The following is a 288358-nucleotide window of genomic DNA, read 5'->3' as shown; positions in this document are numbered from 1 at the left end:
GACTGAACCTGGGAGATCTTGCATGCAAGCAGGTACTCTACCACTGAGGTGCAGCCAGCATGGTGTGGTGGTTAAGAGCTGTGGACTCATAATAATCTGGTGAAATAGGTTCGCTTCCCCGCTCCTCCACATGCAGCTGGGTGACCTTGGGCCAGTCACTCTTCTCTGAAGTCTCTCAGCCCCACTCACCTCACAGAGTGTTTGTTGTGGGGGAGGAGGGGAAAGGAGATTGTTAGCCTCTTTGAGACTCCTTAAAGTAAAGGTGAAGGGACCCCTGACCATTAGGTCCAGTTGTGGCTGACTCTGGGGTTGCGGTGCTCATCTTGCTTTATTGGCTGAGGGAGCTGGCGTACAGCTTCCGGGTCATGTGGGGTAGAGATAAAGCAGGATATCAAATCCAAACTCCTCCTCCTCCTCCTCCTCCTCTTCTTCTTCTCCATGAAAGGAGGAACCTCTGGGCCATGTCCCTGGCACATATGAGAAAGCCGCTGCCTGCATTCATCTGTGTTCCAAAAAAACAGATGTTAATGGCTGTTTCGCAGGTGAATCATTCAGTTAATGCCTATAAAGTAACAGCACAGGGATGCCCTCTGGGTGTGTGGGTAAGGGAGGGGTGAAAGAAGTGGGGGGGGAGAGGAAGAACCTTAAACATTCTGTACTTTATTAACTCCGGCACTCTTGCTATTGATGGCCGTCCAGACAAGTGCTGGCAATCTCTCTCCTCCCCCTGCCCCCCCCGCCACATCCCTTTTCTGCATCCAACACCTGCCCTTGATCGGCGCAAAAGACAGAGCAGCCCCAGGGCTCAAGGAACCAAAATGTACTCTGCTCCCTCTCGTAGCTGGAAAGGGTCCAAGGCTCTTTCTCATGATTAATTTAGCATGTGCATCTCCTGGGATGGGAGCCATGAAACATCCTTCACTCTCTCTTTTTTGTTGTTTATTAAAAAAAATTAAATTAAAACAGGTACATGATCAACCCCTAAAGCGGTACACCTTTGCACACATGTGGAGCGTCCCTGCCCAGGGATTGCTTGGCAAGAGGTTGGCAGTCAATTTAGGGGATAGGGAAGAAAAACTTGGAATATCACGTACGGTTCTGGCTGCTTAACTCAAAACGCTTTGGGATGGTTTCAAAGGAGGAAGAGGCAGATTCATGGAGGAGGAGGCTCTCAGAGGTTGCTGGCCATGATGGGAACCCATTACTGGGAAATACTGGTGGACAGAGTCCTGTTGCTCAGTTCCTACTTCCAGGTTTCCCACTGGCAGCTGTTTGGCCTCTGGGAGAACAGGATGCTGGACTCAGTGGGCCACTGGCCTGATTCAGCAACTCTTTGTATGTTCTTTTTTTAAAAAGAGAGAGAGAGAGAGATTGTAGAACTGGTAAAGTTACAGAAAGGGCCATTGTTAGTTAAACCTCAGAGTGTATGGATCAGGGCCTCAGCACTGGTCTTCATGAGATATTGCAGGCCCTGTTCCTGAACATTCAGGCCGTTGAAAATAAAGTCTCTGCCCATTTTCATTAGGGGAGCCTCACACCTGGAGCGGGGTCCAAATAAGGCCCTCCAATCCTCTTAACTGGCCCTTGGGGTTTTCCTCAGGCCACACCTCCTCTGTCCAGGCCATGCTCCTCACTTGCTCACACTTCCCTCCTTCCTCAGGTGTTTTGGGCCTGGCTAGAATGTGCCCTTGAACTCTGGTAATGGATTCTGCTTGCCTGTGTGGATGTATTTATTTATTTATTTTATTATTTTTATTTATTGAATTTATATACCACCCCATACCCGGAGGTCTCAGGGTGGTTCACAGAACAAAATCAAAATATAAAACCACAATATCATGTAGAAACTAACCTACAGGACAAAGGTAAACTTTACATCCCTTGCAACATCCACTTTTGCCTCTGGCCCTCTTTGGCTACAAAATGGCTTCCGGAAGAATCTAACTAGCCTCTCCTTCCAGAATTTCAGCCACTGGTATGGTAGACAAAGGAGTTTTCTCTTTTTAATTTGTGCTAAGCAAATGGGATAGACTAAAGCAATTTGGAGTAGGGCTTTGGCATATCTCCTGTTGTGATATGACAGGCACTCCCTATCTGCACTCTCTGGAAACAATTGGTGACATTTAGATAAACTAGTGACCACTTCTTAGGGTTTTAATCTTGTTGTGAAAGTATATTATAGGTTGTTTTGTGTTTTTAATTGTTTTAAATTTCTTATTTGTAAATCACCTTGAAATGGTGCTTTAGAAGGCAATTAAGAAATTGATGCTGCTGATGATAACAATAATACTAATACTAATAATGTGTTTATTGTGTTTTTATCCCATCTTTTCCTCCAAGAAGCTCAAGGTGGTGTAAATGGTTCTTCACCCCACCCATATTTACATATTGAGCTTCTCAGGCAGAAAGCAGGATGAAGCTTAATTACCCACTTCCTCCCAAGGTAAGGGGAAGTGACATCACTAAGCCTCACAAGACAGCTTACTCTGTGGTATTAACCCCTTCGTGCATTAATTAAACTTAAGCATGTTGCTTATCCCACATTATTACTGCCTCCGACTGTGGAAGCAGAGCAATAGCCATCATGGCCTTTGATAGCCTAATCCTCCATGGATTTGTTCAGTCTTCTTAAAGCCATCCAAGTGGTGGCCATCATTGCCTCCTGTGGGAGTGAGTTCCACAGTTTAGCTCTGTGATGCGTGAAGAAGAACTTTCCTTTGTCAGTCCTGAATCTTCCAGCATTCAGCTTCACAGGATGTCTATGGGTTCTAGCATTATGGGTGAGGGAGAAAAAGCTTTCTCTATCCACTTTCTCCATTTCTCAGAGATGGGTTTTGCACTAGAAGAAGCCACCGTGAGCATGGGGGCCTCCCACCTTATCCAGCTGCATCAGTTACATGCCTTAGTGGGCATCCCAGTCTTGAGAAGCTAATTCCCAGCTGCCAGGGAATCGTTTTGCCAATAATTCCAACTGCTCTGATTTAAGACCTTGCCACAAAGTATTCAACGATTCAGGGAAATTAGGATTTTTATCTAATTGCATTCATTACCTGCTTCATTATGTGTTCATTACCTGTTCTTAATGGGCCTTGTTTCCCCCCACCCACCACCCACTCCATCGGTTGCAAAGTTGCATGAAGCGCATTTATTTATTTGTTTCTCCAAAGCCGAGAGTAGAATAGATGCAATCATTCATTCAGCCTTTTAAAGCCGGGCGGAAACTAACTTGAGAGCCCAACTTCCAGCAATGAAGCAAAGTGTTCCATTGACTGCTAGTCCATGCTAAAAAGGTTAGATTCTCCTCAAAGATGAGCTGATTTTCACAAGCTGCATAAATTGCCTGCATCAACTGGAGCTGAAACCCAGCAAAACAGAGCTAAGTGGTTCCCTTATCCAGGTAACTGATTATACAGCCTGCTCTAGATCAGGTGGCCCTCCCCCTGAAGGACCAGGTCTGATGCCAGGAGGTACTCCTGGCTCCAGCACAGTGACTTGAGATACAACAGGCTGCAGTGGCAAGGAGTGTCTATATAGTGCCAAGTAAGGCCATTTCTAAATCGGGGTATACTTGTCCTGCAATCATGACATTGTAATCTTAGGCTGAGACTACTGCAGTGTGCTCTACATTGGGCTGCCCTTGAAGGCTGTTGGAAATTGTATCTAGTGTGGAACGTGGCTGCCCAGATAATAATGGGCACATCTGCACACTTTGATTATACAGTGGTACCTTGGGTTACAGACGCTTCAGGTTACAGAAGCTTCAGGTTACAGACTCTGCTAACCCAGAAATAGTATCTCGGGTTAAGAACTTTGCTTCAGAATGAGAACAGAAATCGCGTGGCGGTGGCAGCGGGAGGCCCCATTAGCTAAAGTGGTACCTCAGGTTAAGAACAGTTTCAGGTTAAGAGCGGACCTCCAGAATGAATTAAGTTCTTAACCCGAGGTACCACTGTAATACTGATTTTCTGGGCGCTACCCTGGCTGCATGTACTGTTGGGTCCAATTCAAGGTTGCAGTATGAGCGTTAAAGCCAAGGACCCAGCTACAGTGGCGTAGCTAGCCTCTCGGGCCACCCATGGGGTGGGGCAAGCCAGGGCAGGGTATGCTGCATGGAGCCAGAGCCTGCATGGAGTCCGCTCTGCCCCCCACCTCCCCCTCAGTTGCCACCCAAAAAGGCAATGTGGGGCTCACACCCGCTTCCCACCTCCCTCTCAGCTACAGGGCAGGCGGAAGAGAGCCCCATGCCACCTTTCTGGGTGATGCCTGCAGATGCCTGAACCGCCATGTCTCTTCCAGGAGAGCTCGGGAGCGCTGCAGGCACTGTGGTAAGTGCCGCCTCCGCAGTAAGTTGCTGCCCAGTATGCCTCACCCCCTGCCCCCTGGCTACGTCAGTACCCAGCTCTTTGTCAAAATGCCTGCTGCCTGCCATCCTGATCTCCAAGCAGTGTGAGATTCCAGCTGCTTGCCTAGAGGTTGGTTTCTTTTGAATGAGGGGCAGCGTAGACTGTGGTGTCTTTATGATATATGGCTTCTTTACACACATATATAAGCTGATCTTGCAATGGAGGGGCTCACAGCATTAACACCCAAAAAGGCCCTTGCTTCCCCATAGCCACAGTCTGGGATTCAAGCAGAAATCAGGCATGGTTATGCCTCTCCCAGCTGCCCAGTTTCCAACTTCAAGCACACAGCATCCGACATCTGGCCTTTGTCTTTCTAACTACCAGCAAGGTGAGGGAGGGGACCCCGCCCATTTGCTGTCTGGCACAGAGCCACTTCCTTTGTTTCCTTAATAGCCCATACTTAGAGGGCCATTACCTCACCAGGAAGCTAGCCTGGCTATGCCAGGAACTGGATTCGTGCGAGATCCGGGAATTAGAATGGGGCTCAGGCATACAGCCTACCTCTATCCATACTCATAACATGCCTCTCTCTGTGTTGTCCTTTTCAGGCTTTGGGGTCAACGGTTTCTGCTGATCAATCCTGTCCTCTCTGGCATTTGGAGTATATTAATAACCACTGTTTTGTCTTATGCTGTTGCTCTATTGCTTCTTTTTATATTTTTTTGTATTACTGTGCGTTCTTGGAAACTGTCCTGGGATTATGTTGTTATGTTGAAGGCTGTTCTACAAATTGGAGGAATTGAAGTATTTGCATGTGTTTGCATAACTTTATCTCTTTTCTGCATAACTCTACATTCTCACAGTTTTGAGCGGTTTGAACAGCCAACAATTTGGATGGCTTTAAAAGGCTTTAAAACGCGGGTGGGTAAAAGCCTCAGCGCCTAGGGCTTGCCGATCGAAAGGTCGGCGGTTCGAATCCCCGCGGCGGGGTGTGCTCCCGTTGCTCGGTCCCAGCGCCTGCCAACCTAGCAGTTCGAAAGCACCCTCGGGCGCAAGTAGATAAATAGGGACCGCTTACTGGCGGGAAGGTAAACGGCGTTTCCGTGTGCAGCTCTGGCTCGCCAGAGCAGCGATGTCACACTGGCCACGTGACCCGGAAGTGTCTTCGGACAGCGCTGGCCCCTGGCCTCTTGAGTGAGATGGGCGCACAACCCCAGAGTCTGGCAAGACTGGCCCGTACGGGCAGGGGTACCTTTACCTTTACCTTTAAAAGACGATTAGATAAATTCAAGGTGGATAACACTATCAATGGCTACAACAGCAATGGCTATGTTTATGCCTCCGTAGTTGAAACGCAATATCCTTCTGTTTATTAGTTGCTGAATAGCAGATTATAGGTCCAATTCAGCCCTCATTTCCAAGTTATTTGCAAAGAGATATTGTTATTTGCAAATAGCAATATTTCACTATATTTCCAGAAGCGGAAAGTGAAAGCTTAAATATATTGCAGAAATTTGCAGTTAGGGAAACGTTGAGAAAATGGAATAAACTGGCATTTGAATGCAACCTAATTTTTGCAATGTGGTTCTTTTGACCCAAAGTGTATACAAAGATGCCTGCGGTAGTGCAAATGACACGCCAAACAACATTCTGCTAGTGAAAATTGCTTGCATGTTGCAGGCAACATCGTGTACAATGATGTGTGTACAAAAGCTGTGTGTGATTTTTTTTGTGCAAACGTTTTTAAAGAAAAAATGGCAAAGGAAAAGGAAAGTACTCTCCTTGCACAGGGCTGAACAGAAGTCCCTTCATGTGGTCTTAACAGGCCAAAGGAGAGAGGGTTTCTCGCTTCCCCGAGACCCGGAGACAAAGCTTCTGTTGACACAACTGAAAACGATCTTCGGCCCATTGAGTGGAAAGGGTTGTGACTGGATTCAAACACAAATCCCGGGGATTTGGCTAAGCCTGTAAGTGGCAAAGGGAGCTGCAATTTTCTTAGCGTGGCAAAAGGGCAGAGGAGCCTGCCAACATTAATGTTTAATCCTTTCACTATTCCATCCTTCCCACCACGCAAGCCCAATGACAAGAAGCCTTCTTTCTTATTTCATCCCCCCCCTCCCACCCCGCCCGGCCTTGCAAAATAACCCAATAAATCAATAATAAACTGACATTTGGAACTCTGCCTTCTAACTGGCACCAGAAAGTGCTTTGAACTCTTGTCTTTCCCCCCACTTTTAACTTGGAAGGACAATCTTTGGAAGTGTGTGTGTGTGTGTGTCTGAATGTCAGGCTCAGGGCCAACGTTTAGATTGCGTGAACCCAGAGTTGGGCCACCCTCCACACCCTCCCTTCCAGTTGCATCTCCTTGCCTGGTGGATAGTCTCCCAGTGAGCAAATCAAAACCATCTTCCACAATGAATTAATACAAGGTGCTGAGTTGTTGGGTAAAGGCTGGAAAATGAGGCTCTTAAATACAGGTTTTGGCTAGGAGTTCCAGACGTGTGAAATACAAGCATTGTCTTTCTACACACTTTCCCATGCTTTGGCATTAGCAGAAATAGCCGAGAGTTTGAACATTTTCATCTGGTGCAGAGAGGTGAAACATCTCAATGTGCATTTTATTAACTTTTTTTTTGTATTGTTGCCGTGCTCTTTTTCTTTTTTAAAAAAATGCTTTTTATATAAATAAATAAAATAAGTAAAAGTAACAAGCAGCAAAATGGAAACAAGTAATTAAGCCCCCACCACCTCAAAATAGGAACTGACTGAGGAGAACTAAGAATGCCACAACCCAGCAAGGGAACAGGAAGGAATTAATTAAAGGGGCAGAAGTGTTATGAAGGAAGCTATTAGTTAAAGGTACCATAGCCTCCCTGCTTTGCCAGTCCACACAGGGCAGTCTTCTTGGGTGTGACGAAGTGGGCACTGGCCCATAAATGCTGATGCCACTATACCTTTAAGGTGTTGTTTCACCCTGTTAGTCTGTTGCCATAAAAATGGCAACAAATAAAGCTACTCCTTTACAAATCATTTTAATACAGTGGTACCTCAGGTTAAGTACTTAATTCATTCCGGAGGTCCGTTCTTAACCTGAAACTGTTCTTAACCTGAAGCACCACTTTAGCTAATGGGGCCTGCTGCTGCCGCCGTGCCGCCGGAGCCCGATTTCTGTTCTCATCCTGAAGCAAAGTTCTTAACCTGAAGCACTATTTCTGGGTTAGCGGAGTCTGTAACCTGAAGCGTATGTAACCTGAAGTGTATGTAACCCGAGGTACCATTGTATCAGCATCCCTAATGTTCACATCCCTAAATGCTTGTCAGAAAGAAATATTCCATAGAATCATAGAATTGGAAAGTTGGAAAGGACCCAAAGAGTCATCTCGTCCAACGCCCTGCAATGCAGGAATCTCAGCTAAAGCATCCATTAAATATTATCTACTAATTAAGCTTATTAGTCCCGTCCCTTTTTTTTTGCAAAAGCAGCTCAAAGCGACTTACAACAATAATTAAATAACATATACATTAAAACCAGCATAAAACAGAACAGATAAAAATCTAAAGCACATTTGTATTGTTATGAGGCAGGGTGAAAACACCTCACCCACTGAAAGAGGCCACAGATAATTAAATGCCAATAACCTGGTGGAAAAGAAATGTTTTGCCTGGCGCCTAGAGATATGTAATGGTGGCACCAGGTGAACCTCCCTGGCAAGAGCATTCTGCAGGTGGGGAGCCACCTGTTCTCATGTTGGTACCCTCTGGACCTCCCAAGGACAGGGTGCATGGAGAAGGGCCTCTGATACTGATCACAAGTTCTGGGTCAATTTATACCGGGAGAGCAGGTCCTGACTCCCCACTATTTATTGCCATATATATTTCAGACTCAACTCTTCTGTTTTCAAGAACTCCATTTTCAGGTTCTAATCGTGGATTCCCAGCTGTCCTTGTGACTTTTACTTTGCTTCTCTGATATGTGACAAATCCAGGGGTTCAGAGGTGCGCAATTGCATGCCAAAATCCCTTTACAACTTCCAGGAATCAGATTTGGGTCTTTCTCGCCCTTGTAGTCTTCATATAGGATCCTTCTGCAGCTATTTTTCATTTATTCTTTGCAGAAGAGGGGAAGTGGATTTGGATTCTTCTCAGATTCCCCTCTGCGTTAATAGCATTTTCCATAGCGATTAAGCAAGGAGGTAAACCCGAGAGCAACCCCCCCCCCAAAAAAAAACCCTGAAAAATGCTTGCCCCCTGCTAATGTTCCTTGCTGATGTTGATTTATTCCTCGCCACGGGGCACAAAGTCTTTGTATAAAATAATGGAGTGTGTTTTACAGAGCCTTTATTTTCCGGTTTTACCAATGGCCCAACAGCAGATGGTGTCTTTCAAAGACATCGTTTAAAAACATGACTGCTGGTGTTAAGAACTGGTTTCGTTCCATAGCCTCTCGGGACTTTGTAGTCTGTAAACCCAATGCATTTGTTGCAATCCAGGGCCTGCTCTACCATTAGGTAAATGCTGACAGGGAAAAGGGTGTTGAGCTGTTCCTCTGGCAGGAGATGCTGTGGGGAAGGGAGAAGCCGGAAGCCAGAGCTGAGTGTGCCACCTGCTGTGCCCTGCACCCCTTCACGGGCAATGGAGGATGTTCTCCTGTTACTAGGAATGAAGGAATAAGATTCAGCTGCCACCCTGGTCAGCTTCTGGACCATCAGTGGTAGAGCATCTGCTTCCCATGCAGAATGTCCTTGTTATGTATTCAGTGGTCTGTGTTTGCCTGAGCTTGAGTCTGGACTAAGGATTCTGAGCCCCTGTGTTCTGATTCGATACATGATATCCAATCACAGAACACTTCAGGATTTGGTCCTCTGCCATTGTCCCTTAAACTCTGAGTTATGATTCGCAGCTTGGAAGATTAGACAGCCAATCACGTTGGGAGTGGGTGTGGCCCAGGCCTTCAGAAATGTATATAAGCAGTTGCTTTGCCCATTGTCTACTTCTGTTAGTTCAATACAAGTTATTGCTGTTATCACTGTGTTTTCCTCATGGGAACCCACCTACACTTCAGCCCCAATCTGGTCTCTCTACACACACACACACACACACACACACACACACACACGCCTCTACTCCAGGGCTCAGTCTCACACTTTAGGCCAGCCCCAACCCAACCTGGGACAATCAGAGGCTGGCTGACATAGATCCATGCCCTGAATCAATTTGGGGGGCAGCCCTAATTTTTAAATGCATAAGAACATAGGAAGAGCCTGGTGGATCAGGCCAGTGACCCATCCAATCCAGCCTCCTGTTCTCACAGCGGCCATTCATATACTCCACAAGCAGGATTCGAACACAAGAGCCCTCTCCCCTCCTGCAGTTCCCAGCAGCTGCCATTCACAAGGATTGCTGCCTCTAACTGCGGAGGCAGAGCCGAGACATCATGGCTAGTAGCCATCGGCAGCCCTCTCATCCATGAATATATCTAATCCTCTCATCAGACCTTTGGCTCTTAATTATCTGTGGGATGTTGTAATCCCGTCTTTTCTTTTCTTTTCTTTTCTTTTCTTTTTAAGTCTTGTCTTTTCCGTTTTTCTCTGCTTTTTCTTTTACGCTGTTTTTAAGGCACATGCTTATTTATATATTGTATTGAGTTACTTTGGTTAAAAAACAAACAAACACTATAGCAAATGGGGCGCTCATTCTGCCTTTATCCACCCCCCACCTGCCTGCCTTCTTACTTCCATCCAGTCCAAGGGGCCGCCCTTCTTAGTCTCAGTGTAGCCCCTTGCAGAATATGGCAGGGCGGAGGATGGAGGCCAAGCTAGAATTTGTTGCCTCTGACCCTCCCTTCTGTTTGGGCTTCCTGCATTCCACCCCACCAGTCCCGTGGGGTAAATTCATAGAGGATAGGGCACCCAGCCACTGTGCCTGTGTTGTACTCCCAACGGTCAGTTGCCAGGTGCTGGGGATTGCTGTGGCACTCAGGTTTAGAGGAGAGGAGAGCACTCTTGTGCTCAGGTCCTGTTTGTGGGCTTCCCCTTGCGGCATCTGGTTGGCCCGGACACTGAGGTCCAGTGCCGAGGGCCTTCTGGAGGTTCCCTCACTGCGAGAAGTGAGGTTACAGGGAACCAGGCAGAGGGCCTTCTCGGTAGTGGCGCCTGCCCTGTCGAAGGCCCTCCCAGCAGATGTCAAGGTAATAAACAACTATTTTACTTTTAAAAGACAACTGTTTAGGGAAGTTTTTAATGTCTGATGCTATATTGTTTTTAATATTTGGTTGGAAGCTGCCCAGAGTGGCTGGAGAAACACAGCCAGATGGGCGGGGTATAAATAATAAATTATTATTATTATTATTATTATTATTATTATTATTATTATTATTATTATTATTACTATCACTGGCTACTGTGAGAATAGGGTGCTGGACTGGATGGGCCACTGGCCTGATGCAGCAGCTATGTCCTCCTGATACTCTTATGTGATGAAATTGTAGCACAGGGTAAGTTTTGCTAACCATTATGAAGAGGGGGATCTCAACATGGGTGGGGTGGGTTTGCCCTTCCTACCACAGTCTGGTATTATCTTGCCTGGTGGCAAGGGAACAAAGGGACACACTTCCCAGTCTTTGGGGTTTCTGGCTTCCTGCTACCTCCTGAATCCAGCTTTCCATTATTCCACCCAGGCCTCATCCTTCCCACCCACCGAGGCAGCTTTGCAAAGGCATCAGCTTTTTTAAAAAAGTGCATGTCTGTTTGCATCTGGAAGTCCAACTCTTTCTCCCCCCACCCGCTTTTATTAGTTTTTGTGGTTCGGCAATATTTCACCCAGCAAGACAGTCTGGCTACATTTTATTGCTCAGATTTCTTTGGGAAGGATGCTTTCTCAGCGGGAAACCCAACCTCCTCGCCTTGCAAGTGCCGTTATCAAGAGCTGGAGTCACTCCCTGAGGGTTTCCATCCACGCATGCGCACTCCTGGTCACGCACACACACAGAGAGATTCTGTGGCTGCTTGGAAATGGATGTCAGTGGATCTGAAAAGCAGGACTTCTCAGAAGACAGCATCTTGTGCAAATGGGACTGGGGCCAAAGATTTGTGGAGCCCGGAGATCTGTGCCCACACCACGTCCCCCCAAATGCTGATGTTCCAGCAGGAGAAGACTTGCCTCCATCATGGGCTGAGAGAGATCCAGCTGTTCAGCCTCACTCCCTTGCTTCAGAGTGGACATCAATGGCAGCTGCTGCCTAGTGGGCAGAGACCAAAGGACAAGAGGTTACTTGATGGAAGTGTATGAAATTGTGCAAGGCACAGAGGAGGCAGAGCAAAGTTCTTCTCCCTCTCTCATAACACTAGAATTTGTATACATCCATGTTGGAAGATTTGGGACAGATAAAAAGAAGTATTTCTCCCCATAGCGAATGATTAAACTCTATCCCGCAGGAGGCAGTGGTGGCCCCCAAGACAGCTGGATTTAAAAGAGGATTGGACATATTCGTGGAGGAGGAGAAGGCTATCAGTGCCTCCTGGATGTAATGGCCATGTTCCACAGTTGGAGGCAGCAATGCTTCTGAATACCAGTTGATGGGAAGTGTAGTTTCCCACAGGCATCTGGGAACAAGATGCTAGACTAGATGGGCCATTGGCCTGATCCAGTAGGCTCTTCTGATGTTCCTATGTCAACATCAGTTGAGAAGTATGCGGGCAGGAAATGCTGCCCGAATAATCCTGGCACCATAGGAAGCTGCCATATACTGACTCCAACTATTGGTCCATTGAGCTCAGTATGGTCCACACACAGACTAGCAATGACTGTTTCTCCCAGCCGTAACTAAGGATGCCAGGAACTGAACCTGGGCCCTTCTGCATGCAGATGTTCTATCACTGAGCTACAGCATGCTCTCTCAAGGGAGGAAGTTCCATAGACTTCGGGCTACTGCTGAGAAGGTCTTGTCTCTCTTGCCTGCCAATCTGCTCTGCTGGGTCTTGGGACTCACAGGGGAAGATGAATCAAGAAACAAGTCCACCAAAAGATCAAAGCAAATCAGGACCCTGGTCAACTCCCTGTGAGTCCTGCTGGCAAAGGTTTGGAAGATGTTGTCTCAGCCAATGCCTTCTTCTCCTTGGATTTTAATGGCATTGCAGGACCGTAGGAGGGTTTCTATCCTGGCCACCTGATGGCTACATTTTTATTGCTTCTCAATTACAAGCACTCATCAACTTTGGTTTCTTAATGATTTCCATAAAGCCACCAGAACAGCCACCTTCTCTTCATGCCCAAATATTTCTCAAGGTGCTGAGAAATATCAGACTATTCTCAACTGCCTCAATCCTGTGGGGCTAAGGGTAATTGGGAAGATGCAAGGCAAGAGCGGTGCTTCGTACAGAGATGGTGTGACCACACTCCTCTGTGCATGGCTGCTTTCGGTTTTCAGCAACTTTTCTCTGACTTACTCATTTCTCTTAGCACACCATTAAGGGAATGAGAGACATGTACCCTGAGAAATCAGCGAATTGAGGAAAGGTTGCTGAAAACTCAAAGCAGCCATGCACGGAGGAGTATGCCCACTTCATCTCTGCATGAATCACCGCTCTCACCTTGCCTCAACGTCTGGTAGTCTGGAAATGTCTGTCCACCCTGACCAGAAACCTTTCACACCCCAACGCAACCACAGCAGCTGATGTTTCTTCTATGAGAGACAGTTTAATCCACTTTCTCTGTCTTTGCGGTAAAAACCCTGCCTGTTAATATGGATCAAAGAGAAAGAACTCACATCCCAGAAACAGGTTTGAGCTCTCTGATGATTTCGTTTTACTTCTCACCACGTTCCTTTATAAAGCCATTTGTGATCTGACTCTGACAGAAAGACCCACGAAATCCACAGGCGAGCATGGATGGCAGTTCTGCCCGTGAGGTTACAAAAGACTTCTCAGCGTGGAAACTCTTGTTTGCACTTGCTCCAAACACATCTATCTCCGGAGGGCCAACGTCTTCCAGACTTCGCTGCTCCCTGAAGGGGGATTTCTCTGCTTTTATTTAAGAGACAAGATTTAAGTTCCCATCATCCACGATGTTTTGGGAATTCCAAGAGAGCATTGGTTTGACACAGAGCATTTTCAACAGAAATAAAATGGAAACGACAGCCATCAGTTTGGATGCTTTGAAAAATGGCAAGTCAAATTCATGGAAGAGAAGGCTTTCAGCAACTACTAGCTAATGATACCTTGACAGTCAGAGACACTAATATTGGGGCTCGCAGGTTGGGAGAGTGCTGTTGCACACATAGTGGGGCATGGCTGGAAGGGAAAGTGGAGTCTGGAAGCTTCATGCAGGAAGCTGATGAAGGTTGAAAGGGAAGGGATAGGACATCATTCCAGCCTGAGGGCCACATTCCCTTCTGGGCAACCTTCCATGGGCTACAGGCCAGTGGTGGGCAGGGCTGGAGACAAAAGTGGGTGGGCCAACAAAGGCAGTTTTTCCTATGCACAGCAGTCTACTTTCTTCATGTAGCCCTTTTGCCAGGAGTGAGACAAGAGTAAATTACACCATGCAAGTGCAAAAATAATACCTCCTTAATCTCCTCTCCAGGTCCGTCCCCCCCCCCCCCAAGCAATCGGAGACCTTGTCTGTGTGCAACTAATCTCTCCTCTACCCTTTTCAGGCCTCTTCTGGTTCTGGCAGACTAGAGGGGAGGGAGCAGCAGGAGGGAGAGACACTTGGGCCTCTTCAGCAGCCAGACTCATCTCTGTCTCTTGGCTTCCCTCCTCCCTCCTCTCCTGCTTCAGCCGCTGCCTCTGATTCTGGGCTTCTCTCTACCACAGACTCTCCCAGCTCACTAAGCCCTGTTACCTCTTCTTCAGCTTCTGACACCTCCTCCTCTCAGTCTTCTCCCTCTGAGCACGCATCATTGTCCACCACCAGTACCCAGGCAGCCGAGCCTTCTTCCCTTGGGGGTTCCCTGGCTCATTCCTCCCACCATGCCTCTGCATCCAACCAGTGGCAGGACACCTCTCTATTGTACATCCAGGATAGCAAGAGGCATGGTCAGGGTTTGTGGGCACATCCCAGGCAAAAACACTCAAGGACAGTACAAACCAAGGTCAGGAAGCCCTGGAAGAGTCCTCGGGGCCTGGCAAAGAGGTCCAGAGAACTGCATTTTAGATTATCTCATCACTTATCAGCCTGCCAGGAGGAGCATCTTGTAATTACTGATCATATGGGAATTTTTTTTCAGCTGGAAAGTGAGATTCCCCTCGCCACAAATAAAACAAAGCAAAATAAGAACTGAGAGCAAGTGCGGTGTAGTGGTTAGAGTGCTCACCTACGGCCAGGTAAGATGCAAGTTCAATTCACTTCTCCCATCAGCCATGAAGCTCACTGGGAGGCCTATGGCCAGTCACTATCTCCCGGGCTAGCCTACCTCACAGGGTTGTTGTGGAGACAGAATGGGAAAGAGTGAGGCTCTGTCAGCCAGCCTCAGGATGGTGGAAGTGGGCAGCATTCTCCCACCCACCCACACTACCCTTCCCCACACAATGCAACAGGTCTGTTCTTTTCACCATAGGCAATCTGTGTGGGTCTCTGGGATATCTCAGTTGATAGAGCAGGGTTATGGGTTTGAGCCCCATGTTAGTCAAAATATCCCTACATTGCAGGGGGCTGGACTAAATTATACTCAACGAATCTATGATTCTGCTTGGACTCTCAGCATCATCAAAACACCCTCTGGATGCAGTAAAGATTGCTAATCGAATAAGGTGGTCTCCATCCATTTCACTGATTAGGGGAGAGCTCTGGAGCCCATCTCTTTCATCCCCCACGTCAATGTGCAAGCCATATTTCCCCTTCTCACCTAATGGGATTGTTTGGAAAGAGCTGTTTGCCAATCAGCGGGAGAGCAGGGAGCTTCTTTGATCATAAAGTGCTTCTTTCCCTTGGGACCCCGACTCCTCTTTGCTCTACATAGAAAACATGACTTAAAACAAAAACCGCCCCAGAAAATCAAATGCTCCAGTGTGTCACCTCATCAGGCTGCAACTCGCTAAGGGAGTCTGCTCTGAAGGTGAATCCAGCGCAGGAGCCACAGGGAGAGGCATGCGCTGGCTGATTGGCTTTCATCTTCTTTATTGATTTCTAGTGGGCAAACATTAGGGAAGAAACAAACACTGAATTGTGGAAATCAGGGTACAGCATGGGACAACAGAGCTGAAGGTCTCCCCACCCACACCAGTTCCACTTCAGAACAAACCATGCCTCACCTGAGACCCAGGACTGGAACTAGGGATGCTCAGGAAGGACCCAAGGGTGCTGTGCCTGAGAATGGCTAAACCTGTCAATTTCAGTTTCATAGAATCATAGAGTTGTAGAGTTGGAAGGGATCTTAAGGGTCATCTAGTCCAACCCCTTGCAATGCAGGAATCCTTTGCCCAACATGGAGCTTGAATCCACAGCCCTGAGATTAAGAGTCTCGTGCTCCACCAGCCGAGATGATAGGTAGGTTTCTCTTCATTTCCCCTTTCCCCCCAGTCTTAAGGTCGGTTTTCCACATCACTGCATCAGTTTGCGATTTCCTTTTTAAATCATGGAAATTCATCTGTGTTTTAGTAGGAAAGGCTGTAGCTCAGTGAGTAGAGTATCTGCCTTGCATGCAGAAGTTCTCAGGTTCAATCCCTGATGTCACCAGGTAAGGCTGAGAGGCCCTACTTTTCTGAAACCCTGGAGAGCTGCTGCCAGTCAGTATAGACAATACTGAGCTAGATGAGCCAATGGTCTGACTCAGTTAAGGCCTGATACATTCATTTTTGCTACGTAGTTCCATGAAACAAATGCATTTCTGCATGCTATTTTTCACTCATACGAACAGTTTTATCCACACACCCCAGCTTCTGCACTTCTGCACGCATCATTTGGCTGGAGAAATACACTGCAAAATTTGTAGAAATCTGTGAATTTTGAAGGGTGCCTGTCTTTCGCTTTGCAAAACACTGTTTCAGAAAGTGTGAATTAGGTAGATTCCTCTCTAAATGTGAACTGAATTGAATTTCTCCCCATTCACCAGATGCAAACTTTGGTAAATGTAGCACACAAGGTTCTCAGCACCTCTGCAGTTCCCAGCAATCCTCTTCAGGATTATGAGTAGATCATTGTCTTCATCTCTGATTAGTATTGTAAACATCACAGCTTCTGCTGGGGATTGGTGTGGTTGTTTAAGGTAGGATTTGGAGCTCTCAGGATCTGCAGACTAACTTCCTTTCCCTAATATTCCTTTTCTTCTCCCCAAGGCCTTTGGATAACAAGCAAAGTGAGCTGGGGACTTTATCTAGTCCTAATGCAGTAGCTCCTATGTCTTCCCATTGAAAACCTCCTGTGTACTTTTTTTTTTGCATTGTTAAGTCCCTCAGCAAATCCCAGCAGCTAACTGGGTGTGTGTTCAAGCAAGCTTCTACTTGCCCACTGGGGGGAGCCGTTTCCCCCATCTTTTCCCAGGACTGGGAAATGCAAGAGCTGTAAAAATGCCCTTTGGACGGATTGCCCAACACACCGTTCCATATTTCTCAATCCTTGCTAATAATAATAATATCTCCACTTGGGTTTTATAATCTGCATTCCCAACCCAACGGACTCGCAAAGTGGCTAACGGCATGTAAAATCATGCCATAAAATCAACACTGTCAATTAAACTAATGGAACAACAAGCCGAAGCATGAAGTTGCTGGAAAAGAAAGGAGAAGTCTGCCTCCAGTGAGTAGCCGGAAGACTTAAGCGCTCTCTTAAAAAAGTCCTGATGCAACTGGTCAGGTGGACTGGGAATTCAGAGATGGGCAGGACAAGTAGTGCTGTAACTAGTAAGGCCTCATCTCAACTCTTCCCTGCCCAGGAACCAGTACCAGGGCAAGTTCAGAATGGCTGTAGAGCAGGCGTTCACAAACTAGGAATGTCATTTACACATCTACATCTGTCACCTTGAGCCAACTGCAACCTCGCTGCCTAACCTACTTCACAGAATTGTTGTAAAGAAATAATGACCCTCAGCCATTTGCAAGTGGTCCGCTGAATGGGAGGAGTCTGGGAACCACAGTTGTAGGCTCCTAAGGTGCTGCCTCAAAATTCCCTAACTGCTCCTACAGATTATTCTTGCTCAGAGGCTGTCGCACAAAGCACACACACTTGTGCACCTGCTTGGTCACCTGCTGCCCGGTGTCACCTGCTTTCCTTTCCCTCTTGTAGGATTTGGTTTCTGAATGCGCTTTGCTGCTTCAGGCTGTATGCACAGAGACCAGGGTGAAGCTGCCTGGCTGCCTTGCCTCACTAAGCCTTTTTGGGTGACAGAATGTTTATTCCTTTAATAACTGCAGTTTACTAAGAGTGCTGGGAAGTGTAGTTCTGTGAGAGGTATACCACAGTTCCCAGGATTCTCTGGGAGAAGCCATGAGCTTTAAACATGCTTTAAATGAAGGGTGTGTGCGCACCCTTAAAGAGTATGATGTTGAGCATCTTCAAAGTATGAGATGGAAGCTGTCCAAGAACCACTTGGAAATGAAGCAGCCAAACAATCTGGGATCCAACTGCGTGAGGAATAGTATTAAAACACATTTTTTAAAAAGGACTTGGCAAAAAAAAAAAAAAAGGACTGAAGACATGAAGCATGGACAGTAGTGATTGATTTTTCAGAAACAGAATTCCTGAAGTCCCCTTTTGAGGTTGCAGTTAAGCGCATGGAACTTTTAGGCCCCTTGTTCCTGTTTCTGACCCATCTCTGCCACAGACTCAATATTCAGGGAAGTTTTTAATGTGTGACATTTTAGTGAATTTTTGGTCTTTGTTGGAAGCTGCCCAGAGTGGCTGTGGAAACCCAGCCTGATGGGCGGGGTACAAATAATAAAATGTATTATTATTATTATTATTATTATTATTATTATTATTATTATTATGTGTGGGCAAGTCACTTTCTCTTATTAAGATGGAGACATGCCAAAGGTGAAGAGTTGTATCCAGCTAAATCCTACCAGATTAAATTCATGGGAATGAATGGGCCAGCTTTTGTCATGTTAATTGATTTCAGTGGGTCTCTTCTAAGCATAGCCAGCAAGCACTGAAGAAAACCGCGAGAGCAAAACAACCAGCTGACTTCAAAGTGCTTTACCGAAAAGTGAGACTGTTGTTGCCCCCTCCCCCCACATCCACTCCATCTCTGGTCTCCATATTTGAAAGCACACTAGAATCTTTGCTCCCTTGCCATCTGCTGATAATGTCCACTGCAGATCCTTTTACAGAGCTGTGGATTTGGAGCTGAGCAGCAAAACATAACCCTCCACCTACCATTAGGCAGAGTGAAGCAGTTGCTTCAGGCAGCAGATCAGGGTGGGGAGAGAGATGAATGGCAAGATGTTCCGTTCTGGTTGCCTCGCCTCAAAACAGAGACTATTGTAGAGTTGGGAAAGGTTCAGAAAACGGCAGCCAAAATGATCAAGGCAACTTCCCTATGTGAAAAGGCTGCAGCGTTTGGGACATTTTTAGTTTAGAGATAAGGTGAGTGAGAAGTGACATACAAAAGAAGTTTATATAAAATTATTCCTGGCATGGAGAAAATAGAAAGAGAAAAGTTTTTTTGCCTCTCACCACTAGAACTCGTGGGCATCCAATAAAGCCAAATGTTAGAGGATTCAGGGCAGAGAAAAGAGCATCCCTCTTCATGCAGCACTTAGTTGAAGGATGGAACTTGCAGCCAAAAGAGACAGGGATGGCCACCCACTTGGCTTTGAAAGAGGATTAGATAAATTCGTGAAGGAGGAGAGGTCTATTGGCAACTACTAGCCAGGATGGCTATGCTCTGCCTTCATGGTCAGAGGCAGGAGTGCTTCTGAATCCCGCTGCTCAGAAGTGCAGGAGGGGAGAGCGCTTTTGTGCCTGTGGGATTCCTTCAGGTATCTGGTTGGCCACTGTGAGAACAGGATGCTGGACCAGATGTGCCATTGGTCTGATCCAGCAGCCAGGCTCTTCTTACTTTCTGAAGATGTGTAAAGATGGAGCTGTGTGTGCCATATGGCCTCGCCAATCTACAGCCCTAAGCTAGCCTGCTCCCCTAAGGTATGGTGAATATACTGCCCCATTGCTGAGTGTTGTGGTAAGAACAAAGTGCCCCAATGGGTGGCTCATGTTATGTTATGGTTATGTACTTAATTCGTTCCTGTTGTTAACCTGAAACTGTTCTTAACCAGAAGCACCACTTTAGCTAATGGTGCCTCCTGCTGCTGCCGTGCTGCTGCAGCACGATTTCTGTTCTCATCCTGAAGCAAAGTTCTTAACCCGAGGTACTATTTCTGGGTTAGCAGAGTCTGTAACCTGAAGCATATGTAACCCGAGGTACCACTGTACAAGCAATGGGAGCAGGCACCTCCTTCTTCTTCTCCTCCTCCTCCTCCTCCTTCTCCTTCTCATTGAGCAGCCAAATGTTTTGGAACATCCCAGTCCTCCACATGCATAGACAAGATTCTTCTGAATGCCAGAGCTGGAGACTAACAGCAGACAACCATCACTCTCATATTTTGCTCCTGAGTGGTCAGAGTGCGGGGCTGGAAGGAACGTTTTCCAAACTGGCTCAGCAAGTCATCTGTTTTGGAATTGTTGCATAACATCAGAAGAGCCTGCTGGATCAGGTCCATCATCTTGTTCCCCTGATACCCATGGCAAGCCTGCAAGCAGGACTTGTGTGCAGCAACAACTCCCCCCTCTTGTGATTCTAGTGACTGGTATGCAGAGGCCCCCTGCCTCCAACTGAGGAGGGAGAATGGATCCACTTGCTGCGTGGTGACACAGACGCTCCCTTCCTGCCCCCCAAAGCCATACATCTTCTTCCCTCTATGCTATCACTTGGGAGATTCAGAAGTCCTAATTATATTCAAAACAGATAATTATATTAATGGGCTAATTAACGCTTTTGCTGATTGTAGCTATAAAAAAGGATGGCACAAAATGGGGATTTGGTGCTGGGAAGCAGATGTACAGAAGCAAACAGATGCATTTCAATGAAGACGAGAGCGGACGGTGCTTTTGTAGAATACTGTTGCGCTCATGTCCAGCTTGAAGGCTTTCCAGAAGAGGCATCTATCTGGTTGGCTCCTGGGAGAACATTCCTGGATGTTGGACTAGACAGCCTTTGGTCTGATCCAGCAGGGCTCCTCTGGGATCTTTCTCAGACACAGAGACTTTCCGGACACAGTCCAGTGGGAACGTCTCCTGCACAAACCACAGCCGTGATCTTGGTGTTGGACTTGTCCATGGGAATCTTCTACTGGATTTTACTCTCTATACTCCACAGGGTTACATTTCTAGTTTTGTGAAAGATAGAAATGGCTCCATGCTTCCATTCCTATCACCGGCGGGTTGTTTGGGGCAGCCTTTATTGGCTCAGTACCCTTCAGAAAAGGGAGTCCTGGAGACTCCTTGTGAAACACCAAGGTGTTTCAGATACCCAGCAGCATGTGTACACCCTGCCAGCCCCACAACAATGTCAGCTGGATCCAGCTCCAACATTCCTGAGAGACCACCTCCTTCCCTACAGACCATCCCTGGTGTTAAAATCAGCTGAAGGGGACCCCTGGTTAGCTCCCACAGAAGTTTGGAAAACCCAAGAGCATTCTCCCCTCCTGTGATTTCCAGCAACTGGTATTTAGAACTGAAATATACTCAGAGTTGAGTGTTGATTTCATGCTCTTTATTCAGCTCATAGTAGTGAGGAGGAATGGAAGTTCCCCCAAAATGTCTGCTTTATATACATTATTTACACAATGGGCCTCACGTGATTGGGTAATTCCGGGATTCTCCTGTAGGCCAATCAGGTTGCGGATTAACTTTCACCTGGAGTTGGATTGGGTGGCTCCTGTGGACCAATCAGACTGCTACATTCTGAATTCTATTTTTCTAGGACCAATTAGACTGCTGCAATTTGGATCCTATTCAACTCAGTACATAACAAGAACATAGCCATTGTGGCTAGCATTCTCCATGAATTGGTCCAGTCATCTTTTAAACCATCCAGGTTGGTAGCCATCACTGTTTCCTGCAAGAGTGAGTTCCATAGTTCAACTATATGCCGCATGCAGGACTTTATTCCCTTTGCTCTGAATATTCCAACATGCAGCTTCATTGGATGTGGACGACTTCTAGCAACATGAGGGAGAAAGAACTTTCTCTAGCCACTGTCTCCAATCTTATGCACCATTTTAAAAAGCTTCTATCATGTTGCTTGTTACTTGCCTTTTCTCTAAGCTAAGAAGTCCCAGATGCTGCAACCTTTGCTCACAGGGTGGAACATTTGAGACTTGCGAAAGAACATTTTTCTGACGGAATGTGTTCTTCCCCAGCAACTAACATTCTCCAGCTGAATACCCCCCCCCCAAAAAAATGCTCCAGGTCACCAGGCCTTTCCTTTAAACTCATTTTTAAATTGATGGTTGATAATGGAACTACACGCATTCAGTCTGTATAATGCATGTATTTGTGTGTCTACGCTCACCTACACAAAAACTCCTGTACCTCTTTAATTAAAGCTGACATTTGTGAGGGCTAATTGTTAATTGCCCAGCATGTGGCTATCATCAAACTAATTGCTGTTTATTTATGACATGTTTCCCATCTTTGATTTAAAACTCGGCAGGGAAAAAGGCGGTCTTTTGTGGCAAATCACTTCCCATGAGGCAAGTGATTTGAAACAATAATTACAGTCCCCCAAAATGTGGAGGTTGTTGTTGCTGGTGGTGGAAATCAGATGTGAAAATATTTGTTCATTGTATGTAGGCTGTAAAACATCCTCTCCCCCACCCCCCTCTCAATTAACCTAGCAGTTCTTCTGCTCAAATCTTGTTTGATCTTCCTTTAATTCCAGTTTTGGGTGGGGGCAGGGAAGTCATAAAACTAGTAAAGACACATTTGTCTTTGATTTGTATCGTTTCCCATCCTGAAGGTTCAAGACAGATTGTAAATTACATATTTTGTAACATGTTAAAATGATCACCTTTGTCCTGTTCCTCTAGAAATAGAAAACAACACACACACACACACACACAGAGAGAGAGAGAGAGAGAGAGAGAGAGAGAGAGAGAATGAGTTCCCCCTAGATTTTCAATGCGCTTTATGTTTACTTTCAGAGATCATGGGTCTTCATGGCATTGTGACAGATCATTCTGGAGACCTGCTGTTCAGGTGTTCTGCAAGATGGAAATAATATGGCAGTAGTCTCACCTTGACAGATGACTCCAGCCACCTCCAACTGCCCCCAAACCTCAGAATTCACTTTGCAGTCCTCCGTGATAATAGAGAGCCATCTGGAGACTCTTAGAGATACTAAAGGTCAGTAGGTGTTTAAATTTAAGAACGTAAGATGCACCTCCTGGATCAGGCCAATGGCCCATCTAGTCCAGCATCTTGTTCTCACAGTGGCCAACCAGATACACTAGTGGGAAACTTGCAAGCAAGAACTGAGCTGAACAGCACTCTACCCTCCTGTGGTTTCCAGCAACTCGTATTGAGAAGCATGACTGCTTCTGCCCATAGAGGCAGAGCATAGCCATTGTGGCTAGCAGCCACGGCTGGCCCTCTCCTCCATGAATTTGTCCAATCCTCTTTTAACGCCATCCAAGTGGGTGGCCATCACTGCCCTCTGCAGGACCAAGTTCCATAGCTGAACTATGTGCTGCCTGACACTGGAGCCATCTCCAGGGGACAGTGGGTGCTTTGGCACCCACAATAATATATTTGTGGGGCTGCACCCCCCCCCCAAGTCAACAGGCAACATTGAAGCCCTTAATTGTGGGCACCTACAATCTTTGGTGCAAGATGGCACCTATGCTGCCTGAAGAAGTCTTTAATTTCTAGCTGATGTGCCTAATACCAAAAGGCATCTAGATGGCCCTCCAAATGTTGCTGGACTACAACTCCCATCATCCACTGACCTTTAGCCATGGTGGCTGGGGTGGGGCTGTAGTCCGAAACATCCAGAAGGTTGAGGAAGACTGTACTGAGCTAGACTGTTGGTCTGTCTCAAGGCTGCAAAACCTGTGGTCCTTCATATGTTGCTGGACTACAAATCCCATCATCCACTGACTTGGGCCATGCTGGGTAGGGTTGTCCAGCAATGTCTGGAGGGACCACACATCCACCCCCACCTCAACTGAGGAAGCAGCTAATTGCCATCAATCCTGAGCCTACGTCCAATTTCACTGAATGTCTAGTATCTGGGTCAAAGTAAGTGGGAAAGAGGGGGAAATGCCCCTTCCATAACTGGGGGGTGGGGGTGGCGGGTCAGTGGTGCTTTGCTTTATTGGCTTTTATTACTCCAACCCGATGCCCTCCAGATGTTGCTCCCGTCATCCCAGTTCCAGTCCAACCCCATCTTGTGGCACCCCTAGTTAAAGAAGGTCGAGTTGTCCTCTTTAGCACCCTTCACGTCTTACGGTGATGCATTTTGAAATAATTCAACCACACGAAAAATTTAAACAGTAAGTTCTTTCGCTGTGCTCTTTATCTGTTACAAATGTCGACGCTTCCGGACCACTCTCGGGGCTGCAAACCTGTATCTACTTGAGGGAAGGCGCCTCCATTGAAACCAACGAAGCCTGCATGAGCTCGGGCTGAAACGCGCGTCTGCTTGGCGAGCTGACAAATTTGCAAAGTTCGAGGGGCCCGTTCCATACTTACTGGGAAGTAACCCCTCTTTAAAAATGGAATAAAAACCAGCGGTGTTTTATCCTGGCGCATGGAAACCCAGCCTCGCAGCACCCGATCCTAGGCGCGCGAGCAGTTACTCAAGCAGGCGCCCAGAATCGCCCCTTTCAGCTCTTTGGGGTTCCCGGGGAGATGGCAGGCGCTCCTGGCGCGCATCTCCGAGGGACTCTAGGCTAGTCCGTTTCCCGGCGCGGCGTTTTCTTCGGGAGCCGCGCGAAGTGAAAGTGACCAGCCCTTCGAGGGGGCGGTGCCAGCGGTGGGTGTGAAAGTGACCGGAGCCTGCTGAATGGTGCCGGGAGGGAGAGAGGCGGGGGAGGGCGCAGCTGACTCTCCTCGCGGAGTAGGGGGGGACACTCCTCCGTTTGGTGAGGAAGGAGAGGGGGGGGAGAAGAATCGGGGACCTTCTGGACGAGGACAGGCGGGCGCAGGCTCCACTTGGGCTGAGACTGAGAGCGAGAAGAAGGAGCCGCGGGAGCCGCGGGAGGGGGGACCTTTCCCGGGGCGGCGGCGGCGGCTCCCCGAAGGAGCGATGTCCCCTCCGGGCCGCGCTCCTGCTCCTCCTCCTGCTGCTGTCGCTGCCGCGGGTGGCGGCGCCGTGGTCCCGCGCCCCCCGGGGCCGGCCCCCCATGGGATGTAGCCGCGGCGGGCTTCTCCGGGCGCACGTCGGGGGGCTGCTGGGTGCGCGCGCCCCTCCCCGCGCCCCGCTGCTGCTCACCATGCTGCTGCTCTTCAGCTACTTCTTCTACTGCCTCACCGGCTCCTGCGAGTCCCTCCGCCTGGGGGGAGCGGGCCTGATCCGACAAGCGCAGACGCACGACGAAGGGAACCCCCCGCACAAGCTCCTCTTGTTGCTCCCGGGACTGGCCGGGGACGCAGCCGCCGCCGGGGAGGACGAGGAGTCGGCGGCCGGCGGGGTCAGGCTGGAAGAGAAGGACAACGACGGGGGGGACGGCCGGATCGGGAGCCCATCGGCCGGAGGAGGCTTGCCCGTGGCCAACGGCTTTGGGAGTAAAAAGTTTCCGCAGGCCATCATCGTGGGCGTCAAGAAAGGCGGCACCCGGGCGCTGCTGGAGTTCCTGCGCATCCACCCGGACGTCCGAGCCGTCGGGGCCGAGCCGCATTTCTTCGACAGGTGCTACGAGAAAGGGCTGCTTTGGTACAGGTAAGGCAGGTGCCTCCGTCTCCACCTAATCCTTTCCCACGGTTTTAGGGGTCATCCGACACGTGCGTGCACAATTCACACACGAGGGTGCCAACTTGAATAAAATATTGGGGGCCCCAGGTATGTCCCGCCCCATGTTTTATTTGGGGAGAGTGGCGAAGAAACCTCGGCCTCTAGGAATTGGCTCCTATCGACACCCACACCAAGGGTGTCTCTCGGAGTCCCAGCACAGGCAGGCAGGCACATGTCCCTAAGCAGAGTCCGTTGCATTTCGTTTTTCTATCTATATATGAAGTCCTCTTTCCACTTTGCTACGACCAGATCAGAGTTTGTTCACAACTCTGGGGTGAGATGAAACAGACATTTTAAAGCAGCCCATTGTCTGGGGGGTGGAATAGATTGGCCTGAGTAACAGGATGGTCAGTTTCGCACCCTCTCAACCTCCCTCCTGAAATCAGAAAGCATGGAACCACAGAGTCAGGCCATCTAGCTCAGAACTGTCTGCACTGACTGGCAGCAGTTGACCATCGAGGGGCTCCAGGGAGGGAATGAACCGGAAGCTGTCTGTCCCGGGTCAATCTTGAGTTCTGTCACCGAGCTACAGCCTCCCACCCAAAGGTCAGAAATGAATCTGAGCATGCTAGGCAAGCATCAACATTGGCACACCAGAAGTTGCCTTGCACTGAGTCGGACCGTTGGTCCACCTAGCTCAATGCTGCCCACACTGGCAGGCAGCGGTTCTCCAATGTTTCAGACTGAAGTTTTTTTCCTAGCCCTACGTGGAGGGTTTAAACCCATGACCTTCTGCAGGCAAACTAGATGCTCTACCACTGAGCTACAGGTCTTCCCTTTATCCATATAAAAATCTCTATTACTTCAGAATAGTGCATCAGTGTATTAATTAACTCGAAGTAATAGTCCTATTTCTGAGCTGGAAATGGCTACTTGGGGTTGATATTTCCTCTTTGCCAATAAGAATCATGGCTTGAACGGACGGGGAATTTTGCCCCCAATTAACTAGATTGGAACACAAACTATTGATCTAACATTAGCCTTAAAAAAAAAAAAAATCTGCTTAAATCTCTGAGCTTTTGGGATGTGAGAGGCAGAAACTAAAAATAAATAAATACGGGATGTCCTTTTTTTGATCATTTGTTCCCCACCGTCACACAGAGCATCCCCTGTTCAGCACACAAACTTATAAGTGGAAGGCAACCTCAAACAGACCCGAAGTGTTGTTTAACGATGGAGGTAAATTTTGAATCAACGTATTGGAGCTGGAAAACTGCTGGTACAATATGTATGTTAATCCAAATTAAAACACAGCTGTTGTCCCCTCCCTCTAGGAATTCCGATAAATCCTTTCCATATTAGGCTTGCCTTTCCCGGATGGTGTATTCATCAAAATATTTCCCAAATGTTTGGGTCACCATTGTCTCCAGAGTTTCCTTAAAAGCGTCTTCTTGTTCCGCGTACTCAGTGCGCACAGGCCACAAATTTAACAGCCAACTGCACACTCCAAATTACGTGAGCAAGCCTCTTGTTTTTTACACCGGATGAACTCTCCGGTCTTTCTCCCTTCATGTTACCATCTCCCCACCTTTGTGCCTCTTTTATGAAACTTTCCATTATGGGATAAGGTATGAAAGACACTCTTAACTTTCCGAGTGGAAGGCTGTCTTCGTTTGAAGTCAATGGCGGAGACTCTGCCTTTATGGACTTCAAAGGGGTCTAGATTTCACAAAGACCAAGGTAACAAAAGCTGACCGACTATTGAAAATGCTTTTTTAAAAAAATCCCCAAAGCGATTTATCAGGGTTCAGGTGCTGCCCTTTCATGCAGGACTCCTGTGGGCTGGAAGGCAAATCGCAAACTTTAAAACAAATGAGCTGGGGTTTTTTCAGTGTCCTTAGACCAGGGTACCTGCCCAGCTCCCAAATGTTCAAATGTCTCTTTTGAATACGATGCAGAAAGTTTCTGTACTAGCTGATATTTCCCCACTCAAACTGCAGTGAGACTGACATCACAAGCCCATCAACGTTCTCCTTCCTTTCTTCTTCTCTTTCCCCTTTCCCCCACTTTAAATTTTAGCATCTTTTGGGACTTTTGAGCAAAGCCTCCAGTGGCAGCAACGGCATAGGAAACCACAGTTTAAGCTGAGTTTGGTGTTCCTCCTATCTTGAGAAAGACCATCACAATTAAGCAAATCTTCAAGATATTTGTAGACCGGAGACTAACAAAGCATCCTTTTTGGGAGACACAAGGATAGGACCTCCATGCTAGAATGAGTCTGATTAAAGTGTATCTAATTTTTCCCATCCTTCCTTTGCACCCTCACTTTGTATATGTCTCTGGGGATAATAGGGTTTCCCACCTGCATTGCTTCCTCTTCACAGCCACTAAGATAGGCACAGAACCAGCCCATCGCCCTAGCAGAAAGTGAGTTCATGTGTGTAAAGGGGGCATCAGCTGCTTTTTGCATCCTCTTGTGGTTAATGGCACTCTGACATGAGTCTTGCCAATGTACAATGGCCATGATCCACTTTAAAATCTTCCAGCACAAGTCCCATTGATAAGGATTTCCAAAAAAATGGCATGCAAGAACGCATTAGTGGAATCACACAGTTCCTGGATCAAGTGGGGCATTTGCAAGAGACTGCCAAGAGAAGTGACTTGTTTCTGTTGTTTGGTATCCATTTGATTCTTTTTTTGCCAGCTGAGCTCCTTTCCTGTTGGGGTCGTGATGGGATCCCGGAGTTCATCTGGCTTCTTGGCAGGCTTGTGTTTCAAGAAATACAGATTAAAAATAGAAAATTAAATGCTGGGAGTTCTGTGTGTATGTTGTTTAGCCTAGCTTTATTTATTTATGTATGTGTCCTGATCTATGTAGTCCATGGATGCTTAGAAGGGCAAGGTTACACAACAAAGCAGGTCTCTGCCCCAAAGAGTCTACAATCTAAAGGCCAGCAAAAGGGGGTGGGTGGAAACAGTATGAAGGGGCAGATTTGGAAAGGGAAGCAAATGTGAGGCCATAAAGTTATGCTTCATTTTGGTTGGTGTGAGGGCTATGGGACTGCTATTCCTGCCAGGCTGTTGGGAAGAAGCAATAATGATGCAGAAGCAGTTATCGTTGGGTGCTGCCCCCTCTACTTTAGCTTTGGAGTAGATGGCGAAGACCCTAATCTTTTGGGAGCACCCGCTGCACAAACCCCAAGAAAAGGACAATTGCATGCCCTTTCCTTTCAACGGAACACTGGGAGGCAACAATCTCATTTGACTTTACAGAAGACCCTTGCAAAAAACAACAACCCTGGGTAATTCTGGGTTGAAATGTTTACAGCTTTTTAATGTGTGTGTGTGTGGGGGGGTAATGGTAAATGTAAGGTGTGTTGTTGTTTTTTAAAAAAGTGTCGCTTATTATTTTTATTTATTAAATTTCTATACCGCCCTATACCTGTAGATCTCACAACATAAAACGCACAAGTCCATTTTGCCGGAGGTGCAAGATTTGCCTAAGTTACTGTGGACTAAAGACGCAGTCCTCATATTGTGTATTTGAAAGCAAGTTCCCTGGAACTCAATAGGTTGTGCCTCCTAGCAAACACGCAGCAGATCTTGCTGCAAGACATCTGGAGGGTGTGTAATGGAAAATTAACAAGATCTAAACTCTTCTCCTAAAAAAATTCTGACAACTAACCTTTGTAAAAAAACACACCAAAAAACCCCTTCCCCACACGCAGCACCCCCTGGTTTTGGTAAGCGTAACTATTATGTCATACTTGTGCATCTTATCAAGTGACATGAATGTGCATATGTTTTTCAAATTTATAGGAATTAATATAATTAGTGTCTGCATATGTTTGAACGGGTGCTCCAGTACACATGGGGGTGTGTATTACTGGTTTTCATTTCTTATGTATGAACCCTCAGTCTTTTAAAATATTTTTAAAAAGAAGGATTGCAAAACTTGATATTTTCTAGCACCTGAAAACGTTAGAACAAGCCAGGAGATGGGCATTTTTCAAAATCTGAGTTGGGTCCCTTATGCAATTAAATTGCGATGAGGTGGAATTGATCCGAGAGATATAACGCTCTAATAGCACAAATGAACTCTCCTTAGGCAGCCCAGCTCTGAGAATGTCTGGCTACTGTTCATATGCTTAATATTAAACCTTCATCTCTTGGCCAGCTGGGTAAATGTCTGGAGCAGATTTATCTCTTCTTAGAAGTCAATTATTGTATCCGGTACATTATCTTAGAGGGGGCAGGGAATGGGGCAAAAAGCAAAGACTTTAAAATGGCTACCTTTTTAAGTGTCTGAACCCGTTTTCTTCCCAACCCACCCAGTCTCCTCTGGAGCAAATCAGAGTAATGGATCTGATCCATGTAAAGGCAATCGTTGACTAAATCCCAAGGGAAACAAGAGGTCTCATTTAAATTAGCTGTTAACTCAATCCCATTATTCCCAATCAAATATGCAGCAGCTAGACCCCCAAATTTACTCCAAGTAAGCCCCACTCATTTCAGTGGGACTCATCGTTGCCAGTTAAGCATGTACGGCATGTAAGCCTTTAGCTGGTTCATGGGCAATTTTTTTTTAATTGTGCATATTCCTAAAACGAGGGTTTTAGTGTGATGACAGCTTACCCTAGCGCTTACAAATGGGTGGTGGTCTAATACCTTCTGCAGGAATTGTTATTTTGAATATCTGTGGCTTTGCTGAGAAACTCTAACTTGGAAGCCAATTGAACCATAGAGTTAAAGACACTTTCTGCACTACTCAGATTTTGCTTCTAAAAGTATCGTTGCAGTTTTCAAGGAAGTATAACTTGCATGCTTCTCTCTCTGTGTGTGTTCTTAATGGATGGAACAAAAAAATATTATGGTAATCTCCAATCTCACTCCTTAGATTTGTGCCTACCTGTAATGCTACAGGGACAAGTCTGATTAAAACAAAAACACAAATGACGAGGTAAATGTAATGGGCTTGGCTCATAATGATAATAGCATTTAATTAAAACCACAGCATCATTTTAGTGCCTATGGGGCTATCCTAAGGTAAATGTTAAGAGTGAGTATAAACCATTTGCTTGGCTTCTGGGTTGGCCTTATATTATCATGGGCTATTGTTCATTGGGCCTAGCTGCACCTAGATCAATTAGACATGTAAGGTGGAGGTGGTGGTTGTGATGGAGCCAGCTGTGAACAGTTGCATTATTTTTGATGCAAAAGGTGGAGGGTTGAAAGGCAACAAACATTACCTGCTTTTAAGGCTCCAGTCCTGTGTGTTCTGGGTATATGCCCTTTTTGAAACCAGTGGTCTTAGGACTGAGTAAGCATGCATAGGACTGTGCTGAAAATCTGGCTGGTTTCATCAGGGAAAAGTTTAAGCAAAGACACACTCAAATCTCTGGTTGAAATTGCTGAAAACTTCAGTTGGACTCAAATGTGTAGAAAGCAATCCCTTTAAAAAATAGTAATAATAAGCAAAAATAGCCTTCCACATGATTATGCTTACTGAACTCCTGTTGTTTCACCCTTCTTCTTCCCCTCCTTTTTGGCAGAGAGAAAACAACATGTTTCTTAATTGGGGTGTATTTGAGATCACATATGAGTGCAGGTGCTATTTAAATTTGGGGTGTGCGTGTGCATGTATTGGGTGAAAGAACAAACGTTGAGCTCCTCTTTTTTTGCTCCTGGGAATCTTTCTCAGCAGTGTCAACATTTCTGAAATAGTTGACTAAGCCAAGAAACCCCAAACCGGTGCCAATAGCTTTTAATTGCCAACATCTTGGGGCCCCGAGGCACCTGTGGAATTGTTCATCATCTTAAGTACATTTTTGTTTCTTCAAAAAAGCGGGGAAATATGTCGAGCAACAAACTCCCTCTTTGCAATATAACCCTCTTTGTATTTTCTCATGCAGTGTTAATCCCAGTTGGAGTTTGGTGGCTCCAACTCTTAGATTTCTTATATCTTTGGCTTATGATTGGCACCTGGCATCCTTTCAAGCAGAAGTTATTTCAGTCGGTGAATATATAAAACCAACAAAAGCAAAATAGGAGCATCTCTTTTTTTTCTTCTACGGACATGTTTTTGATTCCCATTTCCCTGCCCTACCTCTACAGGAACTTGTCTCTTTGTTAAATAACAAAAGAAACGGGTGGTTTAGAAAGCCAGAAGTAAATCTTCAGGTTGTGAAACCCTTTAACTCTTTAATGTAGAGGCAGGGAAAGAAGGAAGCTGGCTTTCAGGCAAAGGGCCATAGAGCATCTGCTTTGCATGCGGAAGGTCCCAGTCTCTCGAGATAGGGCTGGAAATGGCCCTTGTCTGAAATCCCAGAAAACAGCTGCCAGTCAGTGTAGGCCATACTGAGCTTGGTGGACCAGTGGTTTGACCCCTCTATATAAAGCAGCATCAAGGAAGGACAGCAACTTGATGGAGAGCACATGGTTTGATTCATCCCTGGTATCTGCAGGTATGGCAGGGAATGTTGCCTGCCTGAAATCCTGCAGAGCTGGGACCAGTCCATGCATAGGCAATATTGAGCCAGATAGACTATAAGGAAGCCTCTCATGTTCTTTTCCTTTCAATGCGGTAACAGGAATAACATAACTTAAGATTTTTTTACCAGAGAATTATTATTATTATCTCATTTCAAACCGCAATCAAAGCAGTTAACGCAACCCCAGTCACAACTCCCACAGCACATCACAGGGGAGAAAGGAAACTCAATTCTTTAGAATTGTTTTCCAGGGTGAAGATGTCTGTCTCTCCAGCAGCTTTGAAAAGATGGTGCCAGGAGCATCTCTGTGTGAAGAGAGTTTCTTGGGGCCATCATCAAGAAGGCACTCTCAAGAACCACCAGCTGTTTTGTAGCCCAAAACATCTGGAGGGCAGCAGGCTGGGTAAAGGCTGGTGTAGGTTATCAATAATTGCGTTTTAAAAATGGGTGGGGGTATAGTTGTTTGCCACTTGTACCCAGTTGAACAGGATGAAGCATATCTATCTATCATCTATCTATCTATCTATCTATCTATCTATCTATCTATCTATCTATCTATCATCTATCTATCTATCTATATCTATCTATCTATCATCTATTTATCTATCTATCATCTATCTATCTATCATCTATCTATCTATCTATCTATCTATCTATCTATCTATCATCTATCTATCTAAACTCACCTTCGACATAGGATTAAACTTGACCTTTGTGAAGTCTGATTTTTCTTTAACAAACATGCAAAGCACTGAGCTTTATCAATTGGTTCATCTAGCTCTGTATAAAGAACCTCAGAAGAGCATGTTGGATCAGACCATTGGCCCACCTAGTCCAGCATCCTCTATTCACAGCTGCCAACCAAAAAAGTGGCATCACTTTGCCAGCCTTGATAATCAGAAGAGCTTTCTCTAGTCCCGAGCTGCCATTTGATAAGTGAAGCAGCAGTGCATTGTGGGACCATGATAAGAGTTTTCAGCTGCCATGCCCTGAACTAATCAATGATTGCTTTGTCTCCTTTGGCAAGGGCAAGGGACTCCCACCCAGGGGTGTGAACACTTGGATCTGGGCCAATGCATAGATTTCTATAGATACCAAGTCTTGGGATGCGCCGTTGAAATGTCATCAGCATTTAAGTTTTGCTCTTTGTATGCCATTGTCTGACGGTTGCCAGGATGTTTCTTTAGCAAACATATTAGGGCAACATTGCAAGGAAAGAGAACCAACTATCTTTAAACACACAAAATATCCGCAGAGGCTAGCCTTGGAGGCAATTGATGGAGGCTTGCCTCTTCCACGATGTGCATGAAAACTTTTCCAAGGGTTACCTTTTCTCACTCTCTTTCGCTGATAAACACAACATTGGCATTCCATAATTGTTTTTCTTTTGTTTGAGTTTGGTGGCCACTATCCTGGACATGTCCGTTTTATTTTAGAATCAACATGTCCCATTAAAATCTGCTTGAGACCCCACTGTTTGAATGAATATCTATTCATCTTGCACAGTGACATCACCTGTAGGGAAGGCCTTTGAAAATGGCCTCAGCGCCTGAGCCACTCGTATGCTGAAGCCATCTTCAAATGTGCTTCTGCAGATCTTCCCATCACCTGCGATGAGGCAGGTGGCATTTGGGAAAGGGCCTTCTGTGCAGTAGTACACAATTTATGAATTTCTCTCCCTAGATAGACATGCCTGGTGCCAACATTAGTGCTGGATTATTATTTAAAATCCAGGCTTTTAACATCTGGTTTATTTGGGGTGGTTCATTGGCCCTGGCTCCACCTACTGTTGGTGTCCCTGCCTTCATCCCTACCATCCATCATCAAAGCTTTATTGGCACCACTTACAAACATTCAGAATAAATAGGCCAATACAATCTGGTCGCCTTTTCAACAGTACAGTCATTTGCCAAAGGGAAGAAGAGGCAAGCAATCTATTTCACCTCTGTGGGACTCCAGCGAGGGCAGGGTCCTGTAACGTACTTTGGCGGCAGAAAATCAAATAGAAGAACTTGGGTACTGTCTTGGTGAGCTCCTGGTCTCTCCCCTGTAATAAGAAGCGTATAACCTCTGTCTCTGGTTTCCATGTTGGGATACATAGGTGGTCTAAGAATTGTTGGCGGAGATCATATATTTTACAATTAAGGGCCGTGTGAGCTAGAGTTTCCACCAGGTGGGCATCCCATGGGCAGATCCTATCTCCTTCTGCCATACCCGCTGTCAGGGGCTCAGGAGCAGAGGCACAGGGGAGAGAGGAAACGGAGAGCGAAGGGGAAGAATCGGAGGGCAGCGTAGGGGAGTATGACAGTGGCCCGAGAGATTCCATGAGCTTCTCCAGCGATTCAGAAGATTCCCAGAGGGGGCGCCGATGGCCAGGGCAAGGGGGGTCCCAGGGGGGACGCACCAGAAGCAAGGGGCCAGCGGGGACTCCCAAAGCAGCAGCGGGAGATCAGGACCAGTTCCCCCACCAGAGCGTAGTGGGGGGGGAAGAGTCCCATGTATCAGGGCCAGCGTCTCCTCCAGTAGGGAGAGAAGATGAGTTAGGGCTGACCACGCCTCTATCGGAGAGTGAGGGAACGGAGGGGAAGTCAGGTCCAGCTAGCCCCCCCGAAGGGGGAAGCAGTGACAGGAGCAGTGTAACGGTCAGGAGAAAGGTTGCCGGGTGGGCACGCGCGCCAAGTTCAAATGTACAGGCGCGCGGGACAGCAGAAAACCCGGATTGGGAACCAGGTCCTAAAGCCCGCCGGAGGCAGGGGGAAGACTCAGGGGACTCAGCGTCAGAAGAGTCAAGAAAGGGCAAGACCCCAGTGGACAGGCGGACCCAGAGGAGGAAAGAGCAAAGGAAGAGGTGGAGCAAGGCTAGAGTCTTAAACTGGTGTCTGGGGGGGAGGAGATTCAGACGGAGCTTCAGCGGTCTAGAGTTTAAGACGTAGAGCTGCGCGCTGCGGCTTTGAAAGTGAAACTGAACTTCAATAAAGACTTTTGTATATAACAAGAACTGGCGTTGGTCCTTTGTGAGCTGGGATCTAGGGCAGCTCTGACTCCTGCAAACCTACCCCAAAGGAGGTTAGAAGGATTAAAATTGAACCTAGCCAGCGAAAAAGCCCTTCTTTCTACCTACCATTGGCCCTAGGATATGAAAAATATTAACTGCAGGGCATGCCTGATTTCAGAGATATAGAGGTTTTGTTGTGCTTGACACTTCTACGTGAAGAAGAACCATGTGTGGTCTAAACGTCTGCATAATCCTTTCCCAGCAGAACATAGCCCATTGCAAACTATCTTCACACTTGTGTGTGTATTTATTTTGTTTCGCAGAATAACTGTTTCAATATGTGATGCATACTGATGTGACCCTTAAGTTGATTCTCTGCTGGTGAAGAAACGAACACGTTCTCTCTCGAAACTCTTTCTCCAGCTTTCCTGGTATATGAAGTATCATAGTTTGCTTCTGTCCTTGGAGCCTTGGAGAACTTGGTTGTTGGTTTTGCAATCCCAAAGGAGAAGCGCGTTTTGCTTGTCTTTCCCTGCATGTCAGAGTTTGAACATCATTACCCTGCAGAATGTTTCCTCTGCTATCATAAGGCATAAACAAACAGCAGACAGGCCTTAACCTGTGCCATTTACCAGAAGCAGTTTCTCTCTCTAAAGCAAATCCAAAATTTGGATTTCTGTCTCAGGTGAAGCGTATGTAGGATTTCTGGGTAGGTCTGAAGAATTTTGTAAGATTTAGCAAAAAAAATACTTTTTTAAAATTAAGTGGTTATTTGCATACCAACTTCATAATGAAGTCAGGAGTGAGCAGTGATGTAGCCAAATGTGTGACTGCAGGTGGTGCCCATTTACTTAGGATACTGAAACCCAAAATGGACCAGCAAAATCTCTCCGAACTGAGCACACCGGCAGGAAAGTAGCAGATGAGAATAAATGTAACTGCAAAGTGTCACACACTCAGAAAAATGAACCCTAACTTTTAGGGATGGGGGAGAAATTAAATTCAGTTTGCATTTTATGTTTAACCTACCTGATTCACACTTTCCAAAGCAATACTTAAACTGACACACAGCCATCCTTTGAAATTTGCACTTCTCCGAATTTTGCAATTCAGTTCACTGGCAAAGTCATGTGTACAAAAATGCATATATTAGTGTAAAGTGTGCATGCAAACTGCATATAATAGGGGAAATGATGCACAAAAGTGTGCTATATTCAGGAAAATTGGTTTGCAAACGTGTATATTAGACAAAAATGCACTGAAAAATGGGTATAATGGGAGAAATTTGTGTTAAAATGTCGATGAATTTGCGAAGTGATGTGGAAATGTGGCGAATGTAACACTGGGAAAGTGAGAAAATGAAATTGACAGATCCACCCATCCCTATTCTGCATATTCACCAACAGTATCAGGTATGACTGGGAAAAAGATATCGGGATTGTAGTAGTTGGCTCTCCCAAAAAGTCAATTCTTTGTGCAGTGAGAGGGATGAGGGGGAAAGCAACAAAACCATTAAGGCAGGGAGGTATAAATAAAACATGGTGTTGTTGTGGGGGTTTTTTAACAAAAAAAACCCCCACCCTGATGGGAGTTGTAGTCTAAAACATCTGGAGGGCATCTGGTTGGCAAAGGCTGATCTATTGTGTAGCCGAGTTTGGAATCCCATGTGCGTTACTAGTGGCTCAGAGCTAAGGGAGAAAGTGCAGAAAAGGGCAACATAAATGATTAATGGGCTGGAACACCTTCTGATGAGAGAAGGCTCAACTAGCCTTGCCAAAGTTGGTGTGCCACCAGATGCTGCTGAACTACATCTCCCACAATCCCTGGCCGCTGGCCATGCTGGCTGGGGCTGATGGGAGCTGTAGTCCAGCAGCATCTGGAAGACACCAGGGTTTTAGTTTTGGGGCAGGGATGGGAACATAATAGGGGTTTTTATAAATGTATGCTATGAGTGGATCATGTGCATAGAGAAAGCTCTTTCTTCATCATGGCATTGCCCAGTTCAGTTCTCCCTGCTAAAGAGCATAAGAACCTGCTTGACACCAACTCAGATCACTGGTTCATCTAGCTCAGTATTGTCTGCACTGGCTGGCAGTTGCTTTCCAAGATTTCAGGCAGGAGTCTCTCCCAGCCCTACCTGGAGATGGCAGGGATCGAACCTGGGACCTTCTGCATGCAAGGGTGATGCTGTACCACTGAGCTACGGCATTTCCCCCAAAGGAAGCACACATAGGGAATCTTGTGAAGCGCAGTCACAGGGTGGCAATGATTCCCACTTGTGTTAGAATATGAATTTGTATCTCAATGGCTCTGGGTCATGATAGTGTGTTAGAACCACCATGTGCCTTGCACACCAGCAAGACCTGGTATTCAGTGTACCTCTGAATACCAGTTCCTGCTGGTGTGCAATGCAGAAGAGTTGCTCGGTGTTTTTATGCCCTGCCTGTTTATCACTTCCTTGGAACCATCTCAATGGCTACTGTTGGAAGCAGGATATGATCCAGCAGGGCTCTTTCCAGAGGCTCCCTGGGGCCAATCAGCAAATCCCCCCCCCCGTCAATCAAGGTGCACAGTTGCCCTGAACTTGAACAGAATTGACTATAAAGTGTTTTATTTGTTGCATTTATATCTCACCTTCCCCCCCCCAGTCAAGATGGTGTCTGTGGTTCTCCCCCTCTGCCATTAATCCCTACCACAACCCTGTGAGGTAGGCTAGGCTAAGAGGTCATGACTGGCCCAAGGAAGGTGACCCAGCGCGCTTCATAACTGAGTGGGGATTACTGCCACAGAGTAATCATGGAGCCAGAGCATAGCCACCGTGGCTAGTAGCCGGGGGGGGGGGGGAGCCAGGATTTTTGTTGGGGGAGAACAGGCCTTTTGTTATGGGGGCAGAACCAATGTGATTGGTCAGTTAGTTAAGTATTTCTATTGTCTTAGACCCCCTTGGCTATGACCATGCAAGTAGCCATTGATAGTCTTCTCTTCCATGAATTTGTCTAGTCCAGGAGTCAGCAAACTTTTTCAGCAGGGGGCCGGTCCACTGTCCCTCAGACCTTGTGGGGGGCTGGACTATATTTTGGAGGGGGGAAATGAACGAATTCCTATGCCCCACAAATAACCCAGAGGTGCATTTTAAATAAAAGGACACATTCTACTCATGTAAAAACACACTGATTCCCGGACCATCCGTGGGCCGGATTGAGAAGGCAATTGGGCCAGATCCAGCCCCCGGGCCTTATTCTGCTTACCCATGGTCTAGTCTTCTTTTGAAGCCATCCAAGTGGGTGGCCTTCGCTTCCTCCTGTGGGAGTGAGTTCCAGAGTTGAAATAGACATTGCATGAAGAAGTGCTTTCTCTTATGGAAGTCCATGAGTTGTAGTGTTATGGGAAAGGGAGGGGGGGGGAGACGACTTCTGTCTATCCACTTCTCCAGGTTTCTGAAATGCCAGTATGGAGCCAGTGTGGTGTAGTGGTTAAAAGCGGTGGACTCATAATCTGGTGAACTGGGTTTGATTCCCCGCTCCTCCACATGCAGCTGCTGGGTGATCTTGGGCCAGTCACACTTCTCTGACGTCTCTCAGCCCCACTCACCTCACAGTGTGTTTGTTGTGGGGGAGGAAGGGAAAGGAGAATGTTAGCCGCTTTGAGACTCCTTTGGGTAGTGATAAAATGGGATATCAAATCCAAACTCTTTCTTTCTCTTTCTTTCTGGGTCTATTTTCTCAGTGGGCTGATTGATTTCCCTATGGGTGTGAAAGGATCTGGTCCTCTTGGCTGCGAGGACAGCACAATTGTCCAAACCCTGAAAGGTAGAAGAGGCACCTATTCATGTTCTGCTGCTTGGCTGATTCCTCTTCCCCCATCATCGCTTTCCCTCAAAACCTGGCAGCTTTATAAGTTAAGAGATGTCAGGAGAGCAAGAGTCGCTGTTAATGGTGTCAGCTGCAAGCAAATGGGAAGCTCTTCCTGAAACATTTGTTCCAAGCCTACTCTCTCTCTCTCTCTCTCTCTCTCTCTCTCTCTCTCTGTGTGTGTGTGTGTGTGTGTGTGTGCATGCATGCATGTGCGTTTAAATCATTATTTTTAAATAATAATTATGCCACATTTGCTCGGAGAAGGAAGTGGGCGACTTGGCGGAAGTTGGGCTGGGCCAGGGAGGCAAAAAAAGTTAATTGGAGAGGCGGCTTAAAAGCTTATGACTGACCTTTTGTCAAATGGGGAGGTGGGGGAGAGGGGGAGAGAACTTTTTTTTCCAGTGTATTAAGCCTGGGTGGGGATTGAGAAGTTGGCTAATGAAAGGCTTGGTTTAATACCAGGATTTAAGCTCCTAAATGGCTTTTGAAAGCACTCTGGGAGTCTGTTTCTGCGTGGAGAGCCCATCAGCAGTAGGTTGCGGTTGTCTGTTTCTTCCCCACCCACCTTCATTTCTGCTCCCCCCCCCCCAAACTGGAGGCCTCTCTCCAAATTTGAAACCAATTCGTTAAAGCCATCTTTGAAAGCCAGGTCACACTGGGGAGCCATCTCATGTTCTCTTTCTATCTCCTCCTTCTCAAAGAATTTTAGAGACCCGATGGAAAACGTAGCCATTTGCTTTTTGAGCTAAATGGAAGAGTTTGAGCTAAAAGAAATCAGAATGGCCTCACTGGATGAGAGAATGTGCCCACCTGCCTAGAGTTAGGAAGGCCATGTCTGCATTGCTCCAAAAGCGGACACAGGTTTGCATGAAATCTGCAGCTCGAAAACCAGCTGTTTATACTCGACTGCTTCTTTATTGCCGCCTAATGTTCTTTCGCTCACCTTTGGATACAAAATGTTTGGATATAATGAATGTTTATGTAATTGGGATTTTTAATGGGAAGTATGCCCAGTGGCGTAATGTGGGGGTGCAGGGGGGGCCGGCCGCACCGGGCACAACATCTGGGCATTAGGGTTAGGGGGCGCAAATCCACGGGTTAGGGGGTGCAAATTACTTGCCCTGCCCCGGGTGCTGACAACCCACGCTACGCCACTGAGTATGCCCCAATAACTTGGAGGTGGGGGTGACATTCAAAATTCCCTCAAAAATGCTTATATTGGACCCACTTCCATGCTAATTTTAGAGTTCAACTCCAAGACAAACTGAACCCTGCATTTCTGTCAAAACTCCTGAACCCCCACGGTTTCAACAGCGAGGGACGAGGGGGTTGGCATGTGTCAAAAAATTGTGGCCTTTATCGGAAAAGCTTTAGGGGCAGCCCTTAAACTTTCCCTGGCATCCCCCCTCCCCAAAAAAGAGCTGCAACTGTTCTACCAGAGCAAATTGATTACAAGCAAGAGGAGAATTACGTTAATATACTTGCTTGTCACTTGGGCCTTATTAGTAATCTCTTCTCATTAATCTGCGGAGAATACGGAGGTGACCTTGTTAAGCATCCTTGCAGATGGGGGAAGTCTGACCCGGCTGCTATTGATTTACTACTGTGAGACCCATAAATGCCCTCTTGGCGCACCCTGCATTCCAGCCACAGCAGGAGCATCTACAGCTATTTTGGGGGAAGAGTCAGGTCCTGACATGGCCCACTTTGTGCTTGATGTGTGCAATTCGGACATCCCTTTTTGCACTTGCAGACTTTTTCTGCAACATTCAAACAGAGAAAAGAAAGTCCTTCCTCATGCAGAGCAAAGATCAACTGTGGAACTCTCTTCCACAGGAGGCAGTGATGGTCATCAACTTAGTGGTTTTTTAAAAACTATCAAAATAAATTTATTGTACTAGCCAAAGGCCACAACAATTCCATGCAATCACAATCAATTTAAAATATGACATCTGCAAATAAAAACAGTGAACTTATAATGCAATGTATGCAATAAGAAGGATGCCTCCGTGTCTACATTGAGTTTTAATTTAGTGCTCTGCCCCTTACAGTTTACAGCTATTTTATCCAGCTCCTGCTTCCTTTTCTTTTCTTTTTCGCCTCCAGAGCAAAAGGGCCCACCTTATGTGTCACTGAAGCCTCTCACTTGGGGAGAACCTGCTATTCTGTACAAACAGGGGTTTCAGAAAGCTCCTCCTTGAATCTGCACATAGGGGGACAAGATAACATATAATGTGAAATACCTTCCACCTGGCCTTGCCAACAAATGCACAGTCTGCAACTCTTTTTAAAGAGGAGTGGAAAATTCATGGAGAAGGCTTTCCACAGGGTCAGCCGGCCCATGAGGCAGACAGAAGCAGCCGCCTTGGGTGGCGGAATCCCATGGGGCTGCACTCTGGTGTGTGTTGGGGTCTTGCGGCAGCAGCTTCCAATGATATATTGGTAAGCGAGACTTGCAGGGGGCAGTGGCAGCAGTGGCACCATCCTGTATCTCCTTGGGTGGTGAAATGGGGCAGGCCATCCCTGGCTATCTATCCATGGCTACTAGCTATGATGGCTATGTTCTGCCTCCATAGTCAGAGGCAGTAATGTGTCTGAATACCAATTGGTGGAAACCACAGGGAGGAAGGGTACACTTGTGTTTAGGTTCTGCTTGAGGGTATCTTACAGGCATCTGGTTGGCCACTTTGAGAACAGGATGCTGGGCCAGATGAACCACTGGTCTGATCCAGCAGGCTTTTCTTGTGTTTAACAATAGGCCCTGATGAGTGATATACTTGCTTCTCACTGGGCCAATACTTGGCACTTGGGAGAGAGGGAATGGTTGAAAGCCAGCATGTACCCTCTTCCCTCCATTGATCACCACCATCTTCTGAAGCTGTCTGATGCCAAGTCAAACTCTGTATGGTCTACACTGCATGGCTGCAGATTTCCAGGGTTTCAGACAGGCAGTCTTTTTCCAGCCCTAACTGGAAGTGCTGGGGATTGATCCCGGGAACTTCTGTATGCTGTGCAGTTGCCCTACATAGCCTAAAAATAAAGTAAGATTCTAGTCCTCATGATTCTGAATAAGGGCAGAACTAAGTGACTGTTGGGGGACGCGGGTGGCGCTGTGGGTAAAACCTCAGTGCCTAGGGCTTGCCGATCGCATCATCAGCAATTCGAATCCCCGCAGACGGGTGAGCTCCCGTCTTTCGGTCCCAGCTCCTGCAGTTCAAAAGCAACCTTAAGTGCAAGTAGATAAATAGGTACCGCTTTATAGCAGGAAGGTAAACGGCGTTTCTGTGTGCTGCACTGGTGCTGGCTCGCCAGAGCAGCTTCGTCACACTGGCCACGTGACCCGGAAGTGTCTCCGGACAGCGCTGGCCCCCGGCCTCTTAAGTGAGTCGGACACGACTGGCCTGTACGGGCAGGGGTACCTTTACCTTTAAGTGACTGTAGAACACAGCAAGCTGTCTTCCACCAGCTCAGGCCACTGGTCTGTTTAACTCACTTCTGTTTATACTGACAATTCAGTATTGACTACTCTGACCTTCTGCATGCATAGCAGCTGCTCTATACCACTGAGCTACAGCCCTTGCCTGGCATATAAAATGATGGCAAACCTGCTTTTGAGTGTGAGGAGGTTTCTTTGGGAGCCCATCTCCCTTCCTTTCCCACTATGAAGCCTTGTAGTCTAACTCTCTATTGCCTCCCTCCCCAAAATGGAAATGTCTGGGGGAATGAAGGCGCCTGGGAGGGCTGGATTTAAAGCCACGGCCAAATGCTTTGCCGCTGAGCTCTTTTTGCAAGCTGAATTAGCCTTTCGTGCTGAGAACACAGCGCCTCTTCCAGCAAACTGCCAACGTTTGGGCTTTGAGCTAGAAGATGCTCCTGGGAAGTAGGAAAACAAGGAGAAAGCAGAACCCCCTTTCCCAATCAGGTGCTTTCCAGATGTTTTTGGACTGTGGTGCCCATCAAGCCCAGCCAGCTGTGGTCTACAACATCTGGTGGGCAAGACTCAAGTCTAGAGATCCTGATTCGTAGCCAGGCCCAGAGTTTTGAGTGATGGATGCAGAAAATTGGCATGGCTTCTTGTTCCATTAATTCCCAGTGGGATTTTCCTACAATGTGGCTTGGCTGGCTTTAAAAGAGGATTGGACAAATTCATGGAGGAAGAGAAGGCTATCAATGGCTACTAGTATGATGGCTATCCTCTGCCCCCACAGCAATGCTTCTGAATTGCTGGGAACCACAGGAGGGAAGAGAGTCCTCTTCTTCTCGGGTCCTGCTTGTGAGTTTCCCAATGGGACATCTGTTTGGCCCCTGTGACAACAGGATGCTGGACTAGATGGGTCGTGATCCAGCAGGCCTCTCCTTATGTGATGCAGGTTCCTCCCTTCTTTCCTACTGAGGAGAACTCCCTGAATGTGTGGAATCCAACTAGTCAATTCTGTGTGGCTCTCAGCCACCCTTGGTGATGCTCCTCCAAGCTCCTCCCCAGCCTCAGTCCTCCGCCAAGTCACTTCTTAGTTTGCAAGAGAGGAAGGGGAATAATATCTGCCGGATGGATCTGTAAGCATCCCCGTCTCATTGCCAAAGGGGACCCTTCTGCATTTAATTTGCACTGTAATTCTGAGTGACAAGTTGTCTTGGGTGACGTCCTGACAGAGTGAACATCGATAGCCCTGGAAATGAAATGAACCCCCCAATTACCGTCTCTCAAGGAGCAGGGTGGGGCCAGCCATCGGGGGATATGATGAGGGCTCAATAAACGGCATTGATCCGAGCGTTGACGAGGCGTTCTCTGGGGTGTGTCAGCGTACGAACCCCCTCATTACTTACACTTGTCAATAGATCCTGGCTCAGATGCAGGAATTGGCAACTGATTGACTCCTATGCCAATAGCACCACTGGGCTTCCTCTTCCTCTTCCTCTGTGTGGCTGGCTTCACAAGAAATGGCACACTCCACAGTTATCGAGAGACAAGCAAGCCTTTTTGCCTCCAAGAGACCTCCTACCCCTTCCTGAAGTGACAGCTACTCCCTGGTTCAGATTTCTACTAAACTCCATCATTTGGCTTCCCCTGAAATCTCCTGGTGCTTTGTCAGACGAAAGCACTAGAGCATCACAGTTTGTTTTTTTTAAAATAATATTTATTAAAATTTTAAAGGTTACAAAATTAGAAAAGAGAAGACACCAAATTAAACAAAAACAAAACAACACATCACAATAAGAAAAAAAAGGGGGAAAGAAAGAAAAACAAAAAACAGAAAAATAAAAACAATTAAAAAAACACATCAAACCTTCTTTTGCTTGTTTCCTTGACCTCCTCACACCTCCCTGTTTTGTATTCTAGTTCGGTTAGCTATTTCAGCAAATCCTTCCCATCTTTTCCAATTTTTGTCCTGTAATTTATCTTAATATCAATGTAACTTTACTTTCCCTCCTTTCACCAATTAACAGTCTGTTTTTTCCTAAACCTTTGTAACATTTCTGCTAAAATCACATAAATTCATTCCAACATCATTCTAACATTTATTAATTTTACAATGTTTCTGTAAATAGTCTTTAAATTTCCTCCAATTTTCCTCCACCAACTCTTCTCCCTGGTCTCGGATTCTGCCAGTCATTTCTGCCAGTTCCATGTAGTCCATCACCTTCATCTGCCATTCTTCCCGGGTGGGTAGATCTTGTGTCTTCCAGTACTTTGCAATAAGTATTCTTGCTGCTGTTGTAGCATACATAAAGAAAGTTCTATCCTTCTTTGACACCAATTGGCCGACCATGCCCAGGAGAAAGGCCTCTGGTTTCTTCAGAAAGGTATATTTAAATACCTTTTTCATTTCATTATAGATCATCTCCCAGAAAGCCTTAATCCTTGGGCATGTCCACCAAAGGTGAAAGAATGTACCTTCAGTCTCTTTGCATTTCCATAGAGCATCACAGTTTGGGCAATCATGGAACTGTGGAGTTGGAAGGGGCCCAAGGGTCATCTAGTCCAACACCAACTTGTGATAGGTCAGTTCCAAGGATCAATGTTTTACATGCCAACTCTCACTGCCATGCTGGATGGGGCTGATGGGCGTAGTTTGATGACTTTAAAAGAGGATGGGATAAATTCATGAGGCTTTCAGTGACTACTAGCCAGGATGGCTCTGTTTTGTGTCCAAGGAGAGAAGCAATATGCCTCTGAATAATAGTTGATGGGAATCACAGGTAGGCAGAGGACACTTGTGCTGAGGTCCTGCTTGTGGGTTTTCCATAGGGGTATCTGCTTGGCCACTGTGAGAATAGGATGGTGGACTAGACAGGCCACTGGACTGATCCAAAAGCCAGGCTCTTCTTACAGTCAGACATTATTGTATTCTGAAACATGGCCATGCTGGCTGTGGCTGATGGGAGTTGTAGGCCAAAACACCTGGAGGGCAGCAGGTTGGCTTTTTTCCAGCCGGAACTCCCTGGAACTCAGTTCTGGCACCTCTCAAGTGGGTGCCATTTCCATTATAAGGGAACAAGGGAGGCGTTTGTATTGAGTTCTGGCACCTCTTTTTCTTGAAAAATAAGACGCAAAGGGTAGACGATTTGGTCACCAAAGCCTAGCACAGCTTGTGCTCTCTGCAAGTCATTGGGGTTGATGAGCACATCCACCAACCATTTCTCTCAGCGCAAAATGGAGAGGGCTAAATTTGGCATGTTGACAGGTTGGTGGGCCGATCAAAGGAGAGGCATTTTCTGCATGTTGGGGTTATGCAAGCTGTTGACATCCCAATCCCCGGAGGGCGGCGTGTGAGTTGGTTACAGCTCAGCGAGAGGGAGGGAGGGAGGGAGGGAGGGAGGGGGAGTGCAGCTGGTTTGGTTCTTGTGAACACCTTGGGGAACAATCAAGTAGGGACCTATCCCGGCTGCGCCTCTTGTGCAAGTGTGCCAATGCGGTGAGATTGCCCACTGGCCTGACCCAACATTGGGCTTTTGATCTTGAACCAAGCAGGGAAAGAGAAGCCTAGCAGAGGCGGAGGCTGGTGGAGCTGCTCCCCTCCATTAAAGACCTGGGACAGAGAAATTACGAAGCCAGTTCGCTGTTCCGTATTATTATTAGATTTATTACCCACCCCTCAACAGATGGTCCCAGGTTAAAAAGGTAAAGGTACCCCTGCCCGTATGGGCCAGTCTTGACAGACTCTGGGGTTGTGCGCCCATCTCACTTAAGAGGCCAGGGGCCAGCGCTGTCCGGAGACACTTCCGGGTCACGTGGCCAGCGTGACATCGCTGCTCTGGCGAGCCAGAGCTGCACACGGAAACGCCGTTTACCTTCCCGCTGGTAAGCGGTCCCTATTTATCTACTTGCACCCGGAGGTGCTTTCGAACTGCTAGGTTGGCAGGCGCTGGGACCGAGCAGCGGGAGCGCACCCCGCCGCAGGGATTCGAACCACCGACCTTTCGATCGGCAAGTCCTAGGCGCTGAGGCTTTAACCCACAGCGCCACCTGCGTCCCTACTGGTCCCAGGTTACAGCAATATAAAATGCAGCATTAAAAACACTTTACAACATATGTAGCCTCTTTGCTCTGCTTTTGTGACGTTGGAGATACAGTGGTGCCTCGGGTTACATACGCTTCAGGTTACAGACTCTGCTAACCCAAAAATAGTGCTTCAGGTTAAGAACTTTGCTTCAGAATGAGAACAGAAATCGGGCTCCGGCGGCGTGGCAGCAGCAGGAGGCCCCATTAGCTAAAGTGGTGCTTCAGGTTAAGAACAGTTTCAGGTTAAGTACGGACCTCCGGAACAAATTAAGTACTTAACTCGAGGTACCAATGTATCATCTATCTATCTATCTATCTATCTATCTATCTATCTATCTATCTATCATCTATCATCTATCTATCTATCTATCATCTATCTATATCATCTATCTATCTATCTATCTATCTATCTATCATCTATCTATATCTATCTATCTGTCTGTCTATCTATATCTATCTATCTATCATCTATCTATCTATCTATCTATCTATCTATCTATCTATCTAATCTATCTATCATCTATCTATTTTCCAAGGTTGCATACAAAACACATATTTAAAGCAGATTTAAAGCACTTCTATCTGCTTCTCCAAAGAATTATGGGCAGTGCTACAATTCCCAGCACCCCTAACAAACTACAGTTCCCAGAATTCTTTTTTTAGGGGGAAACGGTCTCTAAATGTATGGTGTGTATGCAGCTTAGGAATGCAGAGGTGAGTCCTTGGTCAAGATCGGTGACTCCAGCTTGCATCCCCCCCCCCACTTCCCGGTCTCCTCTGTATCATTTTCTTCCCCTTCCTTGTCTCTCTCCAGCCCCATAATGAGAGACACCTGAAGCACATTAGCCTGTGATGGAGATGGAGGGTTGTGTGTGTGTGTGTGTGTGTGTGTGCCCTTTTCAGAGCCAACCTGGAGTGTGCAAGTGAGCTCCCATTTCCAGAGTTGTCTTTCCCAGCAGGAAGGGAACTTGCCCTCGTGAGCTCCAAGCGGTGTCAGGGAAGGAGAACCCGGCCGAAGCATTTCAAAGGCGATTCCACCCCAACAAGAAGCAATGATGATTTATGGTGTGATTAAAAGGTCACAAGAGGAGAAAGGGGGAGTGAGAATGGTATAACATCGGTAGCTAAAGTTCTTGGCGTTGAACCGGTGGGGTGGGGGGGTGACCTGCAAAAGGGCCCAACAGGGACCAAGGCAGGTAGATGGCTCTGACAGAGCTCCCTGCCTCTCTTGCCCCTGGTCCAGCATCTGGCAACACTTGTCCTGAAACTTAAGACTCTGCTGATGAGGCCCCATTAAATGTAACCAGCAACCCAGCCCTGTCGGGAGACTTCCCTAGCTGCCTGTTGTCTTTTTGGAATATCCTGCAGAAGGTAGAAAGATCAGCCCAGTCGGTTCAAGTAACTGGTGAAAAGCTACTGGCAACGGTTTACTGTGGGCCTGGCAAATACAAGACCAGGTAGCACCAGGAGGACTAGCTACTTAGCTTCAGCATGTGAATTTCAGGAGGTATATGCACACACATGCACAGAATGCATCCTTGAATTCTGATCCTGCCTCTTGCTTTCTGGGATGGAGGACAGAGAAATGGTGTGTGAGTGTGTGCAAAAAAATAATAATCCTACTGTACAACGGTAAGATTTGCATTCCTGGCTCTGCCTGCTTTTGCTCCTGGCTCTGCGCACCACTGGGAGGCGGCCCTTGAAAGGCTGTCCAGATGGGAATGTAGCCCTGTTGTATTAATTGCAAAATAATTCCTATCAAAACACACATTTTGATTGGGACATTTGTTTTCTCAAAATATGTACAATGGACGCTTGGGTTGCAAACATGATCCATGCAGGATGCTTATTCGCAACCCACGTCTGCGCACGAGCAGGTTGTGATTCGGCGCTTCTGCGCATGCGCAAAGCGCAATTTAGTGCTTCTGCGCATGCATGACTGTCAAAACCCGGAAGCAACCTGTTCCGGTACTTCCGGGTTTTGGCAGTCCGCAACCCCGAACAAACGCAACCTGAAGCGGATGCAACATGAGGTATGACTGTATTTGGATACACTTAAATGGCCCATGGTAAGAACATGAGAACATAAGAAGAGCCTGCTGGATGCATCAGGCCCATAGCTGTCCACTTTTCCCTTTTCTTGCGAGGAATCCTATTCGGAATAAGGGAATTTCCCTTAAAAAAGGGAAACGTTGACTGCTATGATCAGGCCAGTGGCCCATCTAGTCCAGCATCCTCATCTCACAGTGGCTAACCAGTGGGAAGCCTGCAAGCAGAACCTGAGCACGAGAGCATCCCCTATGCTCCAACATGCTCCACAGAGCCAGTGTGGTGTAGTGGTTAAGAGTGGTGGACTCGTAATCTGGGGAACCAGGTTCGTGTCTCCGCTCCTCCACATGCAGCTGCTGGGTGACCTTGGGCCAGTCACACTTCTCTGAAGTCTCTCAGCCTCACTCACCTCACAGAGTGTTTGTTGTGGGGGAGGAAGGGAAAGGAGATTGTTAGCCGCTTTGAGACTCCTTCGGGTAGTGATAAAGCGGGATATCAAATCCAAACTCTTCTTCTTCTTCTTCTTCATTCCTCAGATGAAAAAAGGGACATTTCTCACTCCCCACAACTGACCCTCCTCAATCCCCCAATTTTAGTGCCCCCTGTAGAGCAGTTCTTATTAGAAGAAGGGCGAGTGCCTGAAAAAAAACCTACCCTGAATCCCAATTGTAGTTTATTTTACTCTTGGTAGATTTACAAAAAGGAAAGCACACACCAATAAATACATTTTAGAAAGGGGCAAGATGCACCAATTTTATTTTTTTAAAAAATCAGGGCTCCTTGCTTTCTGCTCTGCTCCCACTTTCTTCCTGCCCAGGGTGGTCCTGCCCTATGTCTGCCCCTCGAAGGTGGTGTGGGATTGGGCCACAGTGGCAGCAGCCTCCCTCCCCTCTTCTCTAGCAGGAGGCTGGCATCAACCACGGAGAGGCAACAGGATGCTCCCTCACAGCCACCACTGCAGCTCAGGACAAGCACCGGCTCAACCTCCCCGAGGCAGCACTGCCAGGGGAAATAGGGACATGCCAGGATCAGAAGCCAGGATGGCAATTCCAGGACTGCCACTGGGAAATCAGGACACTTGGAGGATACGGTACTCTCCTGTTGTGGTTTCCAGAAACTGGTATTCAGAAGCATTGCTGCCCTCCAACTGTAGAGGCCATTGCGACTAGTAGCTATTGATAGCCTTATCATCCCTGAATTTGCCTAATATAAGAGCCTAGGAAGATATTCAGAGAATTGCAAAATCCAGTAGGTAGCAAAGCTATGATCTGGACATTGGCCCGAGAGGTGCTGATCAGGCCTTTTCGGATAAGAATTGGCAGGCCCAAATCCATCAAGCATCGCCGGTCTGAGTTCCAGGAGCATTTTTAAACCTTTCCCATGCAGTCAAGCATGTGTGTTATTTGGTGTGGGTGTGTGTACTTTCTTTCTTTTTAAATGGGTCCCTGTAAAGCACAAAACTTCCCCTTCAGTTGTGGAAAGGGAGGAAAGATAGGGGGGTTTTTTGACCAGAAGATCCAAAACCACAGTGAGGCATCAGGGAGGGAATGGCCAACCTTGGGATTTTTATTTGATCGTGAAGTGGGAAGTCAAAGCATTTGATGGCTCCAAAGTCTGCAGACCTGTAGCCACCCTGAAAGTTAATGTGGTTGGATTTCACAAGCCAAGTGGGATGTGGGGCAGCCTCATAGCTGGGCTAGGCAAAACCAGCTTAGACGAAGAAGAGGAGCTCCCATGAACTTTCACCTGTTTTTAAGAGTGGAAACTTCTGCACGGCTCAAAAACATTCCTTCTGGTTTCCAAGAAATTTGGGTGTCCCATGGAAAAAGCCAAGCATCAGAGTAAGCTCCTTCAGGGAGTGAAAACTTTAGTCTGTTCTTGGGGAATGTGTGAGTGCAGGAAATGAGAATGACTTCCTTTTAAAAAGCCATGGATTCTATCCCAGATTTTCCCTAACCTGGTGCCCTTCAGAGGTTTTTTGGATCCATTCACTTTTGGAATTGAGAGAGCCAAAATGGGCAGATCCCTCCATTTTTAATCTTGACAGCAACAAGGTTAATTAGGTAAAAAGGTGGACCAGCAGGCCCATTTTTATCACCATATTGAATCCTGAAAACATAACATATGAACCCTCTCTGTTGTATTTCTTATTGAAACATAGTCCTTACAGTGGTACCTCGGGTTAAGTACTTAATTCATTCCGGAGGTCCGTACTTAACCTGAAACTGTTCTTAACCTGCAGCACCACTTTAGCTAATGGGGCCTCCTGCTGCCACTGCGCCGCCAGAACACGATTTCTGTTCTTATCCTGAAGCAAAGTTCTTAACCTGAAGCACTATTTCTGGGTTAGCGGAGTCTGTAACCTGAAGCGTATGTAACCCAGGGTACCACTGTATTTCTATACAGTCATACCTTGGATCCCAAATGCCTTGGTACTCGGACGTTTTGGCTCCTGAATGCTGCAAACCCGGAAGTGATTGTTCCAGTTTGCAAACATTCTTTGGAACCCGAATGCCCTATGGGGCATCCGTGGCTTCTGACTGGCTGCAGGAGCTTCCTGCAGCCAATCAGAAGCTATACTTTGTTTTCCGAACATTTTGGAAGTCGAACAGACTTCCAGAACAGATTCCGTTCGACTTCCAAGAAAGACTGTGCTTGAATCAGCATGTATACCTTGGCGTATGCAAATAAATGCCTTGGGTTTTGCCACTGCTTAAGTGGCCAAACCAGAAGGGAGAGTAGAGGAAGAAATTGGGGGGCGGGGAGTGAACCCTGCAGCTGGATCCCAGATGTCACCTCTTCCAGACTTCTTTTTGTGCCATGTTTCTAGGCACAGGTTGTGCTTTAAAGCTCCATGTCTGAGTGCTTTCCTCCACTTCCCCACAAAAACCTGTTCTGTACTACTGAATTGGAGGAAACGGCAATCCATGGGAAACCAGAACTGCCATTTGTTCCAATTTAGCACTAAAGAGCCAGTTTTCCTGGGAAAGCAGAAGAGGGTGGGGAAGTACTCAAACACTGAGCTTTAGATCTTAGACCTGTGCCTAGAAAGGATGGGGCAAAAGGTAATTGTGGATGAGCCCAGAGTTCTTCAGTGGAAGAATTCATGAGCGGCAAAGGGGGGGGGATTCTGTCCAGTTCCAAGGATTAGGATGGGCAGCCTCATATTTTCTCAAGGGCCCCCAAATGCTCTCAGCATCTCCATCCTGATGGGATTCATTTTCTGAAGTTTGAAACAGCAGCTTGAAAAAGCTGCCCATTTAATTCTAGCCCCCCCCCCCACCATCAAGTCTCCATTCAAGAATATGAGTTCCTAGGGAATTGCAGATGGAGACGTTTTCTGTGTTTGCTGGTAACAAATGTAAACTGTGGCCACTTAGAAATTTTCAGGAGCTGTTTCTGATTAATTTCTTTTGCTTTTGACAGTTTCCGTCCAGCTTCTCTTGTTCTTTGAGAAGGAAACAGAGATGTGGCTTGCTTTCCCCTTCCTTCCTCCCCTCCCTCCCTCCCTCCCTCCCTCTATATTTTGGATAATGTTTCTAGGTTTGCAGTAAGGCTAAAATAATCCATCTTGCTTATTATTATTATTTTTTTAAAAAGAGGCAAAAGGGGGAGGGGGAGGAATCTTGAGTGAATAATAAGTTCCACTGACCCAAGAATATCCGATTGCCATTGAGGACTGTAAGGGAATTTTTCAAATGGCTGCCTGATGAAGCTGTCAGGGCTGTCAGGGAGCAGAGCGTTCCAGCCCAAACCATTTTCTGCTGTAACTCTTTTTGAAAACTATAATAAAAAGCAAAAGCCGAAAAGCTATAAAAGCAGAAAACTGGAGAGGAAGAGATACGGAGGGCTGAGGTGCCCAGAGAGATGCTGAGAAGTCTGATCATCCAAAACCTGGTTTGGCTTTCCTTTAGATTCTGTGGGCCAGCCCTTCTCAACTTACTGCCCTCCAGATGTTCCGAACTACAACTCCCATCAGCCCCCCCCCGCCAGCACAGGTGTACTGCCTGACCCATCTGGAGGGCACCAGGTTGGGGGAGCCTGCTTTGGATGCTTTTTTTCTGAGCCACATTCACGCCATACATTGAAAGGACTATGAGACCGCTTAAATACTCACAGCTTCCCCGAAAGAATTCTGGGAGCTGCAGTTTCTTAAGGGCAGACACCCAGAGCTGCAGTTCCCAGAGTTCCCTGGGAAGAGGGTTTGACTGCTAAGCATTCTGGGAATTGTAGCTCTGGGAGCAGTGCAAGATTAAACCCTGTGGAGGCCCCCTAGGCTGTCAAAATTTCAGGGCGGGGGGCCCTCACAAATTATCTCCTAAAACTAAGAAAGCTTGATTTCAATTTTCTTTCAAGATCAAATCAATATTATTTTGATCCATTGTCACGAGACCCCTAAAAGGCCTGGAGGGGGCCATAGTCCAATGACTACTCTCCCTATTTAGTAATCTGGCACTGCCTGGGAGGGGTCATTTCGCCTGATTCAGCAGCCAGGCTCTTCTGATGTCTTGTTGATGGGAACCATGAGTGGAAGAGTGACACTGTTCTCCTGTTGGATTTGCAGGCTTCCGACTGGGGCATCTGGTTTCCACTAGGATGCTGAGCTAGATGGCCCACTGGCCTGATCCAGCAGAGCTTCTTCTTACTAAAGCGATAGCCGTTATCTATAAATGTGCATCTATGCACAAGCGGATTCGCATATGCAACCCTGTGCCCTCTTTTCTTTCTTCTCGGTGATTCATTTCCTCTTTTGCAGCAAAGTGTATGATGTCAGAACTCGCACTGCCTGCTGTAGCCCTCTAACAAATGCTTTGAGTGTAAATGTATAAATAGATTAACTTCTTATTTTTCTTTTTTGCAAAGGTGCTCTAAGCAAGGTTGTCTCTTTACACAGAACATGCATACCTTTGTTGGGTGTCTTGAATACTTTAAGCTGCTTTTGCCTCACTTTCCTTGAGCCACAGAGAGGCAGAGAGGATGAAGCTTTGCAATGCAGCCTTGGTCGCTGATACTTTCCCTCCACCCCTCCTGGGCTCTTGATTTTTCACCAGGCATTCATTGGCCATGTAGCTTTGACCTTATTGGAAATAAGGGCCTGCTTAGCCATAGGCCTAGAACTTATTGCATTTTCAGAAGGAAAGCTGGGGTTCTAAAGTGACAGAACTCTGGATCAGATCCTTGCCTCTTACATTTGCATATGCAAGGAATTCACACCTTCTTTGTCACTGTCTCCTCCAAAGGTCTCCTGACCCAAGAACGTTATTCTGAACAGCTTAGACTTTGAGTTTGCTTCCAGTTGTGAGGTGGGGACAGGAGGGGGGGAGGAACTCCACCATATGTGAATAATGGACAAATCATGGAACTCAGTATATAGGGCGAACTTCACATCTGCATTTTTTGCTTTTCTCATGTCTTTCTGAGTCTGCGCAATGGAGTCTGAAACTGCTTTCGATTAGAAAAAGATGCTCTAATATTTTTTCTGGAACCCTTTGCACAAGCGGTTCCCAGGGCCTGACAATGAACAGTGGATTTCTCTTCCTGCAGAAATGGTTTGGGCCTCACTGAAATAATTTCCTTTGGCTGTGCCTATAAACCAAGCCAAGTGGAAACGCCGGGATTTCAGCTGCTTGACTCCAAAGCCGAGGGATCTAATGTCCCCTTAATGGCTGATCCCTTGGAACTGGTACCTCCTGGAATAGGGAGAGCGAGGCTGGCAGTGGACAGGGCGGGGAAAGGGCAAGGGAGACGTCTGTGCTTTGAGCCCACACTATTTAAACCAGCCTTCCCCAACATGATGCCCTTTGGACGTTTTGGACTACTGGCTGGGGCCGATGGGAGTTGTCATCCAAAATAACTGGAGGGGAACCAGGTTGGGGGAGACTGGTTTAAAATGAGAGGGTTTTAGCAAATGGGATGGGTGAGCATGAGCTTCCAAGGCAACCCTCTTTCATCACCAGGAAAGACGAGCCACATACATTTAATACACTAAACCACTAAGAGAAACAACAGAACGGATGAGCTTATGAGCACGGAGGCACGGATGATGATGGGCTGCGTTCAGGAATAGCATCTGCCCCTGTTCCTTCTAATTAGGGTTTTGTGTCTCTCATTGTCTCCCCTGCCTGAAAGCTCCCCTCTCCCTTCGCCTCTCTTCCTGACTCCAGCTCAAGCTCCTCTGCAGCTTCACTCCATGCCATCTTCATGCTGTCTCCCCTTATTTCACACAGGACCCATTACCTTCAGACTCCAGACATGGCTCTGCCATTAGGCAAAGTGATACAGCAGCCTCAGGCAGCAGATGCAGGGGTCAGCCACAGTCCCACTGCTGCCACCTTTTCACCTGAATCCTGTAAACTGGTGGGCCACAAGTTTCATTCAGGTTGCCCATGGCATGTCTGTGGATTTGTTCTCGGAGACAGGAGACGGCACATCTGTCGCAGTAAATATTCATATAGAATTGTATTTTTGTTGCATCTTTCATTTTTTATATCATGTTACCATTTGCATTCTACAGAATTCAGGTTGTAATACAATAAAATAAAGCAAAAGAAATAAAGGAAGCCATAAAAATCCAATCAAAAGGTAAAGGTAAGGGACCCCTGAATGGTTAAGTCCAGTCAAAGGCGACTATGGGGTTGTGGCGCTCAGCTTGCTTTAGGCCGAGGGAGCCAGCGTTTGTCCACAGACAGCTTTCCAGGTCATGTGGCCAGCAGGACTAAACCACTTCTGGCACAACGGAACACCGTGATGGAAACTAGAGTGCATGAAAGACCATTTACCTTCCTGTCACAGCGGTACCTATTTATCTACTTGCACTGGCATGCTTTCGAACTGCTAGGTTGGCAGGAGCTGGGACAGAACAGGAGCTTGCCCCATTGTGTGGATTCGAACCGCCAACCTTCTGATTGGCAAGCCCAAGAGGCTCAGTGGTTTAGACCACAGCGCCACCCGCATCCCAATTAAAAACCACCCAGCATCTAGCACAGTGTATTGCAATGGCTACAATGGGCAGGAGAATCATTAAGTGGTTCACCAAGACCCTCAGCAATTTTCAAGTGGTCCGGAGAGCGGGGGGAGTTTGAGAACCAGTGCCCTAAACTAGTTTTCTTTGCACCTTCTAAGCTAGCCTGGTGCTCTCAGTTGCTGTGGAGAATGTTGTCCCATCACCAATGTGGAAATATGATTTCATCTATCTTCACCCTTAGCATGTAGTGGGAACTAGGGGTGAGAGAAATAATCAGTTCCCCAAAACATGCATGCAGACCCTTCAAAATCTGTACTTCTCCAAATTGTGGGATGCAGTTTTGCAACCAAAGAGGATGCCCAAGCATGCACAGATTAGTGAAAATAACTTATAAAAATTCACTGTGTTGGTGGAAGATGGCTTGCAATTTTGGGTGTATTAAGTGGCATTGTAGAAAATCACGTATATTAGTGCACACTGATGAGTTTTCACAATGACTTTTAAAATCATCAGCATCACCAGACATCACAAACCGATGGAAAGCATTTCAACCACACTGGAAAAACGAGAAACCAAAATGGACAGATTTGCCCGTCCCTCGCCAGAACCGGCTGTGTTGTGTTGTGCATGCCGACAGTCCTCTGGGGTGTAATTTCCCACTTTTCTGATGTGGGGGCTGGTTTCTGCAACTCTCCTTCTGTTGCTAATTTGAGTGGCTGAGATTTGGCAGCAGAGAGCAGGGTTGTTGTTCGGGGTTGTGCATCCAAGATTGCAGGCCCCTCGAGTGCTGTTCATCCCCCCACAGAGCTGTCATTACGCTTGTTCCTAGGAAAGCCTTTGACCACCACTGGAGAGCCCTTGCCAGGAGGGGAGAGCTGCAGAAGGGCAACGGGTTGCAGCTGAGCTGAGATCATATCCCACCCCACCCGCTCTTTCTTTGCCTGGCTTAAAAAAAAATAAGTAAGGTGAATGAAAGGCAGCAGGAAAAGCATCTTGGGACTTATGCAGAATATGGACCATTCTGTGCAAGAGATGTGGGGTGCTAGGCACTAGTTTCTTTTGGACTCTGTGTAAGTATTTTTGCAGCATTTTCATGACATAAGGGCATAATAAGAACCCTTCTGGATCAGGCCAATGGACCATCTATTCCAGCATCCTGTCCTATCAGTGGCCAACCAGATGTCCCAAAGGTGAAACCTGAAAGCAGGATCTGAGCACAAGAGCCCTCTCCTCTCCTGCAGTTTCCAGCAAGTGGTATTCAGAAGCATCGCTGCCTCCAATTGCAGAGGCAGAGCAAAACTATCATGGCTAATAGCCATCAATAGTGGTCTCCTCCATGAATTGGTCCAACCGTCTTTTAAACCACCCAGGTTGGTGGTCATCACTGCTTCCTTCAAGAGTGAGTTCCATCGTTTAACTATGTGCTGCATGAATAAGGACTTTCTTTTATCTGCCCTGAATCCCACATTCAGCTTCAATGGAGTTCTAGTACTATGGGAGACAGAGAAAGACTTTCACCTGTCTGCTTTCTCCAGGCAAAGCACATCTTTATAAACTGGCCTCTTATTTTCTCTAAACTACAAAGTTCAAAACATTGCAGCATTTCCCCAGAGGGGAACCACTCCATCTCCTTAATAATTTTGGTTGTTCTTGTCTGAACTATCACCACCATCCAACTACCAGGCCAAACATTTTTCTTTCAGGGTTTATTTTTTAAAGATTTAACCTGCACATCACATTACCAAAGAAAATCTGGTAAGTACAAAAACAGCCCATAATAGCAGGGGCTGGGACCACTTTAGCTGCCCTTTCGGGTGCTCCCAAAGCCACAGTCCTCACCTGCCCAGCTCTGGCCCTCTTGGAGTGTTGCTTTCTGAGGGATGCAAGAGCATGTATAGCTACAAAGGTAACATTTACATTTATTGTTTTCTCCACTTTTGCTGCTGACCATGCCCTCTACTGGTATGTGGCCCCTGGAAGGCTGTTCAGAAGGGAATGTGGCCCTCAGACTTAAAGCAGGGTCCCTGTGGCAGGGACTGGCCCAAGGGCACCTAGTGGGGATTTGAACCCTGGTCTCCCAGGTCCTAGTCTGATGCTCTTTCCACTACACTACACTGGCTGCCACCACCACCCCTTATGTCCATTTGCTGCTCACCTGAGCACAATCTGGCCATTTCCCTCCCTGCAGCCCTCCAGACCAAAAGGCATGATCTAGCGTTATTGTAGTTTATCGCTGTAATAAATTGACATTATAGCACCATAGCTCTCTTTTGTTCAAAACAGCCAGAAAAGTGTTTTTGCGATAATTAAAAAGATTGATTTCTTGAAAAGAAATAAATAGGGGGTCATAAAATGGCACTCACCCTTGGGGGCTGTAGCGAACATGTATGGAGAATCAAAGGGCTCCGTGCCTACGGGGGGGGGGGGGGTATGGGATGTGCAGAAAGAAAATTTGCACCACTTCCCATGATAGTTTGGAGAGCTGGTTGCAATTCCACTTGGGCCTTGAAATGGAAGAGCAGGAGTTGGGAAGGGGCCATTTCCCCAGATCAGGAAGTCTGGCCCTTGATAGCAGCTGGAGACGCCAACTTGCCTGGGAACATTGGAAGAAGCATGATGCCAAAGCGAGCTTTTCCTCTCCCCACCTGGAAATGCCAGAGATTATTTTTTAAAAATTTTTTATACTTTTCAGATATATACATTTCACTGATTTTACATTCATTTTGACATTTTAAAACTTGACTTCCTTTCCTCTCTTTCTGTGGTTCCTTCAGTTTATTTTTACTATCTTCTGCACATCCAAATTAACTTAACTTGCTCCTTTATTTATCTTCTTTTGGAAATGCCAGAGATGAAGGATGAGTGGATCTGCCCATTTTAGTTTTCTCATTTTTCTGTCCTTAACCTCAGTTCTCCATATTTCTGCATCACATTTTTAATAATAATAATAATAATAATATAATTATAGAATTGTAGAAGGGACCATGAGGGTCACCTAGTCCAACCCCATGCAATGCAGAAATATTTTGCCCAACGTGGGGCTCGAACCCACGACCCAGAGATTAATGGTCTCTTGAGCTCACTTGGCAATTTAGTGCCCATTTCCCTTAATAGAAGAACATTCAAAGAACCCTGATGGATCTGGGCAAAGGCCTACCTAGTCCAGCATCCTGTTCTCACAGTGGCCAACCTGATTCAAGCATGACAGCACTCTGTCTTCCTGTGGTTTCCAGCAACTGGATTTTAGAACCATTACTGCCTCCGACTGTGGAGGCAGAGCCTCCTCCTTCTCCACCATTATTGTTTTTTTAAAAAGCCATCCAAATTGATGCCCTCACTGACTCCTGCGGGAGTGAGTACCATAGTTGAACTATGCATAGTTTCAGTTAGAGAGGCTTATTCCTACTTAGAGATGCCGGGGATTGAACCTGAGATCTTTTGCATGCAAAGCAGCTGCTCTACTACTGAGCTTTGCTGCATATCCAGACATAGATACCAAACCTTCTGTGGATATTTGGCAGCAGTCTGAATTTTCAGACTCTTAAGCCTTTACATTTGCTTGCTTTTTGACTTGGTGGTTCCTGGCTGGGATGAATGCAGGACCGGCCCACCCATGAGGCAAGGTTGAGGGGTCAGGATCCCAAGTCTGTGGGTGTGTTGCTGCTGCTGCCGCCACCGCCGCCACCGCCTCCTAAGCAAGATGCAACCCATTGCCTGGCTTTTCCTGCATCGAATCTCCAGCATCCCATCCTCCCTCTCCACAAATGCACACGCCTCTCAAACGGGGGCTTGTTCTGAGATTTCAGTCCTGCTTTGAAGACAGCTGTAACTCAGTTGCGGAGCTTTTGAGCTAAGCTGCTTCAAGCCATGCATGGAATGATCTGGTTCAGTTGAACACAGAGGCTATCAGCCACAACGGCTATGGGTCTGTCTCCACAGTCAAAGGCAATAATGCTTCTCACTAGCACGTTGCTGGAAAATGCAGCAGTGGAGAGCTCTTGTGCCTGAGTCCTGCTTGAAGGCTTCCCATGGAGACATCTGGTTGGCTGCTGTGAGAACAAGATGCAAGACTTGATGGGCAATTTGTTCAAAAAATCTCAGGACCATACCTGAATGTAGATCTCATAATTGCTGGGTAAGCTGAATGTGAATTAAGCCCATCTTGTGGCAGTGAGTTCCCTAGTCTATGTGCTGTGTAAAGAAGTACCTCCTTTGGTTTCTTCCCAAAAGTTCCAGCTTGCAGCTTCATGGAATGGCCCCATTAGGTTGCGGCATTATTGGAGAGCGTTATGTGCATGAAGTGATGTGGCCTTACCCAGAGAGAGTGCCACATATTAAAATCTCTGTGTGGTCTCCCTGCTTCCAGCGATGGCAGCCTGGTGTTTGGTGATTGCTGGGCATGGAGTGCTTGCACCACAAAAATGTTTGCCTGGCCTTCCTCCCCTCCTCCCCCCCCCCCTTTTCCTTTTGGAGAAAGTCTGTTCTAATTCGAGATCTTTATTCTGTTGACCACCATTTTGCCATTGAACGTACCAAAGGCAGGCTATTCCCTGCTCCTTTTTCTCTTGGCTCAGTTGCCTGTCTGGAGAGCTGTTTCTCCTGGCCCTGTTCTCCTGAGCCCATCCCAGAAGTGGTAACCCAAAGCTGGGCCCAAACCACAAACATCATCCCAAAATCACCAACTGTAATTTACTCCCAGAGCGTGTGTGATTTTCTTTCCTGCCAGACTTGCAAGGCAGAGCAGAGCTGACACATGGAAGCATTTTGCTGCTGATAAATTTAGGACGAGGAACAACACTCTCTGGAGCAGTTCAGAGGGGCTAAGGCAGGGAAAGTGACCCGTTTATCTCACCAGGGAGCAGGAGACATTGATTTGAAAAAGAGCTGCACTTCCTGGGATTGACCAGGTTACCTTTTCAGTTTATATTTGGCAACAGATGAAGCAGTTAATGTTTGTGAGGGGAGTGTGGGGTTGGAGAACTCTTGCAATCGGGTTGCTTTTGAATCACAATGAGCTTAACCTTTTGCAATTTGCTCACTAGGGATCACTCTGTCCCTAATTGCAGTGTGAAAATTCCCCTTCCCCCCTTGCCAAATTTTTATATATATAATTTTTATTAGTTTTTTTTTAACATATCATTTTCAACAGTAATTAAACATACTTTTACATATTATTCAAATTTTTGACTTCCATCAATCCTGTCTGAAAATTTTCTAATCTAATCTCTCAGTATGCATTTCTTATCTTTCCTATTACATTTCAAACTCATAACCAATATCTCTTTTTCTACTTTGTAACACTTCGTATATTTCTCCTTACAAAACTTCTTGTAGTCCTACTAGCGTAATTTGTTGATTACAGTTGCTCTTCAAATAATTCATATACTTTTTACAATCTTCTGTAAATCTCTGGTCCCACAGGTTTCAAGTCCTTCCTGTCATTTTGTCCAATTCTGCATAGTCCATTAATTTCGTCTGCCATTCTTCTTTCGTTGGAATTTCTTCTTGTTTCCATCCCCCCTTGCCAAATTGATTCCCCCAACCTCCCATCACCTATGCTGGTTTTCAGCGTTCACCATCAGTTAGAATATTAGGAACATTCCATGCCTTCCCTGGGAGGACAACAGGTCTGGCACAGAAAGTGATGGTCTTTTTTCAGGACAACATAGATAAAAGATAGCATCCCCCGCCCCCAGGTTCAAACCTGCAGGCTGCCTTTGCAAGAGCCAGGTGCCAGTGTTCAAGAGTTAAGATTCCTACATTGCAAGGGGTTGAACTGGATGATCCTTTGAGTCCCTTCCAACTTTACAGTTCTACGATTCTGTGATTCTGCCATGGTGGTCTCAGCAAAGATGTGGCAGTTTGCAACTTCCTACTGAATAAAAATGAGGTTTAGGTTGTGATTTCTACAAGGGATGGAAACTAGGGCTTGGGGAGAGATTTGCATTTAAATGTGAACCTGATTTTCGCTGAACTTGTGCCAAAAAAAACAACCAGGCAAAGTCATGTCAAAATGACATTTTGGTCCACCATCTTGATTCAAAATGGCGGCTGGCAGCCAAACACCGATGGCTGCCAAACCCAATTCAGGAACCCTCGTGCCAAGTTTGGCAATAATATCTCGAGAGGGAGCCAAACCTATGGAGACCAGATGAAGAAACAGACAAACTACTTTCCAAAACATATAGTAGCTATAATATAATGTAATATCATTAATATAATACACACACAAACACAAATATCCTTCTTTCTAAAAAGACTGCTAAAATTAGCGTCTGGAAATGGAAACGAAAGCAAAGTAGGTGTTCTAGACTTGTCCATTTGGCCAGAAAATGCTGAGACTCATCAAGTGTTATTTGGTCTGGGCGTCACAGTGGAGCGGATGTGGAAAGCCAGCAACAACTTTATTTTCTGGCAGGATTCTGGACTCTTGAGTTCCTGCACCTTGGCCAGGCTGTGACTTCTGAGGATGTAGCCTCTGCCCAAAATTCGCGATACAACATAGGATAACTCAGGGCCAAGTTCTGTAAAGCTTTGAACTCCTCCCCCCTCGTATATATAAATATTATTGTATCCAGTTCTGAGTCTGGGGTGTGAACTAATGTGTTTTCCAGATTGTTGCAGGGAACGGGGAGAAATGGTTAAACTTTTAGTAGGCTCAGGGATTAAAAAATATATATCCTCTGCCTTCTCCTTGAGTTCTTCTTTTGCTTGGCTGCAAAGCTTTGTTGAAGTGCAATGCTTCTGGCTCTCCTAGAGGAAAGGGTGTGTGGTGTAGAAATCTCTTGTCCTTTCGTGGCGTTGGAGTGGCGCCCACTTGTGGCTTCTCCCAAAGAATCCTGGGAATTGTAGTTTGCTATGGCTGCTGTGAGTTGCTAGATCTTATTCCCCCTTGTAAAGCCACAGTTCCCAGAGTTCCCTGAGAAGAGGGGTTGCTGGTTGAGCTACTCTGTCTATGTTTTGCAGTAAAAAGGTAAAGGTAAAGGTACCGCTGCCCGTACGGGCCAGTCTTGACAGACTCTGGGGTTGTGCGCCCATCTCACTTAAGAGGCCAGGGGCCAGCGCTGTCCGGAGACACTTCCGGGTCACGTGGCCAGCGTGACAAAGCTGCATCTGGCGAGCCAGAGCCGCACACGGAAACGCCGTTTACCTTCCCGCTGGTAAGCGGTCCCCATTTACCTACTTGCACCCGGAGGTGCTTTCGAACTGCTAGGTTGGCAGGCGCTGGGACCGAGCAGCGGGAGCGCACCCCGCCGCAGGGATTCGAACCGCCAACCTTTCGATCGGCAAGTCCTAGGCGCTGAGGCTTTAACGCACAGTGCCACCTGCGTCCCTGTTTTGCAGTAGGCTGACCTAATTCAACAGTTTCAAACACATTTGTGGATTGGAACACAGTTCCCAATTGAATTATGCACTTTTCTAGATTTTGCTATGCAATTTTGGTCTATACAAAACTACATACAGTGGCACCTTGGTTCTCAAACTTAATCTGTTCTGGGAGTCTGTTCGACTCAGAAAATCCTTCATAAAGCAAGACACAGCTTCTGATTGGCTGCAGGAGCTTCCTGCACTCAAGCGGAAGCCGCGTCGGACATTCGGTTTCCGAAAAATGTACTCAAACTGGAACACTTACTTCTGGGTTTGCGGCATTCGGGAGCCAATTTGTTCAGCAGATAAGCCGTTCAGGAACCAAGGTTTGACTGTACTGTGCTGCAAATATGCCTGCAAAATGCATACTTTAACACGCACACCCATATATATATATATATATATATATATATGCACATAACATATGCAATTTGGGGAAAACACATTCAAAAATGTGCAGAGAATTTGAATGAGGACTTTTTGTGTGTTCAGACAATTTCTCAAAAACAGGACAGAGCTGTCATTGAAACTGAAACGGGACAGAATTCGGCAAGTTTCCTCTTTGGTTCAGAGCTTCAGCCTTTCACCCAATGGCTCTGGTGCTGGCAACTGGTTTTGAATTATCTGCACCGGCTGAAGGGTCCCTCCCAGGTGGGTTGTGGCCTTTTCACAGCTGATCTGCCCCTTCTTTAAAATTCCTTAAACAGCTGCTCAGCACAAAAGCGTTGATTCCCCACCGCGGTTGCAAGGGAACAGATGTTGCTTCCGCCATCCCCGGGAGAGCTAGTCGCAGTCAAAAGCTTCGGCGGTGGAAGGCCCTTGGGTTTTGAATCCTAATGTACATTGTTTGCATGACTGCTCCGGAAACCGAAATAAGCACCTGCACAGGGAGGAAAGGATAGGGATCCTCTCCTCCCCCCCATCCCCAATTCCATAAAGAAAAGTGAGCATTAGAGGCAACTTGTGTTCCACTCCCCTGTCTTTTTCTAAAGCAGATTGTTAAAACAGCTAAAATATGCATACGGGGGAAGGAATATTATAGTGATAATCCTGTGCTTCATTTAAGGAACTCGGGGAGCATAGTGCAGGGTTTAACCATTACAACCTCATTACAACCCTGCAAGGTAGCTTAGACAGAGCAGCTAAAATGCACATTTTTGTATGCAATTTATACACATTTTTGCAACGCATATTTGCTCTAATATATTTCACTCGATTTTGCTGTACAATTCTCCAGCCAAGAACAAAAATGCATACGACAGGGTAAAGTGTGCACATAAATCCATATATTAGTGAAAAATAACATACATTATACTAGAGAAAATTGTTTTGGAGAAATATGTGTGTGTTGCTTAAATCTGCTTACAAAAAGGTGTCTATTAAGAGAAATTTGCACTAAGACCCTGGTGAATTTTCACAATAGCTTTTTGAAAACGGAAATGCGGGGTGCTGCAAAAATGAGCAATGGAGAGAAAGCGTAATGAAGAGATTCTCCCAGCCCCGAGTGCAGTCAGTGGGGCAACTGAGTGCTTTGCCTTCAGACTTCACAGCCAAGCATTAGCTTGGATGCTGATCTCAGTTTCTTCTTGTGGGGGCTGATGAAAGGCACATGGTGGCTTCTCTCATCTGCCTCGAATTAGGGGCTTGCATTGTGGTGTGGGGCTGGGGCCCCCTTTTCTCTTTTCCAAAGTGGGCTTTCTGGCCACTTGGTGGAGAGGAGATTAGTTTGGAACAGAAGTGCTAAGTGGCTTAAAAGGCATCTGCAGCAAGCCTTCACTTAAGCTGTCATCAGTTTCTTAATACGCTCCACTTCTAAGGCCCCAAAGTTTGCACCGACTCACACTTTTCCTACTTCAAGGTTTCATCTAGAGGAGTCTGATGGACTGGAAGGTCTGGCGTCTTTTTGCTTTCCAAAATGCCTGCAGTCCTGAGTGCCTCCGCTCATGTAAAGAATGCCATTTCCCCCCCCCCTCCTTTTTTAGTAGAGCGTAAAAGCACACACCCTGTCCCAACAGCTCAGAAAAGAACCCTTCAGTACAAGATAAAAATAAAAGGAAGCACTTATTTACACTGCCTCTAGTTAAAAGTATGGATTCCACAACCGCAAGAGGTAGTGATCAGCACCAGTTTGAAGGGCTTTAAAAGAGGATTAGATAAATTCATGGAGATGGAGGAGGCTAGTGATGGCTGCTAGCCAGGATGGCTGTTCTCTGCCTCCATGGTCAGAGGCAATAATGCTTCTGATGCCTTTAGACTGTAACTCCTGTCAGCCCCCACTAGCATGGCTCTGGGCTCTGAGGCTGATGGGAGTCGTAGTTCAAAACCTGGCTGTGCTGGCTGCAGAGCCGGTCTCCTGATAAGGCAGGGTGAAGCACCCATCTCAGGTGGCGGGAGCGCAAGAGCAGGCGTCCCATCTACACCCACCACTGCTGTTGCCTTGTGGAATGCTCTTGCTGTGTTCGGTGAAAGGGGACAGCGTTCTGGCACGTGGCGGGAAAAGGGGGAAAGCAGGGGCACATTCCCATTTCGCCTCAGGTGGTGAAATGGGATGGGCTGCCCCTGGCTGGCTGAGGCTGGTGGGAGTTGTAGCCCAAACCATCTGGGAGGCAGCAGTTTACAGGCTGTATGTGAAGGTCTTATGTGTCTGTGAGTGATTTGGTAGCACCCGAGACAGTAGCACAACTTGAAGCTAAGAGGGCGTAGATGAGACCTCCAGGACACACACACACCCATTTAAATTGCTTAGAGCTTTCTGAAGACTGTATAAAATGGATAATGAAATGCATAAATCCTAAATATTTCCTTTAATGAATCAGGTGCTGGGAGGAGAGGAGTCGCAACAGTTCAAGGGAGTTTTCGGATGCCTCATAGCAGCAGAAGTCATCCGCGTTGATGACTAAATTTGCATGCTACAAATTATCCAGTCAGCTCAATTAATTATCCCACTTGGACCTGAGCCACTCTCCTTCATTGGATGCCTGTCATGCTGGCGAGAAGCTCAGTGGGAAGCTTAAAAGCAGGAGGAAGACTTGGGATAGCTTTTCAGAGACCTCGCTTTGCCCTGATCTTTTGCCACCGAGCCATTAAGCAATCCTTGTAAATAGCTATTATTCCGGCAGTTTGGCAGTGGGGGGTGGGGACACACACACACACACACACACATACAAGAAATAAAGCTGAAAGCAGTTTGGATTCTTATCTGTTCTGAAATGTCCTGGAGGGACAATCAGCAGCAGTTTACCCAGGTGTGGTCTGACATCCAGAGTAATATTTAGGTTTCAAACAAGTTTGGCAGAATTTAATAAGGTTAGAAGAGCCCCGCTGGATCAGGCCTGTGGCTCATTTTAGCCCAGCATCCTGTTCTGACCGTGGCCAACTGGATGTCTGTAGGAAACCTACAAGCAGGATTCAAACATAAGAGCTACTCTCCCCTCCTGTGGTTTCCAGCAACCAGTAATCAGAAACATTGCTGTCTGACCAGAGAGGCAAATCCTCACAATTCACACTTCCAGAACAAGACACAAAGCAAAAATATTTTGAAATCCACACATGTCCAAATTTTGTGGTGTAGTTCTCCAGTCAAATAATTGAAAGGGGAGGTGTTTCCATTTGGAGAAGGTGTGCATAAGCATGCATATATTGGTGAAAATAGCATACAAAAATACATTCTCTTAGGGGACGTTGCTTGCAAAAAAAAAAAAGAGGTCGCAAACTAATGCAGATTTGTGCCATGTTTCAGACTGCAGATTGTTTGGAAAGTTCCCACTGAAGGTCAATTCACAGTGAAATACTAGAGCTCAACTTAGGTCCAGGGTACCTCAGGGATCACCTGAACTCTTTTATCCCAGCTCGATCACTGAGATCATCCGCAGGAGCATCATTAGTCGTTCTCTGCGTTGTCAAGGCTCGTTTGACAACAACATGAAATGAAGCCTTGAGTGTCATCAGCTCTGTCTTGTGGAATACTCTGCCAACACAGATTCAGCAGGTGCCTCCTTCTGTTTCAGTTTCTAAAAGCATGCTGAAAACTTTCCCATCAGGCTTATGCAGGCCATTAAGAATACATCTTTCTGCAATAGTTGGCTGATTTCTGATTTCAGCTTTTAAAATATAGAATCATAGAACACAGATTTACAGAACTCTAGAGTTGGAAGGGACCACGAGGGACATCTAGTCCAACCCCCTGCAATGCAGGAATCTTTTACCCAATGTGGGGCTTTCATTATATGGTTTTATGCACAATTATTGGAAACTGCTTTGCTGTTTTCTTTATGAATTAGTGGCATAGAAATATTTTTATAAATAAAGAAAATTTTAAAAATGCAAGCTGGGCAAATTTCTCCCCTCTCACTGTTGGGCGACTTTAAGAAAAAACAATTCAGGCTACGAACTTTTCTTTGTAAGACTGTGCTAGAGGGAATGGCTGTTTGGGAGAAGCATCCACTCGTTTGCTTGCTTGCTTGCTTGCTTGCTTGCTTGCTTGCTTGCTTGCGATTTCCCTTTGAGAGAGAGCAAGGGAGCCAGGCCCGCCATGCACCCTTTTAATTGCGTGCAATGGAGGTTGACAGTGGGGGTGTCTGAAAAGTCTTTAAAGAGGAGAGCCGGGCCTTTAATTCCCGAATATATCATCTCCACACGGCTGCGCCTTCATCTGCAAGCTGTTTGGCACTGCTCGACATCGTCATTGATGGCAAGGGTCACTGGGCGATCACAGCCTTCGCTTGACCCGGGTCACAGGCATGACACCTGTCACTGAGCTGCCCCCCTTTCTTCCCTCTTTTGCAACCCCCCCCAACCCTCCGCCGCCCAGTGGCAATACAGACCTGTGAATCAAAGGGACTCCAGGGAGTGAATATCAATAAAAGGATTTCTAATTGCTGCTTTTCCAGACACAGTTCATGCTGGGGGCTGGGGAGGGTTTTGGTCCATCTCATTCTTCCTGCTTTCTCCCGCTGCTGTTGCCGCCTCCTCCTCTCTCTTGCTCAGCTCTCCGTAAACATGCTCATTCTTTTCAGGATTTGGGGCTTGGAAATCAGCCCTTGGAAGAAGTTCTTATTTTGAAAAAGGGAAAAGACAGGAGCATTGGGAGGAGAGCATATTACCCTCTTCGGTTAAAAAGAATCTGCTGGTCGTTAGCAAAAATAGAGGATGATTTCTGCAGAAATAAACCGCAGCACATCGCAGCCCCCACCCCACCCTGCCACACACAGCATGGAAATGAGAATGTTAGGATTTGTGCTCATAAATGGAAAACCAAATCAGGACTGAAACAATAAAGTCCTCTGCAGAGTCAAAATAATCTAAGTTGCATTATAGGATGGCAGTCTTTCTTAACTGGCCAGCTCCAGATGTCTTTGGATTCTACCAACCCAATGGTCAAGGATGACGGGAGTCACAGGCCAACAATATTTGGAGAGACACAGGATCCAGACCCCGGCCCTAAGCCAGGAGTAGCCAATGTGGTACCCTCCAGGTGTGGTTGGAGCTCCCATCAGCTCCAACCAGCATGACCAGTGGTCAGGGGTGATAAGAGTTGTAGTCCAATGGCAGATGGACTAGCGCTGATCTACAGGGATGGAGAGACTTCACAGGAGTTTTTTCTCCAAACCTGTGGTGGTTGGGTGAAACTGGGGTGGCAAAGCACATGGGCCAATTTTAAGGAAGGAGAGATTTCTCATTAACCTTTGGGTAGGGTGACCATTTAGGTATTATCAAATCAGAGGAAGTGGATCGCCAAAAAGAGGGCAAAAAAGGAGGGCAAAAGAGAGCACAGATTTGCATAAGATTTGTGCATGCAAATCTGTATGTACAAATTTATTTATTATTGTTGTTTGGATTTTTTCACCAATGATGTCCCAAGGCAGGTTTAATGGAAAAATAAATTTTCACATTCTTCTTTTGTGAGGATGACTGAAAGCATGATTTTAAAATTATTAAAAGCCATTTATATACTACAGTGGTACTCAGGTTACATACGCTTCAGGTTACAGACTCTGCTAACCCAGAAATAGTGCTTCAGGTTAAGAACTTTGCTTCAGGATGAGAACAGAAATCGTGCTCCGGCGGCACGGCGGTAGCAGAAAGCCCCATTAGCTCAAGTGGTGCTTCAGGTTAAGAACAGTTTCAGGTTAAGAACGGACCTCCGGAATGAATTAAGTACTTAATCCAAGGTACCACTGTACTTAATATCTCAAAAATCTCACCCTAACCATCCAAATTTAAGCAAACACCCCAGAATTACAGAAGCCATTCCTTGCTTCTGATTGGATCCTGGAATGTTGCACTTTTTGGTCCGGCACTTTGGCACGAGTCAGCTAGTTCGTGCCAGAGCACTAGACCAAAAGTTGTTCGTTTTTTTGTCTCGCTCTAATGCAAAACAGCTGGCTCCCAAAAGAGCTCAGGACCAAAAAAACTACCGTCCCAATCGGGAGCACCCAGATGTTGGAGGGTATCATGCAATGTACAGTCTAAAACAAACAACGTATTATTAAAACATAGAAACATAACCTTAAACCAGAAAAAGCAATATAAAAACACCTGCTTCATTTGGGTGGAAAACAGAGAGAAGCAGAGTGCCTATTTTGTAAAATTTATATTCATTGCTCTGCCCAGGGTTGCTTCAGGCCCTGCCCACCGCTAGGATGAAGTCCCCTGGAAGGCTGCTTGGAAGGGAATGCAGCCACCAGGCTGAAAATGGTTCACCATCCCTGGTTTGCATGGACTGGGGATGGCAGGGGTTGAACCCTAGACCCTCATTTATGGCAGTAACAGCCTGAACTGTATCTGAGCCAATGGTTTCTCCTTCCCCATGCCTCAGTCGGGCTGTGCATTGCCCTGATGCTGCTTGTAGGAGAAGCTCACAACTGATTCTCCAACGTGTTTGCTAAAACGGCCTCTGCCCATAATGATCTCGTGGAATCAAAGTCTGGCTTTGGGGGCCTAGAAAGCAAACATTCTAATTCCTCCCCCAGGAGCCGAGCATTGCTCTTTATCGACTCCTCGCCAGCGTCTCCGGGGGCAGAAGCCAAGACTCACTCCACCCTCTGGGAACTTTCTCGTTTTCACAAGCAGAGATTAAAAGAGAGCGCGCGGGGATTCCAGCGCCTAGGTCTGTGGCACTTGGGAAGCAACAGCAAAAGCAAATCAATAGGTTCGATCAGAGGTTTTTAAATTTTGCATGTCCGTGTGCGCAAAGCATTTGGTTCAACGTGGAGGGTTTTGTATCGGTCAGTTTGTGAGACTATGCCCTCGGCTCAGCTAAGAGAAATTTCCAGAAGAGCTGGACCAAATTTGAAAAGCTGGGGTTTTCCTGGTCTTCTGACATGTTGGAACCATTTCCAACACTGATGGCTTGGATTGGATTGGACCAATTCATGGTGGAGAACACTATCAATAGCTACTAGCCAGGATTGCTATGCTCTGCCTCTACATTTGGAGACAGCAATGCTTCTGAATACCAGTTGCTGGAAATCATAAGATGTTTGTTTGTTTGTTTGTTTGTTTGTTTGTTTGTTTGTTTGTTTGTTTGTTTGTTTATACAGGAGGAGAAGGCTATCAATGGATACTAGCCACAAAGGCTATGCTGTGCCTCCATGGTCAGAGGCATATGGTGCTAAACACTGCTTGCTATAAACCACAAGAAGGATAATAATAATATAACAATAATAATTTATTATTTATACCCCGCCCATCTGGCTGGGTTTCCCCAGCCATTCTGGGCAGCTTTCAACAAAATATTAAAATACAGTAATGCATCAAGCATTAAAAGCTTCCCTAAACAGGGCTGCTTTCAGATGTCTTCTAAAAGTCTGGTAGTTGTTCTGCTCTTTGACATCTGGTGGGAGGGCATTCCACAGGGAGGGTGCCACTACCAAGAAGGCCCTATGCTTGGTTCCCTGTAACTTGGCTTCTCGCAGTGAGGGAACTGCCAGAAGGCCCTCAGAGCTGGACCTCAGTGTCCGGGCACAACGATGGGGGTGGAGACGCTCCTTCAGGTATACTGGGCCGAGGCCGTTTAGGGCTTTAAAGGTCAGCACCAACACTTTGAATTGTGCTCGGAAACATACTGGGAGCCAATGTAGGTCTTTCAAGACCGGTGTTATGTGGTCTCGGCGGCCACTCCCAGTCACCAGTCTGGCTGCTGCATTCTGGATTAGTTATAGTTTCCGGGTCCTGCTTGTGGGTTTCCCATTGGGGCATCTGGTTGGCCACTGCTAGAACAGGATGCTGGATGAGATGGGCCATTAGCCTGACCCTGCAGACTCCCCTTGATTCCTACTTTCCTGTTGTTGTTGTTGTTTAGTCATTTAGTCGTATCCGACTCTTCGTGACCCCATGGACCAGACTTCTGTCTTCCACTGCCTCCCACAGTTTGGTCAAACTCATGCTGGTAGCTTTGAGAACACTGTCCAACCATCTCGTCCTCTGTCATCCCCTTCTCCTTGTGCCCTCCATCTTTCCCAACATCAGGGTCTTTTCCAGGGAGTCTTCTCTTCTCATGAGGTAGCCAAAGTATTGGAGCCACAGCTTCAGGATCTGTCCTTCCAGTGAGCACTCAGGGCTGATTTCCTTCAGAATGGAGAGGTTTGATCTTCTTGCAGTGATGGGATTCTCAAGAGTCTCCTCCAGCACCATAATTCAAAAGCATCAATTCTTTGGCGATTTTTTCCTACTTTCCTAGGGAATAATAAAAACCAGAATCTCAGGGGAATTGCTTGAGGGATTGCACCCAAATTTGTCACCACCACCAAAGCATCTCCCAATGGCTCAAGTTTTCCAAGAGCAGTCCATCTCTCTCTCTTCAGTGTTTGCCGTGACACCGATTAACTTTTCCGTCTCACATGGGGCTGTTGCTACTTGACATTCAGGAGCTCAAGCCTCTTGTTATCTGAAGTTAATAACCAGGTCACTGAATCAAACTATTTAATTTAAGAGCAACTCCAGCTGGAAATAATGTTGGCTCTGAGTCAGGATTCGGAGAGTTCTGTCACTCCAAATCCCTCCAGATCTTTAAAGTAAATAGCTGGGAAAGAAAGAGAATCTCCCCCTCTCCCCCCCCCCAGCCTGCTTGAGTGTTCACAGTTGTGATTAGACACTTCCAGGTTGTGACCTCCAGTAGTGATCGTTGACTTGTGTGTACTTTACAGCTCAGATTGTTTAAACTTCATTCACTTTGATTAGCACTGAAGCAAAGAGTGATTGAAGCAATGTCTGCTGCTTGGGCGATGCCCACAAATGCAACCCCCCTTTATGCACACACACACACAGCATGTTGCTTTCAGAGGGGGCATCAAGGGGCTCACACGGCACCGATTAGGATAAATTTTGAAAAGGTCACTAGCGTTTTCAGCCCAAAGCTCTCCAAAGAGATGCTGAATTGTTTGGTAGAGATGGTGGTCCAATGAGTCTGGTTCCTTGTCACTTTTGTGTGTGTGACTCTTGTTCCGTTGACCAGCGGATGGGGCCAGAGTTTCTTTTGCCCTTGCTTCTGCAGTCCCAAGCAAAACAAGGAGATGGAGTCAAGGGCTCTTTCTGGGTGGGGATGGCAATTCCCTGCAGCTGCTCCGTCTCTGGCCAATGAATGAGCCAGGCTAGTTTCCCCCTTGCCATTATATTGCCAATATATATATTGCTGGGAGTCAGGGAGTGGAGTCTCTCAGTGGCCACTTGATATCATCCCATTTCTGCATTAATCTGCAGATTTGTTTTTTTAAAAAAACCACACAAAAATTGTCCATGGGTTAGATATGCGTTTTCTCTCAAAATATGCTTTTCTAAGCATCTTTTTCACTACGGCAATTGAATTCATCAAGCATCCATTCTTCTTAATATTTCTGGTGATCCTGCAAACTCAGCTTGTGGTTCTATATCCAGACATTCTCACTCGCTCTTTCTTCTTCTCTCCTCTCTTGTGTTTGCTTAGTGGTTTTCGGAAACTTTACTTCTCAAATTAGAATCTGTTTTAAATTTACCAAGGGAATCGAAATGGACCTTGTAATTTAGGTCAAAGAGGAGGAATCAAAATCCAAATTTCAAAACCTGGAAAAGAAATCCAGTGTTTAAATATTGGCCGGGAATCTGGATACAGCTTATTGTAGAGATTTTCATTTGTAGAGAAATGCTGATTGGGTCTGCAGTCACCGGACCGTGATTCTGCTTTTGTATAGAGCATCTCCTCCTCTTTCTTGCATGAGAGAAAGGGCTGGTGCTTTGAAAGGTTCTTCCTCTGGCTCACAGCATGGACAAGAGATGTCAGAGGGCACCATATTCCATTTTTCACTGTATTTGCTGCGTGAAGCCCTGTTTCTTTTCTGCTGCAGTCTTCTGCCAATAAATACATTGTCTGTCTTGCTGTCCACTGGCAAAATTACACAACTTATTTAATTATCATATTAATCACATTATTCCATGCAATTATTTTTCAATGCAAAGCGAAATGCAATGCAAGTTGGGGTGGAAGCATATTCAGTTGCATATCATTTCCAGACTGAAAGCAATGATGGCGACACTTGTCAATCATATTAACTGGATTTATTTCCATTCTGAGCATGGAGTGAGTAAGTGGGCACTGGCAATTTCTGCTCCCAGTTCTGTCTTCGTAGGGATTCTGACACCTCTAATGTGGATCCCACTGTATTTCCTTACTTCTTCAAGTGGCAGGAAGTTTCAGAGGCAACTACTACAGGGTACATTTCATTGGAAGGAAGGAGCACTATGATGGCTCTGCTCTGCTCCCACAGTTGGAGGCAGAAATGAATAGCAGTTTCTGGAGGGGAGAGGGCTCTTGTGCTCAGGGCCTGCTTGTCGGCTTCCATTTGGAGCATCCGGTTGATCACTGTGAGAACAGGATGCTGGACTAGGGCCGGATCTAGACACATTAAAAAAAAATGTTTCAGGAAAACACGTTGTAAGCCTCATAAAGGGAAATTACGTTGGCAAAGACGAATTCCACAGCACCATCTGGTGTCACAGTGTTATAACACATTTAAAATGCTTTTTCTTTAGTAATGTAACTGAGTCCTAAATGGGGCATTGATCCGATCCAGCAGGTATCTACCAGAGATAAAAAGATGTCATGTTTATTTTTGTTACTTCTGCTAATTCACAAATGTATGGTGCGGAAGCTGCGAAACACTGACATTGGCCTCCTTTATTGGCTCCCAAACTGTCTCTCTCCAGACTCCCAGAGGATTGGGAGTGCCGCAGTTTACCGTAGCTAGTAGCCACCAGCCATTAATGTTCATTTACGCGAGCATCTTCTGTCCATTAAAACATCATCTTTAGCTATTAGCTAAACCAATGGCTGGGAAAGCTGGGGAGGTTTATCGCTTCACATCATGCTACATAATAGCTTTTCTATTATGCTATTTAATTACAGTCAGGTTTAACTTCTCTAGAAGTTCCTGATCCTGATCGTAAGTCTAAGAAATAAAACAAAGCCCTTTGCTAGCCTGGTGAGGGTCTCCCAAGTCTTGCCAACCTTTTTTGGGCCTTGGATTTATGGTGAGTTTCTGGAGATACTTTTTGTCTAAAACTCTGGAGAGCTGCTGCCAATCAGTGTGGACAATACTGAAGGCTGGGCTTCTGAAGGGAAGGTCCATAACTCAGTGTTGGAATGTCAGCCTTGCATTCAGTGAGCTACATTCCAGACATGTAAAATAAGAGGTTTCTGCACAGACACATGTCCATCCTCTCCTTTGTGGAAAGGCCTTGCCTCAGTGGTAGAACATCTGCCTTGCATGCAGAACGTCCCAGGTTCAATCCGCAGTGGCATCTCCAGGTAGGGTTGGAAAGGACTCCTGCCTGAAGCCCTGGAGAGTGGCTGCCAGTCAGTGTGGACAATACTGAGCTACCGTATTTTTTGTTCTATAAGACGCACCAGACCATAAGACGCACCAGTTTTTAGGGGAGGAAAACAAGAAAAAAAAATATTCTGAATCCCAGAAGTGAGAACTGCAAGAGGGATCTGGCTTCTGGGATAGCCTCTTGCTGTCCTGGCTTATGTGATAGCCGCACGCAGCCTCTCCAGGGCAGCGGGATGAAGGGTCCCCCTGCCTAGAAGAGGGTATGGGCGGCTAAGGCAGAAGCCAGGACAGTGCACAGCCTCTTCCGGGCAGTGGGAGGAAGGCTCCCCCAAGAGCCGCACTCCTTTTAAAGAGCTGCATGGAGCATGTGTGTGGTTCTTGGGGGCTTTCCCCCGAGGTGGGAGAAGGGCTGCCCTTCTCCCTCCTCAGGGAAAAGCCCCCAAGATCTGCACACACACTCCACATGGCTCTTTAAAGGGAGTGCTGAGCAGAGCCTCCTGCCTGCATTCGCTCCATAAGACGCACACACATTTCCCCTTACTTTTTAGGAGGGGAAAAGTGCATCTTATAGAGCGAAAAATACGGTATATGCACCAATCATCCATCTCTGTATAAGGTGGAATCCCACAATCACACCCAAGAGCTGAATGGTGAGAAAAAGGCTTGGTAGACACGCTCAAAAGGACTTCCGCATTTGCCAGGGCTTCCTGATGCTTCCGTCTCAGCATTCAAAGGGCGTTCTGGGGCTGAGCCCCCACTGACATTCAGCTCTCAAACTCACTGTTGTTTTGCTCGCCTGCCGGTCTTGGAGCAGGAAGGGGAGGGCATGAGGGGCGCAGTCCTCACTTGCCTCCGGGGTGTTTCTCTCCCACCCCCACCCCACCCCGATCTCTCTCCCTTGTATCAAACTCTAATTAGGTATAAAGGGCAAAGGATGGGGTTGGCAGAGGAGAGGGCGAGGGGTGCTAATAAATTATTCTCCTTCTTGTTAATTGTCATGTCTCAAAACTGGGAGGTTGTGCAGCCAAGAGAAGGAAGAGGCGTTCATGCCAAGGACGGACGGGCCGTATCATAAGCTCACGTTGGCCTCCATTAGCATGTATGGGGTCCGGCCTCTCAAAGCCAATTAGCTCATAGACCGAGCTTGATTGGAAACCCACCGGCTTCACAGGCACGTTGGAATCGTTGAAAGAATAACAAACTCAGAGCGGGGGGGGGGGTCTCAATAAAGACGCCAGTGGGGGGCTCGTTTCCGTAGCTGCTTTTGTGAGAAGAGGGGTGGGGAAATGGCTCGAGCCTTATGGAGGCGGGGGGAGGGGAGAGAGAGAGAGAGAGAGAGAGAGAGAGAGAGGCAAGTACCGTATTTTTTCGCTCTATAAGACTCACTTTTTCCCTCCTAAAAGTAAGGGGAAATGTGTGTGCATCTTATGGAGCGAATGCAGGCTGCGCAGCTATCCCAGAAGCCAGAACAGCGAGAGGGATTGCTGCTTTCACTGCGCAGCGATCCTTCTTGCTGTTCTGGCTTCTGAGATTCAGAATTTTTTTCTTCTTCTTTTCCTCCTCCAAAAACTAGGTGCGTCTTGTGGTCTGGTGCATCTTATAGAGCAAAAAATACGGTAATTAGGAGGGAGGGAGGGAAATCCTGTGGCTGAAACTTTGAGCCGCCTGCTTGGACCGTAATCAAGCGTCTGGTGTGTTCCAACCTATGGACCACTCCACCATCAAATCTTCCATTCCTCAGCCTACCCACCTGTTGCTGAAACCACCCACAGTCTCCCAGGCAGATCACTCAGACATCATTCTCCAATGGAGGGGCAAGCCTGCAGGCCACATCCCCCTGTGTCTGGCCTTCTAGGGCGAAAGAGCTTGAGGGGGGGGTGGACCATTTGGGGTGTGGCCAAAGAAGAGGGTTGTTGCCTGGGGAGGAGGTGTGATCTGTGGAAAGTCCCTGGGGGCCAGATATAGAGGCTTGGGGGCATTTTTGTTCCCCCAGACCTGAGCTTTCTCTTCCTTGTTGTAGAACAAGGGCGGGCTGTGATTGTGAAGGCTGCTGTTCTTCTGAAGGTGGTCCTGGTATTTTGCTGCAGAAATGGACCTCTCATGGATAGCTAGGCACATTAGAGAGACAGCATAGGGTAGGTGTCTGAATGTTGGGCTTGGAATGGCGAGACCCACATTCCCACTGGGCCACGATGCTCAGAGCCCCCCCCCCATCTCAAATTAACCTACCATACAGGGTTGTTGTAAGGATAAAGGAGGAGAGGGGTCCTGTCCTCCTCAGAGTGTCAAGCCCTGACACCTTACTGCCAGAACCAATCTGGATTCAGATGAGGCCTGCTCTGAAAGGTCAATCAGCTGTTATGGGGAACGGAAGGGGCCAAGGGAGGATTCAGCCCATCCTCCTGCTGCCCAGGGGTGTCAGGAGAATCCCATTGAAAATGAATATAGGAGCAGCGATTGTCCAAATTTGCATGTTCGCCTGAGGTCAGGAAGGAGGTGGTGGAAGCAAGTAAGTATGAGCAGTATCAGCTGTCGCTGGGCTTTTCTTTTTCTTTTCTCCAGTCTATGAACCTGACATAAATCACTGGGTTGTTTTCTGTGTCATTTTTGACATTTCCCTTCCGTTGAAACGTGTTGGAGTTAATTATGTAATTGGCAACATAATTAATTACGTTAGTTTCGGCCATAGTGGATGGCGAGACACATAATGTAGGTTTGAGCAGACGCCAAAACTGCTGTGGTAATGGAAACAGCACCGATTGTGATGAAAGAGCGGGAGGGAGAAACTGCTGCCTGCAGTGGCAGAGTTTGCCACTCGAGCAGGGCGCAAGGAGCCTGCGTGGAGTCTGCTCCAGCCACTGCCTCCCCCTCAGCTACAGGCACAGTGCCCACATGCGCCCAAGCCACCATGTCACTCCCAGGAGAGACAGGTGGCTCAGGTGCGCTGCAAGCCCCCCATAGTAAGTGCTGCCCCCTCAGCCGCCCTCGCCATCCCCCAGCTATGCTAGTGGCTGCCTGCTTAAATCCCTAACTGCTCCCTCTCTGAAAGCACTTGTTACTACTGCTGGGCGGATAGAATCATGGAACTGTAGAGTTGGAAGGGATCCCAAGGGTCATCTAGCCCAACCCCACAATACAGGAATCAGAGGGCTGTGTGTGTGTGTGTGTAGACAGTCAAGAGACTGTATGCATTAGCTGAATAAAGCCCTCACATGGGTTAGTCACATGGAATGCCTGCCTGCATCCCTTGCTGACTTGGGGTGCCAAGGTCTCCTACAATCCCTCCCTGCAAAGAAACCCACTGATAAGACCACCCTCAAACTTCCTGCTGCCTACGAGGCATGGTTCCAGCGCTGGAGAAATGCAACAGCCACATTCCCAGCAGGAAAGGCATTTGCAAATCCCCACCTCAGCCCATGAATGGCGACGCCTTCCTTGCGCAATAAAACTGCTGTCTGGAAAAGGCCATTTTAGCCCCAGTTGAGCCACTCTGGAGAGCTCTGTTTCCCCTTTCGACAAAGGCCTCCTTGTTCCTCCCTGATTTTATTCTCTCTCTCTTTTAAGAAAGAAATGGCAGATAGGCCTGCATATTGCAATTGATATGCAGATCTGGGAGGTTCTGCGTTTCCAGGCTGAGGGGATAAATCTACACGCATCTCCTCACTCTCCGCTCCCCTTTCTGCTCCCGTCCCCCGCATTTTTATTTTTTTGTCATGGATCTCGCCTGCTTTACATTTTTATACAAAAAAGGTTCTGTCCCCTTTAATCTGCGTTCTGGGGGCAGCCTGTCACGCTGCCTTTTCAAAAGGGGGTTGCGTCCGGACTTCATTGAGAATGTCAACCTTGCCGACCGTGTGAATTAACAGGGGTGGAGCAGGGGTGGGACAGAGGCTGAAACAGACACAGAAGTTAATCTACCTTTCCTTTAGTTGGCGTCCCCCCCACCCCCGCCAAAAAAAAAATAATAGTTCTGCCAAGTTATCCAAGTCTTACGGGTGGTGCTTCATAGCCCAGAAGGCTTCTATCAACCAAATCACAGTATTTTGCTTTTAATTTGCCTTGGCTTTCTTCAGTGCGTGAGTGTGTGTATTCCCATGTCTCCTCATAATTCAAGCCAGGTGGGTGTAGCAAGACATTTCTTGTGAATATTCCCCAATGGGGAAGAATATACTGTGTCTCCTTGATGGTAAGTCACTTGCTCTGGCCCTTAGCATAATAGAATTTTAAATTTGGAAGGGACCCAAGGGTCATCTAGTCCAACCCCCTGCAATGCAGGAATAACAGTTAAAGAATTCCTGACAGATGGCCATCCAGCCTCTGTTTAAAAATCTCCATTGAAGAAGAGTCCACTACCTTTCTGAGGGGGTCTGTTCCACTGTCAAACAGGCGGTGATTTAATCCTTGATTTCATCTAACCTCAAAGGGGGCAGGAGCATATCTGGCATTCTCTATCCACCAGAGCAAAGGCTCTTGTGCTAGTGGGTGGTTGCGTTTTAATGTTGCATAGCATACCATAGGAATCCAATGCAACAGTTGTGCTCGTGGGAGTTTGTTTCACCTCAGATGGCTCAATCTATCACAAAGTTACGAGCAACCTGCTTATGCGTTCTCTTGCGTGACAATGTTCCACTGGCACAAAATATTTAGCCAGAGGAAGAACAACACCTCTAAAGGACTTTAAGGTCCCCACCCACACTATACATTCAACTTCAAACTGTTATGGGTCCCCCTTTCCCCCAAAATAATAATCCTGGGAGCTGTGGTTTGTTAAGGGTGCAGAGAATTGTTAGGTGACCTCCATTCTCTCTTGCAAAGCTAAAGTTTCCAGACTTCCCTGGGAAGAGGGATTGAATGTTAAACCACTCTGTATATTGTAGCTCTGCATACCCTCCAACATTTATCTGATGAAAATAGGGATGTCCCATTCCATAAGGATAATTTTACTATTTATACACCACACATCTTACTGGGTTGCCCCAGCCACTCTGGGCATCTTCCAACATATGTAAAAACATAATAAAACATTAAACATTTAAAAAAAGCATTCCTTATACAGGATTGCCTTTAAACGGCTCAGGGGTCAGATAACTCCATACCCTCCAACATTTCACCAATGAAAATAGGGACCTCCTAAGGAAAAGCGAAGGGATGCGGGTTACGCTGTGGGTTAAACCACAGAGCCTAGGACTTGCCGATCAGAAGGTCAGCGGTTCGAATCCCCATGACAGGGTGAGCTCCCGTTGCTCAGTCCCAGATCCTGCCAACTAGCAGTTTGAAAGCATGTCAAAGTGCAAGTAGATAAATAGGTACCGCTCCGACGGGAAGGTAAACGGCGTTTCCGTGCGCTGCTCTGGTTTGCCAGAAGTGGCTTAGTCATGCTGGCCACATGACCCGGAAGCTGTACACCGGCTCCCTCGGCCAATAAAGCGAGATGAGCACTCACGACTGGACCTAACGGTCAGGGGTCCCTTTACTCTTTACCTTTTAAGGAAAAGCAGGACATTCCGGGATCAAATAAGAAACCGGGATGGCTTCTCTAAATCAGGGATGTCCCTGGAAAATAGGGACACTGGGAGGGTCTGGCTCTGTGGGAGGAATAGGGGTCTCCCGGCAACTCTCAGCACCCTTTAACAAACTATAGTTCCCAGGATTATTTGTTATTCTTTGGGCAACTGGGGAAGCAGCTTGACAAACAAATATAATATATTTTAGCCATTTGTTACATTTCTATCCCACCCTTTGAATGTGCTTATGGCTGCATACGTCATTTTTGCTCTCCATCACAACAACCCTGAGAGGTAAGCTAGTCTAAGGGAGAGGGACTCCGAGGACAGTCTAGGCTTGTGAACCTGGCGCTCCCTAGTTCCTTGTCTAAACACCACGTGGTCTGTTTTTCCCCAAATATGGATTATATTAACCATTCCAGCAATTTAGGAACATAGGAAGCTGCCTTATAATTAGTCAGACCCCCTTGTCCATCCAGTTCAGTGTTGTCTACACTGACCGGTAGCTACTCTCCAGAGTTTTGGAGAAGGGGTGTTCCCAGCCGTATTTGGAGACATCACCCGATTGAACCCAGGAGCTTCAGCATGCAAAACAGATCCTCTGCCACTGAGCTACAACTCGTCCCCTATTTTGCTCAGGGGAAATACTTCTATATGACAGGTCAGCCAGTCTGTTGGACCTCCTGGGAAGGCATTAAAGTTCACTTTGCTCTTTTAATAACAAAGTAGCTGGGGGGGCGTGGATCAGTCACAGCCTCCATGGCCTCTGGCTAGCTAGTTTTGGGTGGTTTTTTAAGCACCGGGGCTCAATGCTTCTTGAAACCCAGCCTTCTTAGAGCTCGAAACACTTTGGGATTGGCTATTATAACTCTGCAATGACTAGGAATGCAATATTTATTTTCCCCAGTGCCTCCGTCTCCAGGTAGTTCGAGGTGTGTGTGGTGTTAATTCACATTAGGCTTTCTTTCGGGCACCTGAGAGACCCTGGGGGGAAAAGAAGTTTGTAAAGGAGTCCTGGGAGTGGCGAGGGCCTGATTTATGAGAAGAGATTAATAGTGGGAAATACGTTCCGCTTACCTAAGCGGTAATTCATTAGGAAGGATCAGGAGCTGGTGTGTGGAGGGTGCGGGGGGGTGAGCATGTTAAATGTCTGGAAATATTTGAAGGATATAAACGTTGATGTTGGTGAGAAGAATTATGGGAGCGATAAAAGGGGGCTTAACTGGGGCAAAATTAAGAGGAAATTCAGGCGTATATACACACACATGCACATCATGACACCAATGCTGTTAATCTTCCAAAAAGATGCTGGAAATTATTGTCAGCTGAAGCCTTCAGACCAATAGACTGGGCCACATTACTGCCTGTTTTAATTCCACTCATCTTTCCCTCTACATTACAAAATCTGGGGCATCTGGTTTTGTTCCTTGGGGTTGTCCAAAGCAAAATCTGGCAAATCCAAAATCATCCACAGGATACACTTGAGGCCCATTATATACTTTTAAAGCACATGACTTCTCCTAAAGAATAATGAGAACTGCAGTCCATTAAGGGTGCTGGGAATTGTAGCGCCATGAGGGTAAATGACTGTTCCTGGAATTCTTGTGGGGGACCCATGTACAGTGGTACCTCAGGTTAAGTACTTAATTCATTCCAGAGGTCCGTACTTAACCTGAAACTGTTCTTAACCTGAAGCACCACTTTAGCTAATGGGGCCTCCTGCTGCCGCCGTGCCGCCGGAGGCAAAGTACTTAACCTGAAGCACTATTTCTGGGTTAGCGGAGTCTGTAACCTGAAGCGTATGTAACCTGAAGCGTATGTAACCCGCGGTACCACTGCTCTTCAAATGTGATTGAAATGTATGGTTTGAATGTGACCTTAGTCTTTGTTGGGATGAATGTGTTGTTGATGCCACAGATGCACAGCGGGGGGGGGGGGACTAATGCATATCTAGGCTGCATCAACAGATGTACAGACCAAGGCTGGTTCTAAACAGCTATTTAAAACTCTATGGGGAGGGGTTATAAACGTTCACAATGGAAATTATCATCATCATAAATTTTATTTATATCATGGACTTTGGATTTCAGCTCTACAGCGTCATCTGGTGTCACATTGTTATAACGCATTTATAACATTATAAATCCACTAATGTAGCTGAGTCCCAAGTACTACTCTATTCTGCCTTGGTCAGAACCCACCTGAAGTCCTGTGTCTACTTCTGTGCACCATAGTTTAAGAAGGATATTGACAAACTGGGACATGTGCAGAGGAGGGCGACCAAGAGGATCAAGGGTCTGGAAACCAAGCCTTATGAGGAATGGTTGAGGAAGTTGGGTATGTTTAGCCTGGAGAAGAGGAGATTGAGAGAAGATATGAGAACCATCTTCAAAGATCTGAGGGGCTGCCACATGGAAGATGAAGCAAGCTTGTTTTCTGCTGCTGCAGAGGATGCAACCCAAACAGATGGATTCAAATGACAAGAAAGGATACGTTATTCTGACCAAATATCAGGAAGAACTTTCTGAGGGTAGGAGCTGTTCAACAGTGGAACAGACTCCCTCAGAAGGTGCTGGACTTTCTTTCATTAGATGTTCTTAAACTGAGTTTGGAGGGCCATCTGTCAGAGATTCTTTAACTGTGATTCCTGGGTTGTAGGGGATTGGACTAGATTGGACCCTCGTACCTACTGGACCGCCTCTCCTGGTATGTCCCACGGAGGACCTTACGGTCTTCAAACAAAAACATCTTGGAGGTCCCAGGCCAGAGGGAGGTTAGGCTGGCCTCAACCAGAGCCAGGGCTTTTTCAGCTGTGGCCCTGATCTGGTGGAACGCTCTGTCACAAGAGACTAGGGCCCTGCGGGACCTGATATCTTTCCGCAGGGCCTGCAAGACAGAGCTGTTCCACCAAGCCTTTGACCAAGGCACAGTCTGACCCCCCTCCTTTGGTAATCCTCACAGAACTCTAGCCCAATGGTTGCCATTAATCTGATTTTGAATTGATTTTAAAATGAATTGATTTTCGAATGCTGTGTTACTTCTATTGTTGTTAACCGCTCTGAGCCCAGCTTTGGCTGGGGAGGGCGGGATATAAATAAAATTTTATTATTTATTATTATTATGAAACTCAGGATCCCTCCCAACTCTACAATTCTATTATTCTTAGGGTGCTTTTTCCGTGGAGTTCCTAGGGGAAAGCAAGAGTTCTGGCGCAAGAAATTATGTCTCCTGAGGTGCAGCCACTTCAACCAACCCGCATCCCTTCTCTTTATGGTGGTGGCTGTCCAACCCCCATTCCACTTTCTTATTTTCTGGGCTTCTGCTGCAGCGCCAGCAAAGTCCTCTGCCTCCTCCCTCCCTGTCTAGCTCTGGGAAGGGCCAAAGTCCTTTCTTAGAGCAAAGCATTCTGGGTGGGGTGGCCTGAGCCAATGGCATGATTTGCTTGGTGGCCATGATGTCTAAAATAATGGGTGTGGGTATGTGGAGATGTTAAAGTTTCAGTAGCATTTAAACTATGTTTCCTTATTGTAGGCGTCCTTTTTAGCCAACACAGCAAACCATGATGGTGTGCCGCAGGCACCCAGTTCGTTTGGCTCCATTGTAGATTTCTGGCTCATCAGAGTTTAAGCAGAATGTCTCGTCCATGATCCTCAATGATCAATTGTTCCTCCTGTAATGGGGGCGGGGGGACTTAAGGTGTGCTTTGCCCCCAGGCAGATTCCATTATTTCATCTCAGTCGGTTCATTTGGATAGGGACAGGGGAGGCCTGTTTATCTTCCATAATTGAGCATCTTCCTGGAGAGCCATTAGGTGTCATTACAAACAGCCCTCGTGCATCCTAGCTCTAATGAGGGAGCCTGATGTGAAATCAATCCTGCCTCGTAATGAACCTGGACCTCTGGCCTCTCCAGAACTATAGCCACCGATGTTTCGGGAGAGAATAAAATTAGGTGCCTTCTCACGTTCTTTGCCAAACCTGCCCCTCCAGGCTGGTGGCATCAGATGGAAGCTTGGCAAGGCTGCTTGCCCAAATGCATCTGTCCAACTATTGAGAAGAGATGGTTGGATTTGAATGAGACCTTGCCCAGAGAGCCTTGAGGAAAACCAGGTTCCTCGGATTTCCACAGGATTATATTTTCAGTTCAAAATGGCAGAACTGACATGTTTCTATGTTTGTTCTGCAGTTCTAAAGATTCAGTCCTTCAGAGGGGCAGCACCTACTCTTTGGAACTCACTGCCCATTGATAGACAGCAGCCTTTGCTGTACTGTTTTTGGTTCCTGCTACAAACTCAGCAAGCTCCATGGTTCTCCGCAAAGTAGCGTGGCTTCTGCCATTTTGCACTTGTTACACACCCAGAGAGACATGCGTTGTGGCTTCACAGCCCGTGTGCAGAGCCATCCAATATGGTGGGGTCCCTAATATCAAGCAGTTATGGGTGGGGACACTTTTAATCAAACGCAGGATTGCAGAATTGTTGTTTGACTTCTTTGTGCACAATTCTCCTGTTAAAAAGCCCAGATTCTGGTTTGAGTATGAACCGCTTCCCATTGAAAAATAGAGACCTGAGTAGTATGATGAATCTTAAGCTTGGCCACTGACTTAATAGCTACAAGATTTACTTGACTCTGTTATTCACACTGAGAGGGAGAAACCATAGGTCTCTGCTAGTACTGCCCCATTTGCAAATGGAGAAGCAGATCTACATATATCCACAATTTGGGGGTGGGAATTGGCTAGCTTGCTTGCACTGAGGGCTTGTGCCTTGTGAGCATGGATCCAACCAGTTTTCTACTTGTCCCCTGCTCTCTAGGCAAGAGGTCCAAGTGGTTTTGCCTTTACCCCACTGCTTTCCCCTAGAAAGCCCACTCTTTGACGCTAAATCATAGAAAGCATCAATCAGAAGAAAGCCTAGTTGACATTTGCTCCAATTCAGCACTAAGCAGTGAGTTTTCCAGGGGAAAGTGATGGTCAAGTGGAACTGCAGATGTACCTTGAGTGAGGCAAGGCATGTACAGCAGAAAGGAGGTTAGGATCTGCATTGGGGAACATCTGTTGGGTCGCCAATCTTTTTTTGCACCTCTGGACACATGGGAATCATGCACACATCACAACCATGCAGGCATGCACCCAAAAATTGTACCCACACACACTTACTCTCCCTCCCACTCCAGCAGTTAGGCATGGGGAAAGCCATATATTGTCTACAATTTAAGGAGTCTTTCCAGCCTAATTTCAGTAGGGGAGCAGGACCCTGCAGATGCCCAGGCAGGAACCTTTGCAGGCACACAAGAGTTCATGGACAGCATGTTGGCAACCCACCATATAAACTTCTTTATTTGTTGTGAGTGAGAAGACAGTTCTGCAGTTGATCATAATGGGAACTTTACTGTCTAATCGATTTGTACAACCTTTGTCTCAGCTGATACAAAGAAGGTTCTTCATCCTTTCCTCCCCTCCATCTCTTTTTTTCTTGAAATCTAACATGGCTCCTTCATTTCAGTTGCTTGCCACCCTTTCTACCTGCAGGCAACGCTTAGCATTCCAAAGACATTCTCTTAAGGTCAATACAAATTAACGGGAAATTTAATTAGAGTTCCCAGTGCTTTTGCTTAAAGTGGTGTGTAATGGGTATCTTCTAGCTGGCCTTCCCGCTACAGCACCCCGCCCACCCCCCACACCACCCCGGAAAAAGAACTTAACTCGAGCTCGAAGGGGGTTATCAATAATGAACAGAGGTAATTTCAGAGGGAGAATTAGAGACTTAATGAAAATGTGGGAAACGTGAAATTATCTTGCAAGTTGCCGGAAAGAGTGGATGGGGAAATGAAGCACTGCGGCATTTCAGCTGAGACTTGCCTTGAGAATGCTGTTCAGGCAGTGAAGAACAGCTGATTTCATTGCTCTGATGTGCATGGCTGACATACTTGGGCTGTAGTTTGTTGAGAGTGCCAAGGGCTGTTTAAGAGACCTCCTGTTTCCCTCCCAGAACTCCAATCCCCAGAATTCCCTGGGAACAGAGACTGATCGTTCAGCCACTCTGGAAATTATGGGGGGAAGGGTTCTCCTAACAACCCTCAGCACACTTTACAAAATATAGTTCCTGGGATTTTTTGTGGGGGGATGCCATGACTATTTAAAGGGGTATGCTACTGCTTTAAATGGGCCCTAAATCTGCTAGGAGGCTGAACAGGGAACCTCAAACTTGAGTAAAACCTATAGGTACGTTCCCAATAGCACTTACTTCAACAAGTATTTCCCATAATACTTCTGCCGTGTGGCTTGTTCACCATAGGAGCCAACTCCTAGGGGCCAGTGCCACTTTGCACTCCCCCCAATAAAATACTGAGCGGACTGGGCCCCCACAAAGTTGATGGGCATTGCCATTTAAATTGTATGCATGTGCTGCATCATGTGATCGATTATGCAGAGCGACAACCCCCCCCCCCGCCCAACATTTTATTCAAGTTGGCACCCCTGTTGTCTACCATATGCAGGTGTAAGTTTTTGGCACAGGCTCAGCGGTTCCAACGTCATAGCCTCATTTTGGAGCTGCTACAGGCCATTGCATTGCCACATACAGTTCTCTCGATTTGCACACCATTAGATGCATATGGACTCCTGGTGATGCCGCTTCCTGCAGTTTGTTTAACTGAATACGTAGGAGCATAAGAAGCTTCCTTCAGAGTGCCTTCCATCAGCTTTGGCTGGTGTCCAGCTGTGCCCTTATCTGGACAGGGGTAGTCTAACTTCTGTTGTATATGGAGCCAGTGTGGTGTAGTGGTTGAGAGCGGTAGACTTGTAATCTGGTGAACCAGGTTCACGTCTCTGCTCCTCCACATGCAGCTGGTGGGTGACCTTGGGCTAGTCAAGGTCCTTTGAAGTCTCTCAGCCCCACTCACCTCACAGAGTGTTTGTTGTGGGGGAGGAAGGGAAAGGAGAATGTTAGCTGCTTTGAGACTCCTTAGGGTAGTGAAAAAGCGGGATATCAAATCCAAACTACTCCTCTTCTTCTTCTTCTTCTTCTTCTTCTTCTTCTTCTTCTTCTTCTTCTTCTTCTTCTTCTTCTTCTCTCTGGTAAACTCTAAATTAGATTACAGTCATACCTTGGATCTTGAACTTAATGCATTCAGGGAGTCCATTTGGCTCCTGGAACCGTTCGAAAACCAAGGCGCAGCTTCTGATTGCCTGCAGGAGCTTCCTGCACTCAATCGGAAGCCGCGGAAACCATGTAGGAAGTTCAGCTTCTGAAAAATGTTCGCAAACCAGAACACCTACTTCTGGGTTTGCAGCACTCAGGAGCTGATTTCTTCGGCTACTAAGCCATTCGAGATCCAAGGTACGACTGTACTGCAATGTGTTATATGTAGGGCTGCCTCTGAAGACGGTTCAGAAACTTTGGGTGGTACAGAATTAGGCAGCCCAGTTGCTCATCGTGCCAAGAAAGTTTGAGTATATTACAATGCCAGGCGAAAACGTTATTCTTCAACCAGGTCTTTGGCTTATTATATTCTACCGCCTTTTAAATGTGGTTGTGGAAGGGGTTCGTTGCTTTGTTGTTTCTGTTTTAACTATTTATTTGTGCTTTTAACTTGCATTTTTAACTGGTGAACCACCCTGAGATCTTTTGATGAGGGCAGAATATAAATCTAACACCCTCATCTTCATCCAGCTCATGATTGTCTGCACTGATTGACAGTGGTTCTGTAGGATTTCAGGGAGAAATCTTTTCCCTGCCCTACCTGGAGATGTCAGGGGTTGAAACTGGGGGCTTGCACATGCAAAATGGATGCTCTGCTACTGAGCTACATCCTGTCCCCTAAAGTCTGTTGATTTTAAGGTGTCCAGCGTGAATTTGGCTTATTCAGATGCTACTGCCCAGTTTTACTGCACAGCACAAGAAGAGGCTGGCTGCACTGTATTGCTTCCGCTATTGCTGAAGATAACATGGAACAGAGACCTGTGAGATATAACTGAGTGCTGCTGGGCTGGGGGAGAAAGAGATTTGCAGAGAGGTGTTTCAAGCTCTTCTGACCACCCATGTTCATTCACTATTCTGGTAGTTCCTGGTTTTTATAAACAGAAGTTGGTCTCCAGTGGGCGACTTCTGTTGCTGAAGGAATTTAGTCTTCCAGCCAAGGTGTTACATTATATATGCAAAGTAGTTTTTTTCCTTGTGTGGGGAATTCTTAAAATCAGTTTGTAATCGGCCCACAGCATCAAAAAAGAGAGAGCGAGCTGCTTTTCCACAGCTACATTGGAAGAGGCAATTCTGAAAGCAAGGAGAGTTTCCCAGCTTGTTAGTGCATCTTGCGAGTTTCCCTCCTCAGTTTATTTGAAGCAAAAAATGTTATGGCGTATAAAATAAATCTGAAGTGGCGTGTTTTATTATTGAAAGAAAAAGGGAAAGAAGTCTGGGCAGAATATTACATTCCTCCACTTTTTGAGCTGAATGAATGTGCTCGTGTGTTTTCGAGATAGGCTGGAAGGATTTACTGGCCTGGTTTAATGCAGTCCTCTCCAGTATCTCAAATGACATCACAGCCTGGGTTTTTTTTCCCCCTGCCCCCACTTGATAATGAACATTTTATTGCACGTTAAGCAGAATGATTGATTTAGTTCCTAAGCTTGTGTTTGCTGAGTGATATTTTTTTAACATTCGGAAGGAACACATGGAAAGAATCATTTTCCTATACTACGAAAAAAAATTTCAATGAGAAACTCAGAAAAACATTTGGAAAGGACATAAATTATTCCATAAATCGGCACACAGTAGCTGTGTGTAATATTATATCTAAAACTCTCTGCTTGGTCGGTAGAGTAGGGCAAAACTGTGGAGTTGATGGGACTGTGGTTGTTCCCGTAGGCTAAGGGTGGGCAGCCTTTTCCAGCCCAATGTCTCATGGCCAACTTTTGGGGGGCCACATGCTGGGGGTGAGCAGGGCCAGAGGCAAAAGTGGGCAGGGCAACAGACACGACTCACTTTTGTACATTGTACATTCTGTCCATGCCAAAGTCAGAGGTTTCGAACACAGATATCTCTCCACCTGGGCAAGCGTGAAAGGTTGTTGTTTAGTTAATTCAATTTACACCCTGCCCTTCCTCACAAATGAGCCCAGGGCAGTCAACGACAAGCAATAAAACAGTAAAAACAGATTTAAAGCATCTTAAAAACAATTCCAATACAGCTGCAGAGTGGGCAAGATCTCTGTTTAAAAGTCTTCTTGAAAGAGGAAGGTCTTCGGCAGGCAGTGGAAAGACATAAGAGAAGGTGGCTGTCTAAGATTTAACAGGAGGGGATTCCAAAGGGTAGCAGCCACAGTTCTTACATTGTGCAGAACAGACCTCCTAATAACACGGTATTTGCAGGACGTGCCTATGCGATAATTTTCACATTTTACATCTTTCACATGACGTAAAGGTCACTTCTGAAAATCTAGAGGAAGTTTAGCCCTCATTTACATCTTAATTACTTCCAGGAAGAAGAAAACTCTTTGCAACCCTGTTAGTTTGGAAAGTCAGAAGAGTTTTGCTCTGTAATTTTCCCACTGTTTTCGTGGATCATGTTATTTGGAGGAAAAATGGGGTAATATTTCAGTGAATAAGGTTTCCCCCCCCCCCCCGGGGGAATCCTGGAGGAACAGAAGGGTGGCAACATGTCCAGTCAGGGCCGATGTTGTGTCAAACCACAGATGTGAATGAAATTTAGTATGGCATGGCAGTTTATCAAGCCAAAAGCTACACATTTCTATAATGCAACAGGTAAAGCCATGCAAAAGGAATGTTAGAAACCAGGACAGAACCACATTCACATCATGCATTTAAAACACCATGACACCATGGGTTCTTCCCACCTCCAAATAATTAATTCTCCTCCCAGAGCTATGATTCCCAGAGTTGCTTAACGATCAGTCCTTCGTCACAGGGAATTATGGAAATTGTAGCTCTTTGTGGGGAAAAGGAAGGCAAGTAAAAGAGTGAAATGAGCTCCCATAATGCTGAGAGTTGCTAGGAGACCTCCATTGCCCTTCCAGAACTACAGTTCCCAGAGTGATTTAACAATCAAAACCTCTTTCCGGAGAACTCTGGGAATTGCAACTCTGGGAAGGGGAATGAGGGTTTCCTAGCAACTCTCAGCACCTTAACAAACTTCAGATCCCAGGATTCTCTGGAGGAACCAATGAGTGTTTAAAGTGGTTTGAATGTATGGTGTGAATGTAACCTATGTGTCACCATCTATGCCCCCCCCCCACCTGCTTTCCTAACTCTCTATATTAGCTCTAATGTCAAACATGGCAAATGACAAAATTGTTATTCAAGGCAACCAGATAATCCATTTAAAGGCAAAGAATGAACCTTCTAAACCAGGAAAGAAGGAAACATTACTGACCTACGTGCCAAAGGGATAAGGTGGGAAAGAAGCATAAACCCTAATAAATCTTTGCTGGGCAATGTTGAGCCTGTTGCTTAGTACAGCTGCCTGGGCAGCCACCTCCGTTCTCTGTGTGGGCAAGAGGCAAGATCAAAGGAGTTCAGAAGCAAAATTATTTTCTTCTGGCTGACTCATTCACTGGATGGCTCCTAAATTTCTCACCGCTTGTGATTTCCTTGCTGGTTCCGAAACTGTTACTCACAGCACAAAACCCTCACTCACCTCTAGCCTTTTGAAAGCTGTGCTGCCTGTTCACATCTGCAGTTCAACTTGTTCTTGAATAAGGCTGCAACTTTAAAGTCCATTCGAAGGACATTTCCCCCCTCAAAGATTTCTGAGAACTGTAGTTTGTTAAGAGTTACTGGGAATTGTAGGTCTGTAAAGGATCCGGCCACATGACTCGGAAGCTGTATGCCGGCTCCCTCGGCCAATAAAGCGAGATGAGTGCCACAACCCCAGAGTCGGTCACGACTGGACCTAATGATCAGGGGTCCCTTTACCTTTACCTTTAAAGGATAAACTACAGTGCCCAGAATTCTTTGAGGGGGGATTTGCTTTCAGTGGGGTTTATGGGTATTGCATGTATCAACCTATAAGGGTTCACCCGAATTTCCACTTGACCTGCCGCTATCCCACTGTTTACCAATAAATTGGAGCAAACATCCATCAGGTTTCCTCTGAAACGATGTTTGCTGTGATTCAGTACTAAAGAGCACATTTTCAGGGGGAGAGCAGGGGGCAAAGGCAAAACTTCTTGGACCTGTGGTTAGAAAGCAGAAGTGTGGATGAGCCCTAAGATGACCTACAAGAATCAAAAAGCATTTTTAAATGAAAGGGATGATGATGATGATGATGATGATGATGATGATGATGATGATGAAGAAAGAGATGATGAGGAGGAGAATTTGTATACCATCCTATAGTCGCAGGTCTCAGGGTGGCTCACAAGATAAAGTCACAATATAAAAATACAAAATACATAATAGAAATAAAAACAAGAACAACCCTGTAATTGCCCCCTCCCCAAAGCATTTTAATGTCAACCAGCCAAAGTTCTGGTTAAAGAGGAACATTTTCACCTGGCGCCTAAAGGTGTATATTGAAGGCACCAGCCAAACCTCCCTGGGGAGAGCATTTCACAAACAGAAAGCCACTACAGAAAAGGCCAGAAAAGGTCTTGTATTGCCACCCTCCAGACCTCTCATGGATGAAGCACACAAATAAGGGTCTCAGAAGGTGATATTTAATAATATTAAAGAGAAGAAAGCAGTCATAGCAAAGGCCACTCCCACACCATGTATTTAAAGCAATATAATACCACTTTTAAAAGTCATGGCTTCCCCCAAAGACTTCTAGGAAGTATAGTTTGTTAATAGTGCTGAGAGTTCTTAGGAAATCCCTATCCCCCTTACAAAGCTACAGTTTTCAGAGTGGTTTATCATAGAATTCTAGAGTTGGAAGGGTCCCCGAGAGTCATCTAGTCCAGTGATGGCCAAACTTGGCCCTCCTGCTGTTTTGGGACTACAGTTCCCATCATCCCTGACCACTGGTCCTGTTAGCTAGGGATGATGGGAGTTGTAGTCCCAAAACAGCTGGAGGGCCAAGCTTGGCCATCACTGATCTAGTCCAACCCCCTGAAATGCAGGAATCTCAACTATCACAGGGAACTCTGGGTGAAAACTTCCTTCATCTCCATCCAGCGCAGGCTGTAGGATGCCAGGGAGTCATAGTCCAAAATCCCTGGAGAGCTGCAGGTTGGCTGTTCTAGGTCAGCCTTTGTGCTAATCGTGTAAGGCAGTTCTTAACTTCTTCTGCTAACGGGGAAATATTTAAGTATTGCAAAGCGGATATTCCCAGAGAACAGGCTGAGAAAGGCCATCGGTGCTTGGCTGGGCTGCAACGAGATGTTGCCGCCCCCATTCGGATTTATGGCGTGCATCTCCCATTGCTTTGTACATCAAAGAAGTCTGCATATTGTACAGGCCGACATAATGAGACAGATTGGCTCCAGATCAAACTGCTGTGTGTGTGTGTTTTTTTACAAGTCATTATGATTATCCCATATTGCTTCTCAGGAAGAAGAAAAAGTAGTGATTAGCAGAGGCCTCCTGGGCAGCTGTTTAGCTCTGTTTCCTCTTCCTTGGCTTTGACCCAACAAAGCAACAGCTCCCCTGGCACAGGGGGAGGGGGATTCTGTGGGGCCAAGAGGTGCCAAAGACCACCTATGGGGTAAGGTGGGGTGGGGCCATGGCAGAAGACAAACAATGCTTGCATTCAGCGTTGGGCTCCCGATTTCCCAAGGCAGTTGGTAAGCTGAAGCAAGAGTCCGAGGAGAGCAAGGAGGATCCTACAAAGGGATGAAAAATGTATCACCTAGAGTTGCCAATGAATTATCTATCTACCTATTGCATTTCCATCCCACCTTTTCCTCCAAGGTGCTTGAGGTGGTTTACATAGTTCTCCCCATGCTCATTTAATCCCCACAACAACCCTGTGAGGTAGGTTAGGTGGAGAGGCAGTGACTGGCCTAGGATCACCCAGTGAGCTTCATGGCCGAGTGAGGATTTGAACCCAGGTCTCCCATATCCTAGTCTGACACTCTGACCATTATGCCAAAGTGGAAGGTGCTGTAAGACCCATTTTTTCACAACCTCAGAGTTGGACTACTGTAACACGCTTCATGTGGGGCTGCCCTCAAGGTTGGCTCAGAAGGTGCAGCTGGTGCAGAATGGGATATCTAAGTTGCTCAGTAGGACCTTCTATCACACCAGCAACTGTGTCATTTACAGTGGTATCTCAGGTTACATATGCTTCAGGTTACATACGCTTCAGGTTACAGACTCCACTAACCCAGAAATAGTGCTTCAGGTTAAGAACTTTGCTTCAGGATAAGAACAGAAATCGTGCTCCGGTGGCGCGGCAGCAGCAGGAGACCCCATTACCTAAAGTGGTGCTTCAGGTTAAAAACAGACCTCCGGAATGAATTAAGTACTTAACCTGAGGTACCACTGTATTATGATGCCTTTACTGATGACCATTTTGTGAAGGGTTTAGGCAATCTGGACATTTCTGAATGATGTGCAAATTCTGGAGCACGCACACACCACTCTAAAACTTGATAATAAACTGAGATTTGGATATGATATCCCTATTTTGAAAATGCGTATGTGTTCTGTTTGGTTTTTAAAAAACCAGCTGTTGGTCATGTTCATGAATTTACATACTAACGTTTCTATTTGTGTATTTTATTTTATTTTTCCTTTTTTAAATAAATAAGCAAATAAGTCCCTGGCTACTGGTCCATTCCCGGGAATAATTCAAAGTGCTGGTTGTGATCTATAAGGCCCTATATAGATTGGGCTAAGGCTACCTGAAATATCATATCTTCCTCTATGAACCTGCCTGGGTGCTGAGACCCTCGAGTGAGCACCATCTCTCAGTTCCCATCAACATCAGAAGCATAGTTGGTGGTGACACGAGAGAGAGCCTTTTCTGTGGCTGCGCCCAGAGTGTGGGATTCCCTCCCAGGAGGGGTTAGACTGGCTCCCCCTCTTATCCTTCCAGCTGCAAGCTAAGACCTTCCTCTTCTGAAAGGTTTATGCGTGGGGAAGATGCAGATGATGCTGGCCACTGCGTTTTAATTGCTGTTTCCAAATGTGTTTTGCTGTATTTTAGTTATTGTTTTTAACTAGTTTGCTTTTATTACTTTGTGTTTTATAATGTGTTTTTAAATGTTGGAAGCCACCTGGAATCCCACCTTGGGAGAAAGGAATAATAATAATAATAATAATAATAATAATAATAATAATAATAATCCAGGAATCAGTGGCTTGGAGCTGGCACTGGGCCCATCTTAGTCAGCATTGTGCCAGCCCTGATCACACTTATATTCTAGAGCCCCTATTTATTCAAGGGCTCTATCCTCCATCCTTCAATCCCTTGGGGTCTCAAACTGAAGGCAGCTAAGAATAAGGTGTCAAGGAACAAACTAGGTCTTAGCAGAAAGCATAGAGGAGAGAATTAATAAAGGAATTAGAGCTCGGCCTGGCTTTATGTGGGGTGTTTTTGTTTCTTTGCTCTCAGCTCTGTGCCACTGGCAGCCTCAAGACCAGCCCTCGCTGGCCCCTTAACAGCCAGCATTGATTAAGCACTTAACACGGAGTGATTTACCCATCCATCATTAAGACAGGTGCTCTATAGTTGTGAAAATGCCTGGCTGGAGAAAAGAGCCCTTAACAGTTACACTTACAACTTGCATTTCGCTAAATGAAGAACAAAAGCCATTGAACGCTCAGTAAATATTTATTGGCGTAACAATAAAGTGATGATTGGAGAGTCTTTTGGGTGAAGGAGAAACGGGCTTGGCTGAGCTCAGATGCGATCCAGCCGAGAGCAAACACAGGAGGAATCTGAAGAGGGCCTCTAACATTTAAAGGAGTCATATTTGTCTGTGTAGCATAATACTATAAGAACAGCTCTGCTGGATCAGGCCAGTGGCCCATCTAGTCCAGCATCTTATTCTTACAGTGGCCAACCAGATGCCCGTGAGAAACTGGCAAGTAGGACCTGAGCACAAGAGCACAGCAATTTCCAGCAACTGGTATTCAGAAACAATTACTGTTTCCAACAGTGGAAGAAGAGCATAGTCATTGTGGCTGGTAGCCATCGATAGCCCTCTCCATGAATTTGCCCAGTCGTCTTTGAAAGCAATCCAAGCTGGTGACCATCACAGCTTCATGGGGGAGCGAGTTCCATAGTTTAACTCTGCAATGTGTGAAGAAGGACTTTCTTTAATCAATCCTGAATCTGTCTCGAAGATGCTCAAATGAAACTGGAACAAGCTTTGATTTTAACCAGCGATCAATAAGCCCCCTTGATGGACTTCTCTTTCTTTTTGTACATTATTCTTTCCAAAAAGCACTGGTGTCCTTGAGATGTTCACTCTTGATCTGGGCTTCTGGTGGAATAGCTCATGTTATTATACCACTGTGTTATGATAGCTAACAAAATCCATGTCCATGTACAGTGGTAATACAGTCAAACTAGAGCCAGTCCCTACCGTTAGGCAGAGTGAGGCTGCTTCCTCAGGTGGCAGATGCATTGGGGTGGCAGTCATGGGACCCAGGCAGAGCTGTGTGTATTCCCTCCTACTCTCCCCTATGCTAGCCTGTCGGAAGACCCTGTCTAAACTGCTGGCCCATTCAGCTTCAGTACATGGAATGGAGGGGCATCTTCTACCAACTTTAGCTGGTACACCAGCTGCTACCATTCCTGGACCTGTTTCGCTGAACACAGCGGCTCATTCATGTCCTGGCTCCCAGTTGCTGAAGAACAAAGACCTGAAGAAGGATTCTTTCCAAGGGCTTTAATGCTTAGATCACTGCAGTGCAGATGCAAATTGCTGGCTTAAGGCACCCCAGGCAATGCACACGGTTAATCCCAAATTCAGCAGCAACAAAGGCAGGTGCTCCAACTGCCAAAGTTTTAGACGTTGATCTGACACTGTCACACCCCTTGGCATCCTATATATAGGAATGAGCCAGGCTCATTTTCGGGCAGTAAGCATTTCTGAAATCTCTCGCTACGCCTAGTAGGCTCTCTTCTCTTTTGGTTCCTCCTAGACCTAGGTGATGGAGAATGTGTCTCTGCCTCCTGAGATAGTGGCTGGGATGGGTGAACCTTTTCCCTTGAGGTAGGCAGAGCTACTCCCAGCAACAAGATGGGCAGTGCAATGAGCACCATAGGAGTGTCAGATGGAGAGGGGTGGGGATGGAGAGGGAGGCAGGACATGTGGCTCTCATTCTGGGAACAGATGAGACAAGAGAACTGGTTGAGGGAAGCCTCGCCCCCAGTCCTTGCTTAGCCACCCAGGTTCTCGGCCAATCCGCAATCTGTATCGTCCTGACTCAGACAGCCCATGACAATTCGCTCATTGCGTCAAGATTCAATTACTGTAACACGCTTTATGTGGGGCTGTCTAATGATGATGATTGCATCTCATGATTTCGGTTTCTCCTTTTTCAAATCTTTACGTTCAGTTTGCTACTTTTTCACATCAATTTTTGTGTGTGTGTGTTTTCTCATGAAATTTTGTCAGCATCTTCACTGCAGATTTCCTGCGTGAGTGTTTTTCCAAAGCATGGAAGCGAACACAATCATTTGCTGTTAATGTCTGCAAGTGGCTGGTGCTGGCAGACTCACAAGACTCCTTTGGAAAAGCTAGCAAAACCGAACTGAATAATATTGGTATATCTTATTATGTGGCTGCAGCTCTGCCTCTCCTGTCCCTCCAGCCCCACCCACAGGCACCCTCAAAATCAGAGAATATTTAGGGGTTCGCAGGGGAAAGAGAAGAAGTTGTGCGAGTGGAACTCTGTGCAGCCCTGGAAATAAATAAATAAATAAATAAATAAATAAATAAATAGCTAGCAGTATTACAGGAAAGGAGAAGCGTATTGTCTGAATGTGAATATCCTCCAGAAGTTTTTTTTTCCCCAAACAGGAAAGCTTTCTGACACATTTGACATATGTACATGCTAAACGTATTCCTTCTCACACACCCCTCCCTCCCCCAGATCTTTCCTAATTTCTGACATCTGATTGTCATTAAAATAATTGACATGCAACTGAACTGTTTGGTATTCCTTTTCCAGTGGGGGAAGGGGAACTTGGCTCCACTCCCGAAAGTCTTGTTGAAATGGGTTCATGGTCGTCCCCACCCCTCAGAAATGTCCTGTGACCAAAGCCCGGATCTGAAAGAACGCAGAGCGTTAATGTTTGACATGTGGAAGCCATGGGCGTGGGATGTGGTGGGGGACGGCGAGGAAGAGAGCAGGAGCATGACTGATTTTTATTTTTATTTTAAGGCTCTGACCGTGTATGGAAAAGAGTATAATCTGCAAATATTAGTTGCAAGGGGAAGATTCCCCTTCAATATGGCTCTACAGTTTGGGGCTGGTTAGGAACTGTGAATGTTTGATGAAATATTTTAATACACTAAATCCTGCCTGTCATTTGTCCACCATCTCCAGCTATTGGCAGAACTGCTGTGATGTCATGGTGTGTTCATGGATGTTCTGCTCACTTCCTGCATTGACAAAATTCGGACAAGTCATTCAGATCCTTTCAGGGAAATAGTCTTATTTTTCCATATATATATATATATATATATATATATATTGCACAGAGTCTTCAGATGGGAGAAAGCTTTGCACTGCTGATATATAGCAAGGGGGGGTTAAAAATTTTAATTAATCAAGGTGGCATCCACAGTTCTCCGCCTCCCCATGTTATCCTCATAACAACCCTTTGAGGTAGGTTAGGTTGAGAGTGAGTGATTAGCCCATGGTCACCTGGAGAGCTTCATGGCTAAGTGGGGATTTGAACCCTAGTTCAACACTCTAACCACAACATCAGCTCTCTAATCTGAATCTGAAGGGAAGAGGGTCCAGAAGCTGAAAGGTAGGGAATGATGTGAATGAACAGTAGGTCGATAATGGCAAGACAGAAGTAGAGGCATTGAGGTCAAAGAGGAACAATGGAATAGGAAGAGCCCAGGAAAAAACTACCGCTGAGCTGAGGTACATGGGAAGGAACACAAGCAGCTGCTTCATACTGGAAGAGCCAGTGTGGTGTAGTGGTTAAGAGCGGTAGTCTCGTAATCTGGGGAACTGAGTTCGCGTCTCCACTCCTCCACATGCAGCTGCTGGGTGACCTTGGGCCAGTCACACTTCTCTGAAGTCTCTCAGCCCCACTCACCTCACAGAGTGTTTGTTGTGGGCGAGGAAGGGAAAGGAGAATGTTAGCTGCTTTGAGACTCCTTAAGGGAGTGAAAGGCAGGATATCAAATCCAAACTCTTCTTCTTCTTCTTCTTCTTGGTCCAAGTAGCTCAGTATTCTCTACACTGCAGCAGCTTTCCAGGATTTCAGGCAGGGGGCATTGCCAGCCCTACCTGGAGGTGCCATTGGGTATTGAACCTGTGACCTTCTACATGCAAGGCAGGAGCTTTGCCGCCGAGTTACGACCCTCCAACTTTGCACCAGCCACCACACTTTGCTCCCTGTTGCTCGTCCCATGTTTTCTGCACTCCAGTCAGGGAGGCGCCAACATCTTGAGAAGGCTTTTAAGTGGGTCTCGTTTTCCTGAGGACGAGGCTGGCAGATAAGTCATGAAGTGACAGGAGAACAAACTGGTGTTTGGAGGCGCCGTGGAACGGAAGAACAATGGTCCCTTTTTTTAAACCTGCGCCGTGCCAGAAACCTCAGCCAGTTAGCAAGAGCTGTCAGTGTTTGCTGACTGCCCAGTCTTGGAAGGGCAATTTGATTTGGTAGCTTGAGGACACGGCATTGTATCTCCTTGTGACCTGGCTCTTCAAACCGTGCCCAATTTGGAGTGCCCGCTCCCCTCTGCGTCTATGAAGTGTTATCTTTGCAGCTCCCAAGAGTATTACTCACTTCAAGGCTGCGGCTGAAACCCAGAGAGCTTGTTTTCAAGTTTATCAAGAATGCCCAACAGGTCATCGCAGCTTTCAAGCATGAATGCAGGTCTTGTTTTTTTGTTTGTAAAAGAGCCCCAGGTGGCAAGCCACACACAAACACAGGAGAGGGTTCTGTCCTTACAGCACCAAAAGGGAATACACACACAACAAAGACTCCAAGTCCTCTTTGTTGTTATGCTGCAACAGACTCACAACAGCTGGGGAAAGTTAATTGTTCCATAGCAGTAATGCATGCTCTGGTAACTCCTGATTAGGCTACTGCAATGCAGTGTATCTGGTGTGAGGTGGGGAAGAAAAACCGAATTCTGTTCACATTTAATTTCATTTTTTTTCTGAAACAATACAAAAAATGAAACACAGTTCCCCTGCGAAATCTGCCCATCTCTGAATTTTGCAATTCAGTTCTCCCATGCATATATCAGCAGGAAAGGAACATTAAAGTAAATATATTGGAGACAGTAACATCCAAAAATGCATTATATTAGGGGGAATTCAAAATAAAAAAACAGAAAAATTTCCTGCTGACTATATATATATATATATATGTATCCACAAATCGATGTGGAAATCTGTAGAGCTTGAACAGATGATTCAACAAATAAGAAAACTGAGTGGACAGATTCTCTCATATTCATATATGTGCATTTTTTTAAAAAAAATCTGGCTTTAAAATAGTGTTATTATTTGTTTTTCAGAATATATATTGTTCTGAAAATTTAAAAAAGCAAATTAAAAGCTCCTTGTTACAGTCTTGGTGCAATGCCAGTATATTGGTAAAGCCACAGTCCCCTCATAATACAACAGTCACTGCAGTGTGAAAGGAATGTTAGAAAACAGGATGGAAGCACTTGCATTATAATCAGGAAAACCAAAGCAGTATGGAATTCACAGGTGGAGAACATTTATATTTTTATATGTCTTTATTATTTGTAAAGAGAATCTTTACATGAGTAAATACTTGATTATCGTGTCGGATCTGTGCTATATGTTTGTACTTTTGTCCTTCCAGGCTGCAGTGCTTTATGCTTTATATTTTTAATTTTTGGTTTTCTTAGGCTTGCATTTTTTGTATCTGTGGACAAATCAATGATATTTTTTTGAAAAAAGAAAACCAATGCGATCTTAGTTGTATCTGATTGCACCCACAGAGAGTTGGTGGAGGTCTGAAGGATGTAGAATTATCGAGGCAGGATCCTTACCAGTGCCCTTTTATTTCCCCAGAAACTTGATGCCCCGCACCTTGGAGGGACAGATCACCATGGAGAAGACGCCGAGCTACTTTGTGACCAAGGAAGCCCCCCGGCGCATTTACAACATGTCCAGGGACACCAAGCTGATTGTGGTTGTGCGCAACCCGGTGACGCGGGCCATTTCAGACTACACTCAGACCCTTTCCAAGAACCCCACCATCCCTAGCTTCCAAGCCTTGGCCTTCAAGAACGTCAGCACGGGCCTCATCGACACAACCTGGAGTGCCGTGCGGATCGGCATTTATGCCAAACACCTGGACACCTGGCTGCGGTATTTCCCCCTGTCCAAGTTCCTCTTTGTCAGCGGGGAGAGGCTGGTGAGCGACCCAGCCGGGGAGATGGCCCGCGTCCAAGATTTTCTGGGGATCAAGCGGGTGGTGACGGACAAGCACTTCTACTTCAACGAGACTAAGGGCTTCCCTTGCTTGAAGAAGCCCGAAGGGAGCAGCCGACCCCGGTGCCTAGGGAAATCCAAAGGGAGGCCGCACCCCAAAATCGACCCGCAGGTCATCCGCCGCCTGCAGGAGTTCTACAGACCCTTTAACATGAAATTTTACCAGATGACAGGGCAGGACTTTGGCTGGGACTGATGGAGAGAGCCCTTCACATGACAGGGGGAAAGTTGAACTTGCTAGAGGGTGGAATGGCCCTATTCCCAGCAGCCTGTTGAATGCTGCAGGCCCCTCCCACACACAGTCGTAGGGCAAGGGACATCTGAAATGGGTCTCGGGTCAGGGGGGGACATCTCCTTTTCTTTATAATTTATATCACCTCTTGCCAGTAAGGAAGAAATGTACGCTTACCGAGTAGAGAGAAAGTATTTAAGTTTTGGTTTTGTTTCGTTTTTTAACCACCATCAGCAACAGAAGAGATCAGGTCCAGGAAACCCAGATCTGACAAAATATTCTGCTGAATAAACCTGGCTAATATAGACAAGGCACGTTGCAGGACGTTTTTGAAGGAGTGTGAGTGAATGAGAATGCGAGCAAGGGAGGAAGAACGCAGAACACAGCCTTGACTAATGGCACAGCCCACTATGTTCTTCTCCACACATCCTTTGGGATGAATCCAGCTTTAGTCCTGCTCAGGGTCAGCCTTTTGATATTGATGGACATAACTAATGTTGAGCCACTGATTTCAGTTGATGTGCTCTGGGCAGAACTAAGGCCACATTCAAACCATACATTTAAAGCACTAGGGTCCCATAAACAGGCATAGCTCCCTCTCCAAAAGAATTTGTTAAAGGAACTGAGAGTGATTAGGAGAACCCTGTTTCCCCCAGAACTAGTTTAAGAATCAGTCCCTCTCCCTGAGGAACACTGGGAATTGTAATTCTCTGAGTGGAATAAGAGTCTCCTAACAGCTCTCCCAGTTCATCCACCTGGGAGACGATCAGTGTTCTCCAAGTGGCATGTGAGAAGAGCCTCCTTTTGTGCTAATAATGTTCTAAGATGTGGAGCAAGCAGGCTAGCACGTTCTGGCCCACTTGACCACTGCAACAAGTGGATATCATAAGATGCACAACTACACACAAAGTTGCCCCACACATGCCCAGAATCTGCATCTATGATCAAAGAACACTGAGCAAGGAAGTGGTAGGTTCATAAAAGGCTCAGTGGTGGACTCTGAAGTCACTTCCACACCATATATTTTAAGCATTGTTATACCACTTTGAACAGTCATAGAATTGTGGGAACTGCAGGTTGTCAAGGGCACTGAAAGTTGTTCAGGGACCCCTATTCCTGTCCCAGAGCTAAAGTTTCCAGAGGGGTTCAACAATCAGTCCTTCTTCCCTAGGAACTCTTGGAATTGAAGCCCTGTAAAGGGAATAGGAGGTCTCCTAACAACTTTTAAGCATTGTGGGTGTTCATTTCACTCTTGCTTTGCAGGGTGGGGAGGTCTACATCGTAGGATAACATCCCCATGCAAACCTTTTAGAGAAGAGGCCTGTTCTCTTTTTACAACAGATCTGGCAAATGCTAACCCATTTTTTTATGGCCCCTCAAACATTTCTGTGAGAAATATGAACTAATAAAAGGGAAAATACAAAAGCTCTGAATAGACTCCAAATGTTTAAGATCTCTTTTCTTCTTACGTGTGAGACACTGTCCTGCATGCGCTGTGCAAACTCACGGATCAAGATGGATGCTTCTAAGAACAGGATCGAAAGGCAATACCTGAGACAAATAATTCCCTGGAGCGAAATCTAGAGAGGGATACATGAGCCTTAAGTGCCTGTAACAGGAGACTTAACAAGTCTTTGTTTTCTCAAACTATTTAGCCCTCCAGCAATTTAGTACAGGTGTTACTTAAGGACTCTTCAGCCTTCTTTGAGGACTGCACACAGTCACAAGCCCTCTTCAGACAGCTAGTTAATCTGTTGACTGAAAAAGCAGAGAGCCATACTGACATGAATCAAATGTATGTCCGATTGGAGCCTCTACAACATGCGTAGTTTTCTGCTCAAGGGGGGGGGGCTTGCAAGTTTTATGCATACCCTCCAACATTTCTCCAATGAAACTAGGGTTGTCTTATTTAATAATAATAATAATAATAATAATAATAATAATAATAATAATAGGTTCCTCCAACCACTCTGGGCGGCTTCCAACATACGGTATATAAAAACATAATGAAACATTAAACATTTTTAAAGCTTGTATATAAAGGGCTACCTTCAGATGTCTTCTAAAGGTTGTATAGTTACTTATCTCCTTGGCTTGGGGATTGCATAACTGCATACCCTCCAACATTTCCCCGATGAAAATAGGGGCATCCTAAGAAAAAGTGGAACGTCCCGGGATCAAATCAGAAATTGGGATGGCCTCTGTAAATCTGGGACTGTCCTTGGAAAATAGGGACACTTGGAAGGTCTACTTTGTGTGCATGAACACCAAAAATAATACAGTGACATCAACAGGCAGGGAATTCCAAAGTGTAGGTGCCACCACGCTAAAGTACTGATTTCTTACAAGTGCAGAATGAGTATTATAAGTGCCTGTTCTGCAGAACAAAATGGTCAAGCGGGCACATGCAGGGTAGAGCAATTCTGGAGTGATATGGGGCAGCCACAAAGGCCACCATAGGAAAAGGCCCCTTTGCCACAATGAGCCCCCCTGCCTCAATGGAAGCGCTATGCCAGGTGCCCTGCCAGGGGTTGGATGTCAAAGCCGAGGGGACTCCGTTGTCACTTTTTGCTAACGCCCCCCCCCCCCCAATGATGGACTGCCCCCTGCTTGTTTAGGTTTTGTTTCCAGCCATGACATTCGACCAAATTATTCTCCGGCAAGGGCTTTAAAGATTCCCAAGAGCCCGTGAATGCCGGGAAGTTCCGATAGTGATCCTATTTCTCAGCTGAGTGCCTGCATTCAGGCCGAGGCCCATTGATATGCAAAGCGCCCAAAGGGTCCCAGCTCTGAAAGATGGTTTGTGTCTCTGCCTTGTGAAAAAGGGGAGTTTGGGGCTCGAGGGTCTTTTTTCCTTCCCCCTCCCCAGCTCGACAAAGGGAAAGGCCTGAATCTCCAAAGCCACACAATGCCTTATAGAGTGGAGCTTTTCAAGCATCTGACGTGACCCCAAAACGCATTGAAAGCGAGCATTTGCCTTGCAGACTCATTAAGAGCTCTCAATGGGCTCTTGGCAGAGGCCAGGGCTGAGGCTGGCCGCCCGGATTAAGACTTTTGAAGTGTTACACGAACCCCCTGCTTAAACTAATTGCTGCCCCACCGCTCAGGGGGTCAAGTATTTGCATTCATGGCATTGAACAGGCACCACTTGTGGGGTTGACCAGGTGAAACCGCTACTTCATTAGACGGGGACAATAAAAACAACCCCTCGTGGGGGGGAGGAAGAGGGAAAAGGTAGCTGAAAGGGGAAATGGTCAGATCTTTCCAGAGGATCCCCGCTGCATTCAGAAAAAGCCCTCTTGTTACTGCTGCGAGCTCGCTGGAGTTAAGAGTTGCAAAATGGAGCAAGCCATTTTTAAGTGGGGGACGGGACGGGCGCTTTTGTGGAAGATCTGTCAAGCTATTTGGTAAATCGCCCGCTGGGCCTGTTTCAAAGGCAATGTGTTTTTAATGGTTTGCCATCTATCCAGATCATTGTGACTGTTAGCCTGGGTTCTAATCTCCAAACAGCCAGGAGTGAGGACTGTGTTCTGCAGGAGGGCAATGTGGCACAGAACCCAGCCTCCTAAGAAGTGCAGTTTTCAAGGATGTGGAGTTTGTGTGCATCGTTTTTGTTTGTTTAAAAACAAGTTCCTAGTCCCTATGGATGCAAATGCGAGGCTGCAGGGCAAGTCCTGCTGAATCTCAGGTGCCAGAGTGAGACTGGTTAGATAAGGTTCCCCAAGGTCAGAGGGAGGGGCTTCAGTGTGCTCCTCCCCATGACTGACAGAAGCAGCATAAATTATGCAAAACAGTGAAAATGAGACCCCATTATACAACATAAGAATAATTGTGCAATTGACTTGATTTGCCTAATCCACCACCCAGTTCAGCTCTTGATTTTACAGACTTTGGGTTGCTTGAAGGCAGAAGAGACTGTGGAGAGCTGGCATACTGGAAACAGTACAAGGCTTCCTGGAGCTTGAATTCCCACAAGCCGAACCAGACATTGCATCTCAGCCTAGCATACCTCATCCTAACGTATGTTACAGGATTGCTGAGAGAATGAAAGGGGGGAACTTGCCCTGCATTCTGTCCTAATGAATGGTAGGATTAAAACAGCATTCTTCAACCTGGGGTCCTCCAGATATTATCGGACTACAACTCCCATCATCCCTGACCACTGGCCATGCTACCTGGGGCTGATGGGAGTTGCAGTCCAAGAACATTTGAGGGGCAATAGGTTCCCTAGCCCTAGTATAGATTGCATGCAGAGCCCAGAGAGAAAAGAAACTGATAATACAGAACTGGATAAACTGTACAAAGCCAGTCAGCGGTTTTCCTTTATTTGCAAGCCTTTTTCATAGCAGGGAGACATGCAACTACTCTTGCAGGGAGGGGAACTCCCTCAGAACTACCCAGCCAATCAGAGAACAAGTTACCTCAGCAAGAATCATGCAATTCTGACTGGTTGCTAGGCAACACCTCTAGTACCCTGTTGACTATCTGACTATCAACAAAATTAGACCTTAGGTACTAATTGAATGATTCTTGCTGTTGTACTTCCAGCATATATGGTTTCTTATTCCTTGGGCCTCGTTGTCTTTTCCAGTCCTTGACAATATAGTGAACAGTTTATTTCAGCCCAAGATGTCAAAGGCTTTTTCTAGATCAGTTAATCCTAGTTGTGATCCTTCTTAGTTTCTAGATATATCTTGGTCCCTATTTGGATTACAAGCATGGCTTCCCTGGATCCTCCTTGCCTCCTAAATCCAAATTGTATTTCAGTTGTTCATCAAATTTCATCGCAACCTTTCTCTGCATAATCTTTTGCTGGTATTTTGGAAGCACAGGTTAATAACTCTGAGGCTCTTTGCATTTGCCTTCTGCCCGTAAGAACAGTTATAGTGGTCCAAATTGACTGGCATGTTTTGCTACTCTCTGATTAATTTAAACAGATGTTCCTTGAAACCACCTCCTGCAACTTTCGTGAGTTCAACTAGGAAATTATTTGTTGTTATTCCTTCTCATGCTCCATTTAGTCTAAGGCCACTTCCAGGCTCATTATTTTGTGAGGATGATTCAGGAGAAAGTTTTTCTCCTGTCTATAACTTCCTCTGAATGCTATTTCCATATTTCTGCAGTCTTTTAATCTTCTGTCAACAAGATCCGTTGCTCACTTCCGACAGTTCCATTCCTCTCACCACTTAACATTTGTTCACAATCTGATAAACCTTAAGAACAAGGGAGCTACCTTATAAGAATGTAAGAAGAACCTGCTGGAACAGACCAATGGCCACCCTTTCCTCACGTTGGCTGACCAGATGCCTTTGGGAAACCCGCAAGTAGAACCTGAGCAGAAGAGCCCTCTCCCTTCCTATGGCTTCCAGCAGCTGGTAGTCAGAAGCATTTCTGCCTCCAGCTGTGGAGGTAGAGCATAGCCATCATAGCTAGTAGCCATTGATAGTCTCCTCCTCCAAGAATTTGTCTAATCGTATTTTAAAGACATCTAGGTGGATTGCCTTCACTGCCTCCTGTGGCAGTGAGTTCCAGAGTTTAACTCAGTGCTGAGTGAAGAAGTACCTTCTTTTATCTTTCCAGAAGTGATAGCTCAGCTGGCAGCGCATGAGACTCTTAATCTCCAGATTGTGGCTCTGAGCCCCATATTAGGCAAAAGATTTCTGAACTGCAGGGGGTTGGACTAGATGACCCTCAGGGTCCCTTCCAACTCTATGGTTCTATGAAAAATCTTCCAACATTCAGCTCACGAGTTTAGTGGCATGAGAGAGGGAGAAAACTTTTCTCCATCCACTTTCTCCATGCTATGTATAATTTTATAAACTTCTATCATGTCACATCTTACCAAAGTGTTGGTGTTGACCTTTAAAGCCCTAAACGGCCTCAGCCCAGTATACCTAAAGGAGCGTCTCCACGCCCATTGTTCTGCCTGGATGCTGAGGTCCAGCGCCGAGGGCCTTCTGGCAGTTCCCTCATTGCAAGAAGCAAAGCTACAGGGAACCAGGCAGAGCGCCTTTTCAGAAGTGGCACCCGCCCTGTGGAACGCCCTCCCACCAGATGTCAAAGAGATAAACAACTGTCTGACTTTCAGAAGACATCGGAAAGCAGCCCTTTTTTTCAGGGAAGTTTTTAATGTGTGACATTTTAGTGTATTTTTGGTCTTTGTCGAAAGCCGCCCAAGATGGCTGGGGAAACCCAGCCAGATGGGTGGGGTACAAATAATAAATTATTATTTAAATATAAATTATTATTATTATTATTATTATAAATTATTATTCTGCAACCTTTATTCGTAGGGGAGTTGCCCCCACTCCCTTGATCATATCGCTTGCCCTTTTCTGAAACTTTTCCAATATCTTTTTTGAGGCAGCATAACCACAACTGTGTGCAGTACTCCCAATGCAGTCACAACATAGATGTGCAACTGGTGATGTGCAGTGGGAGACATCTGGCTCTGACAACTCAAGGGAAGATGCCTGGGAGGGTTTGGGCTCTGGCCCTACAGGCTTTGGTGGTCTGGGAGCTTCCCCTGAGGACTCCTGTCCAATGGTCTCTCTGCCTTTGGCGGCCAGCTCTGAGCTCTGAACCTGATCCCACTCCCCATCTGGTGCTTCTGCAGCCTCCCACTTGGTCTCCCCATTACTGCTAGATTCAGGGGTCACGAGAGCTAGGGCATCAGAGAACTTGAATCCGCTTCAATTGCACATGCCTGTGATCCCAGTATGCGACTGAATCCCTCCCACAAAATACAAACAGCCTGGAATCACCCAGAGCCATTACCGTACATTTTCCTGCCTGATACAAAGAAGGCACACCCATTCACATAAGCCAATCAGCAGCTGGATCTTGCACACAGGTGACAGGACAGCATCCCTCACTGCAGCTGAAGGCCATAGGCTAGCTGAGGGGGTTCAGAGCTTGGAAATCCGGGACACATAGCATTGTCTTCCAAACACCTCGCTGCGGCTCCCTCACCTTCCAGACCTGCTGTCTGGGGAAAGGCCATAGCTCAGTGGCATAGCATTTCCCTTGCATGCAGAAAGTCCCAGGTTCAATCCCCAGCAGACCCAAGAAGAGCCCCTGCCAGTCAGCATAGGCAATACTGATCTGGATAGTCCAATTGTCTGACTTAAGAGAAGGCAGCTTTCTAAGCTCCTACATAAGAATCTTACTTAATGTTTAGGAAAGGGACATAGTAATAGAGCAGTTGCCTTGTGTGATGAAGGCCCTAGGTTCCAGCATCTCCAACTGGGGCTGGGAATGTCCCCTGCCAGAAACCCTAGAGAGCGGCTGCCAGTCAGTGTAGACAGTATTGAACAAGTTGGATCAGTCATCTGACTCTGTACAAGGCAGCTTCCTAAGTTCCTATTAAAATACTTGTGAATGTTTTCAGCTTGATCGCCGGGAAGGAGCTGCAAATCACCCCTCTGCCGGCAACACCCTCTGCTTGAGACAAAAAAAGGCACAGAGGCATTGTCAAGAAATAAACAATGAAGGAAGGAAGGGTCACTCATGCTCCACAACTGCCCCAGCTTCTTTTCCCCAAAGCTCTTGGAGTTTTCTGTTGGGATTCCCACTATTTAAACATTTGGGGCTAAAGTGTCAGCTATATTCACCCTTTCTGGCAGGGTCAGCAAGCGATCATGTGACCTTGTCACTCACCCATCGTTGATTCCATCTCGCCGGCTTTCTCATCATGTGACCCTGTCAAGTGTTTGGACAGAGGGCAGCGTTCACTGTCAAGAGAGATTAACTTGCACAGAGAAAGTTGCCCATATGGAGATGAGTGTTTGGAATATACAGTCGCTGGGCTTCTTGACTTCTGCTCAAGCCAGTTTCCTTCAGTGGCAACAGAGGTGGGTGGGAGAATTGCAGGGGAAATGCATTCATTTTCTTAGATGGGTAGCCTACCCTACACCCAAGACAGGAGGTGGGCAGCAATATTTAGATCTGGTTCATCTCTTTATCTCTTAAACATAGAATGGTGTGGAAAGAAGCCTCCTAGTGATTGTAGTGATTGCCAGTCCCTCAAGCAGCTACAGGAAGCATGGCCTTGAGATTCCCTGGTTTCACTTCAACCTTGGTATTTTGGGCAAGGAAAGAGTGCCTAGCAGCAATTATAGCCTTCTCCATCCTTCATTTGTCCAGTCCTCTTTTGAAACTTTATGAGGAATGGGTGAGTTGGGGATGTTTAACCTGGAGAAGAGAAGACTGAGAGGTAATATGATAGCCATCTTCAAATATCTGAAAGGCTGTAACATGGGAAAGGGAGCAAGCTTGTTTTCAGCTGCTTCAGAGGATATGACCTGAAGCAATGGATTCAAATGACAAGAAAGGATATTCTGACCAAAACATTAGGAATAACTTTATGAAGGTAACAGCTGTTCAGCAGTGGAATAGACTCCCTTGGAAGGTGGTGGACTCTTCTTCACTGGAAGTTCTTAAACTGAGTTTGGATGGCCATCTGTCAGGGATTATTTAGCTGTGATTCTTGCATTGAAGGGGATTGGACTAGATGACCCTTTGAGTCCCTTCCAACTCTACAATTCTATGATTCTAACTTGTTGGTCCTCATTATACCTTGAGGAAGCCCCTTTGACCCAGAGGAGTCCATCACAGAAGCCTCTGAATAACTTAGCTCATCTGGGTCCTGGATATGCAGGCACATGGAGACCAAGATTAATTTTCAGAACATCCTTTTAGGAACATAAGTGTTTGGCTGCTGAATCACACCAGACACCCAACTTAGCCAAGCATCCGGTTCCCAGTGTGGTCAGCTATGGGAAGCCCACAAGCAGGATGTGAGCACAACAGCACTTCCCGCCCCAGTTATGATTCCCAGCAGCTTACCAAGCAATGTCATTTTCCATTCAGTTAAACATGGATTTACTTTCCTACTACTGTTCTGGCCCAAGCTGCCTTCCATCAGGGTTTGTTTGTTTACTGACACAGGGAGAATGGGCACATTCTTTTGTTCTTGTGATGGTTATGTAAAGAGAATGATACCTCATTAGAGCCCGTTTTTCTTCTCTTGGCTACCTTCAACTCTGTAATCCCCACCCACCCCACACCTGAGAACGCTCACATTGAATCAATTCCACTCTATTCAAGCCAGTCTTCTCCAACCTGGTGCCCTCCAGATGTTTTGGATGGCAACACCCAATCATCCCCATTGAGCACCCAGCTGGGGTTGGTGGAGGTCATAATCCAAAATTTATGGTGGACATCAAGTTGGGGGAGGTTGATTTTGGCAAACGTGGCCTCCCCACTTCGCTGCAAATTTGAGTTTCTCTGACTATTCTTACTTATTCTTCCTTGCATTCTTGGCTACTTGTCAAACCAGCCACCAATCTGCCCCCAGACATCCAGCCATCACAGCAAATATGTTGTGATGTGTGGTCTAATGTAGCAGTGGGAAGAAGTTAGATTGGGATCACTTGGGAGACCTCCAACTGATTTGCAGCAGATCAGAAAGGGTCCTCACTCCCAATTGTTTAACAGCAACAAGGCCTTCTAAATTAGGCAGCTGGAATGAGGAAAGATTGGAGGAAAGGGAATTAAGTGGGGGATGGGATAGGGGAAAACAATTATCTGGTACTGGAAAAGAATCCAGAGCCTCAGTCCTTCATTTTAAGAGCATGCTGTGTCTGCTCCACTACTATTTTGGTCCTGGTTTTAGTTAGTGGATTTTGGGATTATGGGGTTAAAAATAAATAAAGCAGAGCGCCGCAAGCATAATAACTGCCCATTCATTGTCTAATGGGTCAACCATTGCTCAGGAAGCTACTATTCATTCATTCATTCATTCATTCATTCATTCAATTTATATCCCACCCTTCATCTTGAAGTAAAAACAACAACAACAGCTAGAAAAACCATTCAAGAAACAGTTGAAAACATTATCTTAATCAGTGATTTCATGGTTACCAGGGACGGTTTCTTTTAGCCATCACATGCCTGGGTAAGCAGGAATGTTTTCAAATTCCTCCTGAAAGTTCATATTGATGGAGACAGACACACCTCACTAAGAAGGGCATTCCACACATGGGGAACCACCATGGAAAAGGCCCTAGTGGGTCAATACCAATGGAAAAGCCCCCAGTAGTGGCAAAACCACTTTCCATATTCAGAGTAAGGCAGTATTAGGGAACTGAATCTTGGTTTGAGAGCAGGCTTTTACCTGTTGTGATTGCACACAGATGCTTGTAGGTAAGACAATAATAACATTGTTTATTGTTTACACCAACCTGGTGCCCTCCAACTGTTTTGGAACAGAACAGCCATGCTCGAATTAGTCCCATCATCATTCACCCATGCTGTCTTGGACTGATGGGAATTGTAGTCCAAAACATCTAGAGGGTACCAGATTGGCAAAGGCTATGTCTCTATGGCCACGCTAGCTGGGGCAGTTGGGAGTTGTGGTCTAAAACATCTGGAGGGTACCATGTTGGTGAAGTCTGGTCTAGGCACATCCTTGGGTCTCAGATGAGCTGAGTGAGGGCTCTTGGGGTGCCTTTTTTCATACCTCTTTATTAATGATTCAGGTAGAAGTTGGCATAATAAGAGTATACAGTCTGTACATTCCCAAAAGGAGGAGGAGGAAAAAACAGTTTCAATTTTGGCACTGGCGCTTCTTCCCATCCATCAAAAATATTCAAGGAATTTAAGGCAGACCTCAAGCCGGAGAAAACCAGGATGGGGAGGGGAGAGAAAAGGGGAGAGGGAGAGAGAGAGAGAGAGAGAGAGAGAGAGAGAGAGAGAGAGAGAGGAGCATTTACAAACCCACCAAGTTCAGCAGCTTGTCTGCTGGTTTGAATTGCTGTGTAATCCTCTGACATAGAATAAACTCGTGCCATATTAAAAAAAAAAAATGCCCAGGCCTCGGGAGAAGAGAGTAACTATAGCCACATGTCTGTGGGCTGTTTCCAAACCTTGTCAAGTTGAAATATGTGAAGTAAGTCCATTTAACCACTATCAAATGGTGCCATCTTAGATGAGTGTATAAAGAAGAGAACTGAACTGGAAAACGAAAACCAACTGCGCATTCTAGGGCTCAAATAAGTTCAGGCACTTTGCCTTAATGTCTGCCTAATTACTACACAAGCTGGTGTGTGTGTGTGTGTGTGTGTGTGTGTGTGTGTGTGTGTGTAATGTAAATCCAGCTTTCTAATGGAGCCAAGATCATGTTTTGGTAATTTGACTTCCTCCCCCCACCTCCTGCATTTCCATTCTCATTCTTCAAATGCATTGATGATTTGACATTATTTGCCCAGCAAAACAATGGTGGCTAATATATTCCTCTGTAGTCCACCCATAGACCATCTGCTCCAAAGATCTGAAATTTCACTGAGGCTGCGGGGAGCTTGGTGGGATGGGACGGGCTCTGTCCTGGTCAGGCACACAGAGCTTGGCATTGTTCTGCTCCCTCTTTTCTGCTTGATGGGAAGTTCAAAGCTGCCCCCCTGAAAGCTTTGCTCCTTTCCTGTCATTATTACAGGAGGCCTGCCGTGTCTTTGTCAAAAATCTGTTTATCGACATTTTTTAAAAAATTTGTTCTTATGCATGACCTGAACTCTTCCTTGAAAGGCTCAAGGAACAACAGCAACAACAACAACAAAAATCCTTATAACATGAGGGAAATGTTTGAATGGTTGGGTGGGTGATGATTGGAGGGCCAGATGCATTTCTCCCTCTGCTGTTAAATGGTCACCTCACCTCAAAAAGGATGTTGTAGAATTGGGGGGGGGGGATCCCCCACTCTCATACCACTAGAAGTCATGGGCCTCCAATGATGCTGAATGTTGGAAAAGAAAGGGCTTCACACATATTTTTTGAAGGTGACTCGGAAACTACAACTAATCCAGAATGTGGCAGCCAGACTGGTGACTGGGAGTGGCCGCCGAGACCATATTACACCGGTCCTGAAAGACCTAGATTGGCTCTCAGTATGTTTCTGAGCACAATTCAAAGTGTTGGTGCTGACCTATAAAGCCCTAAACAGCCTCAGCCCAGTGTACCTGAAGGAGTGTCTCCACCCCCATCGTTCTGCCCGGACACTGAGGTCCAGCGCCGAGGGCCTTCTGGCAGTTTCCTCACTGTGAGGTTACAGGGAACCAGGCAGAGGGTCTTCTCGGTAGTGGCACCCACCCTGTGGAATGCCCTCCCATCAGATGTCAAGGAAATAAACAACTATCTGACTTTTAGAAGACATCTGAAGGCAGCCCTGTTTAGGGAAGTTTTTAGTGTTTGAAGTTTTATTCTGTTTTTAGTGTTCTGTTGGGAGTCGTCCAGAGTGGCTGGGGAAACCCAGCCAGATGGGCAGGGCAATAATAATAATAATAATAATAATAATAATAATAATAATAATACTATGGAACTTATTCCCACAGGAGGAGCGGATGGCCCCAAACTTGGATAGCCTCAAATTCATGAAGGAAAATGAGGCTACCAATGGCTTCTAGCCTCGATGGCTATGCTTTCCCTCTATGGTTAGAGGCAGCAATGCATCTGACTACCAGTTTCTGGAAGCCACAGGAGGAGAGAGTGCTCTTGTACTCAGGTCCTGCTTGGGGGTTTCTCATTGGAACATCTGGTTGGCCACTGTGAAACAGGAAGCTGAGCAAGATGGGCCACTGACCTGATCCAGCTACTGGGAATCACACGTTGCTGGGAATCACATGTGTGGAGATTACGGTTGCACAGCCAGGTCCTGCTTATGGTCTTCTGATTGGTTAGCTTATGTGCAAACAGAATGGCTCAGCAAGATAGACATTTGGCAGCCTGATTCAGCAACCAGGTTCTTCTTGCGTTCTTATCTTTCCCAATGGTATCATGTGTCTGAACCTTGAGGTTGCACATAACAAAATGATACCTAGTTAATCAGTTGCTGGGAATCACAAATGGGAAGAGCACTGCTGCTGCTCTCATGTCCTGCTTGGAGGTATCTGGTTGGCCACTGTGAGAACAGGAAGCTGAGCTAGATGGCCTTCGATCTGATCCTGTAGGGCTCTTCTTATGATGCTCCCAGCCCTACCTGGAGAGAGTACTTGGAACCCTTGCTTGCATATCAGATGTTCTGTCATTGAACTGAAGTAAAGGGAGCTTCCAGAAATGGAATGGAATTAAAGGTGAGAAAATGGAGAAGGAGAAGTATGACATGAGTTGGGAAACAATAGGAAAACTTTCACACGATGCAGACTCAGGCAAATTCTATTTTCATGGACCTAACTCCTGCCATAACTGTGCACCCACTGGCTACCCACCACGGTCCAAGGTGTATATGGAATGTAAAAAGTTGAAGACAACAAGCTCATCACCAAATGTAGCTTCATGTAAACCTAAAGGGCAGCCCATTCATCGCACTTGGGAGGAAGGAACACAAAGCCAGCATCTTACTGTGTACAGTTGTCATGCTGCATGAACTGAGCATGTCTGTTCAATTAACAAAGCAGCCTTGGAATTCCTTCTTTGATTAGATACAGAGACATGTGGCTGAGCAGAACGTGCCAATTTATCTTGACTTTTAAAAAAGAAACAGGCCTCTTCTATCGAAAGAGTGGGATGGAGGAGACGCAAACAGGGGCTTGAGTCCTCTTCCCGAAACACAGCTTTGTGCAAAAGGAGTTCTGCCTCTGTTCATTTTTTGCCTTGCAATCGCAGAACAAAAGGTTGAAACTGGATAGGGATAACCTAAAACTCTTAACTTACATTTCCCACAGAGTAGAAAAGCAACCAGTAGCGGTTGAAAAAAAATGTTTCCCCGTTTCCATCTCTCTTTAATTTTTCTAATTGACTGTGTTTTGCCTCGGCAATGTAAACACTTAGCCAAACCTGACTGGCTGCATAGCATGCTATCCTATTCACTCTGTGATCCCAGACTGGCTGGATCATCTGACCAGCTTTCTTGTCCCTGAATTAAAAGAGCAATAACCAAGGAGGGCAGGGCAGATTAGGGATGCCTGAGTGTCTGGAGTGTCTGGATTACAAAGTGGATTTAGCTGATCCCTGCATGCATATGGATCAGGATGTGGCCTGCATTTTCATCAGCAGTATTGCCTAATTCTATGAGGTGGTCTGGGGGCTGACTTTGACACAGACACAGAGGTGGGCTCAGTTGCCCACTATATATAACCATTCACACATGCTCTCATTTCAGGAAATGTGGGTCACTGAGCACAAGGCATGTGCTCTGCCACTGAGCTGCAGCCCTTCATAGAAGCTGCCTTATAGATAGCAGCTCTCCAAGGTTTCAAATGGGGGACATTTCCAGTCCTACCTGGAGATGTCAAAGATTGAAGCTGGGACCTCCTGCATGCAAAGCAGATGCTCTACCAATGAATTATGGCCCTTCCCCAAGCTCATTGCTGAACACTGAATCAATCAATCAATCAATCAATCTAGTAGTTGGGGACAAGTTTCCATAGAAGACAGCTGAGGTTACATCACCCACTTGCTCTTCTAAGGTGCAGCTGCTGAACAGTGTTGGTGGACATAGTGGTGCATAGCATGGAGAGAGTGGACAGAGGAAAGTTTTTCTCCCTCTCTCCTAACACGAAAACTTCTGGACTTGAAGATTCAGGACAGATAAAAGAAATGCTTTGCGCAGCACATAAACAATGAAACTTGCTCCTACTCGGCCACCTACTTGAAAGGTTTAGAAAGAGAACGAGACAAATTCATGGAGGAGAAGGCTATTAATGGCTGCTAGCGAGGATGACTATACTCTGTTTCCATGGTTGGAGGCAGCAATGCTTCTGAATTCCAGTTGCTGGAAACCACAGGTGAGGCTGCTGTTGTGCTCAGGCCTTGCATGTGAGCTCTTCATTAGGGCATCTGGTTGGCCACTATGTAAACAGGATACTGAACTAGTGGGTCATTGTTCTGATCCAGCAAAACTCTTCTGATGTTCTTGGACTCTCTCCTGAATTAACTCTCAGAGGAGGATAGGGAGGAAAGGAGACAAGCGGTGTCAGCAACTTGAACTTTGGATGGATGGTTCAGATTTGAAACCCTCTTCCAGGAGTCCAGGAGTCCCACTCCTGCAACAGAGCCACTCCCTAAGACTTCCAAAGCCACCTGGCACACACACATCGCCATGGGAGAGATAGAGAGAGAACAGCCGGTGTGCTCTGCGAAGGAACTACGCTTGAAAGTCAAGAAGGAGGAAATCATTTGTCTCACTCTTTTTCTGCCGTGAATGGAAAAAATTCTGGGACCACAAAACCTCAACACTGCTGCCTTTTCTGTGCTTCCCGACATACTGGGGACAGATGCTGAGGAGGAAGAAAGGCCCAGGAACAAAGCAGAAGGATTTGCAATGATGTTCTGGTTAAGAGGGTGGAAATAAAAAAAAAAATAGGATGGGGGGGAGGCCTCCAGAACAGGCGGCCTTTAATTAAGGACCTTGGAATCCATTCCCAGCTGGTTAACATTGCTGCCCCCATATTGCAATGGTTTAGGAGTAATGCTTTGCTGAAGTAATTCTTCTTCCCTTTCATCATGTGCTCCCCCTTTCTTTCTTTATTTCTTTCTCTCTCTCTCTCTCTCTCTCTCACACACACACACACACACACACACACACACATCAATCTTTCTGCCCCAGGGTATCAGGGAGGCCTGCATCCAAGTTCCTCACGATATCTGGTTTATCTCCTGGTTGCAATAACACTTACAAATGGTGCTCTTCTGGGAATTCAGGTCAAGAGCTCTGCCACCCTTGCCGGGATAGTCGGAGGATGCTTCTTGCACCAGACACTGCCCCTCATGTCTTAACATATCAGGGTTGTTATGTACTGAGTCGAATAGGATCCAAACTGCAGCAGTCTGATTGGTCCTAGAACAATAGGATCCAAAAGGCAGCAGTCTGATTGGTCCTAGAACAATAGGATTCAGAATGCAGCAGTCGGATTGGTCCTAGAACAATGCAGCAGTATGATTGGTTGGCAGGAATCACCCAATCATGCTCCAGATTTAAGTGAATCCACAACCTGATTGGCTTACAGTAGAATTCCGGAATTAGCCAATCATGTGCAGCCCATTGTGTAAATAATGTATATAAAGCAGATACCTTGAGGGGACTTCCATTCATTCCTCCTCACCACTATGAGCTGAATAAAGAGCATGAAATCACTTTGCGACTCTGAGTATATTTCACTGGCGACGAAGGTGGGATCCCGCTGAGCTGACTGCCACACACAGCACCGCAGCACCGCCACCTGCCGCACCGCTGCCTCGCACCGTGTATCCAGGCTTCAGCTCCGGGACACAAGGAACTCAGAATGGCAACCGACAGCAGCTTCTCGCCGTTCAACCCAGCAACGGGAGACTGGGAAGCGCACGCCTCCCGTTTCACTTTCCTCCTAGAAGCCAAAGGGGTCACCGATGAAGAAGACGCCAAGAAGAGGGCGATATTCTTCAGCGTCTGCGGAGAGGAGACGTTTGAAATCGCCCGGGCTCTCCTTGCGCCTGAAGACGTCGCTACTGTTCCATACAAAACAATAATGGAACAGCTGAAGGGGCACTTTTCGCCGCAACCCTCAGTGGTGGCTCGTCGAAATGCCTTCTATGCAAAGCGGCAAGCCCCTGGGGAAACCATAACTGGGTTTGTGACCTCTCTCCGCCAAGCCGCCCGGTTCTGCAACTTCTCAGAGCTGGAGAACATGCTTCGTGACCGCCTCGTCGGTGGCCTGAGGGATGAGAAACTGCAACAACGACTCTACGCTAAGAAGGACCTAACGTTCCAGGTCGCTCTGGAGGAGGCCCTGGCAACGGAAGCTGCCAAGAGGTCGACGCAAGAGGCACGGCCGAGCCTGCCATCCCAACCGAGGGTCCACCACGAAGACCTCACTGACGACTCAGGATCTGACAGGGAGGAGGTGCACCGAGTACAGCAGCGCACTCAAGCAGCCCACATACCACAGCTGCCTCGACGAGAAGGAGGGAACTGTGCAAGCTGCGGGGAAACTCACGAGAGGAGGACCTGCCGTTTCCGCAATGCAGAGTGCAGGCAGTGCAGAAAATTGGGACACATCGCCCGGGTGTGTCGGGCTCGGCCCACCCGACGCCAGGCATCAGATGACCAATCCAAGAGCCCCAGGTCCCGGGGCCCAACGCACCAAGGCAACTCGACGGAGCTCACGGACTTCCAGGTATACCAGTTGCCCTACCCCAACATAGAGAAAATTTATGTAGAGGTACGGATAGAGGGGGCCCCATGCCGCATGGAGCTTGACACGGGTTCAAATCTATCCATAATCTCGGCAAGGACCTTAAGGAAACTGTGTCCTACTGGGGGTCCCAAACTCAGGCCGGCCCCATTCACCCTCCGGGACTTCCAGAAACGTAAGGTCCCCACAATGGGGGTGGGGACCTTCAGGGTGCAATACCGAGGGCGGACGCGGCAACTGGACTTGCTTGTGGTCAAGGGCCCCTACATTAGCTTACTGGGATTGGCATGGTTTGGACCACTGGGACTAGCCATCACCGGAGTGAACCACACTACCTTACAAGTGGATGTGGACGCTATATGCAAGGAATTTCCAGGGGTTTTCGATGGGAAATTGGGACAGTATACGGGCCCCCCCATTGCTCTACAGCTTGACCCTGCAGTACGACCAGTCAGGCTCAAGGCCCGCCGGGTCCCGTTCGCCCTGAAACCACGTATAGACGAGGAATTGGACCGGCTAGTGGAGCAAGGAGTGCTGGAGCCGGTGCCTAATGCCCCCTGGGAAACCCCAATCGTCACACCCGTCAAGCCTAATGGTTCGGTCCGCATCTGCGCAGACTACAAATGTACTATAAACAAGGCCCTCACGGCCCATGCATACCCAGTGCCAGTGGTCAGCCATGTCCTTGCTACCCTGGCTGGGTCGAAAATTTTTGGCAAGCTGGACTTGGCCCAAGCATATCAACAGCTGCCAGTAGATGAGGCCACAGCAGAGGCACAGACGATTGTGACGCACAGAGGAGCGTTCAGGGTAAAGCGGCTGCAATTCGGTGTCAGCGTGGCACCAGGCATATTCCAGAATCTAATGGACTTGCTCCTTAAAGGGATTCCTGGCGTCACCCCCTTCTTCGATGATGTGTTGATTGCCGGGCCCACACCAGAGGAGTTTGAGGACCGCCTCCGCACCGTTCTGCACCGTTTCCAGACAGCGGGTCTCAAGGTGAAGCGGGAAAAATGTCTACTAGGAGTGCCTCAGGTGGACTTTCTGGGATTTATGGTGGACGCAGAAGGGGTCCACCCGACTGGGGACAAGGTACGGGCCATTTGTGATGCCCCAGCGCCCAAGAATAAGACTGAACTTCAGGCCTTCTTGGGACTATTGAACTTTTACCATTCCTTCCTTCCCCACAAGGCGGCGGTAGCGGAGCCCCTACACAGACTCCTGGACAAGCGGGCCCCTTGGGTGTGGGGCCAGCGCCAGGAGGCTGCATTCCAGGCAGTCAAGGACCTGCTTGTCTCAAACTCGGTCTTGGCACACTTCGACGAGAGGCTGCCGGTGGTGCTAGCATGCGACGCCTCGCCCTATGGCATTGGCGCTGTCCTGGGACACCAACTCCCGGATGGGAGAGAGGTACCGGTGGCATACTTTTCCCAGACACTCAACGCAACCGAGCGGAACTACTCACAAATCGACAAGGAGGGTCTGGCAATTGTGAAGGGAGTAAAAAAATTCCATGATTTCTTGTACGGGCGGCCCTTCACCGTGGTGACTGACCACAAACCGTTGCTTGGCTTGTTTGCCCCCGAAAAGCAGACCCCCCAAGTGCTGTCTCCTCGTGTCCTCAGGTGGTCAATTTTCCTTGCCGGCTACCAGTATGCGCTGATTCACCGCCCGGGGAAGGCGATGGGCCATGCGGACGCCCTCAGCAGGCTACCACTATCGGAAACAGGCCCCGACCCAGCACCTGCACAAGAGGTTATGAGCCTGGAGCTGCTTCCCGACCGCCCCATTCAGGCACAAGAAGTGGCACACCACTCCAAGAAAGATAGGGTCATCTCCCGGGTCCTGGACTGGGTGTGGAGGGGATGGCCCAGCAGCAGGCCTGGGCCAGAATTCGCTGGCTACACAACCCGCAAACATGAACTGTCGGCCCACAAGGGGTGCCTTTTATGGGGAAGCAGGGTCGTTGTTCCCCAGCCCCTCCGCAAAAGGGTCCTCACAGCCCTACATGAGACACACCCAGGGGTAGTAAGAATGAAGGCCCTTGCCAGGAGTTATGTGTGGTGGCCGGGGATCGACGGAGAGATAGAGGCCTGGGTCAAACACTGCCAGGCCTGCCAAGAATCCCGCCCAGATCCCCCAAGGGCCCCAGTCCAGTCCTGGGAGTCCGCCCGAGCACCATGGTCACGCCTGCATGTGGACTTCGCTGGCCCCTTTCAGGGGAAAACATTCTTCATAGTGGTGGACTCCTACACCAAATGGCTGGAAGTCGCACTGGTACCGTCCACTTCTACGTCCGCAGCCATCCGGGTACTACGCAGGCTGTTTGCAACCCACGGGCTCCCTGACACTCTCGTCTCAGACAACGGGACTGCATTTACGTCAGGAGAATTCCAAACCTTCACAGCGCAGAACGCCATCCGCCACATCCGTTCGGCGCCATTCCACCCTGCCACCAATGGCCAAGCAGAACGCATGGTGCGGACCACCAAGGACACCCTTCGCCGCATGACGCAAGGGGATTGGGAGTACCGCCTTGCCACATTCCTCCTAGCACAGCACAGCACCCCCAGCTCAACGACTGGCCGGAGCCCCGCTGAACTACTAATGGGTCGGCGCCTTGCAATCAGATTGGACCGCCTTCACCCCGATAGAGCTCAGGATGAGGTAGTGGTGGGGGAAGGCAGGAACCCCCGGACCTTCGAGGCCCAGGACCCAGTGTACGCAAAGAATTTTGGGGCAGGCCCAGCATGGGTACCCGCCACAGTCACCAGGGTCACTGGCCCTGTGTCGTACGAGGTGCTAACGGATGGAGGGCAATGCTGGCGCCGCCACTGCGACCAGATACGGCGACGATTCCCGGGAGAAACCCAGGAGGAGGAAAGGGCAGAGGAGTCCCAAGGGAACAGTGGGGCAGTGAGGCCCATAGAGCAGCAGGGGCCAGCAGGTGAGGCAGAATCAGTAAATACAGAGAGGACCCGTGAGGCCGAAAGGACACCGGAACCAGAACCACGACTGAGCGAGCCGGTTGCGCCAGACCAAACAGCCCCATCACAGCCAGCATCCTTGGAACACGAGCCAGAACCTGAACACCGGACCAGGGAACACCACAGGCCGCAACGGACACGTAGGCCGCCAGCGTACCTTGAGGACTATGAATGCGACCTCCCGGGCAGGACTGGAACTTAGAGGGGAGGGGTGTTATGTACTGAGTCGAATAGGATCCAAACTGCAGCAGTCTGATTGGTCCTAGAACAATAGGATCCAAAAGGCAGCAGTCTGATTGGTCCTAGAACAATAGGATTCAGAATGCAGCAGTCGGATTGGTCCTAGAACAATGCAGCAGTATGATTGGTTGGCAGGAACCACCCAATCATGCTCCAGATTTAAGTGAATCCACAACCTGATTGGCTTACAGTAGAATTCCGGAATTAGCCAATCATGTGCAGCCCATTGTGTAAATAATGTATATAAAGCAGATACCTTGAGGGGACTTCCATTCATTCCTCCTCACCACTATGAGCTGAATAAAGAGCATGAAATCACTTTGCGACTCTGAGTATATTTCAAGGGTTTAGTGAACAACAGTAAAATGGCATTGGAAATAATACCAGCAGTAATTCAATGGACTGCATGATGAATTTACACAGACACAAAGAGCTGCTGGCTTAATAAAGGCCTGGAAATCCATAGTGAGGATGTCTCTGCTGAATCTCTCCTGGAAGAATGTTCCACAGCATGGGACTGGTGGCACTCAGCACCTAAATCCTAATGGAGGCCAATAAGGCCTTTGTAACATGAGGGACAGTGTGGGGTAGTGGTTAGAGAGTCAGACTGGGACCTGGGAGACCAGAGTTCAAATCCCTACTCAGTCAGTCATTGCCTCTCAGCTTAACCCACCTCACAGGGTGACTGTAGTGATTAAATGAGCAGGGACAGCACCATGTATGCCACCTTGAACCCCTTGGAGAAAAAGGTGAGATATAGATAAAACATGAGAGACAGCTAGCAGTTCTCTTCCGGTATATGTGTGTTTGTGTTTGATATATAGATCAATTTCTCTCTCTCTCTCTCTCTCTCTCTCTCTCTCTCTCTCTCTCTCTCTGACACACACACGTATATATATTTTCTTATAGCTTACTCTAGTCCCAGGAGGTTTTCAAAGTGGCTTGCAAAATATTTGCATAATACTGTTCAAAAAATAACGCTATTCAAAAAACATTTTGTACAAATAATCACAACTAATCACATGACAGCCAGTTTGCTTTGTTTCCCATTGACCCTTCTCTCACACCTTTGTAATTTGGTGAGCATATTGAGTGGGATGGTTGAACAAACCATGGCTAAAGAACGCTGATGGCTTTGTGTTACATAGTTAAAAGAAGCCAAGGTTCATCAGTCAATAACAAACCATGATTTCAGACTGTGGGCTCTTGATAGTAAAGAACCCCAAGTTAAGCTGCTGGGCCAGTTTCACACATAACGCTAAGCCATGATTTAATGAATCATAGTTTAATGAGCCACAGTTTAGTGTTATGTGTGAACCAGGGCACTGAATTCAATGAACTCAACAGAGGAATAAAAGCCCCCAAGACAGCGAACATGTAAAAGAATCATAACAGTCCTTGCAAGTGTTATATGTATTCTTCTCTAAAAAGTGGTCTCCACTATTAAAAGTGTTTGGGTGATTTGCCATTGTTGAGGAATTGCCCCCGCCAAACTTGACTCTGTCTCTGTTCCCCCACCCCTTCCACTCGTACCCTTGAAGTACAAAGCCCAAATACTGCTTCTGGCCAAATATGCAACCCAGACCCAGATTGGAGAACAACTGGTGGATTTTACTAGATTAAAACCAACACGTTTTCTTAATTGCTACCAGACACTCAAAGGGCAACTTATTTGCTCTGCAAAGGAAGCAAGGGAAGCTTCCTTTCTTCTTCATACAGAGGGAGCTAGTGTGATTTGTTTATAGCTGATCGGCCATCTTGTAAGGATTTGCTACGTTTGCTGTTGGCCAAGGGCAGGGAGCAGTATCAGTGATACTACCCATAGGTCTGTAGCCAGGATTTTTGGGGGAGGCAAGCTTCATGTTAGGGGGATAAAACTTCAGTTAGATGAGTATTTTTATTGATACATTTGATCTGGGGGGGCAGCTGCCCCCCGTCCCCCCTTGGCTACACCCGTGATACTACTCACCCCTTAACATCTTGAAACATGGCTAGGTCTCCTCTTACCACCCTGCAAGAAGGGAAGCTGAAAAGGGCTGAGAAATCGGACCAAGGCAAACCTGGGTGACAGCATCTCGTTAGCAAGGAGTGAAACTGCTACATCCTTTGTTTTGTTCTAGTTTCTATTCAAGCTGTGACCAAGAATTGCTCTGTTTCAGCAAGGGTTCGGCAAGCAATGCAACACAGCCTGGAATTTTTTTGGTTTGGGTTCCCACCAGAGAGGAGCAATTAGAGTAGCAATTTGTTACAACAAAGCATCAAGCATAACCTCAAATGAATATGGTGAAGTATGCATGAAATAAAATTTTTAAATAATGGAAAAGCTGAAGAATGTGGAGACTTGGAAGCAGCAAGCTTGTTTTTGGTTTGTGCTGTTTCATTAACATTTGATTGTACTCTCCACCCTTGAAGCAGCAAGTTCCCTGTGTGCTCGCTGATGCTTCACATTTCCTGTGGCAGGGATGAGGAATGTCATCGGCCCTCTAGCGCTGGGCTTATGGCCGCATCTGCAAAATCCCATACCCTCCAACATTTATCCGATGAAAATAGGGACGTCCCATTCCATAATGATAACTTTACTATTTATACCCCACACATCTTCCTGGGCAGCTTCCAACATATATAAAAACATAATAATTTTTTTTTATATAATAATATTTTATTAGATTTTTTTAAGGGATAACAACATACAAAGGAAAAGAAAAAAGAAAAAAAGGGGGGAAAAGTGCACATACAACAACAAAATCCAACATCAAAAATCACACAAAAGGAAAAACAAAAATCTCTCTTTTTAAAATTATTATCTTTGATTGACTTACTTTCCTGACTTCCTCACGCCTCCCTTTTTTGTATCCCAATTTGAGAATTAGTTCAGCAAATTCAAATCCTACTACTTTACCCTTAAATCTTTTACCTCCCAATTTTATAAACTCAAATTCCTCTTGTCACCAGAACCCCTTCATATTATTTTAATGTCATCAGCATTCATACATTTTACAATGCTTCTGTAAATAAATTTTAAATTTCTTCCAATCTTCTTCTCCCTGATCTCGGATTCTGCCAGTCATTTCAGCCATCTCCATATAGTCGATTACTTGTGTCTGCCATTCTTCCATGGTGGGTAGGTCTTGTGTTTTCCAATGCTTTGCGATAAGTATTCTTGCTGCTGCTGTGGCTTACATAAAAAAAGTTCTATCCTTCTTTGGCACCAATTGGCCGACTATGCCCAGGAGTAAGGCCTCTGGTTTCTTAGGGAAAGTGTACTTAAGTACCTTCTTCAATTCATTGTAGATCATCTCCCAGAAAGCCTTAATCCTTGGGCACGTCCACCAAAGGTGAAAGAATGTACCTTCAGTTTCTTTACATTTCCAACATTTGTTATCGGGCAAATGATAGATTTTTGCGAGCTTGACTGGGGTCATGTACCACCTGTATGTCATTTTCATAATATTCTCTCTTAGGGCATTACATGCCGTAAATTTAATCCCGGTGACCCACAACTGCTCCCAGTCAGCAAACATAATATTATGTCCTATATCCTGTGCCCATTTAATCATTGCGGATTTTACCATCTCTTCCTCAGTACTCCATTTCAACAGCAGATTATACATTCTAGATAGTGTCTTAGTATTGGGTTCTAACAATTCTGTTTCCAACTTTGATTTTTCCACCTGGAAACCAATTTTTTTGTCTTGATTATAAACCTCTCTTATTTGAAAATAATGTAGCCAGTCTCGCACCTTCCCTTTAAGCTTCTCATAACTCTGCAATTTCAGCTTCTCACCTTCCTGTTCCAAAATCTCACAATACTTTGGCCATTTTGTTTCCATATTGAGTTTTTTCATAGCTTTTGCTTCCATAGGTGATAACCACCTTGGAGTTTTATTCTCCAAAAAATCTTTGTATCTAGTCCAGACATTAAGTAGCGCTTTTCTGACAATATGGTTTTAAAATACTTTATGCGCTTTAACCTTGTCATACCACAGATATGCATGCCACCCGAATACATTGTCATAACATTCAAGATCTAAGATGTCAGTGTTCTCAAGAAGTAGCCATTCCTTCAGCCAGCAAAAAGCTGCTGCTTCATAATATAGTTTAAAGTCCGGCAGGGCAAACCCTCCTCTCTCCTTAACATCGGTAAGTATCTTAAATTTTATTCTGGGCTTTTTGCCCTGCCAGACAAATCTAGATATGTCTCTTTGCCACCTCTTGAAACAGTCCATCTTGTCAATGATTTGCAATGATTGGAACAAAAACAACATTTTCGGCAATACATTCATCTTAATGACAGCTATTCGACCAAGCAAGGAAAGCTTCAAATTCGACCAAATCTCTAGATCTTTCTTAACTTCTGACCAACATTTCTCATAATTGTCTTTAAATAAATTTCCATTCTTAGCAGACAAATTCACCCCCAAATATTTTACTTTCTTTACTAGTGTTAGATTTGTCTCATTTTGAAACCTCTCTCTCTCCAACGGTGTTAGATTTTTCTCCAAAACCTTAGTTTTTAACATATTTAACTTAAAGCCTGCCACTTGACCAAACTCCTGGATTAATTCTAGGGCCCTCTTGGTGCTAAGTACTGGCTCTTGTAATGTCAATACAAGGTCATGTGCAAAAGCTTTAAGTTTGTATTGTTTAGCTCCGACCTGAATTCCCTGAATCAGCTGGTCCCTTCTAATCATGTTTAGCAAAACCTCCAGGACCGAAATAAAAAGCAGTGGGGAGATTGGGCAACCTTGTCGTGTCCCTTTCTCAATTTTGAATTCTTCTGTCACTATGTTGTTAACTATCAATTTGGCCTTTTGTTCAGAATAGATCGCATCTATACCATTCTCAAAATTTTGTCCAACCCCCATCCCCCAAAGATTTTTCTTCATAAAAAGCCAAGAAATATTGTCAAAGGCTTTCTCCGCGTCTACGAATATCAAAACTGCTTTTGTATTAATATTCACTTGTAACTTTTCCAAAATGTTAATCACATTCCTCATATTATCCAATAGATGTCTGCCTGGGAGAAAGCCAGCCTGGTCTTTATGTATCATTTCTGCTAGTACTTTTTAAAATCTTTTAGCCAAAATATCTGCAAAAATTTTGTAATCCACGTTGAGCAGGGATATGGGGCGATAGTTCTTAAGTTGTGTCTTCTCAGACTCTGTTTTAGGTATTAATGTGATGTAAGCTTAACATAATAATAAAACATTAAACATTTTTTAAAAAAAACTTCCCTATACAGAATTGCCTTCAGATAGCTCAGGGGTTAGATAACTCCATACCCTCCAGCATTTCTTCAATGAAAATAAGAACATCCAAATGAAAAGTGGGACATTCTGGGATCAAATCAAAAATTGGGATGGCTTCTCTAAATCAGGGACATCCCTAAAAAATAGGGACACTTGGAGGGTCTGCTATCCATTTAAGGCATTATCATACAGTCATGGCTTCCCTAAAAGAACCCTGGGGTCTGTAGTTTTTTAAGGGTGCTGAGAGTACTCTATTCCCTTCTCTGAACTGCAATTCCCAGAGTAGTTTAACAATCAAGCCCAGAGAATGCTGCAAGTTGCAGTTCTCTGAGAGGAACAGGAGTCTCCTTACGGGGGCCGGCCCATCCGTGAGGCAAACTGAGGCAGATGTCTGAGGGGGCAGAATCCAAGGCACATCCCTCCTGCTGCTGCCAAAGAGGTGAGGACAAGCAAGATCATGTAACAGCCCTGCGATATCATGCAGAGATCATGCACAGCCCTGCGAGATCATGATATTTTTTTGGGGGGGTGTCTCACAAGATCTCACCAGAAGCCAGAAACCAGAGCCATGTGACCCTGGTAAGTGAGGATTCAGCAGCGGTAATGAGGGAGGCAGCAAGGGAGGCAGGTGGCACAAGGTGCTTGTGCAGGGCAGCACCTTCTCGTTTTGCCTCAGTTGGCAAAACAGGACAGGCCACCCCTCCTCTTAACCGCTATCTCAGCACCCATAACAAAGCACAGTTCCCAAAATTCTTTGGGGGGGGACCATGGCTGCTTAAAGTGATATGATACTGGTTTAAATGTATAATGCAGACAGAACCCAAATTCCTGACCAGTGGCTATCCTGGCCAGGGCCAATGGAAAAAGGGTCTAACTGCATATGAAGGTCCACCCCCTCCCTGCCTTAGAAAGACTGATGAAGGAAACCTATCCCACCCACCCCCAAAGGATGCTAGAGGCCTCCCGGACATCAGTCTGACGTGTATTTGTATCACCACATCTGAGTGTCATTGCTTTTTAGTCAAATCTTCATTTCAAATTAGTAGCGTGAATTTACTTTATGGCTCTGTGCCAGTTCAGACTCAAGTTGCATTCTATTTAAAGTAGGAGGAGGCTTGGGGTTTGGCTTTTCCCTCACATATTAGATATGACTCCCTATTTGTTACACCAGTGTTTCCCAACCTTGGGCCTCCAGCTGTTTTTGAACTACAATTCCCATCATCCCTGACCACTGGTCTTGCGAGCTAGGGATGATGGGAGTTGTAGGCCAAAAAACATCTGGAGGCCCAAGGTTGGGAAACACTGTGTTACACCAAAGGTCACCAACCTTTTCAAAGCCAATGGTTGTTTTTGGAATTTGGTGTAAGTGCTGTTGGTGTCAGATACAAAATGGTTGCCATGGGGAGGGGAAGGCATGGCATGGCACAAAATGGCTGGCACACCTAATTACCAATGATAGTTAAATAGAACCTCCCCTGGTCCCATAAAGTACCTATTGCTCAGGGAAGGGCTATAGTCTTCGTCTCCTGCATCTGCCTGGACATTATTGGAGATGCTGGATTAGTCAGATCTTGATCTGATCCAGTAAAAAAAGTTCTTCTCATTCCAACAACTGTGTAACTCTACAGCATGATGCCATAAATCCTCTTACTGCATTTTTCACGTGTATGTTTGTGTCCCCCATTCGTTTTCCTTCTGGAGTGCGCTGCATATAGAATCATGAAATTGCAGACTTGGAAGGGAACCCTATGGTCATATAGTCTAATCCCTTGTGGTGCAAGAATCACAGCTAAAGTATCCATGGCAGAAGGTCATCCAACCTCTGTTTAAAAACCTCCAAGAAAGGAAAGTCCAACCCTTGTTGAGAAGGTCCATTCCATTGCTGAACAGCTACTACTGTCAGAAACATCTTTCTAACATTTATTCAGGATCTTCCTTTCTTGAAATTTCAATCTATTGGTTCGAGTCCTACCATCTGGAGCACGAGAAAACAAGCTTGCTCCATCCTGCGTGTGACAACCCTTCAGATATTTGAATATGGCTCTCATATCACCTCTCAGTCTTCTCTTCTCCAAGCTAAACATACTCAACTCCCTCAACTGTCCCACATAAGGCTTGGTTTCCAGACCCTTGCTCATCCTTATGCTTGCTCCTTTCTCAGAAGAGGAAAAGAGAATTCATCACGCAGACACACCCTGCCTTCATAGATTTTCATCTATCCGCCCATTGCAATGGCAGGGAACAGTAAATGGATGGTGAGGGTGTTGCTCTCAAGGAACTCAGAAAAATGTGCTGAGCCACCAGAAGCAAACATCAAACATCAGCAAAAATGGGCCACCACTTCCTGGCAGGCAAAGCAGAGAAAAGCAAATCCGCTGCTACTATATGACCCACGCATCTCCTACCTGGCCAAGCCAAAATGTTAGCTCAATCCATCATACAGGCCTAACATGACAGCCTGCGGAGCTGTTGCATGCTTTAAGGACAGCAGAAAAGGAACGTGGGTTGGAGTGAGGACATAAGAACATAAGGAGAGCCCAAGGGAAACCTTCAAGCAGGACTGGAGCATAAGACCAACCCTCTGGCTGCTTAAAGGAGATTCTGATTCCTCCTGGGGAAAGCATCACACTCCCCTCAGAGGTCCCCAGAAGGCAGGCTGTTAATCACTTTTAGTGCCCCATTTCTGATGGACATTATGAAGGCTATAAAAAGTTTATTATGTAAAGGCCATCTGAAAATGATCTGGCTCCTGAGGAGGGTTGTAAGAAAACACACACAGAGAGACATTTCCTTCACTATTGGAGCTTGTAAAAAGAGCCGCTGTTTCTGCACAGGGCTCTGAGGTGGTTTCCTTGAGGGTTGGGGGGTTTTTCTTTTTCTTTTTAAGGAAGTTGTGGGTGGATTCATAGGCATCCATGGGAGTCGCGAGCAAGGGAGCTGGTTGCCCTCTCCTTTCCACCATATGAACCATAGTCCCCCGATTCCCAGCTTTCATGTTTTACAAATAGTAAATTTAACACGCAGCACCTGAAATATGAGTATTTGTTTCTCATTTCTTTAGTGAGAAATTTCCCTGTTCCCACCTTTTGGTTTTGTTTGTTTCTTTGTTGGTTTGTTGGTTTGTAGTATTTACTCACCACCGTCCCCCAGAATTCTGTGTGTGGCCATGAATGGATTGCAGCATGCACCTGCAATTTTGTATGTTAGCAAAATGGAGATCTACCTCACCCTTTCAACTGAAAGGTCTTTTCTGAACTCATTTATACTTCTGGTGACAGAGAGTTCCACAGTCATAGAATCATAGGATTGCAGAGTTGGAAGGGACCCAGAGTGTCATCTAGTCCAACCCCCTACAATGCAGGAATCACAGTTAAGTCAACCACACTCTGTGAGGGTTGAGGCGATTAAATTGTACTTTCTTTGAGGAAAGGACACGTCCTTTTCTTTATAGCATCCTGAAAAGTACTACATGCATTGCTAACGCTGTAAAACTTTCAGACAACACGCTTATGGAATGCAGTCACGCAACAACAATAATAGAAATTGCAATTTATTCTGCCTGCCTTAACAAACGCACTATAAGCAGTAAACATGCTACATAGGGACCTAGGAAGCTGCCTTCTGCTAAGTTAGAGAATTGATCCACCTAACTCACTATTGTCTACACTGACTGGCAGCAGCTATGAAAGGCTGCAGATAGTGGGCATTGTGAGCTCGACCTGGAGATGTCAGAGACTTGATCTGGAGTCTTCTGCAAGAAGGCAGGCAAGACTGAAAGATGGAAGATACACAAGAAAGCACAGTATCAAGGGAGACAAGAGCATTCTGGCAAGTAACTTCTGTACTCCTATGAAATACAAGTCAGGAAAATAAAGCAGGAAGGAAGTTCCACATTTATGAGTAAACATGGACAGGGTCATCTTCCAGCAATTTGACATGGCTTAAAAGGCTTCATTAAATCATTCAAATTTACAAGCAAGGAGCAGCTTGAATGATGGCCAGATAAAAGAGTCTGCTCGCTCGCTGCTTCCACTTGTGCTTAAACAGCATTGCATGAAGCAGAGAGAAGTTTCCAAAGAGGCTCTTTCTAAGAAGTAGAGCTCAAAAATCTGACTTTTTGTGCTCCATGCTGTCCAGGAGCAGCTTGTGGGTCAAACAAGGCTACGTAACAGAAAGCCAAGGGACGCGGGTGGCGCTGTGGGTTAAACCACAGAGCCTAGGACTTGTCAATCGGAAGGTCGCAGTTCGAACCCCCACAACAGGGTGAGCTCCCGTTGCTCGGTCCCTGCTCCTGCCAACCTAGCAGTTCAAAAGCACGTCAAAGTGCAAGTAGATAAATAGGTACCGCTCCGGCGGGAAGGTAAACGGCGTTTCTGTGCGCTGCTCTGGTTCGCCAGAGTCATGCTGGCCACATGACCCGGAAGCTGTATGCCGGCTCCCTTGGCCAATAAAGCGAGATGAGTGCCGCAACCCCAGAGTCGGACACGACTGGACCTAGTGGTCAGGGGTCCCTTTACCTTTAACAGAAAGCCACGGTTGTACAGTGGCCAGAGCACTGGGCTAGGACCTGAGTGACCTGGGTTCAAATCCTCACTGAGACATGAAGCTTATGGAGGTGACCTTAGGCAAATTGCAGTTTCACTTTGACCTACCTCGCAGGGCTATTGTGAGGATGGGATGAACCAGATGCCAGATCTCACCATGGCACAGACCATAACTTGCCGACTCTGCTGGAAAGTGGGTGCAGGGCAGCCTGCCCCACCCCAGCTAGGCTCAAGGCATTCAGTTGCTGCCCCTCAAGAGCCCTTGGGGAAGGGCCATAGCTGAGTGGCAAAGAATTTGCCTGCATGCAGAAGGTCCCAAAGTCAATCTCTGGCATCTCCAGGAAGGGCTGGGAAAAGAATCCCTGCCTGAAACCCTGGAGAGCCAATAAACAACTTTATTATTTTCTCCCTTATAAGCATCTCTCTCTCTGTGATTGCAACAAATGTACCCTATCTAGTCAAGATTTGCTAGCTAAACACTGCTTGCTCTGTATACAAAAGGGTCTCAACAGGTAACTGACCCAGTTACCCCAATAGTGAGCACCTTGTCTTCAGCCCAGAAATGACTCAGCAGCCAATGCAGCTGTTTTGAAATAGGGGTTATATGAGTTCTAAAGGCAACCCCAGCCAATAATCTGACCTCTGCATTTTGGACAAGTTGAGAGCCGGCACAGTATAGTGGTACCTCGGGTTAATAACTTAATTCGTTCCGGAGGTCCGTTCTTAACCTGAAACTGTCCTTAACCTGAAGCACCACTTCAGCTAATGGGGCCTCCCGCTGCCACTGCACCACCACCACACGATTTCTGTTCTCATCCTGAAGCAAAGTTCTTAACCCGAGGTACTATTCTGGGTTAGTGGAGTCTGTAACCTGAAGCGCCTGTAACCTGAGGTATGACTGTATAGTGGTTAGAGTGTTGGGCTGGGACTGGGGAGACCCAGGTTCAATTCCTCACTCTACCATGAAGCTCACTGGGTAACCTTGGGCCAACCATACTCTCTCAGCCTAACCTCCTTCGCAGGGTTGTTGTGAGGATAAAACGAGGAAGAGGAGAAGTGTGTGTGCCACCTCCTCCGAAGAAAAGTGGGGTATATATCTAATAATAATATTCCTGAGCCATCTTCAATGGCAGCCCTATGTAGTGTTGCAATAAAGATCACTTTATTATCTGTGGATCCTGCCCAATACCCAGCAGAGAGATCTCTGCAATATGCTCACTTTCTCTCCATTTGCACACAAACATCATAAAGATTGGAATTTCACCAGCTGCTGAGAACAATACTTTGTCCTTTCGTTTCAGACCTTCTCTCTGTTAACAACTGTATCTGTGTCAGGGGCAAATATAGCAATTGTAGCTCAGTTGTATGTATCCTTGATATAGGAACACACACGTGTGTGTGTGTGTGTGTGTGTGTGTGTGTGTGTGTGTGTTTGTGCACAGGTACAGCTGCAGCAAGAGGGGGAGAGAATCAATAACCTGATTTACTGAACGGTGTTTTAATCTTCCTGCCGACTGTCCTGTCTCCCCCCCCCCCCCCCAAGACTGACACAGTGACATTTGGCACAAAGGCGAGCCACCTAATGTGAACATGACTTAGTAATGCCAAACAAGGGAGAGGGGCGGGAGGGGGGAAATCGATGGCCAGCGATAAGCACCGGTAATAAAATATTGATGAGCTGGCTGTTTGGAAATGGCAACGGGAGGCTGAGGCAGGAAGGTGCCTTTTTTGTCATTTATTTATTTAGCACAAATGAAAAAGATGGCATACGCTTCAACGCAGAGCACACGAGGACATAGTACGAAGGAGGGATGAGCGAGCAAGGATTCGATTCACTTCACACCTGAAGGTGAGACCAGCTGATTTGCACTCACCCAAACAATAAATGAATGAAAATGCGGCCACCTTCTGTAATTTGCCCATCTCCGAATTTTGCACACGGCAGTTCTCTGGCCGAGCAATGTGTACAGAAATGTATATACTATGGTAAAGTGTACATGTCAGTGTGTATATTGGATAGGGGGGAAAGGCATTATGTTAGAGGAAATTGCTTGGCAGAAATGTGCATATGAAAAAATTGCAGAGAAATATGTGTATATGTGGAGAAATTCACACACAAAATGTTGATGAATTTTCATGAAGACCTTTTTTAAAATTATAAAAAAAATTACAGGCTGATATGGAAACATGGAGAACTGAAGACTGGAAAAATGAGGAACAGAGAATTCAGAATTGGCTGATTCATGCATTGCTTAGAAGAGGCTTGCCGAATCAGGCCACAGAAAGCCCATCTAGTCACAGAATCACAGAATGGCAGAGTTGTAAGGGACCCTGAGGGTCATCTAGTCCAACCCTCTGCAATGCAGGAATCTCAACTAATACATCTAGGACAGATGGCCATCCAACCTCTGCCTAAAAGCCACTGATGAAGGAGAGTCCAGCATCCTTTCTCACAGTGGCCAACCAGATGCTCCAATGGGAAGGACCTGAGTGCAGCACAATTATTCCCACCTGCAATTCCCAGCAACTGGTAAAGTAGGGAGCTATATACAGCCTCAAGATTTAGAAGCAGTGTACCTTTCAGGAAGAGCATAAGAAGAGCCTGGCTGTTGATCCAGGGCCAAGACCCCTTCCAGTTCAGCATTCTATTCTCACACTAGGTAACCAATCAGACAAGCAGAACCCGAGTGGAACTGAGAGCAACTGAAATTGATAGATTTGCCCATTCCTAGAGCTGTGCAAGAACACTATACATTTCATATGGGGAGGGGGGAAGAGGGTCTCCACAAAAGCAATTCCAGGCAGAAAGTGCTTCTCATGTATGTGCCTCTCTCTCTCTCTCTCTCTCTCTCTCTCTCTCTCTCTTTTTCCTCTCTCATTTTCTCTCTCCTCTCCTCTCCGCATGCTGGCGTTTTTCAAGGAAATAAAACCAAATAGCCATTTGGTTAGCGGATGTTCACTTATTTGAAACATCCCTCCCCGGCGTACTGTGCCTTTTTAAAGCATCCTGGCAGGATCCCTTTCTGCTTTGAAGATGCAAATTGTGAAATATCATTGTCATATCTGCTTCTCAACCCCTCCCCAAATGTGCTTCCTGTTTGAGATGGGATGGTTGTATTTATTTGTTTAGGAAGGGGAGGGGGACTGTGTTTAAAATTCTACCGAGTTCCTTTTATTGTGAATTCATTTGTCCTCTTGCTTCTCTTCCCTTTCATTCTGGGTTCATTGATATATCCTTGACACAAGACAAGACATCTGTTTTCTCTGATTATGGCCCTTTGAATCGCTCCTTCAGTCTCCCTGTCCTCATGTGCTTTTTTTCCTGCTACTAAGCAGTAACAAGGCCCTTTCAGATCTTTGCATCTTCCCGGCGAATTTTACATATGGAAATGGCACCATATGCTCGAGGGGGAAATGTACCAACATCACTGTGTATTTCTAAACGCAGAGCTTCTCTTAATCTTCTGAAGCTACATGTTAACCTCATTGCTGTTGGTGCTGTTATTGCTTCTTGAGCTGGGTGTTGAAAAAATCCACAATGAGTTGCATCTAACTAAGTTCTATGAGTCACTCCATGGAAATGAATGAACCCAAGTTAATCGTGGCCATTCATGTCAATGCAGTTATTCATGCAACTCATAGTTAAACTATGGAACTGGCTCTCACAGGAGGCAGTGGCAGCCACGAATTTGAATGGCTTTAAAAGAGGGTTGGACACATTGATGGAGGAGAAGGCTATCAATGGATACTAGCCACAAAGGCTATGCTGTGCCTCCATGGTCAGAGGCATATGGTGCTAAACACTGCTTGCTATAAACCACAAGAGGGATAATAATATAATAATAATAATTTATTATTTATACCCCGCCCATCTGGCTGGGTTTCCCCAGCCACTCTGGGCGGCTTCCATCAAAATATTAAAATACAGTGGTCTGTTAAACATTAAAAGCTTCCCTAAACAGGGCTGCCTTCCGATGTCTTCTAAAAGTCTGGTAGTTGTTCTTCTCTTTGACATCTGGTGGGAGGGCGTTCCACAGGGCGGGTGCCACTACCGAGAAGGCCCTCTGCCTGGTTCCCTGTAACTTGGCTTCTTTCAGCAAGGGAACCGCCAGAAGGCCCTCAGCGCTGGACCTCAGTGTCTGGGCAGAATGATGGGGGTGGAGATGCTCCTTCAGGTATACTGGACCGAGGCCGTTTAGGGCTTTAAAGGTCAGCACCAACACTTTGAACTATGCTCAGAAACGTACTGTTGTGCTCAGGTCCAGTTTGTGGGTTTCCCACAGGCATCCGGTTGACCACAGGATACTGAACTAGAAGGGCCATTGACTTAATTCAGCAGGCTCACCTTACGTTCTCGTGGGTCTACTCTAAGTATGACTAATGGTGGCTACAGCACATTTCTCCCATTTGGGTGGATGCTTCCCTGATTTTGTGTCTTGTGCAAACTGTTGCATTTGCTTTGGGTTGTGCTTTGTGTGAAATCCACTGACCAGGCCATTCCTCAGAGGAGTGTCCCTCCTACTTCTCAAAGATGTTTCTCAGGTGCAACTTTCCCCAACCTGATGCCCTCTGGGTGTGCTGGACTGCAACCCCCTTCAGCACCAGCCAGCATGGTGGTAGGAAGTCAGTACTGATGGCAGCTGTAGTCCAGAACCTCTGGAGGGCACCAGTTTAAGGAAGGCTGCATCATGTCTTTCAGCGAAACCCCTCTGACACTGCACTCCAAATTTGCTTTGAATTTAACTTTTGGTAAAATGTTGCAGGCAGTACTGGCAACTGTGAACTAGGGCAATGGGTTTCACATTCTTAGCAAATGCCATTTTGGCAATGTATGGACCACCTTTTGCCCAGAACCACTCAGTGCCCATTATCCCTCAGCCCCTTCCCACCTGTGACAACAACCTTGCTTCGACCCAGAGCAAATCTCTTGGACTGCAAAAAGCATCAGCAAAGCTGGGGGAAGTGTTCTGCACTCTTCTCCTCTGCTAACAAGATTTATGAGCACAATGAAACAAAGGAAAGTGCACCATGTATCAAAGTCACACGGACCTGCAGTCAAGCCCCATAAATAATGCTGGGAGTTCGTTACTACTATGTTTAACAAGTCACAAATTTTCTTGCCTTACACAGAGGCTGTCTTGCTCGTGCAACTATCCAAAGACTGATGAAGGGTTACTACAGCTCTGTCATGTTGTAGTAACCTTCTCTTCTAGCCCTTGTAGACAGGCTCTGACCCACAGGACTTCAGAGGAGCTCAGATTTAAGCAAAAAGCGTAGGCTGATAGATTAAGAGACTGAAGTATTAGATGTCTGATCAGGGGAGCCAGCATATGATCAGGTGGCTGCCAATCTGATACCCAACCAAATTCAGTGTGCTGATACTAATATATATGTTCCTATACATTCCAGGACCAGGTGACTCAAAAGATTGCCTCATTTGTTAGACACCAATTAGATTACTGCTGACTGCGAGAATTTCTCTTGCAAGGTTCAAGAATCTCAAAAGTCCACTCTGCAATTACTTGGAGCAGGGCTTTTAGTGTGGCTGCCCCTGTTCTGTGGAATAGCATTCCTATGAAGATGTGACAGGTACCCACTCTCTGCAGTATCTGGAAGAGAGTTTTTGTTCCAACTGGCTTTCCCAGCTGGATAAATGGGAAAGTGTTTATTTTCTATTGTTTTTATTTTGTTTTGTTTTGTGTGCTGATTCTTCTAGCTGTTTTTAGTGTGTACAATGTCTTGAGAAATGTGTCTGGAAGGTGAATAATAATAATAATGGTAGTAGTAGCAGATGGAGCTGAGACTGACTTTTTGCTTACTCTATTAAGCTTCTGTGGTTCTGGTGTGCTAGCATTTTTCCCACTTGCAATTCCCAGAAACTGGAATTCAGGGGCATCTTGCCTCCAGCAGTTAGAAGTAGAACACAGCCATTGGTACTAGTAGCCTTTGATAGCCTTCTCCTCTCTTTGAATTTGCCTAATCCCCTTTTAAAGCCAGCCAAACTGGTGGCCCTCACTGTTTCCTTTAGGAGTGAGTTCCATAGTTTAACTATGCATTGTGAAGAATGACTTACTCTTGCCTGTCTTGAATCTTCCAGCATTCAGCTTCATTGGATGTCCCTGAATTCTACTGTTATTATGAGAGGGAGAAAAACTTTTCTCTATCCATTTTTCTGCACTATGCATAATTTTATATGCCTCTGTCATGTCCTCCCCTTACTCATCTTTTTTGCTGAACTTAAAAGCCACAAATGTTGTAACCTTTCCTCACAAGGAACTTGCTCCAGACATGATTACCAGGCACTGCCAAGCCTCAAGGTGAAGTCATGGCTGTAAGATCTTACATTTGAATGAGTCTTTTTTTTTTTTAATGTGATTACAGGGAACATTAACATGCTGACAGTATAAAAGAAACTTTTAAACTCTGCCCCTCCTTTTATATAAGCCACATCTATAAAAAGTACATTAAAAATTGGCCCAATCACTGTAATATCACTTATACCACCTCCCATTTAAGTAAGACTGTTTCAAGTCCTTGGTTAAGAAAGACCAGGCCTATATTTATAAACGCCCACTGCAATAATCCTCCTGGAAGAGATTGCCCAAGCCTGTGCAGTCATTAAAAAGAAAAATCCACCTCAGATGGGGGAAATGACATCAGTGATGGGGGTTCCTGGCTCTCGTATCTTCTCTATGGAACAGCAGGCAAACCCAGCACTGATCATAGATTTGTGGAGTTGGAAGGGACCCTGAGGGTCATCTAGTCCAACTCATGGGTGAGTTCAACTCATGGGTGTAGCTAGGGAGCAGGGGGCAGATAACTCACCTCCCAAAAAAAAAAAACATAAAGCCTGCCCCCCTAAAATAAATCCATGACCCAACTCCCTGCAATGCAGGAATCATATCTGAAGAATTCATGATAGGTGCCCATCCAGCCTCTGCTAAAAAAGGAGTGTCCATTGCTTTCCAAGGCAGCTGTTCCACTATCAAACAGCTCTTTGTGTCAGAAAGTTCTTCCTAAAGTTTAGTCGGAATATCCTTTCTTGCCTTCTGAATTCATTGGTTCCTACCCTGTGAAGCAGGACGCGGGTGGCGCTGTGGGTAAAACCTCAGTGCCTAGGACTTGCCGATCGTATGGTCGGCGGTTCGAATCCCCGCGGCAGGGTGAGCTCCCGTCGTTCGGTCCCAGCTCCTGCCCACCTAGCAGTTCGAAAGCACCCCTAAGTGCAAGTAGATAAATAGGTACCGCTTTATAGCGGGAAGGTAAACGGCGTTTCTGTGTGTTGCGCTGGTGCTGGCTCGCCAGAGCAGCTTCGTCACACTGGCCACGTGACCCAGAAGTGTCTCCGGACAGCGCTGTCCCCTGGTTCTCTTAAGTGAGATGGGCGCACAACCCTAGAGTTGGACATGACTGGCCCGTATGGGAAGGGGTACCTTTACCTTTACTTACCCTGTGAAGCAACAGAAAACAAGCTTGGTAGGATAAAAGTTACCAGACCAGGTCTGACCTGAAGTCTCCAGGTTTGCCAGGTGGCAGATGAATCTCCAGATGGTTGAAAGTGTTTTTAATCATCGTCAACAACAATAAAAACAACAAGATTGTGCATGCAGTTTGCAAACTTCAGTCCCTCAGATGCAAGCTGAAAATTATAGCGGTGATATTCCTGGTGGTCTGATGCCCTCCACTTCCCTTTCCCAATTAATCTCCGTCTTCAGGGCGCTCCAGTAACATCATCAGGGATTGCTCCCAGGTCTCAGATTTGTGCCCTGAAATCTGAGGTTCTGGGATGCTTCTTACCTGGCAGTCCTAAGTAGGAGACATTGGCCCTCTCCCACATATTCAGAGACCATCCAGGCAGCATTTTTATTGTGCATTTGTTTATTTAAATGTTTATAATCTTTATTTTCATATCGTATATTGCAACTACACCATCTAAGAACCCAATACAACCATTAGAAGAATAAGAACATCAGACATATCAATAAAAGCTGATTGGGGTGTTATTGTTTTGTTTGGATTATGTATTTTGTTTTTTATCTTATCTTTTTTGTTTTGAACTGCCCTGAGATCTATGGATGATGGGCAGTATACAAAGTTTGATGATGATGATGATGATGTTTGCTAAACTATGCATTTTAATTATGTTTAATTGCATTTTTTAAATTGATATTATTCTTGTTATGTCACTGCGCACTTTTATTTGTTTCTGAACCACCATGGTGTTTCTTCCTAAAATGAAAGGCTGTATATGAAATCTTTTTAATAATTTCTCTGCGTGATAAGAGTTTTGGCTCAAATCTCCATATGCCTGTGTGCATTCAAAACGTTGGGTTACATCCAATGTTCATTCTACTCAGAGTGAACTAATTGAAATCAATGGACATGGCAAATTTTAGTTTACTGATTTCTGAGTAACCCAAAATGCCATTATAGCTCCTAAAAAGCTGTCCTCCATTCAAACTCTTCTTCTTTCCTAGCTCTGCTCCTTTCAGAAACCTTTTGGAGGAGAGGCAGAGAAACTGAACAAAAGCCGACCAAGTTACCCATGACAGCACTCGCTCCCCGCAAAACCCAGTCTCAGGAAGTGGCCTTATTCCACCCCAGCGCTATGCCCTAGTGGAGGGTATTTTGCTACGAATGATGAAATCCCCAACTTAGTTCAGACAGAAGATGTGTCTTCTCCCTCCTTCCTGCCTCCGCCCCACACCCCTCGCATGAAACGGTCCCCTGATCAAAGCTGCGGGAATGACTGGCACACAGTAATGAATACCCATCCATCCTGAGCTGAGAAAAAGGGGCCCGCATCGAAGGCATGGCCTTTTCTTCGCAAGAGGTTTTCCCAGCTTGAAACTCCACTGTCTGTCAACTCCAATGATATGGCTGGCACTGGGGCTCTTTCCACTGTATTGCATTCTTTTATGTTTGTGAGAGTGGGGGTCGGAGAAGAAATTCTGAAGAAAGAACTGAAATGAAACTTTTAATACTGTAACATTACAGAAGCCAGTGGAGGGCCCAGGGTGAGGATACAGCAGCATGAGAATAAAAGGGGGGAAGTGGGGTGGGGAGAAAAGAATGAGATTAATAATATGAAAACACACATGCACCAAACAGAAAAACTCTGTATTATAGTCAGAAACTTCTGGAGCATGGCAGGGAGAATCTTGCTCACAACGCCACATATTTAGAAGCTGCAGGCAGGCTGAAGATTACATTTTTCCTTCTAAGCTCTGTAGCAACAAGAGGAAAGACAGGGGGAAAATATTTGAGGAAGCTTTCCTCGCTCTATCACTGTTACACATAAAATAAGAAGAGACTGCAGGATGATGCCAGTGACCCATCTACTCCAGCATCCTGTTCTCAGAGTGGCCAACCAGATGCCTGTGGGAATCCCGCAAGCAGGATCTGAGCTGAACAGCACTTTCCCTTCCTGAGGTTTCCAGCAACTGGTATTCAGAAGCACCCATCATGGACCGAAGCCATTGATAACCTTCTCCTGCATGATTCTCTCTAATCTTTTAAAACCAGTGCTTTTTTTCCAGGGGATACTCAAGGGTTCACAGTACTGGCACCTCTCTTTTTTTGGTTAAAAAGTGTGGCACTTACTGTAACAGCTTCATGGTGAGTACTGGCACCTCTTTTTCTAGTAAAAAAAAAAGCACTGTTTAAAACCATCCAATTTAGAGACCACAACTGCCTCCTGTTCGAGCAAGTTCCATAGTTTAACTATGCGCTGCATAAAGAACTTTATTTTATCTGTCCTGATTCTTCCAACATTCAGCTTCACTGGATGTCCACAAGTTCTAATGTTATTGGGGGGGGACTTTTATTATCCTCTTTATCCATGCCATGCATAACTTTGTCAACTTCTATCATGTCACCACTTACTCAACATAGGAACAGAGGAAGCTGCCTTATACCAAATCTGAACATTCATCCATCTAGCTCAGTATGCTCTATGCATTCCAGTGTTTTGGCAAAGAACATTGCCAGCCCTAACTGGAGATGCCAGAAATTGAACCTGGGACCTTCTGCATGCAAAGCAGATACTTTTCCACTGAGCCACAACCCTTTCCCAACAGCCCTCCACTCCTCTGTCACATTCCGGAACCTGGACGTCACCATTTCATTCCGCATGCTAGGACTGGCATCACCTGTAGATCCAGCAGCCAGGACAAATATGCTATCCATCCAAAGGAAGGGCTGATGTCGGGAATAAGTGGATCTTTGTGCCAAATTCAGTGGGTCACTCCTTATGTTCTTAAGCAATGCAGGAACCACTCACTAGAAATTTTAAATCCCTCCTTTTTTTTTGTCTTTCAAAAAGAGAGGGGAGAGACAGAAGCTACACAGGAGATAGTGTGAAATCCATCTGTTCTTTTTATCTCCTCCTCCTCCTTTTGAATGAGGCTTTCTTCTTCCTTAATTTGATCCATGTTGCTATCAGCAAAAAGAGCACTGAAAAGCCATACACCACATTCAGCCAAAAGCAGATAATGGAGAAAAACTCATAGCCGGAAGAATTTCATACGCCGGTGATCCGATCTATCCTTTTCTTTTTGAAATGGAGAGTGGCTACTTGAGAACAATGCAAAGAACCTGATTCTATAGACTCACCTGACTACAGGTGAACATTTACCCTAACTGGAGGGCATTTTGCACACCAGATAGCATCCTCTTCCGTTATTTAGAAAAATGAGGCTGGGTTTGGTTTTTTTAAAAAATAAATAAGAAGTATAGTATCTGATTGGCAGGCCAGCCTGAGAATAAATAAATTTGTCATTCTTTCAGGGTAGGTGGTGGGGGGAAAGCAGATATGAAGTTGTGAATCAACATAGCGTCCCTTTTCAAATGCAACGCTAAATGATGGTTTAGCATTACATGACTGAGCTTCAGGCTTGAATGATTTCTCCTCCCCTCCCCTCTGCTTCTACTTTTAAACTAACCACAGCTCCCCATTTTGTCCAAGTATGGGAGAACACCATGGTTTACAACCCTGACTTGTTCAATAACCATAGTTCAGACTAACCATTTCCCAAGATTGGACATTACAGGGAACCATAGTTAGTTTAAAACTAGAAGTGGATGCTTCTAGTCTTCTCCTCTTGCAGCTGTGGCAGAGGAAGGCAATGCGAAGTGTGCATGTTACACACCTAGGGTTACTTCAGAGATGGCACGGGGGAAAGATCACCAAAGAGTTGTTGTTCTGTATGCTCCAAAGGCAAGTGCTTAAGAACACTGATAACACAAGGGGCTTAAGTTTCAAGACAATGGTATTCAGGTTCTGTTACCCACAATGGAACTTCAAGGGGAAAAACTTAACTTACTCCAAAAGAAGTTACTGGAGCACTCCAAATCATTTGTTTGTGTATGTACACAGAAACTAGTAGATCTAGCTGAAAGATTTGAATAGATCATTGCAATGCCTAATCATTCGTATTTTCTAAAATTACTGTACAGTGGTACCTCAGGTTACATACGCTTCAGGTTACAGACTCCACTAACCCAGAAGTAGTACTTTGCTTCAGGATGCAAATAGAACTTTTCTTCAGGATGAAAACAGAAATCGTGCTCCGGCAGCGTGGAGGCAGTTGGATGCCCTATTAGCTAAAGTGGTGCTTCAGGTTAAGAACAGTTTCAGGTTAAGAACGGATCTCCAGAACGAATTGAGTTCTTAACCCGAGATACCACTGTATAAGCTTAGAAGGTAATATTAATCATATTAGAAGGGGGCATGGCTGTGAGGGGGTATGGCTGTGGCTATCTTTAAGGGATCTGACACTTCTGAATTTGCCACTGTGCTACTGGGAAGAACCAACTACTGAGTTCTACAAGGGCAAGGCAGACACTAAGAAGGAGGAAGATGACATCTGCTACTATACCCTAGACTGGAAAAAGGCAGGTGTGAGCCGGTCAAGGGCAGAATGAGACCAGTGAGGGAGTGGCCCATCAGGACTTACAGACTAGCCTCCAATGCCTAAAATGGTTTGAGGGGCAGAATATCAGTTTTGCAAATTAATAATAATAATAATAATAATAATAATGCATCCCTTGGCTCTAAGGGTCTAGTCACTGAAAATAGGCACCCTAAGATGACAAGAGCATGGCTTCCAGTTTCAATTTTGAATTATAGCTACCCACAGGCCTAGGTGAGAATTGGTGCCAGAATCCCCATGTTGCATGCAGTTTGTCTCACTTGCTTGAGCTATCTAGTGCCATTTGTTCCATAAGCAGCACCCACACCTATATGTCCTGGGGTATGCACAGTTTGGAGAGGTGGGTGGCCTTTGCCTTTCAGCCAGAAGACTGAACAGATGGTCTTCTTTGACTGCTCTTGCATTTATGGTGCTGAGTTGGGGAACCTCTAATTACCATAAATATTTTGTACAGTTTAAAGCTGGTAGGGGGGAGATAGGTCACAGAAGGATTTTCCTCCCTTTTTGGTGTGACCAAGATTGGACAAAAATAGATGTTCCCAGTTCACAGAAGAGCTCTCTCTGCTCTCCACCCAAACCAAAATGAGCTTGTCACCCCTTCGGCATGTCATTTGTCATCAAGCGGTGTATAATTATAATGGACTTTATTGACATTGTAACTATGAGTGCACAGGTGGTATTCATTTTCAGCACTTTAATTGAAGACAATGAAAGATCTTGTAATACGGAGCCGACATGGTGGATTAATCAGACTAGACCTCAGCTTTCAATAGCCATGACCTTCAGGTCATAAAATTACCGATCAGGAGTTTAAAAAAAAAATTATGATACAGAAGTGGAATACTATTGATTTCTTTTATTTTTAAACATAGAGCAAATGGAAAGATGAACTGGCTTGCTTAGTTTTCATGAGGATCCAAGGAGTAAAGCGCCTTGATGGATACTAATAAGAGGTGCAAATATAAATTGTAATCCTTGTGTCAAATATTGCACACAGAAGCAAGATTTGCACAGGAATCTACCACTTAACCCAAACTGCCATACCCTAGCCTTGAAGAATGAACACACTCGCTTGGAATTCAACTCAATTTCAGTGAAGCTGATTTCATATAAACGGGTTTAGGTGTAGGGCAGGGACAGCCCAGAAGCTGAATAAGGCCCTTGCTATAGGCCATGACCTCTCCCTAAGCCACACCCTCACTAGCCCTGTTTTGCATCCTCCTTGAGTGTCAGGACTCTGCTCTTGAATAAATCTATGTTGGCCATCATTATCTCCACCTTGGACCTGGCTCCTTAATATTAGCATCGGAATTGTCTCAAAGAACATGATTCTGGGGCCATGGAACTGAGGGGAAATAATGGAGAATAACAAATCATACAACCTGCAATGCTGCTTTATGATCTGTTCATGATTCAGTGTTCCTTGGGGGGTCAGGAGGCAAGCCATCCAGTAAAGCTAAAAGTTGGAAGACTTAGGAGAGACAATAAGTCCTTCTTCACATAGCACATGGGATTTGCTACCACAAGTAGTATTGATGGCCACCAACTTGGATGGCTTTAAAAAAGGGTTAGACAAATTCATGAGAGATAAGGCTTTCAATAACTGCTAACCACAGTGGCTGTGTTCTACCTCCACTGTCAGAGGCAACTGGCCTCTGAACACCAGCCACTAGGAAGCGCAGGTTTGTGTGTTGGGTGGGCAGCAGTGCTGTTCTGCTAATGGCCTACTTGTGGGCTTCCCAGAAGCATCCAGTTTAAGCACTGTCATGGGAGGACTTTGGTCTTTCAAATTTCAGAGGCGCCCTGTGCGAGGTCAAAATTTTGCACCTCCCCCACTTCCTTTCTCCTCAGTTCACAACATCATAGTTGTGATGCCCTGCAGCACTCCCTAGGCCTGATGCCACTGCAACTGAACTGGTTGTACTGCTTTAAATCGTCTTCTGTCACTGTGAGAACAGGATGCAGGACTGATGGGTCTTTGCTGTGATCCAGCTGCAGGGCTTTTCTTAATTGAATAGATTATGCCTGGACCAGTCAGCATCTCTTACCTAAGATCTAGAAAAGGCTGTGTCTCTAAAGAGGTTTACAGTTCTGCAGCAACGTGGACAGAGATTTCATTGTCCTTGTCAAAGGCCCATTTTTTGTCATCAGCTGCACTGAAGAGACAACAGACAGTCTGACTGCTGTTTTACTGGAAAACCAAGTACCCTCTCTTACTGCGGCCCCTATCTCTCATCCATTGTCTTTGAATCTCCCTGCCTTTCTGAGGCACCCTGGCCCATTCAATTTACAAGTTGCAATGCTTTTATTCCTCTGGTTACATTCACTTCTTCGTCCTGTCTGCTTCCAACTGGAGAAATTAATCTGAATGACTGTGAAAAAGGACCTAAGCTGTTGGTTCATGAAATCATTTCCGGAGTAGGGGGCTGCTATGCCAGACCCCTTCTGGGATGTCTCTGTCCACCACGGTGAGAAGGACAATTCCAGTCACTGCCAGTTCAGGAAGTGGAAGAAAAGTAAAGACAAGGCTGAAACAAATGTAAAAGAGGTAGCAACAGAGACAGTGGCCATGTGCTCTATTTTACAGATGACACTTTCTATTTGTAGCCCATTCTAAAAATTAGAAGAGCCTGGCTGCTGGATCAGTCCAAAAGCCCAGCTCTCCAGTATCATCTTCCCACAGTGGCCAACCAGATGCCCCAATGGGAAGTCCTCAAGCAGAACCCACTAAGGATGGGGCAGGTTTTAGTCCAGAAACATCTGGAGGATACCAAATTGGCTACCCCTACTGAAACTCATTTCACAAAGAGAGCTAGGAAGGGAGGCAAACACATCAGAACTGCTCCAGTCGGATCCCAACACCACTGCAACATCAAGTGAAATGTTAGCTCAGAAGGGCCAAACACCATGAGAACCTAAGAAGAGCCTGTTTGCCAGCTTATGTCTTCCAACATCCTCTTCTCACAGTGGTCTGGAAAGCAGGGTATGAGTGCTTTGCCACTTGTGATTTGCAGCAACTGGTATTCAAAGACATAGGCTGTGTCCATATCATATATTTAAAGCACATTCTACTCCCATGCAAAGAACCCAAGGAAGTGTCATTTGTTAAGGGTGCTGGGAATTGTAGCTCTATGGTATGTGCATAGCCATATTGCTTCCGATTCCCTTAAGAACTGTATGAAGGAAGAGCAAGGCCCATTAGCAGTTAGCACCAGGACAACAGACTCAGCAGGCCCACAGGTCTCTTGGTCACAGTCCTCCCAGCTGTAGAGATATATAATTCTATTCTTCTAAATGTTCGCCAATAAGTATGTAAACCAGCATATGCAAAAGTGGAGCACACCTGTGTTCTTTTTTCTTTTTTGGTGTGGCCTCCCTAGGAACAGGAGTAGGAGAATCCTCTTGATGCTCAGCAAGCAAGCATGCTTGACCCAGAAGGAAACTTTTATGGGAATCAGAAAGTACCATATGACATGTTCCAGCCTATTATAAGGAAACCTGACTGCTGGACAAGCAAGGGAGAGATTTCACAACAGTTTACAAAAAAGAAGCTGTTGCATCTCAGTAGTAGAGCATATGCTTTGCATGCAGAAAGTCCCAGGTTCAGTCCCCAGCAACTCCAAGTGGGACAGAGAAAGATCTGTATCTGAAATCCTGGAGAGCCACTGCCAATCAGAGTAGGCAATACTGAGCTAGATGGGCAAGTGACCTGATATGGTATAAGACAGCTTTCTATACTCCTAGAGAGAAAAAGAGAACATGACCATACACAAACCACATGGAGGACAAAGCTATCAATGGCTACTAGCCATTGTGGCTATACTCTGCTTCCAGGGAGGCTAAATGCTTCTGAAAACCAGTTGATGGAAACCACAGGGGGGGAGAGTGCTATTGTACTCAGGTTCTATCTGAGGGCTTCCCATAGGCATCTGGTTAACCACTAGAACAGAATGCTGAACTAGATGGGCCATTGGCCTGATCCAGCAGGCACTTCTTATGTTCTTACAAAAAAGGAAGGAAAGCCTCAAAATGATACTGAAAAGTATATGAAATATTAGTCTGTTCTACATGGATTCCCAGTGCTCCCCCATCCCCAAAAGACCAGTTTTGGCCTCTGGGTGTACTTATTGTCCCAGCCTGGTCATGATGCTGCAGAGATATAGTACCACACTCTTTTAAACTTATTATATGTATAATATACATATTTTTGCATGTAATTTTTAGTACGATTTTGCATATTAGTCACACATTTTTTAAAAATACAAGAGATCGCCTGTGAGCAAAGCTTGAGTGGGTCTAAACAGCTAAATTCTGCATTCAAATCCGTTTGAAACAGATTCCCTCTCCGTCCTTGCAACCAACTGTATTATCTGTATCTGCTGCTCAATAACCTCCAGATAACCTTAACGCTCTTTACCTTTGTGGACAGGAGATCATCCATCCTAAATGTCGTGGCTTTTTGTTTCCAGGAGCTGCAGTGAGTTAAACATCTATTTAAAAAATGTGTTACCTGTGTCAGAATATGGCTGCCATGTTGAGCCCTGAGCGTTTGACACCTGGTGTGTTTGGGGGAGGAGGCAGATGTTTTCTGATAGCGTTTCTGTTGCCGCTGCATCGAGAACTACGCCAGCCGTGACCTCTGTGCACTCACCCTTGACTTCTTTATCAAGTCCAAGACACACACAATGTCTCGCCTCCATAGCTGTTCATATTCATCAGGGGCTGGTAGTTCTGACAAGTCAATGCTATTGTGGGGGAAGATTTAAAAGAGAGAAGAGGAGGGGGGATCACTTTCATGCCATTGTTGTCACATTTAAAGCGGGGGAGAGCAGGCACAATTTTCTTCCTGCATCAGAGATGCTGTTTCCGTGATGAGGAGGGCAAAGTCTCTCTGGCCATACAGCTGATCAGGGGAGCCAAGCATGGCGTGCGCTGAAGCAAGAATGGGTTTTCTGGAAAAGCTGGTTATGACGACGTGTCGAGAGCCAGACGGCCTTTTCATAACTGGCTTTCAACAGAAATTCATTTATTCAAATGAAAACCACACCAAGGCAGCAAGCAGCTGGCAAGTGTGTGCGCTCATTTCAATTCTAGGTGTTTGGCTGGTGCGGGAATAGGACTGGAAGAATGGCTGGGTACAAACCATACATTTAGAGCACATTGCTTTTTGCCCAAAGAATCCTGAGAACTGTAATTTGCTAAGGGTGCTGGGAATTATAGCTCTTTGCGGGGGTATGCTATAGTTCCCAGGATTCTTTGGAAAGAAATAATGTGCTTTAAGCATATGGTACGTATGAAGCCACCATTTCTACTTATGACTGAAAATATTTGGAGGCCTGAGGCAGAAAATCCAAATAGCACACCACACTCCAATGGTGGTTTGAAAATATATTAATAAACTGATAATTTGCTACCCCCTCCTGGTGCTGCCACCTCAAGTGGACTCCATCATCATACTCAAGTGGGGCGAACCCTAAGCATTTCTGAGCTAACTGTAAAACAATGCTTATATTTTGGTTACATTTTTATAAACTGGAAAGCGCCATAATCTATTCTGTTCATAATCTGTTCTGTAAGCAAAAGGTCCCAGGTTAAATCCTCTACATCTCCAGAAAGGGCTGGGAGAGTCCCCTGTCTGAAACCCTGGCAGCACTGCTGCTAGTCAGTGTAGACAATACTGAGCTAGATGAAACAGTGGACTGACTCAGTATAAGTTTGCTTTTAAAGGGTACATTTTGACTTTTATACCTCACCCTTCTCCTTCTCTCAAAAGCCACCATCTGTTTAGCCCTGGCATAGGCAAACTTGGCCCTCCAGCTGTTTTGGGACTACAACTCCCATGATCCCTAGCTAACAGGACCAGTGGTCAGGGATGATGGGAATTGTAGTCCCAAAACATCTGGAGGGCCGAGTTTGCCTTTGACTGCTTTAGGCCCTCTGGCGAATGAATGTGGAGGAAAAGGGTTGTCACCAATATTAGTTCTACTCAGAATAGACACACTAGCATTAACTGACATGGCTAAGATAGGTTCGTTAACTTTAGTAGGTCTACTCTAAGTAAAAAGCATTTCACTTAGCAAAGATTCCAACTGAGAAAATCTTTTGAGTTTGGAACTTCGTTTACATCTGTCCTCTCACCACCCTTCAATTGGATATTATATTTGAAACACTCATCCAGTCAAAAACATGTATTGCCAGAGAACAGAAATATCTTGGATAAGCTTGAGGTTCAACTATTTAAGCACATAAACCCACAGAAAATTCTACTCTGAGTAAAACTTAGTTGGATTTATCCCAAAGGGATAAATTGTCATGTTCAAAACATGACAAATATTTGGCTCCGCAAGCTTTCAGCTTCAAAACTAGTTTTGTTAAATCATACTACAGTATTTCTTTCCATTTATAGACCATCCATCAACAGTCCTAGGGCTGATCACAACAACAAACACATACCCAACAAATTAAAATTAAAATTCAAAATCACAACAACCTAAATAAGAAGCCAAACCAAGTTTTATTATTGTTTATAACCCATGGCCATTACAATGTGTAAAACACAGAAAAGGGTCATCAATCCAGTAACACAGGTATAAACCCTGAAAATAAGCAGGATTTGAAACATTCGTTTAGTTAAAAGCTCCCCTGGATATTTAGCACTGATCTGACTCAGGAAGAGTTTGTGCAGAGTAATCACTGAATAACCTTATCTTCTAGTCAATGAAGTTTTCACCCACTCACACACCCTCTTGATCAAAGGAAAAACAGTTCCCCATAACAATCCCCCAACCACGTGGAAGCCTCTCTCCCTTTGCAAGTCTGCTTTCTGCTACTGGCCCTTTAAGGAGCTGGCACGAGGAACACGAGGCAACCGTTGCGAAATATTTGCCAGCTGGCGCGCCTGCGGGCTGAGAGCTGATGCGTTTTCCCGCCCAAACTGTCGTGGCTGTTTTTGTGTAACGGGACACGATTGCAGAGAGAGGCAGTGCAGGAGAGCAACTCCTTTATATATATATATATATATACACTTTGCATGAGGAAAGAGTGTTGTTTATTCAAAACATACATATAAGCCCCATTGTCTGCCAAAAAGAAAGGAAAAAAGAACAAAGCCTAGAGTGTATTATTATTTTTTTCATTTATGAATTGTTTCCTATAAAACATCCTGCAGCGATTTAACAATAAGACTGTACAAACTGAAACACATGAAAGGCTAATAAAAATAGCACATGCCCTGTCCCCTATTGTAAACGTCTGAGGGAAACATACACTTTTTCTCTCTCTCTGAAGAGGTCAGGGGTATGTACGTAGTTTCCCCCTTTCTGTTTTTTTCAGACCTCTTGTGATTATTGTTACCTCAGAATCACAAATACCCTTGGTTGTTAACAGAATATTAAGACAAATACACATACACAGCTGTAGTCAGTGCTAGTGCTACTCAAGAGTAGACCCATCAGAATTGCTACGGACCTCTTGGACTGGGGTTTTGTTGGGGGATTTTGTTGCTGCTATTGATATTTTTGTATATTTATTTTTGGATCTTTTGTTTTATGTGCACATTATTCAATTTGGTTGTGTTCTTTTTGATGCGTTTTATTTATTGTTTAGTTTTATTGTATTTGTAATTATCTAAATATTTTCATGTTGTCAGTTGCCTTGAGTATGGCTTTAACAATGGAAAAGTGGCATACAAATAGTATCTTAACACCTTTATGTAAATTCTGAGGCAGCAAATAAATGATGTAAATAAATAAATTCACAAATACACTTGGGGTATACAAATTTAGCCTCCACCTTTTTCATTTAATCTTAAATATATCCAAGGTCAAGCTCTGAATGGTGCTGTGACTCTTGACTGCCTTTCCTCACAGACACTTGAAATGGGCATCTGTGATTAGTACCTCATAATTCTATTTCTGTGAAGGATTTACCTCAGGAGTCTCCATTTTGTCAGTCTTGGTACACAGAGATCATTACTTAAACCTACCTGTGTTGGATAGGTAGCTGTTGTTCTCATATACCCTTTTTCATATACTTTTCATTTTCTCAGCAAAAATGACAATTTTAATCCCTCATCATAAGCTCAAACAATATTTTCTTCCTCAGACACAGTGACTTCTTGCTCGCTCTACCCTAGTTTTGGCCCACTCTATATTTAATAATCTGGAATAATCCAGAGAATCTCTCTTCCCACTGAGCTTTTTTTGCTCAAGGTACAAACAATGATAATGTAGTAGTAGAAATAATAATAATAATAATAATAATAATAATAATAATAATAATATCCTAGTTTCCCCTGATTAGCATGCCTACTTCATCTAGCAATCATTGATGAGGTGAACAGCCCTTCAGCAAATCTCATTGTGTGAATATAATACAGGGTGAAAACAGTGTTAAGAAATGCCCAATCCACATTTTGGCTGAAAAATTCTATACCCACCCATTGGGAAGTAAGCATCATTGAGTTAAATTACTTTCAAGTAGACTATAGGATTGTACTGTAAACTGTCTTTACAATGTAGCATCCCCATTTCCATCTTTTCTTAACTATACTGTACTCTGTATTTGGGAAGGGGGGGTTCCATTCCTTCTAGGATTGCCATATGTCCTCTTTTTCCAGGACACGTCCTCTTTTTCATGGGTATGTAAAATGAAAGTCGTTACTGTATAGCGATCCATAATTAAAAGTAGAAGTCAACAAATGTGTCCTTTTTTTGCTCTTCAGAATATGGCACCTTACTTCTTCCTCCATTAAACTGGCCCTCACAAAATTGGCCAGCAAAGTCATGACTTCTTTAGTCCATCCCTTTTACATCCCCCATTTGTCTTAGTGCTTACTGAAAAAGGATCTATGAATAGATTTCTGTTTTCAGTTAAAAGCAGTTGCAACATACTCTACTGGCAGTTATTCCGCTCAATTAAATAGGGTGTATTGGGGTGCAGTTTTATGTCTAACCATATGTGTAACCATTCTTAATGCCCTCACAATTCCCAGAGTTCCTTGCAGGGCACAATGGCCATTTACTGATTTAGGTTGGCAAGATAAGACAATATCCGTACTTTCAATTTAAACTGATTTAATTGTCACACTTTTATGCACAGTATCCTGGTAATTGCAGTTTTCTGAAGGCTAGTGAACTTCTAACAGAGAAACAGCTTTTGCAGTTGAGTAATACAGCATGCTGAGGGGAAACACTGAACCCCCCATTAAGATATACTCTTGAGTTCCTGTTGATTTTGGTGTCACAGTTTGGCTTATTATCTTGGAAGTGCTGGCAACAAGCAGCTTCATACCTACGACTTTTAAATCTCATTATATCCATCTTGAGATGCAGAAGATGCTTAACCCTCCTTTAGTGATTCCACACTATTTAATATTACAATTCAGATGTATCCACCAGTAACACTTTACATATTTTAAAAACTTTGTCTTTTAAATGCCTCTTTGAGGTAATCTGATTCAGTCATTAAAAAAAAAGCCCACTAATCCATTTTCAATGGGCAATGAATTATTTAACACTGTATTTGAGGGAAGAATATACTATTGATAGTTGCCTAGGAGGCATAATTGGGCTGCATCTTGCTGCCTAAGACAGCTGGAAGTTTCTGTTTCTTTCCAAGTTAGAATTTTTAAATATGGAAATAGGGCACCTTAACTTTCGAAGGATCTATAGGAAAAAATAACTAGAAGTTAAAAGGGAAGACTTTCAGAATATATTAGCTGGATACACTTTATCCATGTTTAAAAAATAATAATAATCAAAAGTTGTGAAATAACCACAGTTCTGTTTGTTATGTATTATCTCCAGACAGCATTCATATATTTTCACTTATCTAAGATATGCCAGAGATGGCCTGATGAATGAAAAGTAAAAAAGAAAGCCCAACAAAACACAACTCTGATCTCTGTCAGTGAATATGAGTACAGTCCAAGGAAAACAGATTTGAGAACTGACATTACAAAGGGCTTTTAGGCACACTGTCAGTGTACTGATTGTGACTCCTTTTTGATGCCAGTATGTGTGAGGCTTGGAAGTTTTGAACATCCCACAAAAAGTCATTTTTACTTTACAATCTGGGTTTTAAAATGAATGTTTTACAATATACCAGAAAGTCACTAAGGAACCACAACACTTTTTGGCTTCTTGGTGCTGCAGACTTATGGCAGACAATTTTTGGAATTCAGCTTTTGTTAACTCCTAAAAACCCTTTTACTGTTTTTATTGGTTTCTGCTGTTCATTTTTTTGAAAAAAATATATTCTTGCTGCTGCCATCAGTAGTTCCTTAATCTTTTTTATCTTTTTAGAAATACTGAATGCCAGGAGAATAAACATAAAGGAATAGGCTGAGTGGGTGGTGCTAGTGATAGGGTGGGGGTGGACAAATGCCTTCCCCCAAAATTCCCTGTACAGTGTCTGTGCACTGTCTGAATTAGAAATATAGAATGTCAACAGAATGTCAACTGTTTCAAAATGTCTAAGTTTGTAATAAATTCAAAGAGCTGCTGTAGGCTAGTCCAGAGGCTTGGGCTAGAGTGCATTTAGGGAGGGGGGCTTTTGAGTCTTTCTCTTTGAGAAACATAAATTCTTCAGGCACATGGAACCAATTGCAAAGTTCTTTGGATATTGGGCATAGCTTCTTGCTGTGGTAATTTTAACTTTTCTTGAAATGGAATTTGATTTTTTTTTTAAAAAGCAGCAGAAGCAGATAGTTTCTTTAATACATATAATTTATAACATTTTTGCCCCATCCTACCTCCTGGGAGTTCAGAACTGTGGACAGTGGGTGTCTTTATCTTGTTTTCATTTAACATTTAAATGTTGACTAGGTTGGTAAGAGACTGTGGTTTACTCATTTAGCTTCATGCTATAACTGAAGATTTGACCCCAGACTTTTCTAATCTCAAGTCCAATAGTCCATGCACAACAGAAGCTGGATTGTTTTACACAAAATTGAACAATAGGGCAAGATGAGAGCTGATGGATAGAAAAATGACGTAGGGGCCAAAGCTGATGCAATGCTCTTCCCTCATGGGATAGTATCCACCAAGAATATCCACAGATAAAAAGCATCAAAGTAGTCATGTGAAATCCATATAGTTATTACTGTTCTGTATTTACTACTTTTGCACATCTTGAAATCTGTTCAGAAACTGCCACACACATATCATGTCTATCATGAGCCAATTTCAAGCATGCAAAAGTGCCAACATGATCTGAAAGGGTTACATTTTAAAAAGCAAAATTAAATTTAAAAATGTAATTTTTTTCATCATCTGATCCAATAAAAGAACATAAGTGTTTTTGACAAGTTGAAACAGTTTTGTTATCTATGTTTGGCCATTGCAGCAAAGAAGTCATCCAGAAAGCAGGTGCTGTATATCAAATTAGCTTTTTAAAGAAAATGGCTTCTCTGCAGAATGCTCTAGTGATTTGTTTTGATTTTGCTCTCTTTAAAAGCTCTAACATACTTTTCTATAGTTTCAGATAAAAAGAATGGCCTACTCGGTTCCAACACAAAATTTTGTAGCCATTTCAGATGTGCATCCAAATCTTGCTCGTCCTGTAGGTCTTGGTGACATAAGTCTTTTTTGTTCTCCAGTGAAACTGTATATCACTATATTATATTACTGCAAAATTATGTAATTGGTTTGTCTTTATATACTCACAGCATTGGCATAATTATTAGGCACAAAGTATGTTAGCTTCTCTTTGTGTACCCTCAGAAAGTGAAAACTGATACTTCTGTTGACCACAGAGTGTGGATGCCACAACTATTGATGTTGACTGGACAGTTCATTGACTGAAGTATCAGAGACTTCTTTGTATTTTCTTTAAATAGATGTTGTGTTGATAATTTCTACAGAGTCTGCATTATAGTATCACAATACATTGGAAATGTATTCTTTTGGACTATGGACACCAGATTGGAAGCTGTGAGCGTTACTCACATGGATAGTCCCATTCATGCACAGCTTCCCTTGACTTCCCTTGAGCATTTGAAAAAAATGATAATTGAGGCAAAAATTTCCATCTCTGTCTGTTGTTTCTTAACTATTAAATGCATGTCAGTGTTCCAGAGAGAGCAAGGATTTGTAAGGATACTTGTGTATGTGCATATCTCCGTGTACTCTGACATTAACAAGCACACATTGCACCTTTCAATCAGATCTGCTCAGAGTTGAGCCCCAAGGCATTTTGCCCCTATAACTTCTGCATTATAACTTCCTAGAACTCATTATGATCATTGACAGGTGAACCTGCTTATAATCTGGATTCCATATTAAAAATGAAGGTTGAATATCCAAACTGCCCGTTACATTCAAAGATCTTCAGCCTGGTTCTATACTGCAACCGTTAAAGCAGCTAAAGCTATGCTGCTTTCTCCTATTTGTGATTAGTAAGCTGTAGTATCTCTTGTGCTGCCTGTGTGCACTCACATGCTGATAGCTGTTACATTACAAGCGTTGCCAATGGCCTTGCGTTCCACATCAGTTCAAGTCCACACCCTCCTTCAAAGCCCCCGGCATGGCACAGCTGCATCATGCAGGAGTTGCTGACACTGGTACATTTGTACCAACATCTCTAGCTGCCCAATTCACATAGCAGAATCAACTCACAGGACCAGATCAAAGGGATAAGGCAGGAATGGGGAACCTGTAGCCCTTCAGAAGTTGTTGGACTCCAGTTCCCATCAGCCCCAGACAGTGCAGCTAATGGAAATTGATGTTAGGAGCCATAGTATAACAATATTTGGAGTGCCACATGTTTCCCATTCCTGGGATAAGGTGCTATCTTCACCTGGTACAGTAATGATGCTGAGACAATGGCACTGGATCCCATACTTCAATGTTTGCATTGTGGAGGTTTAGCAAGACTTAGCAAAACTAAAAAATGTTGCATACAGAATATGGGTGGCAACTACGTACAACACATTGAAAATGTATACTGTATATAGCTTTATTGTTTTATATTTATACTCTTCTCTCATTCATTTTTTATATAGTAAAAAGAAGTATTATTTTGCAGATGGCTGTACTTGTGCGGGTCCTAAACCTCAGAACAAGACATTTAGTCTGCAGTCGTAAACATGCTAATCTGGGAGAAGTAAGCCTCACTAAACTAAATGAGGCTTACTTCTGAGTTGACATATTTAGGATTGTCATGTTAGTCTCATTACATTCAATGTGGATTACTCTCTCAAGGAAATGTGTGTAGGATTGCAGCCTAAGGATTATTAAGTATTTTAGGGACCAACAACAGAGTGTTTTGGGCCTGAAACTCAGATGGCTTACTTAAAGTCCTGACAGGGGCAAGAGAAATATATTTGTATCTCCCAGGACTTTACTGTTCATCCTAACACAAATGGCACACATACTACCGTATTGTGAACTCTTTGATGATTTTAACATAAAATAAGAGTAGTAATTTCCTCCTATCAAAAGTTAAAGAATGTATTACAAGGCCATAGATTTCTTCAAGGGATGTTTCTTTGGCACTGAATTGAAAGCACATGAAATATTCTCTTGTGGGGTGGATGTATTTGGCCAAAAGATTTTATTTAGTGTACAGCATTGAGAGTATCAATGTATGTACCAAGCAAGAATTTAATTGTAGTTTTATTTGATAAACAAATAATGCTTTCAATCTGGAAAAGAAATATGGTTTATTTAATGTCAGACATTAAGTAATTCATATTGAAGGAAGCTAGTAGTAGACTTTATAGTATGTGACTTTATACATGTGAATCAGGAAGTTTTAAACATTTGACGTTTTATTATGTTTTTATATTCTGCTAGAGAAACCCAGCCAGATGGGTGGGGTATAAATAATAAAATTATTATCATTATTATTATTATTTATAAAATAACTAGCTCCGATAAAATCAATTCTACAACATTATTTCAAATAATATTATATATAACTGAAGCACTATGTCACTGTTTTAAGTTATGTGAATGCCAAAGGTCAAAATGAAGATGAAGATATAGAGTAAAAATAACGAGTTTGGAAAGTGTCAGCAGAAAATCCTGACAAATGGACACAGAAGTTTATTTTCTCCTTTTGATTGGATAAACGGTATGACTAAAATATCTCAGAATTAAGGATATCTAAAAGAGGTTTAGGAATATTTCTCAAGCTTTTAATTTGGAATTATGGAATTTCACTTTGTTAAAAGAGTCAAATAATGTTGTAAATATAAATTTTAAGAAGACTTTGAAATAAATACTATTGTAAGCAGAGTCTTAGAACATATTTGGGATTCCAAGAACCAGCTCTCTATTATCAGCAGAATTATACACAAGATATTCTGCCATTTAATTAAATTACTGTGAGTTAGGAAATGAAACATTTTGAATGCGAATTAATAGAATGCACTTTAAGAAAGCTTTCAAAGACCTGAGGGAATTATATTTCATTGCAAACATACCCTGAGTCAACTTATCCAGATAAATGCTGGAATAGTTTTCTTGCCCCATCTAGTGACTGAAAGGCACATAGAAATCTGCAAGCCTATTTTTCAACAGGTGTTTTGTTCATTCTGTTTTCCCGAAACCCAATTCAATAATGTAAGGTGGTGTGCTGGTTTGGGGGTGGGGTGGGGGTAAAGCTAAGAGACCTAATGTTTGGAGTCCTTTTAGGATATGACTTCTTATCTTTGGGGTTTTTTTAAACTAAGCCAGCCAGTTCACTAAACATCACAGTGTTATTGTTTCAACACTACTGATACAAATCTGCAAAAGAATCTTTGTTTGGTGGTAGTCGTTGCCTTTAAGCATAGGTATTTCCTCTAAAAGTCTAAATAAATGCATATTTTAAGGGCTTAATGCACAACATACCCAAATTCATTTACTGCTTCCCCATGCACCTACATTTTTAAAAAGCATAGCAGTTTCTGAGAAAGGGAAAATTCATGTGGAGAAGTGGTAGAAAGGGAAAGTCTATGGAACCCCTACCTTCCTTCTGTGTCACTGTTCACAACTGCCATCTTGGGGAGTTGATTTAGCTTAGCAAAAATGACTGTTGTTTAGCTTAGCAAAAATGACTGTATGTAACATGCAGCTAGCTACCCTGCTGAGAGTTCATGATGGTATAGTAAAAAATAGGAGTTTCTTTAATAGTGAAGAAAAATTGAAATGCTCCTTTTATGCCACTGTGCAGACATGGGAAATCACATGGCCTCCATCTGTCATGGATACTTTAGTTGAGATTCCTGCATTGCAGGGGGTTGTACTAGATGAACCTTGGGGCCCCTTCCAACTCTATAATTCTATGATTTAAATGACTCAGGAACTTGTACCCGAATTGGTTTGACTTTGACATGCCCTTAGCCTATTCCGCAGTGTGCATAAGCTGCTCACTGTCAGTGTAAGTGACAAAAAAGTATATGTTTTCAGGTAAACATTTTCCTTACAGAGACAGACAGATGTGGGGTCTTTATATTATTTCTCAGTCTTCATCTTTTAATATATTGAGAAAATCACTTAGGTTGTTAATTTACTGATGCTTCTGTAGAATAAGTGCATTAAAATAGAAACAGTTAAATATGCTTTTTATTACTGAAGGACAAGAAAGTCTGTGAAATCAAATACATCCTGTACATCTGTATTTGATGTATATATTCTGTAATCTCTTTTTCCTCCCAGAGTATAATTGGTATGGTGATTGGGAAAACAGATGCCAAAGGCTTTCCAGACAGAAAAAGTAAAGTTCTTTTAAGCCACAAATTCTCTTTTTTTTCTTGCTTTATCTTCAATCCATGGTTTTTCTAACCAAAAAGCATGTGCATCAACTGGTGGGGATATTTTATGCAAAAACTATATTGAAATTAAAGTGTAGATTAACAAAGCTCTAAGAGAGAGTAACAACATGTTAATTGAAACAAGCATCTCATCAACTTTATCCCTTGCTGAAACCTGGCTTAACATTTTTAAGGGCACCTGCATCTGCTAGGGTTAGTTAACATAGCACTGAATTTCCCACTATTTTGTAAGCATCTGACGATATCTGATGATAGTGGAATATTTCATTCCATGCAAAGTTTTTGCCAAAACAATGAGGCACTTGCGCTGCTGGTCTCTGCCTAAACTGCAATTGAACCAGCCATGGCACCATTTTTCTCCCATTCATGAAAATATAATATTTTAATTTAAAAAGGAGTGTCCTCTAGTGGTAGTTAATGAGATTGTTCTCCTTTGCTTTATACTAGTTGTAGGGAACTTTTGGCCCTACAGATGTTGCTGAACTACAACTCATTCCCAGCCACTGACCATTTGCTGGGGTAGATGAGAGTTGTAGTTCAGCAACAGCTGTATGGCCCAAAGCTCCCCTCACCTGCTTTATACCTGTTTTTCATTAAGTGATCCTTTGTCCAAATCCAGCTTGTCAAGCTTTTACAGCCACTCCTCTTCCTCTCTTATCATCATTTCTTTGTTCGTGCTGCTGCTGCTGGCACCCCAGCAATGACCTCCATATTTCTTTATCATATCCCATATGCACATGATAAGGGAAAATGGCGGCTGATACTATGGTGATGACAGCCTCCACAACCAATAGGTGTCTGAGAGAGATGACAGTTCTGAAGTCAATTTGATTGAGGTGGGCTGTTTTCTGCCATAACTTAACACTGGGCAGAATGTAACAATAAGTACACATAATATTTTCATGTGTCTTACACGGAATTAAAACTTTTAACTGGATTCTAAAACTGTCTCTGTTTCTTGTCACTGCAGATATTGGATCAGAAAGGTACACTTTTAGCTTCACTGTCCGCGATTCGCCATCTTATTTCATAAATGTACATTCTTGGGGAAGAGAAGACTATATTAAATCACTTTCAGAAAGCTTTAGAGTTGGTGACTGTGGTGAGCTGGAGTTTATTCCGAACATATTTCAATTTCAGTATGTTTCCCTCCTCTTTAAATCAGTATAATGTGTTGTGGTCCTAGTGTGTTATCCTTCAAAGAGTTGTGGACTATTTAATTGGAACCAAATTTTTTAGTTAGATTGAGTGAGAGGGGGAAAAGTAAACTAAAAAGAACCAACAAGATTCAGTCTAATAAAGCTGTCATCAAGAGACATGGACTGAAAAAGTAATCTCCCAGATTCCCTCTCAGATGCTAAGTTTTTACTGTTTCAGTCTTCTAAAAATGGCCCATAAATTTAATAATAATAATAATAATCCAGCCAGATTTAAGCAGTTAAGGCTGAAATTGTATGCAGGTACCCAGGAGTAAAGCTGACTGAAAACTATTAGAACTGGATTGCCAGTGTCTTGCTGAATGAACTTGTAAGCAGTCATTTAAATCCATACTTATGTGGCTTTCCACTGTTTCCCCTTTTATAGTCATAATTGAAAATCCTTTAGTTCAGACAAAAGAGGCTGAAAAGGAAGAAAAATTCAACGCTACAACTCCTAGGTAAATGTAAAGTCAGAATCTTATACCCTAAATAAGACGAAAACATGTATACAAGTGGCATATTCAGATTCTTGACACCAGATGATACAGATGTTACTCTTGAAAAAATTATATAGCTGTCTGGCAAGGGTTTAGTTAGTGTCCTCCACTAATGCTACAAAATGACCTGACAGCCAATCAACACCAAACAGTTATCGATTACACATTGTGTCCAGATTTTCACTTCTTGAAATATGGCAATTCTAACATCTCTTAACACTGAAACTATTGTAATACCTTGTACTGCAGCATAGAAATGAATCTTAAACTCAGAGCTCATCCACACTTACCTTTTGCCCTGTGCTTTCTAGGAACAGGTCCACAATTTTTTTTTTCCTTGGCACTTTCCCTGAGAAAACCTGCTCTTTAATGCTTAATCAAAACAAATATCAGTTTGTGTCTTCATAGATTGCCATTTGTTCTGATTCAGCAGTAAAAAGCAGGGTTTCACAGGGAAAGTGCGGGGCAAAAAAGCATGCACAGAGCTTTAAAGCATGGATGCAGCACAAAAGGAAGTGTGGAGGAGCCCTCAGTCGACATATACTAGGTATTATTTGGCTCCATTCAATGTAAGTATATTGGGTAGAAAACTGCAAAACCCCTGCATTTTGCAGTGCCTCACAAACTGAGTAATTGATACATCAAACTGGGGTTCATACCCCAAAATCCAAAATTGTCTGAATCACTTTGAACTGGTGCCAAAGTTTTGCAGTGGTTTTGCAGCAGTTGTACTCACACCAACTCTGTGAGACGGAGAGATAGTGAGTGGCCTAAGGTTGGCCCATGGCTATTTGTATAGGGACTCTATTAATTACATCACACTGATCCTGTATTTGCTGAATTACAGCTTTTTTCAAGTCTTGTTTTGAGCACCCTTAGGTGTTAACGGCTCTTAAAGTACCTTCAGTTACTCACAACAGATAGCTGAATTGCAATGTCAAAAGTATTTCTTATTGCAACACTAAAATATGCAGAACTATCTGCTTCCAGAGCTTAGAGTAGGTTAATCGTCCATTTCTCCCCCCACCCCCACCCCATGAAGCGGTATCAGTGTCAACTCTGCCTGCCAATGACTTGACTTCTGTTTGTACAAAGAAGCCACTATTCTCTGGTATCAATTGTAATGTGCTTTTCACAACATCAGTATAACACAAGTATTACAATAACCCATAACAATTCAGAGTTCATAATATAGGAAAAAGCCTTTAGTAGTGATGAGTAAAGTATTGTTTGTGTTGTACATGTCAGCTGCTACAAACTGCTCCTCAGTGAGAATCATTCCGTGGTTAAAATCTGTCCCCACTATGAAGTTGACACCAAACTACTGTCCCTGTTGAATCTACCTGTGAAGAACCCTCAAGATTTTTACTCTCTGGCAGACATTGCAGCCAATGGACAGAGCCTGGAAGGAAGAATCATTAATATTCTTGCAGCTGTCAAGTCAGTAAGTCAGAAAAACTTTAACATATTGGAGAGCTTCTACTGTAGCCCGGTGGTCAAATTAATTTATGTATAGTTAATGATTTATTGGACCATCTCTGATTGGAATTGTCTCCTTTTGTCTTGGTCAGCAGCCAGTTGGCTTGATTTAATGCCAAGGAAGGTTTGCAAGTGATATTAATGAAAAAATTCATAAACAGCACATTTTACAAAGCCTTCATGTCCCTAGGCTGGCACCCTGAAACAGCACAATATAAGGAAGTTTATTTAAAGTCTTTTGACATTCACCCACAGATTAGTTTTTAACTATAAGATTAAGCATGAATGCTAAATTGGTTTATTGATTTAGCACATGTCTCACTGACCCTTCATCTTTGTCCTCTTAAGAAAGTAGGAAGAGCCCTGCTGAATCAGCGCACAGGCCAATCTAGCCCAGCATCCTGTTCTCATAGTAGCCAACCAAATACTTAACGCATGGGTAGGCAAACTAAGGCTAGGGGGCCTCATCTAGCCCAATTGCCTTCTAAATCCAGCCTGCAGACAGTCCTGGAATCAGTATGTTTTTATATGAGTAGAATGTGTCCTTTTATTTAAAATGCATCTCTGTGTTATTTGTGGGTCATAGGAATTCGTTCCTTTTTTTCCTTTCCAAAATGTAGTCTGGCACACCACAAGGTCTGAGGGATAATGGACCGGCCCCCTGCTGAAAGAGTTTGCTGACCTCTGACTTAAGGGAAGCCCACAAGCATAACATCGGCACAACAGCACTTTTGCCACTGAATAGGAATATGCTGCCTCCAACAGTGGTGGTTAAACATTGCTGTCATATTAGCATTAAGAACATGAAACACTTTTCTTTCTTACATACTCCATTCAACGAGGGCACAATCCATTAAGAAGTTCTCTTGCACAGGCCGCATTGCAATTAGCAGGACCTATACAATACCATGCTAAATGCCATGGTGATTGCTGTGTGCAAATGCCATCCAAATCTATCAAACTGCACTACTTACTTGGTATCACAAATCACACGAGTCTATACAAGTTTCTGGCAGCTTCAGTTAAAAAAAAAAGCTGAGTCTACAAGTGATGAGCGATACCTCTCTCTGCCCAAGAACTTGAACAGTAATTGCTACTCAGAATACACAATACTGGACTGTCAGGGAACTGCCATCGGAGCCAGAGGGAGAGGGAGGGCTCCAGAGGGATTCCAGAGAGCATCCTGGGAGGGAGAGAAGCAGCCCATCTTCTGGGGAAGGAAATCAGCGTAGCACCAGTGGAGAAGGGGGGCAGATGGGGGAATCGGCGATGTGGCTCCATGACTCCTCGCCGGAGATCAGCGAGGAGAGCACGGGTCCTCCGCTGCCCACACCCTCCCTGTGCAGAAGGCTTCCACGCAGGGAGAGTAGGCGGAGACTAGGCATCAAAGAGCTTCTTTGCTGGAAGAAGTTCAAGAAACGCCCACTGACGGATTCTGCCAGCGATTGAGACAGCCACGGGTGAGTGGCTGTCCGGACAGAAAGAGTCCACCCAAGTAACCCAGCCAGGTGTGGCGCCGATTTACGCACGAGCAACCCCTAGAACCATTACATGGACTATATGGTCCACAGGTCTCACCTGAGTTAGTATAAGGCAGCTTCATATGTTTACCAGAGTGGGGGGTATCTGCAAGTCTCCAGCCTTATGTTTGCCACCAGTTAGTGATTATCTCCTGCAAATATCATTTTTTTCAGCTGATTTTCAAGAATTCAGTTGGGCTTACTTTTTATTTTGGAGACCCAGTTGGAAGAGGGCAGGCAATAAGGAATGAATAACATTTATAGGGAAGAATCAGCAAGCAAAGGGAGGCTTAAGTACCCACTCTTACCCACTGTTATCTCCCCTATAAGTGCCTCAGAGGAAAACATGGGGTTTGGTAATCTATATGTCTCCTTACAGTGTGCAGTTCTGCCCTTAGAAAGTTGCTATGGTAAATGCTTTTCTACTCTATTGCAAGAGTACTTATGTAGTCTTTTGAATGTAAAAATTCAATAAACTGGAGCAGAGGTGCTTACTCTCCTTCAGCAATGCCCTACCATTTTGCAAGTCCTTCATTGGATTCATTTTTCTGTGAAGAATGAGGTGCACATGCACACTGAGAGACTTTAATTGCAGCCAGCCCTGCTGAAGTGTTTGTAGTGCAGACCAGTGGTGGAAGCTACCCATTGTGACTGCTGGGGCAGAAGCCAGGGAGGCTAAGAGTAGGCAAAACCAGGGCCAGTGGCAGGCAAACCCAACACATTGTAGTTTTGTCCTCACCTTCCTCCCTACAAGAGCAATAATGATACTAAGGGGAAAGAAGCTGGCAGCCAATGTCCCCCCCCTGGACCTGTTGTAAGTGCAATTACAAAAGCTGGGCACCACCTCTCTGCCGAGCGGTAGCAAGATTACAGGGGGTTTGAGGCATTCACCCTGGGCTCCTTTGGAGAATTGAAGACATGGTGGATACTGTTGTACCTTTAAGAAATATGGTTTATCAACATATTTACACATTCACTCTGCATGAAGGGAGTCCAGATTTTACAGCAAGGTCATTTCAAGAGGGGGTTGTTCCCCATAGCAGTATAGCACTGGAGGCAAAAGTATTTCTCCTAGCCAACCTGCCCAAAATGCATCTCAGTCTTTTTTCTCCCTTCCTTTTCCCAGCACACCTTGCTAAAAACACTCTTTTCCTGTCACCCCACACCTAGCTACCTTGGCAATCTGACTACTCAGGCCAAAGATTCCTCTTAGAATGAACCACCAACACCTTTGTCATGTTAATTTCTCTATCCCAGGTGAGGCACTGGCTTGGAAGAAAGCTTAGCCTGTACTTTTCCACTGGCCTCCAGTTCTTCCCTTCAATACTCCAAAAACCAAAATTCTACCATTTATTAATTTCTAGGGTTTGGGGGGTCCCCCCAATCTATAACACCACAAAGGGAGTCAGGTGGCAGCTAGCTAAGGGCAGAGTGAGGCAGTCTAATAGACCAGACTTCACTGGTGTGGATAGCATAGATATAAATATGGGGATACACTATTGCTTTTGACAAGGTTGGTGTGTGCGCAAGATGAATATTGCAAATCATTTGTTGTGCACTTTACAAAGGTTGGAGAACCAAAGTACTTCACCACTTCGGACAGACGAAAGGGTCACAGGTGTGAAGTAAGGCTGTATGATGAAACCGAGTCTTCCTTTGCAATGATATGGTAAGGTGTATTCTAAATCACAATCGAACTATACCCATTAATACAAAAATAAGAGGCTACACTGAACGTAAGTACATATTGCTATCATTAATTGAAGCTTCTTATTAATTGTGTGGTGTCTCTGATGATACAGAAGCATTCATTTAATGGCAGCAATATCCATTAACTTCTATAACATACAAGGCTGTCCAGTAGAATGGTCTTGAATATATTACCCATTTCTATGAGTTATTGACAATTTCTCCCCTAAGGAGAGGCAGAGTGAAACAAAGCTGCAAATCAATTACAAAAGGTCATGTGGAGATGAGGAAATAAAAGAAGCCATTTAGCCAGTCAGACCATTGATGATCATTCCTTTTCAAAGCAACATATTGTCAAGTAGCAACTATAGATTAACCTTTGCGTAAATGCTTATCATCAAGACTTTTATACATTAAAAATGCTTCAAAAAATTTCTGGGAGAACATGTAGCAAATACTGTATTAAGAATGTAAGAGGAGCCCTGGTTAAGATTTCTCTTTCAAGAGAAAACTAAATAAACACCGCTGCTCTTTTAGAAAAACCAGATTACCTAGACAGAGAGGGAAGAATCTGGATAGAAAAAGAGCTTTTAATTTTTCAGTCCTTCTTGTGTCTGGGCCAAGTGACATTTCCATGTTCTGTAGCCACAAGGCACAATTTAGTAGTTGTGATGTGCAAGTGCTCCTGCTGTTCCAATATGCAGATAAAGCTCAATGAGCATAGAAGGTGCTCTCATCTTTATCAGCTAGTGAACATTCTGGGAACATACATTTTCTTTTCTTTTTTATAATAGTTTTTATTGGTTTTTTAACAAAAAGACAAACAAAACACAAAACAAAAACATATAAAAAACATTTAAAACATGACTTCCCCATACCTCCCTTTCACTGCATCCTTGTTTTACAACTCTTTAGCAACCCTTCAGTCAATTTCTCTAGTAATTTTCTTTAAATTTCCTTAATGTTAATGTTTACAGCTGTAATTCTCTATTTCTTACCCCCAGACATCTTATCAGTCCTCAATTTTACAACAATTTTTAAGATATATTTTAAATTTCTTCCAGTCCTCTTCCACTGTCTCTTTCCCCTGGTCACGGATTCTGCCAGTCATCTCTGTGGGAACATACATTTTCAGAGACGAGAATGGAAAGCTTCTGCATGTGTGGGGATTTGAATTTAAATTTTGAAACAAGCTTTATTCTGGTTGCGCACACTCAACACATAAATATAGGTTAACATTTCAAGAACTGAAATGTAAGTTGAGAATGTAAATTGGTTAGGTGCAGAGCAACTGCTGCTATGCATGAACTGACATCTGAATCCACAAGTATAATTTTGCTCACTTTCCCTTAGTCACTCAGCCACTTGGTCACAGCCATGATGCTTTTTGTATAGTTTTGACCTGTGCTCTTATGCTTATACAGTCTGGGTTCAGCATATGCCTCATAAACAAGGGATTCCCTGCTCCAGGTGTCAACCTCTTATAAATAGGACCTCCACACTGGCTCTGCAATTCCCTTTCTGAATGCTTGTGACTGCTTGTTTTCAGAGGCAGAGTAAGATATATCTGTTTAGCAATTTGCTCAGCACCTATTCTGCCTTAAACCAAAGGAAAAGCAGTGCCCAACCTGGGGATTACAGAATGAACAATGCAAGTAGGGGACTGCAACCTAAGATGGGGAAAAGATGGTGGTAAGGAACACTGAGGTACTTTAAATGAATTCATATCTCCAGGGCCTGATGAGCTACTGCAATGTGCTCTACATGGGACTACCTACAGAAACTCAGAAACTAGGGACTCAGAAACTACAACTAATACAGAATGCAGCTAGGACCTGAACCAATGGATCCAAGTTACAAGAAAGAAGATCCTGATTAAATTCAGAGAGAACTTTCTGAAAGAGCTGTTTGACGGTGGAATAAACTTCCACAAGAGGGGGTGGAATCTCTTTCCTAGGAGGGTTTTAAGCAGAGGTTGGATGGTCATCTGCCACGTATGTTTTAGTTGAGATTCCAGCATTGCAGGGCGTTGGACTAAATGATCCTTAGGGTACTTTCCAACTCTACAATTCTATGATTCTTTGACATTTGTTACTTTTTATATTGTTGTATCATTTTAATATTTGGAAGTTGCCCTGATACAAGAGTGTCAATATATTCTGTCAACACAAATAGAAAATGTTAACATTTTAAACAAATCAACATTTGTATTAATTGAATGCTGCTATTTTTCTAGCTGGGACAATGAATCTATCCAGCTTGCACAGAGCTGGATGCCACGAGAAACAGGTACTTCTCAGTTTTTTATATATAGTATTTTTGCTGAGGTTTCACTAGTGTAAATCTTTGCCTGTAATAACAAAATAATTATAAATAATATTTTTATTCCCAGTAATATTTGCATCAGATGTAAGAATAAATTTTGACAAATTTAGAAATTGCATGGTTGCAACTGTACTCTCAAAATCCATCATTACTACTAATCCCGGTAAGACACAATTCTAAAACCTTGTTAAATTGTCATAGAATGCCTTATATTATCCTAATGCTTTTATTGAAAATTTATCTATTTATTTAATATATTTATTCTCTCAAGTTGGTATTCAGGGCAGCTTAGAACATTAAAATATGATGGCTTAGGACTTTAAACGCAGTTCTACTTGTTTAAAACCTACAGAATAATTCCCTGCCCATTTGCAACATTGAGTTTCTTTATGGCAATAGTTTAATACCACCTGTTTTACTAAGTGCCCAGCTCTATATCTATCAGTACTTTCTTTTTTCCTCTTTGTACATTTCAAAAATTCCATCTGTACTTCTATTTCCTCCTAATACCTCACCTGTGTTCAGTCTATGATCCTTATCTATTGACAATGCTACAATCCATCCTGCTGAACAGACACAAAGCCTTGGCTTTCTTTAATTTTCCTTTATTCCCCATATTTAGTCCATTTATGTCATTATCATCCTCACACTACTCAGCCATCTGGAGATTTGCTCCTTCATTCATTCACTCACTCTTGGAGCTACCTCCTAAAAAAATGAGATGCCACTTCCCCCTTTTCCTTCAAAACCCATCTTTTATAAAGCTTTTGGTAGAACTCCTAGTCGCAATGCCCTGCTGTAAACTAAGTACTTAATAGAAACATTTTCTGTTCCTGTTTACCCCTGCCTCCATTTCCTTCTTCTCCAGTTTGTCTCTCCCTGTGATGAATTGTAGATTGCAAGTATTCTGAGCAGTACCCTGTCCTCTTGTCCTCTGTAAGGCACCATACACATTGATGATGCTCTATGTATATATAAATATTTGTATAGAAAATACGTGCCTTCATTACATATCTTTAGATCCCAGGCAAAGACATTTTGCTTTTCCCAGGCCTTTGCCTAATTAAACAATCTATTGCCTTTTAAACTAGGACAGGGTATTTCTCCTTTGTTATTATGTATATTTGTGTTTTTATACTGTAAACTGCACTGTATACTTAACTTGCTTACTTACTTAATAAATAAATAAATTTCAGTCCCACATGTCCTTATTGAAAAGGATATAATATATTATGACTGGGAAAGACCTCTGCCTATAACAATGGAGGGCTACTTCCAGAAAGATTAGACAATTCTGGGATAGATGGTATCTCAATGTATGATCTTAAGGCACATGAGGCCACCACCTTGCTGAAGCTAAGCAGGTCTGGGTCTGACCCTGGAGTCCATGACAGAAGAAAGGTGGAATATATGTGTAAGAAAATACATTAATGGATCATCCACCTGCTTTACTATAAGGTGGTCTTATAGGTTTCATTTCTATCAACACAATCCTATATGTGTTAATTCAGACGTAAATCCTGTTGACATCAATGGACTTGATGTGTAAAGAATTACAGCAATGTCTTTTCTGTAGCAGACATCAACCAAATACATGGAGCTAACCATTTAGCTAAAAAATCTCCCACAAACTATTTTGGCATTATGCAAGTTTACCTTTATTAATACTGCTTTGAAAAATATTTTTTCAAGATACACCAGAAGCAATCAATCTACACAACTTTATAAGAGAAAGTGCAGAAATGTTAGATTTGGATGATGAAATGGGAGATCATTTCAGAGATTCCATAAATGGTGAGTGTTTACCAAGTAGTCCTTTAATCTGACAGAAATATATTTTTTAAAAAATTAAAAAATTTTCCAGTAGCTCCTTAGAGACCAATTAAGTTTGTTCTTGGTATGAGCTTTTCTGAGGTTGATGGACTTTCATTTCATGCAGCTCAATGTGGTGCCTTCCATGGTTCTAGATTCAGGTATCTGAATCTAGATTGCTATTTGTTGTTTAGATTTACCCTTCTAAATGCAAACAGTCCTCAGAACACAGGCTAACTTTTTTGCTTACTTTTTTTTTTAAGGACAGCATGTATTCAAAGTTATTGCCACATACTTCAGAGGCAAATGTATGTTAAAAGTTCTCATGTACAATCCATTTGATGCTGCGTGCCATTCTGAGAACTATTAACTGAGAAGTATGCTATAAACAGGGAAGTGTTCAGCGATCATGGCTCAGAGAATAAAGAGTGGACTTCAGTCTGGGAAATCATAAAAATCAATTAAAGTTTAACTGTTCTGGTTATAATACAAATGAATAACAGAGTCTTTTCTGTCCAATGGCATATTATGATTTTAAATGTTTTTTTCTTATGGTAAACTATATTTTATTGAAGTCCAAAGTCCACTAGTCAGTGGGAAGTTTTTTTCTGTCTTTAAACTTCAGACCAAGTCCCTTTTTAAAAAGACAATCTTACTTTCCCCCCCTGTTATCTTTAGTACAGGCAATAGTTGATGTTTATACAGTGGAGCAATTAAAGATGAAAGCTTTGCAAAATGAGGGAAAATCAGAACCTTTCTATGGCATTATTTTTGCCTACATTTCTATGCTGAATATTGATAATGAGACAACTAAAATAATACGAAACAGATGGTAAGCACCTCATTAAGTGTCCTGGACATTTATCCTGCTCCTCACTCCCATTCCAAATCAGCTTGAAAAACTTCCATCTCTCTATTCCTCAAACCACTTTTTCCTCCTAACTCAGCATCAAAGCCTTTTCTGAAGTACTCTAACCTTATCTAACTTGCATGTCCAAAGATTCTTTGCTCTTCAGCCATCCTTCTTTCTTGCCTTTGAGCCAAGATAGCATGTCTATTCTATATTATACATTCTATTAATGTACACTCATAATTAAACAAGAAGCATATAAAAACAATGTGACAATTTCATCAGATATAATGAATAGGTATGTTAGATGCGTAATAACTAAACACACATTCATTCATTTAAAATCTTGCCCTCTTTTCTTTTCTGCAGTAGCAAGTGCCACTATGTGGTCAATGAAGGAACAAACTCATGCTCCTTCTGTAGCAGCTTTGTCTCCTCCTCAGATGCCTCACTACTCTTTGCCAGCTTTGATGTACTAGTTGATCTGTCAGACCACACAGGCACTCTCCATTCTTGCAATCTCTCAGACACAGTGGCTGAAGAAGCTTTAGGCTGCACGGTAAGAATGTATTAGAAATAGATCTATTCAGGTTTATGGTTCAGGTTGTGTGTAGCACGTATCGAGAGCCTGAGATTTAATGCATTGCACCAGTACTGCATCTGATGAAATAGACTCTAGCCCCCCAAAAGTTATGCTGCAATAATTTTTCTGATCTTTCAAGGCCCTTCAAGGCTTGCTTGGTTTTGCTGTGAACCTACTGTATGTATGCACTTCTGAAAACACTTATCTTCCTTTTGACTCATGCTTCACTTCATGCTTATGCACATTTCATACCAATTAAGTTGTGGTCACTCCATTAGGTCCAGGAGTTCCAGACTCTGACAGAGGCTCAAAAAACAGCCGTAAAATGGCACCTTCTTCTAGAACGAAGCAAAATTTATTTTAAAGTAAGTATAGAAATAAGGAAATACACACCTAAATGAGCACCATTCTCCATGACAACCCTCACCCTATTAACATCTTCTGAGGAATCCATTATGAAGTTTCTTTTAGTGAATCAAGAACTGAGCGTTTTCTATGATTGCCATTAATATAGACCAGTTTATCCAGCAAGTTCTACAGGAGGCAACACCAACCAACTTTGGAGTGGCAGGTGGGGGAATTGTCAGCTTGTACAGTTTCTGGTAGATAACAGATTTCTGTATGTAACTGCTCATCCAAGTGGATGAAGTTAAAAGTAACTAGTGTGTGTGTGCATGCGCCAAGATTTTCTGCGAGAAAACAAGGTCAGAAGGACTAATAGCCCTCACCTGCCCATCTTCTCCTTCAAACTGCCACTGCACAACATAATATGTAGTTCTAACTTTATATAAAGTTGCATTATCTTCTTGCAAACTGTATTTTTTGGAGAAGTATTTTTTTTAAAAAATCTAATTTACTTCTATAGGTTATTATTTCGCCCAATTCACGAACTGGACTGAGAGTTAGTTTGCTTTCTTGCAAACTAGCAGATCCTGTGGAGGCCAGTCAAAACCTGCCTGGAAAAGACCTACCTTGCCCAGCTTCAGAACAGTTGGAAGGAGTCTAAGTTGTTGTAATATGGTGAATTTACATCTTGGGGGGGGTGTGTGAATTGAATTCTCATTGCAAAGATACTAGAAAGTGTGCTTTATCATTCATGTTTTAAAACTGTGTACTATCATTTAAGGAAGAGTTTACCTTAGTCCATCCTTCACCAAATTGGTGTCCAGCTTCCATCAGTTGGAACTGATGAGAGACCTAGTCCAAAACATGGTGGATTTACAAGGCTGGCAAAGGCAGACATAGTCTGACTCAAGAGACCTAGATATACTATCTACATTCTTTTTAAAACAAAGTTTTCATTCCATGTATAACATATTTGAGGAAAAATATACTTATGAAATTTAATTTTTTTCTGCGAGCCTCTTTCTTTCAATTTTATATTAGATGAAAAGCAGGAACTGTGTTCTGTGGGATTTCAGACAAAATAAGATTAAGTACATTGAACACTATAAATGCCAAGTTTTTTTATTTCACAGACAACAGTCACATGATACAGTGTGTTTGAAATTTATTGAGGCAAGTAGATAGAAGTTTTGTTTTGTTTACACCTTAGAATACAGTTGCATCAGACTTCATTACAAAATATATTCTAAATTTCACCATATTTCCATTTTGTAAGTGTATATTTTAATATAATTTTCCCTGTTGAACTCTATAAAAGCAGTCTAGTCTGGTAGAAAAGAATAATTCTTACATTCTTTGGCTGTGCTTTTCAGAAAGGCCACACTTAGTTTATAAGAAAGGCCACACAATCGTTTATGATGACAAGTATAAGCCACAGTGAGTATAAGCTTGCACGTCCCCCCCCCTTCCTATGGCACGTCCTTCAATAATTTGGAAGCTTTCACTTTCAAACCATAGTTTAGTGTGTTGTCTGAACCACATGTTAATGTTAACTATTGTTTGTTTTTTAAAAAAACAGTTTCATAACCTATGGTCTGGAGTTTGCTTTGTTCAACAAACCATAGTTAAGATTAACCAGTTTTGGGGGGTCTGCAGTTAATCTAAACTGAAAGTGAACTACTTGCTGCTGCACCAGAACCAAAGAGGAGAGCAAAGAGTGTACAAGCCTGAGGCTTGTTGTGACTTGTCCTTCTTATGCTAGGGCTTAGTGTGATGCCTGAACACAGTGAATATATTAAATGCCCAACAAGATGGGCTTTCAGCCCTTCTCTCACTGTCTGTCAATGTGGAAGAAGCTAGAACCTGAATGAGGGGAAAGCCAATTTTACTTGGTTGCTATATAAGGAGAATCTAAGATCCCAGTCTCTCCTGTCCCACAGGAAAGGAATGGTTTAGTGTCCCTTTGCTCTACAGTTTGAATCTGCTCTTAAGGTAAAAGGAAACATCCCCTATCAAGGCCGGCATTTCTGCCGAACTACTTGAAACCGCATGCTCACCACCCCCTGGATCCCAGCTTCTATTTCATCATTCTCTTGCAAAGCAGAAACCCCTTTTGGGGTTCCTGTTAGGATGACATCCCCTTCTTCCAGTGTGACAATACCACTGATGTAGCTGATGATGTAGGGGATAGAGAAGATCATGTCTGATGTATCTCCTTCTTGCCGCATCTCCCCATTTACCTTTAGCCAGATCTTCAACTGGTGTGGATCTGGGACTTTCTCTTTGGGCACAAAGTCACTGACTGGACAGGAGGTATTGAACCCTTTGGCCATTGTCCAAGGAAGCCCTTTCTTCTTGCATTCTTCTTGGGTATCCCTGGCTGTCATGTCCAAGCAGAGGGCATAGCCTGCCACATGGTCCATTGCTGTTTTCTGGGAAACTGCCTGGGCTCTCTTCCCGATCACCACCCCAAGTTCCACTTCATGGTGCAGCTTATTACAGTAGTAGGGCTGGATGATGGGAGAGCCTTCCCTGACATAGGCAGATGATGGCTTGAGAAAGAAGAGCGGCTCAGTTGGGAGGGTGTTCTTTAGCTCTTTGGCATGCTCTGTATAATTCCTCCCCACACAGATTATGTTCTTGCCCCACTCCCAGAACCTGGCCAAAGGCTTTGAAGAAGTCATTTCCCCCTCTCAGTAATTATACTTCTGCAGGAGAATGAGCTCTGAGTGGGGCAGCTAGAACTTTGCTGCAACAGACGCAATTTCTTCACTTCAATCTGGCTGCTTGGTTCTCAGCTTGGGGAGAAAAATAAAACAAAGATCTGTGGGTAAAACTCATACATTTCCTTCCCATTCAGCTTCTTTTGCTACCAGAAATTCTCAATACAGCTGTCAAGCCCATTCTTTGTACTTTCACAATGCATTAGCCTCATTCACACATAATACTAAGCCAAACTATAGTTTAGCATGAACGAGCAAGGATGCAGTCCAGTGAGAAAATCCTGGCCACTTAGCTACTTCCCCAACATACTACCTGAGACATGGTGTGGCTTAGCATGACATCCGAACCCAGGCTGGTGGTGTTTCCCTCAAACAATCCATGAGCAGTTGGCAAAAAATACATTGGTTACAGTTCATGGTTTGCTTGAAGCAAGACAAATCATCATCCCAGGTTCAAACATTACACAAAGCTATGGCTTTGAAAGGAACAGGAGGAGCAAGGCAGGCACGATTTTCTCACTGCACCAGCACACTTGCTCATTCACATCATAGCTTAGCAAATCAGACTGTAATAATCACTAGTAGATTGTAAGTGCAGGAACATGGGTGAAAGGTTGGGACTCCCTGTTTTATGGCTGTCCAGCTCAGATTCCTGTCACCTGGCATCAGTTTGTCAGTCACAGATCCTAAACAAGGCAAGTAGTCAGAACTAGAACATCTCCAAATATAACAGCCATTATTTGGGGGGTGGGGCGGGGCGCCAGGCCTTTTGTTGGGGGGTCAGGACCACAGTTTGCTATGTATTTTTATTGATTTTTATTTATGGGGGGCAGCTGCCCCTCCCTGTCCCCACTTCACTACACCCATATATAATAGACACAATAAGAAAGAAAGAAATCTGTCCCTCAAGTCCCACTGCCCACACAGTTGGCTAAGATTTTGTGCATTCTGCCCCTTCTCAAATGCACTTTCTAATTATTTTAAATGTGCCAGGCTGACTCCAGGCCCTGAAATATTCTGGGTGTTTGGGCAAGCCTTCTTTCATCACCTAAGAGATCTATTTCCCTAAACAGGTGCACTCTGCGTGCGCTCAAAGACTCTTTATTTCTGTTGTTATACCCTAACAAGGCCTAGCTCAACCATTTACCCTTTGCCTCCTCCGCCGTCAGATACTTCTGCAAGGGCGGTCTCATTTTCTAAGCGAGAGTCGCCCGCTGCAACCTTGCTTACCTTTCACAGTCACGCATCCCTAAAGGAAAAGAGCTGCCACTCCACTGCGCCCGTCTCGCCTTTTTTGCAAGGACGCTAGCCTGTCCTCCAATCGTATAAACGCCCCGCCCGGCTCAGAGTCCGGGGAAGCGATTGGCTGCCTGAGACGGGTCAGGGGCCAAAGGGAAAGGGGCTGGAAGGCATCTGCACCAAACAGATCGCCCGGCCGGTGCTTGTGTAAGGGGGCGCGGAGGGTGCCTGGTTGCAGCCTCCGCCTTGGACCATGGTCTGCGGGGGCGGAGGGAGGATCGGCGCCGCTGCCGCAGCCGCTGTGTTGTTCTTGGGGCTCCGATCGGGTAAGTGGAGCCGCAGCAGAAGGAAGCGTCGCCTCCCCTTAACATTGCAGGGTTTGGAGCGCCGTTATCTTGTTAAAAGTTATTATTGAAAAAGCGCCTTTTTCGGTGAGGATCCTCTTGCAGCTGCTCTTGGACGTGTCCTTTATTGGAGGGGGAATCTTGCGCTCTGCGGACACCCCTAGCTCGCCAAAGCCGCTCGTTTTCCTTCTGGTCGCCCGCAGAGCACGAATTGCAAACTGCATGAAATCTCTTGCATGACGCTCGGCTTTTAAATGATGAGTTAAAAAATAAGTTAGTCTTCACTGTAAGGCAGGAGACCTTCAAACCTCTTCAGACCCGCTCCCCCCCTCCTAAACCCAGTCTGGAATATGGACACACTTTCTCGGGACATATTTACAGTGCGCGCATACTGGTATCTATTTATAGCTATTCCTTTTCGTTGGGAATTGTCTTTTTGTGGGTGCGGAGGCTTCAGATCTCTGAGAATCTGTGCGACCTGGACGAAGTAGAAATCCCCCCTTGAGCGTTATCTATAACACTTCGACGAATATAGAACGTGTATAGCATACAGCAGGCATCCCCAACCTCGGCCCTCCAAATGTTTTGGGACTACAATTCCTATCATCCCTGACCACTGGGCCGAGTTTGGGAGTGCCTGGCATACAGTGTAGACACACACGCATTCTCTCTCCTTTCTTCCACCTTCTCTTTCATTTTATTATACGTAGCAAAAGTGTCGCTGGTGCAATGACGTTTGAGTGAGACTGACCCACAAGTTGCTAAATGTCTTGGCAGTGGGGGGGCAGTCAGCAGCTGAAGGCCCCTGAGGCCATATTCCCCTCCAAACTCCCGAGGGCTTAAGTTACCAGCCTCAATAGACACAGGGTGGAGGCGAGTGGTTGAACAGGAATTAGCTCAGCCTTATTTCTCAACTGGGTGGCGCTGTGGGTTAAACCACAGAGCCTAGGACTTGTCGATCAGAAGGTCGACTGGTGAGCTCCCTTTCTCGGTTCCTGCTCCTGCCAACCTAGCAGCTCGAAAGCACGTCAGAGTGCAAGTAGCTAAATAGGTACCGCTCTGGCGGGAAGGTAAACGGCGTTTCCGTGCACTGCTCTGGTTCGCTAGAAGCAGCTTTGTCATGCTGGCCACATGAACCGGAAGCTGTACACCAGCTCCCTCGGCCAATAAAGCGAGATGAGCGCCGCAACCCCAGAGTCGGCCACGACTGGACCTAGTGGTCAGGGGTCCCTTTACCTTTACCTTTATTTCTCAACCAGGTGTCCTCCAGTTGTTTTGGACTACAACTCCCATCAGCCCCATACAGCAAGCACGTAGGATACGATGGCTAATGGGAACACAGTCATGCTTGGCTGGGGCTGATGGGAGTTGTAGTGTAAAACTGCTGAAGGGCAGCAGATTTGGGTAAAACTGCAACAAGGCATCACCAAGCCAGAGTGAAAATGAGCTGCAACAAAATTGGATGGGCTTTCCTGTCTTGCCACTCAAAAAGTCTGAAATCGTGTTTTGACATTAAACAAAACTTAGTCTGGTGTCTCTTGGTTGTATGGGAATGCATGACATCTCATCAAGCTGTCATCTGTGAAGTATTAAATGCTATTTCACATTATCTCTCAATCACATGCCAGCTATCAAATATCCCTGGCCTCTACATACTATTGCATGTTTACAATTGGACAGTGTCTATTGCATGTTAGCATCTAAATGTTGTCAAGTACCATAGAGGTACTTAATATCTGGATAATATTCAAGAGCAAATTTCATAAAAGAGTATTTTGAAAAGGAAACTATTTTCAGTTCTGGAAGATATTAAATATGGAGGAGAAGAGCAAAGTAGGTTTAAGGAGACAAGTGGATGCTTACAAAGTGCTTTGTAGAATAGTGGAGCTACTTCTCAGGGTGGGGGTACATGCCTGTATCCTGAAGGAAGGAATCGTTTATCATCTTACAGTTTGATAAACAAAATCTGCTGCCCATTGTAAGATGGAAAGGTAGCTCTAATATTTTCCTTTTTATTGAATTTGGAAATGTGGAACGCACCGTGCGCTCTGTTCTTCTTCTTTGGCAATCACTCGTGGCTGACTAAGATTGTCTTCCATGAATATGGTCTTAACAGTGTGTCCATAAGTGACTGTGGAGGCCAATTCTGGATCCACATGTCCTTTCCACAATAGGGACTCAGGTTTCCCGATGGGAGTTGATCACAGTGAGGATTTTCCAAATGTGCCTTCCTCTTAGCTCCTTTCTTCATTTCGTCCTGAGTTTGTGCTTCTTCAAAGTCTTTGGTAGAGGCTATTCTCCAATTGGAGTTCTTGCAGGCCAGTGTTTGTAGGTGTGCTCTGTTACTGTAACACAGACCACATAACACATGATGCAGCAAGGAGTTCATGTGAACTTCCAGTAGCAAAATTGCACCAGAGAAGAGACAGACTTGGTTAAAATGAGGCAAAGTCTGTGTTCAAAAAGTCTTTAAAAAATTATTTATTAAATAATGTTTTTAAAATCCACTTGATTGTAAAAAGACTCCTTCAAAGTAATTTACAAAAAAACCAAGAAAATTTTCAATGTGAAAAATTAACAATAACCGTTTGAAACTTCCAGAAAGTTAAAATAACAATAGACTAAATACAAATAAAAACTTGCATCAACTTTCTAAATGTCTGGGTAAGCATATCTAAACAGTAATTTTTTTGGCAGGGGCCAAAAAGAATACAGTGAAGGTGCCAGCTTGATATCTTTAGGCAGGGATGTCCAAAGTGTAGGTGCTGCCACACTAAAAAATCAAGTTCCCATGAATATTTAGTTCAAATGATATTCATGTTAGTTTCACCTTAACATCATCAAGCTGTTTGTGGTAGTTTTCCCTTTGAGACTGAAAATTACCACAATCCTGTAGTCTGGGATTAGGAAACTAGAAGGGAAGGATCTGGTTTTTCCCCACCAGTTTGAGTACAAGTCGGTGGGGTTTTTTGAGGTGGTGATGGCGATGGCTGACAGGGTCAGTCCAACTTGAAATGTGGATTGAACTCCTCCAGCCAGTTTGTGGAGTTGTACACAGAAGCAGCCAAAGCTACGAGCTATCTGACTTACATCAGACTTAATCGATGCATTTGATACTCCAGAAGCCATCATTATCCTAACTACTGGTAGGGTATTGCAATTAAAACATCTAAAATAAGTTACAGTTAAAAACATTCTTCCAACAGGTGATCTCAAGGTTGCCAGAAACTGCATTCTCCAGCTGCCAAATTCCTGGGTAAATGGGAATGTTTTCAAATCCCCCCTGAAAGTTAGTAATGATGGGGATGGGCACACTTTACTATGAGGGGCATTCCACAACCAGGGAACCACCGCTGAAAAGGCTCTAGTGGCGATGACACCACCAAATTATTATAATTAATAAAGTACAGTAGTAGTAGTAGTATAGTATCAATATTAGATTAGTATTCCACCCATCTGACTGGGTTGCCCCCATTCTTTGGATGATGATGCTTCCCCTTTAACCCCAGTGTACAGTATTCCCAGTCAGTGCATTCCCAGTGCTAAAAAAACGTGCAAGGTGAACAGGGAAACTCTGAGTTGCTATTAAGCTCCCTTCAACCTGCCACTGTAAAAAAAGGAACCTCGGTTTTAAAAATCCTAGCTCATTTCGCACTCCTGGTTATCCACTCTCCTAATGCTTTGTTTTTTAATAACCACTTTCGTTTCTTTTTCCCTGGCGTCTTTCACTTTCAGATTTGCTGGCCAAGCCCCATGAGCTCTTGTTTGTCAACCGTGTGATTGACCATCTCCTTGAGACTTTCATAAAGGCTTAACCACCCCACTCAGCTTCTCTAGAACTGATAACTAGGAGTGTAGGAGATACCCCAGGAAATAGCCCCCCCCCAACCCTACCCCTTGGTACATCTTTGCGGTAAGCCAGACTTGCTGACAACACAAACAGTGATAATCGCTGACAGCAGTGCTGGATGGGTGGAGCTCAGTCTAGCTGAGCCATCTGCACAGCTGGATTGTGAAGATTGTAGGTGTTGAAACAGCCTTCCTAGACTCTAGACAGAGCTTGGCTAGCTCTGATGACTTGAAGACTCACAAGTCCTGCAGGTCACAGGAAGAAAGGAAGGAACCTTCATCACTGCACTGCACTGCTTGTGTGCTTTAAGGCAAGTTTGTAAATAATCCTTGTTTTATGGGAGCCTGTGGTAGAATTGTCTCCAAATAATATAATTGTGTTATAGGATCTGTAATTTTAAGGACCTGCACTCGAGCTTGCTCTTTCCATCTTCCTCCTCTTCTTTTCTTCCTCATGTGTCATATATTTTCATATTCTCAGTCTGATATCAGGGGCCATTGTAGTACTGATTTTTCTCTGTTGATTTGGGAGCCCCTATTTTGGCTCAAAATGCCGTACATAATTTTGTAAAAATGTCGTACATAATTAAAATAAATAAACTTCCAGGCAGGGAAAAACCTGCAATCTGGGTCACTGATGACTGAGTCCTGTAGAGATTTGTGTGGACCAGTAACTCTTGCTAACTTAAATGCTGCTTTGAGGACCCCTGAAAAGTGAGGTTCGAGGCACCCCTCTAGACTCAGGGAAATATATGGCAGAATCAGGGAACAATGTGCATTTATCTGGAGGTCTGTGGCTCAGTAGGTAAGTCACTTGCGTTGCATGCACAAGGTCCCAGGTTCAACCCCTGGCGATTCCAGGTAAGGTTTGGAAAGACCCCTTGTCTGAATCCCACGAAAAACCACTTCTAGTTAGTGTAAATCGGGGATAGATAGACTTCAGTGTTGTTACTGGGGTTTTCTCCCAAAGCTCTGCTGAGAGACAGGATTCCTCCCTCCATTGACTGCCAGATGGCAGCAGCCATTCCACCAGGCTGCAGCGGATGAGCATAGCTGTCAACTTTCAGATTTGAAAATAAGGGATCAGCAGCCTCGAAAATAAGGGATCACCTGTCCCGGGGACAGTCTACAGGATATCGAACAATCCTGGATAACAACAGGAAACGGCGCTGGAATAAGGAAGTTTCCCGCAAAAAAGAGAAGGTTGACAGCTATGAGGTGGGGGAGAGAAAGGAAGCAGGGTGGTTATCGGACTACAACTCCCATCAGCCCTCTTTGGCATTGCTGCCTGCTCAGCCTACTGGGAGTCTAGCGACATCCAGAGAGGTCCACAAGTTCCCCCACCCTTGCTTGGAGTGGACCACCCTTCTCTTCTGTCTCAGCCCTGCTTCCTTCCCATCTGCCAAATGGGAATAATGCTGTTTCCCTACCGTACAGGGTTATTGTAAGGATATTAATAATGTGTGTCAGTGTGTGGCCATTTGAAAAGCTTCTCTGTTTGTATCTGTTTAATTACTTTTTTCCATTGGGCGAGGCAGCTTCTCTCGTGAATTAAAAAAATTACAACTGGAGAAGCAAGTCTCTTTGTGGGGAGACAAACTGGTTCTTCCGCTTACTGAGAGGCACTGCTGTACACTTTTGAAGGGACTTGGAGATGACTCAGCATAGCATGTAACTGGATGACTTTGGGAAATGAGGTCACCTCATTTATTTATTATTATTTTAAACTATTGATGCTGCGCCTCTTGGTGGCTGCTCAGATGCAAATTGCATTTTTGTGGAGAAGTGATCATCCATTAAGTTTGAAGCATTAGTATGACAGAATGTAGGAAATGGCCTTAGCTGATAGGTTCAAGCAGCAGTTCCCAAACTTTTGGAGACCATTGCCCCCTTGGTCCCATAAGCTCACCCCCAGTGCCCCCTACCCTATAAAAAGTGTTATTCAAAATAGCCATTTTACAGCTCACTAAGGAAGACAATAAAATATGAAACAGTAACAATTAACTGCATATTTATTCAAAAAATACATATATGCAAAAATAGATATATGATCTGACCTGATCTTGTAACTGAAAAAAGAATATTCAGTAAAGAATATATACTAATGAAAGTGTAAGGCTGAAGGAAGTTTATAACATAAATTATTTATATTTAGCCACTAACCACACATGCATAGACCTTCACCTACCACAGAGGTGTGGTAACTAAATTATAACAAAATCAATAGCTGTTACCAATAATTGGCTATCTTGTGACTTGTGAATCTTAGAATCGTAAATGCAAACAATTGTGACCAAAGGAAATAGCTTTGAAAGCGATAAGAGCAGTAAAACTTCTAATATGAAGCGAGGAAGGTGTTTCACTCTGGGGTCCAGCCTGGTCAGTTGTAAGTACCATACTTTTCCGTGAATAAGACTATGTTTTTTTCTTTCAAAGTCATCCCAAAAAGTGTGGGGCGTCTTATACATGGGTAGTGCATAGGGTGGACTTTTATTTGGTTGCTGCTGCGGCTGTCAGCGGCTATTGTATGTGTTATTGGTTGGTGCGTCAGTGGTTGTTGCTGATTGGCTGATGATCCAGCAGTTGGGTGGTTGATTTGCAGCTTTTGAAAACTGCGCAAAAAAAGCTCAACGACTCTTTTGCCAATCTCCCCCTGTTTTCTTAAATTTGAGACCCCCAAAATAGGGGTAGTATTATACATGGAGGCGTCCTATAGACAGAAAAGTACGGTAAGTGATCAAGGTGCTTAGAGGGACCCCCTGCTGCCTCCTTTTCTCTTAGCACCACCCTAGGTAATCCCACCCCCAAGACCAGATGGACCAATGGCCAGACTTGGTGCAAAGCAGCTTCTTAAGGCCCTTCCCGCCTCTCTGTTGACTGTTTAACTGTCACCCTCCCCAAAATTCTCTCCCCCACTAGCTAAACTGCTCCTTCATTGGTGCATTGGAATATTTCACCAGAGCATCGTGGGCGCCACTCCCCCCAATACACACATTTGCCTTCACTGCTGCACCCACTATCTGTCCTAAAATTTGTCCTCCTTCTTAATCTCCTGAAGGTTTGCCGCAATTTCGCACCAGCTTCCTCCACACCGAGTTTGAAAGCAGAGCGTCCAAGGTCATCTCACAAGCCAGCATGAAGGTGGAGCTGCTCCCGGCCCTCACAGACAATTACATGTACCTGCTCATTGACGAGGACACCAAGGAGGCTGCGATAGTTGACCCTGTGCAGCCCCAGAAGGTACCTCTGCTCTTTCTGGGTTTACAAGCTTTGGAAAACACAGTTTAGATGATCAGATCCACACTTGCGGAGTTGGTCAGTGTACATAGTGCCGAGCTAAATGGATGCAATCCTCTTAACTCTGTATGAAGCAGCTACTTATGTTCCTAAAGAGAAGGGCCGTAACTCATTGCTTAAGAGCATCTGCTTTGTATGCAGAAGGTACTTGTTATCTCCAGGAAAGGTTAGGAATGTCCCCTGGTAGAAACCCTGGAAAGCTGCTGCCAGTCGGTGTGGGCGTCTAGGTGGGGCTCCCCTTATGCTTGATCTGGAAGCTGCAGTTAGTGCAGAATGCTGCAGCACGATTGCTGACAGGAGTGAGGCCTTGTCAACGTATAACACCTGTGCTCAGAGATCTGCACTGGTTGCTGATTTGCTACCGAGACAAGTTCAAGGTTTTTTTATTAGGCTATAATGCTCTTAATAATTTGGGACCAGTTATGAGATCACTTTATCCAATATGTGCCCACTTGACCACTTCAGATGGCAGAATTGGCACTCTTGCAAGGACCGCATAATAACTGTTTCACATTTGTAAGCACTCAGTTGTTTAGTGTGGCAGCACCTATACTTTGGAACCCCCTGCCTTTTGATAACAAGCAGGCTCCTTCACTGTATTCTTTTTAGCACCTGCTGAAAACATTATTGTTTAAACAAGCCTACTCAGATGTTTAGAAAGTTGATGTGAGTTTTCATTTGTTTCAGTCTATTGTTGTTTTAACTTTTTGTATGTTTTCAATTATTGCTAAAAAAATTTAGTAATAATTTTATTGTTTTGTCTTTTTTTTGTAAACTGCTTTGAGGTGGTTCCCCACCATCAAGTTTAAAGTATCACATGCATTAACTACAGACTCAAAAGAAGGAAATGTATTTGCTTTTTTCCAACCCATATAAGGAAACTGCTGGTGTTCCTAGTATTTCCTTTTACAGCAACTCCTTATGTCCAAATAGGCATCTAAATGAGATTGACCTTAATAAGCCATGGTTTTGAAGATAGGCCACATTCGCACCATCCATTTAAAGCACCATTATACCACTTTCAACAGTCATTTGAAAGAATTGTGGGACTTGTCATTTGCTAAGGGTTCTGATAGGATTCTCCTCTCGCCCTCCCACAGCTGCAATTCCCATATTTCCCTGGGAAGAGGGGCTAATCATTCAACTATTCTATGAATTGTTGCTCTTCGAAGGGATTCCCTAGCAATTCTTGGCACCCTTAATAAACTAAAGCTCCCAGGATTATTTGGGGGAAGACATGACTGTAAACAACAGTGCTTTTAATAGATGGCGTGAATATACCCATAGAAAGTGTTGTGAAATCAACAGTAGCAAGAAAATCTGATGAGCTATGCGGAACTGGCCAAATTGACATATAAATTGTGTGACAAGGACAATTGTGACTTCAAGGGAGATTTACAAATTATCTAAAAAGACAACAAAATGATTTGGACTCCTTGGCAGGTTTTGAATAAACATCCATAAATTTATTAGTAGAACATATGACAGATAAGGCAAGGATATGTACAATTTTATAACATGCAGAGAACAATATGTGCAAAGAAATCAGAGAGGGGAGCTGAGGGAAGTCCTTGGGGGGGGGATAATGTAGTTGGTTATTTAGACTGATAATTTGGTAAGTTGAAAGTGTTTAATAAATTTTTTTTAAAAAGTGTTGTGGAATCTTCAGGCCATTCAGCAAGGGATGGGGATGGGGGCATTTGCCCTTCCAACCTTGCAGTACATGTCTCTTAGCCTCCTTAAGGACTCACAGAATCCACATAAGCCACAAAGCTGGTTGTGACTCAAATAGATTTTGTGAAAAGGTAAATATCTTTCCTCTTCCTCCTGTGTCTGTAGGTTGTGGAAGCAGTCAGAAAGCATGGAGTGAAACTGACCACTGTTCTTACTACGCATCACCACTGGTAACCCTTTTGTGTTATATGAGTTAAATAAAGGAAAGGTCTTGTGCTTCAGTGATGTACCGTATTTTTTGCACCATAACACTCACTTTTTTCCTCCTAGAAAGTAAGGGGAAATGTCTGTGCGTGTTATGGAGCGAATGCCTGCGGGTGGCGGGGGGGGATCTGCTGCAGTCGTGAGCAGAGGATCCGTGGTTCCCCTTCCTTCCCTCCTCCATGGTTACAAAGCATGGATCCACATGGATCCTCAGGATTTTTGCATTGGGCTACTCCAAACTCACTCAATCAATCAATCAAACTCACTGTCAGATCACATGTCTGTGGCCACAGCATGAACCACAAAAATCATATATCCACTATTTCGTTTAGAATATTTTTTTTTCTTGTTTTCCTCCTCTAAAAACTACATGCGTGTTATGGTCTGGTGCGTGTTATAGAGCGAAAAATACGGGTATGTACTGTTCAGCTTCATGCTGTGGGAGGCTGCCATGGTATACTTTAGTGGTTCCGAAACCTTTTTGGGCCATGGCCCCGTTGGTTCCATAAACACATCCCCAGTGCTCCCTACCGTATAAAAAGCATTATTCAGAATAGCGGTTTGTACTACACACTAAAGAAGATGGTAAAACAATGAAATTCAAAATAGTATCCATTAATTGCACATTCATTCAGAATCTAGTTAGAACTATTTAGTTTAATTAATTCAACAAAACCCTGCGACCCAACTGCCTCTCAACATGCCCTTACACACACACACACACACACACACACACAGAGAGAGAGAGAGTAATCTCACTGCCCACTCCAAATTTCAACCAGTTTCATTCCTGTTCATTTCCAGTCAAGACCCTTTTTAATTTCTCCCCCCCCAAAAAAAAAAAAATTTTTTTTTAAACAACAACATTGACAAGTCAGTACTTCCCATGGTATTTCAACCAGCTTCAGCTTTGTTTGGAAATCAAATTTAAGGTCTATGAGGGGGCATCATTTAATTTTAACACCACAATAATTAATAATTGTATTTTGAAGTCAAGAAGGACTTCCTCCTCTTAATCGAATTGCCTTGATGCATCTCCCTTTATCTCTTCCCCTGAGCCTCTTTTCTTTGTGTGCCTCTCTTGTGTGAAACAGGATGAGCTCCTTGCTGTAAAGTCACTGTGGTGCTCACTATCCAGGCCAGGCCAAGGCATTTTGCTGCCTAAGGTAAAACAGCAACACCCAACAACCTGCTTCCAAGTCAAGGTGTAGAATACCCAAGTCTGACCAAGGCCACATTTATAACATACATTTAAGCACTTATGATGCCATTTGAACAGTCATGGCTTCCTCCAAAGAATTCTGGGAGTGGTAGTTTGCTATGGGAAATTGTTAAGCCACTCTGGAAATGGTAGCCTTGTGAGGGGAATGGGGCCCCCTAACAACTCTCAGCACCCTTAAAAATTCATTGGGCGAAGCCATGGCTTTTTAAAGTGGTGTCATAGTCCTTTAAATGTACAGAGTGAATGCGGCCCTAGTTATTTTGTCCAGAAAATTCCACAAGCACCTTTACCTGGGAATAAAAAATACAGTGACTGTTGTCTAAGTAAGTTCTACTAATAATAGCCCCATTGCAATTAATGGACCTATATTAGTTATGCTGATTAATTTCAACCAAATGATAAATTAAAAAGTAAGAATTTGCTGTCCTTTCATGATACCTCAAATTGGCTGCCACACTCAGCCCAGTGATAGAGCCAGCCCCTACACACATTACAGTGTTTGTGTCCTGTGCGCCAGTGTGGTACCCACACCTATTTTTGCCACACCTACATGCAGCCCTCCCCCAGAGGGTTGTCCATGGGTGGATTCAGGCCCTTGGACCATTGCCCCACCCCCGTAGCCACCCCTGGACTACAGGATGAGGCCATTAGTTCCATTTTTTTTTAAAAAAAGGACCAATGTCTTAACTTTAAAGAAAAGCAGGATTCAGGCTGTTTGCTTGATGCGCGTTGTAAGAGACTGCCTCTTGTGTGTTTTGCTCCAAAGTCTGACCATTTTGACCTTCTAGGGACCACGCTGGTGGCAATGAGAAACTTGTAAAGATGGAGCCGGGGTTACAAGTGTACGGGGGAGATAGCAGGGTTGGAGCCTTGACCCAGAAAGTCTCTCATCTTATGTCATTTCAGGTAAAAAGAAAGAAACGGGGGAAATACGTTTGCCCAAAACATCCTCTGAAATCATGTGTTCCGTTTGAGCACTGAGGCGCACGAAGGCCCTGGAGCATGGCAATTGCGTTCTTGTCACCGTTTCCTCCCCACACAAATGTCCTTTGCACGTGGCAGCTCTCTGCTTGTGGAAGATGGACTTCCTGACCTGAAATTCCTGTTTTTTGTTTGGTTTGTCTTTTTTGCTTAAGCACAGGAACACATAATGCACAGTTGCTGTGCTGGCTCAGAATGGCCCTTTTCGCCTGCCACAAGCATGGAGCTATCACGAGGAAGGAAAGGTTTGGGGGGGAAGCTTCCTCCTTAAGCAGGGTGACTCCCTGGCCATTTGGCCTGTTTGAAGACGGGGGGCAAACACCCTGTGGCACCAGGTGCCTCCCATGGGAGTCATGTGATGCACCAGAAGTGCCACAGAGTTTCCACCCCTCTGATTTTGGCCCTGTTTTGCCCATAAAACAAGCAGATATGCGCAGTGCAAATGAGAAGACACACAGGCTGTTGCCACATCAGCCTCTTGACAAAGACTTCGTGTGAACAAAGGCCTTCTCTAAGCGCTAATGTCACAGCCTCCCAGCAGCTTTTGCCCAGGAGGTGTTCTCAAGCAGTGGTTGACCGTTTAGGGCATCTGGGAGAAGCAACGAGGAGGTCCTGTCATCCTTAAGAGGCTGCCATGTCAACTATCCCAGAGGTGGCCTTCATCACAGGGGCGGCTAACACATGGTCTTCCAGAGGTTGCTGGACTCTTCATTGTCCCTGACCATTGGCCATGCTAGCTGGAGCTGGTTAGAACTGGAGTCCAACAACAATATCTGGAGGGACACAGGTTAGCCTCCCGTGCTTTACAGGGTAGATAGAGCGATAACTTGAACTAGATCTACTTTTGCAATGGTCAGGGATGGGAAATCTGCTGCCCTCCAGCCCTTGCTGGACTCCAACACTCCATCACTCACCACTTTCAGCCATGTGGGCTGCTGGTAGTTGGGGTCCAATGTCATGTTCCCCAGCCCAGATGCAGGCTTTGTGGAGTATCACAGACCTCTCCAGTGGGGGAAATGGACACATCTCACTGGCTCCAAATACTGGTTACTTGCGCAAGTGTTTTTGGTAGCTGGGGGCTTAGGGTTGTATCTGATGCTAGCCCTGCTCTGAGTAGACCCATTGAAGTTAATGAACATGGGCTAACATAGCTCCCTTAATCTCATTGGGTCTATTCTGAATAAAGCTCAGCTAAAGACAATCCTGAGGGTCAAACTAGATGTGATGTTAACCAGCTGATTGATCCTTGCCTACTTGCTTTCTTTTTTAAATTTGCTAAGTAGCTGGGGAAGGAGGTGGATCAAAACTTCAGTGGAGGCCAAGGGCAAGACCCTCCTCCACTGTCCTGTGGTCTGGATTTACGGGGGGAAGGGACATAAGGGGTGCAACTGCTAAATACTAAAGAAAAAGCAAACCTTTGCGGAGGACCACTTGTGTGATTAACATCACATCTAATGCAGCCTTTAATGGGTGATCTCATAGCCTGTCCACACAGGCGTTCATTGCCCCCTGTGGACAAAGCAAGCCTGATTTCCCCAGTCACTGCACGTGGTGAGTTGCTGAAAATGTCAGACCCTTTCTCCTGCTGGAATGACCAAGGCCACACAGCTGTCATGGGTGCTTCTTACAGCTGAGAATTTGTCAAGCTTCCCATCTTCCCTGACAAAGTTCTGTGCAACCAAGACGTGGGCGCAAGTCATGACTACTCAAAACACACAATACCAGACCATAGTCATTGGCTTGCATCAGTTTTTAGGGTTCCTTTCCTCCTCATCCCCACCCCTCTGCTTCTCTTCACCCCTGTGGGTGTTACCAATCTGAGATTCGCCATGTTGGTGCTGAGCGGTCGTGCCCTTGGAGGGCAATTGTGGTTTATCTGTCCCATTGCTTCCCCCCTCAATGACTTGAGCTTTTCCACCTTTTTTTAGGTTGGCTCTCTTAACGTGAAATGCCTCTCGACTCCCTGCCACACTTCTGGACACATTTGCTATTTTGTGACCAAGCCAAACAGCTCCGAGCCGCCTGCTGTGTTCACAGGTGAGGGTTTGGGGGCACTTCTTTTGCCTTGACCTCAGGAGCTTGAGCAACACGGGGGGAGGGGGTTGCAACCTAACCCACCGCCCAAAGAGAGTGCAGGGATTGCCTTCGTGAAAATATTATTAAAATGATATTGTAGAGTTGGAAAATATTCAGATAAGTATAGTCAAAATGACCACGAGGGAAGGTTGCAGCATTTGGGGCTTTCATAAATTCATGTCCCTCCTCACTCGCCTTTTCTCTGATTATGTATGGCATAGAAGAAATGGATAGAGAAAAGCTTTTCCACTTCTGTCATAACACTTGAATTTGTGGACTTGTGATGAAGCTGAATGTTGGAAGATTCAGGACAAATGAAAGAAAAATCCTTCACACAGCACAGTTAAGCTGTGGAGCTTGCTCCCACAGGAGGCAGCAGTAGCAGCCAACTTGGATGGCTTGGAAAGAGGATTGGGCAAATTCATGAAGGATGGAGCTAATAATGGCTCCTTGCCACAATGGCTGTGCTCTGCCTCCATGCCTGCAGGCAGTATGTCCCTGAATACCAGCTGCTGTGAATTGCAGGTGGACAGAGTACTATTGCACTTGGATCCTGCTTGCAGGTTTCCCGCGAGTATCTGGCTGGCCACTGTGTGAGAGAACAAGATGCTAGAGTCGATGGGCCGCTGTAGTGATCGAGTTGACTCTTCCCCTGCTCTTATGTGAAGATGTTCCCTCTGCCCTCCTGATGTCTTAATCTGGCTTCACCCAATGCGTTTGTCTGGTTGGGTGTTGGCCACCCCACTGCCTTCATCTGGGTGTAACCAAACACGTTCAGCTGGTTAGGTGTTGGTCAAAGCATGTGATCTGCCACTTTGCTTCCTGAATCCAAGAACTGCATCTTGACACATTTTCTCACTTCACAGCCCTTTTTCCAGTGTGCAAGTGTCACCCTGAACAGATCTGTCCGTCCCCCCGACCTTCTAAATGTGGGTGCTCTATAGTGAGTGCTCCGTCACTTTGCTACCCCACCTTTAGAGTTTAAGATCCCATTCTCCAAGAAGATTGGTCTCGTGGGTCCTCATATTGGGGCACACATTTGGAAATCTAAGAAACTTACAGGGGCACTGTAAAAAAAAAATAATCCATTTTGTTTTAATCCAGTAATATGCCATGAAAATTTAGGAGGAAATGGAACAGGGAGGGAATGAACGCTTGCAGGATGGAAGAACGGAGAGCAACCTCAGGAAGCAATGGAGGGCCACATTCAATAGCATTTAGAGACTGCACACAGTTCTGGGTCTGCTGGTCACTCAGCTGTGGCTCAAGTCATTATGCTGATTCTTTGTCACTCACTGCAAGCTTCTAGTCCCTACTGTTGAAGTTTCTCACCTCTGCCTCAGCAGAATCTCCTTCCTGGTTTACCCTTTTCCACCATGGTGCTCCCAATTCCTGGTTCTTTAGTGAGATCGTTAAAGTGTGTTCATTCTCCTCTCTCTCTCCCTTCTCTAGGTGACACACTGTTTGTTGCAGGCTGCGGGAAGTTCTTTGAAGGAACCCCCGAGGAAATGTACAGAGCCCTTATTGAGATCTTGGGGCGACTCCCTCCAGAAACGGTACGACGCAAAGGCTCCCTGTTTGGGTTGGGTGTGTCTGTTCCATACTAAAGACAATTAACTTTGGTAACTGTGTTCGCTCTTGGAGGACTCTTGCCAGCCAGGCCAATCTACAGCTCCCAAAACATTTTGAGGGAAGCAACAACAGATAAGCCAGGGGTGGCTAACCCCCCATTTTGTGGTCTGACCGGCAACAAGCACATTTTCCCATTCCCCTCCAAAAAATATCCCACAGATTCTGGTGGTGTTGGCAGAAAGAAGGCACAGAGCTGAGGTTGGGAGCCCAGCACCCTGATGGGGAATACATACGATGCCCCTTCCCTTCCTGATCATCAGATTGATGATTTGATTCACAGGGGCAGAGGTGATATCCCTTTCTCAGCTGATCTGTGCAGGTCAGCTGGTGTGTGAGAGAGAGAGATTGTGCAAGAGAGTGTGTGAGGTGATCACACCCACCACTGGCATGTGCCACCCCAATGGTTAGCCAAGCATGAATGCAGCCCTGAGGCCAAAAGAAGGGTTAGTTATATCCAAATGAAACAGATATAAAAAAACAGAGCATCCAGTAGCCCCACCCAGCTCTTGCATTGCCCAACCAGGAAGCAAAATAACCTTTTCCCGGGGAACAGTTAAAAGACAGACCTGGCCCTCATGTTAGGCAAAGCAATGGAAAAGTATGAATTGCCTCCCCATTGGGGCACTGGGCTGGCTGGAGAAGCTGCTCACCTCAGAACCATCAGGTATATATTGTTGTGAGATGGGGGGGGGAGTGGGCTGCATGCTGAGACCCCTCTAATTCCTGGAATAGCCAGGCTAACTTCCTGATAGCCTGGGTAATAGACCATTAAGGGAACAAAGGAAGTGGCTTGGCACCAGAGGAAAAATGGGTGGGCGCCCCTCCATCAACTGGCTAGCAAAGGGACAGAGTTGAGAGTAAAGTTATGTGAGCATCAAGCAAAGCAGCAAGGTGCCTGACCAGGATCATCTTTTTCTTTCAGCATGACGGTCTGCTGAAAACCTCAGAATTAGGCACAAAAAGCGGTTGTCTTGCAACTTAGGGGTGTGGGAAGCTGCCTTACACTGAGACAGAACCAGTGGTCCATACAGCTCAGTACTGTTGACACTGACTGGCAGCAGCCCTCCAGGATTTCAGGCAGGGGACATTCCCAACCCTGGAGATGTCTGGGTTTGAGCCTGAGACCTTCTGCATGCAAAGCTCTACCCCTGAGCTATGTTCTTTTCCCTAAAAATACAGAAAAGTTCCAGCCCCCATGGCTCTGAACAAATGGCTGCTTTAAATAGGAAGCTGCATTCTACTGAGTCCTTCTACTTTCCCAGTCCTATTGAGGATTGAACTGGGGACCTTCTGCCTGCAGAGCAGATGCTCTACCACTGAGCTACTGCCCTTATGGCCTTCAGTGACTTTTAACTGCCTTCCTCCTCTTCTTCCTTCCTTTCCAGAAAGTCTACTGTGGTCACGAATACACCATCAACAACTTAAAGTTTGCCCGGCATGTTGAGCCCAACAACAGCGCGATCCAGCGAAAACTTTCCTGGGCAAAGGCAAGATGGGCTTCTCATTCCTGGAGAGGAGAGCAGTCAGTGGGCAGCCTCTGTTCCCTTCTGCACTCCATGCCATTGGGATAGGCAGTTCCAGTTTGATTCCTTTATCTAGTCCAGACCTGTAGCCAAAATGGGCAGGGGTGGGTTTTGCAGGGGTTGGGAGGGTGAGGGCTAATGACTCATTATAGGTGGGTGGGCATGGCAGGTAACTGAACATTGAGCAAACAATGCAAGTTCTAATGTCAACAGAGCCTTCGTCAAATGGAATACTGTTTTTTCCAAAAGTGACGGCTGTCTGAGTGCCTTTGCTGTCATTGGCTAGATCTCTGGAAGGCGGGAGCTGTTTTTCCATTTCTTTCACCTCCCTTAGAAAAAGGGTCAGGGGTTTATAATGCTATTTTTCACCAGCAGCCTTGTACCCAGGCTAGCTTGGGAATCCCAAGAAACCAAAAGATCATTTTGATGAAATCACTATGTTAAAGACGACACTTTTGAAAAATGCATTTCACCATCTTGATTCAAAATAGCGTCCAGTTGTATCCAAATGTAGACAAAAAACTGCACATTGATCTCAGGAATCATAATCAAAAACTTAGGTAAAAACTAGTTTTAAAAGGTTCAAGTCTGTCATCTTGTTTCAAAATGACATTCAGTTGTATCCAAACTTGGAGGAATATTGGAAGGTGGTGATGCTCCTTCACTGGAGGTTTTTAAAAAGAGCTTAATTAGCCATCTGTCAGGGATTCTTTAGCTATGATTCCTGCATTGCAGAGCATTAGCAATTCTATGATTCTATGAGCACCTGCTCTTTGATCTCAGGCACCATCATGCAACATTTGGTTGGATACCTTAAATATCCAAATGCATCTTGAACAGATAGAGTAGTTTCCAAAATTTCTAGTGGATGAAAACTGAACATTCAGGATCAGTAGGTGTAGGCATATCCCAAAGCACTTTTGGATGTCTCCTTGCAGTGGGGTTGGACTCGATAAACCTTTGGATCCCTTCCAACTCTGCAATTTATGATTCCCCTAGGCAAAATACGATGGTGGGGAGCCGACCATCCCGTCGACCATTGGCGAAGAATTCACCTACAACCCGTTCATGAGAGTCAGGTAATTTGTGTTTGAGGATGACGCATTGGGAAGGAGAAGGTGTGGGGAAGGGTATCCTGCATTCTGAGGAACTGCGGCTGTGGGTCCATGGCTTGAGTGGAACTGGTTTCGTGAGATGGGAAAAAATCTTAATTTGCTGATGTCCTGCATCTAAGAACTATATTTGTCTATTTTTGAAAATTATACATTATTTTTAAGCAGGCACAGCACTGGGATGGGGGAGTTGAAGTCCAGCGCCTTAATGAGTATGCAAAACAGCCCCATCCCAGTCATCACTTTGATCATTTGAGGAGCACAGAAGGGCAGGAAGCTCCTCCAGCTGTTGCAGAGGGGCTGTGTGTGTGCATGTGGCCCTTAGGTGGTTAGCCAAGGGTCAATGCGGCCCCCAGGCCAAAAGAAAAGATTGCCATACATACATGTGTTGAGTTGCTTCTTATGAGCCAGCTAAACAGGCAGTTTTTCACAACCTGGTGGTAGTTGCATCCATAAAGTCAGAATGAGTGTCCTGGACCCTCCATCTTCCTTCATTGTGCTTGTTGTCTGGTTGTGGCTTACAACAGTGTTGTGCATATGCAACACTGGGCGTGTCCATAATCACATGCAACAGTCTCTAGGTAATATTAGTTTTCCAAAACTGTATGGATACTCGGAGTAGAACCATTGAAATTAATGGACATGGCTAACCTAGGTCCATTTCTTTCAGTGGAAGAACTTTCTGAGTAGAATACCCATTGTATTTTTTACTCCCAGGTAGAGGTGCTTGTGGAATTCTCTGAACAAAATAACTTGGACCATATTCACACCATACATTTAAAGGGCCACTTCAAACAGTCATGGCTTCCCCCAAAGAATCCTGGGAGCAGCTGTTTGTTGAGCAGCATGGCTTGTCTGTCAGCCAGCATGCCTCTCCTCCAACTGAGCTGTGACTGGATTGGAAAGTTGTTAGGAAACTCCTCACAGAGCTACAGTTCCCAGCACCCTGAACAAACTACCGTTGAAGCCATGATTGCTTAAAGTGGATCACAGTTCTGTAAAAGAATGGAGCAGATGGTGCCGTAGATATTCCATTTTCAACAAACCAAATAGCCTGTTATCTCCTGTCACCTACATGCGACATTTTCCTTCTTTTGGCAGGGAGCCGACAGTGCAGCAACATGCCAGGGAAGGAGACCCCATCCGGACAATGGGTGCCATCCGGAAAGAGAAGGACAACTTCAAAGTGCCAAAAGAGTGAAATCCCAGCCGCTTTCCTGCTCTCCACCCCCCTTTTTTTTTCCTTTTCCAAAGTTGATTTAGTTAAGGAAGATGAAGTTTCTCATTGCTCTGTTATGTTAAAAATAATTCATGTCTAAGGATCTTTTTTGTTTTTGTCTTAAAAGGAGGTGTAAACAAAGCACTTTGCTCTTATAGGAAATGTCCTATAAGCTATTTAAAAGATGTTTAAATTTTAATTTTTCTTGTATTCCTGGATTTGAACCACTGTGTAACAGTAAGTTTGTTTGTTTGTTTGTTTGTTTGTTTTTTTATTTTTTGAGGGGTGCATGGAACTTGGGAGAGGAGCGACCTGGTTGTTTCATAGGTTATCAGGACAAAATTCAGATCAACTTTTTGCCCTCGCTTGTTTTGACTTCTGGGGAAATGTTTGCACCCTCTGCCTCAGATTGAAAAGTGGATCTGTTCTAATTGTTTTTTTGTTTTTTTAATTTTATCCATGCATCAGTTGCTTTGAAAACCCATTTTGTGAAAAATCCAGCTGGCTTTGTGAGGCTTGGAGTGAACCTTCTTGATTTCACTCACATTCCCAGCATCCATTTAAAGCTCCCTTATCCCTCATGGCTTCCCTCAAAGAATCCTAGGAACTGTAGTTGGTTAAGGCTGCCCAGGGTTATTAGGAGACCCCTCGCAGCATCCTTAACTAACAATAGTTCCCAAGATTATTTGGGGGAAGCCATGGCTGTTAAAGTGGAAAAGGTATGGTTTAAAAATGTGGTATGGATCCCCACATTGGCAGCATAACAGTATCCATTTCCCTTCCCCCATCATCCTGAGTCGTTGGCCCTGCTTGGAGTCCAGTAACTTCTGGGGGACCACTGGTTCCCCATCCTAGGCCATGTCAGCATGGGAACAGCTTAGGGCACAACCGAAAATCTGGGTGGGGGAGAGGAATGTAGTGTTGGCTGCAGTTTTGTGGACCCTTCCATCTTGTAATGCCGCAGTTCTGCCACTTGGGGCAGATGAGATGTAGAAGGGATGCTGAATGAGCACGCTTGAGTGTCCATGGAGAAACCCCTGTGCGGACATGCCTCTAGCTAGCCAGCTGAGAGTACAGCAAGATTGTGCCCCTGCTTTTGAAACAGCCATGGTACGTGCATGTTGTCCACGCTGAAGATTAGCTGTGTGCTGAGCCACCCAGTGCAGACAGCACAGCAGCAAAACATCAGCATGGAGCACGGCGGAAAATTGCCATTGGGGCAAATAACTAATCTGAACACATCTTTTTGGGCTGCATTGTTCTTTTGAATCTGGCATCCCTATCCAACTCTAATGAAAACCAGGATCAACAGATTACAGAGTCAAGAGGTCTGACCACCCCCCTCTCCCCCATCTCTCTTTTCTAAAAGAAAGCTGTGTTTTTTGACAGTGGTATCGTTTTCTTTTGAGTGTGTCTACACTGCACTTTAAACAAAACAAAATCCCCAGACCTTTTTAATGGGTGTGTCTCCCAGCCAAGAAACTGTGGGAACTGGAAGTTAGTTTGAGGAAGCAGGGGACACTTCTACACAGTGTACTACAGCTCCCAGAGTTCTTTGCAGGAGGAACCAGTGACAGTTAAAACGCCTTTGAGAGCACTGTATACCTTTTTACGGCTCACATTGGGGCCAAGAAACCCCTCCAGATGGACAACCCGCTTGCCAGCACCCCTCAAACCGCACCCCGTGTTCCTTGTTGATTCAGCTGACTCGTGTACATACCGACATATGTGTATATACAGAAAACTAATATATTGCTATAAAAGAGATGAACTACTAGGATCAGAGTTAAGAGGTGTCACCAGTAACAGACCAACTCATTTTAAAGCTGTTGCAGCTTCCGAGACCCCTCCCAGAACCCATGGAATTGGGGTCTCGTGAAAGCAGTGGGGCTCCCTCAGTGCAGTATTGAGATTCTAAGAAGCCAGGAATGTTGTAAAAAAACAGTTGAAGAAAAGAGTGTATCCCCCACACACACACACACACCAGGAACTATGGAACTGGGGATAATTTAGAGGTGAGGGGGTCTTGCCTGCCCCTTTCTAAAAGCCACTGTATAGTGGCTCCCCAATCTGGTACCCTCCATATGTTTTGGACCACAACTCCTATTGGTCCCAGGTGACAACTGATGAGAGTTGTGGTCCAAAATATCTGGAAGGCACCAAACAGTCTGCTTTAGCTACTGCTGTGACTGTGTGTGCCCACCAGCCATGAGTGGCTGATTGGCGCTGCCACAGCAAGAGAAACTACGTAGACATGTTGCTCTTCTTTGCCCAGGAAGCATGAAAAAGAATACTGCCATCTAGTGGTGTGGAGGTGTGCAGCTGCCTCAGGTGTAAGTTGTGTGGGAGCCTTTTATTCCAAATATTGACAATGGTGTTCTGCTCTGACAATAAACATCTCTTGCGCTAAGCTGTGGTTCTGCCTCTTAATTCTTGGAGCCGAGACTTTCGCCACCAGCAAAGACAGGCTGATTGCAAGTGTTAGGAAGCAAACACAATTTCCCCCTCTATCATAGCACTAGAACTTGTGGACATCAAATGAAACAATGAAGTTCAGTATCCTGAACCTTTCAGAACTGGATCTGGATGAGTGTTAATTTATCCCTGTGATTTTCAGTTTTAAATGAGAAACTCCATGAGGACCTAATCACGGAGTTTCTGCTTCCAATTTAGCTGCACCCTTAAACTGCTTCTTCACAGTCTATCGCAATGGTTCCCAAACTTTTTCAGGCCATCTCCACCGTTGGTCCCAGTGCCCCCTACTCTATAAAAAGTGTTACTCAGACTAGCAGTTTGCATGACCCACCAAGGAAGATAATAACACAATAAAATTCAAAACAGTAACAATTAACTGCATTTATTCAAAATCCAATTAAAACTATTTAATTAATTCAACAAAACTGGTGAACTTGATCGAGTGACACCAGCTTTTCAAAGTCTGAAAGTCATTTATACCTCTAGATCCCCCTTGCCTCTTAAAGAGTCTCCTTAGGTAATCCCATCACTCCTGGAGAAAAAGCTTCTTGGCTTTGTGGGTGCAGAGAATAAGGAAATAATAAAGCAGGCCTGAAACATTTCAAGTTTCTGGCTACAGTTCTTTTAAAGGCCACACTTCAGTGTTGTAGGTGACATTTTGCTCCCGTCCAGGATGGGGCATGAACTTCCAATCTCTGCATGAAAAAGGTAGGGCAGAGATTGATTTGGGACTCTTGAGAAGATGATGTAGGAGTGTATGGACACTGGCCTGATCCAGGAGGCTCTTTCTGAAGTTCTTAACTCTTTATCCTGTAGATTTATAACAGCTGCTGTTTTTTTGTTACTAAGGGAATTCATTGTAGGCAAGTGGCAGGAATGAGACCAAAAGCACAGAGAGCTCTGGAAACACACTCTGAGCTAAGGCAGGTATACATACTTTGAACCCCAAGAACGTGTTCCAGCCCCCTTTTGGGCAGACATCCAAGAGCCCCCAACCTGCAGCAAGCCACAAAACGGGCTGTTTCCAACTGAAACTCTGCAAGAGGCTGACTGCCTGGCTCCTGTGACAATCCCTCAAGTAGCATCTGTTAGTATTGTGTTTTCCTTTGCATTGTGGATTATGGAGAGAGAGATCTTGATCTAGGACAATTGTTTATGGTAGCAACATGTAACATGCCCCCCAGATATCACTGGACTCCAGATGCTGCCAGGATGGCCAACAGTCATGGCTGTCAGAAGCTAGAGGGAAGGCAAGGGTATACAGATGAACACAGCTCTCCTTAAAGCCAAACCCTCTGTCCGTAATCATTTTTATTCCAGTCTTTGGTACCAAAGGTGGATTTGCTACATATTTTGCCACCTATGAACAGTCTCTGTCCTTCCAGCAACCACTTCGGAGAGGGAAAGGAAATCAAGAGGGCATGATTGTGACACCTGTGCCCACAGCACTCCCAGCCCTCTTCACCACTTGATATTCAAGGTGGCGCTTGACTTCTCCACTGCGTGATACCCCGTGTGCAGGATGTCTCGAGTCTGTTCCGAAGCAGGGCCACCCAGCCACTCCTTGTAGAGTGCCTGCACGGCTCCATTCAGCTCCGGGTTTTCAGGCTGGACCGATTCGTACAGCCTCTCCACCCTCTGGAGAAGATCCTTGCTGGGCTCCCCTTCGGCTTTAATTTGGCCCCCTCCATTTAAGCAGCCTGGAAAGAAACAAGGGGGTGGGAAGAAAGTGGATCCCAGCAGAAGAGGCAAGAAGAATATAGGTGAGTTTTTAAGCTAAACCTGCATTCCCCAAGCTGGCACCCTCTAAATGCTTTGAACTAGAACTCCCATCAGCCCCAGGCACACAAGGCCGCAAGTTCAAAATGATCTTTGTAGGCTGGTGCCTGCTGGGAGCTCAAATCTGGAGGGAAGCAGGTCGAAGGAAGTACCTGAGTTAGCTAAGCTAGAGCTTCAATATTATCATCATCACCAAATGTATTGCTTGCCTTTCACCAGCAAGACCCAGGGCAGGATACAGCAATGAAAGACTAAAAACACATGACGGTCATAGGAAGAACAGCGGAGTCCCTGGAAAGGCACATCTCAAGTGTCAAAGGCTGGGGTAAAGAAGTGTGTCTTCAGCATTCACTGAAACCAGTGAAGAAGACAGGCACACCTCTGCAGGTAGGGGAATTCCACAGCCTAGGGGCTGCCGCAGAGAAGGCCCTCTTACAGGTCACTCCCCTCTCAAATGTCTGAGGGAGATGGAGCAACCATGAGGGCGCCCTCTGCCGATATCAACGCCTGAGAGGGTCTGTGAGGAAGGAGGTGGCATTTCAGATTATTTCTTTATACATTATATTTCTATACCACCCTTTATCTAAGGATCACAGGGCTGTTTACAATATAAAAACATAAAAATACATAACTTTGTAACAAACAAAACAGCAACCTGCTTCTTTTTAACTGAAGGAGAGTCTCCACCCCCATCGTTCTGCCCAGACACCGAGGTCCAGCTCCAAGGGCCTTCTGGTGGTTCCCTCACTGCGAGAAGTGAGGTTACAGGGAACCAGGCAGAGGGTCTTCTCGGTGGCGGCGCCCGCCCTGTGGAACGCCCTCCCATCAGATGTCCCATCAGACAACTATCTGACTTTTAGAAGACATCTGAAGACAGCCCTGTTTAGGAAAGTTTTTAATGTTTGATGTTTTATTGTATTTTTAATATTTTGTTGGAAGCCGGGCCCAGAGTGGCTGGGGAAACTCAGCCAGATGGGCGGGGTATAAATAATTTATTTATTTATAGTATTGTTGTTGTTGTTGTTGTTGTTATTAACTGGTAGGAGTGAAAGGGAGAATTCTTAGGATGTTGCCAGAGAGCTCCAAGCGACATGCAGGCTTTTCTTATCCCCCCTGCCGTTTCCAACCTGCAGGTGGCCTCACCTGAAGGACAAGCCATCACCTCGATGTAGTGATACGGCAGCTTCCCCCGCTTCAGTTTCTGCACCAAGTTCTGGATGTTCCGAAATCCGTATGCCAGGGCAAAATGCAAGAGGGTTTTGCCATCCTTCTCCAGCGTCACTTCCTGTAAGTCCTTGTTTCTGGGGAAGAATTAAAAGGGGTCAGGGAGGAACCAGAGATTTGCTACTGCAAAACATGGTCTCTTCAGACACGCTCCCAAGCCACTATTCCATCTGCTCAGAGCAGAAACTGGCAGCAACGGAACATGGACGAACAGTACAACTTTGGTGGGGAAGTCAGCCTGGTTGGAAAACGAATGCTTCCTCCCAGACCATGGCTCTCTTGCACCTTCCACGGTTGCTTGCAATGGGCTGATGGCTCTTTAGCCGGCGAGAGAGGATGGAGCAAGGGATAGGCAGCAGCAACTGGAAGAGAGTGCAGGCTGGGGAAAATGGGCTGGGAGAGGATCCTTGGTAAGAGCTCCAGGCGGTAATGCAATATCCTTACTTCAGTGCCTTATAGCGAACTTCTTCCACTTGAATACCAAAGAGCTCCCTTGCGGCATACTTATAGATGTGCTCCAGGTAGCCCCCAGAACCGCCTCCAGAGTGCCCGAGCAACTGCTCCTCTTCAGACACACCACTAAACCTATGGAAGGGAGAAAAGAAACAGTGTCAGGCACCATGCAAAACTCGAAATGCCCGACTGCATGCCGATAAAGGCCAAATCCTGATTAAAGTTCTGCAAATCGAGCACATGTGAAAGAAGCAAGCCGGATGTAAGCGTAGCAAAGTTAAGCGACTTCGGATCTTACATGGTATCCAAAGGGGAAGGATTCACTTCTGATAGGGTTACCTTCTCCTGGTCGAGCAACTTCACAACTTCTCCTGAAATACAGAACAAATGCAAGGGAGTTTGCATTCTGTATGGAACGGAGGCAGGAAGCAGAGAGGAGTTACCAGGCAATGAATTAATCCTCTCTTGAGTTCAGGGATGGGGAACCTCAAGCCTAGGGACTGAGTGCGGCCCTCCAAGCTTCTCCATTCGGCCCCCAGGACACTCCCCAAACCAGCTCCAATCAGCGCCCCTACTCAAGAACTTTTGCTTGGCTGGAATATGTCCTTGAAATGGCATAATCCCTCTGGCTCGCCAGGATGCAGTGATGCAGGAGGTTGTATGTGTAGAAACCTCTGGCAGGTTGAGGGCTGGGCTCCATTAATTCAAATGGGGCAGGGTGGAAGTAGTAGCTAGTGAACGGGCAGTTGCATCTCAAGCCAGGAATCCTCTGGGTGTTTCTAACTCAAACATTGACTGCATCACAGTTCCTGGCTCCGCTCTACCTGTAGTAATCACACAGTCAACCTCACGGGTCTGGTGCTCTTGGATGAAGAAGTCAGGTCTGGAAGCTTCTAACTTCTTGTCGTAACAAGGCATCACTGTCACGTGGTAGATCTGGTCAGGTGTCAAGTGCTATAAATGGGGAAGAGATTGGGATATCTCTTCAGCAAAAACTAGTCCTGATTTCATGTTTCTGACAGTGGCACCAGTAGGGCACCGCAAAAGACACACAAGCAAAGAATGAAGGCAATAACCACTTCCAGTTTGTTTGGGTTTTGTCCCTGGTAGGTGGCATTTCAGAGGTGTAAAACCTCCATCTAGCAACCATTAACTAGTAGCACCCTTTGCAAATTTGTCCAAACCAGCCTTTGCCAACCATTTAGTGCCTTCCAGGTGTTCAGGACTACAACTCCCATCAGCCACAATGGCACTGGCAGTGGATGACGGAAGTTGTAGTCCAAAACATCTGGAGGGATCCAGGATCGGGCAAAGGCTGCTCTAAACCCAAAGAAGTGAGAGTAGGTCATTCCATAGGGTAATAACAATTCTGGGTGGCTTGAGATGGTTGCCCCTAAGAAGAAAGCAGCAGCAGCAGCAGCAGCAACAGCACTGCCCTGGCATGGAAAGGGTCTGAGCTCCCCTTTCTGCAGAAGGTTGGTTGGGTGAGAGGGTAACCCCTTTTCTGGCTCTCTGCAGAGGCGATCTGATGGGGAGGTCACAAACTGAAGCCCAGCTGCTGCTCCCAGACTTTCTAGGACACCAGTTCCCCTGCGAAAAGTGCCTGCCACAGAACACACACTTGCTGTTTGGCAAAGTGCCTCTTGACGAGGGAGCCCATCACTTGCTGGGGAGACTTGGCCGTGCTGACGTGAGGGATGATGAAACTCCCGTGGGTTTTTTCGGCATAACAGATCCAGCCTGAAAGAGGAAGAAGAACCAACATCCTTAAGTCACAAATCTGCCTCCAGGCTCCAAAGGCAGCATCCACCCCCATCCCACTCTCCTCTTGCTGGCCTATTGGAAGAAAGGCCAAGGGATTAAAAGGAAAAGCTGCTCAACAATGTTTGTGTTGCCAGGGATAGAGCTGGACTAGAAAAAGGACTACAAACCCAAAAAGGGAACGGAATTGCAACAGCATGCAACCAGCTGTAAAGAAATATTGGAATGTCCCATTTATAGTCCACAGCAGGAGCAGGGAGCCTCAGGCCCGGAGGCCAAATGTGGCCCTCCAGACCTCTCTATTTGGCCCTTGGGATTTTCCCCAGGCTACCCGCTTCACCAGCTAAGCTTTGCACCCTCTCTGAATGTTTCTGCTTGGCTGGGATGTGCCCTTGTACTCTGATAGTGACTCCTGCTTGCCTGAAAAGGCTAGAGAAGGGTATGTGAGTAGAAGCGGAGAGGAAGCCTACGGCTTAAAGGAAAAATTCACATTCATTGCTCCACCCTCTTTTCCTTCTGGCCCCACCCATCACTGTCTTAAAATCTGAGGTTCCTGGATGATGGGTAGCACCAGTTGCAGGGCCCGCACCCCACTCTCTCCCCCCACAACAGCCTCACCTGGGCAGGCAGCAGCCAACATAGGCAAAGCCTTCTTGTCTTCCTTTTCCCTCCGGAAGCGCTGCACAAACTCTCGCTGGCTCTCCAGCAGGCTGAAGTTCCTTGAGAAAGTCGTGTCAAAGACATAATGCACCCCTGAGACAGGGAAGGGGGAGAGGTTAGGTGCACATTTGTGGAGTGGTGGGGGCTTCCAGAAGCTTTCTATACAGGTGTCATTGGACCAATGATCCGACTCTGTGCAAGGCAGCTTCCTTTGTTCCTTTGTTAAGCAAAGGGCTACAGCTCAATGGAAGAGGGCCTGCTTTGCATGCAGAAGGTCCCAGGTTCAATCCTCAGCATCTCTAGGTAGGGCTGAGAAAGACCCTTGTCTGGAACCTTGAAGAGCTGCTGCCAGCCAGTGTAGACAATACTGAGCCAGCTGGATTGGTGAGCTGTTCCTAAACTGTGTCAACTCAACACCCTCTGCAACAAGGGTGAACAAAACCATCCAAGTGATAGGAAGTTTGGTCAGTTTTTTTATCTTCCCCCTGCAATTTTTTTTAAATATATTTTTGTAAATGTAACAGAGGGGAAAGAAAGAAAGATCATCAGTTGACAATAAGTCCCAACTTAATTAATATGGGCAATCCGTTCAAGCAGACATCTAAATGAGAATGATGTTTAAAAGCTATTTGTTAAAAGGGCGAAAAGGCAGCAAGATCTTCAGCCCCCAAGTAGTTTTATCCTACCAGCTTCGTCACAGAAATGTGATGCTCAGGAACACAGGAATCCGTTTGATCCCAAGTGTGTTTAATTACTAAATCATCAAGCTACATACTTCAGAAGAGACATTGCTGCTCACCTAAACTTTTAAAGAAAGACACCAGTTTCTTGGCTGTGTCTAAAGGAGTCAGTGAAAACTTTGCCGCCATCGAAGCTCGGGACTGGGGAGATACGGACACCACCACCAGCTTCTGGGAAGCAGAACCTGACGTCTTAAAAAAACAAACAATCATCAACATGAAATTCGTATTTGCTGGAGTATTTACCTTTTCTATCTTGAGGTGCCCTGAGCCTTTCTGTAGCTAGCATGAAATGGCTGGATTCCTTTTAAAAATATATATATGTTGAGAATCTAGTCCCTAATGCAATGAGAAGTGGAAGACAAACGCAAAACTACCAGCAGCTTTATAATAGGTCTAGATAATTTGCTCTGAAGCCAACCAGAATGCAAACAGCTTGCTAACATTGCTCCTGGCAGTGGAAGAAAATCCAGCCTACTCAGTGGGAAAGGGCTGTAACTCAAGGGCAGAGCAACTGCCTTGCATGCAGAAGGTCCCAAGCAGCATCTCCAGGTAAGGCTTAGAAATTCCCTTGCTGGGAACACTGGAGAGCCACTGCCAGTCAGTGTAGATGGACCAATGGTCTGGCTTCCTGTATAAAGCAACTTCCTACCTTTATGTCCCTAGACCAGACCCCTATAGCTGCCTTCTCCTGCACAAGTGGGCAAGAAAGAGTTCATCTTCCAGGTCCTCAGGCCCTATGACTCACATGCTGACAGCATCAACAACTTACTTTATTAGTATTTAAGACCCTGAGGAGTTCCTCGTGGCTCTGCTGTGTGATTAAGACACTCTCCGCAGACGTGATGCAGCCGCTACATGCCAAGCAGTCATTGAGGGTGATTTTGGCCTTCTCAAGCTTTTGCGACCCTCCGTCCTGAAAGGGAGAGTTGGTCAGAGGGGATGGAGATCGGCTTCCAAGCGTTCCTGAAAAGTACTTCCAGCTTTCATAGCAGTCATTCAGGGGTTACCTCCCCACCATCTGATGATGATGTTGGAGATTTTATAAATAAAAGCATCACAGAGGGGCCCAAGGACTGTAACAAGTTTTGGCTCTGGACTGTAGGGCCAAATATGAGAGATTCGCAGTCCAAAGAGAAGAGGGGAGTAATTGCTCTTTTGAGAGCATCCATTAACCAGGACAATTTTCTTGACTACAACTGAAAAGGTCCTCCTTCCTGGAGGGCTGCTACCCAACTTCCTTTCCAAGAGGCTTCTGAACTCCTAGCTGGGGCTGCAGAGCTGTAACCGCTGATCCCCAAACCTATTTTGTAACTCTTATACAAGTATAAAAGGCACAGCAATGGCATCACCCGCTTTCACCTCTGGCCCTGCCCACCACTGCCACGTGGCCCCCAGAAGCTTGATGGTGGAATGCAAAAACACACAACTTAAAAAAAGCTTCCCCGCTCCATCTCAGTGATCAAACTGAGGAGGGGAAACTTTACCTTGTCAACCTGAATGTAAGTCCCATCATCTTCAATGTGGATCTTTGCTGCTGCTTTCCCATGCTTCTTCTCAACTTTGATGGGTTTTATGCAATCCTGAAAGGAAATTGAACTACTGAAAATAAACACCAAAACACACACACACACACCGCAATCCATACTTCAGGAAGAAGCAGCAGTGTTTCCTCCTAGACTCCCACTGGACAGTTCAGAAATTCCTGCATCAGGCATTGATAATCTGGTTGGTAATGCCAAGTTTATTCCCCACCCCGTCACTCACACTCACACATACACACACACACACACACACACACACACACACACCATGGTTAGGATAAAGCAACTTACCCCTTACAGGTATCACTGTGAGGTTTGCCAGGAGAAAGAATGGATGCACCTTACTTTGGACACTTTACATTTTTCATTACATTTAAAACCAGTCCCGTCTTCAATTTGCTGAGGCCAGAACCTTTTGATTCCTTCCTTCCTTCCTTCCTTCCTTCCTTCCTTCCTTCCCTTGACAACCCTGACCAGACCAAGGCCACCCAATGAGTCTCCGATGGCTGAGAAGGGATTTGAACCCAGGTTTCCCTAACCTGACCCTCTAATCATGACACCACCCTGGCCCCGCATATTGGGGCCGCTCACTCTGAGCCTCAGCAATGGGCGCGCATGCGTGTGCTGCTACTGCGGGCCTACCTCACATGGTTGTTGTAAGGTTTGCAAAGAATACGACACGGGACCGGCCCCAAATGCCTGTATCCTTCTCGTTCTCCTGCCTCCCCTTTCTCTCTTCCTCCTCCCCCGCCCCACTCACTTGCGACGGCCCGATATAGTCGTCCAGGTCCGTCAACTGCAGGACTCCGCTGAAGGGCGACACAGCCGTAGCCATCTTCGCATCTCCCTTCTCCGCCACACTGCCGTAAAGCTTCGCCGAGGAAGTATATGCTCGTACAACACTGTGTGATAAGCTATTTCCGCCACACTGCCGCAAACCGACGAAGGAGAGAGAGGAACGCGGAGATAAATAATGTAGAGTAGCCCCCTCACCTCCTTAATGAGGGCTCCCGATGTGACCTGGGCGTCCGTGTTTTCTAGGTTTTTTGCCCGCAGAAATAGACGGAGAAACCAACCGATTTAACCTAGACGTGGTTTTTAGCAACCTGCCTATTGATTTCTATGGCCATTTCATACTTATTCACTCGGGGAGGGAGGTGGAGAGAAACCCGGGAGTTGAGCCCTATATGTCAATCTATACTAAGTCTATAAAGGAAGAAAAGAGAACTTCCAAAGAGTTAGAGGTAGAGTGCTCAAAGTAACCATCACTTCAGGTTCCCGATGGCAGCGGGGCAAAAACCAGTAAACTAATCCACCAGAAAGCTTAAACCAAATTAGGCGCGAAGAAGAACCTGCAATGAAGGGACGAGCCTGTCGCGCAGAGGTTAGAGTGAAGGACCTGGACGGCCAGGGTTCTATTCCCTACCCAGCCACAATGAACCTCAGGAGGGTGACCTTGGTTCAATCAATCACTATCTCTCAGCCTAGCCTACCTCACAGGGTTGTGTTGAGGATAAAATAAGGAGGAGAACTTCATAGGATGCCACCTTGAGCTCCTTGGAGGAAAGGTGGAATATAAATGAAATAATAATCCTTCTGAGTTCTGGATGGTGGTTGCTGGAAACCACAGGAGGGGAGAGTGCGCTTGAGCTCAGGTCCTGCTTGCAAATTCCCCACTGGGCAGCTGGATGGCCATTGTGGATGCCGGACTAGATGGACCCCACTGACTTGATGCATAAAGCTCTGGATGTCACAAACAAATAACTAACATACATCCTATCCTTTCCTCCTCGCTTCATGGCTCCCATAGTGACTTTTGGGATAAAACTATGAGCTTTGTTAAAAAAAACATCTGTAATCATGTGCATCAAAAACTGGGTTATGTCTGCTTCGGTTACCTAGTGCATAAGAAGCTCATAAACTCTCAACCTTGTTGTTGTTGTCGTCCGGGGGGGGGGGGTGCCTGCGAACCAGCTCTGGGGTCCTCACGCAAATTATTGCAGAATCATCTGAGCATCTCGGAGCTGGTGCTCCAAACAGGCATTGAGAACTTTCATTCCTGGCTTACATTATGAGCCCCTTGGGGACAGATATTTGCATGTGGACAAACTGCTTCAAGTCATAACTCATAAACTGAAATAATAATAATACCCACTCAAAGCCTACAGGACTTGGAATCTTGGAAAGTGAATGTTTGGGCCTAAAAAGAATCCCAGTGTTTGGGCAGCTCTAATAGCAGCTTGAAGCTTAAGGAGAGTGCAGAAAATGCAATAAAATTACTCTGGATGATGCCAAATCCAGCAAAAGTACCCTTTTTATTAAATAGGCTGCAGTTAATAGGAACATGATGTACAGCTGCCACATTGTGTTTTCAAAACCTCTGGCTTGTCCCTCGAGTATGTTTCTGAGCATATTCAAAGTGCTTTTCCCTGAGCATAACACAAGTGGTTTCTGTTAGTGCCTAAAGCAAGGTTGGGGATCATCTGTGACCATCCAGAAGTTGCTGGACTACAACTCCCATCATCCCTGGCCATTGGCTGTGCTGGCTGCTCATACTATGATCCAGTTTTGGGGCGGAACTAGATAGAGAATTTTAAACAACAGCTTTGCTGTGTGTGTCAAAGTGATCAGGCTCGAGACACACAGCCAGCCCCAAGTATTTTCTTTGCAATGGGAATAGCAGGATAAACAACCAGGTCATAAATTGAGGTCTTCCTTTGCAAGGGAATAAACAAATAACCAGACCAAAAATAAAAGTTAAAAGCTTTATTTCCTTTAAAAAGTGTTACACAGCATAAGATGTTATTTTCCTTGTGGAGTTTGAGGTCTCTTCCACACTTTCCTTTGCTCCGTATAACTAGGTGCAGTCTGGGATTTCTAGGTCCACATCTGAGCACTTTTCTTTCCCTCTCACTGATTTCTCCATGAAAACATGCTCTTTACCACTGAATCGGAGGAAATGGCAATCCAGGGAAAAACCAAACTGCCATTTGTTCCGATTCAGTGCTAAAGAGTGGATTTTCCTGGGTGAAGTGGTGGGGCAGGGGGAGCTCTGGGGCATGGACTGGGAAAGTGCAGGGCTCAGCCTAGAAAGTGCAAGGAAAAAGGTGTGTGTGGCTGAGCCCTGACTCTGGGCGAAAGAGAAACAGAGGTTGGAGTGAGGATATTAACCTGCTTAGCACACTACCTCTGAATATTCATGAACATTGAATATATCAGACCCTCCAAGTGTCCCTATTTTCCAGAGACAGTCCCGGATTTGCAGAAGCCATCCTGGTTTCTGATCTGATCCTAGAATGTCCCACTTTTCCTTGTTGTTGTTGTTTAGTCGTTTAGTCGTGTCCGACTCTTCGTGACCCCATGGACCAGAGAACACCAGGCACCTCTGTCCTCCACTGCCTCCCGCAGTTTGGTCAAACACTTTTCCTTAGGACATCCCTATTTTCATTGGAGGAATGTTGGAGGGTATGGAGTTATGCAACCCCCGAGTCCCCTGAAAGCAGCCCTGTACAGGGAAGTTTTTGTAATGTTTAATGTTTTATTATGATTTTATATATGTTTTATATATGTTGGTAGCCTCCCAGAGTAGCTGGGGTAGGGTACAAATTAAAAAAATAATAAATTTCATTTTATCATGATGATGATGATGATGGAATAAGATGTTCCTATTTTCATCAGAGAAATGTTGGAGGGTATGATAAATTCACACACAAGTATACCAAGGATCCAAGCTAAGAATCATTTAGAAAATCGTTTAGAGAATGAAAGGTGAGTGCATTCCCCAAGACACCAGCAAGCGAGAGCGCTGAAAATCCTTCATTAGATAACCACCTAATTGTGGAAGGAATTTGTGGAAGGAACATGGCTCACTTTACATGCAGAAGGTCTCAAGTTCAATCTCTGGTATTTCCTGGGAAGAGTGGGAAATGCTCCCTGCCTGAAGCTCTGGAGAACTGCTGCCAATCAATGCTGGCAGTACTAAGCTAGCTCACCAATGCTCTGACTCAGTTCCTGTTTCACATCAATTGTGTCAGAGCCTAATAAGGTTCTGCAATTGGCCATTGAATATCCACATTAAATCACCATGTATTGTTCTCAAAAGCACAAGGGACCTAGCTTTTTATAACCTGCACAAAGTTTGCAAGTGGACTGAATTCTTTAAGGGGTGGAGGCAGAATTTGGAGGGTGGAAAAACACAATAGTTGGTGGGGCACCAAGAAACATCCAGCTGCTTTTCCAAACTCAGGTGTACAGAAATAAGGAATGTTTACTAAGAAATATTAAATATTTTGCAAAACATTGTGGATAGCAAGGTTGGATTATAGGAAAACAGTTGTAAGAAAGTAAGGGAGGACAAGGGAGGTGGAAAACAGGATTGGATGGGTCCATGCATATGAAGGGGCACCTCCATAGATGTCCCCTGTAGTGTTTCCAAGGATGTGAGTTGCAGCACCACCAGTGTGGTTACCTGTTGCACCAGTAGGAATGGGAATTGCAGAACCACCATTGCCGTTGCCTGTTGTGCCACCGGTGATGTCGGTTGCAGAACCAGCAGGAATGTAGCCTGTTGCTGCTCTTGGGGTGTGAGTTACAGAACCACCTGTGAGACTACCTGTTGCACCACCAGGAATATCAAATTCAGAGACAGGAGGAATTTTGCCTGTTGCACTACCAAGAATTTGAGTTGCTGCATCCCCGGGAATATGAGTCAAATCACCACCAGATACATCCTCTGTTGTGCTACCAGGGATTTGGGTGACATCCCCACCACTGATGTCTGGAGTTGCACCACCAGGGAGGTCAATTGCAGAGCCATTGGGGATGTTGCCTGTAGTGCCACTAGGGATGTCAGATGCAGCAGCACCACGCATGTTGCCCATTGCTGTAACAGGGATCTGAGTTGCATCACCACCACTGATGGTGCCTGTTGTGTGATGAGGAATTTGAGTTGCAGAACTACCAGGGATGTTGCTTGTGGCACCACCAGTTATGTTGGTTGCGAAACCACCAGTGATGTTGCCTGTTGCTCCACCAAAGATTGATGGAGCACCATGAGAGATGTTGCTTGTTGCTGGACCATGGATGTTGCCTGTTGCATCACTGGTGATGCCATGTGCAGAAGCACCAGCAGTGTTTCCTGTTACGCCATGAGGTATCTCTGTTGCAAAACCATCATCAGTGTTGCCTCCCATGTCTACAGAGTTGTGATTTGCAGAACCTCCAGAGATATTGCCTGTTGCATCCCTGGGGGTGTCAGTTGCAGAACCACCAGTGAAGTTGCCTCCTATTTCTCCAGGGATGTGTGTTGTAGGACCACCAGGAATGTTGCCTGTTGCACCACCAACAGTGCCAATTGCAGAGCCACCAACAGTGTAGCTCCTTGTTGTTTTGCCTACAGAGACGTAAGTTTCAGAACCACCAGCGATGCTGTCTGTTTCCTTTGCAAGGATGACAGTTGCAGAGCCACCAGGAATGTTGCTTGTTGCACCAACAGTAATGCCACTTGCAGAACCATCAAGGATATCGTTTGTTGTGCCACCTGGGATGAACGTTGGAGCAGCATGTGGTATGTTTCCTGTTGCTGCGATTCCAGTGTCCGTTGCAGCACCATCAGGGATGTGACCTGTAGCACCAACAGTGATGTCATTTGCAGAACCACCATCAATGTTGCCTGCTGTTCCTACAGAGTTGTAAGCTGCTGAACCCCCAATTTCTGTTGAACCACCAGCAGCATTGCTTCTTGTGCCTATAGAGACAGGAGTTAAAGAACCACCAGTGCTGCTGCCTGTTGCCTCTCCAAGGATGCCAGTTGTGAATCCACCAGGAATGTTTCGTGTTGCACCATTAATAATAGCAGCTGCAGAACCATCAGCACTGTTGCCTGTTGTACCCACAGAGATGTGAGTTGCAGAACCACCAAGGATGTTAGTTGCAGGGGTGTTGTCTGTTGCTGCACCAGCAATGTCAGTTACAGAACCACCAGTGAGGTTGTCTCCTGTTTCACCAGGGACACGTGTTGTAGGACCATTAGGAATGTTGCCTGTTGCTGCACCAGCAATGTCAGCTGTAGCAGCTTCAGGGATGTTGCCTGTTGCTGCACCTTGTATGTTAGTTGCAAACCTGCCAGCAATGTTGTCTCTTGTGCCTACAGAGATGTGAGTTGCAGCACTACCAAGCATGTTGCCTGTGATGCCATGAAGGATGTCGGTTGCAGCACCATCAGGAATGTTGTCTGTTGCTGCACCAGCAGTGTCAGCTTCAGAACCACCATCAAGGTTGCCTGTTGTGCCTACAGAGATATGAGTTGCAGAACCACCAAGGATGTTGCCTATGGCTCTAACAGGGATGTCCATTGCACCAGCAGTGTTGCTTCTTGTTGTGCCTACAGAGATGTGAGTGTCAGAACCACCAGCAACGCTGCTTGTTGCCTCTCCAAGGATATCAGTTGTAGAACCATCAGAGCTGTTCCCTGTTCCTCCACCAAAGATGTCTGTTGCAGCACCATCAGGAATGTTGCCCGTTGCTGTACTAGCAATGTCATTTATAGAACCCCCATCAATGTTGCCTGCTGTGCCCACAGAGTTGTGAGTTGCAGAACCTTCAGAGACATCTCCTGTTGCACCACCAGGGATGCCAGTTGCAGAATGACCAGCAGTGTTTTCTCCCATTTCACCAGGGATGTCAGTTGCAGAACCACCAGCAGTGTTGCTCCTTGTGTCTATAGATACATGAGTTGCAGAACCAAGGATGTTGTTTATGGTACCACCAGGAATGTTAGTTGCAGCAGCATTGCCTGTTGCACCATCAGGCTTGTCAGTTGCAGAACTACCAGAGATGTTGCCTGTTGCTGCACCAGTGATGCCAGTTGCAGAGCCACTATAGAGATTGCCTCCTGTTTGGCCAGGGATATGTACTGTCAAACCACCAGGAATGTTGCCAGTTGTGCCTACAGAGATTTGAGTAGGGAAACCACCAGTTATGCCACCTGTTACACCTCCAGGTTTGTCAGTTACAGCACCATCAGGAACGTTGCCTGTTGCACCATGGGTTATCTGAGTTGCAGAACCACCATCAGTCTTGCCTGCAGTGGCTACAGAGTTGTGAGCTACAGAACCTCCAGGGAAGTTGCTTGTTGCACCAACAAGGATGCCAGTTTCAGAACCACCAGCCAAGTTGCCTCCTGTTTCACCAGGAATGTGCGTTGTAGCACCACCAGGAATGTTGCCTGTTACATCACCTGTGATATCAGTTGCAGAACCACCAGCTGCATTGACTCCTGTGCCTACAGAGATGTGAGTTGCAGAACCACCAGTGATGTTGTTTGTTGTGTCACCAGGGATCTGAGTTACAGAACCATTAAAGATGTTGCCTGTTGCTCCGCCAGGGATGTTAGTTGCAGAACCTGAAGTTATGTTGCCTGTTGCCTTACCTGGGTTGTCAGTTGCAAAACCACCAGTGAGGTTGCCTCCTGTTTCTCCAGGGATGGGCCTTGTAGCACTACCTGGAATGTAGCCTGTTGCACCTCCAGTGATGGGAGGCTCTGTATCACCAAGGATCCTGCCCGTGGCACCTCCAGCAATGTCAGTTACAGTACCACCATAGATGTTGCCTGTTACCCCAATAGGAATGTGAGTTGCAGTGCCACCAACAATATTGCCTGGGACATTAATTACAGCACCCCCAAGAATGTCGCCAGTTGCTGCTCCAGGAATGTGAGTTGCAGCACCATCAAGGAAGTTTATTGAGATGCCTCCACTTCCAAGGATGAGAGTAGTGGTCTGTCTCGAGATGTAGGATGCAGTCCCTCCTGGCATCCCTCCTGTGCTTCCTGCAGGGTGGAGAGTTGCCGCACTGCCAGTGGTGCCTCCTTTCTGCCTGCCAGGGATGAAGGTCACAGCCCTCTGCTGCGTGTCCCCTGTGGCAGCAGCAGAGGCATCAGTTGCAACAGTGGTGGCATCTCCAGGACCATGAATTGCAGCTTCTTCAAAAGTGCCCCCTTTGGTTGTTTCAGGGGAATTGGCTAGAACACTTGTAACATTTTGAGTTTCAGCAGCTCCAAGGATATTGCCTGGGGAGTCTCCAGGGATGTCATATGGGGCTTGTTCAGGGATTTGCGTTGCTGAAAATGAACATGAAAAAAAGAGAGAAAATAATCAGTTTGGAAACTTCTGAGCCAAGTGGACCAACAATCCAACTTGGTGCAAGGCTGCTTCCTGTGTTCCTATGTTCTGCTCACTTTTCTTCTTCTTAAGAACTTCACTCTATTATTCATACCTACCTTGCATCACTTCTTTATCCGCCTTCCCTGAAACCCAGCCTTTCTTTGGCCCTTCCTTTTGATCTGGGTGCCTTTTTCCTTCTAGAGGTCCATAACTCTCCTCCCTCCCTCCCTCTAATGTATTATTGTAAACATCTGGCCCTCCAAACCTCTTTATGTGGCCCTCAGGACTCTCCTACACCACACCCTCTTCCCAGACACACCCGCTCTCTTTAGGCCACACCCATCACTGCCCCTGCTTCACATCCAGATAGGGTGGGGAGAGACTCCCTGCCTGAAACCCTGGAGAGCCTCTGCCAGTCATTGGAGACAATACTGAGTTAGATGGACCAATGATCTGACTTGGTATAACTGTGTGTCCCTATGCCTAATAAGTCCCACTGAACTGCCTAACTTTAACTCGCTATGTGGGCTAAACTCTGTTAGGGGTCAGGGGAGAGGAACAGAATGGTGGGGGGGGGGCACCCAGCAATGTCCAGCTGCTTTTCCAAACTGAGATGTTCTGAAATAAGGAATGTTCAGCAATAAATATTAAATATTAGATGATAGAGCTTCCACCAAACCTTTCTTTCTACTGCTACTAAGGAAAATAAGATTTATGAAGAAAAGAAGGGGAAATGCTTTCTACAGAAGCCACACATGGTCCTCTTTTCACACAACAACCTACATCTTTATTTGGGGTTGCCATAAGGCCAGAATTTCCCGGACATGCACGGAATATTGCAGTTGGCAGCAGTGTCTGGACGAAAATCGTGGGAATGTCCGGGAAAATCCAGATCTATGGCAGCCCATGTTGGCAGTGTCACTTTTGCCGATTTTCCAAAAGATTTTGTCCCCCCCCCCAAAAAAAAAAGCTCAACAACTTTTCTGTCCAGATCTTCACTGTTTGAAATATGGCAATCCCATTTTGTACAAATTTCACGGTAATGTGAAGCTAGAAGGATACCAGAATACTTTGATGTGCACCATTGGCTGGACGGATGATTTATTGCATGATAAATATATTCTGTGTAATCAAACACAACAGATTCAAGATTCCAGAGTAGCAGGATGCTAGAAAACTGCTACCACTTATCTGGAAAGACACTGATACACAACACTGTAGCCTGATTCCAAAGAGTGTCTCTTATTTAGGCAAATTTGCAGGTGGGTTGTGAAACAGAGGTGCACTATGGGGAAATGGTTACAATAAAGCAAGGGAGGAGAAGGCAGGTGAAAAATAGGACTGGGTGAGTCCATGCATATGCAGGGGCACCTCCAGAGACATTTCCAGGGTTGTGAGTTGTATTGCCAGCAGCGACAGAAGTTGCTCCCGGGATACCCTGACTGTATGCTGTATCCCTTCCAGGAATGGGAGCTGTAGTTCTTCCAGGAATGTTGCTGTTTGAACTTCCATGAACTGAAGTTTCAGTAGCTCCCGGGATGTGAGTTACAGAACCACCAGGGATGTTGCTTGTTGCTCCACCAGGGAGGACAATTGCAGCACCTCCACCAATGGTGTTGCCTGTTGCTCCTACAGAGATGTGAGTTGCAGCAGCATCAGGGATTTTCCTTGTTGCTCCACCGTGGATGTTGGTTGCAGAACCACCAGGGATGTTGCTTGTTGCTCCACCAGGGATTTGAGTTGAGGCTCCTCTAGTAACATTGCTGGTTGTGCCTCCAGGGATGTGAGTTGTACCACCACCAGGGATGGTGCCTGTAGAATTTCCAGGGATGTGGCCCGTGGCACTCTCAGGGCTGTGTGTTGTAGGAGCAGCAGGGACGCTGCTTGTGGTGCCTCTTGTGACATCAGGGGTATTGCCTATGGCACTTCCAAGGGTGGGAGTGGTAGTCTGCCTTGAAGTGCAAGATGCAGACCATCCAGTTGTCCGTCCTGTGTTGCCTCCTGGGTGGAGAGTTCGGGCACTGCCAGAGATGCCTCCAGCCTCTCTCCCAGGGAAGAGGGTTGAAGCACCTCCCTGGATGGCCCCTGTGGCAGCTGCAGGGACCTCGGTTGGAAGAGTGGTGGCATCTCCAGGACTGTGAGACGCAGATTGCCCAGGGGCATCACCTGTGACATTTGCAACGTTCTGAGTTTTGGCACCTCCAGGGGGGTGATTTGCCGTTCTTTCAGGGATTTGTGTTGCTGCTGCAAATGGAAAGAGAGGAAGTATCAGTTTGGGAACATGTCAGCTAAGAGGACCAACAATCTGACTTCCTACGTTCTGCTCACTTTTCTTCTTTGTTTTGGTGAAGAAGAAGAAGAAGAAGAGGAGGAGGAGGAGGAGGAGTTTGGATTTGGTATCCCGCTTTATCACTACTCAAAGGAGTCTCAAAGCGGCTAACATTCTCCTTTCCCTTCCTCCCCCACCAAAAAACACTCTGTGAGGTGAGTGGGGCTGAGAGACTTCAAAGTAGTGTGACTAGCCCATGGTCACCCAGCAGCTGCATGTGGAGGAGCAGAGACGCAAACCCGGTTCCCCAGATTACGAGTCTACCGCTGTTAACCACTACACCACACTGGATCTCTAAGAAGGGAATGTCACCCTCAGACTGAAGGAAGACCCTCCCCCTTAGTAATGAAAGGTTACCTGTGGGTTTGGGTTGTTGATCACCCAGGAGGCAAAGGCTTTTGACCTCTGCAAGTTCTTCCTGCCATTTAGTAAGGCTGGGGTGAAGTGCGACAATCTCCTTCATTCTGCGATTAAAAAATAAGTTTTGAAGCAGCAGGTGAGGTATTTTTTTAGAGTGGAACTTTTGAGCAACATAAGATTCTAGGAGGCTCTGTTCAGAAATTTATCTATTTACCCTTTCTTTCTTTCTCTCTCTCTCTCTCTCTCTCTCCCTCTCTGTCCTATCATTTCCAACAAAATTCAAGGTTATATGATATAGGGGTGGATGAATCTGTCAATGTTGGTTTCTCTCAATTTCTCATTTTTTCCTAGTCTTAAATTCCACCCCATCAGTCTGCAATATTTTTTTATTTGTTTTTAAAAGTCCTCATGAAAATTGTTAAGTGTTTTAGTACATATGTCTCCTAGTTTTTGTACTCAGTCTTGCCCAATATGCACATTTTTACAAGCCACCCTTTCTTCTGCATTTCTGAACGTTATTTTCAGTAATAGATGCCTTTTCTTTTTTTGCACACTTTCCCCCCACCCATATTACGCCACCTCTGACTTACGTGGATTGGAAGAGTTCACATGCTGCCTTGGAGGATGATTGGGGGTGGCGGGGTGTCCCCAGAGTCGGTAGGAAGTTGGAGAGCAAAAGGTGGTAGACTTCGTTCCACTGAGAGGAGTCCATTGAACCTCCTCCTTTCTTGAAGAAGAGAAATACATTGTCCAAAAGCTCTTGCTGGCTTTCAGGGGTGAGAGCAGCCAGTGGGGAAGGTCCTTGACACATAGACAAGATTTCTGTGGGCTTGTAGCTCTGCGTGGAAGACACAGGGATGAAAGAAGTGGGTTTCACAACAGTCCAGAGAAAGAAAGAGCTTTCAGGATTTCTGTAGGGTGTGCCAGTGGTATGCTTAGGCTCAACAGACTTGGTCACAAAACATATCAAGAGATATGAATGCAGGGAGGGAGCTGGCTTTCACAAGCCCGTTCCACTAGATTACACATTGATGGAAAGCACAAAATAGAGCCTATCGGCAGATCCACACCATACATTGGACACATATTGGACATACATTGAAGAAAACAAGAACAGCTTACTGGATCAGGCCAATGGCCCATCTAGTCTAGCATGCTGTTCTCACAGTGACAAACCAGGTGCCCGTTGGAAACCCATAACAGGATCTGAGCACATGAACACTCTCCCCTCCTGTGGCTGCATCTAAAGTACCTCACTCCCCCCCCCCCCGTCAAGAATCCTGGGAACTGTAGTCCCACCTCATAGAGCTACAATTCCCAGCACCCTACCAACTACAGTTCCCAGGATTCTTTGGGGAAAGACACATGCTTTAAATATGCATTAAATATGTTTTAATGCACGGTGTGGATCTGTCCTGTGTTTGGCTATGAGATGCTCTTCATTAACATGAACCAGAAAATTGTGTAGAAGTCATCCAAAACAGGCACAAAACGGAACACTGTCTTATCAAGGAGAGGTATCAGAAAGTTGGAACACATAGATCAAGTGAGACTGTGGCCAAGGAAATAGATTTTAGCACATCACAAAATGGCATGGGAACCGTCCCCCCAACCTTACCTTGCAGGGAGGGCCTTTGAGCCTGGACAAATATTCATGGAGCGAGCCATAGTTTTTAAAGTTCTTCACGACCCCAAGAGCCAGGCTGGCCAGGGTGGAGTTGTGCAACATCTGGGCAATGACCGTTAGGTCTGCTGCTTGGGCTGGTCTGAGGGCAGAAGGGTTCTCCATCTGCGGATTAATTATAAGGAATTACTGTAGGAAGACTGGAAGCTTTGGAACTAGACTGCTTTGCTTGGGACCGCTTATGGCAAGACCCATTTCATTTCCAGAGGAGGTCTGGCTACCTCTAATACTTCAGCTTCATATCTGGACTTTATCCAAAGTGGATGTGCACCCCTAGTCTGCATCATTTCCTATGCAATCCGTTTTCACTTGTGTCTATTCACCCGGTCAAATGCCATTTATCAAGTTTTGTGCCAGGCTTTGCTTTGTCTTACCTGAAGGCTTCCACTATTCCCAGTGGTAATGGTGCCGTGGAACACACCAGGCATGAGAGATGGGGATGGGCCATTTAAGATAATTATTATATAAGTAATGGGGGGGGGTGTCTGTATCAAATTCCAGGTTACATACAGAGCTGCCCATTACTCAGGGCAATGGTCCATCTGGTTCAGTACAATCAACAATGACTGGCAGAGACTCTCAGGATTTTAAATAGGACTCTTTCTCAGTCCTACCTGGAGATGCTGGTGATCCAACCTGGGCCCTTTGGCATGCCAAGCAGGTGCTCTGCAGCTGAGGTGTGCTCCTCTCCCTACTGCCTGATGTCATGGACTGGTTGGACACAGAAGAATGGTGGAAGGAACCAGCTGAGGCTCAGAACCCAGGGATTGCTAGTGAGACGATGATAAGTGGACACAGGGAGGAGAAGAAGAAGACTGGAAGGAGGAGCTGTTGAAAGCTGAAGAGGTAACAGGGTTTAGTAAGTCTGTGGCAGAGGAGTCCAGAAGTGGAGGCAGAAGTGGAGGCTGGAGAGGAGGGAGGCCAAGAGGCAGAGAAGAGTCTGGCATGTATGTCTCCCCCTCCTGCTGCAATGAGCTCCCCTGCCTCTTGGTCTCCCAGAACAAGAAGAAGCATTAAAAGGACCATGAGAAGTTAGCTTTATGCAGGTACACTCTCCAATTGCTTGGGGAAAACCCTGGTGAGGAAGGGACTTAAGCAGCTGTGGGGAGGTGGGGACCTTCAGACTCAGTGACTGCTTCATGGGAGCATGGGACCTACTGGAGATGAGCTGCTGTGCTCGTTAGGCCTGACAATCCTGTGCAGATGCTGTTTTTGCTAATAAAGAATTACTCCAACTTGCTCGGTGTGATTTATTGCTGGCTCACTCCTGTCACCCGCACAAACTAGACCTTTTCCTAGTAATCAGGCTGCCCTTGAGTGTGTACAAAAGTTCAGATTCTTAGCTAGTGGCCCCGTTCTGTAAAAACACCCACTTTCTAAAAATCAGGTGGTCTTGGACTAAACGATCAGATATCAAGGAAAATCTGGAAGCACCCTCACCATTTTTGGCGACCCATCAGTGAGAGCCTTTATAGACAGTTTAAAAATTCATGCTTCCAGAGTCTGGTGCCAGCTTCAAAGCACTGTATCGGATAGGTCAGTACGTTTCCGAGCATAATTCAAAGTGTTGGTGCTGACCTTTAAAGCCCTAAACAGCCTCGGCCCAGTATACCAGAAGGAGCGTCTCCACTCCGCATCATCCAGCTCTGAGGGCCTTCTGGCAGCTCCCTCCATGCGAGAAGTGAAGCTACAGGGAACCAGGCAGAGGGCCTTTTCGGTAGTGGCGCCCTCCCTGTGGAGTCAAAGAGATAAACAACTACCTGACATTTAGAAGACATCCGAAGGTAGCCCTGTTTAGGGATGTTTTTAATGTTTGGTGTTTTATTGTGCTTTTAATTCTGTTGGGAGCCACACAGAGTGCCTGGGGAAACTCAGCCAGATTGGCAGGGTAAAAATAAATTTATTATTATTATTATTATTATTATTATTATTATTATTATTATTAGTCTGGACCTATGTTGTTTTTGTATGAAGACCCTTGCTTCCTTTCCCCCTTAACCCTGTGAGGTTGTTCCTGCCTTGGTCCCATTTTACAGATGGGCAATTGAGACTGAGAAAGCAGCAAAAGTTTGCCTACACTTTCCCTCCAACTGAGCTGTGATTGGATTTGAGAGTTGTACCTCATAGATATACAATTCTCAGCACCTTGGGAAAACTATAGTTCCTAGGATTCTTTGCAGGAAGCCATGACTGTTAAAGTGGCATAAGAGTGCTTTAAAAGTGTGGTGTGGATGTGACCAGAACAGGTCACTCTTCTGTCTGCACATCCAGCCTTGGCCACAGCTCCAGGTCTGCAATTAGGCATGGCTTCCCTAGGTGCTATTGGTCATAACTAGCACAGCTATAAATGAACTTCGCCACACCTCCATGTTTGGATTGCAGCCTAATATTGTTAACAGAGCATATTCTGTGCAGGTCTACTCAGAAATAAACCCCACTGAGCTAAGTGGAGCATACTCCCAGGTTGCAGCCTAAGAAACGTGGGGCTGCATCTACTGTCAGAATAGACCCATTGAAAGTAATGGAGATGATGAGCCTGAATCCATTAATTCCAATGGGTCTAATCCAAGTAAAATTTATTTTCATGCAACCAATAAAGATACTTCACTGTTACATACCTATTTATGGAGTATAAATCCATTTATTCATTCCTGCTGTAGATACTGCCCACACCTCCTCCAACCCCCCAGCAAGACTGTGGCTGATGGGAGTTGTAGTCCAAAAAGAGTCTGAAGGGCCACAGGTTGGCAAAAGATGCTTTTAAGTTTAGTTCAATCAGTAGCAATCAGTTGGTCGAAACACTCAGTATCCCCACGTAGGGCTGGCCTAATCAGTTTCAATTCTTCCCCGTTTCTCATTTTTCCAATCATTTTGTGTTTGTTTGTTTGTTTGTTTTAATTTTGGTTAAGCCTTCATTAAAATTCAGAAACATTTTAGTGTATATTTCTCCTAACATACACTTTTTTAATGCAGTTTTCCTTGATAAGCAATTCCCCCTAGTATAACGCGTTTTTGCATGCTATCCTTTACTCCTATATTCATTTTTAGGCCTGTGTTGCCCCATCTTTTGTATACCGTATTTTTCACTCTATAAGACGCACTTTTTCCCTCCTAAAAAGTAAGGGGAAATGTGTGTGCCTCTTATGGAGCGAATGCAGGCTGCACAGCTATCCCAGAAGCCAGAACAGCAAGAGAGATTGCTGCACACCGATCCCTCTTGCTGTTCTGGCTTCTGGGATTCAGAATATTTTTTCCTTCTTTTCCTCCTCCAAAAACTAGGTGCGTCTTATGGTCTGGTGTGTCTTATAGAGTGAAAAATACGGTATATTGCTTGGGTGGAGCACTGCATTGCAAAATCTGGAGCAGTGCAAAGTTCAAAGGATACCACTGGGTTTCTGTTAATATATTGTTGCAGAAACTGCAAGTGAAATGTGAATTGAACTGAATTTCTACTCCATCCCTTGTCTGATCCCACCTTTTGGGGGCATGGTTGTGGGGTTAAAAGGACCACATTACGTGTGTGTGTGTGTGTGTGTGTGTGTGTGTGTGTGTGTCTGTCTGTCTGTTCTTAAAGAAAACACCACCATGAAACATACCAATTCAGCTGTTTTCAACGTTATTATTATTTTATTAATTGAGCAGATCAGCACAACCACAGAATAAAGAGCGGGTAGAGAGACGGCGCTCTGGATATCAGCAACCATTTCCAAAACACAGATAAATCATGTTTGATTTAGAATAGTTGTTACATGGTTAAATACAGTGTTCTTTTTAAAATATGTAAGGAAGATACCCACCCAGAAAAAACCCTTCTTGCATAAATTTTGACAGAATTCATGGGTGATTTTCCATGTCCGTACTGTCCTTGAAAACATTACACAGCCTGTGTTAAAAATCTGTGTTTGCTTTAGAAGAAAACGCACAGCTTCGTTTTGCTGCTTCTCAGCTTAATGATGATACTCAAGCATCGAAAACTGAACCATTACGGGAGAAATTTGCTCCCCAGATTGCTACTGATTAAACGAAACACCGGACTTAGAAAGACAATTTGGATGCCAATCAGGTTGATTTCTGAAGTATTTACTTTCTAAAGCAAGCAGTAGTTTGAAAACTCAAGAAGAGAAGAAAGAGTGGAATATAAAGAGACTGCAGAGAACATCAATCCTTTCCTTTAAAGATATGTCAGCTCCCTTTGGCGATTTTAGGCTGGATGAAGATAGTTTCATTGTTGCGCAGGGCTGCTACTGTTCCCTGCAGAGGAAAGAGGTGGGGCAGCCCCCTCTGGAGCACAGTGCCGAGAAAAACTTACTCCATCAAGTTCTGGGTAAAAAGCTTGAAGTTCGCTCAGCTTAGCCACTGTGCAAAACTCCCCCAAATTCTTTGTCAGCCAGTCTCGGATTCCTGTAGTCCCACCATCGCACGCTGACCCTGTGGAGGCAAGAGAATGTGTCAAGCGAAGACGGACAAAAATCCACAGCTGGGTTCCTTACAAATGATGAATTTGTGCAGAAATAATGTTGGAAGTGTATGACACCCTCCTCCTCCTTCCCTGCCCTTCTTCCAACCAGCAAAACAGTTTGCCCCAAGCACCGAAGAGATAAACTTCTGAGCAGATAGACTGTTCATAAACACTCTGCAACTAGTGGTTGAGGTTGGGGGAAGGCTCAATAATTAGGTCCACCAGGCCAGTGAAACTGTTTTGGCCAAGACTCCACCACCTGCCCGACACCTGACATCACATATCAGCCAGTTGTCAAAAGGGCTTTGCAGGTACTGCCTATCAGCTGGTTGTTGCGGCTTTCACAGCACAGCACTTTGGCCCATGTGACTGAACTTCAAGCTATGGTGACAAAATGGGTCACCTGTGGCATCACATGATGAGCAGGTGAACCACCACGCTCCCATGTCAAGCTTGGCCACAGGGGGCAGGAGAGATAAGGATTTGGTCCATTCCCCACTCCTGTTTCAGGGCGAAATTCCTAAGACCTGCCCCTTTGGCTCCTTACCTGAATCAGCAAACTGATAAGCTAAATAAGTCTTCTGGAAGTCATATACATCTTGCCTCTTCCTGGCTGATAATGTTGAGTAGAGACCATCCATCGCTTTCACACTGAGGAAGAAACACAAGCAATTCCACACATTGGCTTGAGTCACACTTGTTTTCCACCTATTCACCATATTCATTTACTAGCATCCAACCTGCCCTTCCTCCAGTATAGGCCTTATGGAACCATGGAAATGAAATGGAGCACTCATATTCAGAGGCAGAGAACCTCAGAGCTCAAGGTGCAGAGAACAAACAATAGTTTGGGAGGGCTATAGCTTGCAACTGGCTCTGGAATCTTTTTGGAAATAGAGGGTTGTGTTCCACTAAGTTTTACTCAGAATAGACCCAATGAGATGAATGAACCTCAGATAGTCACAGCCATCAATTTCTTTTCTTTCTTTTTTCTTCAATCTTTTTTGGTTAATTTTCCACATTTATAACAAAAATGACATCACAAAACACACACAAAATAAAGACACATTTCAATACAAAAAAACTAAACACAAAAAACAATTACTTCTTCAAATACCTAATTTTTATAACATTGTTAACTGACTTTCTCAAATCCCCTCTAACTGAATTTCATTATATCACTTGTATAACAGTTCTCCAAATGACCATCACTTTCAATGAGTCTCCTCTGAGTAGGACTAGCATTGGATGCAACCCAGAGTGCTGAACTAGGTGGTCTGATGAAACCAGCCTTTGTGTCCTCAGCTGGGTGTAGCTGCTTCCAGACTGTGGGGGTGGGGATTAAGAAGATAAGAACATAAGAAGAGCTCTGCTGGATCAGGCCAGTGGCCCACCTAGTCCAGCAGCCTGTTCTCAAAGTGACCACCCAGATACCTGTGGGAAACCTGCAAGCAGGACCCGACCACAAGAGCGGTCTGCTCTCCTGTGGTTTCTAGCAACTGGTATTCAAATTAAGGTTACAGTGGTGCCTCACAAGATGAAAAGAATCCATTCTGCGATTCTCTTCGTCTAGCGTTTTTTTCGTCTTGCGAAGCAAGCCCATTGACAGCTTAGCGGATTAGCGCTATTAGCGGTCTAGCGGCTTTTAGCGATCAGCTGAGAAGCGGCTTATCAGCGGAACAGCTGGTAAGCGGCTTAGCGACTTAGGAAAGGGGGGTGAGCGAAAAAAACCCGCGGGAACTCGCAAGATTTTTTCGTCTTGCGAAGCAACCCCATAGAGAAATTCGTTTAGCGAAGCGCCTCCAAAACGGAAAACCCTTTCGTCTAGCGGGTTTTCCGTCTTGCGGGGCACCACTGTACTCAAATGAAGTTGAGTCAAAGATCTTGCACAATAAACCCGCTTCCCCAGATTATAGTAAAATGCACTGGAAAGTGTTGGAATAACACTTGCTCGAGGCAGCAGAATCTGGTGTCCCCACAACAAATCAGGATGGATGCTCAGGACGCAGATTGTGTGGTAGCCACCAATGTGTACAAGAGGTAACCTCTGTCTGTTATTAAACTATGTGAAGGGACCTCAAAACTACTGAGGTAAATGTATGCCAGCTACTTACATGGTTTGGTAATATGGGCAGGGCATACCCAGGGGTAGCAGCTCAAGAATTGTTCCATTGATACCCGGGAGGAGGAGGTTGAGTTTCTGGAACCAAGTGTTTGTGTCTTCCAGGGAACTGGTGGCAATCTGTGGGAAAATGATCTCTGCCGACAGCATCAGCATGGTGTCCCGCACTTTGGGATTGCTCAACAAGCCGCGGTTCTGGAGGAAGAAGCAAGAGGAAAAGCCAGGCAATAAGTGTGACTTCATTGAAGATCAGGTTCTAGGTGGAAGCAGAAGTGTTGAAGACATGTTACTATTTCTGCAGCAAGGTCTCCAGCATCCTACAGCTACCCAAACAGGGGAGCTTTGAAGTCATTGAGAATAAATCTTCTCACCCCTGGTGCCGATTGCAGCCAATCAGAATGAAAGGAGGTGAATGAGCCACTGAGGATTGGCTCCTAGGGTCACTCTGGAGAAGGCACACAGGAAGAAGACCAACGAGTTGTTCCATATGCTCCAAAGCTGAGCATTTAGGAACACTGACAACACTAGGTGCTCCAGTTTCAAGAGAATGGTGTGTAAGTTCTGTAACGTACAATGGAGCTTCAAGGAAAACACAATCTAAGTCACTCCAAATGAAGATATTGGAGCACTCCAAACCATTTGCCCAAGTAAGCGCACAGAAAATAGTAAATGTAGCTGAAGGGCAATGGAGATCTGCATTGATTGTTATAATGCAACTCTAATTGTTTAATATTATAAGATTGTTGTACAATCTTAGAAGGGGGTGTGACTGTGGGTATCATGAAGGGACCCTGCACTTCTGATTTGGAACTACACCCAAAAGGATCAACGAAATCAGCTGACAACGTTTCACACAATGGAGAGCAATGGGCTAGCAATGAGAACCCTTGACAATTACATGAGTTTTGAAAGTTTGTAGGAAATTGGAAAGGGTGATCTCGAGTCCCAAACATCAGGAGGGCCCCATCCTGGTGAAGGTTGTGCTACATAGCTTGAAATCCACTGCTCTGGAGTAATTCCCAGCTACCCCAAAGGTCACAGACCATGCATTCCCATTGGAGTTGACCACCAGTGCTCCAGTTACACTGCAGAAAATCAGTCTGTTTCCAGCCCCGGAGGAAAAGTCTGTCAACAAGCTTCTGTTTACCTTCAGCACCAGGGTGTTGAACTCATCCAGGTACGTGCTGAGGAATTGCTCTGGCTCCTTCTTTCTCTGGATGGCTTGGAAGATGAGCACCATGGCTGAGCTGCTGTAAATGGTGTGACCTTCAGTGGACAACTGAGCCAAGGCAGTGGCGGAGAAGAGGTCCAAGGAATCCACCTGCATTTGGAAACACAGAGCTGGAGTTGGATGGAAACCAGGCTAAAGCTCAGAATCCAGAAATCTTCAAACACCCCAAGCTTCCAATCGTCACTGAGTCAGTAAGGTGCAGATTAAACCACAGTTTACCAAGGTTTGGATGACACAGGAAACTGTGGTTTTAAAAAAAGGAAGTGAAAGTTTCCAAACTCTTCCTTGAGTGATCTTATTAAAGCTAAACTGCCCAAGGGGAGCAATGATGGGGGAGGGGCCCTTAGAGGCTTTGTGGGCACCAAGGAAAGGCCTCAAGGGCAATACATTGGTGACCCATGAGTTAGTGTTATGCCCGAACCAGCCCAGAGTCAAGAACACCACAAACGTTAAACTCCAAAGTCTGTGCCGCTCTCACCCCACGGAAGTCGCTTTTCAGTGCAGTGAAATCTGAGTAGGAGCCATAGGCAGAAAAGGGTCCAAAGAATTTGCTCAGCCACTCTTGGTCCGTGGAGCCCCCCTGAGTGCAGGCAGAACCTGTGACAAAATCATAAAGAGAATTAGAAATGCAGACGCACATTTCTGAGGTTTAAAATTCTGAAGAGGGTCTTCATCAGGGGTGGGTAGAAGGTAAAGTGTTCCTTGGGGTGGGTGGGGAGGAGATGTGCTTCCTTTGTTTACCTGAATTTTGTTGCTGGAATTCAAGAATCCTTTTTATGAAGGAGAATATATCCTCTGGATTTTCAAATGTGCTGTTGGCATGGTGATCATTTAAACCCTCCACTCTGCAAGATTAGGAAGGAGGTTGTAACTGAAGTAATAATACTCAGTTTGGAGATTCAAAAGAAGGGAGGAGTGAAGTTAGGGGGAGGCATTTTGGATCAGCAAAGCATCTTCCACTGACAACTGGGGAGGAGACCCATTGCCCAGTGACTGGGCACCTGCTCTGCATGCAGAAGGTCTCAATCTGCAACATCTGCAGGCAGTGCTTGGAACGACTCTCTGTCTGAAATACTGGAGAGCTGCTGCCAGCCTTTGTTGGCAATACTGAGCCAGATGAACCAATGGTCTGACTCAGTATAAGGCCCTTTCCTATGATAATGGGCAGAACTCAGTAGGCAGAACATCTGCTTTGTATGCAGAAGGTCTCAAGTTCAATCTCCAGGTAGGGCTAGGGGAGATTCCCACCTGAAACCCTGGGGAACAGCTGCCAGTCAGTGTAGACAATACTGAGTTAGATGGACCAACCGCCTGACTGGGAGCAATGCAGTTTTTGAGTTTCTGTGACTGCTCTCCTCACCCTTTGCTGGGCCACGCCAAATGACTCCGCCATCACCCCCACCTTGGGATAGGCATAGAGTTGGTACCTACATGGCTGCCAGAGAATCACAGGACATGTCACTGGGCAGGAAGCCGAGGTTCTGGGCATCAAGGCTGCTCAGGAAGAGAGGGAGCCTTTGCCCAAACCACACAGCATAGTCCTCTGTGGTGAAGAGCTTCAGCACGCCACTCAAGTGGCAGAAGATCTCGCCAAGGATGAACCGTTTGGTCTCCAAGTTGGGCAGCTGAGTGAGCTGGTGCTTTAAGAAGAAAGTAAAAAGCACAGAAGGCACAGTGTTAGTAGGACAGGTGTACCTAGCTAACTAACATCCTAATGTCAAAGTGTATCATTTACCAGGTGCCCTCTAGATGTGATGGACCTTAGTTCCCACCATCAGTCAATGGGAGCTGTAGTCCAAAATATCTGGAGGAGACCATATTAGATACCCTTGGGGTAAATGACCAGCAATAAACACACTTAAGGAAAAGGCACACAAATGAAATGGCACAGCATAAAACAAATCTGCAAATAAATCAGTAGACAACAGCTAAAGGCAGGCCAATAGTCATTGCTGTAAGAGGTTAATTCAACAAGATAGGCTTACCAAAGGCAGCGCCAAGCAAATGGGCTTGGGGAGGAAGTTCTTGAGCTGAGGTGCCAACGCAGAGAAGGCCCTCTGTTTAGTAGCAACCTGCTTAGCCTGTTTTTCCCAACCTGGTACTCTCTGGAAGTTTGGGACTGCAAGTCCTATCAGCCCCAGCTGGCATGATCTATGGCTGCCATTGGCAAGCTCTCCAGTGCTGGCAGGGGTTGATGGGAGCTGAAGTCGGAAACATCTGAAGGGCACCAGGTTGGGGAGGCTGAAGTAAGGCTGTTGGGCAATACCCCATCACTCTAATGGAGCAACCTTCAATAGGGAGATGTGTTAGCAAAGTCACTTGATTAATGCCAACAGAGTCCAGAGATAAAAGTCATGATAACACTTTACTGAGCAAAGTGAACCAAAACTATGTATAATTTGAAAAGAAACGACAGAGAGTGTTTGTCTTTCAGTTAAGGCCTTGTACAGGGCAGAGAGACATTCAGCCAAACATAAAGAGGGAAAAACTCACCCAGAACTACACAGGCAATCAGATCACATGCTGTCTCACTGAATATCATACCACTCTACCTGGCTGCTTAGTAATACCTCTGGCATTCTCTGTTGGCTGGTTGACGTTAACACTAGTAGAATTAAGTAACAAACTGAATGAGCCCTGCTGCTGCACTTTGAACAAGGCAGAGGGGAGGAAGAGGGGAGTCTTGCAAACCTGTTGGGCAGCCACATTGAAAGCATCCATGAATTCTCCAATGTTGTGTGAATCAAGAGAGCCAAAGACCTTCCCAGCTTTCTCACTGTCGCGCAGGGTGTCACTCGCCAGTGTGTACTCAGCCAGTTGAGATGGTGTGAGTCTCGCAACTGCATCCATCTAAAGAATGAACAAAGCTGGTTCTTAGCAAAGGAAACTGTCAGCGGAGCAGGGACAATTTTGTCAATTTTGTTTCCGTCAGTTCCTCATTTTTACCATCTTCAATTCAATTCTCTGCATTTTTAAAAAATTCTTAGTACAAATTTCATCCAACAGTTTTGATGAATGTGCGTGTTTGCCAAGCAATTTCCCCTAACACAATTATTTTTGTATGTTATTTTCTCTAATATATTCATTTTAATGCACAATTCCCCCTTAAATATGAATTCTGGTAAACGCTGGTTGGTTGGAAGAGTGTTTTCGGAACCACTGGTTGGCTGGAAGAGAGCACTGCAACATTTGAAGGGTTCAAATTTCAAAGGGCAGCTACATTTTGGTTCTTGTATTGTTTTGGAAAAGGGCAAATTAACTAGGCTAACCTTTCAATGTGAAATGAATTCAGCCCCCCACCCAATACTTTTGGCTAAGTCATGGATAAGCCTCTGCCCCCTGCCCCTGGTCCAGCAAGGTCACTTACCGGGTGGAAATCTCCATTAATGGCAACCAAGTCTTTATAACTGGCTAATGAGCTGAAGGACCCAAAGTTGGCTGTTAACCAGCCCAAGCTGCCCCGAGTATTCTCAGTACAGGGATCTCCTGGAATGGAAAAAAGAAAAAATCACTCTTGGAGAATCGTGCATCCAGGACCCATTTCCCTGAAAAAGTGACTTCTTGCAATATGCTATCACACTATATTCCATTTGCACTGGGGGCATGGTACAGCTGCTATGAGTGGCGAAGGAGCAGAGGAAACAGCATTATACTGAACTGGACCAATGGTCCATCTTTGCTTCCAGTAACAACAGCGCCCCCTGCCAGCTGGGAAGCAAGCACAGCAATTCCACCCACCTAGCAAACACCTTCTAGTTTTGCCACCTACCTCCTTGAGACGCCTTGGTCATCAGGTAGCCTTTGGCAAAGTTGTAGACATCTTGGCGACTGTCTGATGACATGTGTCGAAAGCTGCCATCCAAACCAGCCATTCTGGGTGGGAGAGGAAGGAACAGGAGGGGAAACGTATTAAAGTCTTTATACCAATTAACCTCTTATTTGCTAATAATGATGGTGACAATGATTTAAACTTACTAGATTTTTTTTTCTTACAAAAGTAACTTACGATAAGAACATGTACATTCAAACCAGTGTTGAACAAAACAGAAAAATCTAAAACTCATTTTTATTTTTTAAAGGCAGGATTAAAACAGCCCCACCCACTCAAGAAGGCCACAGATGATTAAAAGCCAATGGTCTGGCAGAAAACAAATGTTTTTGCCTGGTGCCTAAAGATATGTAAGGATGATGCCAGGTGAGCCTTCCTGGGGAGAGCCTTCTGCAAGAAGGGAGCCACCACTGAGAAGGCCCCTTCTCAAATTGCCCCTCTCCCGGAGGGGGCACATGAAGAAGGGCTTCAGATGGCGACCACAGGGTCTGGGTTCATATGGGGAGAGGCTGTCTTTGACGTACTGGGATCCTGAACCACACAAGGCTTTATCAGTCAAAACCAGCACTTTAAATTGGGCCTGGAAACTGGTTCCTTTGCCCCCTCCTGGCAAACCTGCAGACGGTTGAAGACTCACATGGCTTTGAAAGTGCTGCAGGGGATGCTCTGTGGAATGGCTGCCAGGGCTGTGGCGTTGATGCTGGGAAGCACGAGGGTCAATGTTTTCTGGAACAAGTCCTTGTACTGGGAGGTTAGCAGGCTCTGTAATTCGCTGAAGATGGCGTCAAATATCTTGTCCCTCACCTCCGTGTTTGGCAGGAACGTCACGCCGCTCTGCCAACCAGAAACACAGAAGGAACAGGTCATGGCCCCAGCCTTCAAAATGGCCAGAGTAGCACAGAGGAATGTGATTGTGCTGGAGAGAAGAATGGCAGAGAGACAGAGCTTCGTGGCCAAGCGGGGGTTTGAACCCCGGTCTCCCAGGTCCTAGTCCGACACTCTTACCACCACGCCACACTGGGCCTCAGAGAAGCAGCGAAGGATGCAGCACCAGGAGAGCTCAAGAAATTAAAGGGATCTTATTGAATGGATATAAACCAAAGCTAACAAAAGACAACTCACCTGAGCAGCCAAGGCTGCAAACTCTGTCATAAAAGCAAGGACGTCATCAACAGGCTTGTTCTCCAAAGGTTCCAGAAGGGCGCTGACTTTATCAGGATCATCCAGAGCTCCAGAGGCAAAAAAGACATGAGCCAGTTGGGTGGCAGTGAGGTTGCCCCGGACATCAAACTGTAAAAACACACATTCGAGGACATACTTAGAGACTTCTTCAACCCTTCCCCGATCTGGTGTCCTCCAGATGTTTTGGACTACGACTCCCATCAGCCCCAGCCAGCATGCTTGCTGGGGCTGATGGGAATTGTAGTCCAAGACACCTGGAGGGTACCCAATCGGGGAAGACTGCTTTAGAAGATTTGGGGAGGGAGAAAGGTAGGCAGCCCTTTCCTTCTCCCATGTGTGGGATGAAGCTTCTCAATTGGGCTGTTGTGCAGAATATTCACTTCCACCCCTCCTGAAATGAAGAATTATTCTTTTTGCAAGTATGGAATGCGGAAAACTCGCAGAACTGACCTCTCACTGACCCAGCTCATTCGGGATTGTCTACACTGACTGGCAGCAGCACTCCAGGGTTTCTCTGGCAAGAGTCTCACCCTGCCACTCTTTGAAGGCGCTAGGGACCTTCTGTATGCAAAGCAACTGCTCTGCCCTCTTCCCCTTTTCAGGAGGAGTCTAATGCAAAACAGACTTCCTAATCATTTGGTGGGGGTGGGGCTCTGGAGCACAGGGTGGGCATTATGCATCAACACAAGGCAACCTCTGCAACGTACCCCATTGAATGTGGCCATCAGCATGGTGAAATCGCCATAAGGAGCTAGGGCTGCGAAGGCCCCCAGGTTATCTTGCAGCCATGCCTCAGAATCCCCAGTGTTGGAGGTACACGCCGATCCTGCAGTGTTGGTAAACAAACAAGCCTTTCTGAACAGAGCTCCATGTGGGATTCATTGGCATAGTTGCAGGTGGCAACTCATTTGGCCAAGAATTCAAAACTGGGTGGGTTTGATCTCTCTATTCCTACTCAAGAGGAATGAATTCTCCCCTAGGTGCCCATCTCCCTGCTGGATCCCTCTCAGGCCCCATGCCCAGGGGCTCGTGCCTCTACCTCTGTTCCCCACCGGCTCTCTAAAGTACCTAGACCCCACCATCCTGACGTCACACACTGCCCATGGCTAGGGATGGAGGAATCTGTTGATTTCAGTCTCCCTCAGTTTTTCATTTTCCCAATCTTTAGTTCAGTTCTCCATATTTCCATTTCAGTTTGCAATTTTTTTAAAAAAAATCCAATATATGGGAGAATAGTTTTCCCTATATACATGCTTGCATGTAATTCTGCCTAATATACACCTTTTTTTGCAAAGCAATGTTCCCAAATATAATGCATTTTTGCATGCTATTTTCCATGAAAACATGCATTTTTATACATACTTTACTCCGGCATCTGCATTTTTTCCCTACATGATTTGGTTGGAGCACTATATTGCAAAATTCAGAGAATTGTAATGTTCAAAGGACTGCAGTATTTTCATTCTCATTTTGTTTCAGAAAGTGTGAATTACTATTAATAATAATTAAATTTCTATACCACCCTTCATCTGAATATCACAAGGTGGTTTACAATATAATCACCCAAAGGCCTGTTGAAGAGGAACATTTTGTCTGGTTCTTAAAGATATGCAATGAAGGCACTAAATTAGGAAGATATGCCTTGTAATGGAAATCAACTGGATCAGCTTTCTCCCTACTTCCAATCCATGGCTCCTGAACTGCAAACTTAAAATGGTGCTACCAAGTTACCTGTGGTCTTGTGCTGGTTGTCAAGGTAGGAAAACAAGGTCCTGTAGATGCCTAGTTGGTTGGTTGGTAGTATTGCAGAGTAAATTTGGCTCAGCGAGGACACCCTGAAGATAAAAGGTTGTGTCAGAAAGGTCTGCATAAGAGGAGAACAGCCGTCTGGATCAGGCCGGTTAAACGACTCCTGTGGGCCTCTTGTGGTCCATGGGCCTTAGGCTGCCTACCCCTGACCTAATGAGTGCAACATCAAGTGATGACTTCCTGCAGTGCTCATAGTTAATATGTCCACCACCAGCCACAATGTATCTATCACAACATCTTCAACACTCATAAAAACTATGGTCTAGCTTTCCCCAACCTTGTAATCCAAAGAATCTGGAAAGCACAACTCCCATCAGCATCACTAGTTCTCAGTGGTCAAGGATGATGGTCGTCCTCAACCATTGGCTATGCTGATTCAGGCTGGTAGGAGTTGTAGTCCAAACCATCTGAAGGGCACCAGGTCAGGGGAGGCTGAACCATAGGTTGCTTCTTTCTCTCCAGACATGGTTCCCAGACATGAATCTCCTTCCTGCTCCTTTAATTCAGTTTCCCACGTCATTGGATAGAAGCTTCCAGGAGTGAATTTGGCCTGTGCACCAGAAAGGAGATCATTTGGCAGCGTGGACTGTTCCTCCTTGTTTTAATAAGCCAGCCAAGCCCTCCTCCACAATACTCCATTCCAGTCCCCCTGGTTTGCAGGGGTTTCCCCCACTACACACTCAGACAGAATCCCACTGAGCGTGCTCAACAGTGGTGGCTGGTGCTGATGAGGACTGCTGGGGTGGAAGGCAGGGAGCCCAACAGTAGGTGGCGACAGAGCCAAGGACAGGCAGAGACAGCTCATTCTGGTTCTGTCCCCATCCTCTTCTCTATTGAGTTCTCTACAAGGACAACACTGAGACTAAGGAGGAGGAAGTTAATAGGCAGTGTTGCCTTCCTAACAGGTTGTAAGTAAGAAGACGGTGGCTGGGGGCAGATTGTGGTTGGTGAGGCAGTACTCTGCATATCCTCATGGACCAACCTTGCTGATTCTTCATTGGGCTGCTTTAGGGTTTTTCCTCATTTAGTCCACCCCGCCCTCTGCAACCTATATGTTGTTGTACTTCCACGAATCCTGTGCTTCCCCCAAATTTGCTGATATGCTCCTCTTGCACATGGGATCCACAGTTTGGTTACTTACACGTTGGCACACTCCTCTGAAAACTTGTAACAGTGAGAACGACGGCGGTTTATACTCACACAGCTTGGAAGGCATCACAACCGGAAACATAAGACAGCATCTCTTTGGATTCCTTTGCGCTGACACTTGGCAGGAAAAGCAGCAGCCTTGTGGACAGCAAATGAGTCCAGTTTGCAGGGCTGAAGGTTGAGAGTTCAGATCCAATCGCCTCCACAAAATGAGAGAGCACCCTTTGCCTTATGCCTTCCTCTTTGAGAGACGTTATTCCAAGCTGCAATTTAAAGAGAGAAGGAAAAAAATAGCAAACTCTTTTGCTTAACTATTTGGATTTATCTTAACTTTGTTGTCTATAACGGGCAATGAGAGGCTGTCCCACTGACTGTGATTTGCTACTTATCTTCCCCCGGCTGACCTGCAGGGATACATGCAAGGTTCATTAACATTCTAACTTATCAGGTGAAAACTGTCAGCAATAGAATGCATACAAGCAATGTGGGTTCTGTGAGGGAACGGAAAAGTCAGTTTGGGTGGCAAAAAGACCTAACTTGATTTGGAGTTTTGCTTTTCTTTAGTAAATATTTGAAGGCCGTACCTTATTGGCATCTGTGTTGAATTGGTCCAAATACTGGTAGATCTCTTCCAGTGGTTTGTTCTGCAGTCTTGCAAGAATCTGGCACATCTTCTCCTCTTCATTGATGGCATCAGACTTCAGGGTGAGGGATGCAAGTTGCAGTGGAGACAAAGATTGCAGAACAGCCATCTGCAGGGGAGCATTAAGCAAGTGATGGCGAATTTTTCAAGCAGTCTGTAATAAGTTGCAATGCCTACATAGGCACTCCTTATGTTTCTGGTTTAGAGTTGGCACCCAAATTTTTAAAAAAAAACGCAGGAGAGACTAGAGAACATCAGAAAAATTACTGCTCAAGCAGGAAATTGTCAGCTATAGAATGTGTACAAACATTGTTAGGGAAGGTCAGGATTTTGCTCATGTGTCATCAAGGAGCAGAGGTGAGAGTTATGGACAGGGAGTGTGGTTGGGGAATTGAGGGAGCAAGGAGCCCAAATGAAATTAATTGGGATTGTACCAGCCCATTTATTCTGGAGAATCAGCATACAGTGGTACCTTGGGATGCGAACAGGATCTGTTCCGGAGCCGCGTTCGCATCCCGAACGGAACGCAAGACGCAATGGCACGTCTGTGTGTGCAAAGGTCACGTTCCGCCGCTTCTGCGCATGTGCTTGACGTCATTTTGAGCATCTGCACATGTGCGTGAGGTCATTTTGAGCGTCTGCGCATGCACGAGCTGTGAAACCTGGAAGTAACGTGCTCTGTTACTTCTGGGTTGCCGCGGAGCACAACTCGAACGCGCTCAACCCAAAGCACATTCAATTCAAGGTATAACTGTATTTGGGTACTAGCATACTGTGTTGTTGCGGGGAAGCTTCAGGGAAATTAAGAAACCTTTCCCTATAAATCTTTCCCTGTATGGTCCTTGGGATGCTTTACCCTGCCATTTGACACTCGAGGTACACATTTTTAGTACCCACCTTATTTTTGTGACTGCAAGCTGTTTTAAACTGCTCTTTAACTATGTGTTTTAATGTTGTCACCTGCCCTGGGACCTTAGGGTGAAGGGTGGGTAATAAATAAATAAGCACCATCTTTCTGCCCAAAGGTCAGTCCATATAATGCAAGGATGGGGAACATTTATCTCCCTACAGATGTTGTCAGACACCATCTCCCATCAACCCCTGCCAGTATGGCCAATGGTCATGGATGATGGAAGTTGTAGTCCCTAGAGGGCCTCACACTCCCTATCCCTGATACAATGGACTGCCTAGACTATTTAGATCAGGGTTTCCCAAATTTGGGGCTCCAGCTTTTGTTGGACTACAACTCCCATCATCTCTAGCTAGCAGGACCAGTGGTCAGGGATGATGGGAATTATAGTCCAAAAGCAGCTGGAGATCCAAGTTTAGAAAGTCCTGATTTAGATCTTGGGTGGACAATTTAAGGCCCAAGAGGGGGAAATGTGGCCCTTCAAGCTTCCCTGTATGGCCCTCGGGACTCTTGCTAAGCCACACTTCCTCCCTAGACTATGTGTGTTTGCTTGGCTGGAATGTATCCTTGAATTGCAATCCCGCCTCTTACGTGCCGTGATGGAAGGTGGAAAGGCAGGGTATAGAACTCTCTGGCTTTTGATTGGCTGCACAGAAGTAAGAGCCATGTCCATCAGTCCACAAGGTTTTTGCCTCTGGCCCCAACCACCAGTGGCATGCAGCCCTCAGAAGGTTTACCACGAAAATTTCCTCAGGTTGAAAAATGACACTTCCACCATTACTGTCTGGGAACGATTGGACTTGCTAAAATAGCAAGTACATTTCTGAGGGGATTTCATCTCTATCGCGGGAAACAACCACATGAAGACATCTACATGCGTGGCTAGAAGCTTCTTTCTCCTAACCACAAAAGGCTAAGCGGGGGATCCCAAACTGGCTAATCTCTAATCATCTGCTAAGTTACTTTGGCCATAAATTACTTCACTTGTTTGCAAGAAATGTTACTGTGAAAAAGCCTGATAGGTCCCATGCCAACAGATACTGGATATAAAATACTCACTCCATCAAAATGCAAATTCCAGCTGAGCAGGTCCTGGTATTGGGCGTATCGGCTGAAGTTCCCAAGATTGATTTCCAGCCACTCCTGAACACTCTGAGTGGGCCTTCCACATGCAATGCCTGGAAGGAGCGAGAAGCTGTTCATTCCCATGAACCATTTGCAGCAGCCTTTACAAACCTGATGCCACTCAGTGAGGGAGGAACAAATTTCTCGTTTATCAGATCTTAAAGTCAGTCCCACATATTTCCCAAGACATTTGTAATTTTTTAAAAAACAAAACCTGTCATGAAAATTGATCAACATTTTGGTACAAATTTCTCCTGATGGGCACATTTTTTTGTATGTGGTCTTGGCTAATATACACATATTTAAAGCAATGTTATTTTCACTAATATATGCATTTTATGGATGTGTTATAGATGCAATTTTGTACACCCTGTTTGGTTGGAGAACTACATCAAAAGTCTGGAGAAGCACAAATTTTGAAGAATAGCTGTGTTTCAGATGGCATATTGTAAGTCTCTTTGCATTCCCTTGGGCAAGACAGAGTAACAAATTTAATAAATAATAATATTGGTTTAGTAAGTGTAAAGTAGGCAGTTTCTCATTAAAATGCGAACAGAACCAACAGTATTTTTCCCTAGTTCCTACCTCTAGATGAACTACAACTCCCATCAGCCCCAATATCATACAGCATGCCAGCTGGGGCTGATGGGAGTTGTAGTCCAAAACACCCGGAGGGTGCCAGGTCAGCTAAGGCTGCAATTGAGCATGATGACTTTGGCCAGTGGTGCAAAACTCAAGTACAGAAGGAAACTCAGCCCCCATTCCCAACCAGTCAACCAGGGGCAGATCCACACCACACTTTAAAAGCACACCCAAGCACATAGCTTGCCCCAAAGAACCCTGGGGACTCTGGACAGAGCTACAGTTTCCAGTATTCTTAATAAACTACAGTTTCCAGGCTTCTTGGGGGAAGTCATGCGCCTTCAGTGTGAATCTGCCCCAAGATGTAATTGTATTAATTGTAGGCAAGCAGAAAAGCTGTGAGGGGGAACCAAAATCCCTCCAGATGTTGCTGGACTCCAACTCCCATCGCCCGTCACCCACTGGCCACACTGGCTGGGGCTGATGAGAGCTGGAGTCCAAGGACATCTTCAGGGCCCTTCCCTAAAGAAAAGTGTACAAAACAAGGGCTTGGTTTTACTTTACGCTGCTAAGCCAAGCATGGCAAAAAGACAAAGGCTCTTTGCATTCCCAACCTCACCTAGAGCCTTACATAAACAACTCTCAGAGCTACAATGCTTGGCCAGTGAACTAATTGATTAAAGAGCTTTTGTGCAGCAGACTTAAAAATAAAAAAAACCCAACAGCACCCTGTCAATCATGATTAGAGCACATATTTATTTGTCTTTTGATTTTAGGAAATTTACATCCTGCCCTGAAAACCACATGCAAGGCACCTTTCACACTTTGAAACAACAATATATCATAAAGCAAATTACATAATTGGAATGAGAACTAGGAAGTGTCACAGCTCAGTGGTAGGATATATGCTTTGTATCTCTGGCATCTCCAGGTAGGGCAAGGAAAGAGTCCCTTGCCTGAAACCCCGGAAAGCAGCTGCCGGCCAATGTAGACAATACTGAGCTAGATGGACAAATGGTCTGACGCAATACATGGCAGCATCTTCCCAACAAAGTAAAAACAACAACAACAGTAGAATCAGCTATTAAGAATACTAAATTGGCAAAAATCTAAATAAAATAGAAATTCTTAAAAGGTTTCAGCTTAGTGGCAGAAGAGGACCATGCAGACCTCATGAAGGAAGGGAGTTCTGCAGTCTGGGTGCAGTTACAGAGAAAGGCTTTCATAAAAATCCTAACCATTCCAGCTTCACCTGTATTTGTCAGTGAAGCTGGACTGGAAGATTCAGGACTGACAAAAGAAAGAATCGCTTTCCACGGTGCATAGTTAAACTATGGAACTCACTCCCATAGGAGAAAGTGGTGGCCACCAACTTGCGTGGCTTTAAAAGAGGATGGGGCAAATCCACGAAGGAGGAGAAGGTTATCAATGGCTACTAGTCACAATGGCTATGTTCACTGTGAGAGGCAGGATGCCTTCTGGGTACCAGTTGCTGGGAATGTGGGTACTAGTTGCCGGAGGGAGTGTGTCTGTGGCACTCAGGAGGCCTCCCAGAAGAGGAATCTGCCTGGCCACTGTGAGGACAAGGTGCCTTTGGCCTGATCCTGCAGGACTCTCCTTGTGTTCTCTTCCTCTCATCTTCCAAACCCACAAGTGGCAGGAACCTTCTCTACCTCTCTTACACAGGAGAAAACCTCTTCTGCAATGGCATCTGGTTTCCACACATGGACCCACCATCTCAAAAGAATGGGGGAAATGCTTCCCCTATGACTCCAGTAATGTGCACATTCATTCAGATGTGATTAACTAAAGAATGGATCTATTAAATCCCATGATTAGTTGAATATGATTGTTAGCTATTTCATGAAGCGAGAGCCCTGATTTATTCAGATAGGTAGGTAGGTAGATTTTTTTTTAAGGGCTTGTGTTACCTGATTTGATTTTTGTAGTCAAAAAAGCTTTGCTGAATCCAAATACACTGAGAGCCTTTCCAGGCAGGATGTTGGCGAAAACATTGTTGAAACCTTTCAATCTGGGAAGCAAAAGGGGCAGACAGTGTCACTGTTAGCCAGAACTAGATGTCTTCTCAAACCCAGCCAATACTCTAACCACTAGGTAAGCTTTTCACTGGCACAGAACTCCTCCCCAGGTTATTCTGGGTGCACACGATGGAACAAGCTTTTTTCTTTTCTTTTCTTGTCTATTTTGGCCTTAGAGTGTGCTGTCTTTGCACTCACAGATGGAAAGATGTGCTTTACAGATAAGATTTCATCGTACCCTGTAAGCATCTCACTCAGTCTTTTTGAAGTAGACTTGTAGGAGTGACACCAGCTAAAGGACTTGGCCACGTTGTTTCCTGGGCCACCCTGTCACCTCACTGCACAACAGCACTGCACCTGGTCAGGAGGTAGCTTTCAGCCCAGGTGGCTTCTATGCTTGACACAAGGGAACCAACAATTAAGTGTCATCTGACCCTAGAAAATTGCTGATGCTAGTCTGGGTCATCCTTCTGAGTCATCCTCATTTGCTCACTTCCTATTGAAGTGTTGGGTGGCTTCCCTTCCCGCCATCACCCCTAATATTTCTCTTTTGGTGCAACTGACATGGCTAGCAATTTATTTATTTTTGTGTCAACAGTCTGTTATTGCCTTTGTTTGCCTGATAAGCAGGTGCAGGTTTGAGGTGAGCATTCATTTCCATGCCACGCAACACACTCACATTTTCTGGTAGGAGTCACACGATATCTTGAGTGGAATGTCCACCACAAGGGTCTCGTTGAACTCATGCAGAACATTCTGGAAGATAACTTGGAACCAATAGGCGAAATCACTGGCTTTGAACTTCGGGAAGTTGATCGCTATCCTTTGGAAGGCAATGCTCAAGATGGAACCGGCATACGAACTGCTTTGCAATTCCATCTGTGAACAGAAATTGCCACCCAGTATTCATTAAACAACTCTGCACATGCTCTGGTGCTCCTGGAACCCCACCCCACCCCCAAAGCGAGGTGGGGCCTCCATGTCATTTCCTTCAAGGCCCTTCTTGCAACCTACTCTTCCTCCAGATCCTTTGGTTTAATCTCCTAGTCCATACTGCCAACTGAAATGAAGCGTAAATTTGTGGAACATTTCCTCACATGGATCTGTTGCAACCCTTAGCCTGTCTCTTTCCTCCCCTACCCTTAGCTTGCCACTGAAATTTAGTCTACATGGTGATCTCCTTGATGGAGGCACCTGTCTTCTGTCGCTATGTCATTCTGTATGCTTCTACTACTTATTCAAATGCTACATCCTGCCATGACCACAATGCTTGCTGATTTGGGCTGATGGGAGTTGTAGTCCAAAACATCTACAAAGGGCACCAGGGTGAGGAAAGCTGCTCTAGTAAGAAATCAGGCTTACCTTATACCACAAGGCAACATGCTATGTGCAGTCATAAGCTAGTCAAATCTGTGTATAATCTTTGACATCCCCTTACCCCATATATGCCCAATCTGTGGAACTCGCACTGTGACAAGTGTCACATAACACATTCTGCATTTGTAAGAAACCAATTTTTTAGTGTGGCAGCATCTACACTTGGAAACTCTCTGCTTATTGACAAATGGCAAGCACCTTCACAGTACTCTTTTCAGTGCCTGCTTAAAAAAAATTGTTTAGACAAGTCTACCCAGACATGCAGAATGTTGACATATATTTTTAATCTGGTTTGCATCTTATCATTGATTTTAATTGTTTTCCAAAGGTTTCTAATGGCTGTTCTTAATGGCTTTTAACTGATAATTTTATTATATTATTCTTTCCGTAAAACACTTTGATGCAGGATTTTTTTAAAAAAACACAATCAAGCAGTATATGAATTTTATGAAATAAATAAATAGCCCCCCCCCCCAACTCCCAGAGAGCAGCCACATACCGGGGCAATGGTGTTCAGCTTGCCCAAGAATATGGCAAGGTCTTCCACGGTCTTCAGGTTGCCCATGATCTCCATGATGCCACTCCCATCAGCCAGCACTCCCGATTCCACCGCCAACTCAGCCAGCTGGTTTGCAGATAGCTCTGCCATTGCCGAAATCTGAAAAGGTGCACATTTTGCTGCTCATGTACAGTTGCAACCAATAGTAAAGGTAAAGGTAAAGGGACCCCTGACCACTAGGTCCAGTTGTGACCGTCTCTGGGGTTGCGGCGCTCATCTCACTTTATTGGCCGAGGGAGCCGGCGTACAGCTTCTGGGTCATGTGGCCAGCATGACTAAGCCGCTTCTGGTGAACCAGAGCAGCACACGGGAAAGCCATTTAACTTCCCGCCGGAGCGGTACCTATTTATCTACTTGCACTTTGATGTGCTTTCAAACTGCTAGGTTGGCAGGAGCAGGGACCGAACAACAGGAGCTCACCCCGTCTCAGGGCTTCGAACCACCGACTTTCTGATTGGTAAGTCCTAGGCTCTGTGGTTTAACCCACAGCGCCACCCATGTTTAAAAAAGACTTGGTACACAACAGAATGTTGTGTACCTGGGAATCTGTGGCTCTCCAGGCTGGGTCTCTAGCCCAACATCATAAGCATATAAGAAGAGCCTTCTGGATCAGACTAAAGGCCTGCCTAGACCAGCATCCCCTATGGCCAACTAAACATCCCAATGGGAAGCAGGACCTGAGCACTCTCCCCACCTGAGATTCCCAGTGACTAGAACCCAGAGACATGCTACCTCTGACAGTGGAGTTTAGAACCTAGGCATCATGCTATGGTCAAGTTGCGCCGCTCTCCAAGGACCGGTCTCTCCAATTTGCCCCCACTTCAAGGGCTTACAATCTGCCTCTTCCCCCAGCACAACCCCTCCTGGCAAAGGTTCCCTTACCCCATTGAAGTTCACATTCACTGCCAAAAACTCCGCGATGCTGGCAAAGGCACTGAACTGGCCATAGTTGCTGAGGATCCATTGGCTGCTGTTGGTGTTGGGAGAGCATGTGACCCCTGCAAGAGAAGAAAGAGTTTTGATCACTGGGCAAGCAAACCTGAATTATCCTAGAAAAGCAGAGGAATGAGGACCTTCTGAGTGAAGCTGCATGCAGTTTGGGGTGGGGGCAGCACCCTGCAAAGAATTTTAGTTCTTGAGCTGGAACAGTGGCTCCCAACTTTTTCTGCCATGGATTGCTTCTTTATTTCTCTGCCTGTAGTATCAGTAGTAATGTGCTGTGCTAGATGCGGTACAGTTTTTAATTATATTTTTATTGCTTCTTCTTGTTTCTTATTTCCTGTATTATATTGAATTCCATAGAGCAAGATGAGGCTTTGGTTTAATCCAGCGTTTAACCAAGTGGGTGGTACTGCCCCTTGTGGGGTGGTGGGGTTACCTAGTGGGGTGCTAAGAGGCAAGGAGACAGCAGGGGGCGCTGGAGATGTAAATGGGTATCAGACTTTGAAAAGCTGGGTTCACAAGTTCATCTGTTTTGTTGAATGAATTAAATTAAATAGTTTTCATTCGAATAATTGTGCAATTAACTGTTAGTGTTTTGAATTTCATTGTGTTATTATCTTCTTTAGTGGGTCACGCAAACTACTATTCTGAATAATGCCTTTTATAGGGTAGGGTAGAAGGCACTGGGGATGAGATTATGGAACCAAGGAGGCAGTGGCCCAAAAAAGTTTGGGAACTACTGGTCTAATCCAGTAAGCCGCTCGGTTGGGGTCATGTTCTTAAGTTCCAAAAACAAAGAGCCCGTCTTCTGATACCTTGATCTGCCTGATAAGATTCCAGGTAGCTGAATATCCTCGCATGAATGGCCTTCTTCTGCCCCTCCGTGAAACGATCGAACACCTTGTCCATCGCTTGCACCCTGAGGAAGACAAAGATAGTGAAGGGCTTGTATCAAATGGGGTCCCAAAACTCCAGCGTAGTTCATGCCCTTTTAGAAAGAGAGGCATTACCAGGTCAGAGGTGAACGATGGAAGGAAAGACAAACAGGATGGGACATTAAGGTGGACCAAGCTATCAAGCACCATCTGGATGTAGGGATCGATGACTCTTCGTTTCTCATTTTTTCCAATTCTTAAATTCCATTGCCACATCATTTGCAATTTCTTTCTATTTTTAAAGAGGCCCTCGTGAAAATCATCAGTATTTTAGTGCAAATTTCTCCAACATACATTTTCTGCATGCTGTTTTGCCCAACAGACACATTTTTTGCAAAACAGTTATGCCAAATAAAAGGAATTTTTGCATCTGGCTTCACTAATACATGCATTCTGAAATGCACACTTTACCCTAGTATAGGCATTCTTTGTACACATTACCTAGCTAGAGAATGGCACCACAAAATTCAGAGAAGTGTAAATTTCAAAGGACAGCTGTGCTTTGCATTGTTTCAGACAGTGAAAATTTAAAATATCTTTAAATGAGAACTGAATCCAATTTCTCCACTGTCCCTACCGTGATAAGGCTAAAAAGACAAGGGTGTTTACCCAGACTTACAAATTTTGGTGAGACTGGCAGTCAATATCAAGGGGAATCAGCAGCAGGTCCTTTGGTTTGAGAGATGGCAGGAGGAACTGGAGCTGAGTGCCAAACCAGAATGAGTATTGATCTGCAGAAAAGGTGCTGAACTTGAGAGTCTTGAAGACCATCTCAAAGATCAAGTTACGGATCCGGAGGTCTGGGAGGACGAACAGCTGTCTCTGCAAGGGAAATGGACAGGTGGTGTTCCAGGCACATGCAAGATTAGCAGGTGATGGTTTGTCCAGCAAAATCCAAATCTAGATGTGAGGAGATTCTAGGTTTTCAGTGAGAGTTTGCAGTGGAACTCTTTATGAAACTGTCTGCCTGTAAAACGAGCTCATGGATAAATACAATGGGATGAATTCTAAGCATAGTGCGATCTCCCCCAAACCGGTCCCTCCAATGATGGCCAAGACTGAGGAAATTCATCATCCAGAACTTTTGAAGGGCACAAGCTTAGGGGAGACAGAGGAACACAGGAAGCAGTCTGACACTGAGTCAGAGTTGGAAAGAAGATAAAGTCCTGACCAGAGACGAATGGTTGATAAAGATGGCAGACTACGCTGAAATGGCGAAAATGACCAGGAAGATCAGAAACCAGGAAGAAGGAGAATTTAATAAGGAATGGGGAAAATTTATAAATTTACTGTAAACAACTAAAAACTTAGGCGGGATTTTAGGAACACTTGTAATGTACTAAAAACTAAGATAAAAATGGATTGAGTTAAGAAATATGGGAAATTATATGATGCGGTAGATGAAGTTTGACAATGGAAACCATGGAAGGGGGAGGGAGTCTAAGGATTCAATGAATCCTAAATGTTGATGATTATGACTGTTGTTTGAATTTAATTGTACAACTTAAAACTGAATTAATGAGAGAGAGAGAGAGAGAGAGAGAGAGAGAGAGAGAGAGAGAGTCAGACCATTAGGCCATCTTGTCTATGCTGAGAGTGCATTCAAACATGGGGAAAATGTTCTAGTTTTCTTGATTACACTTGTCACTGCTTCTGTCCTGCTTTCTAACATTCCTTCACACTGCAGTGACTGTTGTGTTATGGAACAGTGTGGCTTTTTCGCTGCTGTACCACTATGTTTCCCCCCATGAAAACGGCAGCAAAGAACTGTATGCTGGTATACAACCCCAAATTTTGCCACAATAACCCCACAATCTTCTCCGTTCCCAGCCAGGGAAAGGCCGCATGACTCATTGCACATATCTTCTGCCACAAAGCTACAACCTTCCTCAAGTTCAAGAGTGCAGGGAGAATGAATTTTGTGGAAAGTGCAATTGTTCAGTGTTGACTGTGCAAAATGATTGGGGGAGGGAGAGGAGAAAAGATTTGATGCAAGTTAGAAAATGATACTTTCCTGTCCAGGTGAGAGCGCAGCACAATTACCTGGTTTACCGCAGCATTGAACTCAGATGTGAAGTCCCTCATTTCCTCAGGGGGGCGCTTCTCTAATTCTGCCAAGATCTGGACAGCAAGGCGCTCATTTCTGAATGCGTTTGTAAAAACCATCATGGCGCCCATTTGCTTTGGAGTCAGGGCAGAGAGGGCTTCAAACTGGCAGGGAGAAAATTCATGGAGAAACAGATTCAGCAGACATCCAAGAAATTTAGCTTTGGTTGAGCAAGGACAGGCATATTCTTCAGTCGGCATTTTTATAAAGAAACCTAATTCTAGCTTAGTGCCATGAACGCTATCGTCATGAACTACAAGAAAGTCAAGTGAAACCAATCAACCATTTTTTAAAAAAAAACAAACACCTATTTTTAAGAATGAAGGAAAATGGAGTTTTTAGAACACAACCTATCTATCTGATTTAACCATCAAGCAGCAATTCATTTCTGGGAATATGCAAATTCATCCTGAATATTCACTTACCCCGTTAAAATTCGGATATAAGATGGCTAATTCAGCGTAAGGCACAAAACGCACAAATCTGTAAAAGAGGAGTTGCAGGAAGCTCTGGCTGTTGCTGTAAGCACCAGGGAATACTGTCCCTAAAAATCAGAAATTTGCAAAATGAAAACACAGAAATATTCCTTTATACAGATAGTCTTAACCACACTTAACAGACCACTCATCTGCCAGAGCAACACCTTCAACATGCATGAACAATTTACCTTTCACCCCATCCCAAGCCAGCCAAGACACAGCAGGCACTGCCACCCCTAAATTCCATGAAGCAGTTACCTGAGGCATTGATTTGGAATTGCATTATTCTCTTCATCAAATTGTAGATCTGGATGGATGCCTCCTCGGGTAACTCTGGGAAGACCTGATCAAAACCTCCAAATCTGCAAATGAACAGGAGAGAAATGAAAAGAAGTAAATACTAGACAGCTGGAGTTTAAAGAGCTAAAGCTATCTGCCGTAAATAGGTAATAGAAGGCACTATATCTTCTCAACAACCATGTGAAGTAAGTTAGACTAAGAGTTGATCACTGACCCATTAGGAAGTGAGCAAAAGCAATGGGAAGTGAGTTTTAAATATGAAAACGCACATGCTTTTTGTGTGTTTATTAAGTCTGGTGAAATAATTTTTTTGTTTGTTTGTGCTTTTCTGACAGTTGTGAAATTGCATGTGTTCAGAGTATTTTTTTATTTTAGTCTTATGCAATAATTTGTTAGACTTTGTGACATATTTTCTGGCACCTTATTTAATGCATTCCTTTTGGGGAAGAATTGGGGGGGGTCGTATTCTGGCAACCACCTTAATCTGGGCCTGCTTGCAGGAGTGAGTTCCATAGTTTATGTATGCACTGTGTTAAGAATTGTTTTCTTTAGTCTGTCCTGAATCGTCCAACATCCAGTTTCTACTATTCGACTCTACTCAGATTCTAACATTGTGTGAGAAGCAGATTGACCAACGAAATCTGAATCTGATTGATCAAAAGGGGCTACTTGCAATTGATGGGACAAGTAATGAAAGGTGACACCTACATGGCGCGAAAGGAGGCAAAGCTGACATCGAGAGGAATCATCTGGAGCAGGTTCACATTGATGCTGGGCAAAAGGAGTTTCAGCTTCTTGGTGAACCAGTTCTGGTAGTCCAAAGCAGTGAATTTACGGAAATAGCGGGCCAGGTTTCTGAAAACGGTGCTGAGCAGTTCCAACCTCACCTCGGCATTTCTGATACCCGGGATGTTCTTCTGCAAAAAGGGGAGGAAAGGTTCTGAAGGAAAAGGGTGATTTAGGCCATTGCAAATCTACACACCAGATGGGAGGGCATCTGCAGAGCAAAAATATTACCAACACCACCCCAAGAAATGTTGTTGATCCGATAAAAATTCTTCTTGTTTCCACTGAAGCTTCCTGGATGTTTGCTTTGCACTGAAGGGGCTGGAAGTTGATTGTTTCTTTGGAACTTACCTGTTCAAGGATGAAATTGAGCCTTGTCAAGAACACATCCATCTTTGCAAGTGGGATTTCAGAGCGGCCAGTCTCTAGGCTCAACAGAACCTGCCTCAGGGTTGTCACATTGACCAGAGCGTCCGAGGTCGCAATGACGTCTACCAGCTGTTCAGTGCTCAAGGTGTTCAAGACAGCAAACTAGAAAACATAGACACTTCTCAATCATAGTTTTTCACTCAATTACAAAAATAGATAGGGATAACATACAATTTATGTTGATATATCAGTAAGGGATGGCCAATTTTTGTGCAATCCTCGGCATCCCCCCATTAAAAATAAACTCAGTAGGAAATGATGGGAAAGACATCAATCTGAGACCCTAGAGAGCTGCTGCCAATCAGAGTAGACAATACTGAGCGAGATGGGCAAACAATCTGATGTAATATATCTATCAGCTTTCCATACAGATAAATTGACATATGAAATGGTTCAGTCTTTTCAAGGGAAAATAGGATCAATTGAAGAAGGGTTAGATGAATTAAGAAAAACTAAATGTGGGACTAATTGATGGTGGGGGGGTTGCTTTAATTATAGGCTATAAAAACAATGAATGCTGTAAAGAGGGAGTAATAGATCAAATATAAACTTAAGATTTATAATCCTGTTTGTAGAATTTATTTTGCTTTAGACAAATATAATCTGAATCCTAAAATACTGGTCAAAAAGGGAAGGGGTTAATTTATATTTATTTAATTAATATTAGTTTTGTAATATATTTTGGTGGGGGAACAGCTCAGGCTACTGGGACACAATTTGGGGTACAAATTTGTTTTCTATTTTGTAAACCTCTCAGATAAGCAGCATATACAATAAGGAACATATACAAGAAAAGAAGAATTGTCATCTTCATCATTAATACTATGCAACATAGTATTAATTTTTATGCACCATCACATTCCCCCCTTCCTTGCAAAGAACAGCTGTTTTATTGCTTTGTTACAAGTAGGGGGCTGCCCCTTCCATGAAACTTTGCCCCCGGGGTCGCTGTCTGAATGCTCAGTTTTTTGCTCTGCACCCACATGCCCCTGAGTCTTGCCTTCTTGGCAACAACTTCATTTTTCAAAATTTGCTGGTCATCAAGAAAGCAAACCTACAGGATCGAAGTCTTCCTTGATGGATTCCACTTCTCCCAAGGTGGCGTCTTTGAAGAACGAGCCCCAGGCAAACTTGATCCACTCAGAAAATGGTTCACTGGGCTTTTCTGAATGGGTAATAAGAGCACACAGGAAATATTTGAGCCTTTCATTATACTAGAAGCCGCTGATATTTGTCAGGGGACATTTTAAGTAGCTGGGGCTCTGGGATTGCTCTACATGTTCCCCATGGCTTCTTTGGTCATGTTACCTTTTAGGTCTTTGAGGTTCTGGATGATCCACAGTACGACAGCTCTCCTGAAGGGTTCTGCCATTTGGGAATGTGCTCCACTAAGCCCAGCAACACTGTCATGACACAAATAGCAAAGATGATGAAACAACACACAGGCACACATATACAATTGCTAAGAGCTTGCCATCCTGTGGAATGTTGCAAGGGATTCTGGGGCACACTTATCCGGTTGCACATGGTATATGCCTCAAGAGTATGACCAGCTGTTCCATCTCATTCCATCCCCCTTCTGTGTGATGTCATCCTGTTCTGCCCCCTCTAAGCCATTTCTTCCCATTTCATTTTAAAATGCATTTTGTATGTTTTTATGCATGCCATTTTCATAATATACACACATTTCAATGCTTTTGAAAGCATTCACCAGTAAAATGTACATTTTGTACCTATCATTCACATAAAACACATGCTTTTCCATGCACAATTTTTCCCACATTGCAAAATCCAGAGAAGTGCCTCTTTTTTCGCTGGGAGTCATGTTCCAATCTGCGCACACGTCTAGGAGATAGGAGCTATCTAATGCGACAAAATTCCTGCTATGCTTCTGATCTGCAGGTTGTATCTGCTCTTTGAATTAGGGGGAAAGTTCCCACTGGAGTCAAGGGGAACTTCAACCATGGCTTCAAGTTAACTTGCTTCAAATAAACCATCGCTATTAACCAGTTAGTCAGTTTGGATGAAACAAGCTGTACTAAACAAAACTGCAAATAAAAATTTCCAAACACCTCCTCTTAGCCACGTGGGGAAGAGGAGGCCTGAGTCCACAAACCTATCGCTTGCCAAGCTATATTCCACTTTGTGCTCATCACATTAAACCATGGTTTAATAACATTAAACCATGGTGGATAACACTGGCACATCTGCAATACCTTCCTTTCCTTCCTTTTTAAATTAATTTTTATTTCAATAACTTTTTATTGGGCTTTATAAACAGGGATCATAGGAATAATAAATGATAACCCGTGACGGCTGTGGGCAGGATTCCAGCTCTAGAGTTCTAGGATATTCTATAAGATTCTTCTATGAGATTCTATGAGCATTGGAAATGGCTCAGCCCACAGCGAGAAATGGACCAAACAAAATCCCTCCCTCATCCTCTAGCGCCCAGTGAACCCATGTCGAGACTTACATGGCGGTAAAGGAGTTGTAGTTTTGGGGGGCGAAGTAAGCAAGGGTTGTTGAGTTGACCACAGAGCAGAGGAAGCGCAGTTCCCCCTGAAAAGTGGCGTTCCAGTCTGCTGCTGTGTAGGTTTCCATTTGAGAAGACGCGAGGGTCAGGTAATTTGTCAAGAGCAACTGCGCAACTTCGGTGTTTGGGAGAACCGTCATCTTGTGCTGCAGAAAGATTAAACAAAGACACCTCCAAGGAATCAGTTTCTAAATGAAAAGCACAGAATCCTCTATACAGTGGTACCTTAGTTCTCAGACTTAAACCATTCCGGAAGTCCGTTCCAAAACCAAAAGCATTCCAAAACCAAGACACGCTTTCCCATAGAAAGTAATGCAAAACGGAATAACCCGTTCCAGACTTTTAAAAACAGTCCCTAAATCAACAATTTTAACATGAATTTTACTATCTAACGAGACCACTGATCTATAAAATGAAAGAAATGAACAATGTACTGCAGTCACACACACAATCAATCAATCAGTAGCTGAAATGGGTTCTACACAGTCACAGAAAAAAAGAGCCACAAAAACGCAAAATAAATAACAAAAAAAGACCTCAGCGCAACACTCAAAACGAAAGTGTCGCACTCAAAACGGAGCATGTTCAGCTTCCAAAAAAAGTTCGCAAACTGGAACACTTACTTCCGAGTTTGCAGTGTTTGGGTTCCAAGTTGTTTGAGTACCAAGGCATTTGAGAACCAAGGTACCACTGTATATATTTTTCCAATGTCCCTAATTGTAGACAGGATACCTAATTTAAACTTAACTGTATAACTATGTTCCCATGTGTTTTTAAGAGTTGATTGTTTTGCTAGAGTTAGTGAGTTAACGGTCAGAACCCAAGGCAACAGCATCACTTGGCAATTTTATAGTACTAGGGGCTATCGCTTCTGCTCATTCCCCTTGCCAACCCTGGCTACCTGTTTGCCTGGCCGCCACCCCTGACCCCCCCCCCTCCCTCTACACCTCACTCACTCGCTTGCAAATCCCTCCACAGCATTGCTGTTTACTGCCTTGGGATTCATTGGAAGGAATGGTGGGACAGAGATTTAACATTAATCACAATAACTTCAGCTGTCATTCCCTGCTTTGCAAGGGGTTGGACTCGATGACCCTTGGACCCCTTCCAAATATTCTACAAGAGTTTCAAGGGAAATACCTGAATTGCAGCCCTGGTGAATTGCTTCAGAATCATCTGGACAAAGTCAACACTGCTTTCTTGGAAGAAGTTGACAAGGCGCAATGCCAAATCCATGCTGGTCAGGGTGTTTGAATGTACAATCATGTCTCCAATCTGGATCGGAGTTAAAAGATCCAATACTGCGTACTGGAAATAAGAATGTCAGAATGTCAGAAGGGACTGTTTGCTCTTTCTGCTCACTTCCTGCTTGCACTGGCTCAGCATCTCCCACAGTGAATACACCCCTTGAACATACTCCCATGTCGCTGAATGCCAGGACTGGACATTCTCCCTCCTATCTGTTCCCAAAAGTAGAGAGGTTCAAAGCGCTTCTTTCTGTGAATGCTAGCACAGCTCCGGTTCACAAAGGTGCTTTCCCTCACCTCCACCAAAAGGGGGAGAGCATTTTCAGATTTTAGATGTTGCACCCATCACACAATGCCACTTGGCAGCCATTTTGTGACTAGCACCCACATCACTTTCTCAAAATTTCAAACATGCCCACTGGTTTGCAAGCACTAACTTACAGCATCAAATGTTTGGCGATAGTATGAAACCAGCTGAACGTATGGTACTTCTGTATAGAATTGCCCAAAGTAGGTGAGTAGCCAATTTCTGGGTGTGGTTTGGCCAAAGCAGGCAGGACCTGGAAGGAAGAGACGGAAGCAAAAGTCATGACTTATCTGCCCAGTGTGAGAATGTCAGGGCCGGCCTGAGACATTTTGCTGATGGAGAGAGAGCAGTAATTCCCCTCTCCAGGATTCAAAAGGCCCACATAACTGGCATCAAAAATAGGTTCCAGGACTAAATTCTGGCAAGTTAGCCTGAACATTTTATGTATTTGACTTTAATTGAATTCTCATTTTTAACTTTAGATTTTATATGCTGCATAAATATATTTACACATGCATTTGCAGTATAGAAATGAATAAATGAAAAGCTAAGGCCTGTGCATTCCAAATACAGTGGTACCTCTGGTTACGTAACTAGTTCATTCCGGAGGTTCGTTCTTAACCTGAAATTGTTCTTAACCTGAGGTACCACTTTAGCTAATGGGGCCTCCTGCTGCTGCCACGGCACAATTTCTCTCCTCATCCTGAGGTACTACTTCCGGGTTAGCAGAGTCTGTAACCCGAAGTGTTTGTAACTCGTGGTGTTTGTAACCTGAGGTACCACTGTAACCCCCTTTGTTTTAGCTCAGTGGTTCTCAAAAAGCGTGGCGCACCACACTGGTGTGGCACAAGAGGATCGGAAGAGCAGCATGAAGATTCACAGTCAATCCAGGAAACATTTAAACATTTCAGTGTAGTGTAGTGTAGTACAGCATCAAAAAAACAGTGTTTTATTTGCAGAATATGGATAGATAACCTTTCAAAATGAGAGCAAGAGCAGCAAGTGATACTGAGGACAATCTTAGCTGTCATCCAGAATCACTGTGCAAACATTGGCTATTCTACAGTTCCCCATGTTGTGAACAGGGATTTTCAACTCTGACAAATACGAAAGAACAGAAGAGAAAAAGGCTTCTTTGTGTTGATGAGGAGATGAGACTAGAGAGTTTGTTTATCTCAGATTAGATCTAACACAAATTACCTGGCAAAAGGAAGCTCACACCTCTTACTGAGTTTGTAGACATACTTCGTGTACACATGTAAGAGGCTCATTTAAAATTATACTTTGGGAATGATTCATCTTATGTAGCTGCATTGTTTTATACTTTCTGGATGTCCTATGATCATGTTATAAGGTAATTGTTATAAATCAAGCACTGCTAGGAGTCGTTTCTTTTTGTTTTCCAATGTAGTTATTATCAATAACAATTTCTGGTGTGGCACGAGCAAATTTTTATTTGGAAAGGGTGGCCCAGATAAAAAAAGTTTGAGAACCACTGTTTGTTCACTCCTCCTATTTTCCTCCTGACAGATCTGCCCTAAAACCCAGTTCTTTACCAATGGTCTGAGACTTCTGGGTTAGGAAAGAAACAATGTAGTTGACACAATCCTTCTTCCTTTCCTGTGGAATTTCAGAGAAGCCTCTGCTGATCCCAGTAATCCTGGGATAAGAAGGAAAAGGCACCGTTAGAATATACACTTTTAAACCAGTTTCATTGCCCCAGTTCATTCTGGGAAGAGTGATGAGCATGTTGGGAGTTCTCCATTGGCTAGTCTAGGGACAAGCTAGATCTCCATCGCCTCAATCCTGGTGGGACCAAGTGTGACTGGGAACCATAGCTGTCAACTTTTCCCTTTTCTTGCGAGGAATCCTATTCGGAATAAGGGAATTTTCCTTTAAAAAGGGGAAACATTGACAGCTATGCTGGGAACCCTTCTACAGGGATTGACTTTGCAGCCAAGTTCCCCACCCTAGCTGCTAATTTAGTAACGTGCATTAATTTTAGTGAGTATAGGCCTAACGTGGGACACAACTCTAAGTTTTAATCTGGTTTTTTTAGGAAATCACATTGACTGCTGCTGTGTTGTTGTTGTTTAAATTTCTATTCTGCCCTTCATCCAAAGATCTCAGGGAAGTTTACAATATAAAAACACATAAATACATATCATAATAACAAACAAAAACAATACCCCTCCACACACACATTTTAAAAGGGCATAGGTTGTTTAATTAGACAAAGGCCTGGGAAAAGAGGAATGTTTCTGCCTCAAGATATGTAACTGAGGTGCCAGGCGAGCCTTCCTGGAAAGAACATTCCAGAAGCAAGCAGCCACTGCAGAAAAGGCCAGTTCTTGTGTTGCCACCCTCCAGACCTCTGGTGGAAGAGGCACATGAAGAAGGGCTTCAGATGATGATTCACAGGGTCCAGGTTGGTTCATATGGGGCAAACCAGTCCTTGAGGTACTGCAGTCCTGAGTTGTTTAAGGCTTTATAGATGAAAACTAGCACTTTGAATTGAGCCAAAAAAGCACTTGGCAGCCAGTACAGTCGGACCAGGATTCATGTTATATGCTCAAACTGTCTTGCCCCAGTAACAAGCTCGCTGCTGAATCCTGCACCAGCTGAAGTTTCTGAACCATCTCCAGAGGCAGACCTACATTTAACACGTTGAAGTAATCTAACCTAGAGATTACCAGAGCATAGATGACAGAGGTTAGGCTGTCTCTGTCCAGATTTTATGTAAATCCCTCAGAGGTGTTTTCTTATAGCACAGTAAGCAGTATAAAACATGGATAAATAAATATGTTTGGAGGGGACCTCCCCCCAAAATAAAGAACAGGTCAACACTCACACAGACTTGTATGCCTCGCAGGATATACTTTTGGGGATTTTCCCAAGAAACTCTGCATTCACACTGGACAGGGCGACCACCAGTCTATCCTCAAACCAGACCCGAAAATCAGCATTGGTGAAGGTTGAGAACGCCACGCTCAAGCGCTCCATCGTCAGGGTGAGCATGGCCATTTTCACATCCATTGAGATATTGAACACGCTGACAGAACTGGGCTAAAATGGGAATGAAAGATGATTACAAACTTTGGCAGGAAGATTTTGAGAGAAGAGGGCCGGAGATCAGGGAAGGTCTTGTTACTGCTTTAAATTTCGGGGTCCTTCCTTGAATACCAGACAGGCACCTCCCTGTTGTCTTTTTGGCACCTACTGAATACCTTTCACATGCAAGGTGGGTACTTTTTAAAATCATGCTCCACCCCTTCCCTTAAGTGAACCTATGAAGCTGCCTTTTATCAAGCCAGACCACTGGCTCAGTTTTGTCTACACTGAATTCCAGTAGCACTCAGGATTTTTTCCTCATCCTTCCTAGAGATCTCCCTATATAAAGAGAGATGTAAGGTTGTCATCATGCAGCTCAAATTAGAGGATTTGCAGTGCCACATCACAATTTGCATGAATTCTAGCTGGGGTAGGGAAGCAAAAGTGAAGGCAGGTTGCACAACAACACTGGCCATAGCAGAGGAAGGAGAAGAGAGGGAATACCAACAAGAGGCAGTTTAAAACAACAGCAGAAGTTTAAATAAAGCAGGGAGGGACACAGAGGGAAATGGCTATTTTAAGCAATAGCAGACGATGGTGGGGTAGTTTATGTGCAAGAGAGTTGCACCAGAGGAGGGGGAGAAGGCAGAGACCTGGGGTTAAAGGTGAAAGCTAGGGGTGCGGCCCCTAGTAAGAGCATAAGATGAACCTGCTGGAACTGGTCAATGGCTCATTGATCATTCCCAGGGGACCTTTGGAGGAAGCCATTACAGCCAAACCAATTTGCATGAGGTGTTTCGAATTCCTCTACAGTGGTCTTTCTCAACCTGTGGGTCCCCAGATGTTGTTGAACTACAACTCCCACCACCCCTAGCTAGCAAGGCCAGAGCTCAGGGATGATGGGAGTTATAGTCCAACAACATCTGGGGACCCACAGATTGAGAACCACTGCTCTACAGTGTGGCACTCACCAAAGCGTGCACAACTTTTGCACAGGGTTAGCCAACACAGTGCCCCTCAGATGTGCCCAGGAACTCCCAGGATTCCTCACTGTTCCCTGTGATAGCTTGGGCTGGTAGAAGTTGTGACCCAGCAAAATCTGGAGGGCATCACATTGGCCTATCCTAGTGTAGCTCGTGGTGCCTGTTAAGTATATCAAACCAGACCACTATTCCCTTGGCCACCAAGACACCAGCCACCAGGTCAATAAGGTTCTATTTGCTAGAAGACCTTGCAAAACACACACACACACACACACCAAAAAACAGTTGCTCTAGAAGCTATTAATTAAAATGCCATTCCATCCCATCTGCTTGCCTAAGATGGGGTTTGCTCCATGATGCAAAAGACCTTACCTGAGTCAAAGACCGTCTGACTCTGAGTCTCGGTTTCTGAGACTCTGGGTATCTTCGGGTAGCCTAATAAAAATTATTATTATACTTACTGGAGAGGGCGTGAACGGACAGGGACATTCACATAGCTTTGGCACATATTATTAAAATCTAAGAAATGGCTTATTTCCCTGTCCGTCCATCCATCCATCTACCCCCATACAGCCCATCCTCTGAAGCAGTCATATGGCAAAGGGCAGGTTTACACAGCAAGATGCCATTGGTTTCAAACTGGTTCAAAGAGTCATTGCTTATGGCTTCCCTCCCAAAAAATCCATCAAGTCAAGGACATGCTAATTCAAACAACTGTCATGGATGCTTCAGCTGCGATTCCTGCATTGCAGGGGGTTAGACTGGATGACCTTTGGGATCCCTTCCAACTCTACAATTCTATGATTCTGTAACTCATACTTGAAGGCTGCATCCGAAGCCGGTTGACACCAAAGGACCACAGCAAGAGGCAAATATGTTAAAGGCCCCCTACGCTTATCATGAGAAGAACCCCAGCCTAGTTCAGACTGCTTGACTCTTTCTGAATGGAAATTTGTGTATTCTGGGGATTAATGTTATGTGCCATATGGCTCAAACAGTTGTCAATGGCCCATCTGGTGCAGCACCCTGTTCTCACAGTGGCCAACCAGATGCCTATGGGAAGTCTGCAAACAGGACTTGAGTGTGAGATCCCTCTCCCCACCGGCCATTCCAAGCCATTGTTACTTAGATGCATGCTGCCTCCAACAGCAGAGGTAAAACAGCCTTCTGGTTCCTCCATGCATTTGCCAAATCCTCTTTTAAAGCCATTCAAAGTTGTGGCCATCAGTGCTTCCTGGGGGAATGAGTGCCACATTTTAACAATGGGCTGTGTGAAGAAGGGCTTTCTTTAGTCTGTCCTGAATGGCCCTAAGTTCCAGTGCTGTGAGAGAGGGAAGAAAGCTTTTCTCTACATCTGCTTTCTCCACACCTTCTGTCATTCCAGAAAGTCATTTCTGGTGCCCTGCTCAGCGGTGGAAGGCTGGTCCCTGAGCTCTGTACCTTTTTGTAGGCAATGTTGAATGCATCCCAGAAAGCAGCCAGGTGGTCAAGGCCAGGCAGCTGAGCCAGCCTTGTGAAGACCATCTTCACTTTATCGACGCAGCAGAGCATCTCTGGATTCACAGTCAGCTGAGCAAGTTGTACTGCTGAGAGTTCTCCCAGGTTAGCCGTCTGAAACAGAGAGAAGGCACACAGAAATGAATAGCTTCATCCACCCACCCACTTTTTTTTTCTTACTTTTTTTATAAATTTATTTATTTGGTTTTTCATTTATTATACAAAACAGACATCACCATTAATTAAAATAGTAAAGTAAAAAGGTTCGCCAAACCTTCGGACGTCCCTCCATGGGTTCCATTTCAAACTTTCATTTCTGCATTTTTTTTACTGAAATCTATCTATTAAGTATCCATAATTTCCAAAGTTCATGTTACTTTGCAAGTGTCATTGTATTCCTCCTAATGATTTTTAACTGTTTACTGTGGTCTCTCAAATAGTCCATCCGCTTTTCATCCTGGGGAGTAGTTGGCATCATGTTACCTGAGAAGATCTGAGTTCAAATCCTTGCTCAGTCCTGGAGCTCACTGGGTGCTCTAGCCTAGTAATCTTCAAGTGTTTCAGTCCTAACACCCACCTTTAACCCAAACATGCATTTGGGGACCCATTTCTTAATCTTTCCCCATATATTTGCATGGCAGTGGTGCTCCCGTTGCAATCCGCCTTGGATCAGGTCGCAACTCACTAGTGGTTCCTGATTCATCAGCCTAAGACCAGCCTACTGCTTGGGGTTGTTTCAAAGACTGAAATGTGATGATCCCTTATGCAACACCTTACATGTCTTGGAGGAAAGTTGGAATATAAATATAATAATAAACTATAGCAGTTAACATTTACAGTGGACACTCGGGTTGCAAACGTGATCCGTGCAGGAGACACGTTCGCAACCTGCAGTGCCGCGTCTGCGCATGCGTGGGTTGCGATTCAGTGCTTCTGCACATGTGCAAAGTGTGATTTAGTGTTTCTGCGCATGCGCGAGCGCCAAAACCCGGAAGTAAACTCCTCTGGTACTTCCGGGTTCGGCGCAGTGCGCAACCCGAAAACGTGCAGCCCAAAGCGTCTGTAACCCGAGGTATGACTGTATATGGTGCTTTTATATGATCCAAGTTCTTTGCCCACTTTATTTCATTGCATTTCATACAACAGCCCTATGAGGTAGGCCAGTGTTATCATCCCCATATTGTGAAGGCTGGAAGCCAGGCCACTGGTCCATCTGTCTCATTACCGCCTACACTGACTAGCAGCGGCTTTCCAGGGTTTCAGGCAAGAGTCTCTCCCATCCCTACCTGGAGATGCCATTATGGATTGAACCTGGGGCCTCCTGCATGCAAAGCAGGTGCTCTACCACGGAGCTAAGGGCTTAAGACCAAAGGATGAATTGCTCCTCTGCTGCTGTGGTAAAATATGGACCAGACCCTGGTTGATCTTAATAGCAAGAGCATTACAGCTGAGCTTACCCCATTGAAGCTTGGGTCAAGAGACATCAAATCTGTGATGCTAATGAAGGACTTGAATCTCTGGAAGTTGAGGGAGAGCCAGTTTCCGGTCATCTGGCAGTCTGAAATAATAATAATAATAATAATAATAATAATAATAATAATAATAATAAATGTTTCTGCAATTCTGCAAGTAGGTACCCATTTAGGAGCACCAGATGAACAAAGCAAATGCTTGCAAATATTTAACCAAAGTTCCAAAAGATGGGTTGTCGCTGCACTGTTGTTTATGCAGCAATGTAAAGTAAGAACCAGTGGGTTTTGCCAGGGATGAAAGGATAATTTACCATATTTTTCGCTCTATAAGACACACCAGACCACAAGACGCACCTAGTTTTTGGAGGAGGAAAACAAGGAAAAAATATTCTGAATCTCAGAAGCCAGAACAGCAAGAGGGATCGCTGTGCAGTGAAAGCAGCAATCCCTCTTGCTGTTCTGGCTTCTGGGATAGCTGCGCAGCCTGCATTCGCTCCATAAGACGCACACACATTTCCCCTTACTTTTTAGGAGAGAAAAAGTGAGTCTTATAGAGCAAAAAATACGGTAATTTCTAGTCAACTTCACTTTTGCATTCATTCATTCCTAAGGCCATTCCATAAATGCTCCACCACTGCCTGTCAAATGCTGCCCTGAACAAGGCCCACCTGGAACCAACAATGAACTTCTTTTCATAGCCAGGTGAAGACTTCCAACTTCTCCCTGGAATTTGATCCCATTACTTTATCTTAGGAGTCATCCACACTTCCATTCGCCCCACCACTTTCTCCCTGGAAAACCCACAGTTTAGTACTGAATTAGATTGACATTCGCTCTGGTTTAGAGCAAACAAGAGGGTTTTCTCAGGGGAAGCAGCGGGCAATGGCAAAGCACAGGACAAGCAGAAAACCGCTCCGGCCCACACTTTCTAGCCACGGGACAAGCGAAAGTGTAGACAAGTTCTCAAGTTCTGTTCTGGGTTGCTCCACACCTGACGGAAGCTTGCAATTTATGTTTTGTGTATTGATTTTATTTCTTCGAATACTGACAGTTTTTATATTAAGCAGTTTTTTATATCTTTAAACATGATTGTGGAGACAGTCCTGTGTTAGATGGCTAACAAATTAATTTATTAATAACAGTAATAAAAATGATGGTGATGGTGACTCCATTCTGTTTGCACACTAATCCACACAAATGATCCCATCATATTTCTGCCCAGGGCTCCTTTGGGAGGAGAGATGGGACAGCAGTTTAATAAGTAAAGAAACAACCTGTGAGTGGAGGGCTGATGTTAAGATTTCAGAAGAAAGAAGCGAAGAGATCCAAAACTGACTGATTCCTCCATCTGTGCATGAGTTAGGAAGCCAGGAAACAAAAGGCTCACCTGTTTTTCGAAGGGCCTGGAGGATCCACTGGGCCACACCAGTCTTGGTCTCCAATGACATCTGGTCAAAGGCAGAATCCAGCCCTTTCACACTGCAAGGCATCCAAATGCAGGAACACCATTAATCCAGAACACTTTGGTCTCTAGTTCTGCCCACCAATGCAGCCCCCAACAGATTACTCCTGAGGAATTGTGGCCCTCTATAGATTGGCCACCCATAGTTTACACGCCCTGATTTGCACACCCAAGCCAAAGACTGAAAAATCAGCACCAGGAGGCACAAGAATAATCCCTTGGGTGATTCAATGTGCTTTTAACTCCTGGCAAAAGCTGTCCACAGATTCCCCACCCCGCTAATCTGAATGAAGACATTTATTCCATAGGTTGAGGCCACTCCTAAGAAGACCCTCCTCCATACTGTGGCCAGATCTGCCTCTGTCCAATGTGTACAATCCTCAGGTCCCCTCCCTAGAAGATCACAATGACAGGGGCAGTCTCTACAGAGGAAGGCCATCTCTCAGCTAATAGTATTATAAAACTGTTGAGTTGGAAGGGACCTCAAGGGTCATCTAGTTTTTGGCAACCAGTAAAGGAGAGTCCACCACCTTCCTAGGGAGTCCATTCCACTGGCAAACAGCTCTCACCACCAGAAAGTTATCCCTAATGTTTAGCTGAAAGCTCCTTTCTTGTCATTTGAATGCATTGGTTCAGGTCCCACCCTCTGGAGCAGCAGCAGCAGAAAACAAGCTTGCTCCATATTGCCTTCTCCATCTCACCTGATCTTGGGCTATTTAGAGCCTTAAAACTGTCTCCTTAGCGAAACAGCAGCCAATGCACCTCCTTCCGCCTGGGTGTTATTATATACACCCAGCATGAAACCCCACTAATCAAACTTTTACTTACATGGGTTGTATCTGCGTGCAGTTGGGGAGAGTAGGAAGGGCCCCCAGCTCCTCCACCATGATGGATGGGAAATAAATTATCAGGAGCCCATTGAACCAGGACAGTAAATCAGGCATTGGCATGGAGGCAAAGTGCGGCTTCAGGAGTTGGAAAATCCCCCGTAACATGATCTCACGAACCCGCACATTGGTTATCTCTGTGATGCTCCCCTGGAGACAAAGAACATACAACCATCAAATGTATGGAGGTTCGTTTCTGTTATTTCTCCCCAATTTTGGTTTCTAACAACTGGTATTCAGAAGCATTACTGCCTCTGCCCCTGGAGACAGAGTGTAGCCCTTGTGACTAGTAGTCAAGGCTAGCCTCCTCCTCCTCCTCCATGAATCTCCCAGTCCAAAGCTGGCATCCAACACCATCTGAAGATTCACCATTCCTGTCTTCCAACATTCAAAGTGGCTCACCTGTGCCTGGATGCTGAGAAGAAGGCTTTGGAGCTCAGATATGCTTCGGCTCTGAAGGGTTGCCATCACATTTGTTGCCTCCGTCTCAGCACTGACCCTGGCGCTGTCTGTTAAGGTGCCAGAGATAACAAGCAGTGTTCCCATCTGGGTTGTTGTCAGCAAATCCAGCACTTCAAACTGAAAGACAAGGGGCAGCGGGGAGGGATAACATCACCACCAGAGCTTCATTCCCTGTATGAGTGTGGTGGGCAGGTGTAAGAAGCCCCTTGTGGTTCAGGCTGTAGGTCCATCTAACGCATGCTTCTGATCACCAAGGGTCAGCTGGTAAAGCATTGCCCAGTTGGCCGTGGCAGGGCCTCCTTGGTGGTGGCTCCCACATGATTGATTTCCAGGAGAAATTTAAAGAACATTCCTGTTTGCACAGGTGCTTGACAGCTGAGAGATAACTGGCCACAGCAGGCACAACATCAATAACTGTGGTGGTATACAATTGCTTCTAAACATTTTCAATGTTCTAATTTACATGTTTTTAGAGGCTTTGAAAATGTTCCACATGTTTTCTTTATTATCCTAAAATCTACTGTTTTATTTATTTATTTCAAGTACCTTTTCCTCCTGGAAGCTAAAGGTGGGATACATGGTTCTCCCTTTCCCCATTTTATCCTCACAACAACCCTGTGAGGTAGGTTACACAGAAAAAGAGTGACTGGTCCAAGTGGTCTCCCACGTCCTAGTTGGATACTCTAATCACTACACCATGCTGGCTACTATACCCCATTGGCTTAACATGATGGTGCAGCCATTGGGAGGAAGGGTGGGATACAAATTTAATAAATAAATAAACACCTCACAGTGAGCACTGAAAGATCTTCAGCCACCTGAAGTTCACCAGTCTCACAAAGAATCACCACCCTCAAAACTGTTAGCATGAAGGAAGAACCCCTGTCAAAGGGGAAGAAGAACCTGGTCTTCGCATGATTATTGCCCTCACTCTCTGACTTCCTCAATGCTCATCTGCCACAAGCAGGGGAAGGGGACTTGAAAGCCTCATTATCACTTCATTCACTTGTCAGATCAATTGCTCTGGTGCCCTGGCAGATAATGACAATGCTCCTGCTCTGAGGTGGGGAGAGAGAAAGGGGCCTGGAGCTGGACACTCCCTGCCCCCCCCCCAACTTCCTGCCCCACTTCAAATGAGGCTGGGGGTTGGTGGTGGTGGGGAACAACACTAAAGGTAAAGGTAAAGGGACCCCTGACCATTAGGTCCAGTCATGACCGACTCTGGGGTTGTGGCGCTCATCTCGCTTTATTGGCGGCGTACAGCTTCCAGGTCATGTGGCCAGCATGACTAAGCCGCTTCTGGCGAACCAGAGCAGTGCACGGAAACACCTTTTACCTTCCCACCGGAGTGGTACCTTTTTATCTACTTGCACTTTGACGTGCTTTCAAACTGCTAGGTTGGCAGGAGCAGGGACCGAGCAACAGGAGCTCACCCCGTCGTGGGGATTCGAACCGCTGACCTTCTGATTGGCAAGTCCTAGGCTCTGTGGTTTAACCCACAGCGCCACCCGCTGGAGAACAACACTACTTACGCCATTAAAGGAGGGGTTCAGGTGAAGAAAATCATTGTAGTCTGCAAAGCTGCTGGAGAGTCCGAAGTTTTCCTGCAGCCAGTCTCTGCTGCTTGATGTCATGATGGTGCAAGCAGCTCCTGCAGGGAATATGGAGATGCAATTGCTCCGCCCACTTTTGCCCCTGGCCACACCCCCTTATGACTCTGGCACATTCACCACCAGCAGGTGGATCCCAGAAGATTACCCCCAAGATAATGTGGTCCTTCAGCTGAAAAAGCTCCCCGGCCCTTGCCTTAAAATCTTAATAGTTTAACACTATTTCCAGCAAGGGAGAAAAACCACAAAATAGCCATGTATCACCTTCTTTTGTAAGTTGTCTTTTCAGAAAATCCAGACGCTTTGTGCAGACAGCCTTTTGGGTGCTGTTGTCTAGTTTATGATAGATAGAATCGATCCCTTTGTAGCTGCAAAGCAAGCAGAGCAGAATGCATTTTTGTACATTCTCCATGACAGGAAAATCCAGTTTTCTTCGCACACATAATTATACTTCTCTGGCCTATCATAGGAAGTTGCCTTATACTGAATAAGACCATTGGTCTGTCTAGCTCAACATTGTTTACACTGACTGGCAGCAGCTCTCCAGGGTTTCAGAAAAGGGTCTCTCTCACCCCTGTCCAGAGATGCCTCAGTTGAAACTTGGACCTTCTGCATGCCAAGCAGATGCTCTACCGCTGCTCCATCTTTCATGCGACAGACCTTCAGATATTTGAAGGTGGCTCTCATATCACCTCTCAGTCCAGAAACATATCCTGGTCCCTCAATGGTTCCTCAAAAGGCTTGATTTCCAGACTATTGATCTTCTCGGTCTACCTCCTCTGCATACATTCTAGCTTGTCAATATGCTTCCTTAAACTGTGGTGCCCAGAACTGGACTCATATTCCAGGTGGGATCTGACCAGTGGCGGAGCTAGCCGCTCCTGCACCTAGAGCAGCGGGGCAGGGCGATCTGCCCAAGGGGCAGTGCGATCCGCCCACAGGGTTATCAGCACGGCAGCGTGATCCTCGGGGCGAGGGGGAGTCTGATCGTGGCACGGCAGCGCAATCCACCCAGGGGGCGTTTGTCACACACCCCTCTGGTATGGCACCCAGGGCAGGCCACCCTTCCTACACCCCTGGATCTGACCAAAGCTGGTCCTATTATGTCCCTTGATCTGGACACTAGACTTCTGCTGATGCTGCTTAGAATTGCATTATCCTTTTTCAGTTGCTGCATGGTGACAAAAACAGGACAGGGCAGACATCTCTACATCTGACAGTTTTTCCATTAGAGAACTTCCCTCCTTCATGGACCACCCACCCTTAACCTAAGCCTACTCACATATCACGGAAGTCTGTACAACCAATTTTGGTTGGGAAAAGCTCCAGGATCTTTGCATCAGCAACAGGCAGGAACCGCATCAGTTTCACCTGAAACAGGTCTTTCAAGGAGGGTGAGCAGAGGTCAGGGAAGCTCTCATTCACCTTCCTCAGAACGGTCTCCAGCAACAGATAGCTGGCTCCGCTCTCAGGTGAGGGCTCCAGGGGCAGCAGTGATAACTGAGTCAGGTAATCTTCCATGAAGCGGATGCTCTGGCTGCGGAGGGTTTGGGCAACAGCTTCTGCCAGGCTGGCATTGGCCAGGACACCACGAGCAACGGTCAGTTGGGCAAGCTGGGAGGCCGTCAGGACATCCAAAGCTGCAAACTAGAAAACGGGTGAAAATCATGAGTTTGGTGCAGGCAGTCCTAAATGGACAAAACAATAGCTCTTCTAAGGACTAGTGTTGGCCATTTCTCCATGTCCCTCTGAGCATGCATGGAGTATATGGGGAAGGGCTCGGTGGTAGAACATCTGCTTGGCATGCAGAAAGTCCCAAATTCACTCCCCAGTAGCATTTCCAGGTAGGGCTGGGAATGTCCTCACCTGAAACCCTGGAGAGTCACTGCCAATTCCTATGTCCCTAAAGGTTATCCCCCTCCCCATATACAATGGTTCTAACGCCCCTCAATAAAAATCTAGCCTGTCACAGGGAGCCTATGTACTTGTCAGGAGGGCATAAAAATGAAGTGCCTCTGAGCATCTGCCTTTTCTTTGTGAAGCAGCATCTGTCTGCTTTTTTTTTAAAAAAAAAAGGCCAAAAGTACTTCAGAGCACATGCAGAGTGCCTTCCCTCACCCCCACCCCGACAGAAAGCCTTCAGGCTGGAGTGAGTTACTCTCCAGAGCCACAAGTGCAACTGATTTTCTTACCCCATCAAATCCACTCCAGGTCTTGAGGAGGTCATTGTATGAGGCGTTGTTCAGGAAACTCTTCCAGTAGCTCTGAATCCATTCTTTGGGTGAACTCTGTGGGCAGCCTGAAAAGCAACATCGAAAGGAGCTTTGTGGTGTGGGCAAGGAAATGGAAGGACCAAGATCTGCCACCTGTTTGGTGAAGGCTAATGAAATGTGTGGAGCTGGCAGCAATGGAGAAACTGACTGATGCAATCCAGGAAAGTGAAAGCATGAGATGAAATGGAATGTATGGGGAGAGATGGAACTATTATGTGAATACTGGAATGCATTGTATCAAAATGAAAGACTAGAAAGATATTTGTTTACCTAGATTATGTATTTATTTTCCCCCTCACTCTCTTTTTTGTTTATCAATGTATTATAATGTCATTTTTCTCCCGTGCTGTAGTTTAATGAATAATAATAAAATGAAGAAGGGGGGGGAATGTATTTAATTTTTTAAAGGAGTTTATTTTTCAAAGGCTCAAATGGAACATTTTTTAATGAAGCAACTAGGACTATTATCCCACTCAGTATCTGTACTGGAGTTGAAATTGACTTTATAAATAAATTCAATAAATCATGTTGTTGTTGCTGCTGCTGCTGTCAGTTGTATTTGTATTTCATGTGATTGTTTATATTGTGTATGTTTTTTATTGTAAATCACTTTGAGATACCTCATTATAAGTGATTCATAAATGAAATTACTAATAATGCATCCTAAGGGAGGTTGGCAGGAGTGTGAGGTCCTCCTCCTTAAGATTCCACCTACACAAGCCCTAATTCCTAACCTGCAGTTTCTGAACCAAAAGAAAACCAAAACACAGTCACCCTTTGTAATTTTGCACCCCTCCAACTGAAAAGTTTACACAACAATGAATATAATAATATATGAGTGGAAACAACTGCATCATACAAGGGGGAGAATAATTGCTTGCAAAAACGTGTATAAATTTGCACTCAATAAATATTGGGAGAAATAATTTGCACAAAATGCAGATGAATTTCCATGTGGACCTTTCTTTAAAAGAGAAAAATGATCAACTAGATGCAGGAATAAGGTGAGCTTTTCCAACATAAAGCTGGAGAAATAAGAAAACAGGAGAAACCAACATTTGCTCATCCCTAAATAAGAGAGGGAGTCCTGTCCAATACAGGGCTGTTCAATGGCTGCAGGTCCACAAGTCATGTGACCCTGAGCTGTTCTGCTGGCTCAGATTGGATTGAGCTTTTCTGGAGTTATGACTCTTGACCGCTTGTGAAAGGAGCACCAGAGGGGGCACATTCCCCACTTACTTTGTATTGTAAGGAATCTCCCGATCCAGTTGGCAACCTGTTGCTTTGTGCTGCTGTCTATCCCAGAATATGCACTGTCCAGAGCCTGGACACTAATGATGGGAGACACAAGAAGGGAAATAAGCACCTTATTATTGGTTTTATCTGTTCGATACCTTACACAGGGCAGCCTCTGAGGGACAAGGGCTTGCATTCGATGCTAGTCCTACTCAGAGAAGACTCAACCAAAAACAATGGCCATGAAAACCAACTCCAGTTTATTTATTTCATTGAGTCTACTCTCAGTAGAGCTTAGCTGGAGACAACTCGAGCAGCCAGGCTTCAAAACCTTTCAAATGCAATCAAATGCCCAGACATCAAAAGGTTGTCAGTGATGGTGCCAGGCAGGCCTCAGCTGGGAGAGCATTCCACAAGTGTTGGGAAGGGGGTTACAACCAAAAAGGTCCTCTACCTGTTGCCACCCTCAGGTGTTTATTGTGAGGTGCAAGGAGAAGGGCCTCAGATGATGTTCTTTTGGGGAGAGGGGGCCAGTCAGGTATCCTGGTACTAAGGCTTTGTAAGTTAAAGCCAGCGCCTTGAATTGGACCGAGAAATCTACAAACCTCAGCCCCATCAGCATTCTGCAGCAGCTGCCATTTCCAAACAGCCTTCAAGGGCAGCCCTGGGTATAGCTCATGTCATCCCTGTGAATCCTTTGAACAATACACGTCTCTTGTGCAAAGGACCTTTCGGACTGTAGTATTCAGGATCCAAATGTCTGCTTGAATCCTGCAACTACAGCTGTCTTGAAAATCTCATCTCATTGAGAGGGAACCAGAGGGAACCAGCTGCTAACTTAGCTGGTAACTCTAAATATTGTCATCTTGATTGCAAAAAACAAAAAACCTCAGAGTGGTTTACAAAAAAGGGAGAAAAAAAACAATGAAATTATCAGTGAAAAACAATGAAAAACTACTTAAAATCTTCAAAAAAAAATAAAATCAAGAAGCTAAAACCCAGTTTAAAACACAGATCAACATTGTACATATCTGGACAGGCTTGCCTAAACATAAATGTGTTTTCCCAAACAGGGAAGGTAGGCAGGGAGTTCCAAAGATTGATTTCTTACTAATAGTTGTCACTTACACGGTAGCGAAGCCATCACAAGTGATGGGAAGCTGAGTCATGCACTCTAGGACATTGGAGTTTATCGCTGCCAGGTAGGAATGCATCGTGTCTTGAAACCAAGAGGCAAGGAAGCCTGTGCTCTGGACCCGGGGGTCTGCCTTGATCTTTTCCCATGCTGCATTCAGCAAGAAGGTTTTGGCTGTCAGTGAGATTTGGTCCCCAGACACCTAAATAGAACAGAAATGTGGAACAGTTGGTGCTCAAGGAGGAGAGATAAGTGGAGTTAACCTGGCACTTTATTTTTGCAACACGTATCCAAATTATCGCTACACATCACGTGGCTGTTATTTAAAAACAGAAGGGTAGCTTGCCGGACCAGACCAGAGGTCCATCTGGTCCAGCATCCTGTTCTCATAGGGTTCAACCAGATCCCCATGAGAAACCTACAAGCAGAGCCTGAGTGGAACAGCAGCACTCTCCTCTCCTGTGATTTCCAGCTATTCAAAAACATTACTGTTGGTGCTGACCTTTAAAGCCCTAAACGGCCTCCGTCCAGTAGACCTGAAGGAGCATCTCCACCCCCATAGTTCTACCTGGACACTGAGGTCCAGTGCTGAGGGCCTTCTGGCAGTTCCCTTGCTGTGAGAAGCCAAGTTACAGGGAACCAGGCAGAGGGCCTTCTTGGTAGTGGCACCCGCCCTGTGGAACGCCCTCCCACCAGATGTCAAAGATAAAAACAACTACCAGACGACATCTGAAGGCAGCCCTGTTTAGGGAAGCTTTTAATGTTTAATAGACTATTGCATTTTAATATTCTGCTGGAAGCTGCCCAGAGTGGCTGGGGAAACCCAGCCAGATGGGCAGGGTATAAATAATAAATTGTTGTTGTTGTTGTTATCCAACCATGGAGTCAGAGCATTAGTTTTATAATTCTCAGTTGCTCAGCTTTAAGCTCTCTGCTTGCAGTAGGGTTACACAAGTTAAAATCCTGGGGATGAGAGAGTTGCAAATGCACAGGAGATCCTGGTCTGAGCTGCAGGGCAATTTGGCTTTGTGATCCTCTGTTCCTTTGCAGCCCTATGATTCTGTACAGGTCTCCAGGTCTCACCGCAAAATCTTCCCTGCAAAACGTCTCTGGGGTGTCACTTTCTAAACAGAGCTATCCATTCGCAAACATACAGGTTGAGCGGAAGGGAAGCAAGCACAACAGGTCAGAAATTCTAGTTCCAAAGGAGCAGCCCTTATCCTACACACCTTACCTACCTACCAAAGCCCAGATGCAACACTGGCCTTCAACAGATCCTAGTGTCCACCAGAGAGGTCCTAACAGCACACAAAAACTAGGACCATTTTGCATAACCAAAGAAGGTTTTTGTGAGAGTACTAATTACCTGCAGATTTATCTCATTCAGGGCTGCCTGGAGCGTGTCTTTGTCAACATTTTCAAAGAGCATCAAGAAAGCCCCTTGGTCCAACCGGGCCTCAGAGTCTATGATGGAGCACTTGAGGATGGAGGCCAGCTCACTTGACGTCAGGTTGGAGATCTGTAGAGCAAAAGATGTATTTGTGTCATTTTCTGTGAATTATTTGCACTAGCAGTAGCAAAACCAGGTACTCTTTCAAGCCCCAATACTCATCTTCACAGCTACATGTCTTTTAATAGGTCCAATCCTTCCCTTAAACTCTTCTCTGCCCTTGACAATAATTGCTCCCACCTCTATTTCTATGCCTAGCATTTTCATTTCCGGGTTTATTTCGTTTCCTAAATAACATTTGATAACTCAATGGAAGCTTCCCAAGAATTGAGCTTCCTAAGCTGAAGCAAAGCACTGGCATGACATTGGCTCCATGGCAATTCAATTAAGATAAACTTTACAGAATCTGAGCTGTTGAATAAGCAAACTTGCAAGACCTTATATACCAAACTGCATTCTTTTGGATATTTAAAGGCTGGCAAAGATACCTGATCTGCTGAGCCACAAGCATACTGTGGCAGTGTAAATTGGCATGGTTCTTCAAGCGTGGCGTTTAGCTCTGCCCTGTATGAAGAAACACACAAGATTATAGATAATTCTGCCAACCAGTCAAATACGTTTCATCTCACTTTTGGCTACTGAAATGATTAAATAATTCAGCCTGCAATTCTCACATAGGTGTAAGCCCCATTGAACAAAGTGACACTTCCTTCCAAGTAAACTCACATTTGATTGTATTGCCAACTTACTGCTTTTTGTTTTTTAAAAGCTGCACAACATATGGAGTGGGATTCCTTATTCATTTCATACATACTTTCTTGTTTATTTAAATAGTTATGAATAGTTATCAATTGCACCCATCATGTAAATACAGCAAGACATGTGTACCACATACAAACTGACAGTCACTCTGATAAAAGCATCATTCAAGCTGGGGGGGGGTGTTGGAAATCATATTGCAAAGGCTTGCCTAAATAATACAGTTTTCAACAGATGTCTGAAATTAGGCAGGGATTATTCCTGTCTAGTTTCTACTGGCGGGGAGTTCCACAGGGTAGGCTCGGTCCCTAGTAAAGGCTAACCAAAACTCAGGGACACAGGGAACCACCAAAAATGTCCCATCAAAATTGCTCAGTGATTGAGGTAGTAATGAGATGATCCTTAGGGCCCAAGTCCTTTGGGCTTTGTGAATTAACACAATAACCTTGAATTTGGCCTGGTAACAAATAGGTTAGGAAAAAATTAGACCCTAGAATGAATGGCCTTATAAGGGCCCTCTGTAGCTGAATGTTGAAAGATTCAGGGCAGATTTAAAAAATACTTCTTCACACAGTTAAACTATGGAATGTGCTCCCAACTTGGGTGGCTTTAAAAGGGGACTGAACAGATTCATGAAGGAGAAGACTATTGATGGCTACTAGCCATGATGGCTATGCTCTGCCTTCAAAGTTGGTGGCAACAGTGCTTCTGAATAGCAGTTGCTGGAAAGCACAGGAGGGGAGGGGAGAGCTTTTGTGCTGGGGTCCCTCATGTGAATTTCCCACAGGCACCTGGTTGGTCACTGTGAGAACAGGGTGCTTGACTAGATGGGCCCTTGGCCTGTTCCAGGAGGCTCTCTTCAACGTGGAGTCACTTTGCTGCTAACTCCTCAACTGGTGCTCTCTGGGCCCTCATTTGGGAAGCCCCTGAGTTATGGGGCCCTAAACTTTAGCCCAAGGTCCACCTTAGCTATACCACCAGCACTTAGAATTCTACCCCGTTCACCTGTACCTGCTGATGGAGGAGCAGTAGGTTGATGCTGTGAAAACAAACAGACAAAAAGTAAATAATCACAGTGTTCCTATATTTGTTTTTAAAAAGAGTTGCTTTTATCTATATTCTGGTCATTTCATTGCCTGCCACCTTTGAAGCCCGGCTTGTAACCAGAAGCAATAAAACATAGTATGTATGTATGTATGTATGTATGTATGTATGTATGTATTGAGTGGTATATCTATAAACATAAATAAATCTTATGAGGCTGCTGGATCCAATGAAACAGGGGAGTCAGAACCCAGTGCACAGCTATACATGCTTCAGTCAATCGATGCAACACAAATGAGTCTGGGTTGAATTACGGCTCTGGTGAATCAACCCTCCTTGCTTCAGTTAGGAGACATCTCAAGCCACAGCTGTTTCAGCACCCTGGACAGCAGCCCCATTCACAGGGCAGTGTAGAGGAGCCTCACTTACGGCTCCTCTACACTTTGCTCGTCCCATGCCTAGAAATTACAGGTCCAAGAGATCTTCTGCTTCTCCCAAACTTTCTGGGCATGTACCCAAGTGGTTTTCCATTTGCCCAACCACTTTCCCCAGGAAAACCCACTCTTTACCAAAACTCAATTGACATTTGCTCCCATTCAGTAGTAAAGAGGAGGTTTTCCCTGGGGGAAAGTGGCAGGACAAGCAAAAGTGAAGATTGACTGTCTTCTTGTGGGGAACAATTTAGCATACTCTGAACAAGCATAGTTGAAATTTGGGAAATGTTCCATTAACTTTCAGGCATCAGGTTTCAGTGCCTGTTAGCCAGATAAGCTGGTAGAGTTCTCAGCTAACAGAATGGACTGTACTGTTTTAGAGTGCAGGTGGGAGATGCCATTTTTGAATATTCTCTTGCATTTTAAGGGGGGGGCCCTCGAGATAGAAAGTTTGCACTTGCAAGGAGCAATGCTAGGAATTTCTTCCCAATGTGTTAGGCTTCTGTTTGGAGGAAAGTTTTTCTTTAGAAGCATTCAAAGGAGCATTATATAACCTGAAGTGGTGCAATCCACACTGCCACTTCAGGGTTAGCTATGATTCCTACACTGCAGGAGTTGGATGAGATGACCCTTTGGGTTCCTTCCACATCTACAATTCTATGGTTTTACCACCTCATTGTCCTACATCTGTAGATCATTTCCACTGGAAAGAAGTGGGGCAAGGAGAAAATCACTCAAACCCATGCTTTCTAGGCATGACACAAGCGGAAGGGTGGACGAGCCCTGTGACAAAGAACCGGGATGCTGGAACTGCCTTTCACATAAATAGGTCATTACATTAATGCCTTAGTCCGAAACAGTACTTTGAGTTCAGGTTAACTTGTGTGTGATATTGGTTATGGGTCTGGATAATTATCTCCTTCCCACCCACTACCAGTCTGCTATAATCCCCTGACCCTCATTCTTGTGCCAATAAGATAAAAGTAAAACTGATCTTACTTACAGATTGGGTAGGCCGGACACTGATTAAAAAGAAGAAAAAGACAAGTGGTCAGAAAATCAGGATTGCATATTGCTCATATATAGAGCTGGATCTATTCTAAAAATCTAGTGCTGTGGAGGGGTCAAAATGACAATGATGGAAAGAAAATCTCCCACACAAAGAGAGGGGGGTGGAATGTTGCACCAGAGTGTTCAAATAAACATTGCTCTTGAATTGTTCGGTCATTGTTCACCTGTGATGCAACTGGCAAGATCTTCTTCTGAATAAATGGTGCTACTTTCAGGACAGACACTAAACTGGCAAATTAACCCCAACAGCAAATGGATCATGTTGCCACTGTTCACCCCACCCCCCATACTTACTGGATTCAAAGCGATAGGATAGGATCGGCGAGAGCGATAACCATGCCAGCTGCCTTCCGTCCAGCCCCCTTGAAATGCAATTTGAAATAGTTAGAACACGTGAAAGGACTAGTCTTCCAAGAGTTTGCTTAAGGATTAGAGCAGGATTGGCCAACATGGCACCCTCCAGACGTTATGACTACAATTCCCATTGTGACTAGCGGTCAAGGATAACAGTGGTGGTAGTTCGCAACATCTATAGGACATCACATTGGCTGCCACTGAATCAAAGCAGTCTGAGTTAGAGGCCATCATCACATCTTGTGGCAGGGAGCCCCACAGATTAATTAGTGTTGTGACATAGCAGTCCTTTCTTTTGTTAGTCCAGAACCAAAAGCCCCTCTAAATTTTAATGCTATGAGAAAGAGAGAGAAATGTTTCTTACTCACAAGTTAAGAGAATCTCCAGGATGGTCTGCTGTTACTGCAACAAATTTAGCTAACAGCACAAGTCTCCTCATGTCTACTGAGAAATACATTCACTGGGCCTTGTTCCCAAGTAAGTGAGTATAGGATTGCAGCTGAACAGTGCAATCCTATGTTTCTTTACACAGGCATAGCTCCTATTGTGTTTGTTGGTGCTTACTCTCAAATACATGTGTACAGAATTGCAATCTAAGGCTGTCACCTCATTAATATTAATATTAATATTAGTGGATTAATCACATGGAGTTGTATCTAACCAAGTTTAACTTAGAGTAGACCTACTGAAATGAATGGAGCTGAGTTAGTCATGGCATGACCAAACCACCAGAAGGCCACCAGGTCAGGGAAGACTGATTTTAGTCAATTAATCTATTCTGCATAAATTTGCACAGAAGCAAAAACAAACAAACAAAAAACACTCTGAAGTAGAAGCACAGCTGCTTTGATTTTAGCTTATCCAAGTAAGTGTTACAGTAGAACTCTCTTTCAGAAGATGTTCCCCATTCCCCAATTTATAGAAGGCTCCTTCCAATATGGTACTTGCCACAACAGTCATTTTTTGTTAACTACTTCCACTAAAAGTAATTTGAGGCACTTTTTCAGAACCAGCTGCCTCTGTTAGGAGGGACTTTCTAAACAGCTAAAAATGTTTGATTGAACTGATTAATCAGCTGGACATTACAAGCTGGGCAATTACTCAGTTGCATAGAAAAGCCATGAGTCACTGCTTTAGCTCTCAAAGAATGTGATGACTTATCCCTGTAAAGCTGATTCACCTTCTAGCCCCAGAAAAATGCCTGTTTTGCTCACTGTGTAAATATTTACTTGGATGCATTTGATTATGTTAATTATTGGGAAAAGAACTGGAAAACCTACCTGAAATGAGTAGCAAAGTAAAGATCGCGTAAATGGGCGGGCCTTCTTTTTCCTTCATGGCAACTCAGTTTTCCAAACAGGCCTTCCTTGCAGTGCTATAAAGCATAAAATATGACCTCATAAGAACATAGGAAGGGCCTGGCTTGTTGGATCAGTCCAGTCTCCTGTTCTCCCAGTGGCCAGCGAGATGCCTCTGGGAAGCCTGAAAGACAGGACCTGAACGCAACAGACTCTCCTGAGTTGTGCTTCCGACAGTGGAAACAGAACACAGCCATTGTGGCTAGTAACCACTGATAGCCTTAACCAGTGCTTTGTTTCTTTAAAAACGTTTAGGAGTTCTCTCATTTTGACTCAAGAAAATCACCATTTTATAGTTCAAATCGGGGAAAATAAATACAGTCAATGGTACAAAGATTCACAAAATGTTTAGGGGTATGAGTACCCCCAGAAAAAAAGCACTGGCCTTATCTAATCCTTTTTAACTCAAACCGACTTGGTGGCCATGACTACATCTTGTGTAGTGGGAGCAAATCCCGTGGATCACCCAGTTCAGGCCCTCCCTCCGAGGACAACCTTCCTCGCTCTCCTGAAGCACCCATGTGCATCCTTTTGAAACTCCGCATAATTCCAGAAGTGATTTGTCACAAGGGTTAGTAAAGGTAAAGGTAAAGGTACCCCTGCCCGTACGGGCCAGTCTTGACAGACTCTGGGGTTGTGTGCCCATCTCACTCAAGAGGCCAGGGGCCAGCGCTGTCCGGAGACACTTCCGGGTCACGTGGCCAGCGTGACAAAGCTGCATCTGGCGAGCCAGAGCCGCACACGGAAACGCCGTTTACCTTCCCGCTGGTAAGCGGTCCCTATTTATCTACTTGCACCCGGAGGTGCTTTCGAACTGCTAGGTTGGCAGGCGCTGGGACCGAGCAGCGGGAGCGCACCCCGCCACAGGGATTCGAACCGCCGACCTTTCGATCGGCAAGTCCTAGGCGCTGAGGCTTTAACCCACAGCGCCACCTGCGTCCCGTCACAAGGGTTATGAAGGAACAAATCATTAGATCTTCCAGAGGAGTGTCTTCTGGGCCTCATAGTTGCTCTTCTGCTCTAAGCTACAGTCAGAATCGCAAACAACTTTCAACAGTTTGAGAAGTATCACACTTTTTGTGTGCATTCATCTGGTTATGTTCCAATAACACTAGGAGGCATAGAATCATGGAATTGTAGACTCGGAAGGGACCGTGGGGTCACCTAGTTCAACCTCCTGCAATGCAGGAATCTCAACTAGATCATTCATGACAGGTGGCTATCCAACCTCTGCTTAGAAACCTCCAGAGAAAATTGCATGACATAGCAATTTAATATTGATTGACTGATTGATTGCATTTATATTCCACCTTTTCCTCCAAGGAGCTCAAGGTGGTATACATGGTTCTCCCCCTCCCTGTTTTATCTGCACAATAACCCCCTGTGAGGTAGGTTAGGGAGCAGGCTTCATGGCTGAATGAGGATTTGAACCCTGGTCTCCCAAGTCCTAATAGGACACTCTAACCACCACACCGGCTCTCAGTGCAGATGGGGAAGGGACAGCTCACCTGAGCACACCATTTTCAAACCAATTTGATCCATTTTTAATCATTTTTTAAGGGAGTGCTAAAACACTGGCCTGCCCCCAATTTTAACACCAATTTCACAATGATTTCAATATTTAAAAGTGGAGAGAAATATAAACGCAGGGATAGAAGGGATACATATTTGAAAACAATTGGGTATGTATGTATGTATGTATGTATGTATGTATGTATGTATTTATTTATTTAGAAAACGTGTTTTTATCCATTTAATTGTGAGTAGTTTTTTAGAATTAAAAAATTAGGCCACAAAGCACCATTTTTAAAAAACTGAATAAAATCTGCAGCTAAAATTTCACTGCCAGGAAAGTTAACGGAAGTATAGAGGGCTGGCTACTGGCTCAGCTGCTCAACACATCACTTGACATGTCCAAACCACAGATCATCAACCCGTCATATAAGAGAAAAAGGGGATGAGGCTTAAGAAATTTTAACCTAACCATTTATAATATAGAATGGGCTTGATTGTAAATAAAAAATAGAAAAAATAGAAACAGCTGGCATGGCAGGTATTACTATTATTATTATTATTATTATTATTATTATTATTAATAATATACCACCCTATACCTGAAGGTCACAGGTTTGTACTACATCTCCCATCAGCCCCAGAATTGTATGGCTACAGTGGCTGTCATTGTGCTGGGAGTTGTAGTCCAAAACATATGGAGGGCCCCAGGTTAAGGACTGCTGATCTAGATTAATAATTTTGGGGATATTTTAAATATCAAAACCCAGAATTAATATTCCAAGTTTTGGTAGCAGCAAAGCGGCCTATAGCTCAATACTGAGTGGGCAAATGGTCTTCCCAATGAATTTCTAATTTCTACTGTTTTAGGACAGAATCCAGCTGTTCCTACTGCTCCCAAAATTAAGGCACAGAAACATAGAACTGTAAAGTTAGAAAGGACCGAAGGGTCTTCTAGTCCAGTGTTTCCCAACCTTGTGCCTCCAGATGTTTTTGGCCTACAACTCCCATCATCCCTAGCTAGCAAGACCAGTGGTCAGGGATGATGGGAGTTGTAGGCCAAAAACATCTGGAGGCACAAGGTTGGGAAACACTGTTCTAGTCCAACCACCTGTAATGCAGGAATCTCAGCTAGTGCGTACAAGTTACCCCCATCCACCTTCTCTTCCCCTGCCCCTCCAAAACCCACCTTACCTTCAAAACGCCGTCATGTGTTCCGGAGGCTGGCAGGTGGACCAGTGTAAGTGTCACAGTCTCCCGTGACATCTCCTTTTATACCCAGGTCTCAAGCCACTGGGATGGAATGCAGTCAAGCCGTACAGGTGGCTGCTTTGATGCAGCTGCAAAGAACAAAAGAAAAGGGCCCCACCCTTCCTCCTGGGGCACCCTGGCCTTTGGGGCACATTGCACTCCCCTGCAGAAGGCTGGGCTCGCCATAGCAGAGAAAATTCACCTTGGTGGGAGCCACTGGAGTGGCTGGGGACCAGTTGCCCTGTGCTGCTCGTCACGTGGTTCGCCCTTGGGTGCCTAGGTTTTTCTTTCAGAAGCAGCCAACATTCTTTACTTGTTTGTTTGCTTGGTTTAGTCTACTTCTGGGCTCACCTTACACTGTGCATGTTCACTCGACCGCTTCAAGCTGCAGAATTGGCACTCTTACAGGTGCTGCATAATGTTTGTTCCGCAGTTGTAAGGAATTGATCTTCGGAACTCCCTGGCTATTGACATCAGGCGGGTGCCTTCACTGTACTGTTTCCAGCTCCTGTTTAAAACATTTCTGTTTAGACAAACCTATCCAGATGTGTAGAAGTTACACATGTTTTCATCTGTCTCTAGCTTGGTATTGATTGTAATTCGTTTTAGAACGTTTTCAAGTATCTGCTTTGTTTTATTGCTAACTAGCTGGGAGTTCCCGGGGCTGCCTGGGTATTTTTATTATTGTGGTTTTTAAAATGGATAGTGCAATTTGTGAACCACTCACACCAAGAATTGGGTGAACTCAATCCAAAGTAATGTTTTGGTCCACCATCTTGATTCAAAATGGTGCCTGGCACTCAAGCATTAACACAGAGCCCCTAATCCCCTCCAAGGAACCCTCATGCTGAGTTTGGTGATGATATCTCAAGAGGTGGCCAAAGCAATGTCAAAAAATGGGCACAGGCGTGCCAAAATGACATTTCATTCCATCATCTTGATTCAAAATGGTGTCTAGTGTCCAAATGGTAATGGAGTCTGCCACCCCACCTCAGGAACCTTCATGACAAATTTGGCAATGAAATCTCAAAAGGCATCTGAACATAAAGAGAACAAATGGACAGACAAGTGGTATCAATTTTGCTAAATAAATAAACGCACTTCCACTATTTAGAGACTGCTTTTCACTGTGGATGTTCACAAAAGGTGTTTACATGACAATCAGTGGAACAATTCATGAATCAATCCCATGCTAGTTCTATTGTCATAGGATATAACAAAATATATCAAAGATGGATGCAAACACACATCTAAAAAACAACCTAAATTATAGCAAAATGTTGTTGTTGTTGTTTAGTCGTGTCCGACTCTTTGTGACCCCATGGACCAGAGCATGCCAGGCACTCCTGTCTTCCACTGCCTCCCACAGCTTGGTCAAACTCATGTTCGTAGCTTCGAGAACACTGTCCAACCATCTCATCCTCTGTCATCCCCTTCTCCTTCTGCCCTCCATCTTTCCCAACATCAGGGTCTTTTCCAGGGAGTCTTCTCTTCTATGAAGTGGCCAAAGTATTGGAGCCTCAGCTTCACGATCTGTCCTTCTAGTGAGCACTCAGGGCTGATTTCCTTAAGAATGGAGAGGTTTGATCTTCTAGCAGTCCATGGGACTCTCAAGAGTCTCCTCCTGCACCATAATTCAAAAGCATCAATTCTTCAGCAATCAGCCTTCTTTATGGTCCAGCTCTCACTTCCATACATCACTACTGGGAAAACCATAGCTTTAACTATACGGACCTTTGTCGGCAAAGACAACAGGCATAGCAAAATAGCCTATAGCAATTATTATCTATTGCATACCCAACTATTAAACTTTACCCATGACGATTCCACCAAACATGGAGAAAACGAGCAATGGGATGTGAACATCTTCAACATATATCAATCTGTTCTTAAAAATTTGATTAAATAGATCAGGGGTTGGGTACCATTTTTTTAAAAAAATATTGCTTTAAAATGCTTATCCAGGGAGATAGCACAAACCCATTTCTAAAGTAAATACAGTATGCCAAATATATTCAGGAATTGACATCTGCAGTATTTCCCCCCATTAAGCTACAAAACTATTCTCCACATCCCTGTTGCATTGTCAAGTACAGCTCCAACAAGCCACTGAACCTAACTTTCCTAATGATAGAAGCTGTTGGACAGATGCAGCGGGATCTGCTTCAATAATAATAATAATAATAATAATAATTTATTTATATCCCACCCTCCCCAGCCAAAGCTGGGCTCAGAGCGGCCAACAACAGTAAAATAATACAGCATTCTAAAATCAATTCATTATAAAATCAGTTCAAATCAAATTAATGGCAACCATTGGGATAGAGTTCTGTGAAGAATTACCAAAGGAGGGGATCAGGCTGTGCCTTGGCCAAAGGCCTGGTGGAACAGCTCTGGCTGGCTGGCTCTGCGGAAAGATGTCAAGTCCCGCAGGGCCCTAGTCTCTTGTGACAGAGAGTTCCACCAGATCGGAGCCACAGCCAAACAAGCCCTGGCTCTGGTTGAGGCCAACCTAACCTCTCTGTGGCCCAGGACCTCCAAGGTGTTTTTTTTTAAGACCGTAAGGTCCTCCGTGGGACATACCAGGAGAGGCGGTCCTGTAGGTAGGATGGAGATATTTTGACGGAGGCTGGGCATTCATCTGTCCTGTTTGCTGCCGCTGCATCCTGCGCTTTAGATCCTGTATATAAATTCAATAAATAATAATAATAATCCTGCCTTGAGCAGGGTGGGGGTCAAACTAGATGACCTCTGAGGTTGCTTCCAACTATATAATATATATGATGATTCTATAACCCATGGTTAATTAGGACCATTAACCCACATCATGCCAGAAACAACAGCCAAGAATCTGTTGCCCTTGTGTTACTTATTTAATACAGTTTCTATACCTCTTAATCATCAAAACCTTGACAGTTTTCTCAAATCTGCCTAACACTTTCAGAATCCAACCTGCTAACAGCCAGTAGTTTTTTTTAAAAAAGGAAAAAAATTGGCGCTGCTTCCCTGTTGGCCTTTACACATCTCACGTTCCCTTGAGCTTTGATTAATCCTCTCCCTTCATTCTTATACAACCTGTCCTTCGTCAAGTGAAGGGCAGAAATCATTGCATATTTTAAGGCTGCGTAACCAGATCAGCATTCTTGATGTGCTGCTCAAATTGTAGACAATCAAGATTTAAAGTGGGGGAGAAAGAGAGACCAGTTGACCTAGGGAGGCAATCAGAAACTCAGAAGATACTATTGAGCTGGTAATCTTCTGTTGAATCTCTATGTGCGTGCTCAGGTCAGAGAGTTTTCGAACCTGGCAACATGTCAAGAAGTGGTTCTATGTCTCTGACTGTTCAACATTCTGAAGTGGCTGGTTTTCCTTATGAGTTGAGAGCATAAGGACATCACAAGAGCCTGCTGGATCAGGCCAATGTCCCATAGAGTCCGGCATCCTCTTCTCACAGTGGCCAGCCAGCTGCCCTGATGGGAAACCCACATGCAGGATGTGAACATAAGAACACTCTCCCCTCCTTAGGCAGATTTTGGGGAGCGTGACAGGTTTGGTTGCACTGGGCATGGGGGGCGATGCAGAAGGCAACACAACTATGATATAGAATGGAAGACGAGAACAATGGTCTGCAGAAGGTCATAGTTGAGAGGGGAGTAGCTGGGAAATATTGGGGAAGCAGCAGGAAGAGAAAGCACCAGGGGAGAGACAACTGACAGACTCAGTGTCTCTTGAAAGCATTTCTGACCCCCCCCCCTCCCAGAACCAGGCATGCCTTGAGGGTAGTTGAACAGAAAGCCCAGAGACAGAAAGTACAGATCAGCCAACGCAGGGATGACGTAGAATAGGAGAGACGTAGGGGGTAGGACTTTACTTGGAGCAATGCCATTGTCTTCGGGAGACTGCCTTCCTTTCTCTCTCTGTGTGAATACTGAATAAATTACTTGGTAAGAACTCCTTTATGTTTCTCTGCTTCTTGGCTGCCGCCATGGGAAGGATAGGATTCCTTGAAGCCTGACAATGGGGCACCTCTGAAATTTGAAACTCCAAGGTCCGCCACTGCCTGTGGTTTTCAGCCATCATGACTTATAGTCAGTGCTAGCCTTCTCCTTCATGAATTTGTCCAGTGAAACATGCCTGGTGCCATCATTAGCAGTTTCAAGACCAGCAGGGCTCTTCTCATGTTCTCAGCTGCATTGTGTTTACTGTTTTCCAAAACCAGCTGCCCCACATTGCCTTTCATTTCCTTCTGATTTCAAACACAGGAGCTGTCATTCAACAATGGGCGCAAGTAAATCCCATACATGCTTAGAGCAAGGCCCCACTGAGCAGAGTAAACAGCTTTTTACACAAACAGCCACCCTTCCTGTTTGGACAGTGCCAGCGTACCATGCAAGCCCTAATCTGTCCTCCTGAGCCATTCACAAGATATCAAGGGGGACTGCTCTGGCGGTGATGTGAGGAGAAGCGCAGGGAGGATCGCTGGATCATCTCCAGGGCCAAATGGTGCAATTTTCTTGACAGTCATTCGTCAAACTGGCACTGTGTACTGAAGAACTAAGCAGTCGATTCAAACTAGGAAAGAGCTTTTTATAGCCTAAGACTGCTCATTGCAAGCCTGGTGTTGTTCAGATTGATTTCTGCCAAGGATGGGGGCATGATTTCCTTAAAGTTCCAGTGTACACTACTCTCTTGAAACCAGAACCCGTTGTGTTGTCAGTCTTCCGAAATGTTCAGCTTTGGAGCATACAGAGTGACTCCTCCTTGGTACTTTTCCTGTGTGCCTTCTCCAGAGTGATCCTAGGAGCCAGTTTGGACTGATTGGATTGGTTGATGCACTTCCTTCCACTCTGTTGTTGTTGTTTAGTCGTTCAGTCATGTCCGACTCTTCGTGACCCCATGGACCAGAGCACGCCAGGCACTCCTATCTTCCACTGCCTCCCACAGCTTGGTCAAACTCATATTAGTAGCTTCGAGAACACTGTCCAACCATCTCATCCTCTGTCGTCCCCTTCTCCTTGTGCCCTCCATCTTTCCCAGTATCAGGGTCTTTTCCAGGGAGTCTTCTCTTCTCATGAGGTGGCCAAAGTATTGGAGCCTCAGCTTCACGATCTGTCCTTCCAGTGAGCACTCAGGGCTGATTTCCTTAAGAATGGAGAGGTTTGATCTTCTTGCAGTCCATGGGACTCTCAAGAGTCTCTTCCAGCACCATAATTCAAAAGCATCAATTCTTTGGCGGTCAGCCTTCTTTATGGTCCAGCTCTCACTTCCATACATCACTACTGGGAAAACCATAGCTGTAGTTGGCTCCAATTTGTTAATCATATAACATGACTTTTGCTTTAATTGTTATATTTAGTTTTGTGGGGATTTTTGTTGTTGCTTTGTTTTATAGATTGTAACTCTTTCTCCAACGATTTGCTAATTATCCTATATGATTTATGCTGTATTTGTGATGGTCCTTTGTTATTGTTATTTATTGTTTGTAAGCCGCTTTGGGAGTCATTTGAATGAAAAGCGATATAGAAATATAATCAATCCAATCAGTCCAAAAGGTGAGAGTGTCATTGAAATTCTACGCAATATTGATCCAAGGTAGATTCCCTTCCAAAAGAGACCAAAGACAATTAATATTTCATCCAGCAGAGCTTTACTGCTACTGGAGGCAAATGAGCATAATGGTCACAAATCCAATACATTCAGAATTTATTTATTTTTTAAATCATTTTTATTAAGTTTCCATTTTATATAAATATAACATATTCAAATTTTTCACATTATATTCCGCTCTCGCGAGCACTCAACTCCCCTCCCTCCCAGCCCATGATTACCTTAAACTATATCTTTTTAAATTGCATTTCATCTTTCCCCTCTTTACTCTATTCAATTCTAATATTAAATTATGTTAATTGTAAATTGGTGCTTTCTATAAACTGTCAAGTTTTAAATCAGTCCTGTCAGTGTTGTTAAATGTTTACAGTTATCTTTCAAATACTCTATAAATTTATTCTAATCTTTATGAAACGTTTGGTCCCGCAGGGTTCAGATTTTCCCAATCAATTTCGCCAACTCAGCATATTCCACCATCTTTGTCTGCCAGTCCTGAATTGTTGGTAAGTCTTGTTGTTTCCATCTCTGTACTAGTAAAACTCTTGCTGCAACAGTTGCATACCTAAACAGTTTTTGGCCTTTCTTGGGTATTTCCTCGCCTATTATTCCTAATAAAAATGGTTTTGGTTTCCTAACAAATGTAACCTTTAACATTTTCTTCAGTTTATTATATATCATATCCCCCAAAAATTTTGACTTTATTACAAGTCCACCACATATGGAAAAAGTTGCCTTCCTTGACTTTTCATTTCCATCATTCCTTATTTTTACATTTTTACATTTTAGATAACTTAGTTGGTGTTATATACCATCTATACATCATTGTCATCACATTTTTACATTCAGGATTGGCACTGTCCATAAGAAATCCAGTTGCAGCAGACTTAACTTAAACTTACAATAACTTATAATAAGACCAAAAGGAAAAAGAGACAGAAAGAATGAAACTCAGGCTCCTTCTGACCTCACTATTATAATCAGCATGATCTTGACAGAAAGAGATAACAGAACCAGTTTAAACTAGCTGTATTCTGCTTCTCTGAAGGAATAACCCAAACATCATGAACCTTCTGCTTGTTTCTTTCACACAGAGAAGCTTCCAGAACCCTCTTGATTTAAGTAGAATAGGAAAGATCTCTACACATCAGATCGATACTTTCTGGACTAAGAAATGCAAACTGACAGAAAGGACTTCTTCTCAATGGCTAAAACACTCCCCTTTCATGCTGATAGGACAGCTCTAAGATGCTGGAGACTGCAATCCTTGTTGGAAACCTGCTGAAAAAATAGTAATGGGTCTTCACCCCCATGTGTCCCTGGACTGTTATATCTCTGCTGAATGGCGGTCAAGTGAGAGCCGCTGCCCAACTACAATGTCTACTGAAGGGCAAGTAATAAAAACATGTGTATGCTTAGAACATCAAAACCACCTTTATACCATGTCAAATTCTTTATCCACCTTGGTCAATGTTGACTCTTCTGTTTAGAAGCAAAGACCCTGCAGGGTCTCAGGTAAAGAAGTCTCTCACCTCACCCACTGGAACTGAGGATGCTAAGAACTGAAACTAGCATGTCCCACCTGCAAGGTGTGTGTTCTACACCTTGTCCCTCCTTGGAGAACAACTTCAGGAAAGGATTTTGGGGTGATGAAGTAGGAGGCAGGGACAGGGCCAAACACAACATCCCCTGCCTCCCAGGTGCCACTTCTCAGTCCAAATCTTCCTCCCAGAGAGGCTTTCCTCTGGGAAAAACAACTGTCATGTTTTAGCTACTGAGGAAGGAAATTGGACACTGAATAGGGAAATAGTGAGAGCATGGGTGTGAGGATGGGGGAAGCTAAAGCAAGGGAGGTTGCAAGAGGAAGTGGCTAAGAAAATCAGCAGTGGGGGAAGGAAACTTGAGCTCTCTCATTGAAAGCATTCAAACTGCCATCTAAATCCATCTCCAAACTCCACCTCTCAAATTTCATAGTTGTTTTTTTCTAGGATGTAATATTTTTCCAACTGTCTGAATTTGGAAGCATGCCAAAGGCACTTGTTGTCAGAGTACATACTCTTCTCTCTCCTTCTCTCTTTATTTCTCTCGCTCTCTTCAGGACGGTTAGATTGCCTGGAGCAAAATTTCTCCCTTTGAACCACACCCTTTTCTGCACACTTACAGATCTAAAAGTGTTCTGAGAATATTTGGCTGACTCTCGTTCTTACCTAACCCAAAGGTTATCCATTGCAGAAATCATGCAATTTCATTACTTGAGGCTGATTCCACTCTTTTGAATGTAGCTTTCATAATGTTATTAGATTTTCTTGGCATTCAACAAATGTGTTTCTCCCTAATCTGTGCTGTGTGATATTACTTGCAGCAAAGCATGGCCAGTTCACCCCCTCCCCCAATGCTCTAATGCCTTTAACAGCACAGGTAAGAAAGGAAAAGCAATGCATGGAGACAAACCTTTCCTTGTCAAACTTCTGCCTCTCATGATGACATGGCTTTAGGCGCAGAAGCTCTGCCTGAAATCAAAGTGACAAGACAACCCAATTTCAATGGGAGTGTAAAAATGTAAAGCTTGTATTATTAAATAGCGTTAAGTAGCATTTGTTTATAATAATGGGAGTTGCTATGTGTGGTTTTTATTAAATGTGTGCATTTTTCTGCATATACAGTGGTACCTCAGGTTAAGTACTTAATTCGTTCCAGAGGTCCGTTGTTAACCTGAAACTGTTCTTAACCTGGTACCTTGGGTTACATACGCTTCAGGTTACATACACTTCAGGTTACATACGCTTCAGGTTACAGACTCCACTAACCCAGAAATAGTGCTTCATGTTAAGAACTTTGCTTCAGGATAAGAACAGAAATCGTGCTCCGGCGGCGTGATGGCAGCAGGAGGCCCCATTAGCTAAAGTGGTGCTTCAGGTTAAGAACAATTTCAAGTTAAGAATGGACCTCCGGAACGAATTAACTACTTAACCCAAGGTACCACTGTATGGTTTTATAACAATACATTTTTCCAATTGTATTCAGTTCTCCAAATTTCTGCAATAATTCACTATTTAAAAAAAAATGCTTGTGAGAATCCATCTGCATTCTAGTGCAAACTTCTCCTAACAGACACATTTTTGTACAGTTTTGACCAATGTTCACATTTTGCAAGCAATTTTATGCAAACAATGTATTTTTGTACCTTACTTTCACTGATGTCTTCAATTTTGTGCACACCTTTATTGATATATGCATTTTTGTGTGCAGTACTTGGCCAAAATTGCAAAATTCGGAAAAGAGTGCACTAAAGTACGCTAGATTTCTGAAAATAGCTTTTACATTGTGTGAAGGCTCAAATATTATCCTGAAAGTAATAGTTAGGGAGGCATCGGGGAAATGGAATAAACTGCCATGTGGATGTTTTGGATTGGTGACTAAGCAATGGGGATGGAAGAGGCAGGAGGCTGTGAAGGAGAAGGCAAGGCAAAGAGAGTCAGAAAACCAAACAGGATTTGAGGAAGTGGGTGACCAGCTTGTACAGAAAGACAGTTTTCCAGTCCTTTAAGCTCCATAGCTGAGCTTGCAGAACGGAAATCCTCAAGAGCTTCTGCCAGCCAGTGTAGACAAAATTGAGGTAGGTGGCCCAGTGCTCAGACTCAGTATTCAGCAACTTCCTATGTCTGTTTATATTTCTTCACTGCTATTTCATTAAAAAAGCTTGGAATGTTAACAGAAAGGGGTTGGTTCATTGCTCTTCTATGCCACACTTTCAATACCTGCTGGAAACTTTTCTATTCTGCCAGGACTGTTTACAACAGTACAGAAAAACAAAATAACCATATAAACAGTCAAATTCTGACAATTAACTATTGTGGGAAGATGAATTTATAATTGCCTGTACAGCGGTGCCTTGGTTCCCAAATGCCTTGGTTCCCAAATACTGAAAACCCAGAAATAAGTGTTCCCGTTTTCGAACGGTTTTCGGGAGCCGAATGTCCTATGCAGCTGTCGGCTATTGTTTCCAGGGCGCCTACACCAATCAGAAGTTGCGCCTTGGTTTTCGAACATTTCGGACTTCTGGGTGCTTTTGTTTTTGCTATTTATTTTGTGTTTTTGTTTTTGAGGCTTTTCCAGTTAATTTGTTTTTGTGACTGTGTGGAACCAAGCTCAGCTACTGATTGATTGATTGATTGATTGATTGATTGTGTGACTGCGGAAATGGATAAAAGCCCCTCATCCAAACAATGACTATCATCCATGCAGGTAAGGAAATAAATTAATTTTAATTTTTATCATCTATAATACTGTCTTATTTATTTTATAGTACAGTGCATTGATAATTGCTTTCATTTTACGGATCAATGGTCTCGTTAGATAGTAAAATTCATGTTAAATTGCTGTTTTGGGGTTGTTTCTAAAAGTCTGGAACGGATTAATCTGTTTTGCATTACTTTCTATGGGAAAGCACGCCTTGGTTTTGGAACGTTTTGGTTTTGGGACAGACTTCTGAAATGGATTAAGTTTGAGAACCAAGGTGCCACTGTACAGTCCTGGCAGAATAGAAAAGTTTCCAGCAGGTATTGAAAGTGTGGCATAGAAGAGCAATGAACCAACCCCTTTCTGTTTACATTCCAAGTTCCCAAGATCTCCAACGTAGGGCTGAGATAGGCCTCAGTTTGAAACCCTGCAGAGCCACTGCCAGTCAATTAGACAATACTGAACTATTGGGCATATCCCCCAACTGTCCCAATCTGAGCGGGACTTCCTAGAATTACAGAAACCATCCTGGCTTCTGTTTGGACCCTGGAATGTCCTCTTTTTTCTTTTTGGTCCTGTGCTGTGGCACATCAGCTGGCTTCTGCAAGAATTTGGGGACTCCCCCCAAAAATCCACCAGGCTTCCTAATTCTGATCAGCTGGATATTGGAGGGTATGGAAGCGGGATGCTAATCTGCCCGAGGTTTTTTGGGCTGAAGGGCTCAATGCCTTTTGCCATGTTAAAAATCGCAGTTATCATTCTGATTTATGTGTCACCTCCTATTAGAAGCTGTTTAAAAAACGCCCTAATCTGAAATACCTAGGTATTTGGGGCTCAGATGTAATTATGCATTATCCCGCTAAGCAGAAATTGGGTGAGCGTAGTGTTCAGGGGAAATTAATGGGCTACCAGCAGGGAGCGTACAGAATTTACATACCAGCAACTGGCAAATTTCATATTACCAGAAGCATGATACAAAGTGTAAATTGGAATGGAGTTGCTGTTTTCCAAGATACTAATGGTATAGATAATACTGAGGAAGAAGAGGAAGCAGCAGCAGCAGCAGCAGGAAATGGTGCTTCTGAATTAATGGGAAAAGACGAAAAGCCTGTTGAATCTGATAATTTGATGATTTAAAGTCACAGGCACCCGAGGGGAGGTTAGATTCTCTTGAGTTTTCTGACCGTGAGCTTAGCCTACAGGCGTCTCTTCAATCTGACAGATGATTTACAACCTGAAAGTAGTAGTTCACTTAGTCCCATTAAGTCTGAGTCTGACTCTCCTTCCGGACTGAGATGTTCAGATAGAAAGAGGCAGAAGTCACAACGATTTGCAGATGAACATTTTAATACTGTGTATGCCAATAAGGCAGTTTTTGAGCCAAAAAGCTACAATGATGTTCAGAATTTACCTAAGCACCAAGCTGCAAATTGGTATAAAGCTATGAACTCTGAGATAGCTTCTTTAAAAGAGCATAACACTTGGTCTCTTGTACCACAAACCCCAGATATGAGACTTATCGATTCAAAATGGATTTATAGAGTTAAAATGAATGACAAAAATGAAGTTGTAAGGTACAAGGCTAGATTAGTTGCTAGGGGTTTTCAACAAATTCCAGGCGAAGATTATGATTTGTGTTATTCACCGAGTGTAAAATATGAAGCAGTTAAGCTTTTGTTAAAAGATGCATCACAATGTGGACATTCTGTTTATCACCTAGATATAAAAACTGCATATTTGTTTGCAGATTTAAAAGAACAAATTTTTATGCGTGTCCCTGAAGGCATAGATGCCACTGAAGGTTTGGTATGCAAATTAAATAAATCCCTTTATGGTCTGCACCAAAGTGGAAGGAATTGGCAACAAACTTTAGCAAAAGAATTTCTGAATATTGGTTTTTCACAAGGAAAGGCAGACAATTGTGTGTTCATAAAGGAAAGGGCAAACTCTGTAACAAAAATATTTGTGTATGTAGATGACGTGTTAATTTCTACAAAAACTAAACAAGAATATGAGCAGGTAGTTCACAGTTACAGAAGAAATTTGATGTGGTGGAATTAGGCATAGCTAAAAATTACTTATCCATGCAAATTGAGAAAGGCAAAAATGGATCTTTTCTGGTTCATCAAACTGCAAAAATTGATGATCTTGTTGAAATGCTATGTTTAGAAAATGCAAATGGGAAGGAAATGCCTATGGTGTATGGTTTCACCTTTACAGGTGAAGATAAGCCATTTCCTAACAAAATTTTGTATCGTTCTGCTATAGGCAAGCTAAATTTCATTCAAAGAATCTCAAGACCAGATATAACTTATGCTTTTCACTTTCTGGCAAAATTTGCGGAAAAGCCCACTACGCAATGTTTCTCTGCTCTTAAGAGAGTGGTAATGTACCTTAAACATACCAAACATTATAGGTTGCAGTTTGCAACAAATATTGACAAAGGTTTTGAAATTTTCTGCGATGCATCTCATGCAGTAGAACAAAATAATTGCAGGGGTGTGTCTGGTATGGTGTTTTGTTATAACGGTTGTCCATTTGAATGGAAGTCCTAGACACAAACCATTATTTGTCTCTCCACAACTGAGAGTGAATTATGTGCATGCGTTCAGGCCACTCGTGATGTAGAATGGTATCTGCAGGTATTTGCAGACCTACAGATGCAAGTAACACTACCAGTAAAAGTTTACCTTGATTCCCAGAGTGAACTTGCTATCCTATGTTCAGAAACCATTACACAGCGCACTAGAGTCTTAAGATTACATTTACAGTTTGTAAAGAATCTAATTGCTGATGAAATAATTGTATTTCAATATGTTCCAGGTGACAATCAAATTGCAGACATTTTTACTAAAGCACTTCCAAAGGTTACACATGAAAGACATGTACAAAATATGCTTTATGTTTTTGTTCCACAATAATGAACCGCAGGGGAAATGTTGAATGGTCACTTTAAAATGTGAAGGTTCATTATTATTTCACAAGTTGTGTATGTCTTTAAGGGCCAGGGCCAAGGCAAATAACAAGACCCAGTCTTACAGCTGTGAAACATAGCAGGTGCTGC

At 45.0% G+C, this 288358-nt stretch overlaps 6 protein-coding genes and 1 long non-coding RNA gene across 27 annotated transcripts; 3 read left to right on the top strand and 4 right to left on the bottom strand.

The window, feature by feature from the left end:
* The first annotated feature begins 23692 nt into the window (after nt 1–23692).
* Nucleotides 23693–102003, top strand: HS3ST6 (heparan sulfate-glucosamine 3-sulfotransferase 6). Its single transcript, XM_083711002.1, has 2 exons — nt 23693–25218; nt 99912–102003. The coding sequence occupies exons 1-2, from the start codon at nt 24683–24685 to the stop codon at nt 100528–100530; spliced, it is 1155 nt and encodes a 384-aa protein (XP_083567128.1). The 5' UTR covers nt 23693–24682; the 3' UTR covers nt 100531–102003.
* A 36679-nt stretch (nt 102004–138682) lies between these two features.
* LOC310831032 lies at nt 138683–151214 on the bottom strand. Of its 4 annotated transcripts, none has more exons than XR_014557732.1 (3): nt 149420–149483; nt 147192–147426; nt 138683–139975 (listed from the first exon to the last, which is right to left on the bottom strand). It is a non-coding gene; the product is annotated as an uncharacterized lncRNA (long non-coding RNA). The 4 variants fall into 4 exon arrangements; XR_014557733.1 differs by lacking the exon at nt 149420–149483 and adding an exon at nt 149384–149401; XR_014557730.1 differs by lacking the exon at nt 149420–149483 and adding an exon at nt 151119–151214 and having other exon boundaries at nt 139043–139975.
* Nucleotides 149510–171742, top strand: MEIOB (meiosis specific with OB-fold). Of its 12 annotated transcripts, XM_083710954.1 has the most exons (15): nt 149731–149798; nt 151781–151842; nt 154160–154243; nt 158326–158383; nt 159412–159543; nt 160026–160098; nt 161386–161581; nt 164705–164805; nt 167062–167114; nt 167218–167313; nt 168843–168944; nt 169641–169794; nt 170182–170371; nt 170674–170760; nt 171261–171742. In XM_083710954.1, the coding sequence occupies exons 3-15, from the start codon at nt 154175–154177 to the stop codon at nt 171399–171401; spliced, it is 1452 nt and encodes a 483-aa protein (XP_083567080.1). In that variant the 5' UTR covers nt 149731–149798; nt 151781–151842; nt 154160–154174; the 3' UTR covers nt 171402–171742. The 12 variants fall into 12 exon arrangements, with proteins under 12 accessions (XP_083567073.1, XP_083567069.1, XP_083567072.1 ...); XM_083710947.1 differs by lacking the exons at nt 149731–149798; nt 151781–151842 and adding an exon at nt 149510–149620 and having other exon boundaries at nt 170185–170371; XM_083710943.1 differs by lacking the exons at nt 149731–149798; nt 151781–151842 and adding an exon at nt 149512–149620.
* On the top strand, nt 170675–196305 carry LOC310831009 (hydroxyacylglutathione hydrolase, mitochondrial). 6 transcript variants are annotated; one of them, XR_014557727.1, is made up of 10 exons: nt 174865–175028; nt 181954–182135; nt 184032–184096; nt 186141–186258; nt 188262–188370; nt 189862–189965; nt 191427–191528; nt 192564–192643; nt 193778–195968; nt 196029–196305. XR_014557727.1 is itself a non-coding variant. In XM_083711012.1 (9 exons), exons 2-9 carry the CDS (start codon nt 182031–182033, stop codon nt 193875–193877), a joined length of 783 nt encoding a protein of 260 aa, XP_083567138.1. In that variant the 5' UTR covers nt 170675–170760; nt 181954–182030; the 3' UTR covers nt 193878–196305. The 6 variants fall into 6 exon arrangements, 4 of the variants coding, with proteins under 4 accessions (XP_083567138.1, XP_083567135.1, XP_083567136.1 ...); XR_014557728.1 differs by lacking the exon at nt 174865–175028 and adding an exon at nt 179064–179206; XM_083711012.1 differs by lacking the exon at nt 174865–175028 and adding an exon at nt 170675–170760 and having other exon boundaries at nt 193778–196305.
* Nucleotides 171436–174821, bottom strand: FAHD1 (fumarylacetoacetate hydrolase domain containing 1). Its single transcript, XM_083711031.1, has 2 exons — nt 174694–174821; nt 171436–173538 (listed from the first exon to the last, which is right to left on the bottom strand). Exon 2 carries the CDS (start codon nt 173422–173424, stop codon nt 172753–172755), a length of 672 nt encoding a protein of 223 aa, XP_083567157.1. The 5' UTR covers nt 173425–173538; nt 174694–174821; the 3' UTR covers nt 171436–172752.
* A 431-nt stretch (nt 196306–196736) lies between the features above and the next one.
* On the bottom strand, nt 196737–205473 carry CIAO3 (cytosolic iron-sulfur assembly component 3). Its single transcript, XM_083710779.1, has 11 exons — nt 205292–205473; nt 204475–204570; nt 203760–203903; nt 203047–203179; nt 202206–202340; nt 201448–201566; nt 200651–200780; nt 200125–200197; nt 199818–199958; nt 199293–199450; nt 196737–198070 (listed from the first exon to the last, which is right to left on the bottom strand). The coding sequence occupies exons 1-11, from the start codon at nt 205364–205366 to the stop codon at nt 197832–197834; spliced, it is 1443 nt and encodes a 480-aa protein (XP_083566905.1). The 5' UTR covers nt 205367–205473; the 3' UTR covers nt 196737–197831.
* An 8262-nt stretch (nt 205474–213735) lies between these two features.
* LOC310830964 (uncharacterized protein) lies at nt 213736–275436 on the bottom strand. Of its 2 annotated transcripts, XM_083710804.1 has the most exons (58): nt 275395–275436; nt 272611–272705; nt 271271–271338; nt 270909–270927; nt 269439–269466; nt 268157–268232; nt 267585–267737; nt 266212–266420; nt 265087–265178; nt 263767–263873; nt 262857–263221; nt 261839–261942; nt 261497–261615; nt 259905–260081; nt 259444–259652; nt 258541–258632; nt 257139–257239; nt 255625–255795; nt 254557–254619; nt 253002–253216; nt 251707–251810; nt 250285–250403; nt 249737–249904; nt 248537–248742; nt 247369–247463; nt 247119–247225; nt 245983–246162; nt 245554–245762; nt 244804–244907; nt 244492–244610; nt 244003–244170; nt 242579–242781; nt 241840–241943; nt 240965–241080; nt 240023–240181; nt 238826–239025; nt 238039–238139; nt 235460–235578; nt 233432–233599; nt 232899–233110; nt 231621–231724; nt 230597–230715; nt 229830–229997; nt 229345–229541; nt 228648–228751; nt 228246–228364; nt 227570–227728; nt 226310–226518; nt 225620–225723; nt 225357–225475; nt 224795–224968; nt 223640–223842; nt 222073–222176; nt 221376–221494; nt 217001–217171; nt 215973–216220; nt 215380–215486; nt 213736–214937 (listed from the first exon to the last, which is right to left on the bottom strand). In XM_083710804.1, the coding sequence occupies exons 2-58, from the start codon at nt 272666–272668 to the stop codon at nt 213979–213981; spliced, it is 8874 nt and encodes a 2957-aa protein (XP_083566930.1). In that variant the 5' UTR covers nt 272669–272705; nt 275395–275436; the 3' UTR covers nt 213736–213978. The 2 variants fall into 2 exon arrangements, with proteins under 2 accessions (XP_083566930.1, XP_083566931.1); XM_083710805.1 differs by lacking the exon at nt 254557–254619 and having other exon boundaries at nt 213737–214937.
* Nucleotides 275437–288358: the final 12922 nt, after the last annotated feature.

Source organism: Podarcis gaigeae (genome assembly GCF_964106915.1).
Source record: "Podarcis gaigeae genome assembly, chromosome: 14".
Taxonomy (NCBI): domain Eukaryota; kingdom Metazoa; phylum Chordata; class Lepidosauria; order Squamata; family Lacertidae; genus Podarcis; species Podarcis gaigeae.
Note: the sequence above shows the minus strand (reverse complement) of the source record. Positions and strands in the feature narration are given on the sequence as shown.

Bases quoted from the DNA above. Each gene is read 5' to 3' on its own strand.
- MEIOB (XM_083710943.1), top strand. From the start codon at position 149,597: ATGCGTTTTCCCGCCCAAACTGTC. The intron at 149,621-154,159 runs GTGGCTGTTTTT...ACTTTTCTATAG, and splicing joins GTTTTCCCGCCCAAACTGTC to TTTCAGATAAAAAGAATGGC. The intron at 160,099-161,385 runs GTAAATGTAAAG...TGTACATGTCAG, and splicing joins TTCAACGCTACAACTCCTAG to CTGCTACAAACTGCTCCTCA.
- LOC310830964 (XM_083710804.1), bottom strand. From the start codon at position 272,668: ATGAAGGAAAAAGAAGGCCCGCCCATTTACGCGATCTTTACTTTGCTA. The intron at 261,616-261,838 runs GTGATACATGGC...TATTCCCTGCAG, and splicing joins AAGACAACTTACAAAAGAAG to GAGCTGCTTGCACCATCATG. The intron at 258,633-259,443 runs GTAAGTAAAAGT...GATGCCTTGCAG, and splicing joins TGCACGCAGATACAACCCAT to TGTGAAAGGGCTGGATTCTG.
- LOC310831009 (XM_083711009.1), top strand. From the start codon at position 174,956: ATGGTCTGCGGGGGCGGAGGGAGGATCGGCGCCGCTGCCGCAGCCGCT. The intron at 189,966-191,426 runs GTACGACGCAAA...CTTCCTTTCCAG, and splicing joins GGCGACTCCCTCCAGAAACG to AAAGTCTACTGTGGTCACGA. The intron at 191,529-192,563 runs GCAAGATGGGCT...TGATTCCCCTAG, and splicing joins GAAAACTTTCCTGGGCAAAG to GCAAAATACGATGGTGGGGA.
- HS3ST6 (XM_083711002.1), top strand. From the start codon at position 24,683: ATGGGATGTAGCCGCGGCGGGCTTCTCCGGGCGCACGTCGGGGGGCTG. The intron at 25,219-99,911 runs GTAAGGCAGGTG...TTATTTCCCCAG, and splicing joins AAAGGGCTGCTTTGGTACAG to AAACTTGATGCCCCGCACCT.
- CIAO3 (XM_083710779.1), bottom strand. From the start codon at position 205,366: ATGGCTACGGCTGTGTCGCCCTTCAGCGGAGTCCTGCAGTTGACGGAC. The intron at 203,904-204,474 runs GTAAAGTTTCCC...TCTCCCTTTCAG, and splicing joins CTTACATTCAGGTTGACAAG to GACGGAGGGTCGCAAAAGCT. The intron at 198,071-199,292 runs GTGAGGCCACCT...GTTTCTTTCCAG, and splicing joins GGTGATGGCTTGTCCTTCAG to GCTGCTTAAATGGAGGGGGC.
- FAHD1 (XM_083711031.1), bottom strand. From the start codon at position 173,424: ATGACTTCTTCAAAGCCTTTGGCCAGGTTCTGGGAGTGGGGCAAGAAC.